This window comes from Amphiura filiformis, chromosome 5 (assembly GCF_039555335.1).
Source record: "Amphiura filiformis chromosome 5, Afil_fr2py, whole genome shotgun sequence".
NCBI classification, from domain to species: domain Eukaryota; kingdom Metazoa; phylum Echinodermata; class Ophiuroidea; order Amphilepidida; family Amphiuridae; genus Amphiura; species Amphiura filiformis.
In genome coordinates, this window is record NC_092632.1 from 74,522,231 (window position 1) to 74,761,441 (window position 239,211).

General features: G+C 36.3%; 5 protein-coding genes across 5 annotated transcripts; 2 read left to right on the plus strand and 3 right to left on the minus strand.

Moving 5' to 3' along the window:
* Positions 1–2,136: 2,136 nt before the first annotated feature.
* On the minus strand, positions 2,137–23,716 carry LOC140153698 (spermatogenesis-associated protein 7 homolog). Its single transcript, XM_072176522.1, has 10 exons — positions 23,590–23,716; positions 12,523–12,603; positions 12,143–12,235; positions 11,616–11,663; positions 10,822–10,946; positions 9,050–9,510; positions 7,629–7,829; positions 6,638–6,691; positions 3,468–3,603; positions 2,137–2,807 (listed from the first exon to the last, which is right to left on the minus strand). The coding sequence occupies exons 1-10, from the start codon at positions 23,612–23,614 to the stop codon at positions 2,718–2,720; spliced, it is 1,314 nt and encodes a 437-aa protein (XP_072032623.1). The 5' UTR covers positions 23,615–23,716; the 3' UTR covers positions 2,137–2,717.
* A 71-nt stretch (positions 23,717–23,787) lies between these two features.
* Positions 23,788–27,903, plus strand: LOC140153700 (protein FAM89A-like). Its single transcript, XM_072176524.1, has 2 exons — positions 23,788–24,050; positions 27,053–27,903. Exons 1-2 carry the CDS (start codon positions 23,802–23,804, stop codon positions 27,278–27,280), a joined length of 477 nt encoding a protein of 158 aa, XP_072032625.1. The 5' UTR covers positions 23,788–23,801; the 3' UTR covers positions 27,281–27,903.
* Positions 27,904–46,069: 18,166 nt separating this feature from the next.
* Positions 46,070–141,235, minus strand: LOC140151706 (homeobox protein Meis1-like). Its single transcript, XM_072174042.1, has 14 exons — positions 140,937–141,235; positions 140,461–140,699; positions 135,281–135,422; positions 130,161–130,211; positions 129,569–129,619; positions 111,762–111,925; positions 111,095–111,114; positions 94,860–94,939; positions 93,289–93,466; positions 75,321–75,478; positions 71,538–71,614; positions 62,367–62,425; positions 58,468–58,581; positions 46,070–50,984 (listed from the first exon to the last, which is right to left on the minus strand). Exons 1-14 carry the CDS (start codon positions 140,946–140,948, stop codon positions 50,620–50,622), a joined length of 1,710 nt encoding a protein of 569 aa, XP_072030143.1. The 5' UTR covers positions 140,949–141,235; the 3' UTR covers positions 46,070–50,619.
* Positions 141,236–171,689: 30,454 nt separating this feature from the next.
* Positions 171,690–204,505, minus strand: LOC140153702 (transmembrane protein 87A-like). The gene is given in 16 exon segments (XM_072176526.1): positions 171,690–172,207; positions 174,107–174,218; positions 175,283–175,460; positions 176,086–176,319; positions 176,985–177,078; positions 178,143–178,185; positions 178,188–178,295; positions 180,159–180,279; positions 181,298–181,359; positions 183,618–183,708; positions 185,410–185,685; positions 186,080–186,130; positions 188,210–188,356; positions 188,892–188,971; positions 189,985–190,081; positions 204,293–204,505. Coding segments are annotated over 16 exon segments (1,911 nt in total). The 5' UTR covers positions 204,440–204,505; the 3' UTR covers positions 171,690–172,137.
* Positions 204,506–204,915: 410 nt separating this feature from the next.
* LOC140151707 (endoplasmic reticulum lectin 1-like) lies at positions 204,916–231,418 on the plus strand. Its single transcript, XM_072174043.1, has 12 exons — positions 204,916–204,926; positions 206,881–207,010; positions 209,194–209,364; positions 210,062–210,139; positions 211,511–211,633; positions 212,771–212,999; positions 214,580–214,695; positions 216,530–216,679; positions 222,723–222,782; positions 223,426–223,520; positions 224,733–224,885; positions 227,643–231,418. Exons 1-12 carry the CDS (start codon positions 204,916–204,918, stop codon positions 227,719–227,721), a joined length of 1,395 nt encoding a protein of 464 aa, XP_072030144.1. The 3' UTR covers positions 227,722–231,418.
* Positions 231,419–239,211: the final 7,793 nt, after the last annotated feature.

The following is a 239,211-nucleotide window of genomic DNA, read 5'->3' on the forward strand; positions in this document are numbered from 1 at the left end:
AACAAACACGTTCTGGAAAAAAATTTAACTGACGAAAAATTACGGACATTATCCATTTCTTTCCATTAGTATCTTATTGTGAAAAACCAAGTAGCAGCGGTGTTAGCTCAATATGCTAGGAAAATATTTCTCGCGATGACCCCATGTTCAAATTGGCTTAATAAGCTGTATTTTCGCGCAAAAGGGTGTCGTAATTCATGACATTTATTGTCTGCCAGTTTGGGTACAATTTGACCCCCTAGCTTACTAAATAAATATCGCGGTTTTCCGAACTTTTCCGATCTTGATATGAAAAGGTCTATACATTACACACAGAACACAAGTAAGCACAAGCAGAAATCAAAGTTTACAGACGCATGAGAAATAATCTGGAGGTATAATTTTTTGAAGAATACCTATTACAAATTAAGTGTACTGCTAGCCATCTAGCTCATATAACTTTCCACAAGGTCCTATGCAGATGCTCGACGTCACGCGATGGTTAACGTTGAAAAGGAACCTTGCAACAGATTATACACTATTTTGCTCTCTGTCAGCAACATGCATACATGACTCTGGGTTTAACCACTTTGGGTATGCATGATAATCAATTTATAAAGCTACTAGAAAACAATAATGATTTCTTCTAATTTACAATCTTTTTTTACAACAACACTTACATTTGTACATTGGTGGCGTAACTGTTTCTGTTTAGAAAATATATATAAAATACACAATTACAACAGGCACAACCCTGCAAATCTAGCTCTGCAATTTTTAAATGGATATTTCAGAAATTCAGATAATACTATAGCGTTTAAAGTAGTACAATGCATTTAAAACACAATAGAGAAGCACACACACACAGTAACTCTTGTTAACTTGTTACTCAAGAGTGGCTACAATCGTTGGTACAAATTATTTAAGTAACTTGACAAGGATACATAAACATGAAGAAATTGCACTACGAAAAATAATTATAATAATCATACCTTGGATGAACAATTTTGTATTTCTACCTGCTAAAATATCTATAAATGAAATACTATGACCAGCCCAGAATAGGCGGGACTCATATCATCGTTGATTAAAATAGAATGGTGTTCACAAACCTGGGCGCAGCACCTATGTAAACTGGGTATTATGTGACTAATGCATGCTTTGTGTGAATTTAAGGGATCCAAAATGAGCGTTTATTGCGTTTCGACAGTATTTTTTGTGGGACATGAGAGCACCTCAGACCTATCGAATTGCATTCTGAATACGAAGCATGTCTTTCTGATATCAAATAATTTTCATTTTTAAAAAATCACAATATAATACAAATTTTATGACAAATTATAAAAATTTGATATTTTTCAAATTTTTGATATATAACAGTCCTCGAAGTAAATTATATAAATCTAATGATATATTCTTAAAGTGTATGTAGCAGGGAGGAAAAGCCGACGGTCAATTAAAAATTTTGACCTTTCATATTGAAGATATGGATTTTTTTCCCAAAAAGACCTAATTTTTTTGGTGTTTTGGGAAAAAATCCATATCTTCAATACGTAAAGGTCAAAATTTTCAATTGATCGTCGATTTTCATCCCACCTACATACACTTTAAGTATAAATCATCAGATTTATAAAGTTTACTTCAAGTACTGTTAAATATCAAAATATCAATTTTAATGATTTGCCATAAAATTTGTATTAAATTGCGAATTTCAAAAAATCAAAATTATTTGATATCAGAATGACATTCTTCGTATTCAGAATGCAATTCGATATGTTTGATGTGCTCTAATGTCCCAAAATAAATACTGTCCAAACGTTCATACCCCAGCCCTTAAGCAGGTGTAAGTTAGCACTTTTATTGATGCACACAGTAACAAAAACTAAATAATTCTCGCCTATTATGAACTGATCATAGTAGATGTAGCTCTAGTACACTACTTATTGATATAACCATAATAATACTAAGTTTTAGTTTTGTTTGCTGCTATTTTGCCAATGTACACAAAAAATAAATTAACAAAAGCAACAGCATTTTAAATTCCTGCTCTGTCTTTTAAAATAATCAGTTCAGTATCAGTTCATAACTGAACATAATTTTACAAATGATGATCGGTATTATATCGTATGCATGAACAAATTATTTTATATCAGAAATAATTTCATTGTTCACACAGACACCTCGCTACAGTCATGGTGACTTGTATATCAGTCACCTCTGAATGAAAATTCGTTTAGGTTGGTCAAAGCTTTCAAAGGTCAAACATGATTTTCGCACACATAAGTCACAGATTTCCTTGACATCACCATGCAGATATAATACAAAAAAAGTCACCTGTACCCACTTATTAGTTACAATGAAGAAAAACATGGGTTTCAGCTATACAACTATTGATTACAAGACACAATTTTGATAGTATTCACAAAAACACACTAACCTGATCCTAAACAAATATAGGTGTTATCAGGTAATGGATTAGACTTGTAGACTCACCAAAAGGAAACCATTGAAAAAAAGTAGCTATATATCATTGATTAAACTTTTTCACCTCTTGACATTCTTGCAATGTTTCGACCAATGAGTGAATGAAGGTCCTACCTAGTTGGGCTACCCCTTATTTTAGTCCAAGATCAATATTAGTGCATTTTTGTGAATACAGATCAAGAAATCAATCAAGGTGAAGAAACAAAGTAGTGAAAGATCCTGGTATTTACTAATTGGTAACCTAGAGGTGTATGTCATCTCTCATCATCATCATCGTCGTTATCATCGTCATCTGGAATCTGAAGATCTCTTTGGAGCTGCTGCATTAGGTCTCGCATCCGAGCCTGCAAAATGACACAAGGTATGGTACTCATGATTAAAGGCAATGATGGTGAATATGTTTGAGTCTGCAATGGGACTGGTATTATTTCCATGTTTGCCTAGAGTTAGCCTTGTACCAAGACAGGTTATATGAGGCAATAGAGCAGGGTAGTACTTTTGGGTGAGAGTGACTCCCCAGGATAATTTTCTTCCAAAAAAATCTAGAAAACATGCTAATTCTTTTTTATTATTCTGTAGCAGAATTTTTCCAAAATTTATTTTGAGCAGAACTTTTACAGCCTATACCATTATTAATTGGGGGTATAATTGCTATTGCTGTTGAATTTGGATTTATTTTTGCAAATTTCGCAAGTGGACATGCAGGCATCAAAAGATATTTTTTATATAAAGTTACTGCATACTTAATTACCGGTATACAAAGTTTCCACAAAATAAACAACTCGTACATTTTCAAAAAAACATAAAAATCTCAAAAATAACTTTACATGCTCAGTGCCAGAAGTGGGCAAATGCAATAGCTGCCCTGTGAACAATTTGCAATTTACACACAATATACTGTACTCATCTATACATGGCAGCTAACACATCAGCTATTGCACTTACCCACTTCTGGCACTGAGCAGTCTTTTTACAGTAAAGAATTGCGAGCTGAGCTTATTTACCTCATCCAATTGTTGTTTGTGAAGTTGTATGTGCGTTTCAAACACTTGCTTCAATACTCTATTGGTGAATATGCCTCGGTTGAGTACGTCATTGGTAACATCAGTCACAAACTCTAAGTAGCGCAATTCTTCTTCTCTGTCAAATCAAAAACATAAACACACAAGATAATAAGTTATGATTCAAAACTTTTGATCTCAACACAAGATTTGACATACCTTAACACAAGATAATTGTTTGTTTGTTTGTTTACCCAGGTTGGTCCGTGAGGGACACATGCTTATCCATGGGAAATCCATGGACCGTTCCAAACTCATACAATAAAAATGCACAAGCCTGGATAGCCAGTGTTTAAAAAAGTAACCATATGCGATAAGTACACGATTGGCTTTTGTTCTGTGCCTCTATAGAGCTGTATCTTGTATCCTTATTCAAAATCACTGGGAGAGACTGCACTGAGTGCACTCATCTGTGTTTATTTCCACACATGGAAGGGAAAATAATGTTCTATCCAATGTTGATCTTAATGTGCATACTTCTAGATGCTACTTTTTGTTCCATTTTGAGGTTTGCCAAAATGAGCCAGAATTACGGTATTTCTGTATGTATGAGAGCCAACGCAATGGGCTATTCCAGTTGAAATCCACACGACCCCTGTGGAAGATTTTGGAAATATCTTCCACAGGGGCAGTATGTTTTTCGAATGTAATTGGTCAGTGTTAATCATTTTGAAACCCATGTGTTATGGCTTTACCTAAATCTTCCACAACTGGGGTAAGTATTTCAAATGGAAGTTACCCAAATGTCTATTCTTTTTGAAACTCATACTCCCACTGTGGAATTCTTTAGCTAAATCTTCCACAGGGGTAGTGTGGATTTTAAATGGAATAGCCTAATATGGCATTTATAGTCCGAGTTCCTTGGATCTAAATCTTTGGTATCTCTGAATAATGATACGTTTAGGTTTATACCGGGGGAGTACTTAGTACAAATGACCATACGGGGACGTGCCGCAAATATGGGTAGCATTTTCGCCTTTTGCCTTTGGTATATCAATGACCCCTTTTTCTAAGCCAATTTGGCCGTATATGAATGGGTTATTTTTTCAATTTACTTGAAAAATTGCCCAATTTTGCCTCAATCTAGCCAAAATTTTGAAATTGTCCAAAAAAAATTTGGGAAAATTTGTAAAAAATATGACAATATGGGTTAAATTTGGCCGAAAATTTTGAATTTTGGTATATCAACAGGTCCAAATTTCTTGAAAATTTGGTATATTTATGGGTCCACTTTCAAATTCTCAGCGGCACACCCCTACCAAAATCAAACTTGAGTACCCCCCCCCCGGGTTTATAGAGTTTAAAGCTGCTTCAATTTCTGTGACATGCAATGATGTTACATAATAAGTGCCTATGGAACCATGTGGCAGTTTAAAAATACGTATCTATAGTAAATACCAGAGAACTTCAGCGGTGGCATGATGTTGCATGTAAATGTATACGCGCGCGCCATGCAAAAGAGTCACCGACTCTGTTGCCACGGCAGGAAATCGGCCAATCAGACATCAATCAGGTTCCGATCAATCGTAGCTAATTATGATTAGTCAATCAGAACCTCACTTCCATGATTACGGTCGACGCAATGTTAGAAAGAGCCATCACTGAAGTTCTCTGGTATTTACTATAGGAAGCAACTTCAAATAAGTATTACATTAATTTACATGAACTTAACTTCTACTGTAAGGGCTGTAGCTAATGTAAGTCCTTGAGCTAATTGCAATTCATCATCATTAGGCACAAAATGCAAACAAAATTACTTCCGATAAACATTTAATTTAACTACTGTACTATATGAGCACACATCAACTTGGTTTGGCTTGACATTGCAAGCAGACATACATTTTATTTACTCATATCTATATAAATAAAAGGAAGTCGCTAAATCTTGTCCAGAAGCAGGCGCCGAGATACTTTCACTTTCAGCTCTGATTTTTGCGTACATTGATCGGGTACATATTGCCATTAAACCATCTGACGTTCATTTTTGCAAAACTATTCAATCACTATGGAAATAACAAAAAAAAATGGTTGGTTGCTAGGCCGTTGAGGTCAATAACCTTATGGATTAGGTCATGACAGCAAACGCGTCAAATGCAGTAAGTGGCGAGTCACGCACCTGCGCGTACACGGCACCATAGTTTCACGCGCATTGCCGCGCATGGTATGGACGCATTTAATGTTGGCTTCCGCGCGTAGGCCTAGACAGTAGCGAAGGGGGGGGGGTGCACTAGACTCGATCCTCCAGTCCTCGAATACTCACGCACGGCCGCTCCACTGTGCTGTATAAGGCAACGTGAAGGATTGTGGGTAAAAAAAGGCGCCGCCATTAGAGGCCAGAAGGATTCAGGCTAGGGGGGCACACTCAAAGTTTTTGCCGCCACCTTTTTGAATGGCCACGAAGCACCATTGTGTCAGCGCCGTGCAGGGGTTGTGTCCCCTCAGAATTGAAAACTTGGTGAGTAAAGGCCTTGAAGCCATTTCGGGGGATCATGGGTGTAAGCTGATGAAAAGGGGTTCATTGGGTGACAGATTTGCAAGAAAGTGCACTTTTCAGAGGGAATGTTAACAATGGTTAAAATGTAGCCAACAGGGACAGAACTGTTCAGTATAGCCCTAAAAGGTTAAATGTTAGGGTGTGGGTGAATGTCCACATTTTGGAAATTCTCATTGCCCCGCCTGTAATTAAATCCTGGCTAGAATATAGGCCTTGCTATTAACAACACGGAATCGCTTAAAATGTTTTGCAGCAACTTTTAATGTTGCTTACGATTATAACCCGAAATTGAAACGTTTTCTAGCAACCTCTTCTAACCTTAATGTTTTATAAATAATGATAAAGTTAAAATCAATCATTTTGTCACGAGCTGTTTCAAAAGTAATCTGATGGATTGAATGAGTAACAACATTATCACAGGTCTGGATATTTATGATTATCAAGCTAACATGATCATTGCTATACTGGATGAATAAGATGATCTACACCAAGACACCATGATTATCATCACCGTTTACCATGTTTACTAACCACTCCCGTTTACTAACCGCTCCCGTTTACTCAACTAGCGGGGACCCGCGCGAAGCGCGGGTCTCTCGCTAGTTATTTAATAACTTACTGTTCCTCCATTTTCCTGGAGAATCTTCTTGGAGTCATTTCCATTGTTCTATTCCTGAAATGAGTCAAAGACACTTGAGTTAATTTAGATCTGACCGTCAATCACTACTGGCTCATGCAATCTTTTTCAATCAACTCTAGGGTTGGAGACAAATAAGATTTTTGAATGCTGTCATAAATAAATTAGTGTCCATTAGTGACATAATTAGGTAGAATCTCTCATCGACTGAGGATTTGGGATATATTTGTGACTCAGGATTTGGGATATACCAAACTAGAATTATTACATAATTAGGTAGAATCTTTCACCGACTGAGGATTTGGGATATATCAATTAAACTAGAAGGTTGGCCTATTTACTATTGATCCATCCACTGATAGCATTACAGACATCACCAATGGTTAATTTTGTAGTGCAATCGGTCTAAACACTGGACAACTAGAAAACAAACACATCTTTTTTGCTGGTTTCCGATTGTATCAACTTACAATGGTCCTGGTCAGTTTGAACACCAAAGTGAAGCCCATATAATATGTGACATGATCTGGTCCATGGGGGCCAAAGGAGGCATTTTTGAAAACTGAGTTACTGTAATTGTTACATTACACATACAAAAGGCTATCATTTACTGAAAACACCAAAGGTCTAGCATACTTGGTTCTAAAGTTATGAAGTTTCTTGATGTCTATTTTCTTATGTATTTTTTTTTTTTTACTCCATATTTTTACCGTTAACTCAGTTTCAAATTTGCCGCCTTTGGCCCCCATGGACCAGATCGTGTCAATTCAAACTAGAAGGTTGGCCTATTTACTATTGATCCATCCACTGATAGCATTACAGACATCACCAATGGCTAGTTTTGTAGTGCAATCAGTCTAAACACTGGACAACTAGAAAACAAACACATCTTTTTTGCTGGTTTCCGATTGTATCAACTTATGGTCCTGGCCAGTTTAAACACCAAAGTGAAGCCCATATAATAAGATCCTACCTTTGTAAGGTGTAGCTATTCTGTGACTGGTTTAAGACATGTCCTTCTTGTATATCACCTAGAGTAGTATTAAATTCTTTGCCTGTATTCTTTAGATGTGGCGTAGGTTTGGAATGTTTCGATACCCAATATGCTACGGCATCATTCGTCTCATCTTCAGTAGGGCTGTTTGGGATATGCGGCTCACCATACTCATCATTTCTGTTAAAGGAAATAATACGACTTGTTATTAATTCTTGTGACATGCTGTATAGGTTAAGTGCTGACATAATTCACTGATTAACATTATGTTTTGTTACCTGGAGAGATTGATCATGTCTCACCTCCTTTTTCAACCAAATTGACGGTAATAAATTTTGTAGTGAGGGATCAACATTTAACCACAAATTGCCTTACGCAAAACTCACTTCCTGGAAACCAAAATACCACACAAGGTCATTTTTATGTAACTCATTGACCCAATTGTGATATATACTGCCACTAGCTATAATGGCATCCTTGTGATCTGGTCAACTCATTGACAGATACGAACCTCAGGAGGGAATTCAATTTTTGATCAATTCTCTCCAGGTAGTGAACGTAATGATACATTCGAACGGTAAGTCATCAAAACACTGTCTTCAAAGATGGAATCCAGAGAACAATATGATTCAAGCAGGTGACCCAACTGTCAATAATTGTTAAATTTGAGACTATGATACTTTTAAAGGGATGAATTGTTTACTTTAGTATCAAACTAAAACATTGCATAAAGGTTAAATAATTTACTCCTTTGTCCTCATGTTAACTTGGACGGAGAGCAGGGCTTTGATAAATCAGAGAAATCATGGAGTAAAACAGCAAGGTTTAATTCTGTAACGGAGTCTTACAACAAAAAACTGGCATTTTGAAATGACTGTTAGATGTTTTTGGTACTAAAATCAACTGAAAAATAATCGGGAAAAGCATCGAAAATACCTGGGTATGAAACAGTTGTTCAAAATGTCAGGAATTTATTGAAAAATTGAAAATTTCCGATGAAAAATAAACACTTTTTTTTGACATTCCTTTTCTGAAAATTATGAAAACATGCAGAGAATAAGATTGTGAAGTGCATGGCATACAGACATACACAGTGTCCGAAATAAGGAAAATATGGAGGTTGTCTGGAGGACAACTAAAGCATAAATTCTGTTTGTCCTCAAAACATTTTGGTTGTCCCCAAAATGTGTCATATTTTTAAGAGATAAAATATAGTGCTTGTCCAGAGGATAAGTACATATCTCAATATGGTTGTCCCCAGTGATTTTTGGACAAGAGGACAAGAGGATAAGTGCTTATTTCGAACACTGGACATACACATTATTAACCTTTCATATCCAAACTAATACAGTCATCATTTGCACTATAATACATTGACAATAATTTTCCTCATGACTAACCCTGTTTGGTCGTGCGGTAGCTCGATATCTTCCTCAGAAAACGATGAGTAGGCATCCTCTTCAGCTGCCTTAGGTTTAGCTTTCCTCTTTGGTGGGTTGTAATTCTTAGACTGTGCTAATCTAGATTGGGCATTAGTTCTTAACGTTCTTGGAGTATACTCTTTCTGTGGTGTCGTGAAGCTATCAGCCCTTTTATCAAGCAGATCTGTCGTCATTCCTGATCTAGGTCTATTAGTGCCGCTTAATCGTGAGTTACTTCTCCTTGATGTACTTAGTCCTGTGGTCGTATAGCCTAATTGGTTATTATTGGCACCGTAGGTACTGTTCAGACCGTTTTCTTTAGGCCTGTGTCTAGATTGTTTAGGGCTGGCATTCCGTCTCTGATGTTGTCCGTATATGTCATCATCATCATCGTCTTCTAACAGATGATCTACAAGCTCTAAATCTTGAAGTGTCAGATCCTGAAACCAGATATTTGAAATAAAATATAGATGGAATGGGAAAGTAATTTCTAGTAATCATGAACAAACAAAAAAAACACTAATTTTTATGTGAGTGTATGCAAGTATCCGGTAGGCTTATGTAAATTTAAAAAAAATAAGTAACTGAGATCTCATTTAAACCCTTTAATGTATTTACTCATGTACAATACATTAGAGGTAGGTGGCCTGATTGTAATGTATTTAATTCGGCCTGACTGACATTTAATATAAGGACCATCACCCAAACATCCTTATTCCAAGTTTATGAGTTGATAGCTCCAGCAGTTAGTATTTGTATTGAAATTGGACCATGGAAAATATGTCAAAATCTTAAATCTTGAAGTGTCAGATCCTGAAACCAGATATTTGAAATAAAATATATACAATACAGTAGAGGCAGGTGGCCTGATTGTAATGTATTCGGCCTGACTGACATTTAATATAAGACCCATCACCCAAATATTCTTCTTCCAAGTTTATGAGTTGATAGCCCCAGCAGTTGATGGGGTAAAGAGTGTGAGGGATAAGGTAAAGCCTCCATTTCTCGTTTTACAAAATCAAAATTCTGTTTTGCAATTTTGCCATTTTCCGTGATTTTCCGTTTTACTCATAAATCCCTATAAAAACACCTTACAAAGCAAAATGACAAGACAACATGAAACTTGTTAGTTATTTGTCCTACCTTACTGAAGCCGACCTTCGAATTGACTAAGAACGTTACACAAACAAATCGCACATGGCATGCATTCAGTCAATCACTACTGAAAGCGCACACTCCGTGATCCAGTTTCAGCCAGTTCACTGCTAATTATATGCGCCACAAGGAGGTCATACGTAAAGCACGGTACGCTCGCACAGTAAACCAGTACGGCACATGTACAATGTACATACAGAGTGTAGTGTTTTGCGGTCATGAGCTGTCATGATCGACCTGGCCCAGTTATTTTCCAACCATGTGATGCAACATCAACAGCGCACATGTACTGAGACAAGGGTTGTATTGGGTGATTTAAAGTGAGTTGTTATGCTTGGAAATTGTATTTTTAGTTCAGCTATTTCATGTTTGACAAATTTTTGGATAGTTTTAAATATTTTTTCAAGAAAATTCTTACTTTTCTGTCAATTTTAAGCTTACTTTTTCAGAATTTTTCATTTTCGATTTTCCGTGCTCAAATTCCAATTTCCGTGATTTTTTCCCGTTTTCCGTATTGCAGAGGAATGGAGGCTTTAGGATAAGGTTGTCAATCAGGTCATCCTTTTATAATTATAATTCAAAAATAAATTAGTTACCCTATCATATGATCTCGCTGTGTCTGGTCTATTGTACCCAGATGCTTTAGATGAGGATCGTGACGATGGTCTACTGGCTGACTTGGCTTTCTTCTGCATGCCCTGCCTTTTCACCTGGTCTATCTCTGTTTTGTGGAAAATTATATAGAGAAGAAGTGGATTAAAAAAAAAAACAATGTCATATTGAAATTTTTAACTTTAAGAAATTGCTATTACTGATATGGAACATTGTAGTATGCAGTGTGATTCTATGACATGTATTTTATGACTGTTTACATGAAGCTATTGGCTTGAACATTATTTACAAATGCAGGCAAGCATATCATAAAAGCAATTTTCTTCAGATGTGTTATTATTATCTTCAGAGATGAGGGGCCTACCAACTTTCACATCTGTACAATCCTGTGTTACATAAGAACTTTGACACAAGGGTTGATGCTGCATCAACTTCTGGTTCAATATCACACAGCACTTCAAAACAGCAACACTGCTGATGAAGTCAACCGATGGTAAAACATAAGTTTTGACCGGTCTTGATCAGATGAAATTCTTTATGTTATGGATAATCTACAGACCTGATGAATTTATTCAAAGAAAAAAGTGTTATGTTACCATACATTAAGTTACAAAAAACAATATTTGTTGTTGGCCAGGAAAAACCTCCAATGTGTCTTTGGCCCCTGAACATGTTTAAAGCAAAACCTCCTATGTAACCTCTTGGCAGTTTCATTATAAATATGTTCAAGGGCCACAAGTACATAGGTTTTTCCTGCCCAATGATATATCATGCTTACTTTTTACGCTGGTGGTCCATGATTTTGGTGTTGAGCTGTCGATACGAGCTGTGAAAACAAGCAGAATGTTAATATATTAGAGATACAATAAAAAAATCTAAATTACTGCCTCGATGAAGGCATACAGACTATAGTGAGAATAATAATTCACACAAGTTAGTTTACTCACTATTCTTAAACACTTGAGAACGTTCTTAAAATCTTATTGGTCCTTACCTGTGTGACATGATATAGGACGGTTCAGCATGTGCACATTGCCGCAATACGCTATTTGAACCAATCAAGAGGCATATATAGCAATATTAACAGGACTGATCGATCTTAAGCCCTAGGTAATTTATAGTAGAAATTAATTTGATTAAAATTAGTATACTTTTGATATTTTTATTTGAATTGAAGTGTCAAGAATTAATGAGAATAAAGAATATTGTTTTTAGTCGCATACTTGCTACAACCCATTGTAGTAAGTCACTACAGACTGAGAAAGAAATAGATTTAGTTCAATTCCAGGTTAACAAGTCACTTACATTTTGCCGTATGTATCTTCTTATAATGGACATTGAGATGATCCATGACTCCATACTGATTTACAAGACGTGTACAGCCGGTAGCAGCAAAGGCTGAAATTAAACAACAAGACAGAGCTTGAAATAAAACTTTGACTTTAAAACAGTCTAAATGGCGGTACCCGTAATGAGTGAATCAATCCCTTTTAACATTATTTATTGAAAATGTTCTGCATTTGCTGTTCAAATTTATGGTACTCCCTATGCAAAGTATGTATTCATTTTCTTATTCCCAAATGTCCATACCGGTACTAAATTACATCTAAAATCTTTTTCTGTTTTTACCAAATTGAACTACAATTAATTTTTTTTTTAATTAAAAAAAAAGTAGAGTGTGTTACCATTGCTCTTGACTGATGTATGTCCTTTGTATGGGCTCCTCATAACACCTGTGCCAGATGGAGGCAGCTTGTGCACACTTCCTGTATGAAACAAGAAAAAAACCACATGAAAATATATCATCAATTACATCTAAGCTGATAGAGATAGGCCTACATGTACAATGTACCAAGAGAACCCTTTAAAAAATCCTGCCAATGAAGCAAATACAATGTATTTGAAAAACTGACAGCAAAGTGGCTGGATAGTATGAGTCCAGAGAAGATTTGCAGGCACAGCACAGTGAGCACACAACGTATTGACTATCAGGACTTGTGACAGGGGCCGATATAGAAAATAAAATCTACATGCACAAATGAGCTTTTTTCCTAACGACAGGCTGAAAAGTACATGCAACATGCACAGCAGTAAAGTAACATGCCCAACTGAAAACCTGTATATATGCATTTGTGCATGTATTTTTCATTGAATTTCCCTTAATGTTATGCTGTAAAACAGAGCGACGACGCAATCAATTTTAAACCTTATCACGCACACGTTGTGGTGCTAACTGGTGGAAAATGAGAAGAAACAAGAAAGGTTATAAAAATTAAAAAAATTCAGTTGAATTTGGGACTCGCTAGGAAGCGAGTGGTTCTGGCCGTAAAACAGCAACCTAATTAAAGCACAAGACTACAACATCAAGGACTAAGCACAACACATGCGCACACCATTATTCCTGCTCGTCTAGTTCCAAAAGTCACAAAACTAAGGGACGTTGTGCAGTACCACAAAGAAGAAGAAAAAATGGAAGCATTTACTCAGAAAAATACATTATCTGTTTTTCGATAAATTTGCCATCTTGAATAAATGCAGCATTGCGTCAGGCAGCGAAAAAATGTCAAACATGCTTGAAAATGCATAATGTCCTAGCTTAAATTATCGTCAAAACGAGCGTACATCAAGCACTTTACGCAAACGTTTCGGAGGCATCACCGGTTTTACAACTAACTATTACATGTATGTCCAAAATAGCGATAAAAACATGGATTTCGGAACAAAATAAAGCTTGTTCGATGAAATAAAAGGTATGTTTGTACCATGGAAGAAAGAGATAAGAAGGAACCACAACGAACGCATTCACTTTGTCCACTCCCTTTACCGACATTTAGTTGACATTGTTATTCATGAGGATTTACTTTGATCAATACCGCGTTAAATAGGTGATTGGTATTGTATTCCATGTATTTGCATGTCTTCTGGAGCGTGTTTGAAGGATGATTTGAACTAATGACCTTCCGTTCAAGCCCCCTATAGGATTTTCTCTGGTGGCGTGATCATCGGTCATCGATGGCCTACATCTTTTTCTTCCATTTTGCCCAATTTTTCCGAACTTTGATGACTTTTTTCTCAGAGTTGGCAGTCTTTGGCACTGAAACGAGTTGGCTAGTTACGATTATACACATATAAACTATTAAATTAAACAGGTTTTATGTACCGGACTCAACCGAACATTGTGCATTATTTAAGAACATTTTACATCTATTTTTCATCGAAAAAGTCACCAAAATCTTACCTTATTTGCTAAAGATGAAACTCAGCAAAAAAACGGCAGATTTTGATTACCTTTTCGATGTTTTATAGGACAATTTCTACACAACACGATCAAGAAAACAGTTTGACTGTAGAAAACAAAGCTACTATACATGTTCAGAGCATCAGTGAAATTCCAGAATCTTACTTCTGGGTAGCGTTTGTTTGTTCGTGGATGGGTTTGTTATAAATTTTTTCCAGTAATGATTTTGCCAAGCATCGATCGCGGTAAATGGATTATACATGAAAGCAAGTACTGTTGATAGCTTTTCTTTTCATGCGTCAATAGATAAGCGGATTAAAACTTGGCCGATCGAAGTCGTTGTGGTTCCTTCTCATCTCTTTCTTCCATGTTTGTACATAGCTAAAAACATGTTTAACCTTGATGCGAAAGTTTAATTTGATAAATTAGTCATTTGTACCAATATAGCTAGGGTGGTCTAAAAGTCAGCATCGCCCCTTTCATACATGTAGTTAGTCCGAATAATCAGACCCAGAACAAAATATTAATTTCTGACATGATCGTGTTCTGGGTCTGAACTGTTTCCATTCGAAATCTTGATGCCAAATTGGACAAAAGAAGCACATGGTCCTACTTCACAGTTTTTTAATCCCCTATTCATGTTGCGTGAATCATTCTATTGTGGACCATCCTTTTGATACTTGAGTATTTGGACAAGCTGAACAGTTTTGACAGGCCCTTTGTCTACCTCTCTGTTTGTAAACAAACAAGGAGGTCGAAATTGTCCTCCTCTGCGAATACAAAAGGCAGCGTAATAGTACGGCACTAACATGTAGTCATGCACTATCATAATCATATGATCATGTACCTTAGAAGTGTACCTATAGTAGGAATTCCAATTGAATGAACGCAGCTTTCAGCAGCTGTACTCGATCCAACCGCGATCGTATATCGCGTATTTCAAATTACAACGCGAACGCACGACCTTGGATACAATGCTAACCAATCACGAGTGCATTGGCATGGTCATGTCATCATGATGGTTGGATTCACTTCCGCGTTACTCACGCAGAGTCGCACACGCTGGCGTACATCGCGCGATGTGTACGCAAAAAATCGCCACGCTATTGAAAGCTGCGTTCATTCAATTGGAATTCCCACTATATATATTATAATGTATAACGTCAAATGAATGTGAATGTCTGTCACTCGTGACTGTCAGACGTCTGGAGACAGTTCAGAGTAGACTGCGGAACTCAGTCTTCAATGATAGTCGTCATTTATCATTTGGTCGTTATATGACTATCATGGAGAGACTGAGTGGTTAGGCAACATACACGGAGGTGCACCCTTTATCGTGTTGGTTACCGGTTCTTAATTCATCTTCGTTAGCAATTATGCACACTTACTATTGTACTGAAATTGTCTCTAGTCGTATATGAGGTGATTACGGTTTCTTCTTCTTGATTCCATATTGAAATCAGATGATTATTTCTTACACATTTAGATGAAATCGGTGAGAACACGCCAAATTTTTCACTCGCAGCAGTCGTCCATGTTTATCGCACAATGCAATATGGGAAGTCAGGATTAGCATATTCATGATATGGGAAGTCAGGATTAGCATATTCATGATATTACTAATTCCACTCGGCTATAGGGGAGGTAATTGACTTGATTGACAAATCACCCAGACGGCGTAGGGCGATCCCCGCCCCCATCATGCCCATTGCCGCAAAAGCATTTAGCATACGGTGAAGTGGTAGAGTCCACAGAGACCCGGATTGAACAACGTCATCACATGGCCATCAGTGTTGAATTATTTGGCAGCTTCGCCGAACACTGCGATCACGGCAAAAATATGAAACTACAAATTTGTGTTTGAACAGAAAGGAATCCGCAGATAATGGTAAATTTAGAATCATTGTACACTAACTATGAAGTCATTAGATACCGGTAGTCGATCTTTATGTTTTGGTGTGTCACATGTTGTTAGAAAATAGGAATTTGTTCAACAAAAGTCACAAACAATGTCAACAACTTCCACGTGGAGTAGTTTGTGTTGTTTATCAAGTCATAAGTCATACGACACCAATTTGGTGTCTTTACCGTAAACGCCCTTTTCGGAGGCGCGGAAGTTTTCCGCGCCTCGGAAAATGGAGTTTACGGTTTATGACTAAGTTCAGAGTAAAAAGTGATACACGATCTCATTTTTTAAATTTATTATTGTGACATCTGATATTAACATGTCCATGAACTAAATTAATGAATGCTATTTGTACATGCATGCTAGACTGCGGAACAATGATAGTCAGTCATTTATCTTTTGGTCGTTATACATGTACATGTATGACTATCATTTGAGGGACTGAGACTGAGTTGTTATAATATATTTTCCAAGGTGCAATTTCAGACAATAGCTGGGTATTAGTGGGGCAGAGGTTATCTATTGAATCCTATCATGACCACTGAAGCATAGTCAAGTCTGCCAAGGACACTCGGCACAAATTGAAAGACCATTTATGTTAGACTCGCTGAGTCTCATGGACGCCGTTCGTCCACTGAGACTCGTTTTTCCCATTTTGTGTGTGAATGTGATTTACACGCTTAAGACTTTGCGCCGCTGTGGCATTTAAAAAAATTTCTTTGAAATTTGGACGATGCATGTAAAACTGTACTCATATTAGAAGCTGAAACTTAACTAGGATTCTTACCAAATTCTTGAAATAATATCATTTGGAATTTCGCGAATAAAGATGATTTAAGAAGCCGCCTCTCTTCCAGCGTCCAACAAAAATGATCACGAATGAAAAATGACAAATTTCACTGCGCGTGCGCACAAGAGTAAATTTCGCTGATCCCTCCTGTTCTTTTCAATGTCAATTTAACACACGATTCCCGCTGTTGTTTTGGTTCCGGCATTGTCCTCTAAAAAGCCCGTATAAAATAAAGACCCCTAGCTTACTGAAAATATACGCGTATTATGCGGCGCACTCAAAGCAAAGGTCGCTATACTACGACGCGCCCTGCACAGCACACAGCATAGCGTGAATAAAAATGATAAATAAATGATTAAATAAATAATTAAATAAATAAATAAATAAATAAATAAATAAATAAATAAATAAATAAATAAATAAATAAATAAATAAATAAATAAATAAATAAATAATAGGCCTAAATAAATAATAGGCCTAAATAAATAAAATAATTTAATAAATAATTAAAAAATAATAAAATAAAATATCTAAATAAATGATTTAATTGTTTTAAATTCATTTAATATAATAATAAATTGCTTAATAAATAAATTAATAATTTAATAAAAGATTTGATAAATATTTTGATAAATACATCTAATAAATAAATAAGTAATGAAATAAATATATAAATAACTTTAATAAATTCATAAATAAATAAATAAATATTTTAATAAATAAATAAACGATTTAATAAATATTTTAATCAATACATTTCATAAATTTTATTTATTTAATTAATATTTTAAATAAAAAAAAAAAAAAAAACTAAGTAACTGTTTTTAAATAATATAATAAATAAATATATGAACATGGCATTTATTCCGTTGACATATGAAACAATAATGACCATTTACCCTACGACCGAGAAGCTTAAGAAAGACCAAAACACGAAGATTTTGCATATCATGGATGGCAATCCAACAAGTTGCCTTTTATTTTGCGTTTAAATTTGTTTCAAATTTTTTACACCAATTACCTAGATCTCAGCCGACAAAAATTTAACAAATTTATTCTCATAGAGAACATATAGAAGACATTTGGAACACGACAGCCACCATCGTATTCCCTTACCACAGTGATGCGGACTGAAGCAAGTGTTACAATTTGTGCTATTGCAATCGGCGAGGATCGGTTATTTGCACAGTGACAGGGACTGTACAGATAGCTATTTCCAAATCAAATCAAACCTATCCTAGGGTAGACCCATCCCCTAGAATTTGGATTCGAGTGGAACACTCTGAAAGCGTTGATTACCAGAATTACCATGGCTGAGACCCCCACAAGGTATATATACTACTGGTGCATACATTCAATATCTTGAGGGTAACTGTTCCTGGCTATCTCCGCAGGTGTGTACGTGACCTGGAAGTTACAATAGATAAAAGGTTTTATAGTGAATTACTTGTGTACATGTGCATATATATTGTTATAATTTACTAAAGGAATCTCAAAATCCCCATCTCCAGCAATTATGCATGTAGTCCTTGGCGAGAAACAAATTTTTCCACACATACTACTTAACATTATATTCCTTAATCTTTTATCGATCTCCATTTTCTGAAACTAATCCAAATATATAAAAGGAACAATATTATATTGTGACCTTTCTCCTTCTTTTTGAAGATCTGACTGCCTTTCACTGGATTCCCTGTGATAAACACATTTGAAATTACATAGCTAGTTAAGCTTTAAAAGAAAACTACAATTTGTAATATTTTACTTGTATTGCCAATATGTTGAGGCTTTCTGCAATCCAGTGTTTCTCTATATTGTAATAACAACTTTATATAATATTTTATGATGCTGTCCTTCCTACTTTACTTTACTTGCAGATATTGTGAAGGATTTCCTCCTCATATGTGATGCAAAGCCCTGAATCACCTAAGGACAATTAAAAATTAACATACTACTGAAACACAATAGACAAGAATTCAATATTAACTGCTGTGGTGTAACCATAATGTAGACAAGTTTAATGCCTCAATGAACCATGAAAAACATGTGAGGGAAATTACCCTCTGTAAGTGCGAAAAAAAAGAAAATTTGTCTCCATTATAACTACATTAGACATTTCATAATAATAACATTTCATAGGTAATATAAACCGCTGTGGTGTAAACATAATGTAGACAAGTTTTATGCCTGGATGGGCCATAGAAAAACCTGTGAGGGAAATTACCCTCTGTATGTGCGACATAGAAGAAAATTTGTCTACATTATAACTACCTTAGACATTTCATAATAATAACATTTCATAGATAATATAAACTGCTGTGGTGTAAACATAATGAGACCAGTTTTATGCCTGGATGGGCCATAGAAAACCCTGTGAGGGAAATTACCCTCTGCTTGTGCGACATAGCCGTAATTTTGTCTACATTATAACTCCATTAGACATTTCATAATAAAAACACTTCATACATATGGTAATATTAACTGCTGTGGTGTAACCTTAATGTAGACAAGTTTTATGCCTGGATGAGCCATGGAAAACCTGTGAGGGAAATTACCCTCTGCTTGTGCGACATATCATAAATTTGTCTACATTATAACTACATTATACATTTCATAATAATAACATTTCATACGTAATATAAACTGATGTGGTGTAACCATAATGTAGACTAGTTTTATGCCTGGATGAGCCATAGAAAACCTGTGAAGGGAAATTACCCTCTGCATGTGCGACATAGTCTTTGTATACATTATATCTACAACGAAACATTTCATAATAATAACATTTCATACATATGGTAATATTAACTTCTGTGGTGTAAACATAATGAGACAAGTTTTATGCCTGGATGAGTCATGGTAAAACCAGTAAGGAAATTACCCTTTGATTGTGCGGCATAGCCGTAAATTTGTCTGCATTATAAATACATTAAACATTTCATAATACACTTCATTAATATCGGTTTGTTAGTGACATGATAGCTTCTCTATATTTCTCTTTACTTGAGAATGACATATCAATCTGACATAAATGCACACTACCCTTTCAATCACCCCATTCTGCTATTGGGAGTGGTGGGTGGGGAAATTATTATACGATGCGAACTTGTTGGATAGTCATTCATCAATGATCAAAACAATCCATCGCGCACTCAGATTTTGCAAAATCCTCGAATCCCATTGGTTCCTTGGTCAGGCCAAAACCATAACAAGACACAATACATGGCTGGATATGACCCAAACGGAATAAATAGCATGATTATATAAAAATTATAATTTGTCCTATAAGTAGGCCTATAGCATTTATTCCGTAGAATTAATAAGGACATAATTATCATAATTAGGCCTACTTCTAAGCTCAGACCTTTCAATTTCAAACGGAATAAATAGCATGATTATATAAAAATTATAATTTGTCCTATAAGTATAGCATTTATTCCGTAGAATTAATAAGGACATAATTATCATAATTAGGCCTACTTCTAAGCTCAGACCTTTCAATTTCAAACGGAATAAATAGCATTATTATATAAAAATTATAATTTGTCCTATAAGTATAGCATTTATTCCGTAGAATTAATAAGGACATAATTATCATAATTAGGCCTACTTCTAAGCTCAGACCTTTCAATTTCAAACGGAATAAATAGCATTATTATATAAAAATTATAATTTGTCCTATAAGTATAGCATTTATTCCGTATTCCATAGGACCGTAATAATTAATTATGAAATAACATTTGATTTCTTGTAGGCTTGCCGACTTCCAATTTAAATAAGTCCGTCAGAACCAATAAGCCCCCCTGGAACAAATAGGACCGTCTGAAACAAATAGATCCGTAACCACTTCTTGCTTAACCTTCTTCCCCCCAAAACTATCCTAGCCCCTCTTTTGCTGGAAAATATATCCCCAAAAGAAATCCCTTTTCTCGTCCCTCCGGGACCCGGTATTAATATAAACTTGTTTGCTATTGTATTATTTTTATTATGGTCAGACGCTATATATTAGTCCCTTAATAAGCCCGTATTGGTACTTTTTACGTGTTGAAACTCCATAGGGCCGGGCCTATTAAGGGACTAATATAAAGCTTGACGATATCCAACACACTTATATTAGTCCCTTAATAAGCCCGTATTGGAGATTTTAACGTGTAAAAAGTACCAATACGGGCTTATTAAGGGTCTAATATAAAGCTTGACGATATCCAACACACTTATATTAGTCCCTTAATAAGCCCGTATTGGTGATTTTAACGTGTTGAAGCTCCATAGGACGGCCCTATTAAGGGACTAATATAAAGCTTGACGATATCCAACACACTTATATTAGTCCCTTAATAAGCCCGTATTGGTGATTTTTACGTGTTGAAGCTCCATAGGACGGGCCTATTAAGGGACTAATATATAGCGTCGACCAAAATAAAAATAGCAAACAAGCTTAAATTAACACCGCCCGGAGGGGTGAGAAAAGGATTTCTTTGGGGGATTTTATGACCAGCAAAAAGAGGGGCTAGGATAGTTTTGGGGGAAGAAGGTTAAGAAAGAAGTGATTACGGATCTATTTGTTTTAGACGGACCTATTTGTTCCAGGGGGGCTTGTTTATACAGACGAGAAAATCGCAAACTTTTGTGTAGCGAACGTAGGCTCGACATGCTTGAACAGCTCTGCACTCAACAGCATGTGTGTACTCGCACTGCTTGTCATGCCTGTGCAAAACACGTACACAACATAGACCGTACATGTAGAGCTCAATTCACAGCATTGCACTCTTGAACGTTGGCTCGGGTATGCTTGAAGTTGCACTACACACAGACACAGCCATGACAGCTCTGCACTCAACAGCATGTGTGTACGTGCACTCATTGCTTGAGCTGTGCAGAAACACATTTTCACCGTAACATGTATTAGACATGCATAGCGCATGCATGGTAGAGTTGCTGAATGTTCTTGTACTCAACAACAAGCTGCGTGTTTGTACCATACATGTAATACCCCTTCGCGTTGATGCAGTGGACCGCCCCGATGCATGAGTGCATTGCAAATTACTCGGATATTTTATTGAAGTCATGAGTCCACAAGCATCATATGCCTAGGCATATAACAGTAAGTGGCCTATTTAATGTCAATGTGATCTGCATATTTGTGTTTGTTTCAACGGAATAAATAGCATTTATTATAATTAGGGCATAAATTAGACAATAGAGGGTAAGGCCTAGTGGCCTAGTATAATGATCATTTAGGCTATTTATTTATACAAATGCAATGTATTCCGTGTAAATTAAGAGTAGGCCTTTCGATCATTATATTTGTGTTTTCAAACGGAATATATAGAATGTTATTAACATTTAATGACAAATACTATTTATTCCGTCTATATTTAAGCCCAATAAAAGTTTAACGTTTGAATTGGAAAGGGCTAAGCCTGCAAGAATTATATATAGGCCTAGGCCTATATATTTTTTTATAAACAATTATGCTCATTATTATTTCCTGATATATCTACGGAATAAATGCTATTATGTTCATATGGCAAACATGTGTAATCATGCTATTTATTCCGTTTGAATTGGAAAGGGCTAAACCTACAAGTAATTATGAAAATAATTAATTTCTAATAAAGTCTACGGAATAAATGCCATAGGCCTACTTTTAGGACAAACAAAATGTCCATGTATTAAATCATGCTATTTATTATTTATTTATTTAAAATATTAATTAAATAAATAAAATTTATTAAATGTATTGATTACAATATTTATTAAATCGTTTATTTATTTATTAAAATATTTATTTATTTATTTATGAATTTATTAATTGAAATATATTTAAATAGGCCCTAAAATAAAAAATAAAATTTCATAATAAAATTTCATATTCATACGGCGCCCGCCCGCCCGGCATTCAACCGTTCAAATTTTCACGTCATCACGTCCAGCACCCTCTGCATGAACTCGCGTACTTTTTTTCAGTAAGCTAGGGAGTGCCGCCATTTTACGGGCCTATTAAGGGACAATGCCTTGGTTCCAATAAAATAGCCTAAATCCCAAGGCCCCGATCTCAAAACAATAAACATGGCGGAACAAGCACAACCCGATGACCGTGCGTAAGCAGTTGAATGAAGGACTGGTTGATTAAGTTAAGTGAAAATACGTCATTGATCACCATCAAGCGATAGTCTCTGCACAGCCAATTTGCGCCGGCCCTAACGCTCGTCGTTCCTATAGACACATACAGTGTGTGCCGAGACTAACCTACCACCTGCCTACGACAAAAACAAATGAGACGAAGAACTGAGCAACCATTTTTGTCCTGAAAAATGCTTCATCGTGACGATCAGAAACGCCAAAATTTTTTTTTTTACTACGCTGGATATTGTTCTGGAATCAAAGTACATGTAAGGATCAAATTTGAAGGTAAATAGGCCAAATATTGCAAGAAAATCTACTCACTAGGCGGCTAGGGACTGCGCATTGAGTACACGGCTATAGGGAAAACCAAAAATCTAGACTAATTTATGTCAACTCTCGACAAAAAAAGAATGCATGCAAGTCAGGTCATACGACACCAATTTGGTGTTTGTTATGACACCAATTTGGTGTTTGTTATGCTCCTCGAAATTAGTACCTTACAGTCTATGTCTGCATGCATGCATGTGTAAAATGAACTGTGAGTTGAAGTGAAGATGAACTTCAGTCTTCAGGACTTCAGTCAATGAACAGTGATGAATGTCTTCCGAATTTTGATTAAAAATTAGGCAATATAAATACGTCCATATTTACAGGTAAACAATGCAAAATTACACCCACTCAGAACCTACCAATTGGCTTGCTTTTAGCCGCCATATCTGCAGTGATCTATCACTCCACCATATCTCAATCAAATATTTCACGCTTGCATGATTTTGCTGTTGATAGTTGTCATGGAAAAGAAATAATTATCGAGGCAAAATGTCATGTCAAAGGTCACAGCTGTTGAATGGTTATAGCGCCACCAAGCGGTCAAAATTTGTAAACAGGAAGCAAAGAAAAGATGGCAGAATCACCAACATCAATCCCGGGTCTCCCAACACTGCCCAAAAGTCTAAGTGGATTACTGAATGCAAACAGCGGAACATGGAGAAAAACAGGCAGAATTCATGCCCATAAAACGAACATCCATCACAACTTAGCAGAAGATGGAAATAGTAGTCCTACGCGAGGACAGAGACCGAAGAAAAAACGGGTTGTGATACCTTCTGGCAATCTGGATGCTGCATTAGCACTGCTCAGGAATGAGATGGTATGTGTGTGTAACCCCATTGGAATGTCTTGACTCAGTTCTCAGTACATGGGGGCTGCCTGTTTTCCCTTCACTTTTACATGACGTTTTTACAAGTACTAAAAATGGATGATTGATTAATCATCTGATTAATCATTTCAGCAGTTACTTTTACACTGCACTATAATGACTATTTATAGGTATCCTAGGTGAATTCAAATTTGCCATCAAATTGCATCGTTTTATATATCAAATTAAAGCCCTTGAGTAAACTAAGCCAAAACTGAAAACCTTTTTTTCATAGCACTTTCCGTAGCAAAGTTACATCTTGTCAAAGATTGACTTTCATCAAAAAGATTCAGCTAGCAAAATTCCCCAAAACGGCATTTCGGGGTGTTTCTAGATCTTTAGTCTCATGGCGATGGCAGCTTTTTTAATGGAACTGCTATCAAAATCCTCTAAAATTCCATGTGCGACTTGATTATCACCATAAAAAATCATATATTTGGGTCAAGTGAAGTATAGAAAACATATTTATGTAGGTTTCCTTCACCCACTTATTTGAAAAATCATAACTCTTGATAGGAAGGAGCTACAGTGATGGTTGACCTACCAGTCTATGCAGTATTGAATGGGCTTTCATTTGATACCTAACTTTGTTCATTTTAACTAAGGGAAAAACTTGCAAAATGTAAAAATGTTTCCCCTACCCCTTAAAATTTTGATGTGTGTAAAAATTCCTGCCATTTATAAAAATCGGGATTACAAGAAAACTACAAGAGCTATAGGCTTGAAAAACTAATCAGTTATGCACAGTATAAGTTCCTACTTGGGTATAACATTAATATCTTTCCATTCCTTCTCAATTTTCTTTTCTAATTTTTTTAACAATTTGTGACATCTGTAAATTACGTAAAATTTGGCATTTCGAAAAATCGCAAAAAAAAAAAATATTATGGCGATATGTTTAAAAAACTAATCAGTTATTCCCATGATACAGTACTACAGGGATATAGTACCAAACTTGTGCTAAAATGCATATTTTTTGAGTTCTAATTTTTTATCCAATTGGCTCGCCCCCCCATTTTTGAGCAAAATCGGGAACAATTAGTACCTGTAATATTGCGCAATCATGTGACCTATATTCAATGTGTGTGCACCAATCAGATGTCAGACTTGCACTACAACATGATGTGAGCCTTGCAGAGCCTTTATAAGTGTGCCAATAGAGTTCAAATATGTTGTGATGATGTTGTCACTTATGGATCTCATATTTTTATTTCCGTCAAAAGCATATGCCTGTACTGTAATGCTCATATCAGGAAAACAATGACAGATTTTGCATTTCTGACTTCAGAAAAACTAATCAGTTATTCCCATGATACAGTACTACAGGGATATAGTATCAAACTTGTGCTAAAATGCTCATATTTTTATTTCCGTCAAAAGCATATGCCTCTACTGTAATGCTCATATCAGGAAAACAATGACAGATTGTGCATTTCTGACTTCAGAAATGAATTCTGCACAAAATTTCAGTCTAGAAAACATATTTAAAACAATATTTTTTGAAACTTTATATTTTGCCATTTTTGGCAGTCAAACCTGCTTCAAATCTGAAACCGTGTCCTAATTGAATTGAAGTTTTACAAGAATTAAAGTTTTATAAGACTACTTATGACATATTATTAATTCTTTAATCAAATAACATTTCCTCTAGACATGTTTTTAGTTTGTAGAATCAAATAAAGTTCAACCAAACTTGGGATGCCGCTTTTCCCATACAGTTTCTATGGTACCGTGTCCCAATATCCGTGTCCCAATATCCGCCCACCTGCATGCTCGTTAACATAATTAATCATAAAGTTAATTAGAATTGGTAGAGAAGGCTGGGTTTGGTGTCAAATGAAAGAAGAAAGAATAGGCTTTAAAATGATATCAAAATGAAAGCTGTAGGTGTTCATCTTCATATCTAAATAACTAAAGTCATTACATATTTTAAGAAAAATGTCACACCACCCACTTATTAGTACTCCCACCTTGTAACGCAGGGCCTGAAATCTTGCTTGCAGGACTACATACAGTGCTTCAACAGCATGAAGGGGCCAGTAATAAGAAAACTCTAGAATTGGGTCATCCACATAAAAACAAATTACAGATGAAAGGGTACAGTAAGACATGTTTTAGTCCAAAAACAGGGACTGGTTATGGGGGTACTACACCCCTGCCCAATTTTTTACCTATTTTTGCATTTTTCTCAAAAATTATAGCGCATTGGTACAAGTAAGATATATTATAGGGGCAAGGACTACAACTACTCAAGGCAAGTAGTAACTCCACAACTGTTGTCTGTGCTGAAATAAAATTTCCAGTGCAGTAGTTGTAGTACTTGCCCCTATAATATACATCTTACTTGTCACCAATGCGCTATAATTTTGGAGAAAAATGCAAAAACAGGCACACAATTGGGCAGGGGTGTAGTACCCCCTTAAGTGCCATTTTTTTGTCAGATTTAGAGGATATTTTAATTAGCATTTAACAGGAGTGCATCCTATATGCAGCAGTAGAGACTCTCAAAACAAAATTGTTTTTGACATAATTATTTAAGGGGGCACTACACCCCTGGCCAAATTTTTGCCTATTTTTGCATTTTTCTCAAAAATTATAGCGCATTGGTGACAAGATATGTATATTATAGGGGCAAGGACTACAACTACTGTACTGAAAATTCAGCAACTCAAAGCAAGTAGTTATTGATTTATTGATCAAATATTGGTTTCCCTCATTTTTGACTGTAACTCCATATCTGTTGTCTGTGCTGAAATAAAATTTCCAGTGCAGTATTTGTAGTCCTTGCCCCTATAATATACATATCTTACTTGTCCCCAGTGCGCTATAATTTGAAAGAAAAATGCAAAAATAAGCACAAATCTGCGCAGGGGTGTAGTACCCCCTTAAAACAAACCTCATTTAGTATTACCTGAAAATCAATCATTCACCATGATTTGCATGTTTCATTTCAGGTTGGTCTACGTCAACTGGACATGTCATTACTATGTCAGCTTTTGTCGCTACATGAATCCGTACAAGACTACAAGGTCGTCCTAGAAACCGCCTCGCTCAACTCCATGGACTTTGATAGTGAAGTGGAGGGCTCCCTCACAGGCTCAATCAGTTCAATCAATTCTCCGATGAGTCCAATGACACCAGTGCATGGTGGGTACTCATACAACCCTACAAACACTATGTAAGAAGCAGCAACTGGAAACTGTACATTGTGTGAGCTCCTAAGTGTTATCATCACCAATTATCTGGAAGTATTATGTGTGGACCTGTTTTCACAAGAAAGAAATTATGCTGCTACATGTTCATCAAAGAAGAGGTCTTCTGATGTCTTAGTGCCTCATCATATCAGCAGTGATATAAATTACTGCATAAATTTCTAGTTCATTGGAAGTTTTAGTTTAAACTTAATGTAATACATGTACACATGTATGTTAAGATTTATTGTCAGTATGGAAGGCGAATTATGTTCCACATTAGATGTGAAAATTAGATTTGATATGGAATATTTGACATGTTTCTAGACACTGCTAGAGCATGGTAAATATTCCATGCTGTTTTTCTTCCACTGCAGTTGAAATTAATGATGTTGTGTAAAAAAAGTGTCATTCAGTGATGTGCTTGTACTAAAGAAACAAAATGATTCTATACTTTTATCAGCTCGTAATTGGCGGGAATTGTTAGGCTTTTACCACTACGACGAAAAGTAGATCCACATTAAGAGTAATATAGTTGACCTGACTAGCCTACATTTTGCGTGTTTAAAAAGAAAATCTAGTATAGGACTTTAATTGATCATTTGTGATGCTTCTCGCAAAATGTCACAAGACAACTCTCAAAATAAAATATATTGATATTAATCTGTGATGTCACAAGGCCTGCCGATTAAGAACTGATCAAACTATAGTGTGTTCTGGTAAGATGTGTGAATCATTGAATGACACTTTGAATGAGACATTAACATGATGAATTTGATACCGAAATTTGTGCTGAAAAATTAATGTATTCCACTTTGTTTTGGATTCACTCTGGATAGAGTCTGTTTACTAGACCGAGGCTGATTTCACTAACATTTAAATACATTGTTACAAGGTCCTGTGTACTGTTTATGAGGGCTCTGTAAATCCCTATTAGTACGAAGTAATCGTACATTCATACAATTTGTGATTTATTGTATGTAGCCTACATGTATGAAGGATTTAAGGACCTATGTACATGTATGATGTGTGTACATGTTTGATGTTTTGTTAATGTTAGTGATATCAAACCCTGGAGCCTGTGCCAAAGAAAATCACATAACTTTGTAAATGTAATGTAAACAATATACCTCCAAATGTACCTATTGCATCATCATGCTGTCTGCAAACTGATGAACTGAAATGTTTGTGAAAACCAAATTCTTGTTTGATTGCTACTGTTTAAGGGCAACATGGGGTTAACAAAGTATGGTTCTTATTGGCCTCATTTTAAGAAAGTCTTAAATCTTGTTATTCAAATATAAATGCAGACAAGACCATGTTTTCACAAAATGAAAGTGGTAGTTTTCAGAATGCAGATTTCATGAAAAGACTGTGTGCTTTAATTGTCATTTTGTAAGGAATTATTTGAAAACTTGACTGCAAGTTACTTGGAAATTTCGAAGATCTATTTGAGATCTGTATGCACGCAGCCAAAGATGTTAAACTTATGGAGTCTTGCTTCACATATAATTCTGACCAGCTACATTGGGTTGTCATGCATGGGGACTAAAATAGTGAAACTCCTGAAATTGTTTTGATGAAAGTACAAAATTGAGTGATAATCTGCATCTTCAAGCATTCATGTCATGTGTATTGTATGGTAATTTACACACATTTATAACACAAATCATAAAGCTGAAGATCAAAGTTTGATGGGTATATGTGTCAAAATAATTAGCAGGTAGGTCTACATTATTTTCCCCAATACGAGTGATATTCAAACTCCCTAAGTATAACCTCTTTAATTGCAGCACAATGTTGAATGTGACAAGTTACCTATTGTTAAACTTGAAAGTGGGAAGTATATCCTAACAGCTAATGTTCTGAAATAAGGCCTATATGATACCCTTCCTAAAGTTGGTGTTGTTATGTGTTGAGTCCCTTTCTCTGTCTGTGATATATTTGTGCCCAAAGATGCTTGCCATTCCTATTTCTTGTCTGGAATGATCAGGGTAAATGGTAATCATAAGGCAGTAGTTCAGTAATATAGAAAGAATTTACAAATAAGTATCACTAGAAGCAGATTTTGTTGGTCGCTACATGTAATTCAACTGCAAACCTTTCATAAGTCATAACATGTACGAAGGCTATCAAATTTTCATGGATTCAGTGAAACATTTGGTGCCATTACCACCCATGCTGCCCCATTTGCTATATGGCCCTGTTAATTAGCAAGGATGACACAAAAAATTGTGAAAACCAAAGTTCTTTGTACCGGGGTACATGTTATAATTTCAAAATGAAATCTGTTTCACAAAAGTGGACCAGATTGACACAAGCTTTGGAATATTGCAAATTCTGTTATCAGCCGCATCATTTAAATGTCATTTTCACTCACCAGCAAAGCAAGCATTTCAAATGACATCAAAGAGTTCATTTGGCAAGGAAAAATTAAAATGTTGGTTGGAGTGAATTGCATGAGTCACTTTGGTCACCAAGAATGGAAATATATTTTATTAAGAGTATTGGTCACCTTCCATGGATATACAGAATTCCTATCCTACTAAATGTATAGAGTACCGAAGTGATGACGTCACAGAAATTTTTTTTTGCATTTCAGCGTATTGGTGGAGCATGATGAAAAACATCCACAGTACAAATTTGGTGGGAATCAGATCATGAGGGCCCGAGATATGGCCGCATGAATACCTAATTAGTCCCATTGAAATCAGTGTAAATTGGCCTGGTTCCAAACAGTTTGGACAGTGGATGTTTTTCATCATGTTCTACTGAAATATGGTCATGAAAATGCTGAAATGCAAAAAAGAAAATTTTATGACGTCACACTTCGGTACTCTATATACAGCTATGTGAAAGACAACAACAATTTATAAATGCAAGTAAATTATCTTATAAATATTTTGGATTTAATTTACTTTTAAAGCCTACATGAGTGAGGATGCTAAATGAACATCTATTAGATTGCTATCATATTGGTAACAGTACAATGTAGTTACGTTATTTAGGTCAGTAGACAAAGCATATGTACATGTAGTACATCAGCGTAACAGAATCTGTATCCATATGGTGCTTGAATGGGCTGTTCCAGTTGAAATCTATCCACCCTCTATTGAAGATATGACCTTAATCTTCCACACAGGGAGTGTGAATTTCAAATGGAGTTTACCTGAAGGAGTGACTTCATTTGAAATTCACACTCCCTGTGTGGAAGATTAAGGTCATGTTTTCCATAGGTGGTGCATGTGTGGATTTTAACTGGAATAGCCCAATACTCCGATACATGTAGGAAGTCATAGAAACACCCAATTGCTTCCTGTGTCATTGAGGCCAAAATGCTTGCTAATATAGCAAATGGGCCGGTAATCTGTCACCTGTGGTGCCTGCCTGTGTATTACTTGAAAATATTTCAAAGTAACATCCAACATTTTTGAAATTATTTTGATTCTTTAACCTGCTTCCAAATTTCTTCTTTTGATATAGAGTTTGTAGTTTATAAATGCCAAAATTTTGTATGCCATAGAACCCTGTGCCCCATTTTACATTACAAGCTTTTTTAAACATATCACTTATTTTAATTACCAAATCCTTGCCCGGTATTAATTATATTTTAATATTTTAGCCCATTATTTTGTTCCCAGGTTGTTTCTTTTTTATAATCTGTAAATAGACCTACAGTATAAAGAAGAGTTAGTATGTATGTAAATATCAGAAAGTTTGTATCCTTTTTTTTCACTTTTTTATAAGTTTCTAAGCCCCACAATTTATATTAAACCATTTCCACATCCTTGCCAAAATTATTTATTTTCGAAATTTCAAATGCTTTAGCTGTTTAGCATCATAATGGAATTATGTTGCCTTGTGCACATTGTGGCATATTGTATTTTACAAAATATATTCTAGAAAATACCTAATTTTGAATAGATACATGTATACATGTCTAAATCATTGTGCTAGTATCTTTGACTGAATATGTTTGTAATGAAAGTTATGGTATATTACATTTTATGACATAGAACTTTGTAAAATGGTCAGATAAATTTATAAAATCAATAATATCTAGGCTAGTTTTATACACAGATTGATCAAACCATGATTTGTTAGCTTTGTATACCAGTACTTGTGCTTATGTCAGTCATATTGTACAGTAATTTCAAGTAAGTTCTGACCATCATAGAAGATACCTGGTACTTACATGTAGGGTACTAAGTGTACACTGTTTTGTACAGAGTATGTGTGTGGTTGTACACCAGCAATCCCGCGCGAAATGCTTGGGACAGTTTGTTTATTTTACGCATCCTCGCTCCCCTTATTCAATGTTGAATGCTGAAAAATAGTAACAAGTGGTTGCGCTCAATGTCTGCTCCAACATTGTTTCCAGGGGGAGGGGAGGGGGAGCAAGCAAGTACATAACATAGCGTATTGTTTGCTGCGGAGCTACATGCATGCCAAGTGTTCCAGTTCCACGATGGCCACAAATTTATTGAAAGGACTGTTTCAGTACAATGTACATGTAGTTACGATAGAATTCAAGCTGTATTCATTCAGTCACTAATGGTGCTCTATATCTCTTGGTTAGAACTTAGTACTATACATCTGTAGATCTACTGTCAGGTCGATCCCATCACAGTTCTTAACATTATATTTTCCAAGGTATTGTATGTACTTTGTGGGGTAATGTGGAAAGTCTGTGATGGGATGTATGCTGTACTACATGTACAGACATCGATATTTGGTGTGGAATTTTGATTTAATTATAAGTGATAGAACTTGCAAAGCAAAGGTCACTTAAGTCATAGACTATGATGAACTTGGCATCAAGTAGATCTGCTGCTGTGCTTCCAGTTTCACTTAAACTTTGTATTGTTCTGAAAGAGATCTATTAAATGTATTGTAAAAATACAGACCCCACCTCATGTTTAATGATCAATAGATATTTATGTATCCTTTACTTTCATAACAAAGTAGGTATAAATTTTCTACTAAAGTTTGAGTATTATGAAAGTAGGTTAGTATTGTACTGCCTACTTGAAAGTACTTTTCTGATGGTGCAGTACACTATGCTGCAATCAAATCTGAGAAATATTTTGTGGGGTTTCAGATGATATCAAAATCATCCAGGCCCAACATCAATGGCAATATTAGCTTATTTCTATAGGTTTGTTTTAAGTCTCAATATAGTTTAGAATTGACTGTGTGACGAGCATGTATGTAAATGGTGAGTTTTACCAAATAAGGTTGGATTAATATAGCCGCATGCATTCATGTAAATGTTATTCAGCCTCAAGTTATTATCTTCTACATGCAAGTCAAACACCAAGTCTCAGTATGCATGGACTTCAATGAACTATGAACACTGTGGAAATGAGATAACATTGTTCAAACCTTTTTTAATACACATTTTTATCAAAGTGATTTCTTGCCAGACAAAGAATTTTGATACTATTTTGTAAATGGTATTTTTAATAGTGAAAGCCAGTACTATAACTGTGCAGTATTATTGTGCTGAATGTACTTAAATAATATGTCCTGTCACATCTGTGTGTTGTTAAAATTCATGATATTTATAACACAGGTTTGTGAAACATCTGTGTATCAATTGAATTACAATTACAACATATATCTGCTTCATTGGTGCAGCAGTATTTGTAGATGATACAATGTATGGCAGTATCATGAATGGAAATATTTCTTTATGTCAAACATTACATACTGAGTTTTATTTATGAAGCTTATTAATATTATCTAGGATGGCACATATATCTCCAAATAGAAAGCAGTCAGTCTAAACACTATGTATCCCAATGTTTTGTACTAAATTGGTGATGAGCAGTATAGTGTTCCCCATACCTCAAAATGTGTTTTGTAGTCTATGACTCATTGAATAATAATGGAGAAGGTGATCTTTTTAGTATTTTAGCATGGGCCTCAAATCGTTTTGTTATGCATCCAGTAACAGGGGCATATCCGTACACCCAGAGGTCAATGCCTAAAACATGCAAAACCAGGCTTGTTTGGGGTTATTCTTGCTGATGCGTACCCAGGTCCTACTGCACATCGCAAGATCTAAGGTTTCTGCATTATATAGGTCTGAGTAAATTTCACTTTGATTCCTTCTTTTTTATGTCCTCACAACTTACAAACAAGTTGATATGATGCTAATTATTGCTTGACTTTTTACCTTTGCTGAAAAAAAAATGCTGGAATTACACATTTTGGTCTCACACACCATGCTATTGCTTACAATCGATCTGTTATAGTAGAGATTTCCCCATATATAGCATTACACACATGAAGGGTTGTATGCATAATGTAGAGTCCACCTTCTCCAATCTTCAGAGTCTTTGGTTAGGGCTCTGAATGCTGCTTTCTTGTTTTATAGAATTGTCTTCACAAAGTGTGAAGATGAAAAATGCTGCTTTCCTCATCCATTCTTTTCAACAACAATTTGCAATATAATAGTACTTATAGGCTAGATGTTAGAGAAATTTGATGCATTGAGTTATGCAAGAACAAACATTGTAAAAAGCTGACCAAAAAGAGTTTTATTTTGGTTAAATGTTTTGAAACCCCAAAGTGCTTTTTTTGCTGCATTACATGTATATAATATTCGGAGTTGTAGTGTTTGTTTTATGTAGTGTTTGTTTTACTTAGCATTAAGCTTTTTGTATTTTACTAAATGTTAATAGTACTAATTAGTGTAAAAAATAGTGTAAATCTAAGTAAAAAATACTGTAGCTTTGTATAAATCCTGTTACGTACTGAAATTGCTGTTTGAAAATGATATGAAGTGTACATACATGTGTAGGTCAGCAAAAGGTTGAACGGAGATTAGTTAATCCACATATATTACAGTGAAAATATGACATGAAACGGTAAGGCTTGGTTGACAGATAGCTGCCTTGTGAAAAGAGGTATTATGGTATTGCAAACCAATTTATTACGCTCACGTTTACCATTTTTCATGTATATACAGTGGTTGGGTAAAATGGAGTGTTTTATGCTTGATACATGTATGTATGCATATGAAAGTATATATCTGACCAGATCTGGTCCAATCAGGCTTAAGTCGGCAATAATGAAACTGATATATAGGCAAAAAGTGAGGAGAAACAAATAATAAAAAACATAAGAAAGTGGACATAAAAGGTTCATAACTTTGCAACCAAGTATTTAAGAGGCTTGGAGATTCAACATCAGTAAGTTTAGGTACTGAGCAAGTTAGTATTGGTAGCAACTCAATTTTCAAAATTTCTGACTTTGGCCTGAGTGGATCAGATTGGGTCACATATGAAAGAAACATGTATTGTAATTTGTAACAAAGAACTGTCATACCTTACTATATGAATATCTGTTAGTGTAGTATAACCATATAAATAGTGTAGAAAAGTATATATACCATGCTAATATATGTATTGATAATTATTAATAATATATAAGAAATGACCTTATAATATCCTTAAGTGCCATAACATATTATTTGTTTATGTACTTTCATACATCAGTGATATCATAGCTGTGATGCATGTGTTCTATTCTGCAGGTGTTGGTTGTAGGGAGGCACACAGGTGTCACTGCCGACATCGGGTAATACTAATAGTGTTGATGAATGTGTCACTTTGTAACACAAAGCTGAATTTATAAGAGATTGTATTTGTCAAAAGGTGTTTTTAAGTCATTAATTTCATCTACTCTTTTTGACAAATTAAATGGAATATAAATTCTGCTTTAGCACTAGATAATATGTGTTGTATTTTAACACCAAACTAAAAAAACTGATATCACTGGTTTTGGAAGGTATACAGGACTATAAATTGTTGTCTTCTTATTGCATGTTTATCTATGTTTGGTAGCATTAATAGAATTGGTTAAGTAGAAGTAGATAGGGCCGGGTAGCCTGCTTCCATTACATTCAAGTGGACTTTGTTAGTGCTCAGAATGCTGTAGAAGCTTTCACCACAGGAGAAACTAGGTGAAGACTTGACTTCAAGATACCCCACTTGCCATCCCTTGATGTAACGCAGGTGGAATATTATGTTTCCAATATTCAACGGGAGGGGCAGGGTAGGAAGGGACAGCACGGGTAAGAAACATAAATCTGTTCCTGCTCAGGTTTTAGTGGCATTGAGCTTACCTGCCAGAATCGACCATGCATTAAAACACTATTTATGATTAAAACAATACTGTAAGTTATAACATAATAACTTCAATAATTGTTGAAATCATTATCATAAAAAACATATTTACATATGTCCTGGGATGGTGACAGAAAAAACTGAAGGGAAGTAGGCTACCCTGTATCACAAAGATGTGATTGGTATCAGTTAATAATTTAGGTTTGTTTCTCAGCTATGTAAGATTTTCAATCCATAACCTGATGTGGACCATCCTCTACCTACTTATTCTAGGGATTTAGTGTGTCAACACTCAATGTCATATATCTTTTTAGGACTGTTTTTTGTCAATAATACTAGTAGTTATAACAAATAGTAATGCTGAGTCTGACATACTATTTATTGGTAGCGTTGTGCAATCAGCATTTGAGTCAGGTTTGACCACAATTCTGTGCTATTTTTTGTGCTATATAAAATAAGGGAGAAGTTGTTACTATCCAATGCCATTGCAATAAACCTGCACAGGTTAGAGATCTTCCCAGATTTTCTTTGCATTGTTCTGCAAATGATCAATGATAATAATTAAGTTGATTATTTAAATATCCCAGTAAGCTTTTCTCACTGCATCTACTCAAGTACAGAAAAGCATGAACATTGACTTGAGCACGCTAATTATCCTCTATGTCAAGAAATCAAGATTTCTTATTGAAACATGTACAACTCCATGTTATAAATCTGTTGATATCAGGGGATACAAAATAATACAGGTAGCAATAGCATGCATCAGCAAAAAATCTTTTAATAAGTTCTAATCAACAGATAATAATATAAATCAGAACTTTAGTTCTGTTTTCAATACTTTTATAACACCTCCAATCTTCGAATGCAAGTTTATTCGTGCTGGTGATAAACAATTTGTAAAAGTTTAAACTGACTTTCAGCACAAAAATCGCCAGAACTAAATCGTGATCAAGGACTGGAATTGCCAACCATATACAATGCCCTTATTCGACCAAAAGTTGCCAGTGGTCAACAAAAGGGCAAGTCCATCACAACATCATAGGACTTATGATGAAGAGGTGTGTCACATGTAGAAATTTCAAGGTTAGTTGAATTTTTGTGCTGAAAGTCAGTTTAACCTTTTAGAAACCTCAGATCTTTTGAACTGTGCAGGATTATAAAAATGGTGGTAAACGGTGTAGTGATGACTTCTTTCGGACTAAAATGTTGCAAATATTTCTCAATTTCTTTTGTAACTCTTAACACTACAGTGTATTAATTCAAGACTTATTTTTTCTTTTCTTTGTGTTCAGTCACATGTGACTGTGTACTTGAATTATTTAGATTATGTGTTATTCCATAAGGCCAAATAAAAAAGAAAGTATGTCTCCGACACATTTGGTAAAAATATGAGCTATGCGATATGCGATATTTTTTATTTATTTATTTTTTTTACAGTCAAGGCACAATATTTATGTAATTTTTGATATTCAAATACAGAAACATACTAATATATATACACAATTAATAGTTTTGTTTGTCTCTTTTACAATCATGGCGAAATGTGTACAAAAAACAACAACCAAACTGCAAAAAAAAAGACAAAATTGGATCGCTATACGATACTGAAAAAATTAACATAGGGGCAAAAAAAATTTATGGCCAACGCTTAGCGCTAAGCGCTAAATTGGATTTCACATAGCAATCCGCGCGGGTGTCTGAGACATACATTCTTTTTTTCTTGGCCTAAGTCTTCCTAGAAAGAAGAATTAATTTGCCCACCCAAAATCAAAATACAGTGAAAACTTACTTGAGCCACTATGAAGTGATCTGATCGGCATCATCTTATTGTATCTTTTCACCCTGCTATGATAATTGCCAAACTCAGTTTTCAGCTGAATTGAGTTTTTTGCCGAATTCATGTCTCTATTAGCATGTGTACCTGCTGTAATAAGGCCGAAGTCATTGACCAATTATGAAGGAGATTTTTACAGGTGACAATTTGTTGAGTTACGCATTTTAACACCAGCATATAACTCGGCTATTTGTCTGAAGATTTTGCTCTGATTTTTTGTCCAAGTTGCTGAAAATCACATACATCAGTTATTTAATCTCCCTAATTGGTCCTTTCTGATAATTCCTTTGAATTTGTCTCATTATTGTATATTCTTGAACCATATTTTGTACTTTTTCTCAAAATTACAAAAAATCGAGTTGGGCAATTATCACAGCAGGGTGACAATATATCAAAGATTTTAGTGGTTGGTGTCAGTGATGGTCACTTATGGTCACTTCATTGATTTCATGTCTCGTAGCTGCTACTTCAGGTATATCCTTTCTGTTTAGAAGGCAAACCATGTGCACTAATTTTTGACAAACAGCTGATGAGTAATAATATTTTGTCTGAAATATGTGCTGATCATTGTGATTGTACCATGTAAAGCTTTTTGCAAATTACCTGGTATTACAAGAGGAGTCATATGTGGTTGTATATAAACTTTGGATCTGCTAATCTTTGATTTGTTCCAAATTTGAAAGTTTTACATCCAACATGGTCAAATTTGCAACTTGGTGAAATTCAGAATTTGTTATTATATGATGGTACGTGTTACAAATTTTGGCTTATAAACCAGATGCTAGCAGTGAGTGAGTGATTGCTATTTGGTCTTGTACCTTCTGAAGCAGGAAGTAAGAAAACATCTCATTGGTTGGTAAACAATCAGTCATTGCTAGTGATTAAATTTATGATATCCAATCAGAGTCTCAGTGAAGTACGGATTGAATGTATGCAAGCAGCAAGTTCAAAGTAACACTATCAAAAGAGATCAACAATATGTGTGAATATGACAGAGAGAGAGAGAGAGAGATCGCCATCGCCTGTCTTAACTCATTTTGTTTGACTTCCGCATGTCATATTGCAATAACAGGAAAAAGCTGATGCAAGAGTTCAATCAGTATACTGAAGTGTTGCCTCAAGGCAGTGCATTTTTGTAGTGGTTGGAACCTTACATTCTGTGCTACTGCGTTGATTCATTTTGTTGAGAATGCAGTAGTCCTTTTGTGAAAAATGTCACACAAAAAATCTCTTGAATAAGGCTGCGATCACATAGAAGTATATGGTATTAGGTATTCGCTATACGAAATACACTCATTCGATCAGGCAACTCGCCTGATCGAATGAGCGATATTCGTATAGCTTAATACCTAATACCGTGATACTTCTATGTGATCGCAGCCTAAGAGAACAGTGATCGGATGGCACTGTTACTAACCCTGTATGCTGCCCTCTATACTTATCTCACTGATAACACTGAGTAATAAGTTTATTTGAAAGTTAATCAAAATGCTGCCCTCTGGTGCTGGAGTTTTTTGATCAATTACAGGATCATTCCTTTTCTCAGGAAATTCATCAATTTAACTATCATTTATTTGTATGCAGAGTTTATCAAGATATGACTATACTCCAGACTATGCATGCACAAAGGTGGCACATTAACCCTAACCGCCTAGGGGCTTTTCGGCGACGGGAAGGGAAAGAAGGAAGGAATAAAGAGAGAAAAGAAGGAAAGAAGTTGTTTGCTCTGGGTGGGATTGAACCCGAGACCCCTTTCATGCCAAGCACACGGTCGGGCGACACCTTGCCAAGGGTCTTGGGCCGCTGGCCAGCTGAAACCGTGCCTATATATCACTTAGGCGATTGCGTCATCACACCGCGTGGGATGCACGCACTAACAGCTTATATATCAAGTAGTATTTTGTAGTATACTGATGCACGGTTAGGGTTAATGAACTTGAATTACAGAGGTGTCACAAAGTGTTGAAACTTCACTGCCTTGAGACAGAGCAATATAGTGTGCAGTAGCCAAACACAACATTATTGGAGTCTGCATTTTCTGTAAGTATGGTAAATGTGTGATGTCATGGAGGAATGATGCTGTTGAGATTGATACTTCTACTGAATATGCATTTTTGAAATTTTGAGTACATTTAATCTAGAAATTGGAAATTTCACCACAAGGAACTGGGAAATAATTGGACTGTTTCTGCCATTTTTCTATGGAAATAGTTGGAAACACATTCTTCCATTATAAGAAAACAGTAATATGGTCCTTATGATATTAAGATCATCACCGCTATGGTGGTGTTTATTTAGTTTTGTTTGTATTATTTATTATGCAATTTGTATGTTTTGTTTATTAAAACAATTGACAACATTGTATTTGCTGTGTCAGTGTGTCTGTTTTTAGCCTAATTTGTATCACTTGTGATTTGCTGCTAAGGCTATAGGTTTTGCAGATTTTTTCTTATCAGCTACGACAAACCACTAACTCCCAAATGCCATTAATCCTTAAGGGGTGGGGGTATGAACGTTTGGACAGTACTTATTGTGGGACATTAGAGCACATCAGACATATCGAATTGCATTCTGAATACGAAGAATGTTCTTCTGATATCAAATAATTTAGATTTTTTTGAAATTCGCAATGTAATATACATTTTATGGCAAATGATTAAAAATTGATATTTTTGATATTTAACTACTCGAAGTAAACTTTATAAATCTGATGATTTATACTTAAATTGTATGTAGGTGGGATGAAAAGCCGACGATCAATTGAAAATTTTGACCTTTCGTATTGAAGATATGGATTTTTTCCCCAAAACACCAAAAAAAACTTAGGTCTTTTTGGGAAAAAATCCATATCTTCAATACGAAAGGTCAAAATTTTCAATTGATCGTCAGCTTTTCCTCCCAGCTACATACACTTTAAGAATATATCATTAGATTTATATAATTTACTCGAGGACTGTTATATATCAAAAATGTGAAAAATATCAAATTTTAATAATTTGTCATAAAATTTGTATTATGTCGTGAATTTCAAAAAATGAAAATTATTTGATATCAGAAAGACATTCTTCGTATTCAGAATGCAATTCGATATGTCTGATGTGCTCTTATGTCCCACAAAAAATGCTGTCGAAACGCTCATTCCAGATCCCTCAAAGAATGGAAAATTTATCAATCAAGAATAGAAAATTCCAGCCTTCACCCATCTCATTAGGCTATTCCACTTAAAATCCACACTACCACTGTCAACGATTTTGAAAATATCTTCCACAGGGGGGTATGAATTTCAAATCTAATGAACACATAAGGTAGTTGCCTCCATTTGAATTTCAACCACCCTCTGTTCAAGCTGAATCATTCAGAGAGATTGTGCATTTCAAATAGAGATGGTTAGCATGCTAATTCCATTTGAAATTTATACTCCCAGTGGAAGATATTTCTCAAATCAGGATTAGCCCATTATCTGTTGTTGAGCAGTCCAAGGCTGAGTTCACATAGAAGTATACGGTATACGGTATTCGCTATACTAAATACACTCATTCGATCAGGCTGAGTTCATATAGGAGTATACTATGTGAACTCAGCCTGATCGAATGAGCGTATTTCGTATAGCGAATAGCGAGTATGTCAGTTTACCCATTTTCTTCGTCTTATCAAATGCTTGTAACTTTACTTCTTGAGGTCACATTGCATTCAATGAGGTGTCATACTGTGCAGAATTAGATAGTGCATCTATTTAAAAAATGAATTTGCCCACATATGGTTTAGGTTTTAAAAATTTGGACGGTATATGCTGCACTAAAATCGAACACGCGCGATTCCCACTATACTATACTATACGCAGGTATACGGCCTTTTCGAATAGCTCTTATGTGACCCGGTACTATGAAATTACCTTGCTCGATTTAATCTATACGCTGCACCTGCAAAAGCGTGCATCGATATACCGAATAGTATACTTCTATGCGATCGTAGCCTTATGTGACCCGGTACTATGAAATTGCCTTGCTCGATTGAACTATATACGCGTACACCTGTAAAACGTGCACCGTATACCCGAATAGTATACTTCTATGTGAACGCAGCCTTATGGGGCAACAAATTGAGTACTCTTAAAATTTTACACCTACATGTACAAGACAAAATGACTGGTGAATATTTTGCCTTATTTGGAGATCAGTTCATGGAGCTATGTTGTTTGTTAATGTTTGCAAAATGGAAGAGTCAGTCATGATTTTCTTTCCAACTGAAGTTACCCACAATAGTGTTGCACTGCATGGGAGATTTAGATAATAATTATTATGCCATTTTTGGCGGAAATTCTGCAGAATTGTATCCTGACATTTATGGATTACTACTATGGATTGGATTTATGGATTCTACTATGGATATATTGGATTCCCATTGCACTGCAGTTTGCTTTGATGTGGTCCATCCAGCACATAATGGGTCTTCCTTTAGAGATGAAATCAAAGCTTGACCAGCGGTTCCATCTGTTTGCCTTTGATTAGAACAATAGTAACCCCGGTTGTCAGCCACCGGTCGAGTTTTGATTTCATCCCTTAGGTCATTTCCCTGGGACCATTCCTTCTAATGTGATTTTTTGATATCTGAAAGGAGGCATTCTTTTCACAAGTCCATAATAAGAGAGCTGTTATGCACAGATCTTGTTCATTATATGGTAATCAAGGGTGTCTCTGATTGAGGTGTTTCTAATCCCGTCTCTTCTAGTTGCACCTAGATTTTTTCTGAGACAAGTCATTTCAAATACTACAAATCGCTGCTCGTCACATTTTTTGATTGTCCAAGCCTCAGAGGCATAGGTGCTATAGGAAGTACCAGTACTTTGTAAAATCCAATTTTGTTAGGGGTGGCTATTTCCTTGGAATTCCAGATGGGGTTGAGTTTTTGCATGATGCCCATAGCCAAGCCAATTATCCTTCAGATATCCTTCTATTATGTATTTAGGTGGGACTTAGCAGTCATTGGTACAGAGTCCAGTGATTAGCAAAAGGTCGCAGGCAACGTCCTGGGCGATATCAGGTCCGTATTATAATTTGTAGGGATGGGTGTATTCCCGATATACTACACCTTCTTGCTGCTTGCCTTTTCAGTGACCACTCCACCTACATAGATGAATGATTTGACCTGCTCAATGTTGGAATTTCCAATGGATATGGGGGCTTTTGCTGATTTCTTTACCTATCACCTGGATGTGGCTTTTAATAATGTTTATGGTCAAACCAAACTTCTTGCTTTCATTGTGAACTTCATCAACAGATGTTTGCCATGGAGGTTAATTTCAGAGTCATCCAGTAAAACAATATCATTTAATCATTGGATTGTTGTCGGAGCTGCTCTTGAATTGTAATTCCATCATTGATGTCTTCAATAGCTGCATGGCTATCAAAAAGCTTGTGATACTGTTTGCCAAGATCTCTGGAAAGTTATGGACCATTTAGATGGTTCAACTTCTTCAAACCTTAAACAATCCTAACATTCAGAGCAAAATAATAGAGCCATGTATATTACTTTCTCAATATGTGGATTTTGGTATTTCTCCCCACAATATAATATGCATATAGTAGCTTATTGGGTAACAAAGGAGATGGACTAACCTCCGCACTGTGTGCATATTGCAAAACAAATGAGATTAACAAGCTGTATCTATTGTTATGCAATATGTCTATTACCTTGTGGGATGGAATTTCAGTTAAACTGACTTTCGGTAGAGAAACCCCAGATCAAAGTATTGGCTAAATATTCACCATAAGAAATGATGTACTATTGCCCTCGTGTGATTTCTTATTTTATTACATAGATATAGACCACTTGACATCACTGTTTATCAACAAAGGCGAGGGACTCGTCTATCGATATGCTCGAACGAGCCGCTACACTGTTCAATGGCTTTCCTGTACTATATGAAAAGTGGCGGGCGATTTAAAATGCACATGCCCTTAGCAGACTACGATGCGTCACGCACACTGCAGGGCAAATAACAATGGAAATAGCCATAATGCGCGCGCATACTGCCGGGCAATGACGTCACATGCCAAGTGGTCTATAGACCAGTATCAACGTTTTGCATGTATTTTACCACAACCACCTATAAATAAATGCCTATACTGCATTCCAGTATTCCTCTGTACTATAGTGCGTCTGGTCTCAAGTTGAGAGTAACGCCATGATGGACTTTTTGCAATGGCAGATTTGAATTGATGCGTTTACGCAGTTGCATCACCATTGTATGGACAAATCGCCTTTATACCTGTGTATGTATATGCCAAGCAGGATTCAATTCATTCAAGGGTTATTAAAAAATCCATATCGCAGCCAAATGGCTTAATTAAATAAATTAGGTTAGCGCATGTGATTTAAAACCTACTACTGCGTAATACACAATGGCTTTATTCTCAACTTGAGACAAGACAGACTATAAGGTCCTGTGTCACAACCTGGGATACCTTTGTGTTACATAGTAAAAAAATGAAATGTTTCAAACATTTTACCTACACGTCTCATTTGAAGTGGTTCATCCTCCTGAGCATTTTGACACCTTTTTTTATGGAAATCGGTAAAAAAATGAGAGAGTGCGGGCAAAAACAATCACAAAGTAGGTGGGATTTAACCCCACCTCTTTTTTCCACATTTACAATCATTCTGAGCAAGTATTAGTCTATTAAATGACCTTCTGTATTTCTTTACTTGGTTTAGATGTCTAGGAGTTCATTTAGACATTTTTTGACCAGATTCAAATTTTTTAATGGGGGTTTTAGATCAAATTTACGATACGAATCCCTCCCCCTAATCCTCCTCCCCCTAATCCTCAACCACCCTTGGCACATTTCATGCCAAACATCATAAGAAAATAATTAAAATTATTTTAAAACAGGATAAAATTTGAGTAATATAGAATAAATTAGCCTCAATTTAAGACCTAATTGAATCTTCTAAGTGAAGGAATACTCAAGTGACAGTGTTTTGAAATCCAAGCTGCACATCAAAATGTAACAAAACCACCTTTTTGGGTACCCCAGTATATGACACACGATCATAAACGATGTAGAATGAAGGAGGTAACAAGCATCCATGCAGCGGCAAAAGCCTTATGCTGGTTTCATACTTTCTAACGTGTGCCGCTGAGCGGCGTGATACTTTATCATTGTCAGATTAGCAAGAGGCAGGGAAGTATGAAACCAGCATTAGGCCAAAAAAAATTGATGTGTTGCCCTCAACCGTCCGACCCTAAATCCTGAAAAATCAGGGGTGCATTTTTTTTTTTTTTTTTTGAATGATGATTTTTACAGATTTGTTCAAAAACTCAATGTTTTTCACTTAAAATTAATATTCTATTGAAAGACTAGTCTTTAATTGATGTCTAACAGGTATCCAGAAGTCAAAATTGACAAATGTCCCTAATTGAAGAAGCATTATTTAATATTTGAGGGATTTTTAAAAAGTAAAGGAAGGTTTAAAAAAAAAAGAAAAGAAAAAAAAAAAAATCAGACTGTCCTACCCAAATTTCCCATTTTCCCTCCCACTTGAGGGCAACACAACAATATATATATTTTTTTTTTGGCCTTAGAGGCCTTGAGGGTCAGTTTAAAAATCCACCGTATAACACAGCAAATAACTACACAAGACAACCAATTCAATTTTATCCAGAAGAGGGTTATATATATATATTTGACTTTCACTATTTTTTTTAAAGTTGACAATAACATAGCTACCAACAATGAACCTAGTAGACAAAAGGAATACAATACATACACAGAACCAGAGATTGTATTAATGGTTGAAGATGAAGGAATAAATCTCTGATTTCTCCATCCATAATTTCACACATGGTTCATTCAGTACAATAAATTTATATTACAATGATTGTAATGTAACGACAATAATCATCAAATATACCAACCAAATGTTAGCATGCATTTCCAGCATGAATATACACTGAAAGGTACAAAATAATGTCATCAACCAGTGCATAATAAGCAATAAATTTCTACATAATACTTTCATCAGCAAATTGCTTCTTTCCTATCATTTATTTAGCATTCAATTTTGGTTCAGCAAATGTGTATGCAGATGTAGGCTGTTCACTCGTTGACTGCTTAGTTAGGGTCCAATTGTTAACAAGCAAATGTGTATGCAGATGTAGCTGTTCACTCGTTGGCTGCTTAGTTAGGGTCCAATTGTTAACGAGCAAATTTTAAAACATTTGAAAGATATCTAAAACCAAAAATGGTCTCATCGAGAGATATATACTGGACATTAATAACCCCATCTGAACACATACTGCTTAATAAGTGCAATTTGAAGCATGGTATTATGGGCTACTATCCTTCAAAAGTATATTTTGTTCAACTTGTAATATGCAAAAATCATTTGGGTTTGCTGTTCAATAAGCACAGTAGTCCTATCTGTACAACATTCTTTTCTTCTTAATTGTTGGCACGCTTTTGACCGCAGATGGAGCCCATAACATGATTATAACAAAGAAAACCAAGGTAAACAAGGATATTACATGTTTTTTTATAATCACAAAACATCTTTCTGACCTCTGTTTCATGGGTAATAATCACATGATTATCTATATCAAGACTACTTAGGGCTCATATTGAAATACCCTACCACGTTTTCACACAGAAAGAAGGCAAAGCTCGGTCATAAAATGGATGGATTATATGCATCAGTGATACACCCTGCCCAGGATTTTAACAAAAGAAGGCTAGCACAGGAAAGCTGCAGGATGGCGCACACCTTCCTGTGTAAAGGAATTTCAATATGAGCCCTTACCCCACCTGAGAAGAATATTCTATTACAAGTTGAATGAAGTATAGACACTAAATGTTCACTTTGCACAGGACATTTAGTCTTCTGATGAAGTTGCAGCCCCCACCTGCAACCTACATACAATGAATACTCTTAATTCTAAATAATGCCAGGTCAAAGGTCAATTAGGATGGATTTAAACATTGGGCTGACATTTCCATTATCAGCACATTCAATTGTGCACATCTTTGTTCTGATTTCAACACCATGAAACTGTCCTCATAATAGAGTGTTCAACTCCCGAAATGTTTCCAAACGCTAAATTGCTCCTCTGAGAAGCACAATAATGAAATTACCGGTAACTTTTTGACAGAATACTTTTGCAGAATACATGTTGACTACGGAATGAATTTGTTAACAATTCTTTGTCAATCATTTTAAGAATAATTCACTGAAATAATGCCACTAGTTATCAAAACTAGGATAAATTAATTTTACATATTCTTGGTTGAATGAAATTCAATTTGATATAATCAGACCAGAGAAGATGCATCTTTGGTCAGACTACACATTCCAAAAAAACATAATACCTAAATATTAGTTACATCAGATGAATTATTTATTTAGTTGATTCATTAAATGTGAAATTCTTTGAAATGTTACAGCACTCAATTGTTTGATATTCAGCGATTGCAAAATTCAATTTCTGATCTGGGTATGAAATAGGTTCTATTCTTGTCATAATACGCTTTTCTTTCTGTTACAACTTAGTCAAAATGATAACGAGATCAAATGTCACTTACTATCTTTTTTAATTCAGCACTGAATTAACAATAGCACCATTCCAAAGATAAAACAATAGACAATAAGACACCACTATATCTTATAATAAAGCAGCATTAACCTTTCCTACAAATGATGCAAATATAAAACAAAAATATTATGTGCACGTCTTGGGTATGACGATGCACTATTCAACACAGACTGCTTTGTAAGCTTAATACAAAATATTGGTGCAATGCAAATAGTCTCCAACACAGTCATGGACAAATGTTATTTAACAATGTCATTGTGAATCATGACTGAGATGGAGACTATTTGAGGTACAAAGTATATAATAGCATATAAATTATAAGGGGTTAAGTATGAAAGAGGTATGAATTATACATGAGGGTATGGGACTTCACATAAACCCTGTTGTGGCAGTTATAAAGTAGCTAGCAGCATATATACCCGTTACTTGATGAGGTTGTAGATGACAATTTCAATCAGAATTTCATAATTATCGCATGTTTGAAACATCGTGGGACTTTTGAACAAAAACTTAGATCTACCAGTGCATATCAGAATTCCTGTTAACATTATGATCACCTATAAATGCCCGATTGAATCCATATATATTTGGTCTGGATCAAACAAAATATATCTGAATTGATCTGGCTTAATAAGCTAGCACACATCTGAGCATATAGGTTGGAAGATATGTTCAACCAACACCCACCAGTCACAGCTTATAATAATCCAAGATAATTCAGATTGGTTCAGTTCTGAAGTGAATCAAACTCTCATTCAGAATGCAAAAGTTTTTGCCACAATGTCCTGCATAAATCAGGAAAGTTGTGAGCTACTTACTCACTTGTGTTATTTATTGTATATACGTGGTTTAATAATTAACCAATTGTTAACATTATTAAACTGCATTTTCAGTAGTTTCCATCTTTACCTGTTTGCAAAAAATGTTTAACAGCTAATTTTATATTTCCATTTTTAAAGGGTGGGGATTACAAGGATAAATTGATAAACTAAGGTATAGAGAGCATTGGTCAGGGTGCAGAATTTGGAACCATGTCACTGGTTTCACAAATCCACATTTCAATTGAACACAAAATTTTGGTTCATTACGACAATTTTAGGCACCAACACTACATTTGACGTTAAAAACGTGTTTGAACAGAAAAAAAGTAAACAATATATATCACAAAACAGTTTCTCTTCTTTTATATTTACATTATACAAACTCTTGTTTTTAATAAGTTAAAAAATAAGAAGTAATAGAAAGTATTGGCATTGTCTTTCTGATGGCGGAATAGATCGAGCTCTACAAAGAGTTGCTAAAATGCACCTTGGAAGAAAGACATGCTTCAATGGTTACTGCCCTTGATATATAATACTAGTAGTTCAATTTAAAAAATTTTGCCGTTTAAGTCTGGATTGAATCAACATGTCCATGTTAATTCTCTTCCCCATATTATAAAATAGGCTATAGAAAAACAGTTTTCCCATATTCACATGGTAAATATGAACATATGTATACATACAGAGTCTTTTGAAAATAGGTAATTTGTTCACCAATTTTATCCAAAAGTATGCAGTAACTATTTGAACCATGTCTTCCTTTAAGGAGTGTATATGGGCGTATTTGATAAAATTAATAAAGGTATTAAAAGTTAAATGGAATTTCTAAACAAAATCTTCACTAAGCATTATAATCCAAATATCATTATTTGGTTTCATAGAAAGAATTGACAAATCTGGATTTAAACAAAAAAGTTACAGAGAGTTAACTAGCTATATAGTCATAATCATACATTAGTTCCCTGCGACTTTGACCCCTGACCACTGACATCTGACCAAGAATGTATGCTGGTGTAGGCCAGAAGCTGATCTTCTGTCCTGTGCCAGCTCCAAAATTTTATATTTTAAAAACTACATTGCAATTGATATTCGCTGACGTAGTGCACGTTAGAATATGACCGTTGCTAGGTTACTCTGGCTTGCGTTTAGTTTGTTATGAACCACTTATCAAAATGATCACAACAAAAAGCCTATGGTATAATTCAGTATAGGTGTATATGCCTAGGCTTGAACCAGTCACCAATGGATACTAACATGCACTACGTCAGTGAATAAGCAGGTATACAAAGCTGACATGCCACAAGGGCTGTACATGCATGGACCATCTGCACTGATCTCTTTACAACATCAGAAACAATAGAAGGCCTGCGTGTGGTAGTGCTTTATACTGTCTTGAAGCAGTTACGTCAACTGTTTGAAAAGTACAAGTGAAAGTCCAGATGTGGTAAATTTACACTAATTCTGATCAGCCATTGCCAATTGGTCATGCAGTCCACAGCTCTAGGTGCAGTCCTAAGGCACGGGGAACCAATGTATGATCAGCAAAATAAAAGTATTTGAAATCCTCTTGCAAATACATCACAATGTGTAATTTTCAAAAAGACAAAGGAGGTACAAATATTCAACTTGGGAGAGGCAGTTTATGTATCATTATCTTACAGAGGTTTGTTGAGCTGCTGAAAGCACACTGCTTCCCAACATGGTGGTAAAACATCACATAAAAAACATACAGTCAGAAGTTTTAACATACATGTACAACAAACAAGATTAAATATCATTTACACACTGGTTCCTGTAGGTTTTTTCTGTTCTTACTAAGTTTTTAAAAATCTGGAAACCAATTAGTAGATAATTAAATCTGGTCAACCAGAAAATATTGATCAAATCCCAGATGACTGAAAGTATACACAGTGTTAATCTGGAAACCAGTTAAAAAAAACAAGAAAAAAACATGAACCTATAAATAGGAAGGGTAAATCCCTCGGGGTTTGTCACTCAACACACAGTGTGTCATATATTACAAATATTGTGTAGTAGAGGACAATAAAGGGGGAAAGAGTGAAAGTCCACATTGGTAAAAGAGCAATTTTTAATAAATTTGGCAACTGGACTGACTGGTGGTAATTTGTACACAACTTTACATATCTATATTAAAATCTACCTTAATAATATTATATACTTGGATGACACAATAAAGCTTGTATATCCTACAACCATGACAATTCGAGTTCATCCAATTGGATATTTGTGTTGACCTTATTTTGTTGCTCTGATTCAGGCAATTATTGACTTCTGCTACAGTCTAGAGTGAGGTGATAAGGAGATCCATGTTTCCTGCACAGACTTCAGAGGAGACTATAATTGCTGGTACAGGCGATGAGTAACACTTTGCATAACTACAGCTTTATTCCCACATCAGAGCGAGTTTACAGGCTATAAAAACTTGTGACTATAAGGCTGACATTGTTGAACAGGTGCACTCGATGACAAACACACAACTGCAATTCAATAATGTCAACATGATGCAAACCACCAGCAATTTGACTGTTTTTTCAAAAGTGTACAGTATAGATGCCGAGCTATAACTTACAGACACAATAGCATATATAACGACTATGCACAAATGAGTGGAATAAATTATGTAAAACGGGTGATTTGCATAATAATATCGATTGACTACTCACAATTCCAGTGAATTCACTTGTTTAACAAATGTGACATGTTTGTGAGGACCATTGTATACAGTGACAATATAGGACCTCCATTATATCCATAATATGAACATGAAGAACAACAAAAAATAAGGACTTCTTTCACATTATCCAACAGTATATTTTAGGTGACAACATCAATTGTTTGCGTGCTTGTAGTGCGCATTTGTATGCGCACACAAACACTTCATCACACATGTCTGTCTTCTGTAGCCTGGCAATATGGCTATAACAGTCTGTTCATATATTGAGTCCAACATGGCTCATGTACAGCTGAAGTACGTTCCCAAACAAGATGGGATCACACATACCGGAGCACCGGCTCTTTATGCGTTCATTTTTACGACGTATGTAGGTCCATAACGTTTTGAGTGTCTCCGTGATTGATGAGGCTTGGGGACTGGACGATGCCGCGCTTATGTGATGCGGCGACGAGTGATGTGGCGCCACCATGTGATGAGGGTGACTCGGTATTAACGAATGCATGGACGGATGCAAAGACGATACTGGTGAATAGGATGCAGCGCTGGAGCTGATGCTTGGTAGACCCATGCCCGGTATGGATTGCCCCATCAGATCACTAGCACCCATTAGACCTGGGCCTCCTATAAAAATTGCAAAGAAAACACAAATAAAGCCATTTAATATCACTTCAATTATCGCAATAACATACGACTTAACTTGGTGAAACATAAGCTTAATTCACCAACTGTATCAATCATGACATGATTATCACAAAACAAGCAAAGTCAGCACTCAAAAGTGCACAAGGCTTTTTTAAGGACTCTATAATTTGTTTAGTCCATGCAAGTAAATAAGCAAATACATAACATACTACATGTATAATGAAAATATTACAAAAGCACCATGATGAGCTAATTAGTATAATTAAATCTATGATATCATTACACATATTACTCATATCAATCAGTCTTAATCATTGTCAATTATAGCATTATTTTATCTGATCTTATCACATTTCTCATATTCTGACTGAAGCGTGCACTTTGACTCGACTACTTATGTTTTGGTGTTTATCTCTGGAATACATGTAAAAATATGCAGGAAACGAATATGTATAACGGGAAGCCGGGAATTCCTAAAATAACATGACAGACCTTGTATGGTCACTGATTCATAACATTAATTATGACTTTGAAAATCAATGAAACATATCTGTGATTTAAATAACATCATGTGCAACTGTAAAAGTGGATATTTTTGTTTTACTTGTTTTTTAAGCTCCTGATTTTAAGGTTCCTCTGCCTATGTTTAAATTTGTTGTCGAACGTGAAATGCACGAAACTCAATTATTCAGAGTTGCTAACATTTTCATTCTGCAATCAGGGAGATTTTGTATAGCAATCAGGAAGCTATTTAGAAATTACATCCAATATTATAAGCGCATAGAAAATGGGTTCAAAATAGAACCTAAAATGGTTCTTGAGCTGTCCTGTATGTGGAACCTTAAATGGTTCTACAAAGAACAGAAAAGGGTTCTGGAAAGGTTAGAAAGAGCCATTTTAGAACCTGAAAGGGTTCTGGAAAGGTTAAAAAAAACTTTTGAGGGTTCCACATACAGGACTGCCAAGAATCCTTTTTTCTAAGAGTGTAGTAGGTAAAAGTTTCCCTGATCAGCCGGAGTTGGCAACTCTGCTAAAAGTAGCACAAAAATGACCACTTTATACACACACACGTAGCACTTCATAATTGTCATGGCATGGCACGATTTTGTGAACATACACTTGAATCTCCTAGGATCTCTCATACAATTTCGACTAAATATGGCACTCCTTTATCAAATAATGTCAAATATTTTCCAGTCAATAAGTTGTAGGATATTAAACTGGATGTAATCACCATTCACCAAACTTGTTTAGCAAAATGCATTTTCAAATCAGCCCCTTCAAATATTTTGTTGATTCAAAATCATCATTAGAGAACATAATACACAGCTTCATGTGTTGGTTAGTTGCAGTTAGAATTTGTTTGGCATGCTTGGACTTCATGAACAGGACATGCTGATTATAAGCTTAACCACAGTCACAGTTTGAGGGCATGTTTGTTTTTCAAAACATATAACCATCTCTTCCCTTTCTTGCTTGTTAAATTGTAAATAGCAATAATATTAATCAATTTTTTTGAAGACCCCCGGGTTTTCAAGATTAAAATATTTTTAAGTCCCATTCCAGTATTAGCTTTCTAAAGCAATATAAATATTCTTGCTTGAAAAAACAATTTCAGCCTTCAAAAATTTTCAAGGGAAGAGGGGAAAAAGGCACATTATTCCCCACTTTAGTGGCATGATCCCCTTTAGCATTCTATCATTTTCAAGCACCAAACTTTCATGCATGAAAATTACAAAAAATGCTTCTCCAAAATTTCATTGAATGTGATAAAAGTAAATAATTATATTCTTACAACATATAAAAATCTGCTGATGTAAATAGACTTATAAATTAGTAATTTTGAAGCATTTATAGATTTTCATGAAAGAACTTTTACCACTAAGTGTATTGGGCTATTCAATTTGAAATCCTTACACCCCCTGTCCCCTATGTAAGACATGACTTTAATCTCCCACACATGGGATGTAGTTTCAAATGGACTCACCCATTCAGGTAACTCCATTTGAAATTCACACTCCCTGTGTGGAAGATTAAGGCCATGTCTTCCACAGGGGTGTATGGATTTCAAATGGAATAATACCCCATTGCTCCATTTTCCACTCAGCACTCATAACAGAAAATGAAAGATTTGCCTTGCACATTCCATGTCTTTTATATGCAGTTTCCACATTTCTCACCAATCACAAAATAAGTTTGAAATAAAATTGATAATTGAAAATAAAAAATAGGAAAAGATAAAGAAATAAAGTTGCTATTTATTTATTTATTTATTCTCTACCTTGTTTATTGGTGTCAGTAGTATTGATGCTGGTTTGGATACACGGAAGCTGAAGCACGGAGAAAAAAAGTGAATCAAGACAGAGAAAAAAAATGTGTTGGTCAAAATCACCTCAAAGAATTGAATATTAAAAGGTAGATAACAAACAAACATACAGACACACATGCTAAACATTCTCATGATCTCTATCATATAGCCACTCCTGATGTGAAGCTACGGATGGAAGAATGGCTATATTATGAATTCATGCATGTTAGAGATTGGAATTGGATAGTTTGGTATTGATGAGAAAAAGACGTTTGGGAATTGAGAGCCAAAAGTTGAGCCTGAAAACAAAGATGAGTACATAGTTCTTTGTTGAGACTTACTAAACGGTTTATATCCGTTAACAGTTGAATTATTAGCGAGACTTCCAAGAAGGAAATATCTCTGGCGACCCCTACTATACTTCAGGTTCCGTTCAGGTCACCTTTAATAGTTATATTTCACAATAAAATACTGTATAAGTGCTTATTTTTCGCGAGGATTTTATTTTTACGAATCCAGTCATAACCCCGAAATGAAAGAGACACAAAAATGACCAATAATGCAAATGCATTACATATGGGGGCACAATTGAGCAACTGTGAAATTAATTAATTGCTAAATGTTCCTTTTGCATTGTGAAAATATCTTGACACCAAAAATTAGTTTATACAGTAGCACATAAGTTTTTTCTTCAAGTTATGTAATGGCAGTAGACAACAAAATCAACAGACAAATTCTTTAATCATTTCAAAATCATATTTTGCAATTGAATCAAATATTTGGCTTCACATCAACATAATTGTTATTGCCATGTATTACTCATTTACAGCAATTTGGTTCTCTCGTGCCCCATGCCAAAGCTCCGAAGCTCCCAAATAATCTGCATAAAATTGTGTCAAGTAATAACGCTAGAGGTAGGCATGGCACTCTTCAAATCTGATCAAAACTCTATGACAAATTCAGACGATGAGAGTGTTTATCATTGTGCCGATACCTATCGTGAATTTTAATTAAATCTTTACTAAGTCTATGATGAGCAAAACAATACTTAGTTGACTGACTTTGAGACGGTTACATAAAACGCTCACTTAATGATCTAATTTACATTATGTCACCAAGAGATGATATCAAAACTTTGTTTTTACTTTTACTTTAATTTTATGAGTCAAGTAGACCTGATGCCATACTCAAATTAGCAAATGCAGAGAAAAGAATGTCAAGCTGCAACACAGTGATATTTATTACATCATCTAATCATATTAAAGAATATCTGAAGCAATGTGTATGACAATGGCCAACAGAATAGTATGTGTGGTATACTTCGGGGGTACTTAAGTTTGGTTTGGGTAGGGGTGTTCCACTGCGAATTTTAAAGTGGACCCATCAATATACCAATTTTTCAAGAAATTTGAACCCATCGATATACCAAAATTCAAAATTTCCAGTGAATTTAACACAAATTATCTTCAAATTTCCCCCCAAATTTTGGGAAAATTTAAAAAATGTTGGCTACAGTGAGGCAAAATTGGGGTATTTTCCAAAAAAATTCAGAAAATTTGGGAAAAAAGACCCATCCATATACCAAAATTTTTCGGGGAAAAAACGCTAAAAACATCAAAATTTACTCCTAATCAGACTCTATTCGGGGAACTGAACAACCTGGCCCCCCCACTTTCAACAAAGCTGCGCACGCCACTGGTAAAGTGGGGGAAGCTGCCAACCGGTCACCCACCCTTAACAAAGAAGATTTATCATAAATCCCAATTGACTTAATGACTTGCAACTTCTGACAACTTTTCTCTTACATTTGCCAAAAGACAAATGCGCCTGTTAAGGTTGACTCAACGACAGCTGTAGAACTGCTGTTAACGAAGGAACATCCACAGCGACAGCTGACCGACGGAGAACCATGCGTATTTACTCACAACAAGAGTGACCTGAGAGTCACTTGATCAATAATACAATGTGTGGAATTATATATACAAAATATCTACATGCTACTTGCTATTTGAACACACATTAACAAGGAGTGATAGTGAAGTGTGTGTGTGTACTACTTGTGGATTCACAGACAATAACGACAAATTCAATTATGTATGGCTTGTAGACAGGCTGCTGTGATGGGCCAAGCAGGTGGACACAGGGGGAGGGTGGGTGAACAACACAAGATCTTCCATATCATTGTTCATTTACATGTATATCATTTTTCTATGCATTTAGAGGCACTATCAGCAATCCTCACAAGGAGTAAAACTGTTTTTAGGAATGGCTTAAAAAGTAAAGGATAAGTCGATAAAATTGGCATCAAATTTTTCGTATGAAAAAGAAACGACCAAAAGTAAGAAAATAGCACTGTTGATCAATATGAAACTTCATTCAATTGTGTGTTGCTACAAGTGTCTGTACGGACAGACCTCTTTAACATTAACTAACATTGTGACATTTTCCCCCATAATTAGGCTGCAGGCCGTACGCGAGGGGGGGGGGTGGTGCAGGGGGTGCGATGCACCCCCCCCCCAAATTTGGAAAATTATACAAAAAGTCCCAAAATGTCAGAATTTGCGAGCGTATTAGTTTTTTACACTTTTTTTGGACAAAAAAGGTCAAAATTTTGTCCACTTTTCACAAAATTGCCCCACCCCCCTTGGAAAAAAGTACACTTTTTCAAAATCAGCATCCCCCCAATGAAATCCTGCGTACGGGCCTGTTAGGCTGTGTTCAAACTCATCACTTGCAGGGTATATTAGCACGCCTATACTCTTTACAAAAATCTTGATTTTCAATGATTTTTGTAGATTTTCTGATTTTGCAAATCACTGATACTGCTTTTAAGTTGCAATCTTTCAAATATGTGAGGGTAAATAAAGGTCCGTTCATACTACCACCGCATTTGCGATGCGTTGCTTTGCGATGCGGTGCGTTGCCGCATTGCATCGTACTGCAAACTACTGCATTGCGATATCGCAATGAAGTTAAATACATTTTAACCTGAAAATGCGACGAGTTGTGTTGAGTTGCGGCAGAAAGCAATCGATATATCGGCATCGCAAAGCAACGCATCGCAAATGCGGTGGTAGTATGAACGAACCTTAAGACTTTATAAAGGACATGTTCTGTATTCTGTCATTATTTGTGCAATGTATGAAAAGTGTGTCATGGGCTTTATATCAATCTTATAATCAGGCCAGAGGGAGGATATGTAAGTGACTGATGTATCACCTGGTATGATTAGGCTTGATTTTTGCTTTGTAAGAACCAAAAGATGGGTAATCTATAAGTAATATCACCCCTGGGATAGCACCAAATAAGGTATGATTTTGTATCTATTTTTGTTTGATATCATGCACATTTAACTCTATGTCCATAGCGTGATTTGACATATCATTCAATCAAATCCGAACATTGTCACCTAGAGGCTAAAATGCATCATTTACAATGATTTCGTTTGAAATTGGATATGTTGTGTTGCTATTGAAGCAAATGAATGGTGTGACAATTAATGGTCCGTAACACTCTGACAGGAAAATGAATCAGTTACTCAACACCGTGCATTTTATATTTGTAAGTAATATTTAAAAAAAAGTTACCCAAAATAGTTAGCAAGTGCCAAAGACAATGTTGTAATGTTATCCTCACTTTGAGTAGAAAGTATGATACATAATTAAATTTTCCCACTGGTGCATCTTTCAGATGCGAGAAAAGTTATTGAATAGAGAGACAATTTGGTTTCAGATAGCAGCAAGATATTTGTGCAACCACTCGAGTAAATCGGTTATAAGCCCACATCACTGCAAATGAGTACAATCAAATATGTATTAGGAGAAACAAAGGTAAATATTAAAACTAGAGCCTGAATTTGATCAACTGAAAAGGAAAGTAATAACATGGAATTTGACTAACTAGGTTTGGAGAATTGTTATATGGATGAGTTCTACAGCTTCTAGCGTCGTAACAAGTGATTATGAATTTGTATTGTAAAAGAAGCTGTGGAACGAGTTTGAATTTCATGCATGACAAATGGGGTAGCATACAATGTATTGTATGTGCTAAGGGCTATTTAAGTTTTTTGTAAGTATAAAGATACTCTGGAATTTCTAATAAAACCTACGAATATGAAATAGATGAATGTTTAACCACACTTTTCGGATATGGTTCTTGACCACAGCAATGTGGGTCAAAGCTTAAAGGTCAAAATAATTCTCACCCTCAAACATTAAAGAACGGAGGTGTTTGTAGATGCTTGTAGATTACTTGGAATTAAAGGCATATGTTTGTAGATTACTTGGAATTAAAGGCGTAGATGTTTGTAGATTACTTGGAATTAAAGGCGTAGATTCTTGTAGATTACTTGGTATTTAAGGTGAAGTGTATCAGCATAATGAAGAGTTTTTGTATATTAATATAAAAGTCAGATAGTATAGAGTGAATGAATTGACCACCATATGAAATGTGAAATGTTAATTGAATACCGATGGAAGAAAAAGTGAAAAACCACCAATGAGTGCAGTTTCAAAAAAAGAAAGAACGCAAAATAGTGGTGTTAATTTCATGGTGTATGGGTGTAAAATGTTAAATTAAATTCACCAGGTTGAACGATACTACACTACACTAATACAACAAGATTACAACACACTCTCACAAGACACTGTACCATCACTATCTATACATAGGCCACAAGTAACGCTCACATATTTATAACAATTCACAGGATTCATTTAAATCTGGGTTTTTTTCTTCAATGTTATTTTTGTTTTGTTTGTAACTTTGTACAAGAGAGTTCTGCACAAAATACCAGCCAGGACAAGAAATATTTGAAAATTTAAAACAATACCAGAAATGCCACGAGACATGAGCGAACAACAATGTAGTACTGATTTTGATTTGCATATGATTAGTATTCATACATATTCATAACTGGTAGACAGAGGAATGTACATAAGGTTTCTAACGTTAGTTTGTTGATAAACATGTGAGGTAGCTGACACTAAAGAACTAAGAAACTGAAAGTCAAACGACAAGACTGTCACAAATCCACATCACTATGTACACCAAGAAACAAAAGTGAAAACATTAGGAACCTGCACTGTTGGTTGCTTTGCAATCATTCAATCAATCAATCAATCAATCAATAGAGGTGCGGGTCACACTCATTACCCAGCGGTGGTCGTAAATGCGCCATGGAATGCTGGCCATCACCCATCACGAAGCCCGCCCCCATGGGCTGACTCCCGTCCGGACTGTAGGGATTACCACCGGACATCCCTGGCACTGCAGAGTATGCATATAAATAACAATCAAAATGCCCCAAAATGCTCGTCAGGGAGAGTGGAGTACAATGGATATACGTAGAGTCGGATAAAAAGGGGGTGTTCAACTACAAAATAAAGGGGCTACATAAGTCTCAAAAATTACTCGGCACAAAATGTGTTAGTAGAAAAATATACAGGGGTAAAAATTGGGCCAGCTATGAAATATGAATAAGAGTCTATTAGTGAAATGCATTATGGGTAATCTACCATCTAGTTGTGATGCCTATTATGGATTAGTATTAGTTATGCGTTGAATCTCTGGGGAAATGCTATCAATTTAGCCTAATACCTTTATTTTTTAAAAATATTAAGAATCTAAGTCTAATTTACATTCAACTCGACAAGCTTACAACATGATTATAACATGTTTTACAAAAATGTTGGAAAAAAAATTGTACACTGACATTCTATAATATCAATGTCCTAAGCAGAACTGTCCGCATAAGTTCTAAAGATGGTGCATTCCACTTTTCATTTTTCAGAATGATTTCATCTAAGACTACCACCTGTGTTTGAGAATCTGATAAAATCATATTACCAGTTTTCACAAAATAATGAACTTATTAACTTACCTTCTATGACACTATATTCAAGATCAGAAAGATCAACAATGCAGTTCAAGATATGAAACTGCCATAAGGACACCTATCTATAGCTTGTTTTCCTGATACAAGTTTCATACACCTAATTTCAATGAGACCATTTTGGAGTGATGTATACCAACTTGGGATGCTCACAGGAAACACTATCATGAAACCTACATGTAGTCACTGAACCTGAATTTTGAACTAGCTTTATTCTGATCTTCTACTTAATGAATGATCAATATAACTTATTTAATTGTTTTAGATCACATGTTATGTTCACCTTTTCAATTTACTAAAAATTCAAAGTAACTATTCATAAATTATGATTTTTGCAATTATATTGTACATATCTCACCTTCATCAAATGAATTGGATATCGTTATTTTCTCTTACCAATTACCTGAAGTTCTTGCTTCTTTTTAAGGTGGCATATCATCAGTAACAAATTATGTCATTGGGCAGGAAAAACCTACTATGTGTCATTGGCCCCTGAACATGTTTAAAACAAAACCTCCTATGTAACCTGTGAATTTTGTTCATTTTGAACAATTCCAAGTAAAAAACGAAGTTGGTTTACTCACGTTTTAGTGACGTTTCACCACTACACTAGTGGCTTCATCAGACTGGCAACTCATCACATCTGACTGCTTGCTTTTATTTGCACCGTAGAAGGCGTGATGAGTTGGTCAAAGATGTTGTTGAGTGAGTAGGCCCCCTCGTCCTTGTTGAGAGTGTCTTGTCCTTTTCGGTGGATCCAGATGGCTTCTTTCAGCCACCTGGTGGTCTTGTCGGCTTCACGATCAATAACTTTTGAGTCCTCCCAATTGATAGAGTGATTTGTAGAGGCCACATGATCAGTGATGGCGGATTTGTGAATGTCCGTGACAGATGATTGGCGTTTTGCTTTCGAGTAAATGGCTTAGATTCAAATTTCTCCACCTCTTTCTGGTGCTCTTTAAGTCGGATACCAAATGGGCGACCAGTTTCACCAATGTAGGAACTGGGGCAGTCACCGCAGGGGATCTCATAAATGGCTTCCGCTTTCTGTTGAGGGAGAAGTTTATCCTTCGGATGAACGAGCATATTGCGGATGGTACGATGTGGCTTCATGGCTGTGGAAAATCCGTGTTTTTAAACACCCTGGACACACGCTTCGGATACGCCTCTATGTAGGGAACCACAACCATGCCTTTGGTTTTTTCGCTGTCATCTTTTCGTTTTGAGGAAAGTTTTGTCTTTTTTGACTTTCTTGATTGACCAATCCGGGTAACCGCAAGTGGTCAACGCTTCGCGAATGTTACCCTCCTCTTTTTGTCTGTCCGCTTCCTCGGTTACCAACGCGTCACTCCTGTCTAGCAGCGTTCTAACAACACCCAGCTTTTGATGTAAAGGGTGGTGGGAGGAAAACTGAAGATATGGGTCAGTGTGAGTTTTCGTTCGGTAGATACAGAGTTTCACTGATCCATCCGGCTTTCTAGTGATTAGGGTGTCGAGGAAGGGAATCGAACCTTCTTGTTCTTGCTCGTAAGTAAACTTGACACTGTTGGTAGGGTCGATAGAATTTAAGTGTTCTGTGAGGTTGTCTACTTCTCCTTTGCGTACTATTTCCAACACGTCATCTACGTATCTTTTCCAGAGACGCAGGCGTGCAGGCTACCGGGCTGTGGAAATAGCTTTCTGTTCCAGCCACTCCATGAATATATTACAGGCAAGGGGGCTGAGGGGGCTACCCATCGCCATGCCGAACCGTTGGCGGTAAATATCACCTGAGTAGCTGAAGTAGGCAACCGTGGCAAGACAAAATTTGGTAAGTTCGATGATGTCATTAATGTTGAGGAGTGTTCTGTTTTTGAGGTCTTTGTCTTCGTTTAGTTTTTCACGAAGAACATGAAGAGTGAGATCGATGGGGGTACTAGTAAACAGCGCCACCACATCATGTGAATTGAGGATCTCATCTTCTGTAAGGACAATGTCTTTTAGGTCTTCCGCAAGACTTTTTGAAGTAGGGGGCCTACTCACTCAACAACATCTTTGACCAACTCATCACGCCCTCTACGGTGCATCCTGTTGCCTATAAAAGCAAGCAGTCAGATGTGATGAGTTGCCAGTCTGATGAAGCCACTAGTGTAGTGGTGAAACGTCACTAAATACATGAGTAAACCAACTTCGTTTTTACTTGGAATTGTTCAAAATGAACAAAATTCACAGTTGATATCAACATTCCTAATGAACTTGTTCAAAAAAAAAAAAAAAAAAAAAAAAAAAAAAAAAAAAAAAAAAAAAGGCTCCTATGTAACCTCTTGGCAGTTTTGTTTTAAACATGTTCAAGGGCCACACATAATACAAAGGAGGTTTTTCCTGCCCAATGACAAAAGGGAAAATGATGGACTGGAATCATTTTTGTACATGCATCAAGCAAAATGAGTCGTTTGCCTAGCAGAATTAATTTTTGTGTTTTAATCTTGCCAAATATACAATATGCTACCCCCCATCCCCTTCCAAAAATTGACTTACAGTTTCTAGAAACACAAGGATGATTGTAGGATCTCACATGGTACCATGCCATCTGTCAAGACACAACATTAATACCTATGCACCCACTGAATGTGTAAGGTACAAAAACTTGTACTTCACAAGTTGAAGTCAACTTTTAAGTCAACTAAGCTGTAAATGAAACTCCCCGAATTATGCCATTGGGAAATGACATCATTTTGGTACAAAGTGTAACAATAAAATATAAAGGACTTCAAACCATTTGAGTGCATCTCAAAATCACTAACAACAAACAACTCATTTTGTTAGATCACATCACCAGTCCTTGTAGGATCCACCCTGTCACCTTCCCTGCCATTTGTGATTCCAGTCAGGTTGTCATCCCTAACATTTTGGAAGAGGTAAATGAGTTTGATGAGATGGTGCCAAGTTCAAGTCTAGATAAATCTAAGCTATATCTTAGCTCATACGTATTTGCTCCATTGCATTCACATCCACAAACCCCCTCTACCAATAAATGGATAGCTCCAAAATGATATCAGAGATGACAACCTGCTTGAAATCCATTATAACTGTATCCAATAAATATGGCATAGAAAGTAGACCTCTTGGTTTCCAATAATCCTAGAGAAATCAAATTTACTCAAATATTATCTTCATTTACCTGCCCTATTTGACTGGTCTATCATTGGCTGCACAATCCTACGTCTTGCGTTAATAAACCTGCACAAAGAAAAACACAAAAAAACAATAGGAAAACAATGGATTTAGTAACTATTTCACATTTTAAAAAAGATTGTAGTTTTAAAAAAACGGTGAAAACTACAGACAATTTAAATTTACCACCAAAATTACAACAAATTGACTTAAATTTTATCATTTTTGCTGCAGGTTTTTGAAAGACAGGTGTGAAAATGTGATTACGCCCTCTATTGTCAAAGCTAATAATCAAACCATAAAATGGCAAAGTGTGTACGACACGGTATGTGTGTACACATGTGTTGCTTTTCTTGCTACCCACACAACATAAGCTACTACAATTTCAACTTTAACTATTTCCTATGCAGCAATTAACACACCATATTGGCGATAGTAGTGATTAATTAACAAGTTTGTGCTTAATGATGTTTTAAGACTTAATGAATTTGGGGTTTAATAGCCTCATTAATCTGATACATGATATGCATAGAAGGCCATGGTGGAATTACGAGTAAATATTCAGTGTTAACTGTGTCAAGTATAAGGCCATTACATAGGCACAATGACACACTTTGCTCTTATAAGAGTAAATGATGCATGGCTTCAGCTGACATCTGAGGCCATTACATAAAGCAAGCTAACTCCAGCTCTGCCTATATATTGTGCCATTCTCTCAATATTTAATGATACAACCAAGCTATCACTATGGACCACAATAGCCTCATCCCAATGGCATAGTCCAATAACCTTAATTACATAATCATAGTGCAAAATTTAACCTCAAGTTGTAGAGTATGAGTTTTTGTACCCAAATTTTCAAAGGTCATTCAATGAATGTGCAGATGTATTGGGGTTAAAGAACTGTGCCCTGATGGACGAGCATGTTGTGGATTCTAGTGTGTACATATATAGAAGCTGCCCAGTGTACACAAGTGCTTTATCATGGCTGCCACCTAATATCCTATGGATGCGCATAAAACCCATGAAGACATCCGAGGAAATATTCACTTCAAGTGATTTTCCCACTTTTTTGTCTATTAGTAATAAAATTAATGGTAGATTTTGACATCAACTTCCCCTCTACTAAAAATTCTTTGGTGGCCTATAGGTGTAGGTTAGAATTTTCAGGTCAAACTCGGCTGATTGTTGTGCGACTGTAACTAAACCCTGGCCTACATCCACGTCGCACATGACCAACTTGCTCACTCGTGCACCCATGCGTTGAGGGCATACAACTCACTCGCAAATCCTCTCCCTCTGGCTGGGTGGAAGGGAAAATAAAAATTAGTCAAATGCAATTCTATCGTTAACTAGGGTGTTTTTTAACCATCCTTTTAAAAACCTATTGCTTCTCACCGCTGTTGAAAACATATTTTTGTGTATGATGGTAAATTTTAGCTCTGGTGGGGATGGAAGCTTCACTAAACTCATCTGCCAGATTAGTCTAGTTTCTCCACTTGATTATTATTAATAATTCAAATTCAATTAAACCAAAAATGATATATCTTGAAGCAATAGAAGTTCATCATATAACCAGTTCCGCTTTTCAATCATATAATTTTTCAAGAAAGAAGAATGCTAATTTGAGTTTACCGACATGAGATGGTAGTTTCATCCAAGATGATCGGTTTTCTAAAAAAAGACGACTATTTTATCGTCACATGAAAATGCATTAGATATAAGATTATTTTGAGCTTGCAATCGCTGGCTGCATCACTAGCTTGTGTCTAGCCATGGCAACTCCACGCTATCCATCACGTTTATATGGACCAGCTGTCCTCCTGTATGACAGTTGATATTTTAATCCGTATTGTTTGATGAGATCATTAACGATACAAATATTCCCATTAAACCTTTTTATCTAAATGATCTCATTATTTTTTGTTGCAACAATACAATGATAATAATACAATAAATACTAAAATGGGCACATAATGCTCAACGTACTTAATTACCGATGCTTGCATTTGGCGCTGATGATATTTTAACACAATAAGGTTAACAATAGTAATGTGTATACAGGTGTAACCAAAACAATGATATTTTAAGGAAAATGTGCTTGAAAACACTTCGTGGGCAAATCACTTACTAACAAGTTTGTAGAAATATAATCATTTTCATGTGAAGTAAAAAAGAAGAATGTTTCTTGCAGCTTTGTCTTGCCATGGAAATGGTCTTGCATGCAGGATAGATTTTTATGTTAAAATTGTAAAAACTATAAAAACCAGATGCGGTAAAATTGCTCAACATAACAAAAGTCCATTACTTTGTATCTCAATAATGGGTGTATTTATTTATAATCTGTGAATTCATAGATCTTTGTGGTCTTGAGAAAACTTAGACACCATACAAACCCATGACAAACATATATCAGTTGCTTTCATTTAAGGGAACCATAGTGAATCAAAATGTTTGAACTTAGAAGTTTGAAATTGATCAAATTTAGATTACTAAATGAAGCTGTACTCAAAATATCCTCACCGTGTGCATGGGAAAATAAGTTGCAAAATTATGATAACTCAAAACTAATCCATTATGAACACCAAATAATTCATTTCTAAACATGATAGATTAACACAATGAAAATATGTCATATTTGCCAACTATTAAAATATCACATATGCAAAAAAGGTGTTGAGAGTATTACAAATTGATTGCCAATAACAATGCTATGAACTCCAAGATCCCAGGTTCAACTCTGACCCTGTTAACATGCTTATTACTTCCAAGGTCTTGGATAATTTAACAATTATTATCATGCTATATCAAGCCAGATTATTATACTACATCATAAATCACATCCAGCTTGGAGACAATGTTGCCCCAAAAATGTACATAGTTTTTCAAATTTTCATTTAGTTTATATTTCATGCAATATTTGAAGTTTGAAGTCGGCAATGAGAGAAATTACTAATTATACGCTACAAAGCCTAAAATCAGATGAATATGTCATCATAATTATAAATGTATAAAACCATAGACCATTTAATGGTCTATGATAAAACAGCCCTAACAGCAGTACATCCTCAGAAAAAGATGAAAATTTTGCACCACCAAAATTTGTTGTGTTACTGTTCAGGAGGCAGGGCAATGCCATAAGCTTGCAGGGCAAGCAGGCAGGCTAGCTAGCTAGGCAAGCTAGGCTGCAAAGTATGATTAATGGAGTATATGCATGCCTGTTTGGCGCCAGTCTGACTGCCCTTAAATATGTTAATGCAGCAACGACTAAGCTTCAAACTCCCTCCCCCCTCCCTCACACTCTCAGCAGCATAATGACTACAGCCTCGTTCAAAGGTTGCAAACATAATCTGTTGCCATGCCAATTATTTTATACCATTATCAGCAACATTATTGTTAAAATGACCTAATACGATATCCTTTAGTATTATTACATGATTACGAAAATGCACTTCCATTAGGCAGGGAGTTTGACTATGATTATATTAGTACGCTATTATCATTATGGATAATATCATGATTGATCGTTCTATTACACCTACAAAGAGACAACAATAAAAACTCAATTATTATTAGATGTACTCCTAGGCTTATTTCATGAACTAAAATGCAACTTATTCCGGTGTCATTTGCTTGCTCACTCTGCTTGCAAAGTGACTACATTAATTTTGTTACTGTTATGTTAGTTAGTACAATAAAACTTTTAGCTCAGCTAAATATTTGTAGAATTCTACCAATGTAGCATTACAAAACAAGTTAATGAGTATAGGCCCTCTAGCATTTGTATTTGTATGGTTTATTACTTTTTACTTTGACAAAGAGTATCCATTAAAGCAAATATTTCATAAAACCATCCCTTCCATAATAAACAGAATGCTTCAAAATGAAAATAAATTAAAGTTATACAATTAAATATTTTAAATAATGTTTTTTCCCTTTTCTTTTCTTTACCCATTCCCTTTTGTCTAATATTGTCTCATGCTACATGCTACCAATACAAATCAATGGTAATCTAAGATACGCCATATTAATTCTCCTATTAAAACAACTACTAGTAACTTTTGCTCTTCCTAAAAATAACAACTATTTCACTGTATCAAATTTTTGACATTCACAATATATGAGGTTTAAAGGTCATGCACCTTTCTCAATCCTATCCCGAGGAATCAAATATTTTGGGAAGATCCTCCTATTCTCTTACCATAGCCCAGTGCATCTCATTTTACTGGACTTGAGAGACCCACTTTGTGGTATAGCATATGTTCAATACAGTATACCTCTCTCAGTGAATTTTACCCTGAGGTAAAGGGTTAAACTCCAAAGCAACTCTGGGATAGATGGCTAGATGCAAGATGCATGGAGCTGGTTTCTATGGCAGAACAAAGAGGTTCTCTCTCCTCGGGGATGTTGACCTAGTCTAACCACCACACTATGCGGCACTGTGGATGAACTCAACATCTAAACCCAGTCTGTACATACACAACCATTGTATAACCTTCTCCTTAAATTTTAATTTCAAAATTAATCCATTTTTAGATGTAAAATATCACTATTAATTAAGATGAGGGCATATTTTAAGATGATTTTATTGTACAGGAAAGATGTTTCACAACATATTCAAGCGGTCATTTGTTATTTCTTTTTCCGATTTGAATTTAGTTTCAAAATTGGAAATGCACTGAAGTCTATATTACTAAAATTGGAATATAGCATTAGCTTCATAATGGATTCCTCAATTTTCAATGTCAAAATTAATAAAAAATTAAATTGTACAAAAAATGTATCCAAGTAATTGTTTCAAATAGAACAGAAAAGATATTTGAAGCTCTTCTTTATAATAATTCCCATCCATTAGTACATTTGTGGTACAAGTATGTATATCTAGACATTTTTTTGGTTGCTACAAATAGATATTACAGGATCAAATTCTAAAGGTTCGTTTACCTCGTAACACATGACACGTACGCCATCCTGGTTTCAAAGAAATGGTTGAAAAAGAGAGCAACATCTTTGCCATTTCAATCCAACAAACTCAAAAATCTTTTAATCTCTAATGGAGTGCATTTGACAGATTTTACATGTATCATCATAAAAATAGTACCTATTATTAGTAGTATGATGCTGGAACACAATGTAAGGTGAGGGTGGAAAACTTCACTATTTGATTACTCAAAAATATGATCGCTGATAAAAACACAGGCTCATTACAATTGGATGGAGGATTGATTTGAATCAAAAGTGAACCTTTGGTTAAAAAAAGTAGATTTTAACATTTTTACCAAAAAAAGTGGACCTTTGTTGATTTTTTTCCTTCAAACATTTACAATATTATCAGAACAAAGTGAACCTTTTAATTCAGATTGGCATTGGGGTGCACTCCCTGCACCACCCTGGCTAAAGCTTTGTTGCTCTTCATGTCCAAAATTGACAAATACGAAAATGAGAATTTGACCAGATATTTAACGAAAACTATTGCCTGATATGGAAATATTCCTACAGCTTTGTTGTGCCATGGGTGCTTAAGTTTGAAGTGCCAATTGGGCTACAAAGAAATATAGTTGGCAACATGTTTCATATACATGGCTTCAAAGAATCCGAAAACACACAACACTATTCCTTTTTCTGTACAAGGTAAATAGCCCGATTCCAAGTTTAAACTTAGCTTATTCACTTGCTGAGCACATGAACCCACTGGGGCTTCAGGTCCCATCATGAAATTCAATGTGCTTGGAAATGCCTACTTTTTTTCCTCTTGAACAAGACTATAAGAATAAGCATTCAAACTCCCAATGACCAAAGGACAGGGAAAGAGGTTTGCCGACTAGCTTAACATATTTCAGTTGGTTGTTGACCATGGCACTTGGGTTTTGAGCCTGAATTAGTTGTTTAGTATTCAAGTATTGTATTACACAGCCAACGATGTGTAACAAGTTATACAAATAAATACAGAAATATTCTGGTTGCGTTTTTGGCTGAACTAACATTGAGCATTGCTGTTCAAACAATTGCTGCTACTTTTCGCCCTGGGTTAAATTGATACAACAATCGTACTACAGCTACAAAGCCAGAAGTAGCCTTTTTTTATTAGGTCATTCTCTTTACAGGTCTATTTACAATGAAATGTTGATATCCAATGAGGTCAAATTTGTCCAGCATGGTAGCCGTGTGGCTTGTGAATACCAAATAATATACAAGCTATTCACCCTGGATGGATTATACATGTATTATTCCCTGGATCAAGTTATGTTCAATCAGGTGTTCAATATGTTTGTGGTGCTCCAAATATACGCTATTCTTTGGTTCACTTCAAGTGCGGTAGAATGCTTTTTCGCTGTGCAAGCTTGTAAATAAACCGCCCTTGTACGCGAGCGTGTACGCTCAGTGCGATTAATTAATGTGCATGATTCGATGTTGTGCCTAGCGATGAACGCACTTTCATCAACTACCATAGTTGAGGTGAACCAACATATAGGTGGGAAGATTTGACTTTAAAAGTTTTGCTTCTGCACCTATCATACATTCATTAATCTGTTTATTCAGTCTGAATTACCATGCAGAATTTTAATGATGATTATTTCATTATCAAATTGTAGAAATTTTAGATTGCACAGACAACAATTCACCAGCAAGTGTTATGTGTAATCCGATTATCACTATGCCAACTGGATCACGCCTTTGAGTTCTGCACCATGAACAAAATGATCGCAAAAGAAAGTTTATGGCATGTACTACCAATTCCAAAAGGTGCGTGATCCAGTTTATGGAGTTATGTAACCACTTCGCTGGCGAATTTTAAACTGCTAAACCAAACTTGCCTACCTGCTGCATGCAAAACCTGATTTAACCAGCTAAGTTAACATTTGCATGTCTGAAGCTTAACCCTTATGCTGGTTTCATACTACCCTGCCGCTTGCCGCTGAGCGGCGTGGCGCACGCGTATTGCAGACAAACGGACACAATCAAGGCTTGTCATTGGTTGAAACGCCCTGCCGCTTGCCGCAGCGGCAGGAAAGTATGCTGGAGGCTTAACACGTGATGTAATGACGGAATCATCCTAAGTGATATATAGGCATGCTTTCGGTGGCCCGGCCAGCGAAAGACCTGTGGCTAAGTGTCGCCGAACTAGTGCTTGGCATGCGAGGTGTCTCTGGTTCCAATCCCACCCAGAGCAAGGAACTTCTTTGTTTGTTTCCTCTCTTTATCCCTTCCTTCTTTCCCTTCCAGTTGCCAAAAATCCCTTCTGGCATTAGGGTTTGTGAAAATAATGCTCTATACCCCACCTCCTCTACCATTTTCAATGGTGGATCCAGGGGTGCGGAATAGGCACTCTTGTCAAATGGGCTATTCTTGTTGAAATACATACACCCCATACGGAAGACATGACCTTAATCTCCCACACAGGGAGTGTGAATTTCAAATGGGATTCCTGCCTTCCATAAGGGGTGTATGGAATTCAACTGGAATACCACCACTCTGCCAAATCAGTCTTAAAGTCTGGGAACTAGAAGCCCATTTCCAATCCTGGATCCATTCCTGATATTGTATGTAGCATTTAGCAGATTTCATACCAGTATGTGACTCGGCAGTTTTCATTATCAGTGATAGAAACCAGTTACCTATACAGGGTGAGTCAGTACAAACCAAACCTAACTTGTATCCTTTGTATCACCTGTTTATGAGAATCATAAATTTGATTAAACAGTTTCCATTTTGTTAGCATTGTTTTGATGAACCAATCAGCCTGTATGCTTGAGCCCATGATGTCACCTCTTGCTATATTCATAAAGGTGCCATTGCTCATCAGTATCAGAGCATTTGGATTGCTATACTTGAAGCAAAGCTAACAAATTGGGCTTTGTGGTCATGTAAGTTAACTTAAAAGCATAGCAGCTGAAATGAGTATCCCATCATGCATTACAGTCTATCTGCTTGCTCCACAGCAAATACAAATACATAATTAAGAGCCGCTTAAATATTGAGAGCTATGGATAGTTTTGCAATACTTTAGAGATCATATTTTTTCAAACAAAAGTCTAAGCTCCCCTGATATAAGCAAGTAATTGAAAGTTGAAGTGAAGGATTTTGTGTACACTTTCTATGGCGTGTGCAGTTCTACTATTGTACCGCAGAGCATGATGGGATACATCTATCAGCTGCTGTGCCTTAAAGTAACATTACAAATAAAATAACCATTACGAAGCATTACTAGAGAAGATATGGTTCAAAAAATTTCATTGACTCACCCTGTACTTATGTGTAACTGTCATTTCAAACATACATTTATTGCGATTGGTTGATAAAACTATACAGGTATAACTTTAGGCATGATATGACCAATCACACAATCTAGCTGTCACCTATTAATGACAACAAGCACTGCTGTAGAAGATGCAATACAAAACAGTAAACAAGAAGGAATCATTCCATTGGGTTATCCCAATTGAAATCCACACACTCCCTATGGAAGACATGACCTTAATATTCCACAGAGGGAGTGTGAATTTCAAATGTGGTCACTCAAACAGGTAACCCCATTGGAAATTCACACTCCCTGTATGGAATATTAAGGTCATGTCTTCCATAGGGGGTGTTATGGATTTTAACCAGAATAGCCCAATATCTCCTTCAAAATAAAAACACAGAATCTATGTCATTTACTTGCATACTATGTTTCACCTGAAGTTGGGTAGTTAAGTATGTGCGCATTTTGCTGGTCGCAGTATCGAGTCGCACACATAACCTAATCCCACAGAACGTATGTCACACAAAGACGGGCGGTCTGTCGACAAGCTTACGGCACCACCATGTTGAAGCACTGATGTTACTACCAAAGCCCAGGTGAAACGAAGCATAGATACTGCATTTTTACTGCCAAATAACAGGGCATCATTTGCTGTATTATATCTGTGCAACTATTGCCTCTTTACTTGGCAGGACAGCCGTGGGGCACCAGCAAAAAAAATTCCGGGTTCATGAAGGGTGGGGGGCAAAGCAAATTTCAGAGATGTCAAAAATCATAAAATTTAGCAAAATTTCTGCTATTTTTTCATTTTTTTTTTATTGGGGGAGAGGAGGGGAAAGGTCTCTGACTGGGGCATATGCCCCCACCCATACCCCCTCCCCTCCTCTAGTGCTGCCATTGGAGGACATCGTTTGATTATGAATGTGTATATCTTACCAATTATTGACTTGAAGTATGGTGAGACCTGTGTCTTGAGCTAATTGTTTCTTCTGTTCTTCTGATGGGTATGGATGCTGAAATATAAACACACACATAAAATGGATGAATATCTTGAACCTTTGTAAAATATCATCAATTTATTTTTAAATTCCATGTTTAAATTTTATGCCAAACTCTCGTATAAAGTGCAAATACATTTCCACGAATAAAACAAGGTTTTGCTGGCACAAAGTGTGTAGTATTTTTAGTAATATATTCAAAACAAACAACTAAAAATGTTGCTAATTGATTTTCAATTCCGAAAATAGTGAAAACCAAATTTCTATCACTGACAATGATTTCCGCAAAACAGGTGAAATGATTTGTAATGGCTAGCACTCAAACACTCAAATTGTTTTCTTTCTTGATTGTCATATATTTATTTTTACATTTATCGATACAAGGAAGACTTTTCCAAATACATGTACAGTTACCGTACTCCCTAATTTCTTATTAAAATGAATAATTGATCATATCTTTATCTTGAAATAATCATAAAATGCATACATTACAGGGGCAATCACCTACCTCCTATTCATACCATATCAGGAAGTCATAATGCACTCTTGCAGACATTCAACATTAATAATAAATACGATTTGCCCATTACAAGGTGTCCATTAAGAACGTCTTATGGTTCATGTCGGCAACAAAGCCGCCTCAAAAAACAACAGCTAATCAGATATAATCACATAGATTCTATCTAGTAGTGGATTCTCTCCACTCTGATAACCAAATATCTGTTAATAACATATTAATATTTCATCATTATTACCTATTGCGCTATTTAGCCCTACTGAATGGGAGAACAGGTGGCATATACATTACAACCGGATCCGTTCACAAATCGGCCATTTTCATCAAATCGTAAATCTCTCGCAAGATCAGTGGGCTAATGTTATTCAACCGAATATAATCCACCCCAACATTCGGTTTTGTATAACGAGAACGTACCGATTTGCCTAAATTAATGAGAACGCAACCCAACATATGTTCCCATATTTCAACTATCAAAAATTACAGATTTGATTTGGATTATGTGATGCTTCATGCACGTATGGTCGTGAATAAAAAGACACTTTTGCATTGATAATGACAATGACCCTGTGTTCACTGAGCATAATGGTATTGTCTAATGCCAGACTGGATTTGTTACACTAGATTACCATCAGGTGAAGAATATCACATTAGCATAATTAATAGCTGCCCTCATCTCACCTTCAAACACAAATAGCTGCTCTATGTTCACCTGTCAAATCAGCCATTGTGATTGATACCAAAAAAAGCCTACTGTGATCCAAATTCAGCAGCTTGTTTCACATCTTGTGCCTAATGCCAATCACACAAGAACATGCAAAATATGGCCATTCTATGAATGTAGGCGAGGTGGCGTAGCAGATAAGCGTGCACAGTTGTACATATCCAGCCTAGCCAACCAAGGCATTCTGCTTGATTGACCGTGCGCAGTTGACATGAAGCGATCAAATTCTGGGAATATGTGTCAATGTGTATCAAATTAAAAGAAAATATACCATTGCCATGATAAGGAAAATGAGAATGGCTGCATTTTGGTAAAATTCCAGGAAATTTTAATTTTTGAAGTAAATGATTGATATAATGATTATCCTGCACTGGCTTATTTTGTTACAAACTAATCCCATTGTCATGCTAGGGGAGTCATGGGATATTTGCACACAATGCACATTTGTGCATTATTGTTTGTTTGTTTGTTTCTTTGTTAGTTTCTGTCTGAATGTCTGTCGGTTGGATTCGACACACACAATTACACATAAGAATTACTGTAAAAATCTTGGTACACATGCATGTTAAAAAAACATGAAACTTCAATCAAATTTCCACCAAGTTTTGTTCAATATTTCCAAATCACTAATCCAGGAATCTTTTCTTGTGCCTACGATGCTTTTTAAAACAATTATACCTAGGATGCAGTGTATGCGTGTGCAATAGCAGTTCCTTGTTGCTGCCCCATACATCCTCTGAGCTCATCTATCATCTTGTGTTTATACTACGCTCTCCCTTCATCTACTTGCACAAATAAACATACAACATCCAATGCTCAGTCCTCACTGGGTCAACTCTGGTGAAACAAAGATGCAAGCTTGCCAATACCCCCATTTTTGCAACCCAAATGGGTAACCTCTCCAGATTTTCTGTACAATTTTGGTCTATTTCTTGACCTGTATAAACCTATGCTTAGAAAAAATATTGATGCTATTGTCATTGGCCACCACAATTTCCGATAGCTTCATGTCCCAAAGAAACGAATGGTAAAGAGCAAAAAATTGGGTGATTTTTCGGCAATTTGAACCACTTTTCAGACTGAAAACTTTTGGCAACCCTGCAAAGATGCAGCAAATTTGTATGCCCACGTTCTCATTCTAATTTCAATATGATATTGTTGAGTGATGGTACTAACTGCAAATTAAGGTCTAGATTGCATTCAGACATAGGTATATATCTTGACTTGATTTAATAAAAGGCCTTAACTAAGGGGTACATTTGAATTAAAGATGAAAGAGGATAGAGAGTTTTCATACCATCATCCTCATAGAAACTTGTATTACAAATGCAGGCAACATCAAACATAAATATGAGATGAGAATACATACACCAAATTTTCAGATCAAGAAAGAAATTACTTATGAAGATGAGAAGTTGCAAATTCAATAAATGAAATGGAAACAAGTAAACAGTTATAGAATTTGGTTCAATTTGTTCAATGGAAAGAAACACTACTGTTTAAGAGCATGTAGAGCAAATAACCCACAAGATGTTAAATTTACAACTAAAAACCTATTTTGCCAAATGCTACTATTTATTGAAGCCTCTTCATATCCAATTAAATATCATATAGAGAGCAGATTATGTTTATTTGTGCAATTAGTTTGGGGGGCTTGTATCGAGGGTGTTTACTAGTACTGTGTATTTACATTTTATATTAGCATTTGTACAGCATAGTTAATTTTGCTCTTGCGTTTTGTTTTCAATGCCAAATGTAGTCAATGTTTTTGCTATAAAAAAGGTAAAGGAGACGACCCTGTATAAACAGTGATCGGAGTGCCCATCTCTCTTTCATTGGCGATTGGGCCAGACTCCTCCATGTAATGTTGCTATAGGGGGAAGTCTGTTTGTTACCTTCCCAGCATTTCAGAATGCCAGTACCCATTTATACACCTGGGTGGAGAGGAGTAATCGAGATAAAGTGCCTTGCTCAAGGGCACAACACGAGGGCATCGCCAGGGGCCTGGGACTCGAACCCGCAACCTTCCGATTATGAGTCGGAGCCCGTTCCGCTCAGCCACCGTGCTCCCAGTGCTACAAAATGAATATACTGGCCACTTCCATTGGCACAAAGAAATGAACTATTAAAGCTTGCATCTTGTTCCATTATAATATAATAAGGATGATACAAACAGAACACAAAACCACTGGAAAGGAGTGTATAGGTCAATGTTTGATATCACAATAATATTCCACTGATATTGCTATTAGTACTGACGTAAACCACTTTTCAGTGGAATACAATTAATGATATAGGTATAAAGGAAGTAGTAGAAGATTAGAAGTGTTAGTGAAAGTCATATCTACAGCTAGAAGTCTTACAGTTTTGGATCAAAGTCATTCTGATCCATCGGATGGAATGGAAAGGGTGTGTCACACAGCATAGGACTGCTTAACTCTGGTGGTCAAGTCAGTTAAGTCAGTCCTGCAAATACATACCGTGAGGTGCTGAAACAACCAGTTCCTGAGAACATTAGTGGCCGCTTTTGGGAAGATTCCTTTCTTCTTTTGCATCCTAGCGAACCTTGATTCTTCATCTGTTTCAAGTTCCTCCCCTGAACCCGACCCTACGCTAGTATTAGTAGCAAGGCCACCATCTGTAGAAGAAAGAGCAAGCACTACATACCGTGAAGATGTTGGAAGAGCCACGCCCTCATGATATTTGTGGCAGACTTAGGGAAGATGCCTCGCTTCTTTTGTCTCTTTGCCGCCCTGTCATCGTCGTCATCGTCCCCTGTACCTTCCCCTGACCCTATGCTATTATCAAGACATCCATCTGCATAAATAAAGAGACAAAATAGGCACATTTTTTGCATCATCAAAGACCAATGTCTTGTTCAAAGCCGGCTTCCTGGATGGGACTGGACTAAAAGGGCCACCAAAGTAACACAACCCCTTGACCTTCCCATCTGTTGGTCAAAGTCAGGGAAACATGTAAACATTAACCCCATTAGTGGAATAAGCCACATCTTTACTTTACCAACCATTTTTAAGGATAATGATGGAAGAAATCCTGCGGAAAGAAACATATAAACATAAAATGCAAAAGATTAAGTTAAGCTGAAAATAAAATTCTGTATGCATTAACAACAGTTTCACACAGTTATGTAATTGTGGAGAACCTTTAATACAAAACTGTAACATTAGGCCATGGAAAGTCGTTTCCCGTCACCCACCCTCACTTCATTTTCTGACCCTCACTTGAATTCATTATTGTGATTTTCCAAAAAATACCGATAAAAACTGGTTATATTTGCAAAAAAAATTATGAATATCCCTTTATTTTTTGTGGAAAAATCAAAATCAAAACATACATTTTGCTGTCAACCTTTTTTAATATACTTTTGAATCTCATTTGGGCTAAACATCCATCTTCAAGTGAGTGAGGGGCAAATAACAACACATTTTACATGCGTGTTGGTCATATAATGAAAGGCAGAAAAATAATGAATAATGAATAATGAAAGAGTTACCTCACTTGTTTTCAGAAATTATGTGACGGGAAACTCAAAATTGACTGTTAATGGCCTTAAATGTTGCTGTAACAATGTAATATGTTTCTTATCAACTATAATCACTATTAATTACTTGATTTTTAATAAAATAACTATTGTTTCCATGTTTTTGACCATATAAAAGAGAACAGATTCAAATCACACTGGCAACTTTACAAATAGAAATGGACAATTTTGCACCACTACATTGCCGGATGCAGAGAATCTGTTTTTATGGATCTGAACTTATACTGACAGGGCACACACTATGGACCACAATTGCCTCATCCCATTGGCATAGTTCAATAACCAGTGCAAAATTTGACCTCAAGTTTCAGAGTATGAGTTTTTGTACTCAAATTTTCAAAGGTCATTTAATGAATGTGCAAATGTATTGGGGTTAAAGAACTGTGTCTTGATAGATGAGCATGTTGTGGATCCTAGTGATATTTCAGCTATATCACATGGCAAAAGGCTAAAACATTTTACACAAAGTGCTATAAGCTTTTGACGTTTTAGGCTCCGAACAATCGATTTTGAGTTTCCCGTCACATAATTTTTGAAAACAAGTGAGGTAACTTTTTCATTATTCATTATTCATTATTTTTGTGACTTTCATTATATGACAAAATGCGAGTGTAAAACACGTTGTTATTTACCGCTCACTCACTCAAAGGATGTTTAACCAAAGATATAAACTTGCAAAGAGGCTGCAAGGTCAAAATTGATACCAATTCCTTTCTTTTTATTATTATTATACGTCGTAAAAATCAGCAGTGTCATTGACATGCGATATCGTCCACTGCATGACAGTACGACCACTGTCGCATATCTTAATTGATATGTACATGAAAAATCTTTAATACAAACGTCAGCACAGTCCCATCAAATTGAAATCAAAATACGAAACAATTGCAATTCATGAATTGGTAAGCTTTACAACTTCACTATCGAATCTTGCGCCAACAAAATTAAAGGGAAAACCCCACGCGTGTTTTGTTGATGTTGAATACCGCATAGTTCTTGCAGCAATGTCATAAACACAACGGAGTTGAAATATATAATTTTTTGCTCTTTTTGCATATTAAATTTAGTTTAAAACTATGTCAAATACTATTTAAAAATAAATAATTGATCAATCGGGAAAACAAATATAAAACTAACAGTATTAATATATTTCTTTAATTACCATAAACAACGATATTGTGCAAAGTCACAAACAGCACTGTAGAATAAAAAAAATCAGACATTGAAAAAATATTTTTGTTAGGACCGCATATTTCGTGCAACAGTGTCACAATAGAGCAGAGTTGAAATATATAAATTTTGCCATTTTGTACAGTAAAATAATGTAAAAGCGATACCAAGTACTATTTTAAAGTATATGATTGATATTTATGAAAAGAAATCCAAAAATAACAGAATCAATATATTTTTTTTAAATTCGCACAAACATCACTATTCATTGTGCGATTTCGCGAACAGCACTGTCATGACTGTAGAATCATTGATCTGCCAATGACAGCATTAGTCTTTCAGTCCAATATATGATACGCACGTGGAAAAGGACTGCGACGTCAACGTATTTACAAAGCGTTGCGAACCGGGCCTACAGGATCTAGGCTATCACTATCACATGCCAATCAACAGGCCGCAATGAGTTTACTGCCGGTAGCGAAATCGATGTTTTGAATTTGATTTTTCCACTAAAATGCACGGCTTTTCATCGTTTTTTTTTTTTTTCTCGAAAATCGCAATAATGAATTCAAGTGCGGGCCCGAAAATGAAGTGCGGGCGGGCGACGGGAAACTCAAAATCGACTTTGCCACGCCTATAGCATTTTTTGCAATTGCAATGCACCTTCTGTATCTTCTGTTTATAAGTCTCATCACTTACACTAGCACAATGAAAATATATTTTAAACCAAAATATGCCCTGAGTCCTTCCTCAAATCAATGCATGAATTATTGGCATTTTATTGGCTGATCCAGCCAAGTTGAGGTACTCATACCATGCATGTCGGTATGCGCCAATGTTTGCAAATGGTAATTTAGTCACATGAAGATGCTCTCCCTCACAGCTGCCATATTTAACATCAATAATTTACCGCTATCTCCACAGAGGAAGGAAGGGTCATGCAGGTTTGCTGGAGGGGCTATGGTAGAATGGGGGTGGGAGCAATTTTAACATGAATAATAATATTAGTTCCTCCTCCCCAATCTATAGATGACAAGACACCATTTGACTCATCAGTATGACAGACAAGAGGGGACATTCCCACAAGCTGTCCATTCCTTCTTCCAAAAAATATAGAGGAAATCTTTGGGTTTTTCATAATTGCTTCCACCACAAACAAGTTAGTGATACAGGAGATTGAATCATGTAAAAAATTCCCTTTAAAAGGGAAAGCCAGCCTCAATGTAGAAGGTCACAGTGAAAGGCATTTTTAGAAAATCGTCAGAAAAGTATAACAAAATAATGATGCTATGAACTATACTCATTAGCAGCATTAGCAAGAACTATGCAATGCACTCCTGATGAATTTAATGGGAGTCTTTTCATTTAGAAGAGTCATACATCACTCTCCTGGCTGAAATGAAGCAACACTGATTTCTTTCCCTTTTCTCATCAAACTACCAAAATGATCTGTACATCAAATTCATACACTTCAAAATTCTAAATCTAGCCAATATTAGTTTATTGAATCCCATTTCCCCCTTAATACAATCATGTCAAGATTGGTAGTAAGAACTATAACATTAACAAGTCTTCAAAGCACATTTATCATGATCCTTGTAGCTACTGATTACAACTGAAAGTGCAATTTTTTTATGGCTGCTAAATATTGCACTCTCTTCCTGAAAACTTATCTCTGGTGAAATGTATGTGTAGGATATCCCTCAAAATCCACATGTGATTATGTGTGGCGGAAAAGGACGGAGAAAGATCATGTGTTTCATTCCCTTTTCAAAATAATCTACACTTAGTTATCAACAGCCAACAGGAAAAAAAGAAATTTTTGACTTATTAATTTGCAATTTACATCCTTAGTTCAACTGAAACTAGGTGAATTATTCATAAATAATTCATAACAAAATTCATAAATAATGGAATCCATTTTGGTGACAATTGCTAAAAAAAATTGTTTAACTATCTAACTACACAATTTAATAATCACAATTGGGCAAGCATGGCTCAAATGTTATGCCCCCAGTCAGAACTCTTGCCCCTTGTTGCCACCCCCAATAAAAATCCAAAATTATGAAAATTTCCACTTTTTGCCCCCCTGTTGATTTCACATCACCAAATAATGTCTCTTGTGGGATTCCGTCCTGATCTGCGGTGTTTTTACATTTCGGTAAAAGTTAACCAACTATAAATCAATATTAAAAACCAAAAAAATTGTGCAGATTTTGGGAAAAATTTGTGCCAGGTAATAAATGTAGGCTTGAATCTAAGCATCTACCAAGATTGGAAAAGATTCTGGGCTTTTATTCAGATTTTTCATGTATTTCTTAAACCGGCTGCTTCTAGGTAAAATCACAAGTGCTTCTATTTTTGAAAATTGGGTGAAAAAAGTGTATTGCATTCGTGGTCCGGTAGCTCGAAAATTCAATGGTCACCAATATATTTAATTTAGTTTGTTTACTTGCTTGTATGTTTGTCAGTCAGGAAAACATCACTTTGAAAAATTGAGTCGCCGTAAGGTAGGTAGAGCCATTTGAATAGAGGCCATTTTGTACACAAAGTATAGGGAAATTTATTACTATTGTGCACCCTGTTGCTACCCCCAGTAAAAACCCAAAATTGGGAAAATTTCCACTATTTGCCCCCCCTGTTGCCACCCCCCAGTAAAAATCCAAAATTATGAAAATGTCCACTTTCCCCCCCCCCCTGTTGTCACCCCCAGTAAAATCCAAAATTGTGAAAATTTCTACTTTTTGCAACAATTTTGTTGTACCCGACCCATTCAAGGGTCATTGTGAGAGTATACAAATATATTGAGGCTGATGAACTCTGTACTGATGGATGAGCATGTTTGAGGGCCAGAACACCCTACCTGCGACAGCTGCCCTATAGACATTTGACCATATCTGCACTCTATATTGTACACAATATAAACACTATGTCACCTGGCAGCTATTGCAGATAGGGCTTTCTTGCCCTAAACCCTTGATATGTGTGTTGTGTGTGAGTGTACACTTGTTTCAGGTACAATGACAAGACAGGTTGACTGTATTTCATATTAGCTGAAGACAAACTTAAATCATCTTGGCAATTTGTGATCTTGATAATTGTTGGGTTTCAAAAACAATTTGCGTTAAGTGACAGAATCACCAGGTTTGCGCTATTAGTCACCGACTTGGGTAAAATTGAATGAGGGGCACCCAGTTAATGCAAGCCAAATTTCGCAAGGGGTTGTGGGTTTTTGTAAGTGATTAAATAAAGATGGTCAAAACATTGCAATAGTTTGTTTCTTGGAATCAAACTAATTACACAAGGGAAGAACATATCCAAAGCTACTGTGTGGTAATGGGTTAATTGGTTTGTATTGGATCTGTGGTACGCATTCCACTTTTTAATTTGAACAACATGGAACCTTACAATTAACTAAATGTGTCATGTAATTGTTGAAAAGATTACAGTATAATCCAATGTATTAACAGGGAAAGATTTCCAAACATGGTCTAAATCCAAGCATTTACATGATTAAGACTAATAATAAGTCCACCTGTATAGTCACTTTAATTTTCGCAGCCCAATCATACACTTGCCACATTTTGTTTAAATGCCCAGGTCTATTTTGGCAAGAGAAAGAAAGATGGATGGAAGAAGGAAAGAAGAAGAAAAGAATTTAAGCTTTTTTTTTTGTGTGTGGTTTTGAAGTACGGACCCAATGGGTGCCAGACATGTGCACGACCATGCCTTGCCACGGGGGTCTACCTAGTCCGACAAAGCTTTCTGTTCTCTTTCCATACCTTTCATATATAATTCAAATTAATGAAACTACATGTAAGTGTTAGTTATAGGTTATTTCAAAATGATGCACAGAACTTTGAAATACTAGCTGTATCACACAGCTGATTCTAACCCATATTACATGTATCACTCACATCTTTTACTCCTAACCTCAAACACTTCTAAGTTAAAAGCAAGATATTTGAACTTAACCAGCACAATTGATTTCAAAAGGAACATTTGTTCGGAATTTGTGTGCATATCAAAATTGTGATTTGTGAATGTGTATGCAGCAGAAAAGCCAGGGCTTTCCAGGGTGAACAACTTGCCCACCCAAGAGAATAGATGAAAAATTGAAGGAAAATGAGGAAATGAGATGAAAAAAAGAAGAAGAAAGGGAAGAAGAAAAGGGAAAATGAGGGAAGAGAAGAGAATGAGGAAAAATGGAAATCTTCTCAAGATCTCACCCACCACCAGCTGGATAACCCTGGTGTATATGTGCATCTGCCTATAGGGGTGCACGTGCAAGTGTGTCTATATGTGCATGTGAGATATAGTTCACAACTTCAACTTCCCAAATGGCAAACCAGCTATAAAATCCAGCCACAAAGTAAGTGCTCAACACCTTGATTCAAACCAATGTCATGTCATATAGGAGCTCCCTGCTACAGAACATAGAATCTGCTCATCTTCACACTCCAATCTTGTTACTATACATGACACTTGACTTCATATTTGGTTTTCTGACACCATGTCGTCTGAATTCAGGATACTAGAGTGTTATATTTCAGGCTTAATTTCCTACCAGATTGGCTCTGGTGTCAACGAAGAGTAGGTAATGTCACCGAGAAAGCTTTAAGTAGCTAATCAGTTTTGCTTGAGTGAGAATGACGGAAATTTCACCAAAAACAGAAGCAGTTTTTTTTATGAGATGGGATGGTTAATATCTAGGTAATTTTAACTTGTTGAATATATGGTGAAGAGGAAATTATATAAATTGGAGACTTACATCAATGCTAAGGCAAATTTCTTCTTCTTTGAATAAATAAAACAGATGGATACAGATGACAGTTACTACATTGCCCAATAAAATATTAGACAAGTGTAAAATACACAATAAAGAAATTTAAAGAAAATTAAGAAATCTTCTTGGTAAAATCAAGGCAATAATATTCACAGTACAAAAATCCTCCGTCCAGATTCAGATTACAGATATATCTATGTTCATATGTACCCAGAATTTCCAATGCGTCGCTGTCAACGTCTCTTCTAATCAAAACCTGGAAAAAAAAGTTGCGTCTTCTCCGATCCGCTGCTAATCATGAGGTCAAGAGCATCAGTACGCAGAAGTAGCTTTAGGGGGGGATTTCTGGGATCAAGACATAATTAAGCAGGATAGACTGAAGACGACATCTTGTATAGCCCACAGATAAATACATTGAGTAATTTTACGAACGAGGCAATATCAGGGTAAAACTCATGGAACTGTCGGAGTGTCACTATACATCTGTCAATATTTTACGGGCTTGTGTTGTGCTTCCAAAGCACCGGTGGCTTTGTCTATGACCTCGGAAGTCGTCTGCTCAATAGCAGGATTTCTAGGACCTAGGTTAGGATGTTTGTTATTGTTATTTATATTTTGTTGTGATATCAATCCATATTTTGTTAGTCAGACTAAATATCCTCCTGGTGTTAAGTATGAATTGATCAAATGTTCTGTTCATTTAATTGCACACGATTTGCTTTATTGTGGTTGGTTGTTGTTCACATTTAGCTATTGTATGGCCCATATACACTATACAGGGTGTATCAAAATGATTGGTACCCATTCATATGCAGTGAGAATGGACATGATTGCTACATCAAATTGCAGCATAACATCCCCCTTGTCTGTAGATTAATGTCTGAAAAGGTTATTAAATGTCAACAAATTGACATCATTTTAAGGTAATCTAAATAATGTTGCATCCGGAAAATGCAAGCGTTTCATAACAAAGCTGATTGGTACAAATCATTTTGACACAGCCTGTATGCTGTGGAACTCATCCATGTATTTACAACCTACAAGAATTCTCTCAAAAATACAGCGACAACTCAGTATATCTATTCATAGGTGAGCAGATTAACCAACGCTTGTGTGACCGTCTGTATTATACATGTATAGACCATCATAGTCTACATGTATGTTACCTTAACTGCCCTATAAGTCCTGGGATATAAGTGGTCAATTAAGGGTCTTCAAGCCTGTCACTTCAATCCACAAGGTGATACATACATATGATATCAAATAATAAGCCAATAAGTTTTTTTTTCACAAGTTGAAAAATGCCCTGTGGAGTTTTACAAAGATCAAAATATCTTGCTTACTACCCAGGTTTACTCCTGAAATGGCAAATGGGTATTTTTCTTCCACATTGCTATGCCTAGGTCTACCATTGAGCTTTTATATTTCCTGATATGAGTACACAGATTTATCCTTATTAAACACCAAAATTATAATCGTATTGTATAATTCAATTGAATACCTACTTGAATAATAGATAAGGAGATAGAGTGATAATATATAGCATAAATTACAATTAAATAAAATCTAAAAGAAGAATTATAATGCAAAAATATTCCACATAGTTCTCTAATCAAATTATGCGCGTTTTACTACGATTTAAAGATCAACAAAGAAAATAGATCTCAAATTTTGACAGATTGCATTTAAATTGCGGCTCTAATGAATACGAAAGATTACACAAACACTGCTGAACTAGTTCATAGTAACGAATAATGAACATTTTAAGAGCCCTTGTCGGAGTCGTTTTACTTGCAAAGTTGGCAACATCTTCTTCATGATATCATATATGAAGTGTGTTTACCTGTCAAATGAAACAGTACTTATTACCCCTGGCTGGGGTACTGGGTTGGCTCGCTGCTAGATGATATACGTACATACGCGCAATTAATGACTCACCGTCTCTCTTTAAGTACTGATAAATAAGCAAAGACAAGCTTGAAAGATGAAACAGTCAAATAAACAGGTGTTTCAATGGCGAAAACGTGGACGGGATAAAGAAAAAATTTGTTTGCACGTAAAAAATTTCACATATTACAAATTAAACAATCTGCACATTTCATTAAATAAATATTTGATTTTAACATTTCTAGATACAGCTTTAATTAGATCTAACTACATTATTCAGTTAAAAGTGAATTTGGTCAGTCCTTTTAGTTTAAAAAGAAATACTAAAATTTAAGTTATGCAAAAATTATGAAGAGTAAAAGTGGTAAATAATTAATAGAAGAAGCATGATGGAAATTACAAACAGTGAATGGCTTCCATTTAGAATCACATAATTCCTTTGTTTATGTATTCAAATTTGAAGTTGCTTTAATATCAAAAATTTACATTATCAAGTTGATTGATTTCACTAGCTACAAACCTCGGCGATTTGAATGTACAAAAATGTTGATTTTTCTTATTGGAAACTTTCTTTACAATGTAAGATCTTGTCTGACAATAGTTTTAATATCTCTTAAGTTAGCTCCATAAAATTACTTCTTATTACGCATTTCAGCAGCACTTTACAAACTTACCTCAGAAGAAAATTCATTATTTTACTTGAAATGTTCTTACATCTACTTTGAAAGAGGAAGCGTAAATACTCTTGAATTCCAGAAATATCACGTCCATTTATATTTTACAGCCAAATTGTCAGAATTCCACCATGTTTTATTTATATTTCATCTGTTAACTGGTTGTCTAAGCATACAAAATATCTTATTCCTAGTATTTTGTGATTCTAGCATCCTCGTTTTATTTCTGTTTCAGTAGAAATCTGTGAAAAAACCTTATTCCCAAAATTTCAGTTGATTATAATACTGCATTTGTGAGTTATATGTGATTTATATAAGTGTATTTACATCTAGGCTTCATAGGCCACTGTGTTGTAATTTGTTAAAACAGAACATAAACTTATACAAATTTAACAATATTTTTGCAAAGCAAATGAATCTGCACAAAGATAGTGTAGCCAGTAGTTTCTGATGAATCTCAACCTTTTTTTGTTAGAAAAGTGGGGGATGAGGCTGCGGATCACAAAATAAGTGATTATACAACTTTTTTTTTAAATGTCACAAATTTATGCCACTATCAATGTTGCAAGTTGTACTGGTAGCAGGAAACCATAATTGCCTCTGCATTAGTGATATGTCCCTTCACTTACAGTAATGGGTCAAAGGTCACACAGTTACCCCTTAATTTCATAATAATATCTACATGCCTTCATAATGCCACTTCCTGCAACATATCAAATGTGTAAATATTAAGAGGGCTTTTGCCCACTTCAGTGAATTTCTTGCCAGTTGCGATACTATTTTGCCTGTCCTTGTGAATTAACACCGTAATGGGTCACTTTCATTTTGAACAACAAAGCACAATCCTATGGATAACAATTGGTTTTAATTTAAATCTTAATTAAAAAGTTTTGATGAACAAACATGATAAATTATAGGGAATTTTGAAATGAACACATAAGAGATTCCTGAATCAGCACGACCCTTAGTTGACCCATTGGGGTATGTCCTAGCACCCTGCTAGCTAGTGGCCAGACTGAGGCGTGGTCAAGGCCCATAGGGTGTGGGCTAATGTCTTGTTATGTCTCACCTGCTGAAAATTACGCTAATTTATCAAAAAATTACTGCAGGATTACTGTACATGAAAAATCTGTTAAACATGGTATTTTTAGATCATTGTTTACAATGATTCACTTTTTGTGACCGAACTGAAATATTATTATGGTATTTTCACTACCAAAGAAGAAAAAGTAAATTTCATTTCAAAGTTTTTTTTTCATTATCATTATAAATTATTCTCACATATATGCATGCATAAAATAAACACTGTTATAACCAAGTTCTTGCAACCTTTTCTTCAAGCTCTTGTCAAATTTGAAATGCAATAACTGAACAAAGGCCATGACACCCATCTGCCTATCAGTTGCATGCCATTTTGCATTCCTTCCAAAACTGGTCGCCATAATTAGCTAATAATTCCCGTCAATTATGAAAACCAACATAAATCTTTCATGACGTTTCCTGGTTCGGTATAAGAACTCTAGCCAGCCCTGCCAATACATATGGATATTTTTCTTGCCTTAACCCGAAAAGGTGTTAGAAACACTGGTACGCTTGGTTGAACACTTTGCTGCCCTGTGTAGCATGAAGTGTCGGCATTAAAGGCCTTCCTTATACGAAAATAGCTCGTAAGTAAGTGTCACTCTACGGCCTTGGATTGAGATGCGGCAAGTTTTAAATGAAAACAATATATCTCTGGTCTATGCGGTTGGATTTGTCAGGAGCAATCTCATGCTTTGGCTAATGTTGTGTGATAAGTAATTGCAAGGAGTGAAAGAAAACAATTGTAAATTTACCTGAAACGTAAATTTCAAGGTGTTTTAAATCCCAATTTCAAGGTGTTTGAATCCGGGTGAAGAAAATCCAACTCAAATGTGAAACAGTGTGTACACTGTATCTCTTTATTCTGTTTAAGTCTGTCAGTTGTTTGATTAAATGGAAATAATTCAAAAATGTTCACTACTCATTTCAGAGACGATGACATTATGAAACATCTGAAAACCCTAAATTGATGAAAAAAAGTATCTAACAAATGTTTTGGCAGAAAAAAATTCTTCACTCTCTCCAATCTGGGTCAGATTATTTTAGGTAAAATCAAATGTAATGTGCAATATTTACTTCACCCTGTTTATGTGCACCATATTATATATAGAACAAAGTAACCCCATTCTACATTAAATGCTGCGAAAATGTCCTCAAAATGGAACGATAATGAGTGAGATCACTTTCTAAAATGGTGAAAAGCCATCCGGCGGAGTTAATCGGGATCTTGAAAACCTAAGGGCTGCTTGCTTCTATATAGTAGCATACCATGCAGCCTTTAATGAATGACTCAGTAACTGCACTCAAGCCTCCAATTTGGGGATGGGGTTCACCGCATCCTGACTCATATATATCCTTTAACTACTTCCAGCGCATAAATTGCCAGCCTACGAGCAACATTATTTACAGGGTTTCAAATTCTTTTTTTTATAATATTACTTTGTGAAACTAAAATGGTACATACACTGTCACATCTTCTCTAGAAACATTTGAGCCATAGGGTAAAAATATTTTGGAAGTGAATCCTTGTTAAGAATGCAATTTAAGATAACACCATTAGCGTATGTTTTAAATAGAAATCTTAATGATCAGAGAAGTATTAATCTTCATGATCATACCTAAATTGAATATTTCAGGGTAAAATTCGTACTATTTTTTGTGTTGGACTACTTTTGGAATCAGTAGGGGACTAAATGATTTCAGGCTGTTATGTTGTTAGGGCGCACCATTAGATTTCCAGGGGGGCATGGGAGTTTTTTGAAAAAAAAAAACTTTGCCCACTAGTGAGAAAAAAAAAAAAAAACTTTGCCCACTAGTGAGACAAAAAAAAAAAATTTTGCCTCACTGATGAGTAAAAAAAAAATTTCACCCACCCAACTTTGTATTAAAATGTACATTAAAATTGAAAAAAAAAATAACTTCATACCAAGGCGTGCAAAAAAAAAAAAAATTTGGTGCTCTTGGAGGCGAAAAAAAAAAATTCCGCCGCCTTCCGCGGCGAAAAAAAAAAATTCTGCCTGACCCAAACTCCCATGCCCCCCCCTGAGAATCTAATGGTGCGTCCCTTAGCAATACAAAGTACACAAGCAGGGTTCAAGTCACGGTTACACAGCTCTGTGACTCCTTGAGTCTTCCATGCCTCGTAGCTCAGGATACAGTAAAAATGTACGTTTCCGCGCATATTTCCTAAAATAACTGCCCTATTTCCACACACACTGGCCTGTAGGAGACCGTGAACGCAAAAGCAAGCCCCCGATGACACTGTTTTCCCCTTCGATTGACTCTCCAGCCCATCTGGAAAAATTTGGAACAAACTTCCACCTTATATTGGCCAACTCCTATATTGATTTCCGATCAAATCACATTATTAACGAGACCTTGGAAATACTTATTTCATTGATTGTCTACTTTTCCTCCAAGTGTTGTTTATAATTCATTTTAACACTTTTGAAATGTGCAGATTAACAAATAACACCGCATCGATAACAAGCGCAAACATTTTAAATCAAATTCAAAATCAAATTGCCCTCTTAATGCTTTCAACTCCACACTCTCCGGAGAGATATAGTTGCATCTCCCGAAGTGCCAAAAGCCCAGCGCTGCCGGCAAAGCTCGGCTGAAGGAGCTCTCCGTTGCGAGATGTATTATGCATGTTCACTGATATGGCCAATATCAACAAACACATAGCACTCCTTAGAAGACAACTGTTAGTTTTATGTTATCTTTTGAAGTGTGCTTCACATGTGAAATGAACGAGGGATCCATACTAAAGCTCCTGACCTGCATAGCTTAAATTACCTCAATTTATTTTGTCTACTTTATTATGACACTTACGTAGATCATTTCTGTATTCTGTTAAAATGTCCTGAAAGACTTTGAGGCGGTAGTGCTACTTATAGTACTGTGTTGCTCAGCAAAAATGGACTATTCCAGTTGAAATCCATACACCCCTTATGAACGACATAACCTTAATCTTCTACAAGGAGTGTGAATTTCAAACAGGGTTACCTGAATGGGTGACTCCACTTGAAATCTACACCCTGTAGGAGATTAAGGTCATGTCTTCCATGGGGGTGTATGGATTTCTATTGAAAAATCCCAATTTTGGACTTGAGTTATTTTCTTCAATCACCTGTTTACTGCAAGTCTTGTGTATAGCTTCATATCCTTGCCTCTTTGCAGCCACAGCTTGGGTATAAATATGTACAGGGATGTAACTACGGTGGGCGGTGCGGTGGCGGGCAGCAGAACCCGGCATTCAGATTTAGAGCCCACCACTGATAAACAGTTTAAGCTCTAGCACATAGCACTCAAGTGTCAGAAGTTGCAAAATCACATAGAATTTTGCCAAATTTAGGCAACTTTCAAAATAGTTGTCAATTTCACGAAAAATTCCCTCAAATACCACACGGCAGACACTAAAATTTCTCTAGTTACAACCCTGAATATGTAGGCCTAGAATATGAATTTATAAACAATTTAAGGTACACACAAATTATAACTTGTGATAAAACTTTGCTATTATTTACAAAATGAAAAGAGAATTTTAATGTAAAATTAAACAAAACCAACAAAATTGCATATCAAAATAATCAATTTCACAGTCTCAGGAAGAGGAAAGACATTTTTTCCTTCAACAAAAAACTCCTTTCTTTTGCATATTTTTTCCAAATATCCAACATCTGTCATAAATGATATAAATCAAAATCTATAGCAACCAAATTTGTGAATACATTTGACTGTCATGGAGAGGACATTATATCACCAATCATATCAACACACCCAACTACATCTGTCACTATCCAGCCTTTGATTTTCAATTCTTATTTTCTCATTACACTCAGTCCTATTGATATTCTGTCAATTCCAAAAATCTTTTATTCTTCTCTCTTCCTTCTCACAATCTATTGTTCCTTGCCAACTGGAATTTTTCGCTTGGAAGCGCACTGGCATTTTCTAGTCGAGTTAGCAATGCACACAATCAGCCGTGAAGCTCAAATAATGCAGTCATAACAAGCTAACTGACACCTGCAGAGTGTGATACTACAATGACAATGCCACACAATAAAAGGGGTGTAAAAATATTGTTGAAATATCCAGGTACACTATATAGTATGCCTAATGACCTATGCGCAAATTTGTAATGTAGAATGCTAGTTTCGACACGATCAGTCCTATTCAGGGGGCCGTACCAGTAGGCATGTAGACACCTGTTTAAGGGGTATTAACAACACGTGATATCAATACCGTCTCACCTACGCTCTTTGACGATAAACTATAGCAGTGAGCAATGGATAATATTGCATGAAGGCATGTATTATGTTGTGTATCTATCAGTTGTAGTGGTAAACATCTACCATACACAACTCCAGTAACATATCCATATATCTGCCATGCTACCTGGTACATGACATATACAAGTGGGTATATTTGTCATTTAAGCTTGACTTGTTCAGACCTTTTTTTTCTCCAAAATATACAGGCCATCGGGTAATTTCACATGAAAAAGTATGATGTGAAATTAATTACCAGAAATAAAGACTCTCCAACTCCTTTGAACAACTTTCATAATTTGCTTAGACCATGTATCCTAATTCAATAAGAAGAGCATTTTACAAAAAAGGTTTACTCCATTTGAATTTGAAATCCATATACACCCCCTATGGAAGACTTGACCCCAATCTCCCACAGAGGAGGGGGTGTCAATTTCAAAAGGAGTCGCCTATTCAGGTAACCCCATTTAAAATTCACACTACCCTGGGTAGGATATTAAGCTCATGTCTTCCAAAGGGGTGTATCCATAAAAAAACCTGAAAAGTTTGAAAAAGCCTTCAAAAGCGCCTGAAATTTGGCTAAAAAGGCCAAAAACTGTCTGAAATTAAAAGAATGTGCGGAAATTTGAACAAAAAAATAAAACCCTGAAAATTCTCATGCCTGGTGTTTAGGTTTCAATTGGAATAGCTCAATAATTCTTGATTTGATCCAAACAAAAATGTTACCATCATATAAATTAGCCGTTTCTATAATGATTAAAAAGAAATCCAGTAAAGTTCATGTTGAATGAAGAAGCAATGCCCCGTTTCCATTCCAAAGCATCCACAATGATCAAATCCATCTGTTCTCTCAGCCAAGAAATAAAGGAAGCAAAATCTCTGCTTTAAGTTATACCATGACCGTTCTGATAAAAATAAAATGATGAATCTGCCTCCATAAAATGTGTACCACATGTGCCATATAGGCCCTGAGGGGAAAATGTTCACTTGGTTTGATTGCTCACATAACCATGTGAAGCGCAATTTTGGCAGCGAGTACTTTTATGCTTTTAACCCGGGGAGCTGGCTCTCCTTTCATACAAGAATAGGTTTATAACTACATAGTTTGAATATTCAGGTTCGCATGTATGTTTTTCCCAGTCTGGCGAATCTAAATGAAGATTGTGTTCCCTAATTTGGAGTCCTCTGTATAATCACACTAAGTTGCATTAGTTTGAGTACTGGAGTGGGGCACTAACTGAGTTAGGAAGGGGGCTTGGTTTGGGGTGGAAAGAAAGGTTGGGGGTGCAAAGCAACTAAACCAGCCATGATAATGTCAGTTTTGGATGGCCGGCTTGGTCAATTGGCGCTGAAAACCAAAAATATTGTATAAAATGTTGTCAGGTGGATGCATCTTCAACAAACAGATTTTGTCGCAACTTGATTACCAGCTATGATCTATTATACACATTCATATGGATACTAATTATGTTGCATACCGACAGTGTTGTAGGTCTTGAGGCCAGCCTCTGACTATTACTGTTCCGTTGTACATTACAATGCATACAGCCTGTAGTAAGGCTCTCTGTAACAATATACGTACTGTACCAGTCTACCAGAATAAAGCGTAGTATCAGGACGTCCATCAATAACCTCAGATTAAGCATGTTTAATATGCGGTCTATGTTTTGAGACCAGCTAAGCCTGGTCTTCATCTCGGTCGCAGACCTGCTGGTCTTGGTCTTTGTCCTCCTGGTCTTGAAGTCTCAGTCTCGGACATGCCGGTCTCTGACTTGGTCTCGGTCCAGCTGGACTCAGTCTTGGTCTTAGTCTCAGACTGCCTGGTCTCGGTTTTGGTCTTGGACATGCCGGATTTGACTACAATACTGCATACTAATCAGTCACATCACTTGCCTTCTCTCTACCTTCCATCCAACATCAAGTTTCTTCATTGAGACACATCAAATGCTTGCAAGTCTTTGACAATCTAACATTTATGGCAGTAAATTCCAGCAAAAAAACAAAGGACATATAACATAACATTACATAACATGTATATAGCATTTTACCATGAAATAGAACCAGGCACTGTAAAAAGGATCAGGATGTTGTAATACGCCTACATTTGTTACATCATGCTTCAGACTGGATGGATATTCAGCTTTCTTCACAAACCTGCTTATAACAATCAACACAAGCATTGCATCAAAATCATCATAAACGTTGGTTGACAGTATCCTCATTGATGCATATTTATGCCTGATGTATATACTCCACATCATGACTGTGATATTTCAGGGTAGTAGGCTAGCTGCGTTAATATTGTGAGCCATATGCGATGAGAAATCTCACCCTGCACTTTGAGTTTTGGGTTAATATAATACTACAGCATTTTGATATGCACAACAATGATACTGTCAACTTGATGGGGATAAATTGAATGAGGTAGAACCAAAGAGTCCCAACTCAGCCATGGTTGTGTGTCACTCATGGAGAGCAAATAGTATACCTCCCAATGAGGTAGAACCAAAGAGTCCCAACTCCGCCATGGTTGTGTGTCCCTCATGGAGGGCAAATAGTACACCTCCCAATGAGGTAGAACCAAAGAGTACCAGCTCCGCCATGTTTGTATGTCGCTCATAGAGGGCAAATAGTATACCTCCCAATGAGGTAGAACCAAAGAGTACCAACTCTGTCATGATTGTGTGTCACTCATGGAGGCCAAGATAGTGTAGGGCCTATTTCTCCATGTGTCCAGTACACTTTGATAGCTTGTTTACGCTCTGCATCAAATGCCAATAACGCATGCTATAGTGTATATACGCAAACTTTTGTAAGACTCAAGCTTAAAGATTATCGTTCAATTTCGGGTTCTTGCCAATAAACGTCGGAGATACACTATCTGGCCTCCATTCGACAAACAAAGATGGCTGATTGACCATAGCGTTACACATGAGTCAATTTTAAGTTGGTACTCTTTGGGTATAATCTCGGATACAAAACCTTTGCACCATCTGTGAGACCGCATCTACGTACCTGTTTCACTATTATCATCCCTCGAGTGTAATCCTGACACCATACTAGGGAGTGTGTCTGAGCCTGCATTGGATTGTGTATCGTCTGGTTGGCTGTAATTAGATTGAGGTGCGCCCCCTCCTACACTGGGTGGACCATTGCCTGATGACTGACTACCTGCACCTATTGGAGTTGTACTCTATATAAAACATAAGAAAAGAGAATCAAATTAAATATATTATAAGTGTATGTTACTGCACCAGTTGGGTACAGTACTGGGTATGGTTTCAGATGTTATGGAATGAGTTTGATACTGAGCCCATGGTACTAGTACTTTCCAACCTTAACCATTCAATACATTTCGTCTTCGGGTGCAGTCCAATTTGGGCTTCTGACCCCGCTACTGACTTACAGTTGTTGCCATTTTTCTGAGCATTCTTATTGATATTAAACTTTTACATCATATTAATGCCTAATTGATTTAAGGCATTTAAGTAGGACTTCAGAGGTGCTCTTCTGATATGATCCTTGGTGCACCACAGAAATAGGAATCTGCTATATCCCTACACCACTGGCAATTAAATGGGACACAGCAGTCGTACATTGATTGTTGAGCATTTAAATGTGAAATTTTGGGTTTATGATATGTTATGTGTAGGCCCTACTCAGTATGTTTTCTAAATAATCAAATTGTTAACAATAGGCATGGACAGCCTTGTGATAGGGTTTATATTTTGATATTTTCAGACCATTAATTTTCATGAGCAAAAGATTGGCGGGCACGCTACTAATGAGTTCAGTGGTAACATCAATGTTTTTTTCACATTTGTGCTGCAAGTATGCCAACAACCCACCTTCATATGTGTGCGCTCTGCACCGTTTAACTTTACATATGTGAAATTCGATGCTGAAATCAATTAATTAATATGGCCAAAAGAATCTCAATATATTCCTACCCATCATATTATGCCTACATGTATCCTTGATACAGGGAGACCTATTTTAGTTTTACATTTGTTCAAGTTAATCAATTTTCCTTCTTTTCACCACTCCAACCCCCTGCAATGACTACCGAAATACCCAATACCAATACATCTGGTATCACCTTACACTGCTATTCTATAACATGATGTTGTCAAAGGCTCAGATATGATCAACTTCTTTCAGAATTAATTCCCAGTGTTGAGAAGGAAAACTGAGTTGAACAGCCACAATGAATACCCAACAGGGGAGCCATTGCATGTATTTGACCTTTCTATTGGTTATGGCGACCTTTGCCAGGTTCAATGTTACACTGCAAACTCAATGTCTGAATAGCGAACAACAATCTATTGACCTCTGTGTCATTCATACCATGAATACATGGAGGCTTTTGCTGATCCAAAATCCAGTGGTAGTAGTGAGTGTACACTCACAGCATGTATATTCCAACATAGAGAGACGAAACCCCAATTTAACATCAATATTGTAGATATATTTTGTGATTTTCGTCTTTACAAATTACATAATTCTCATTTGGAGAGAGGAAACATATCAACAGAGTTGATTCTCCCATCCAAATTCTACAAATTAAATTTGACAGCAACACCAACATCATCTTCACCATCATCATGGTCATCTTTGTCATTATCATCATCGTCGTCCTCACCATCACAATCAACATTGTTATCATCTAAAAATCATCATCATAGGCCATAATTAATTAAATCATCATCATCACCATCACCATCACCATCATCATCATCATCCAAATAAAAACACTACATCCATTTGTAGGCCCACTTTTTAATACAGCCATGCATCAGCCTACCCATTTTGCCTTCAAATTTACATACATGTACAATTCTTCCCTTCAAAGCCGGTGTCATAAAATGTCAAGCCGATTCCAATAGTGTTTTGGTTTCGTTTATGTACCAAATAAAGCCATGTACAAGAAACTCATGTAAGCCATGACACTAATACATTACTAAATGTCAAACATGAGAGTGACATTAATACATGAACCAAACCTGGCCTAGTGTGCATGGCACCTGCCTACCTCGCTCAATTTATCAATCATATTTCATTTCTGATATTTTCCCTCTCTTTCATTTCTGCATTAAAGCCAGATTACAAACACTATATTGTGTACAACAGGTGTTAAAAAAGGGAAAAAATGTAATTTTTATATACATGCTCAATAATATTCATGAAAAACATTTAGTGGACGGTTTTAAGCATGAACTGCCCTGTCCTCTCAATGACTGTCTATTGAGATTGAGACAAAGCCACAACCAGGGAGGGGGGTTGGTGTAGGGGCCACAAGCGATGCAACTCCCCAAAATGCCAATCCAGAAAAAAAACACATCCACTTTTAACTTTTCTGCAAAAGAATTGAACATGATCAGTCCTTTTTTAAGGGGGTACTACACCCCTTAATAAATTTGTGTCTATTTTGCATTTTTCTCAAAAACTAATAACACACTGGTAACAAAAGTTATGTATTTTATAGGGGCAAGGCATCCAATTACTACACTGGAATTTCAGTGACCCAAGACAAGCGGTTCGTTATTTATGATAAGAAATAAGGTACCGCTAGGATGTACCTCATTTCCTATCATATATACTGAACCGCTAGTCTTGAATCACAGAAATTTCAGTGAAGTAATTGGATTCCTTGCCCCAATAATATACATAACTTTTGTTACCAGAGTGTTATTATTTTTTGAGAAAAATGCAAAAATAGTCACAAATTTACCACAGGGGTGTAGTACCCCCTTAAAGGAAATTTTGTGCAATTAGCTCTTTTTTGATGAACAAATTCATAAAAGGTCTACTTTATAGCTCTCTGCACCAACCCCTCCCTCCTCCCTACCCCAAAAAATCCTGGCTACAGGCCTGGATTAAAATGCCCTTTTTCAATAGCAGTTTAGTAGCATCCCACACTTATAGGTAGAGAGGAATTATACAAATGCACATTAATATTATTACTTTTTAAATGAGTTTGTTTCAACTCCCTTTTCGGTCATTATGCATAATTTTTTTAACCTTTACCCCATTATTATGTCTCATTCTTATCCTTTATCATGATATTTGAATAAATTTGAACTTTTTCACACAAGCAACTGAATTTCTCAGTGATACTGCTGTTGCTCATCCAATCAACAATTTATTCTTCTCCACATTTTTTTTATTCCAATATTATAAATAATATTTTGTAATAGGTCCTACTGAATTATTGATACCAGTCCTTGTGATATAGTTTTCCAAAACAACAAGTCATACTATTCCAACTTGGCAAGAAATATTACATAAACATTGCTATCTGACTCTTTAGCTTTTCGTCTCTCTATGGGGTACTACACTCGCATATCAAACATAAAATAGTAGCCCCAGTTTTCTTAGCTTCTGAACTTGTTACATCTGACCCCGATGCTACTGGTTACAGCAAATTGCACAAATATTGATATTTTCATAACCACCACCATTCCAGATTCTCCATTCCAAATTCTCAGATATTTACAGGCCTAAAGGGTAGTCAACTCTCACAAATATGACATGAGTCTCACGCCTAGCAAACATGTTCACACACCTTCCACTAGCATCAAAATCTCAATCTATCTGCACTATTTTGTTTTCATTTCCAGAATTTTATGAAAAATCAGAGCAGTAAAATTGCTTGCCACACCGGGAGAGGGGGACACTCAACTTTACAAGTGACAGCATGCATATGCTTGTCATTAGGCCCCCTTTTTGAAGTTGAATATACCTGATGACTCCTTTTAATAGTAATAGTCATACCCGATGACCCATCCCCCCCTTTTTTTTTAGGTTCGGGTACCCAATGCAATGACCTCCTTTTTTATAGAATTTTATCATCCAAATGCCATGAAATGATGCAGAAACTTTGACAAAAAAACCTTATTTCAGCAAATTTGTATTGTAAATTTGGAACAAAAAAATGGAAGTTTGTTCCATTTTTTTCAAAATCTTCTACCCGATGACCCCTTTCTTTAATATTTTTAAATATTAAAATACCAAATGACCACTTTTTTTCAAGATATTTAATAGGCCTACTCAATGACCCACTTTTAAAGTTGAGTGCCCCCGCCCCCCCCCAGCTGTCACAACGAAGGTGTATTCCTGCATGGCCAAACCTATACTACATGTAAATGCAGCATACATTTTATCCCAGTTCATAATAAAGGGAAATAGCCGTATCATTTAATATCAAAGGGGAAATTGGACTTTGTATCCATGGATCAAGCCAAAAGCTGCTTGATCCATGCACATCAGAGGGGAATCAAATAGTTCAAGCTGAGCATGAGCTGAGGTATAACCAAACACTTACAACATGAGATTGGAGCTTTGAAAGTGCCTTTTCACAAATTTTCATATTTGCTAAATTTACTGAAGAAATATTCATGAAGAGAGCCTAAACCTACTTTCATGTGCTGTGGTGTGCTGCTAAATGAAAGGCAAAATGGGACCTTTGTTATACTATAAAGATAGCATCAACTGTGAGACACCATAGGCCTACATTTTCAGTATTCAGTATTGTACACCAGTCAATTCTTAGAAAAACACATCCCTGAAACATGATTTAGTCAATCTTTTTCATTATTTGACCATCAACTATTGTTTCAAATCTATGTAGTATCCAAAAGTCTACCTGGTACATGTAGTAGTATTGTATGTGGACACCAGTCAATTTAAGCCTGAAACTGGACACCGCTGAGAGACTGCAGGAGGCGAAGTAGGCATATGACCTCTAGATGACCTCCGAAGACCAGGTTTTGATGAGTGGGAGCAAAAAGATCAAGGAGGCATGAGCTGGTTAGGGGATGGCTTCAAACTAGACTTGGCACTTTCTGTCACAATAATTTGGATTGGTGTCACAAAACAACTCTGCTGGTAGTGTGACTTCAAGTTCATTACCACTGGCTATAAATGACTGATATGGGCCTTCAAATGTTTCTTTATTTGTGGTTCTCCAACCTGCCATGTAGAAAATTGGTATCATTGATTCTCTGTAGTGTTACCATGGTTACTGAACCATGTAGAGGTGACCATGGTGACATTTTTGACCAGGCTAGTATTATTTAAACATCATGACAATAAAGCATGCCAATTAAACATTGTAGAATGAAAACAAAACAAGAACAGTTTTTTTAAGTGATTTAATGCGCAACAATAGCAATCGGTGATTATATGATTCTGGAGTCTATGATTAATAAGTACCACAATTTTAATTGTGGTACTTATTAATCAAAATCAGTGTTTAATAACAACTGAAAATTAATGGGGTTTATTGTAAACATATCAAAATAATATCAAACTTGAGCTCAAAATTGGTGTTCTACTCTGCTGTTTTTCGATGAACAAGGCCATCAAAATTATTTGACAGCTAGGAATATTTTGATTACATAAATACACAGGATCTTTGCTTGGTTTACACTGATAACAAACCTGTACTTGTCACCACATACACAAATAGGCCCTCCTCTATCCCCCGGTTCTCCTGGGAAAGTAGGGAAGGGGCAATGCCATACATCATCACCTCTAAACTTCTTGCTCCCAAAATCCACTAGATCACTAGAAAAACAGTGAAATGCGATAATTTTTCTTTTAAAATTGACTCACTTTCAACACCGGCTTTAACTGTAAATCCAACACGACTTCCCAGTGTGATTGTCAGCTTTGAACATATGGTCATACTAGGTATAATCGACTCATATACGGGTCATATTTATACTATGACACCATAAAGGAGTTAACCCCCCTTAAATGAAGACCAGATTGGTGAATTTGATAATATTGAATCACATTTCTCATGGGGGGTTGTATAGTGCTAAGCCCCCTGATGACCTTTACCGACCTCACAATCATTTACACTTTATACTTCCCAAGTTTTGATTTAATTATCGACTTTACTCTATCTGGCAATGTTATCACTGGAACACATTACCCGAATCAAATACATACATTTTTTACAATAGGAATGAAATGCTTCAGAAACGAGATTGTGTTGGAGGTGTTTAACCACAAGAAACAAATACTTATATAGAGGTTGAATGATAGGTAAGTTTCTACAGAACAAAGCAAACGTTTCTGCTGGCATGGGTCGATAGGTTATTGAGAAGTTTACAAAAGAACCAGACGTAAAGAAACTGTAATATCGCCGACTTTTGATATAATATCAAGAGAAAACATGAATAAAGTAGCCTACAGAAGTGGATATGTACATCTCCGTCTCTAAATAAGTGAGTTAATTGTCACTTTACCAGTCACGACCACCTTTACCTTGGCCTCAATTTTCATGATTTCAGATAAGATTTGTAGAAATCCACACAATGGTGTTAATAGTGAAACTTTTGGCTCACCCAGGTTGCCAACCCCACAAGTTTTAATTTTTTGTAAATTTTATTTCATGAATGGGAATCAAAACTCAATGCCAATAAAATAGGTGATGAATTCAGATCACTAAATTATGATAAAAACAAGCGAGATCATTTTTCTAGGAACTGAACTTGGCAGCTGTTAGGGTAGATTTGTTTCTTTTCTTCTGTTTTTCATTATTTTGCCAACTCATGAAAGCGGTCACAAATTATTAAAACATCGCTTTACACTAATTTAGTGAATTAAAATGCAATTTAGGTGGAGAATCAAACTAATAATAGTGTTTTGCAAGTAAAATACAATGACTTCATGACCTTCTAATTTCACTTACAGAGCTGCAAATTTATAAAGCCAACCAAGGCAAATCATTTGAGTTAATTACTTAATACTGATATTGATCAATTCTGTACATTACTTGTGTTGTCAAGCACAACCATAGCCCTACACATTGATTTATCCATCTACCTCATCTTGTGGTGACCAACCAAGGTGACCTAGCCAGGACACCACACAGGTACACAAGGTCTTCTTGCGTTGGTGTACAATTGGGCTATAGATGCACATCTTGGCAACTCTTAATTTCACCATGAAAAATAATGTGCTTGTGAAGTGAAGAGTAAAACCAGCTTTCTTTGCACCCATTGACATGGTATCTTGAGTGTGAAATTGTCCCATACAAAATGGCTCATCTATCATACCAGGGTCACACAGTTTTAATGTTTATTTTCACTGGATATTTATTTTCACTCAAACATTTTGTATATAAAAGTTGAGAATATTTGGAATTTATTAGTGGCCATTCTCAGAAATTTCTGTAAAAATAAAACAAACTATGAATGATAATGTAGGGATACAAAACATTCTGAAGTATTCTGCTGGGTGTTCATCTTTTGACCAATCATACAAAATGTTTAAGTATGACCCCTTTGAAAATAAGCATTTCTAATTATTCAAATAACTATATCAGTCTGGTGTGCAATTCAGTATCGAAGTTACGTAATGTTACTATGCCAACGGGATCACGCGCCAGAGTAATGAACTACGATCGAAACAATCACCACACAAAGTATATGGTACTCGAAGGATGTCAAAATAGCGTGATCCAGTAACCAAGAGAATTACGTAACCACTTCGATGCTGAATTATACCACCCCATACATTGGTCCAGTTGCTGTCCTAATAAATCATTTCAGTGTCCAGCCCTCTTGTAGCATGTTTAGACACTTCCTGTTGTCTGCCCAGGGAATAAAACCTTTTCTTGTTTAATTCTTTATAAAATGATGATGATGTCATGGTGTAATTTACTATTCAATGTGGTCTTGATGATAGCTAGTAAATCCATGGTGACCTTATGAGGTGAAAAAATCTTATAGTTTATGGTGTGCATCTTGATATAAGGGACGCACCATTAGATATATCGGGGGGCTAGGGAGTTTTTGAAAAAAAGTTTTGCCTCACTGATGAGTAAAAAAAAAATTTTGCCTCACTGATGAGTAAAAAAAAAAAATTTTGCCTCACTGATGAGCAAAAAAAAAATTTTCCCCTACCTAGCTCTGTATAAAGGTATACATTAAAATTGAAAAAAGACAACTTCGAAAAAAAAAAATTGCCTCCAAAGGCAGCGAAAAAAAAAAAAAAATTAGCCCGGCAGCAAAAAAAAAATTTCTGCCTGACCCAAACTCCCTAGCCCCCCCCCCCCGATAATATCTAATGGTGCGTCCCTAAGTACTCTGGATGAATGAATGAAGACAAGGAAATTATGTGGTTGTTTATGCAGACATATGGTGACCTTAGTGACAACTGTCTCAGGCCATTTGTCATCTGCTCTGAAATGCAATGTTTGGATCATGTCAAACATCTCCTAAATCCTATTGGGTTGATTCTGGCTTTGATCAGCTTTATTAGACAAAAGATTAATTACCGCTGGACAATATCGATGTAATTAGACACTTTTCCATGGAATAAATCTCTTTGTGAGACAAATTAACAAGGTTGTTCTCTCAACAAACAATAACTTTAATCTGCAATAAGCTAAATGCTTTCAATTAATTTGGATCACAGCTAAGAACATTTGGAATGCGAAATCAAAATCTCCACAATTTTCACTGAATCAAACCATGCAACCATTCCAAATCCAAAAAGGCAACCGAACAAAGAAATTGAAATCTATCTACTTCTTCATCATGATCAATGGACCCACTTAAAACAGACTAATGAAATTTCAAAAGCCTGAAATAACAGCCAGATTTTATTTTATTGGAATAAATCTGAATTTTGGGCAAGATAAAACATGTTACAAAATTTATTAACAATTTATACAATCACTGTGTGTATAGATCCATAAAACTACAAACTTGTACTCAGCAGGGTACCGATAATATGAAAACAATGGTATAAAAATCACTTTTTTGCTAAAAACTATGGTAACGTTTTTTACCAATATTTCTAAGTTATATTACAATCTGATAAGAGCCCATTTTGAGGATTGCGAATGATTGATGAATTATTGTAATGTACAAGTTGGTTTGAAATTTGACATACTAGATCATGATTCTCATCAGTTTCCATTTTAGTAAAACTATGTAATGTGGCAACACTTCTTAATACTAATAACTGGCAATAGTGGCATACTATCAGCACCAACCGCTACATGAAATAAATAGATTTGTAAAAATCATGAAAAACGAAACAAGCCCTTTAACTTTAAATTAATATATCTAAAGTGAAATTTTGAAAACATACACAGATATTAAATGGACACCTATATTAAGGGAATAAATCAATCACAAAACTTGAACAAAAAATTGACTTCTTTAATATACAATTAAAACTTACATAAGCTTAAAGAAATGTTAAGCGAAGGACCACATGACTGTACCATTTTATAGAAATTAACTCCTTATTAATTCACGCTAAATCCTTCCTAGAAGCCCTCGTTAAGCCCTCTCCCTGCGGGCTAATTATTATTTTACATGCACTTGTAATATTATAATATCATCATTTTGGTTAATTTTCAACAAAAAGCCAGCAGCGTAAAACAAATAAAGCCAACCGCAAATGAATAGCCAAGTTCTTGAACCAACTATCAGATATATACTATCAGCTGACCTCCGCCTGTAATATTCCATCCATTTATACAGTCACCCTGGAGGTAAGTCCCGAAGGAACCTTTTGTGCGCTTACTCTTGCTCTTTTTGTTGCAGCAGCGGATAAGTCACGCATACAAAACACAAAGATGGATCACCAAGGCGATTACATGATGAAATTTCATCAGGGTTTTCTCTCTCTCTCCAGTATGCATAGCTTTTACGTACGACTCACACACTAGTATAATCTCGTTGCCTGTGCTTAATTTGGCTATTTCTTTACCGACTGCATGCGTGCCGGTTTCGGCAAATAATGCAGTTAAAGCAGTTTTTTTTGATGATATGATATTGCGCTCCAGCGCTGTTTACAATTTGGGTGATTAAATATGACTTTAAAATGGGCAAGTGTTGTCGCTTAATGCAGTCTGGCTTAACAAAGTCTAAAATATGCAAATCAGTAATGGTATTATCTGAAATGAGGACCGGAGTATTGATATGAATATGATGCACAGTGCTAGAGACAATGTTGGAAAAAATAGTCTACCATCTTGACTTATTAATTTATGAAGCTGCTGTATTTCCACACCCAAGTCATCATTGTGACACCAGAAATCCCACTAGACCTAATTAAATGTGCAATTCAATCAGCTTAAGAGTAATTAACGAGTGCAAAACATTGGCTAATTCCCAATTCATCTTTTCATTATTAGGAATGTGATACAGCATCAACAGCAAGTTACACTAATTAATCTCACTTCACCATTTTGTCAACAAGACTTTATTCTGTCAAAATCTGAGCTTGATAATACGGTAACGGCTTAATTAGCAGCTTGCCAACCAGGTCATCCGAGGCAGTCTTATTCTGATCAAATCTCGCCCAAATGGGCTGAAACATTTTAATCAAACAAATTTGTACTGTTTTAAATATTAATAGAAAAATAGGTTTTTAAATGTTTTCTATTTTTGTGTGTTTTAATTATTTAAATATTTAGCGATCATACTGCGATTAGGTCTTCACTCTTCAAATTTAGCATGGTTTTTAGATTTGGTAAAATAATTTAAATTTGACTGGTGTTTTCAAAAACACTAGCAGAATGACATTTTAAATTTTGAATATGATGTATTGCGCCACTTTTAGTTTAGAAACCTTTCCACTTCAAACACTATTTCGTCTTACGTACTTTTCATGGAAATCAATATCAAGCATCAAGTCTTTGTGACAATTTTGCAATTTATGTGTATACAAAGGACAAAGAATGAAAATGAATCTTTTTGCAAATTAAACACTTGTTTTTATCGAAAACATAACATAAATATTTCAAACTCTAGAAACACTTTTTTTTACATGCGGTTAATGGGAATTCTGGTAAAGGAAGGAAAAAAAAAAAGGTGCGGGTCAAAGAAAATGCACTGAGAGCCCAGGCAATCAATCACAATCCTGCCATTAGCGAGATTTGTATCCACACATTCCTCTAACTAAATTTAAATGCAATTTGCCAGTGCGTGTGCCTGCAGAAAATGAGACTTTATGAAATTAGTATGCATTCTGTCCCGTTTTATCAACAAATCTAAAGAAAAGGGAGAAGCCAAAATGGGCGAATGTGTCCAATTTTCCCCGGCTCAATCGACGTGGGCGCCCGTCGGAATTGAAAGGCTGGGTCAATCAAATCTCATTGTGGGTTGAACGCTTTGATTTCATTAGAGCCACTGATCTATGTGGATTGTGGTACTGTCTATTGTGCACGGAGACAAACTATGTGGCTGATACGATAGTTGAATCACTCTCGATTGACCGAACAACTACAATCTCTGGCACAAGCCATGCTGATTTAACCGATGAACGTATGTTGCTGTTGACTGTGGGTGTTATTTACATTTTAACTTTGGCATAGATTACAAAATAAACAAATGATCACAATATGTGGGAAACTCATTTCTTTAAAATGATTAAAATGCTTAATCAAGCACCCATTGACCTGAAGAGAGAGAAGTGCCTTTTAAATCATCCTTGCAAAATCAAAACATGATGTTTTAAAAATTCAATAATGGCAGTAATGACATTGATTTCTATAACAAATATCTTATTCAACCTGCAAAATAAATTTGTGGTTTTGGATTTCCATCCCCTCTTTGGCCACATCACATAAGTGTGCAATATTGGCCCTATTCCTACAGAAGTATCACTTTGAATATGGACAATAATGCTTTTATTATCGGTTTGCCATTTCACTCCAAGCACTTGTAACTTGAGCTCAGAAGCATATGTCAGGCACAATTTTCGGATAACAAAAACTTGCAACAAAATTTTCCAGCAATCTTACGTGTAAAAAAATAACAAGCCACAAGTTATAAAATGTGTACAGAACAGAAAACCACAAAAAATGTAAATGCAGACTACACAAAGACGTGAAAGCATATCATTTAAGCAACACATATATATAGCTTGCCTTGCTTGCCCTGGTGCTGTGTCAATGGCAGATTACGGAGCTATATAGCCTGCGGCAGTATTCGCTAAACACAAGGCTTAGCTGGAGCTTACTAACACTGGTCCTCGGTCGCTCTCGTAATGCAAATGGAATGGGTTACCAACACAATGAATGCCACACAATATGTTTGGCCTAGACCAGAGACTTTCTGTAGCCTACATTTTACTTTTTTTCTCAGTCTTTGTATTTGTCCTTGTATTAAATTTTTCTATGAACAGAATTTTGTACAATTCAGTATAAAGGTACAGTTCAACCGCAGATCCTAGAAAAAGAAGGTCCAGTTCAACTTAAGGCCAGAGTAATGGAAGACACATTCGTCCACGCCCGAATTTGAGATTTCTTGATATTTATCAACACTAAGATGTATTCTTTCACTTGAAACTGATAAAATACAACTTATTTCACTCATTTCAACTCTAAAAAGTCACATGGCTCAAGACAGCTTAGTAAATTGGCGGGTAATAATGAGTCAGAAATGCTTGCGAATGCGAAATATTGTGATTACAGCGGCGTGATTCGCGTCGGCGTGTGTGGCGCAACTCTCTGCGCGTATGTCCAACATAATCAAAGGCGCATTCGGTATGTTGTTAACGCCGGCAAATGCGGTGTAAACAAAACAAAAATTTGCAGTCAAAATGCCATTTAGATTTTTTAATTATTTTGAATTTGGCGCACTAAAAGCAGACATTATATATTCATTGGTGCAAAAAGATGCATATTTAGACCATGCACCATATACAGCTTTTACAAGCGTGAAAGTCTTGCCGTTTTAAAATATTAGGACATTTTGTGCATAATTTTGACATTTTTTTACTAAAACGTCGATTTCTCATAGTTCACTTTTGACAATATTGCACGATTTTTGTGACAAGATAACTCGAAAAATATGCAAGCAAAAGGTAAACTTTTTGCACTATCGTTTAGAGTACATCAAAGTCTAGGGAAGGTTTTCTCATTTTTTCAAAATATTTGTTTTAAACAAAAATATACACCATTATGTGCAATTTTTAGCTGAATAAAGTGACAAAATTGCTTTTTTCACGTGTTTATTTCAATATTTTGAAAAAAGAGACGAATTTAAAAAAAATAAAAAAACCTTCCCTAAGTTCATGTCTCTTCTTCATAAAAAGCTAACTGAAATTTTTTTACTCCGAACGGATTTTTTTTTAAGTTGTCACAAAAAAATTGGGGTAAAAAAGTGATTTTTTGTGATTTTTTCAAAAACTCGAGATTTTGTAAAAATCTGCGTCACTCATGGGATTCCTTGACTCATTTCCTTTCCAAAATGTATAGTTTTATATACTTTGGACATACAATTCAGAAATAATGATGCTCGAAAATGTCCATGTTCTCTCCCATTACTCTGCCCTTAACAAACACTAGTAACTTCTACATGTTCCAAAGTTTGTGCAGGGGGTGTGGGGTCACAGGTAAAAATATGTTACTCTTTCTATTTTCAAGCTCAAATTCTTAGATATAAATACAAATAGATACAAATGTAGGTCCTTATTTCATGACAATCATATGATATAGGTCTCGATTTTCTATAAATTACCCATGGAATTAATGGGTAAGGGTTTTGAAACTTGTGCCACAAATCCCTCTCAAAAATAATCCAAGTAACAACCCCCCCCCCCAGGTTGTGCACCCTCAAGAATGAAGCAAATTCATTGCTAAATCAACAGAAAGGATTTCTAAATGAACTTGAATTAAAACAAACAGACTTGATTTGGCCTTTAGGTAGCTCTCTTTACATACTATGGTAACTAAACCTAGAATTTTAAACCAAAACCAAAATGTGAAATGTACCATTATTTTGCGTAAAATGAAATTTTGGGAGAATTCTACTTTCAGTATGGTTTCAGCATGCAAAAAAAGCCTGAATTTTTTCCCTCATAGAATTTCTATATTGTCTTAATTAAGTTCTGAACAATTGCTTTTTATATCCACAAAACAAAATTGCACTGAACATTTTGTGTGTTTTTGTTCATTACTATTCAACCACATTGGTACAAGAGAAATCGTTGAGCAATTGACTGCAGATGCACCTGTATTTGTGACAATCCTATCGGCACAACCAATACACCCCGGATAGGAATCAAAATTAGCTGTTGCTTCGTCTTCCCTGTAACTTGAACTTGCCGTTACAGAAAAGAAAGAAAAACCCCTACAATTCCAAAGGGCACGCTATATATTTCCTCGTCAACCTATCCGATTGATCTCGCCTCACGGTGGGTAAAACGTCAAGACTGTAACGCAACAAATTGCTACATATTAGCTTTTTGAAGCAACTTTGACATGTCCTGTCCTTGTGGTGCCTTTGGTGATTTCCTCCGCAGTGGTTAATAACATAAACCTCAACTTTCTTTTATGCTCATTCTCTTTGATAAACAGACAACTGGTTATCTTATTTGAATGTATACAAGGGAGAAAAATAAAACCGAGATAAAACTGTCTTCCAAACGAAATAATTGTACTGGTTGTCAACTAAACAGCTGTTGAATAGGTATACAAACCATTTTTCCCCTTTCAGTGTATCCTATCTTATGCGCTTTTTTCAATGAGACATGTCATAGCGTATGTAAGCTTTACACAGTGATGGCACAATGCAAATACAGACTTTCCCCACTGACCTATCGTTTTTCACCAGATCTGTTTTCATTGGGGAGTTTTGACAAGCACATTTACTCTTTTCGATGTGCCCCAGGAGCACGCTGTGCAAGCAAGTGTTTTCCCCCATTTCTGTATCTTTATGTACACATTCTTTACGCGTGTTTGCTTGGCTTCTCTTGGTATTCGCAATTGCTGCAAGTTGTTGCACACGGTGATGAAGAAGGATTTCTGGGGATTTTTTTTTTGCATTAAACATTTACTGGATTTTCTAATCAAATTTGGCTGATAAATGATCATAATGATGTTTCTTTTATTGATTCAATAGGATCTACAGGTTTAAAAGAGAGGAAGGATATAAAGGATGAATTGAGTCTTAGTCTGGTAGATATAAAATGAAAATATTTAATTGCAAATGGATGTTTAATTCTGGTATAGATATATACAAATCACATAATTGTGTTTAGAATTGTTTTGATTACCAAATATAGCACATAATTAGGCACCACAAAGTTTCACTGCAAAGTCAGGTTTCTGAACACCCCTTTCTATGTTTTTCAATCTCTGTGAAAACGAAACCATAATCTGATATAAATAGCAAGATGGTCTTTACATTTTTCCAATAAAATAGCTTGAATGAGTAACTTATTGTTAAATACTACATGTAAATTTGGATTGGACTCTACACATGTATACTTGCATATATTTTTGTATCAATATGTTTAAAAAATGAAATCTGACAATATCTATATAATCTCAATCAGCCTATATCACCATTCATAATATCAAAATTTGATTTTCACTTTTTCTATAATAATTTTCCAATCCTGTGCTCAGAATTGCGATTCAATTTCCTACAGCTCAGTACAGCTCACTTCCATATTGTCGTACAAATTTTATTGATAACACAACAACGACATATTCTGGTCGCGCCGCGGAAAAAAAAAAAAAAAGTCATCGGATTCTCAATTTCCTGCTGAGCCTACAATGCTATTGATCAATCTGTCCTTATATGTAACAAGCTCTTCCAATATTTGAGGCAGCATGAAAAAAAAAGGAATATTATTGGAGAAAAAATTTGTGTCGTTTGACGGAATATGATTGTGTTCTCTCCTAGCTCCGTTTGTGGCCTCACGATGCAAGGAGATGGTCGGTTGGTTGTATAAGCTGTCAAGCCTACGTGCTCATTTATTAGTAGCGTAAGTGACAGTGCCGGGCAAATGCATATGTGCCAAATGAAATGGGAACAGTAGCCTCGGATAACCCTTGGTTGTGTCTCGATTTTAATGCCACCTTATCAGACTCATATGCAATTTACCTTTGCTTTATTTTATAGTATTAATAACATTCACAGTCCCACATTTTGTATAACTTGAAATAACACTGGCGAGTGAAAATGTAGTGAAATATTGATTGCATGTTGACACTGGTAAAATTAGATCATAACGTCTAGTATTATATCCATAGCTAGCTTGTCAAATGAGTTAAGTCATATGATCTATGACTTTTATTCTTATTGATGAAACAATAGATACAATGGTTGCTAACAAATATACCTATTGGCATGAAATATAATTTTTGGTATGCAAAATGACAAAATATAGTTATATCAATGTTGCTTTCTATATATAATTTCTTTGTAAAATATCTGTCAAATGTATGTCAAATTACATTCATTATATAGGATCCACGACATGCTCATCTATCAGGGCACAGTTCTTTAACCCCAATACATTTGCACATTCAATGAATGACCTTTGACAATTCGGGTACAAAAACTCATACTCTGCAACTTGAGGTCAAATTTTGCACTATGATTGTTTCATTGAGGTTATTGAAATATGCTACTGGGATGAGACCATTGTGATTGTGTCCAATATCCATAACTGAGACAGCGGTTTCTCTCCTGTCCATGCTATCAACATTGTACTACATGTAGAGAAGCAGTGGTATTACCCATCTTAACAATAACAATATCAATACTTGATTGACAAAACGTTCAAGACAAAAGACAACACAAAACACTTGTTTTTGATTCTGAATCTTAATTTTTGTCCTTGAGTATATACGTAATGTACTGGTCTTTCCATAGCTGCTAATTTTCTATCTCACATTTTCCATCAATCCCATGATGGTTCAATATTACAAGATACCTCTTTGTGGTCTAAGTAAGGCAATCCCTTCATGCCTGGATTATTTTACAGGGAAACTGGTCCGATTATGCGGACCTACCAACCTTCATCGTGGGCAACCTGATACGTAATGAGGCAGCGCTAGCCCAATGTAGAAATTTAACTCTTCCCTTGGTGCTTTGCAAGAAATTGCGTTAGATCACAGATATTTATAGACCTGGAACCAAGGCTCAAAATAGATGGGGCTAAGGGTGTTTTCCCCCAAAATTGAACAAAATAACCCTCCCAATAAAATATTTGTCAATGGCAAAGTATACATGCAGGGGCTCATTTTGGTACAATCTCAGCTCTGTCCAAAAATGTCCATCAGTTAAATTGAAATAGCCCACATTAGAACCATTGAGTATTTTGAGAACATTTTCCTTGATACATTTTGTTGTATAGTCTGTCTCGTCTCAAGGTGAGAGTAGAACTAGCCCCGTTCCACAAACCGCGATGCCTCTCGAATATCTTGGATCATCATAGGTATAAGCAGAGAAGATGTACAGCACAGAGCCTGTGCTAGGTGAGAGTACCCGGGAGAGTACGCCATGTTGGATTTCGCAGTGATAGATTCGAATCGCAAGTGCGAACCTAATGCCACAGGGCATATACACACATGTAGTAGGTTGATTTGTTCGTACTGGCTGGTGACACAATGCACCGATTCGATTCTGCCACTGCAAAATTCAACATGGCGTTACTCTCAACTTGAGACGAGATACACTATGGTGATCAATATTCATAATTTCATAAAACATCAACATATTCAACAGGGTCAATCATACAAAAAACAAATACTTCCAACCTAATAGTTGAAAATATGAAATCGTCTCAAACTGGCAAAATATCAGATTGCATGCTGGTTATATGCGACTCTGAATCAACTGAACACGGCATGATGGGTAGATGTGCTCCTCTGCCGTGGCACTAGCCAGTTACATTAGTTCATATTAACCCAGTTCTTATCAAGACTCTGTGCTTGTTTATCGCAACCTTCCATTTTATTTCTCCAGTCATGCATCAATTAATCATGTAGCTCTTTTTTTTAGTCATGACAAAAACACGGCGGAGTTCAAACTCCACTGTTACAAACCAGCAACCAGGTAAATGAATCTGCAGATTAATAATAAGAAAATGCTAATTTTTGTCCTCTGGTCTTATAATCATGCGGTTCTCATTTTATGCGATGTTTAAGCACTGCGACATGTAGCTTGTGTATATTTGAATCAATGTAATAGTCAAAGAGAATGATGCTTTTAGAAATCCAAATTTGCTGTGGTAAATTTCATACAATATGGCAACAGGCGTAACAGATAATACTGCTGGGTCTAAATAGAAACACGTTTTCCCATAACAATGCAAAATCTGTAGTCATATACAGAATTACATCTACTATGAGTTTGTTTATTCCTAAATAAACATTATACACAAACACATCAAATACCCTAAATCCCTATAGCAAGCTACTACTTGGTGCTTTTGGGAGTTCAGAGTAAATATATACATTTCACTGGTTTTATGTGCTTTGAAGAGGCTAGAGGTGTGTGCACATAGAAAGTACATTGTATAATTTGGATTTAGCTTGACCAAATAAAAGTTGACTAGAGGGGGTGAAAAGGAACACTAAAGGACAACTTCCCTTAGGGGTTTCTCAGACCTACCTTACACAACAGAACAAAACAAATTCAATTAAAAGCAATCACACTTTTAATTAAATTAACCCAGGTAAAAGTTTGGTTAACAAAAGTTTGTAAGCTTACCTGTTCTGGGGACCTCTGGAATTGAGATCATCTGATCCTATACCTGGCGGTGAACCTTCCGATTTATTCATTCCTTCTCTGTCTTCAATCACAAGATCAATAGGCATTTTGCCTTTCAAACAATTTATGTATCGATGACAAAAATTGTCACAAAGTTCATGTACCTGAAGGTTAGAAAAAGGAAACAAAAAACACAAAATTATGAGAGTGAGATGTAGGATTGTGATTTATATGACTGTTATGTGTGGTACCCAAATTTTGTTTGCGGTTTATGTATTGTGAGTTTCAAAATTGCTTTTTATTGGGAGCATCCATCTTGCTGAAACCAAATCTGTAACCACACTATCAAAAACAAAAAAATATGATAAAATGATAAATTTGTACACTAATAATGCATTTTAAGTTCAATTAAAATAACCTATGATTCCAGATTGCAACCTTTTAAAATCCTTTTGTCAATTTATAATTTCACATTTAAAGAAATGTTTACAAAATGTATCATTCAATTGTTCCGATTTTACAAGCCGAGAATTCAATACAGAGGATACATATAAGAAGAAAATATACATATAACACAACAAAACAATACATTTAGAAAACATATAACATAACAAAACCCAATACATTAAAAAACATGTAACACAACAAAACCAAATACATTTAGAAAACATATAAACAAAACCCAATACATTAGAAAACATATATTAACATAACAAAACTCAATACATTAGAAAACATAAAACATAACAAAACCCAATATATTTAAACTACTTTTGATGAGGCCATCTTAATTAAATCCTGTGTCTCAAAGCTTGTGAGATATTGAAAATCTAATGCGAATTTTGAGTTTTATTTTTGCCTTTTTGTTTAAAAAAAATAAAGAGATAAAAAAATTGAATTTCTTGATTTTCAAAGAGGACTACGCGCACGATTTTACTAACGCGCGTGGCAGCTTTGAGACACAGGATTTAATTAAGATGGCCTGACAAATTTCTTTTACACTAGCTCAGTAAATGGCCACATTTGCATTTTCTATTCCCCATGATAGCCTGATAAAATGTGACATGTAGAAGACAAGAGGACATGTATCCATTTTTATTTCCTTGAAATAAGTCTTTTGCACCGTAGATGACAGTACACGATATAATAATATATTATGTTGTAAACTTGTTAAGTCATCTGCCGGTGGATAGTAAGCCTTTCATTATTGCATGCCTTGGATATTGTCTTCATTATCAAGTCATAAAACATGTTAAGACTCATCAGACAAGAGCGACCCATTGACAGGCCTTCAAGTTCAGCAATTTTTTACTTATGGGTATTAAACACTGTGATGTGTAAATTAACATCGTGAGATCATCGCCATCTTGACAATATCAAGATCGCGACAGTCAGCACTCCATAAACAGACAAATTGACAAGTCATCAAGAAATTTTGGTGACAAAATATTACGAAAAACTAGATCGTAATGTTGAGTTAAATGTCTACTACTACTACTGCATGTGGCATAGCAGTGTAAAAAAGACGACATATCGAAAGAAGCAAATTTTCAACTAGCCTTTCGCTGCGAGTATAATCTGTGATTTGTCACTCATAAAAAATAAGGGGGTAAATCACAGGAAATGACAGGATTGATCAACAGGGCTGCGGTGCCCTGAGGCGAACAGGGAATTTGGGTAGGATTAGATCCAAACCCACGTTTTTAGGCTGTACCTTGGGGATTTGTAACAGTTTGGTTTCAAATTGAGAAAAGAAGGCGAAAACATAATTACCTAATAAACAGCGTGATTTTACACTATAAAACTGAGTAAGTGGTAAATGAATTTATAAGTATTTGAAATGTTTCCTGTAAGATATTTTTGCTGCATGTTGCGTTTCCTTCTGTATTGTCTGTAATAAACGCCCCCTCTAATAAATGCCCCAATGTGATTTTTTTTTCAGTGAAAAAATGATAAAAATGTACAAATTTCTATGCCAATATCGTGTGAGTAAGCTTTAGCTTAAAACTTGCAGTCATGTCAGTGTTGGATGAACAAACCTATTCTAGTTCTACAGAGTGAAATATAATTGTTTCAAGACATAAAACCTGTAAAGTATATGGCATGCCTTCCTTCCATGTTATAAGCTATAAGGCCAAGTAAAATAAAAAGCATGTTTCACGTTCGGATTTTTGAAAAAAAGGAGGAGGAGGAGGGGGCTTTTTATTTTTTATTTTTTATCGCAAAATCGGTTTAAATACCCATATTTCAACTGTAATTAGAGCTGTTTTAGCGTACACAATAATGCCTGGAAAAAGGAGGAGGCCTCTTTTTATTTGTTGTTCTGAGAGGTAGCCCCCTCTCATTATCTCAAAACCTTACAAAAGTGTTTCTTGTGTATTAGCAAGGCTATAGAAAGCATCTCTACTTCCTAGAAATATGGTTTTGAAAAGTTATAACTGAATTTCAAAAAATAAAAAAATAATTGAAGAAACCTCAAAAAAGGAAGCGGGAGGGGACGTGAAACATGTTTATTTTTTTATTTGGCCTGATACTTTCATGTAATTTGGAAATCTAATTGTTTTTCCCCTATTTTTTCTTCTTCTCATTCATGCAAGTCTGCTGCCTTAGTAAAAAAATAATCTCTCTCATACTACACGATCTTGCCCTACAGCCACCAAAATTTACAGGCAAACATACTAAAGAGGAAGTTCGTTTAAAAGTGCGTCTCGATGTGCTACCGTCAAGGCCACAGATCCGTTTCTCAAAACAGCAAGTAGAAAATGCAAAGTCGTGTTAAACGACAAACCCGTTAACGTCCAAAGGAAATCTTTGATATTTTCTAATCCATAACCTCCTCTTTGTCGCACCAGGGGTCCACGGTACTGCGTGCCAAGTGGTTTTGCTGAGTGTTACAAATTATAACTAAATTGCTAGATGTCAATAAACACTGTCTTTTCCTTGAATATGTACCAGCAAACCTGTCAAATTTGACAGTCTTGTATAAATGCTGCAGACCTGAAAATGAACAAATTGGTGCAGATTGAAAATCAAAATCCAGCTGTGGGAGATAGTAATGTGACATTGATGGACCTTATTAAATCAGATTCAAAATAAACTCAATTATATAATCTCGTATTCATATTTAGCCCTTTCCATTAGGAAAACAAGTGACAAAACATGGACTATCATCAGATGTTTTTAGCTAAATGTTGTTCATTTAAAGTTTTAGTAGGACATCATCATATTTTCAATCAAAGTTAATAAAAGAAACAGCAATGGCCATTTTTGGCAAAAAAATATTCATTTCAGTAGGGAATGTGTAGTTTACAGAAATATATGAAAGGAACAGGATTAGGCCTATGTTTTAAGCTTATTGATTACCACAATAAAGCCAACATTGTGCGTAATTTCAGCCTTCAATCAATATTGTTCAGTACTTCATTGAAAGGTATGGATCAAATTATGTTGCCTTGAAATGGCTTATTGATTTCATACTTTTTCTAAAAGCCAATTCTCACACCACATTTAATTGCATGTAAAAGCTCATTCAATAATGTCATTCACATGAATTGATGAGAAAGGAATGAGGAGGTCTGGGCAATGGATTAAACACATTGGAATCTATTGATGATGTCTGTTAACATTATTATTATGTGCCCGAGAAGATATCTTACTCTTCCCAGAATCCTTTGCAATATGACACATCCCCTGTTTACATCAAATGACACTCCTATAACTTTGTACAGGTTCCATTTGTTTTCATGTTGAGAATAAACTGGCTTAACATGCTTAATGGGACAAGAAATAACATATTTTGCAAGATCTAGATGTGCTCTGTTCATTGAGGTATGTTTTGTCACTATAGTATCCGCGACCTATGTTGCACTAGATAGCAAATCAGGACAGAAAATTGTAAGAAATTGAAGAAATGCATTGTGGGAAGTGTAAGATATTTTCTCTGATCATGTGCTGGCCAGTGCGTAATAGCGGATCTTTTCTCATTATAATGAAATGGATTATGATGAGAACATTTTTGAAATTTTCTTTATGCTAAATGGACAAGACACCTTCCGAAACAAAGTCCTACCCTTTTAACGTTTCAATTTTCCTCAACCGACATGTATGAATCCGTATCTAGTATCTAGTCTACTGAAAAAATAAAAATAAAATAAAGTTCATCAAAAACTACACATTCATAGAATGACCTTTTGAGTGTTTTAGGTACAAACAATCACACATTTTGAGGTCAACTTTTGATATATGACTGTTACATAAGGGTTATTGAACTATGCCATTGGAAATGAGGCCATTATTAGCACCCATTGATGGCTAGATCATAACAAATGTGTACCCCCCCATGAAAACCTCATCTATCTACAAACTGATTGAGTTGACATGACCTGTGCAGTAAAGCCTTACAGTCAGAATCACAGATCCTGGTCAGAATCCAATCTCAACTTTCATCTGAGTAGATTATCCATGATTACAAGCGTTGGCCATACAGTGAGCAATCATAGCCGCAGTCTGTGGCCCTCACGGACTTAGCGAGCGCGTAGCGCGAGACGTTCAATCGAGCGCGTCAGCGAGAGGACGCAACCTCTCTGGATAGTATACTAATAGCAACAGAGCCCGAAAGTAGTGCTAAGCAATCACAGTAAGGTAAGGTGTGAAATTGTGGAGTCACCAGACATCTCCAACACATCCACTAAACCCATCCCATTCAAATCAATACACAGTTGACCAGACGGTATTGGCACATTGATGAAAAATTATCAATATTATAGTTGGATGGATACATATTGGAACAACTTCCAAACACCATCAGGTGATTCAGGTCATACACTTGATTCTGTATCTATCTATTTATCAGCTTACTGATGCTTGTAATTTTGTCAGAACCCAGTAATTCTAATTTGATCCAGGTGGTGTATGACGTGCAGTCCCTAAATTCAGTAAATTTTCATCGTCAACCGTGTAATTGAATGGGATTATTTTGAAATTTTAAAACGCTTGAAATATCACAAACAAATAGGCCTATGTTGATAAATAATATAAATACAAGCTAAAACCGTTGGGGTTCGATAATGAACCCCACAAAATTAACCGAGTATATGGAAAATGCCATACGGCCGGGCGGTTCCACGAGTTGCCGGCTCGATCATGTCATCCGCCGCCTGATTTGATCATTGTCCCCTTTGTAGGCACCACAAGAAAACAAGTTAGCCTTGAAATTCAGTTTCTCTGAATATACTGTATTGGACCAAATAGGCGCTCAGGGTGCTTTGTCAGTCTTTTTTTTTGGGGGGGGGGAGCACTTATTAAAATTATGTAAATCGAAACAATTGCCCTACAGGTCAGATAATGGAACTAGAAACTTTAAAACATGGATCCAAATCACTGGCGTGTCCAGGATCTTTCCCTGCGGGGGCTCAGAGGTGCTTTCAGAGTTATGCGGGGGGCTTAGCGGCTAAAATTGCCAAAAAAACGGCTGATTTGTCATGATTTTTAACAAAGTGCCTCCCACCCCAACCCCCCCCCCCCCCCCCCGACACGTCACTGCAAATTATTGACTGCCAAAGATCAGACGGGTTTCTTGTGTTTTCTTTTGCCCAATTTGAATAATTAGCAAGTGCATATTAAAATGGACCCCCTTAGTCAAACTCAGTTTGAAAAATTGATTGAGGGCGCTATAATTTAGGGGGGGAATAATTAGGTCATATATGCTGGATCAATTTAGGCCAGCAAGATTTCAAAAGAATATTAAAAGGAGCTGATTTAATAACATGCTGTACAATAACAAATTAATGCTTTGGTAAATTTTCTGGTTGCCCCAAATAATTTCACTTCATCAATTGAATGAAATGTAAAATTCAAAGGAATTGATGCATCTTTCCAAACTAAAATGCATTATACACAAATAACATGACAGCAAGTTCTTCACCATGATAAAGCACTTTAGTGATAGAAATGACCAATGCAAAAAAACTGATTGACAGTCAATATAGCTTTGTTTCTTTCCAAAGATGATTGCTCATTCTTTCTACCGACTGTACTTTCTCTCGAAATAGACACCGCCTGAGAGCAAACCTTCTTAATCGGGCATTATTTCCTCCATAGATTCTAGAAACTATGCTTTGCCTCTAACCATATCATTTGCTTAGCACTAACCCCGAGAAAACAATCTTTTAACATATTCGCACGCATTACCTGCCATTTTGTTTTTCGCAAGTTCTCTGCCATGCTACATGTCATACTTCCTCCAGAGGTGACCAATATTATTATTATCGCCAATGATTAGGGAATAAATAAATTATAACACAATACACGCTTCATTATTTAACACAACATAAATATTTTGTACAAAAAAAATGAAAATAAATTATTAATAAAATTTCCAAGGGACCGGTAGGCTTAAATTATTGTAAGGATATGTTTTGGAGGCATTTCTGCCCAAGCTTGTTGTAATATGTGGTTTGCGAGGAAATGAGTTAAGCGTGTGTCATTTCCACGCTTTAATATTTTGTACTTGTACTTCAACCCTTCAGGGTTTCTTGCCATATAACAGGTGCTCAAACGGGCTACATTTTTTTTATTATTAATAATTGACTAATTTTCTTTTTGTTTCAACCAATTTCATGAGTTTTTCCTCTTACGACACAGTCCGTCTGTTACTACTCACGGCTGGGCGGCAGTCAAACTTGCATAACGCAGTGATACCTTGTTAGCATTGGGACTTCACAACAACAACAATTGCTCTTCGGTTGCGTACAGAACATTTTTGCAACTGAAAATAGTTTCATCATCACAAACGCTCTGGTGCTGAGATTGTAAGAGGATTACTGTTTCTATGGCAATGTGCTGTTCATATTATACGAAGAATATATTTTTACTTCAAAATTAAGCTCCCAGATTTATTCTATGAAGATTGTGAAAGAATGATACTACATGTACATGTACCATAAAGTGCACAGTCAACATCACCAAACATTAATGTCAGACATGATGATACATAAGTAGTAAAAGTATGATATTAACACTACTTATAAGTACATTCGACCTTTTGAAGACTGAAAAAGATCAGGAAAATGTTGAATTTGATGTCATTGTTAATTTGGGCTGCAGCTGGAAATGTTTTAAATTGCCCCCCCCCCGCCGCATCCTCAATATGTGGACTCAATCTGTGACCGGTCCCTAGCCTCAAAATTTAGAATGAAAAAAAAACTCTGAGTGGGAGTCTGTGGGGGCAATGGGGAGCCAAAGTCAAATCTGATGGTGGGAGGGGTGGGAATTTGCCTAGGGTTTGGCATTTTTTGATTTTCAGTGTCCTGAAAGATTCACCAGAATATTTTAACAGAATACATAGAACCTGGGGAGGTTCTCAACTTTTGTTTAGGTGGGGGTGTGCGGTTGGTATTCCGAAAAACTATAATACAAATTTTAGGAAAATTGGATGGATGAAAATGCTACTCGAATCTGCTGCATGTCTTCATACCCACATTTCCACTAAGACCCCCCCACATAGAAATCCCATGTAGCGGTAGTATTCAGTAGTAATCTTCACGCAAGTTACATGCATAAGATGACTATTCATTCAATGGTCACATTTTGACTTTCCTGTTCTTCAATAAATAACATAATTCCTGCATTCTAACGAAACAAAAAATTTAACTCAAAATGAGTTCAAGGTCAAGAGTGGCGATGATTGGATTGTCTGTCACCCATGTTGCTTTAATTTCCACTTGATTCAGATGGTAAAGTTTTGATGTGAGGAGCAAGGCGATTGATTGTGTCATTGTGATATCTTCTTTTTGATCAAACAAATAAACAAACAAACAAACAAACAAACAAACAGGCAAACAAAAAATGGTCACAGTTTAGACATATTTATCATACCTGACAGACACAATATATACTAAGTACCCCGGTATATAAATTAATAGAAACCCATCACAAAAACAAACAAGCAAATAAACAAACAAACAAGTAAACAAACAAACAAGTAAACAAACAAACAGTACACACACGTCAAGACTAATAGCTACCCAAGCTATGAGCAAAGCTAAACCAACTGTTTACAAAACAAACATCAAACAATTAAATAGCTCATTCGTAACATTACAGACGTCATATTCTCCGAAGCTAAAATGTTTTTAAGACTAAAAAGCAAGTTTTTTTCCCTTGCCACCAGGGAACAAATCTGCATTTTCGCTGATTGCAGTGCTTGACACATCATCTCATTTCTACTCCAATTGACAGCCAATGTATCTCTCACAAATCAACCCGCCATCATGCAACAGCGTGTACACTCATTTCTTTCAATTTTTTTTTTTTTTGACAATTACCGCTGCAACGACGACAGCCCTGCAAAATGGATCAATATCTCAAAGTCTTCAAGCACACTAAGCTGTCTTTGTGCATTCATTAACGTTTATAACAAGGTCCGCTGGAGATACTACACGTACACTTAACCCCATTTTCATAAATTCAAAAGCCAGCTGAAAAAATTGGTTGTATGAGAGAAAAAAAAATGTTAATAGGCCAGCCGAGTCTGCCTATCAGTTGGTTCCGTCAGTTTATCGACTATCTGCTACCTGTGTCTGCGCTCAAAGTTGTGACGCCAATGAAAAGGTAGATTTCCCTCTTTTTGCCTGCTTAATCTGGCTGGAATTAATAGGATTTGTCATCGAGGAATAGCGTTCAGGATTTCAAGTCCCATCAGAGTTACTATGTAGTAGGCTATTAACAATTCTGCAACTAGATTCAGTGTGTACCTGAAAACACACATCTGTAGTACTACTTGCTTACTTGCCAATGTCTCTCATTTACAATGTACCTCTTGACTTTTATCTTTTTTTCTCCAAAAAAGTCAGGATTATTGGAATCTTCAGACCTGGTATGTTTATTCGTTCATCTTCAATTCAAACAGCCTTTTTTCTGCCTCTTTGTCTTAGTCGATTGCAACAAAACCAGGTTGGCTATATTTACTGTGGAATAATGTTAATATCTACTCTAGATAGCTAGCTATTGTCAATAAGCATAAACCTCTCAAAGGAGACACACAAAAATGTTACCAAAATTTAATTCTACTTCTGCAGTACAAATTAATTGTCAGAGCATAATCCATGCAGAAACATAATTTGATTTGGTATCATACAATGGCTTTTCAAGTATTGACAAAAGCTTATAATATCTCATCAGAACCTAAGATTTCAGTGAGACTTCTTATAGTATGTATAATTGAATTCATATAATTCATAATTAAATAGAGATCCTTTACAGCAGACTGCTAATACATAAGTCTGCATTGTACGCAAATAACAATGTAACTTGTATTTCAATCGAAGATTGAAAATTTATGTTTTTTACTTGTAAACATATGCAGCATGCAGGGGCATAGCCTGGATTTTTTACTACGAGTACGAAATGTGGACTGCTTTCCTAAAATATTGGCTTACATGCAAAAAGTAGACTTAATCCCCTGCACCTCCTATCTCTGCTCATGCTAAGGCCGTATAAAATTAATGTTTTGGATTTGGAGGATTTTCATGAATAGATGAGGGAGGGAGGGAGGGAGGGAGGCAGTGTTCGAATTTAGGAAAAATAAATGGTTGTCCCACGGACAACCAGATTACAATTTCTGGTTCTCCGTCTAAGTTTTTGGTTGTCCGTAGGCCTACAATGTGACTTTTGGCTAGATTTATGGTTGTCCCGGACAACCGAATCAGTATTTTTGGTTGTCCGGCGACTTTTTTAGTTGTCCCGGGCAACCGGACAACCAAAATTTCGAATGCTGGAGGGAGGTGTTTGAGAAATTGAAGCGGTAGGAGACGAGAACTAAATTTCATACGGCCTAACATAACTGTACAAGCTGTATCAAAATGATTGGTACCTACATTTGTACATTAAAATCCTTCATTATTTGTTTGTTTGCTTGCTTTATTGAATTTGATTATTTACTTGTTTACCAAAGCTCATCAATGTCAAAGTATAGTCAGTTGACAAGCTGCCAACCCACTTATTTATAGAGCTTCGGCCATGAGGTCACTTGATACAAATTTCATATAGATGATCCAAGTTTACCATCACACTTTTTTTTAAATACCAAAAGAATTTCTTCTGATGGTTGAATTTGGGTTGAGTCAGGAACCATCTGATAACTGGGGTGTGTGTACATGTGTGTGCATTGAACTCCTAGCTACCAGGTACACACATGACCTTTGTCCTCGGATTGACCTCAAAAGGTTAAGCCAGTAATGTCAGGGATTGAGACCCCAAGCATAGAATCAGCTTGAATCATCAAGATTTCACTGATGTACTTGAACAATTAGGATGCCAAGTTCACCCCTAGTCATAGACATCGTTTTTCCAATCAGAGCATCATTCGCCCTTTAGTTTTTGGGCAAATCAAAAGCAGCCATCAAGTATTAATTCTAGTTTTGAAAAAAAAAAGAAAAAAAAGATGATATGGCCCTACATCTTTAAAGCCTGAAGTTCAAAACTATAAGAAAACTTTTGAAATATCCTCCTTTAGCTTTAGTATCCAAAGGCATGCCTGGTATGGAAACATAATATCTTGGCTTACCAGATGAACCCAGTACTATAAAGGATTTATAACATAGTGCTATAGCAACAGATAGAGTCAACCTCAACCATCAGTGTAAATTGAAGGGCTAGTAGTAGAGACTCAGGCTGTCACAATATGGCTCTTGCTGTTGCCTGACCTCAACTGACCTCACCACTAAAACACATGCACAGTTGGTGCAATCTGCGTTCATCCTGTGGTAGTTCATTTTCATCAAATTTTGCCATCACTTTGTTACAAAATGCAGAAGTTAATCCTCTCTATCTATCTCCAACTACAAATATAGGCCTACAGGATAACTTCACAAAGAACATTTTAAATTCTCAGACTCCTAAACATCCCATCAAGAGAAAAAATATCCATGAACTTAAAAATAGGTCTGTGTTTACATAGGAAGACCTTAAGGTTAATTGAAGTACTCAGTGAGCAGCTGTTCCACATCACTGTTGTTAGAAGATTCTCTGATACAACACAACACATACCTGCTCCTACCTAAACCATCTAGACCCCTCAAAAACATGCAAGATGCAGAGAACTCTAAAGAGCAATGGGATAGGGTTCAATTAGTCTATGGTAAACACAACACTATTCGGGAGTTCTAGTTCTACTATAAAAGGAATATACTTTAACTTTCACCAACAGGCCTAGATACTAGATGGTATCCACTCAATATAAAAGGCTACAGAAATTTGCACTCGTGTAGTGTACTGGGACTTTTAACCTTTTTGAAATATACTTTTTTGTCTGGCACTCTTGGCACACAAATTAATGAACCAAGGGCTTCTAAACTAGGTCTTCATTTATATAAACTTTGTTACATAACTTATAAAAGCTAAGAAAGAAAAAAACAAACAAACAAACAAACAAACAAAATAAATCAATCTGAAATATCAATTTCCATGTAGCCTTAAATATTTATCTTACTTTAATATATCATGTCCAAATATTACTATCATAAACTTATCATCAAACCACTGAAGTATAAATTTATTCTAAACATAGAAAATTAGCAGGCTAACATTATCATGTCTGTTTAGTACACAAACATTCCAACCATTTCAATAAAGATGTCATCATGATTTGTCTAGTATAAACACAACTGTATCAAAAAGCCATAGTGCCTGTCCCCCAAAGAACATTTTTGACATTGATTGGCTCAAAGTATTGCATTACATACAGGCAACCATACTGAATGAAGCAGTCGGCTGCAAGCAATGTATAAATACAGCCATTTTTTTCTTTCAAGTTCATTAGAAGCCAAATTTTGAAAAGAGCTCGAGGTTATACGTTGACCTTTGATCACAGTCCCAAACAGACAGGGAAAATAAACAGTGGGAGGACCATGTAGGATGCCACTTTTTGGGCAAATCAAAAGGAGAAAGTTTGTTTGTTTTTGAAACAAGTTTTTGTTTATAAGCGAACTCTCTGGGGACGACCTGAACAAAGACATAGCACAGTATGTTGATATGACCAAATAAAGAGTGCAGTGCAACTATACATGATGCCAGAATCGGCACCTCTCAACAATACTCAGAATTCAATTATATTCAATTTATTTCTCATTTCATAATCAAATATTGGAATTTCCCTCCATACAATATCCCCTCACAGGTGCATCCTGAAATAGCCACATTTTCTTTTATTTAAAGGCTGATAACCCCTTTCATTTCATACAAACATGCCTGTGACAAATCAAAAATGGTCTTTTATCCTCCGAAATCAAAGGTATCATGATTTCATTCACGCAAACCGCAATATGTAACAAAAAAGAAAAGAGTCCGAAGTATTTTAGTGTTAAAATTAATTGAGGAAAGAGCCGATTTAATGGTTAAGACTTGAGCACCAGGTCAGCATTTAAAGTTCAGCTGCCAGTCATGCCCCAATTCCTCACAAAATTGACCTGGTGAAAAAAAAACCTGAATCAAATCCATCAAATATAAAATATTCAGCGCTATTCACAGCTATACAACATTTGGCTATAGGAAGGAACAAAAAGTTTGAACCAGAAAAGTTTAAGCTTTTCATTCTAACAATACAAAATCCTATTATTTAAAATATCTTTGAATCTATTTCCATAGACAAGCTTAAATTTGGCAAATTCTCATCAGTACAGAGCTGCGTCTGACGCATTTCACTTAATTCATATTCTCTGAAAAATGTGTTGACTAAGAATTGACATTCTTTGATTTTACTGATAACTCCTGAAACTGAAAAACAAATGAAGAAAGAAAGTCTAAAATGAATCAGAAGCTGAATAAGGCATAATTATACAAAAATCACTTCCTGACCAATTGTTAGCTCATAAACCCCACCAATAACGACAAATCCAAACAAATTGAAAAAATGCTCTCCTCATTTGATCCCATGTATACTCTATCCCCCCAATTCAATACATCAGATGACTGGGTTGTACAGGAAACTCAAATTTCTCCCAAATGCCGAATTTCGCCGCATGGGGAATGCACGCTTAATGCGAAGCAACGACAAACACGTGTCGGACCGATCAAGGTGCTCCATAATGATTGAGTTGTGAAATAAAACAGGCATTAAGAAAAAAATAATAGAATGGATTCTTGTTCCAAAATAATAGAATGCTTAAGACTGACGTGTTCAGCGCACTCGTACAGCAACAGTTTTCAATTTCCCTGCCCAATTATAGGGGAAGGAAACCTCTAAATTTGGAATGTCCTGAGCGTGTCCCCAACAACGCTACTGTTACCCCTGTACTCCTGACACACAACCAAAAGACCTACGCCTGCAACTCCTCCGGGCACACAGAAAAATAGGCTAACATGGCTGCACAGAAATCTGCACTGGCATTTACACAGTTACCTAATCTTACAGGGTTTAACACCACAATGCCAGCTTCGATCAGAGCCCTACCTAGAACACATGAATGTAGCTGAATAAGTCAGTTCAGAAAGTTGCAACTTTATTCAGGCTTAATATATATCCATTCATTTTAACCTGCTAACCGTTGACTTTTGACCTATCTTACCAGTGATTTAAATCAATTTCAGTTAGTCAAGATATTCTGCCACTTACCCATAAGCCCACCCTGATCACATTCACAAATTGATTTGTGAGTTTTAAAATGTTATTGGCAAAAGTGTTTGCAAGTAGAAATCATGGATTTTGTGCAATCATGTACAAATCATGTTAATGTACTATACAAACTTCTGACTGTCCCACCTCATGCCATCTACAGTATGCCAAAGGTGTTTGCAAGGATTGTTTGCAATCATGTACTATATACAACTTCTGACCCTCCCACCTCATGCCATCATGTACAGTATGCCAAAGTTGTTTGCAAGGATTGTTTGCAATCATGTACTATATACAACTTCTGACCATCCCACCTCATGCCATCATGTACAGTATGCCAAAGTTGTTTGCAAGGATTGTTTGCAATCATGTACTATATACAACTTCTGACCATCCCACCTCATGCCATCATGTACAGTATGCCAAAGTTGTTTGCAAGGATTGTTTGCAATCATGTACTATATACAACTTCTGACCATCCCACCTCATGCCATCATGTACAGTATGCCAAAGTTGTTTGCAAGGATTGTTTGCAATCATGTACTATATACAACTTCTGACCATCCCACCTCATGCCATCATGTACAGTATGCCAAAGTTGTTTGCAAGGATTGTTTGCAATCATGTACTATATACAACTTCTGACCATCCCACCTCATGCCATCTACAGTATGCCAAAGGTGTTTGCAAGGATTGTTTGCAATCATGTACTATATACAACTTCTGACCCTCCCACCTCATGCCATCATGTACAGTATGCCAAAGTTGTTTGCAAGGATTGTTTGCAATCATGTACTATACAAACTTCTGACTGTCCCACCTCATGCCATCTACAGTATGCCATTGACCAATGAATTCAGCGCAGGGGTGTGATTTGAAGCACTCCTCTTAATAGCACCCTAAAGTAGCAGAATTTAAAAGCAGTTTCTCACAAAGAACGATTAGATAGATAGATTCAGTCACAAGTATAATTTCCAATACACTGACTAGGCCATAATATCAGTCATTCGCAAGCTGAGGAATTGAAATTTAAGAGGGGGCTGAGAGATTAAAATTGGCTGAAAATCAGCAGCAAATTTGCCTATTTTGTGCCCCGACCACTAAGACAGTTAATACTATTGCTTTAGTAAAATTGTTACCATTTCTGCACAAAGTGAAGTAACTTGGCATCAATTCTACATGGTAAGTGACATGATGACCATACAATATTATTGCTGATAGCAATTGATAGGCAAAAGCAAAGCATGTTGGAAGCAAAAAGGGCTCAAGAGCTATCAAATTTGTCACCCTGATAGTGGATTTGAGCCCTTTTCATTCCCAGCATGCATCACTTTTGCCTATCGATTGCTATCACTAGTATCAGCAATATACCTTCATGGTGCAATTCTGTATCTTTTAGGCAAATATATAATTTCTCTACTTTTTTATTTACTTTTCTGAAACATATTTCAATAGAAGAATTGAATTCGGCAGACATATCTTGACTAAAGCGAGTCAAATTTTGGTCACATTTCACTTCAAAGAATACACATTTTTATGTGATCCACACAATAGTGTAGAGCCCTAGATATCTCACTTGGTTCTCTACAATCCATGCTTATATACACTACCTACATGTACTTAAATTTTTAAAAAGAAAAGAAAAAAAAATTCTCCATGAGCTGAATATGTCAACTCGTTGACAAGATCGCATTCGTCAACATGCTTACAGCCCATACTGACATTGAAGGATCCAGACAATCAAAACATATTTATAATATCAAATGTTCATTAGTCCTGCCCCAATGTTCACCGACCCATTTCACTGTTGTATGACCGGTCGTGACACACATACACACTTCTACCAAAATGTATATGGGTTAATATGGTTTGGTTGGTAGAGAAGTAAATAAGATTTAAGCAACCCATGTGTTCTCGGCATGATTGATACCTTTTTTGGGGCGCCCTCTACGGAGGCGTCCCACAATATTGGCATGTACTTGTGAGTAGCTTCTAATTTCAGTCTTACTAGATTTACTCCGCAATTGTTGTGCTATTTTGCTAAAATTATGCCCTTGCTCAGAAATAAATCCACAATATGCTTGGATTTTATTTTATTATTGTTTTCTGTTATGCACAGGATAAAATGGTGTGCGTATATTCTTTGTTTAAAAGACAAAATTAATGGATTTGTAAAAACACCAAATAAATCGAGACCTTTGACCTTTGTAACCACTTTGACCTTTGTAACCAGTTTACCGCCTCTTAGAACCCGACAGACGGTGACCAACACTTTGGATTACAATAGCCTAATCTGAATGGCATAGTCCAATAAGCTCAAATAAACAATCATAGTGCAAAATTTGACCTAACTTGCAGAGTATGAGTTTTTGTACCCAAAGTTTCAAAGTCAGGCATCTTATCAAGATCAAGATAGTGATAGTGACATAACAATTAACACGCTTATCTTACCAAGGTCTTATCTATCTGCATGGGGTAATTGGAAATTATGGTGTAGCCTATTTGTTTTAAGGATGAAACAACTGGCTCCTTTTGCATGGAAATTAGAACAAATTACTATACAAGCTGTATCAAAAAGTTTGGTACCCAGCAGTTTTGATAGTAATTGAAAAGCCTGGTTCTTCCAAATGCAATATCGGGTCCCCTTAAAATGATAAAATGATCAGACCATAAATCTTTTGTGACTGTTTATGACATTAATCAACAAATTATGCGGATCCTAGATGTGTCGAGGATGTTATGTTTATGAACAAAGCGTTACGTTTGTATTTTCAACATTGTTAATCATTGCTACGTGTATGTTAACAAATGAAAGTTCTGTAATTATTTTAATTCTTCAATGCTAAGTTAGTAAGTATTCTTTTGGATATCATCAAATTGTAAATCTCTAGTCAGATTTTCAGTGTGTTAACAACTATGTATCAAAGATGTTACGTTCATGTACAAAACATTAACGTTCTTATCTTGTAAACATTGTATACCCATATAGCTACTTTTGAAGAATGAATGTTCTGTAATTGTCTTTTATCCTTCATCTCTATTAGATTTTCAGTGTATTAGCAAGTAGATGATGTATATGTATCACAGACGTTATGATGTATATGTATCACAGACGTTATACATTCATAAAAACTTTTCTTTTGGTCAACATAGGGGTAGATCCTCTTCTATACTATCCATCATATACCCCCCTGCATAACGAAATTCAACAATATTCAATATCCAAAGCAATATCATCACTACAATATGCCCCAAAATTGAACTCCCCACCCCACATAATCGCAAATTGACACGACAGCTTCATTCCAATTCAATTTATTTCATCCAAAACGGTCCTGTGATACACCTTCCCCAATCAAACACATTTGTCTTGCATTTGATCATCTTCTACTCTTCCCTAGAAAATATCATTATGATACCAAATCCCCGGGACCAAATCTAAACACCATGCCATGGAATTCACCATATCACGTCCAAGCTCACATAATTTGGGCGCCCCATTCCTTTTTCAAAGGAATTTTTATTATTCATTAAAGAACCAGATGCATGGCACATAGATTGAGATTAGGTGCTCAAGTCAAGCCTGAGCATGCATGCACTACCTAGGCAACGTAAATCCTATATACTGCGCATTCTTGTCCTATAATAAGACTCTGAGATGCTACCATGTTGATAAGGAGAATAGGATAGAGTGCCATGAAACAAGATGAAAATATTGCTTTAAGTTCTGCTTAAAGGCCCAGTGTGTTCTATTTTCGACATCTAATATCATTTTGATATGAAGTGATACATAAAAGCTCTCTGGAGTGGGATGAATCTAGGGTAATTTCTTGACATCTCTATCCAACCAAAAAATTCATATATTTATCTTCTAACAATATACACAGACAAACAGACATACACCCAAACACACACACAGACAGACTGACAGACACCCTGACAGACAGACAGACAGACAGACAGACAGACACCCTGACAGACAGACAGACAGAAAGACCAACAAAACACAAGCAAAAGTTCATATCTCTTCTAACAATACACATGCACAAAAACATACGCCCTACATTTAAACATACAATCAGACAGACGGGCGGACAGACAGGCGGAGGGACAGACAGACAGACACACACCCCGACAGACAGGAGGACACCCGACAGACACACCGACCTACAAAACACACAAGCAAAAGTGTACTTACCTTCTCCAATTCTAGGAGATGAAACCTCAATACCTGAATTGCTTGAATCATCTGCAAGAGCAATATTTAAAGCAAATTTGAGACAAGTTCGATGAATAATGCTTAAATCTTATTGTCTGCTAAAGTAGATAGTTTAAAATGCCTTGAAATATTAATTTGTGTCCCATTATCATCTAAATTTGAAATTAAATGCCCTGACCAATAAATTGCTGTTCATCGCTGCAAAGGATACCCGAGAGTAAAGCATAATTGATAATTTACTTATCATTTAATAATATTTAGCAGAATATATAATCATTTTAAATCCAATTCAATGGAAGTAATGGAACTTATAATTTAAAAATCTCATATTGCTGGACTCCAACCCTGCAAACTACCACCAACTGCTAAATTGCTAACGTAACGTGTGTCCATTGCAGCTCAAACAATCGGAAAATTGATAAGATTTCCGGCCGCTTTTACGAAAGCAAATACTATCATGGAGCATTCAAGTTGTGACTACATTGGTCAATATCAACAAATAGCGTGCATAGTGGATGTTTTTGTTGTGCTGATGATGTTGTTGTTGTATCCCCAGGTGGACTATACTCACCAAACTATCTAATTCCTCATTGCTGGAGAAGTACTGCTTATCTGCCCTTGCCTAGGAGGCAAAAACAACAAAGAATCAGTGTAATTAACAGGGAAAATAACGACACTAATTAAAGCATTTACAGAAGATGAGATTTAAAGCTTATTGTACACACCTTGCTGATGAGTGCAACCACTGTAGTAAGAAATGGCGTAACTGTGTAAGGCCAAGTAAAATAAAAAAACATGTTTCATGTCCGGATTTTTGAAAAAAAGGAGGAAGAGGGTGCTTTTTATTTTTTATCGCAAAATCGGTGTAAATGCCCATAATTTATAGAGCTGTTTTAGCATACACAATAATGCCTGGAAAAAGGAGGCCTCTTTTTATTTGTTGTTCTGAGAGGTAGGCCCCCTCAAATTATCTCAAAACATTCCAAAAGAGTTTCTTGTATTTAAGCAAGGCTATAGAAAGCATCTCTACTTCCTAGACATATTTTTTGAAAAGTTATACATGTAACTGAATTTCAAAAAATAACAAAATAATTGAAGAAACCTCAAAAAGGAAGCAGGAGGGGCCGTGAAACATGTTTTATTTTTTTATTTGGCCTAATCTCTTAACTTATCTAAAATTGTTTGAATCTTTCAGTTTTTTCTGGACAGTGTGGACACTATATACTATGTTTCATTTTCATTTTCACGATTTTGATTTTTAAACAGAGAATAATTTACTGAAAGTAGGAGTAAAATGGAAACAAATATTTACAGATTTGTTTACTTATTTTTCCAATAATACAAAAATTACAACCTTTATACAAATAATGTAACAAATATTTTGTTCATACAGCATTACAGATAATTCACAAGTTGCAAATAAACTACTGTAATAAAGAAATTTTTTCATTCACAAGAAATTGATTTCTTGTCTATAGTATTTGCATAGAAATATACGATTCCTTGTTCTTTTTTTTCCTTTTCCTGTTTTTTTATTTTTTGCCACTTAATTTCCTTCTAAATATAACCAAATGATTGACAGCGCAGGGTTGAATGTTCATTCATTACGTATCTTTGTTTCTACTCTTTGTTGCAAAACTCACACAGATATATGCATTTAATTTTGAAACGAGCAGCTAATAGAAATATCACATGTCTGCCGAACATGATAATAAAGAGTTGAATTCCACGCAGGAAATATCTGAAATCCTGGATCTTTACAATCCATTGGGCAACTATTTTATGCCGGTATATTGTGTTTGCTTGCGTGGTCGGCGCCAAGCTTTCCTTCAGACCTTCAGGCTATACGAGACCTCGCAGTTACAAAATATTGAACATTTTATTTTCCACAATGCAGTTTTGTCCCTATATCATGGACAGCAGTTCCTCAATTAAACACTGCAGTATCGTTAGAACACAAAGCAAATATGAAATTCCCTTTTGTTGACATTTGTTTCTTTGATTGACGCTGGGTGTTCACACAATGTTATCTCAGCGTAGATGATAATGATGATAAGTCAACAATAATGGCCTATTTACTGAGTGTACGACGGACCGAGTCAATGTGATCACTACCCATACCAATTGGAGGGCGAAAAAGTGTGATATTTCTGCTTCACTTCATTGTGAGAATTAGCACAATCATCGTAATCATTAATGTTTAAAAGTACATGATATGCTCACATTAGGCCACTAACAGTCAATTTTGAGTTTCCCGTCACATAATTTCTGAAAACAAGATAGGTAACTTTTTCATTATTCATTATTCATTATTTTTCTGCCTTTCATTATATGACCAACACGCATGTAAATTGTGTTGTTATTTGCCGCTCACTCACTTGAAGATGGATGTTAAGCCCAAATGAGATTCAAAAGTATATTAAAAAGAGTCGCATGGTTGACAGCAAAATTGATTTTGATTTTTCCACAAAAAATAAATGGATATTCATCATTTATTTTGCAAACATAACCAGTTTTTATCTGTATTTTTTGGAAAATCACAATAATGAATTCAAGTGAGGGTCAGAAAATGAAGTGAGGGCGGGTGACGGGAAACTCAAAATTGACTTTCCTTGGCCTTACTTCCAGTCATTATCACCTTCCCAACATTCAAGTTCATTGCTTGACAGGTGACATTTCATCTATTTATTCTTTTTTTTGTTGTTATTTTTAAATATATATTTTCCAACAGCAAATGAAGCATTTATGATTCACTTTATTTGTTTGTTATTTTTATCATGTGTATTTTCCAAAAGCTAATGAAGCATTTATCGCTAAAATTAATTTTGAATATCCCCTATATAATGGGTTAAATTATATTCATGCACTGTTTTCCGCAAATCAGGAACCATAAGAGAGGGGTCAGAAGGGGGAATGTAATTTTGGAGGCCAAGAAACCCACATTAAATTTTTTTCAAAATATGTGATTTCATGTAAAAAAAAAACCTGAAAACTAATACTCTCTACTAAATCTCTACATTTGGGTTTCAGTCAAGGGACCAGTAGCGTAGCCAGCGGTGGGGCAGGTGGGGGAAGAGTGCCCCCCCCCTGACAAAAAATGAAAGAAAAAAGTGCCCCTCTGACAAAAAAAAAAATGAAAGAGAAAATCAGGAGGGCAAAGGAAAAGAAAAATGGCAAGGAGCCCCTTTTCTAGCAAAATTCAGGGCCAAAATAGTGTAAAATACACAAATTTTCCGCACATTGTAAGAATAAAACCCTTTTCAGCCGGATAATGGGCGAAAATAGTGTAAAATACCATTCGAATTTTTTTTTTTGCCCCCCCTCTCTGAATCTGTGAACAAATTCTTTCAAATTTAAGAGATTAACAACAAAATTGTGTGTGCTTACCAGCAAATACCAACAAATGCATTGGAACCAATACATGTTTTTTTACCGAACACCATTTGTCAACTTTTAGTAGGATTCTTTCAGAATTACCCAGGCACTACCACAACTTCAATCTAAAATGGGTACAACTACTGAATAATCAATAAAAATAATCATTTTGATTTTGTTCCATAAAAATAAATCAGTTTGATGGTATCATTATTCTGTCATTTATTTTGTGTTGAATGTGTTCTTCATAATGAAACACATCAATGAAATCTATGTATTGCCAGCCCACTTTCAATCTTGACACCAGCATACCAATCTCCCAAAGATGAGTCATGGCCCAGAACTTTTTGAAAATGAAAATAAGCACTCACAAATAATTTTTCTCAAAGCATAACATTTTCATTGTGTTAATTTTTCAATTTTATGATTTCAAGAATAAATAAAGCTATGTAAATAAAGCTATTCTAAATTGCATCTTCTGAACAAAATGGTGTATTTAAATCAAGGATACTCTGGTACAAATATATTTTGTTATTCATTTTCTTATAAATCCTCTGGTGTGAAAATAAAACTCCTAAAATTATATGCCACAAAACATAAGGCCATGTGAGGTCAGACCATTCCTTACTTCTCATGGCATGGCATACAAAAAAGAAACCCTGGTAAAATGAATGGAAGTCAGTCTATTTGTGTACACGCCAAACTGATCTGCCTGCAGAACAAATGTCGGGCTTTTATAGTTGGGCTACCTAGCACCACTACCCTAAACATGGAGGGACGTATGGCCATATCCAAATATTTGCTATGTACTAAAGAATGGGTACTTGATACAGACCCATGTATCGAGATATTATTCATTGCTACAAAAGACTTTGGGTTATAATCACCTGGCCATTGTCAGCATAGGGGATTTATATTGAAATCAAACTCAAATGGAATTCAAGAGGTGTTAGCTTTACAATCAACTTTACGTAACTCGGTGGAGAGCACTTGACTATATATAATGTGGATTTTGTTTACAATAAGATACTAGAGAAATTGATTACTATGTAGAAATCAAAATATAATAGAGCTAATTTATAGGGGTTTTTACAGCATTTTAAGTTAGACCCTGTGTTAATTTGAAGCAATATTGTTATTGTTTGCAAATGCATTTAGAAAGTTTTGTTTGCGTACATGTACTTATTTTACATTTTTTTACAATTATCTTTTGAAATTCTGAAAAAAAAACCTGCTCTGTTGCTATCATCAGGGGTCCTGGATTAGATTGATTTGTACTGAAATGAGCCGAATTAGTGAAGTTACCCATTTTGTAGTGTTGCTCATTACCCACACATACATGTACATGTCGATGTACTACCTTGATAAACTCTATAACTGGACCCAACACTGGCCCATCAGTAGTACTAAACAGCCCCTTCTTCCATTGGTATTTTACTGACAAGACAAATGGATCTTAAAAGCAATAACCTCCGGATACTTTTAGTGCATGTCATGTTGACTTAACATGCATCTTTTTGCTTACATCAAAATTTCTGGCCCATGACCTCTTAAGTGAATTCTTCCAACATGCCATTTTACCATCTTAAATGATCTGATCAATGTTTTCTGTGCCTGTTATTGTTGTTTACTTGTATGGCAAACCGATGCCAGTGGCCTGAAGTGACTGCTGGAGAAGCCTGAAATACCATGAGAATTTGGGCTATAATTTATAAAGCCTCAAAGATGGGCTGAAAATAAATAAAAAAGCAGAAAACAAAAAGCCCGAAATCAGGCAATTTCCCGACAACTGGCATCCCTGGACATGGGATCAAACCCAAAGATTGATGTAGGCCGATGAACGAAACTAGTTTTGTTAGGTAAGGGGGGTAAAATATTGATTACATTCATCGTAAATAACATGATGTTATTTGACCCACTAAAGGTATCACACAGATGAGGAGGGAGGAGCCGGGTCAGCTATAAAATAAAAATCCCTATAAAAAGGGAGGAGCAGTGAAAAAGTTGTTTACCATTTGGTATAAAATAAAATTATTAGGCCAAAAAAAAAAAGGTTGGTCTCAAAGCGTGCGCGCGCGTTTGTAAAATCCCACGCTTTTGACAAAAAACAAATGCGGAAATTTTTTTATTTCAAAAATTTTTTTTATAGTTTTTCCAGAAAAAATCGGTGAAAATCAGACTTTTTCTCAAAATACCATGAAAAAAGTCGGAATAAATTTTTTTTTTTAAATCGCATTTCGCATTTGTTTTTAAATTTCTCGTGAGCTATGAGACAAACCTTTTTTTTTTTGGCCTTACTTTAATCATGAACCTTACCTGTTTTGCAAAGACAGCAATGTCTTCATTAAATGATTCTGATGAACATACATCGCCACCTGCTACTCCTGGTTCTCTAGGTGTACATGTTGCCAATTCACACTTCTCAAAGATTAATGCCAAAAGAGGAAATAAAGGATGCCTGCAAATTCAACACAAAAAGTCACAAAATGAATGTGTAAATGGAGGCAATTTCTACATGCAGGGTCTTTACAGCTTGTTTTACAGCTAGGCATTTTATAAGCAGTTTTATTATACACCTTTTATAAGTTAATATAATTACAAAATAATAAATATAAAATGATGGGCATATTTTATGTGAGTATCAAACTATGCAACCAAAGAACAAGATTGTTTAAACAGAAAGTCATACATTTTTAACTTTTTGAGAGACAACTATAATCCTGGTGCTTAGTTAACCCTAACACGGACCATGTTTTTTTGCTGCTATCTGAAGGCAGAGAAGGAGCGAAAAAGGAGAGAAGATGACCAAATATTTCACTTGGTATCCCCGAATTGATCCTGGGATGTCATGCGCCAAGTGTTCACACCTAGCACCTTGCTAAATTTCATTTTATACTAGGGCACCTGTAGCTGTGAGAGCACCAGCAGCTTGATAGGGGTACTGTTTGACCCCTGATGACAATCTTCAATTTTGCTGTGTTCTTATAAAATGGGGGTACTTTTACCAAGTTTAAGCTCAATTGGGACACACTAAAAATTATACTGGAAAAGGTTCATGTTGCAGAACTAGGGCCTATGCAGATGGCTACTGTTGGACTTCAGCTAAAATTGCTCTCATGGTATGATATGCTGGTTGCTGGAGCCCTAATTTGTTTTCTTGAGAGATGGGAGGGAAGGGCGAAAAGAAGGGGGAAGGAGCTGGGAGATCGAGAGGGAAGGAGGGAGAGATAGGGGGAATGAAGGGAGGGATAGGGGAGGGAAGAGAGAGAAGAGGAAATGAGGGGAGAGAGAGGGCAGGGAAGAGAGAGAGAGAGGGGGGAGGGAAGGAGGGGAGAGAGGGGGAGGATGAGAAAGAGAGGAAGGGATGGAGAGCAGGGGAGAGTTCTGTCAAGAAGATAATACAATGATTGATAGTGCACAACATGTCACTTGATCACCAATGTCCTCCCATGCATTGGGCAGGGTGCGGTGAGTTAGGGGTTATTCTGAATGAATGTATAGTCTTCAGATGTCAGCAGGCCCGTACAACATGTATACACAGGAGTTTTTTTTGTTGGGAGAGTGCTGATTTTAAAAGAGTTGACCTTTTTTTGTAGGGGGGCTGATTTTTTGTTTGCTACACTCGCCAATTGTGATATTTGGGGGGTGCGGCTGAAGTCCCTGCCTGGATGACAGACCACTAAACTACCAACCTCGGCTACGAATAGCGGATGGTACTTCCAATATGTTCAACTGGGAAGTGCCACTAGAAAAAAATGTAATCAAAGATTGAGTATGGTATCCTTGATTTTTCAGAATTCCATTCAGAATCTGTTTCTAAGCTATAAATCCATATTTAGCATACATTAGGTTTTATCTGCACTTTTCAACTGCAACAACACCTGGTATACAATTCAATCATCACCAGACTATAGTTTCATAGAGATGTTATGGACCCATGCCATAGTATAAAACCTTGACTAGTATACTGCATGAAGACAATGCATGCAAGGGATACATGTGCAATATTAAATACTACTAGTATTTTTATAGTAGGCAAATAAATCCCAGCATAAATCTTCCATCATGTAAAACTGTAAGGGTCCAAATCATCATGCATTTTAGGGCATACCTTGTTTCAACTTGAGTTTGGTAGTCACATAGAGGGCGTATTTCACCCGAATCGTGATGCTAACATAATTCTGCTGCAGGTGTGTATACACACACGTAAAAGCGCAGTTAGTCAACACGGCACGAACAAACTCCGGTCTCCAGGTGAAACAAAGTATTATGCGATTATGCCTGTAATAGGGCCTACATATGTAAACATTACTCTTGGGCAAAGCATGGCTGCCATGATAGCACACACACACAGGCTGCCATTATTGCCCAAGACACCAGGAATGACCTATCCTTCAATGTGACTCTTGCCCTTTCAACATTGTGCACTATCACACTTCTGTACACCATGACATCCACAGTATCTACATCATAAGTACATGTAGACAAGCCTGGTTTCCCCAGCTTGGAGCAGTCACTCCCCATGTTTGTTTACTTAACAAAAAGCCCATTTCACCCTCTTCCTTTTATCATTAGGTTCACCAGCAATGACATCCATAGATTGTTTCATGTTTGGAAAACAAAATTTGGTCAACATTGAAATGACATGTTCATCTATTTGCCCGCAAGCATTGCTTATTACCTGTATTCACCTATCATGGGAATTTACTTCAATGGACATTGTCAAATAATGTTAAGTACGTTTTAATAAAGGAAAATAAGGAGGAAAATTCAGCAAATGATGCTAAGTACATTTTAATCAAGAAAAATATTAAGGAAAAATTTTGAATAAATATAGAGTCGGCAATTGAGACATATTAATCAAAATGATTGTGATGGTCCTAAATGGTAGATAGTTCCGTCTGGAATTCTTTTGATTGTCTTAGTTTATGATCGTCAGGACAAGTTATTATCAAAATGGCTACTTTGCTGAAAATTATTTTGGAAAATAAACAAGTAGCAAATCATATTTGAAATAGTTTTGACATCTAACTTCAATTTTAAGTCTTGTAAATTGTAGACTGCAGAAAATCATTTCAATAGTAAATTTGTGGTCACAATTCATCACAAAACAATACAGATTGAATAGTCATCAATTCATTTACAGAATTTGCAGTAAATATAATGCAAATTGCTCCTGCATGCAAATGTAAAATAATTGGCTTTAGAATTTGAAAATGGCAAATTATGTGACATGTCCCTGCTCTCCATGGTCCCTGAATTGGACTTTGCACAGTGGCATTCAGATTGCAGGAAAGAGTAAAACATGTTTTGAATGTCACTAAATTAGTTTGAAATGTTGATGGAACACATGTATCCCGGTCACTATCCCCTACAATATAGGCCCTATTTATAGCATGAAAGACAATGGAATTTCAGTGATAGCAACATATTTCAATTTTAGTGTTTCATAATATTGATTTCTGAAAATGAACATTTTTATTCCGACAATTGAACCGTGATATTCATGATTGATGGAGTCTGGGCCAATTTGTGTGAGCATGGTGCGAGGCATGATGTTACTTAGTGACAATTATTTTGGATCACACACAAAATTACAAATGCAGCCTAGTACAGGCCCTAAAATTATATGTTAGGTCTTGTATCACTGTAGACAATAGACATAGGCTGTAAAACTACCCTACAGTCTAAATATAGGTAAAAAACACCCATTTTCCAGTATTTGATCACTTTTTTACTTCACCTGAAATTACTGGGGAGGGGGTGAAGGTAGGACATCAGAGAACAAGCTTCAGTTTGAGGTGCTGAACCTGAAGTAGACATTTTGGTTCATTTGTAGCCAGCCATCTCCCAGTGAGAGGTCATCAGAAAGGGTCAAAAGAAGACCTTAAAGCAGCGGCGTAGCTGGGATTTTTTCCAGGGGGGCAAGCCTGTATGGGGCGGGGGCCCAAATCTACCAAATTTCCCTGCACTGGGGGGGGGGGCCCAAATAGACAATTTTTGCCAGGCTTATTGATAATAATCGTAAAATATTGCATATCGTATGGCTTCCCCATCTCTCTGCCCCTCCTCTCCCTCTCTCCTCTCTTTTTTCCTCTTTCTCCCTCCTTTTCCTTGCACTAGGGGCGGGCCCAAATAGGCAATTTTTGCCAGGGGGCAATTGCCCCCCCTGCAGCTACGCCACTGCCTTAAAGGAGTATTTCGTGATCCTAGCATCCTCTTTTTATGACATTTTTCACTAGATATCCACGAAAAAAGCTTTTTCCCAAAATTTCAGTTGTTTCCGATTTTGCGTTTGCGAGTTATGAATGATTATGTGTATTACACTGCTCCATAGACAATGTGGTAATTTCGTTCTGGTGCACCAGAACGAAATTCAAATTTCACGATATCTTTGCTAAACAAAATAATCTGCAAGAAATTTTTTGTAACATTATGTAGCCATGTTTCCAGTGATATAAAAATCTCAACTTTTTTTGAGAAAAGTAGGGGGATGAGGCTGTGGATCACGAAATGCCCTTTTAAGGTTTTAAATAATTAATGTGCCATTGTAACAGTTTGCTTTGAAAATGTTGCATTGGCTTCAACATTGTGGGGGGGGGGACTGAAAATTGAAAAAAATATAGGTCAAAAACACCCATTTTCCCTCTATTTTATCCTAATTTCATAACTTCACCTAGGATTATTGGAGGTGCTGAAACGTATTCCAGCCCCGCACCAAAATTATTGAGGGGGCTGAGCCCCCCCCCCCAGTTCCCCGGTTAATTACTGGGGTCATCCTTTGTTCAGGAACCCAGCCAGCTTTTTTGGTCGGGGGAGAGAGCATAAAAATGTCTTCCCGGTTTTGTTGTGCATCGGGGAGGGGGGGGGACAAAAAATTTGCTGGTTGCATCATTTTGACCCAGAATATTATGGTGGGATATATTACTGTTTTTTTAGAAATAATGTTTTAAAGAGCTTTATTGGGACAATGTGTGCACATTACATGCAAAGATTTGGCATGATCAGGGTAAATTTTGGTGGGAAATGGGCTGCTTTCACCTTTTCTGTTTGCCTTCTCAATTTTCGCTTTCATACCAATTAAGATATCTAGGCCTACCAGGTTGGTAGAAATAGATGTCCATCAATAACATTTTGCTAAAACAAATCGCATTGAAAATAAAGCATGATACAGTATACCATAGTGTAATGTCAGTGTATAATTTCAACTTCAAGAAAGCTCAAGAAGCATTGTGAACTATGACACAGTAGCTCATGTCATGTGGAGGCAAATTATCTTGATGAAATCATGGAGGAAAAATGCACGATGCTGAAACAGACGGGTTGGTGGGATGGTGATAAACTGCTACTCGTGCATTTAATACTACCAGCATGTATTTTCATTTGTATGAAATATATTGATGATTTTGTCATAAACCAGACAAAATAATGTATCTAGCCTAAATTGTATTGATCAGTAGACTATAATATTGAAAGTATTGACAGAATGAACCTACCCATAAATTGCGTCTTTGTCCCTTTTGTGAATATCTGTTACGCCGCTAGATACTGGGGTCATAACGTTAGCTGTATGTCCGGAGTAAAATTGAGGGTGTCCGTGGGTCGGTCCATGATTCAATTGCGGTACGCTAGGTTGGCCGTATGCCTGAGAATAGTGCACGGCCGACCTGGGTGCAGCCGCCTCGTACATAGAAGTGGCGTCCATGCCTCCGTAATGGGGCAAACCATCATCGTACTGTGAATGAGAAAAGATACAAATATTTAAATTATGATGTTAGTGACATTTATAAGCGACATGACATATTCAACACAATGTAAGACATATAAGTGTTAATTCTATAATCTACGTTAATACATAAGGCCTAGATATAGTACTTATCGTGGAAGAAGTTTTCAAGTGTTTCGGAAAAAGTGACAGAAATTTTTAGATAGCAGTTCACATAGGTTTGCATGATACACCTGATTATCTTACCCTCTGAGCCATTGATGATGGTATAGTTAGTTTTCGCTCCAACACTCACGTCCTAAACCTTTCCGATCATTTATTATGATTCCAGAGTTTGAAAGACAGGTTTCCTTATACGCAATGTCAGTTTTCAAAAAAAAATATGAACGACTTGTTTTGGTTGATAAACTTGAACGAATATGTCACAGACACACGCGACACAACACATCAGCCGTCACACAAAATAGCGATCGACAGACAGAGTTGCCAGTTTTCTACCGGTCGGATTTTGATTGAGGTGCGTTCAACCAGCGTGCCTGGCCTCTGTGCATTGAGAATGTGCATGGACCAAGGGCTGGGGCTTACACCTGTCAATCAATTAGCCGTTACCATGGTACTACCAGTGATGGAGGACTTTCCCCTGACTCTCTCTACCAATCTTGCATCCAGGAACGGGGCATCCCAAGACTGCCCTCAGTTTTTCTAAGACCAATAAGAAAAGCATTTAAAACTTTTGCTCTTAATATTAACAAGCTTTGCATTTAATATTTTTATAAAATAAAAGGAAGAATTTTTTGACCGCATATAATTAAGTTTAATTATGTGAATATCACACACGCATAGTAAACTTCACTTAGTCTGAAGGCTGATCAGTTCACTCATCCAGAAATGCCGCATAAAAGTCAATTTAAATGCACAATAGCAAACGTGGTGTCACCGTCAACGCAACAGCGCTTTTTATTTTTCTTGCAACAAGAAATATCACACATATTTGGTCACGTTATTGATATTATAGGAACATAAAAGTTCAGTCAAATATTTTTGTTTTCAGTGGCTCAGTATGTGAACAACAATATTATTGTGGGAATTACTCGGGACATTGCAGGCATGTAAATGGTGACTACTTAGTAAAAAACTTGTGTCCAATGAAGCGTAAGAGCGGCAAATGCAAAAGCGCAAAATGCATTTGAGTGGCTTTAGTAAATGGCAGTTTATACTGAGATTGGAACTCTCCATGCATGCGTATTTTCACGTTGATGTAGTTTATCGATTAAGAAAACACAAGATGTCATTCGTTTCTAAAGTATCGGCTGAAAATTATGCCCTGGGGCAAGTAATCAATTCATCCCGAGCAATTCATCGCCAAAAACAGTCAAAAGCCCAAGTTAACTCGAGGCAAACTGACTGACGTGAGAGGCCTGCGGGAAAACAGTGTCTCGCCCTCATCGCATCTTTCGCCCATCTCTAGGCCTCCCAGAGGAAATTTGCTGAATGCTAGCATCATTTCCAAAATTGACACAGCTAACCTTACAAATACACATCTACATTTCAATAATGTAAACAGAATAGAAGTATTTGCGAAAGGCTGTCTAAATTGGAATGAGAGAAATTAATTTAAAATTATGGTCTGCTCTGACTGTACATAGCTTCATGATTGTTCAATAATCATCACCAGTCTGATCATGGTAGTGGCGGCGGAGATGACTTCCTACCCATTCTTCTTCTCTATAGTCAGCTGCCTTTGGCATTCAAGATTCACCTAGAAACGGATCATCATCTCCTGGTTTATCATCTACTGTTATATCTTACGGCCCCAAATGATTACATGTCTTCCCGTTAGAATCCGTTAACCAATAACAGTATTGACCTCAAAAAAGGCTAACAGCATATATATAACGGCGGCTAACCAGGCTGACTTAAAAGCATCTCATTATCTGTTGTTTCATTTGATTATCTATCAATTCTATGGTCCGTTATATGCAGATGGGCGGGATAGACGTTCTTTCCTATACGTAATGTCATATTAAGGACACGGGTAAACAAACCAAGCAAACACTTGATTGATGATTCTTGTGGCTGACCAATGTTTACACGCGTCCATGCTTACATCTCAGTAGAATTATTAACATCACTCCATAATTTTCATGATCTTTGAACTTGTTGGTAACCATATTTATTGCTTTCAATAATTTTGTATAACATTATGTTATGACATCATTTTTATATGGTACAGATAATTGTATGACACCATTTTTGTATGTGAAATGAATAACTGAACCGCAAAACTTTGCACTATATTTACTCCGAGTTAATTGTCAAGGACAAAGACACGGACGCGCTTCACGCATCTTGCGTATGACAGACGTTGTTGCCTACAAGAAAAAAGCAATGACTCGAAAAAAAGGTGATATCTTTAAAACCGCCTGATTATTCATTCCTTTCTGAAGCTTTGAGTCGTATAATTAAAAAGTTAATAAAATTAACCACAATATACAAGTTGTGGAAGATAAGAGTAATAATACCGTTTAATAATCCATTAATATTCATTATTCATGGTACCATTATATTTGTACCGTTTTTTTTTTTTGTATAAACAAATAAATATTGAAATAGATCACATTAAAAGTACTCGGAAGTTTTCTGGTGCGTCATTTTTTTAATCAAAGTTACATGTCATACATTTATCTAATAATGTTGTTTGTAAAATACGATCTTACAAATATGCTGACACATGCACATTACTTTTCTTCATTTTGACTCACTATTTCATTTTCTTTGTATGTTTACCCAAGAAATCAAACTTTAAATGTCATTGTGCATTTCAAGCAAAGGTAACCCACAGTGTATTTTTGCAGATATAATGTCTTCTAAACTGTTTTCCGGATAAGAACAACTATATATCTTTACACGTACTTGGACAGTTGGAAAATAGCCCATAATTCTGAACATGAATAATAATTAGGTAAATCTATTTTTTTTCAATAGATGTAATATCGTTTTCTTCACATTTTGATACCTCTTTGGATCTAATGCAACATCTACAAGCAAAGTTGTAAGCATTTGTATGAGCGAAGGTCGAATTAGAATACTAACCATACCAACTAGCCATGCAATATACATTATGAAAATGTTGGAAAAGAGCCCATAATTCTAAACCTGATTAATGTTTGGGTAAATTTATGTTTTTCAAAAAATGTTATATGCTATGTTCATTTTGCACATTTTTAATACCTATTTGGAAGTTTCTGTCACATCTGCAAAAGTTTCAAGCATATGTGCATATGAGCGAAGGTCGAATTTTGCAAATGTCCAACTGGCCAATATACACAATGATACTGTCGAAAAGAACTCATTATTCTAAACCTGGATAGTAATTGACTAAATTTATGTTTTCAATAGACGCAGAGTCTTATTCTGCACATTTAATGACCTCTTTAGATCTGCTGCAACATCTACAAGCAAAGTTGCAAGCATGAGCGAAATTATGAAAATACACACATGGTACAGTTTGAAAAGAGCCCATAATTCTAAACCTGATTAATAATTAGTAAATTTGTGCTGTCAATAAATGTAATATGTTATTCTTCGCATTTTGATACGTCTTTGGATCTACTGCAACCTCCACAAGCAAAGTTGCAAGCATTTGCATGAGCGAAAATCAAATTTTGAAGTTGCAAGCATTTACATAAGCGAAAGTCAAATTTGAACAAATAACCGGCCAATATAATACACATGATACTAAATTGTTTTTTCAATAAACGCATAGTCTTATTCTGCACATTTAATGACCTCTTTAGATCTGCTGCAACCTCCACAAGCAAAGTTGCAAGCATTTGCATGAGCGAAAATCAAATTTTGAAGTTGCAAGCATTTGCATAAGCGAAAGTCAAATTTGAACAAATAACCGGCCAATATAATTATACACAGGATACTAAATTTATGTTTTCAATAGACGCAGTTTTATTCTGCACATTTAATGACCTCTTTAGATCTGCTGCAACATCTACAAGTAAAGTTGCAAGCATTTGCATGAGAGAAATTTGAAAATGCTCATGCAAATGGCCAATATTGTATACGATACACACCTGGTACAGTTTGAAAAGAGCCCATAATTCTAAACCTGAATAATAATTCGGTAAAGTTATATTTCAATAGATGATGTTATTTTACACATATTGACACCTCTTTAGATCTATTGCAACATTCTACAAGCAAAGTTGCAAGCATGAGCGAAGCTGAAGGTAGAATTTTGAAAATGATAAACCAGCCAATAATTACATAATGATACGATTGGAAAATAGCCCATAAATCTAAACCTGAATAAATAGGCTACCGCTTTTATAAACCTCTATAGCAGAGTTGCAAACTCCCTTTTGAATGTTTAGGGGGGGGGGTGTTTTGGATCAATAGTCAACTGAACTAGCAAGAACTTTTACAATTCTACCTGTGTTTTATTTAATGTCAAATATTTACAGCGGAAAAAACAAGTTTTTGTCAAAAATAACACACCATAAATCAACTAAAGATACTGTTGGAGCTAGTAGTAGTGTGTGTCCTACCTATTTGTCTATGGTTCTATACAAAATTCAAACGGCAAAACTCCCCATACTTTTAATTCCCGAGAAAATCCTTGTTGATTCCCCGCATTTTTCCGCAGTATATGCTATATGCTGTTACGTAATTAAGTATGTGGCATCCTGTAGACATTTTGTGGTTTGAAAAATACATTTTTTGTGTGTGATCATACACAAAATTCATAAATAATCCATACGTACATGAGGTAAAAGGTCAACTTTCTATACGTACTGACAATTATTTTTGTAATTTTCGCCATTTCAAATGCTTGCAACTTTGATGATTGAGATCACATGCGATCCAAAGAGGTATCAAAATGCGCAGAATAAGCATCTATTGAAGGCCATTATTGTTTAGTTTTAAAAACAATTGGGCTCTTAAAGATAATTGTATTATTGTGCAGTAAATTCCAATATTATTTTTATGTTTGCATGGAAAGACTATTGTTTAACCCGTATGCTTTGCGTTTTCCACATTTGTGCTGAGAACGAAGTATTGCATGGGACCAGAGAAATAGTGGAATGATTTGTCACCGTTGAAGCTTTCCAGAACATGTAATTTTAGAATCATTAACATAATTAAAAATATTCGTTCAAGTCAAATTTAATATCAAATAATTGCCGGTAAATTTTAACAGAGTAACAATTTGAAAATTGAAGTAGTAGCAAAAGGGAGAAAAGAGTTTCCGGGCAGTAAACTGACTTCCGTCATTGATTTGTCAACTCCCGTAGGGATCGCTTAAAACCTGGGTTTGATTGCAAAAATCCGGTCAGCTTACTAAGAGGCCAACAGTTTTTCTTATATACTAATGTCATTAAGATAAGGGTAAACTTAATAAGTTGTTAAAATTTTGAAACTAGCAAAATCGCATCGCATACCAGCATAAAAAGACATGCAAAGTGCAAAACGCCCACTAGTGTCCGAAGCGCCATTATCAAAAGCGGGATATGTTTGCGTGCAAAAGTACAAGAAATGTTCCGATGGGAAATAATACTGATTACTATAATATTAACAGAGTTCTCCGCAACCTTATGCTAATCCATACACTCTAATCCTAATTCTAACTCTAAATGTTTACCCTAATCTTAACCCTAAACCCCAACCCTAATTTGAGAGTGGTGCCCCGTATGCAATTGCACCAATGTGTAATGTTCAATTTACTCGCATCGATCCCGACATGCATCATTTAACAAAGATTATGTAAAGGCTAATGTCGATAATCATGATTATGAACATCTCACTATATATAAGTGACCTTGAACATGATTGATTGAAAGCATTAAAAAAAGATCCGCGTTTAGAAGATATAATTTTGTTGTCTATATTATTTCTGATATTAGATTCACGTTCCCTAAAAAGAGGAAACTCTCTTGGTATATTGATAAGGGTAAATGTCAATCGGTCGAGATCACATGAAATTATGTTAACAAGAAATATGAATTAAATCAGTGAGAGACTGTTACCTATCCACCCATAGTGGGTAGGAGAACATGAAAACTAATATGAGATACTGTATTAGGATCACATATTAAGTATCATGTGAGAGTATACTCTTGTACTCCAGAAGACAGGATCACATATTAAAAAGCGCCCTCTGTTGTTATTAATCGTATTTAATGCGTATTTAATAAATATTTGACACCATAGAATATAAAAACTAGTAATTTGATAAGTTAAAATAAGATTTTTAACGGAATAAATCTAAATAATGTGATTATGCAGTTTATTCCGTTAAATATTTACCCATACTCACCCTCATGCTTCAGGCCCTGCCCTCTATCGGGTGCTAATTTAAAGTTTAAGCTTGATTGCTATTGTTTCTTTGTAAGCCTGCGGCGCAACCTTGAACAATATTGTACTTGAGATAACGCCCCGTAGCCACCCCCAGCCAGCCCCATACCTCATTTCAATTTTTAACATACCCATATCCTGCTTTTTATATTCCATAGTGTCGCACATTAATATGTGATCCTGTCTTCTGGAGTACAAGAGTATACTCTCACATGATACTTAATATGTGATCTTAATACAGTATCTCATATTAGTTTTCATGTTCTCCTACCCACTATGGGTGACATATCTGACTTGTTGCATACAACAGGGATGTGAGATGTAAATAGCGTTTAAGGGACCTTTGGACTATGTTTGCCTGACAAGGTAGATGGTTGAATTTGAGGTGCATGTGCTTGGTTTAAACTAATGGTATTTAGAATATCATTATCAAAAGGAAGTTACTAGCACCTATATGGGCATCTGCAGATATGCAACGATGTTAACCTTTCGTACATGCTTCACTCCTAACTCGTTTTTTTACACAATCCACGCAAGAAGCATAGTGGAAAGGCTAGCATCGGGTGACAGCGATAGCGGCGGTAGATACAAGTATGAATACAACATCATTCAAGTGTTTAATCCGATAATCTTTAGGTCCGAGAAGTGTGAAAGTTTGTGAATTCAGCATCGAAGTGGTTACGTAATTCTCTTGGTTACCGGATCACGCTATTTTGGTATGCCTCAGCCTTCGAGTGCCATATACTTTGTGTGGTGATTGTTTTGATCGTGGTTCATTACTCGAGTGCGTGATCCCGTTGACATAGTAACATTACGTAACTTCGATGCTGAATAAAGCGCTCCACAGACTCCGAGTATTGTACGTACAATATTGTATGCAACATATCTACGTTATTTAATCTATTGCCATTCTATTTCCAGTAATGTTTAAGTTCTAACGAATGTTTGATGACGAAAAATCGATAATATGTTACATATAATATCTAGTAGAAATATATTATCGATTTTACGTCATCAAACATTCGTCAGAACTTAAACATTACTGGAAATATAATGGCAATAGATTAAATAACGTAGATATGTTGCATACAATATTGTACGTACAATAAAAAGTCTGAATACTGCTTAATGTTATCTATAGATTATCTCCTACACTTTTTAGTGTCAATTTTATGATATTATTGTGCAATATATTTACATTGAACATGTTGAACTTGAGCATATCACCAACACGAACTCGCCGAGATAAGCTGAGATATAGGCTACAGAATATTAATGTATCTTTTTTGTTGTAATTTCTACTTCTCAAAAGGTTTCCATTATATTTTATTGAAATCTAAACCTACACAATAGTACGTTCCCAAATAAATTAATCCCTGTGTAGTAGACTTGTCAATCCATTAGATACACTGTATAATGTCATGCGGAACTTCTGGATTTAGTCAAATGTACAATTCACCCTATTCTGTTGATTGGAGAAATCAACAGCGATGACTTTCATAGAGTGTTAATTTTCCGCGTAAAATGCTTCTTTCTGAAGACAAAAAATATGTGTCTACAGTGTGGAAACATGACATCTATTAATTTGTCCAGTATCATGGGCTGTGTCTGTTTTGATGTTTATAATCTACACCATCATCAATGATCAAAATGACGTTTGTATTAATGCAGGTGCGAACGAAAATGGCGGCAAAATCCGATAAGACAATTTGGTTAGTGACAAGGAGAAACACAGGCGGTGGACAAGTGAATTATCTTAGCTCGTCTGACAGCTTTGACAGGTCTGAGATGCTCTGAGGCTTCGGCTGAGAATTTTCAACCCGTCGTGTTCAAGATTCTAGATAAAGTAATAAGCCGGTTTTGATGAAAAAATATATCTTGAAGATCCCGTTTTTTCTTCTTGAAGATATGCAATAATTAATGAGAAAATCTGCTGAACCCTTATGAGGATATCTTCGATCCAAGATGCTCGTGATCGACAGCAAGCGGGCCGTTGACAACTGACGAGTTGAGGTAATAATGTTAGCTAATATTGGCCTGATCGTCTTCAAATTTCATGTTATTAAATTAAAGTACAATGCAACTACCTTACTGCAGATAGCCAATAGGTACATCAACCAATTCGATCTGCCCGCTGCAGTACTAGCTTATTATCTGTATGCTGCTACGATTTGACTGACAGTCTTTTTGTCTTCATATCCTCACTTCTTACAGAATTAATAAAGACATTAAAAATCCCTTTAAGGGAGTTTTGTATACCCTAAATATCATCTTTAATATACACAATTTACATGGGCATCTATAGCATTAACAAATGTATTGATACAAACGATCTCACATTTCACTTATTTCCATGTTTCCATTGAGCCATGATCACATCCATTGCCTGTCCCTTTCAAAAAAATGTGCGAATAAAGACGAATAAAGGGGTAACTCATTAAGTAGGAGCACATCTTAGAAGAGGTGTAATTTTTAAAGAAGGGAAACTGGAAATACAAGCTTACTTTGGAATTCCAATTGTCATTAATGGAAAGGCTTGGCTAGTCAAATCAAATGAATGAAAAATGGCGGAGATTCTCAAAAATAAATTTACGTCAATTCGGAATTCTAAGTTTAGTTTTGATCGTGGAATTTTTCCCCTTTTGAATCAACCCACACTCCACACACAAGATAGCTAAATGTTACAGTAGGAAATGTTTAATCCAGGATTACCTAAAACGATGTTCTGAAAAATGATGTGACAGGCAACGTAATTTGTTAGGTATCCTTTAATACCCCAAAAATCCTATAACCCTAAACACATTATGTATAACCTTAGGAGCATCACTCCTCATAGATTACTACATAGAAAATATTCCTAACCATATAATAATTAGTGGCATTTTTGTGTCGTTATATAATTAGTCCTGCTGTCGGCAAAGCTTCCTGTCTCTTGTACAATCGAGAAATTTTAAAACAATCAATTCCTATTAGGCAAACATTTGATGTTCCGAGTGCGCGTTAGGAACGATTATGAAAATAATAAATCTGATTAAATTGAACCACCTTTTACTAATCTTTCTAAGGGCTTCGCCACATAATTTGATTTTCTGTCATTCAAATGAAGAAATTGAGTCCAGAAACTGATCTAAAAGGAGGAACAAACATAGATGGCATTTCCAGCAAATCGGATTTCGACCAGATTGATTTCTCATATCTCCTTTCCATTGCCACATGCAAAGGAAGGTTTAGAAATGGACGTTGCTAGGTAAGAATTTTCATCCGTTTGTTTAGTAAGAAGAAAAAAGAAGATATTCTTAACCAATTCATTTGTTTAGGAAAGCGAATACAAAAATTGAACTAATTGTTTTATCATAACCATGCTGACTTAAGAGTAACTTTCCGTAAATTAGAAATAGGCTTATTAGAAACCTGATAATGACTTCAAACCTTTTCTCTTAAGTATATGCATTAGGGAAACATTTGATGTTCAAATGCGCGTTCGGAACTATTATGAAAACAACAAATCTGATTAAATTGAACTACCTTATAATCTTTCTGAAGCCTTCGCTGCACAATTTGATTTTCTGTCATTCAAATGAATAAATGGGGTCCAGAATGTAATCTTAAGGGATGAGTCTATAGGAATAACGACCAAACAAAGAAATTCTTGTTTAAGCCGTAATATTGTAGTCTTTCAACCCTTTCACAACTTCAGCTGTGTAACTTACAAAAATTCCCGCTAAAAAGTGGTTCTTTTAATTTTAGAAAATACATTAATAATCGCATTGGACTTTTCGTACTGATCGTACTATAAGTGACCACCAGCCTATAATGTTCTAATCACACTATAGACTGGGATTACATGTGACGTCATTGCCAGGCAATTGGTCTCTATTGTTCCTTGTCCGGAAATATGCCCACGCAGTCAGGGACCGTGCTTTTAAAACTCCCGCCAGATCACAATAAGGCCATTGAACTGCGTAGTAGCCATACGTACTCATTGAAGTATAACGGTAGCACGTTCCCTTACCGACTCATTATTAATGTGTGGAAAGGGGTCAGGGACGGCATTCTGATCATTCTAATCCTTTCTTTTGAGGTCAATAGATAAAAGAAAGGCCTTGAACACAGGTGCCGAGTTGTAGATAATATTTAATCATCAAAGCTGATGGCATAAGAAATTTCGAGGAGGCAGCGCTTATTATTTCTTGTAAACACAATCTAATGTGGTACTCACTACATGTAGAAGGCCCGGGGGGGCCACTGTAATGGTGAAGGGGGGTATCAGGCGCGTCCGTAAATTCACGTAAAAAGGGTATTTTTTCAGACTAGGGTACGTTACGTGCGTAACGTGAATAGGGTATCAAATTCATGTAAAATTGGTGTAAAAGGGTATGTTTTTGGAGCTCTTACGTACTTAGGGTAGTTTTGTCAAGTTTGGGATTTTGTGCTTTCTCCTTCATTCATGAAAAGTGAAAGAAAATTGTCTTCTTCCTACACCCCAAAAGCAGTTAAAAGCCATCTTTTAGCTGTCAGAGATCACAGATCCCTATACTGGCCCAGCTAGCATACTAAACACGAGGTCCCCGGACGAGGTCACAACTTGTTGTTCAGAATATACAACCAATCAATATGCTTTTTCTAAACTGTGGAGTCAATAAATTATGAGGAAAAATATAAGAGGATTTCTGATTGGCCGAACCTCTTTAAACTCATTAACATTCATAGTCTTGGTGGCTTCCAGCCCAGAAAATTTGGTTGATCGAAACATGGTCTAAAGGAGCAACAAAGCAACCACGAACTTCTAGGTTTGTAAACAAGCTGTGTCAATGAACTTTTGACATGTGTGAAATTTTACCGGGGTATTTACAAACACAACGATTGAATAATTTGGAACTATTTTGGCTTTCTTAAAATATAAATCAATGAGTTTCAGGATTTTGGTTGGGTTTACCACTAAATCCAGTATGATGTTTTAAATCGAGACGAAATTAGGAAATAAACCAAGCTAAACTGGCCGTGTTTGCCGTCTTCTTCCAACTTGTGGTTTGCAATCGCCATGGTCGTAATTTGCGTCATTGGACTAGACTTGCAGTTCAAAATTCTCTTGGATATGTGGAGAAATGGGTACATCCCAATCCCAAAGAATAAATTCTACAATATTTCAATAAAAAGGGTTGGACCTGTGATCCAAAAGGGGAAATTATTGGCCCAAAAATCTTGAAAATATTGGACATACTGTGGGCATACTGCATGAACTTTGAGGTAAGCTTTAGCACCACGTAAACTTGTATGGCTCAAAATTCAGACGGCTTGCCACAAATTGCTAGCCCTATCATGCCACTCGCCGCCTGGGTTCTGTGTGTTTACTTGTTTAGGGGTAATAATTGCATCAATTACTTGTTTAGGGTTGGGGAAAAGACAACTACTTGTTTAGGGTAGCAAATCGTGCAACTTATACTTGTTTAGGGGGAAAATTTCAGTCTCGGAAATACTTGTTTAGGGTGCTTTTTGAGAGTCCTTGGACGCGCCTGATACCCCCTCTTGACACTATAGTGGCCCCCCCCGGGGTAGAAGGCCGGGCAGGTCTGCAAATTAGTGCATGAAGCTAGTAAAGATATAGCTTTATGTTCAGTTTAATCAATTAAAATACTATGGCTGGATATCAAAAAAATCGCGAGGCATTAAGTATTAATTTTTATATTATTATGACAAAATCCAGTCCCTTCTCAATTGAATAGGCTCCGAGATTAGACTTTCCTTTCCAAAAATAAATTATATGGCCTAGAGGACATGATATAGGCCTAATCTAAACCCATATTCGGTATCCAGAAACCTTCACAGTCTGAGCGGCGCTTGCACTCGCATCGCATTAAAGTAGACAAAGTTCGCTAAACTGAGGCCTGCTTCAATTGCCAACCTTTATCGAGGGGCGAGTTTGAGGTTTCATAGTCATCTATTACCTATACCATTTTTCACCCCGATGTGGCAGTGATGTCAACGCGTTGTGAACAGCTGTTTCGCTCGCGCATCTATGTGGTGTCTTTAAGCGCGTGCGTACCCCGGTATGTACACCAGCGCCATCGAACTCCAGCGAGTGATGCTGCGCCTAATAAAATTCGTTTCATATCTCTTTCCCGCCATGAGTGTCGCAAAATACATCATCTCCCCGGGGAGTACAGAGTTATGTTCATTGCATTCTGGAAAACGGACATTTCGGCTGGTGCCTTCATCACAAAAAAGGAATCCCCGATCATCACGATAATGGCGCGCGATCACGAACACCCGGCAAGCGGCAGAGCGTTTCAACCAATGACAAGTCTTGATTGTGTCCGTTTGTCTGCAATGCGCGTGCGCCACGCCGCTCATTGCAACCGGCATGGTAGTATGAAACCAGCACAGAGGAGTAAGATATCTTACTCCTCTGTGGAAACCAGCTTTATACTGACGTGACCCCGGATGTGACGTCACTGTCACATCAGGGTGAAATGTAGTCTCGGTACCAGCCGGTTTGTGCTCCTCCGTCACCGTTAGTGACGGAGGAGCACAAACCGGCTGGTACCAAGACTAGTGAAATGGTATTGAACAACGCAAACCAGCCAAATTTGTCATAAGTTTGAATAGCCATTAGAACAACCGTGAATATAGTGTCAGAAAGTCTTACACATCTTAGTATAACCTTGTCGTTTAGTGTGATACTGAATGCAGCGCCATATTTGGAATATATTCGTACACGGTGTGGGCAAATAGTTGCTCAAATGTAGGCTAAGTAGGCCTAAATCATGAAAATCGCTTAATCGGAATAATACTAACCAGTAACGGACACTGAGACAGCACTACGTTTGAAGTTTGAGGTAAGTAAAGCTTTTCCTTGTTATAAAAAACAAGGAAAAGGCAGTCATTTTTATCACAACGCGATATTTTTAAAAAGTACATTTTGAGAGGGCCTACGCTGGTTCTTTTGATTCTAGTGTAAAATCTGTTCATCACATGTAGTCCGATTTGGTATCTATGGTCTCATCAAAGTCTTGAGAACTCTTTTTGATGTTATGTTGGTTAACAAAAACGATACTGTTAAAAATAGCGGTATTTATGCAAGCGACGTATCTATTGTGTAAAATGCATTGAAAATGGTCGGCTAAAGAGGGCATAAATTAAAATCGCGAAGAGTAATAGCAACAATAACTATCTACATTCCAAGCGGAAACGCTTTTCAAAAACATACCACCTTTTTCGGGCAATCGCTGAAACCGAAATATGAAATTCCAGGCCATCTGTAAAAAAGTGCGTGAGCAGAAATGACCATGAACTTGGGTCACCGAAACAAGTGTTTATATTGGTGTCAGGCCTATCATAGTGATACAACAATTAGCCCCCAATAATGGCTTTCATTTGAACCGTTATTTGTTAAACTGCGATTTTTACTTTTTGAGAAATCAATGAATGTATCAAAAAACTTTTCGAAAGTCGATTTAAAATGGCATAACCCGTTAAGGAGGAACAAACATAGACGACATTTTCATTCAACATGTTCAGCAAATAAGATTTCCGAAAGATTGATTTTTCATACATTGTTATTATGTTGTATCTCCTTTCCTTTCCAAGTTTCCACTGGTATTTGCAAACACAGATTCTAGACCTCAAAGGACGTTTTAGAATACTAAGAATTTCTTTGTAAGAAGTAAGGAAACTGAAAAAGAGCACGTGTTGCACGTATGCTTTTTTAAGTAAAGCAAAATAATATAAAAATGTTACTAATTCTAATATCATAACGATGCAAACTTGAAACAATAAATTTTCATAAATTTGTTTCAAGCATATTAGGGGATATTGGGAAATCATTAAAATATGCGCGTTTAGAAACGATTAGGACTACTAAATCTGCTTAACTTAAACCACCTTTTAATCTTTCTGCAGGTTTCGCCACATAATTTGATTTTCTGCCAATCAAATTGGGTCCCGAAACTAGTATAAAGGAGGAACAAACATAGACGACATTTTCAGCAAATCGTATTTCCACAAGATAGATTTCGCATATATCTCCTTTCCACTGCCCCATGCAAAGGAGGTTTTAGAAATGAACGTCGCTAGGTAAGAATTTCTATTCTTTGGGTTTTTTGTTTGTATGAAAAGAGGAAACTGAAACAGAAAATTTCATTGGCGGATCATGTTCGTGTAAAGTAAAGCATTATTATTAGTGTTCTACTAGCACATAAAAAGGATGTTTACGAATGGACGTCGTCGCTATAGGTAAGACTTTACATCCTTTTGAGTTAATTGTTTGTAAGGGAAATATTGATGAAAAGAACACATTAGTGTTGTTCGTATGTTTCTTAGGCATTGTTATGTAAAGCAAATATAGAAATGTTTCTAAATCTTTCAACATATTATGCTAACTTGATACAAGAAAAGTTTCGTAAATTCATATCAGGCATATTACTAGGAAAACATTTAATGTGCGCGTTAGAAACGATTATGAGAATAATAAATCTGATTACATTGAACCACATTTTTATCTATCCGAAAGCTTCGCCATATAATCTGATTTTCTGCCATTCAACTGAATAAATTGGGCCCAGAAACTGATATAAAGGAGGAATAAACATAGAACGACATTTTCAGCAAATAGAAGCAGAAAATATCTTGGCGAATGATGTTCGTGTAAAGTAAATCATCCCAGCAAATCAGATTTCCTCAGATTAATTTTTTGTAAGAAGTAAGGAAGCTGAAAAGAACACATTCTTAGTCAATGTTGTTCGTATATTTCTTAAAGCAAATTCAGAAATGTCACTAATTCTTTCAACATACTGACTTGAAACAGAAAATGTAAGTAAATTCTTATTATAGATACTACAATATTACTAGGAAAATATTTAATGTGCGCGTTAGAAATGATTATGAGAATAATAAATCTGATTAAATTGAACCACATTTAATCTTTCCAAAGGCTTCGCTACACTTATTTCTCATATCTCCACTGGCTCATGCAAAGGAGGTTTTAGAAATGGACGTTGCTGTGTAAGAATTTGCACTCTTTGGGTTTTAGATGTTTCTTTTTCTTTTTACTTCTTTGAAAAGAGGAAACTAAAACAGAAAACATGCATCCTTCTGAGTGATGTTCGTGTAAACATGGAACAATAACCATGATAACGTATTCCAGCAAATCAGATTTCCTCCAAATTGTTTTATACAAGTTAAGATTAATTGCAAAGATTGATTTCTTATATCTCCTTTCCACTGGCTTAAGCAAAGGAGGTTTTAGAAATGATGTTGTTAGGTAAGAATGTCACTCTTTTGGGTTTTTTCTATGAAAAGAGGAAACTGAAACAGAAAACATCCTTTGATGTTCGAATAAACGGGAGTCCAGAAACATAATAAAGAAGGAACAAACATTGACATTTCAGTTTAGCAAATCAAAATTCTTAATATACCCATGCATTGGAGGTTTTAGAATGGAAGTCGCGTTTTGAGGCGTGAATTCCTCTCCGTTTGACACAAATGTAGAAAAAAAGAAAGTAAAAAATTTGTTTTAATCTTTACGACAGCCATAGTGTTACTGCCTATGATTTATTAACAAAATTCACAATATAAAAGATGGCTGATCCGTAACAAAAATGTTAACATTTTCATGTTACTAAATCTTGCATACTAATATTTTTGGAAAGTAATTTAACCTCGTGTCATCGGTCACAAGTCGGCATTCGTGACATATTAATGAATGACAACCAATCAACCTTTTGGGAAAATGATAAATAGATGTAGATTTTTGGGCAACTTTCACATAGATTATTGAGAATTCGATAGCTTCAACGTCAGTATGGCCATGGAAGAATGGTATGGCCAACAACATCTTTGTGATCATTTATACCATTCGTCAATTTCACCAGATCAAAACTTCTAATTAAAACATTGTGTGTGTCGATGTTATTATTGATATTTACTTTCCACCTTAACTGAAACACAACAACCACAAAAAAGCAACAACTTCATGTTTGCAGTTTTTTTAAATAGCATTATTAATATAATTTATTTTGAAACAAAAATAATATTTATATAAGCATTTCCAATAACCATACTAAATTTTGAGCGGGATATGGATCATCAATAACTGTCTGCTAAAAAACAACCTAGCATCTTTTTAAATATGTAGATATGCATTGTCGTCTCTTGCGGCAAGATAAAGTTGACGACATTTGGAGACGCAATGCAAGGTGACACCAAACACCTGTCAACCTACCAGCGCGGCCTTTGTACGCGTGCATTGCGTCATTTAAGACGAGAGTTAACGCGTGTACAAGTGATTCACACAGCCAAAGTCAATGTCGATTGACAGGTGGGATATTGCACAGGCTAAAAGCTTAGGTGCTTTGTAAGACGACTTCAAAACGGGGATGTATGCTTGAATTAAAACGCAGGCAGATTGCATGCCACAGGGTGATTAATACAAAAATTGTTGCATGGGCTGACATAAAATTTATAATATCATACTTTAAGTTGAAATTAAATTTAAGAATACTAATCTGAAACGGTTTTACAAAATTGCTAATCTTGCCAATTGCGCGGGCGGCGATTCAAAAGAGTAAGGTACAATACCTGCATGATGATAGCACTGATGATGCCAATTCAGATAGAATCCCTATGTGGTTTAGATGTCCGTAGTATCTAATCTCTCTTTTAGATTCCTCCTGACAGCTAGCTCACTGCCAAATGTAGCTTTTTTCCCAAACCAACCAGGTAGGTGAAAAAAAAATCTTAACGACTCACGGCTGAGCTCTTCGCCGTTCCACACTCACAGTACCTTACACGATGGTCGGACGTCTTGTAAAATGCTGTCAACACTCGATGCTTACACACAAGCAAAAGATAATTGATGAGTAATGATATGTATGATTGACGCGTGCCTCATAGATTCATTTCATTTGTAAGCGGGCCAACCTAAGCTACTCGGCTATTGTGATTTCCGTCAGATGAAATTTTAAACAGCTGCCTGCCCGTGAACTCGCCTAGTCCGTTTTATTCTCCTACTAAGCGAGCATCATATATATATAACTCCCCGATATATATCGCTCGTCGCCGTCGTATACTGGTAAGATGACGATGTTGCTTTTCCACATAAGTAATGTGCACTTGAGCTTCGTAACACGTTAAGGGGCTCAGTCCCGTAGCAGTGGCAACAAGCATTAAACATGAGGGAGTTCGATAGGGAGACACTGAGCGGCAAAGTTAATATTTAAACGACAGAGAGAGGGAGAAGGGTGTGGATAGGGGAATATGCTACAGTTTGCTTGCTCGGTCAGGCTCTTAGATCACCTTTTAATATTGCAATGGGAATACAAGGGGCGTTTTTATTATATTATTCATAGGGTGGGGTTTGTGCTGCCTGTACTGGTAAGACATTAGAAATTAATATTTGAAGAGCTAGTTTTACTCCAGCACATATCCCCAACTCCATTTTTTACACCATGGTTGTTACCCTTTCTACAATTTTCATATATACCCGTCAAACAGTTCCGGCATACACGTAATAATTGTTGCCATTATATTTTGCAACTGACTATGAACTGCCTAAAATAACAATTGACATAACCCTTTGCAAATACTTTAAACATTGGTTATGTTGGTCTTCGTATACTGTACTTGTGAGGCTTTCTGTTAATATATGTTGAGTTGTACATAATCCTACTTCCTAGCCAATTCGATCTATGCCCTTAACAATGTTCTGTCAAAACATTGCTTCTATAAATGCCTCCATGGTAGATGTGTGGGAGAGCATTTCCACCTCTGTCCTCCAGCTCAATCAGGATTTCGATGTAACCATTCAACTAATTCCACACTTCTTGATGTATCTGATCATATTCTTCAAAATATGAATAACGGGAAAGCAACTGCCGCTATTTTTCTGGACCTGAAAAAGGCATTTGATACTGTAAATCATGAAATTCTTATTAGTAAATTGTATAACTATGGTATCAAAGATTATGCCTTAAATTGGTTTGTCTCATACTTAAAGAACAGATCTCAAACTGTTAACATCAATTCATCTCTGTCTGACTTCAAACAAATTAATATTGGCATTCCACAAGGATCCATACTGGGACCATTATTATTTATCATTTATGTAAACTCGTTGCCTGATAGCACTTCTTCTAAATGTATTATGTATGCAGATGATACTACCCTGCTATGTAGCTCATCTGACCCTAGTATACTACAGACTGAAATTGACAGAAATATGGACAGTATTGCTAGATGGTTTCATGAAAATAAGCTCACACTTAATATCAAAAAACTAAGCTTATGATATTTGGTACTAGGCATTTACTTGATAACTTTGATAATATTTCACTTTCATATTCAAATAATGTTGTGGATAGAGTAGATTCATTTAAGTATTTAGGTGTAGTGTTTGATCCCCAACTAAGTTGGGACAATCATGTTAATCGTATATCATCCAATATTTCCAAACGCATTGGTATTATTCGCAGAGTTAAATATTATCTTCCTCCAAGAACACCTAACATGCTTGCCAATGCACTTGTAATGCCACACTTTGATTATTGCAGTACTGTTTGGTCAAATTGTAGTGCTCATTTATCCAATTCTCTTCAGATACTGCATAATAGATTAGCTAGGATTTTGCTGGCTGCTGACATAAGAACTCCAATAAATGACTTAATGAAATCTTTAAATTGGACAAAATTGGATGAAAGGTGGAAAAATCAGCTTCTTGTTGTAGTGTTTAAGTGCCTTCAAGGTTCAGCGCCATCTTATTTGAGTTCTCAATTTATTTTTACTGAATGTATGCATACAAAAGGTACTCGTAGTCAATCTTCAAAAACTTTAGTTGTTCCACTTTGGAAGAACACTCTGGGTAAACGTACATTTCACTATAGAGGAACTAAGTTGTGGAATAACCTTCCAGTTGGTGTGCGTTTAGATTATGACTCTTTGAGTCTACACATGTTTAAAAATGCTATTGTTTAAGTAAGATTCATAATCGCATGATTGTTTTTCAATATGTTATATATATGTATTATTTGTAATTTTGTATACTTATTTTGTTAACATTTTGTATGTAACAGTTATCTGGACCTCTTGGGAGACCAGTACATATGTATTGAAAGAGCTATCCAGAATAAAGAAAGATTAAATAAATAAAAATAAATAAGCTATTTTGTATCATCAATGAAGGACATTGAATACTATTAACTGAAGAGTTCCTGATAATTTGAAATGCTGCCCTGTATTGGGAAGACAACATCTGAAGAGTCAGTTTTACTCCCGGGTTTTACTATAGCACATACATAACACTGACTCCAACTACCTTATGTATTTACACACATCTTACATATTTGACAATTTTCATACCTCAAAATTACCTACACCCAAATGCTTTTGGGCTTTTTGAATCCCTTTACCCAAAATGTGGACCTTTTGGACCTCATTCTATTGACTTACATACTCATATCCTAGCCAAGCCTATAAGGTGCTATGTAGTGTACCTTTGGGTCTGTATCTAATGCTGCTTTCTCTCTACCAATGCCTCTGTGATAGATGCGAGGGATATCTTGACCACTTTTGTCAGGGTAAAACTATTTTGAATTCTTTTAAAGGACCCTGAATGGGCTTCTTGGGCCCAAATGGAATGAATTCAAATAGGCACATTCAATGTATCAGTGCTTATTGTTATGCTATCACATATTTTACATCTTTTCCATAAGTCACATTACACATCTTCTGAACATGGTACGGACATGGATCTTTGATGGTATAATGATCCTACAATATTTCAACAAATTTATAGAGTATACTAGATATTGATTACTGGCACCAATCATTTCGAGGTGGTATGTGTTCCATCTTTTAAACATGGACACTGAATATTGATGGCAAAAATGGTCCTGCAATATGTGAACAAATTTACAAAATATCCCAGATATTGGTTAATGACACCAATCTTTTTGAGGTGGTCTGTATAAGCATGCATATATGTGACGTGTCATGTCAAAAGGAGACACTTTTGGGCAGGATCGTAAATGGAGAAATAGCCAAAAATCTGCCCGGGGGTGATTTTTTCACAATTTGGGTTTGTTGCGAATTTGTGATGTTATTAATATGTTGTTAATAAAAAATATTGTCTGATCGTTTCAGATCGGAATATAACGGGTATCTTGTATTTTTTGAGACATTTTTCAAAGTAATTCCTACTCTCAACATTGTCAATAATATTTTTAAAGGCCGATATCTCAATTTCCAATTTTATAATACCATAACTTACAAACTCAATATCTTCGCTTATGAATGTCCGATTTCATTGGGGAAAACGGTGTTGTGGAGCAAAATATCTCTATATTTAAGATATGTAAAAACCTCAAAATTGTTAACCTGCCCAAAAGTGTCTCCTTTTGACATGACACGTCACATATGTGTGTGTGATGGTATACCAAAGATTAATAATCACCCAAAATGGAATTTATATCAACAAACTTTCAATATACAGAATGGACACAGAATACAACAAAAATGAGAATCATTAATGATTTTGAAATTTATTAATTTAGATTATGAAAATCACCAAGCTTTGTATATACATAAATATACTTTTCAATGAAATTCTAATTATTGAATGTTTCATTCAAATAGTATTTTATAACATGTGTGCACATAAATTACTAGAAACACAAACAACATACCCAACAACGATTTGAAGTTTGTATTTCCTTCAATGATAAAATATAAGATAGTTCACCTCTCATACAACTACCATTTTCGTGGTTGTCTGAGATTTAAAAAATACAAACAAAAAACCTTTTTAACTAACAAATTCAAAACAAATAGTTTCGACTTGTGTTGTAGTTTAAAATTACAGCAAATGCTGTTTAAACTGCAAAAACAACAATCATGATATCAATAATAAGTACATTATATGTTCTCCTTTGTACATTTCTTGTAACATCTAAGATCCATTGTTGTTTTTTACATTAGTAACAATTCAGATCTTAAACCCTAATCTTGAATGGTCTGTATACCATTTTTCACCCTGATGTGGCAGTGACGTCAGTGCGCATTTCATTGGGCGCAACTTCAAATTGCAGATATTTTCTCAAAGCACTGGTGTACACACGCAGACCCTGCATAGATGAGCGCGCAAAACAGCTGCCTCAACGCGTTGATGTCACAGCCGCATCAGGGTGAAAAATGGAACAGTCACATTATAGTATGACCCATAATGCCTACCTGACATTAGGAACATTAGCGCATCTTGCAACCATGCAGGCCTAATTCAAAGGTTACAGACCCGAATCGAGATATTTTACCCAAAGGTTCTAAAACAATAATCAGCAAAACACTTTGTTGGCACCGTTCAGCAAAAGTGATGCATGCTGGGAATGAAAAGGGCTCAAATTGGCTGTCGTGGGTGATGAATTTGATAACTTTCGAGCCCTTTTCATTCCCAGCATGCATCCTGTTTGCCTAATGATTGCTATCAGCAATATAAATTAATATTACCATTATTTGCCCAAATTAATATCATTAAAACACAATATTTCACTGAATATAAGTTATCCGGCCCAAGATTCTAAAACATACACTGATAAATGAAATGTTTCCAAAATGGAAAATCCTACAAGCTTGGAAGTGTACAATTTATATTGGATAATCATGATAATCCAAAGTAACAAAGCCCATAACAGTTTATCTAACTTTGGAACAAATTGCACATGCTGGTTTAGAGTCCGGGGCTGAGAATTCATTTCTCATTATCAGGGCTGCTAAGTTTTTCAGAACTTTTGAGAGAAGATATCTTACACTTCTCATAACGCATTTCTTTCTTGTACTGATTTGCTATTCAATGCAAAAAGTGACAAATAATACCTCAATTCACATAGCTCATCCAGATCTTGCAATTGAGGTATTTCTTATCACTTTCAACTCATGTTGCACTGCATTGCATTACTTCCTTGCACTGATTTGCTATTCAGTGCACCATGGTCTGATAGCGACAAATAATACCTCAATTCACAGAGCTCATCTTGATCCTGCAATTGAGGTATTTCTTGTCACTTTCAACTCATGTTGCACTGAATAGGAAATAAGCACAGGGATAAGGTATCTTTTATGGGTATCTCTTGCGATGGAGATGATTCTTAGTTGCACTGTTACACACATCCTGCAATGAACATCAATTTCCTGGAAGTCGCTATTCGTGGGTCAAATTCTGATTTTTGAGGTTGAATGTCTGCATCTGCAAATTGGAAAGATCTCTCGCAATACTTTTCCCAAAGTTTGGTAACATTGAGTTGAGTTCTTGCACTTCACAGCAATGGGTTGGATTGTAGTGTGCATAAATGTGATTTACCACTTTATTCTAATGCATTTTCTTTGCTCTTCACATAAATCCATTTGGGGTGGCACTCACATATCTGTGTTATACAGGTTTGTGCTTTGACCAACCCCTTGCAGTTCCCCTCATAACATTGTGCATTTTCCTGATCAATTTCTATGCTAGTTTTGGCTCAAATTCAGCTCACAATACCCTACTTCAGCAATTTTCAAAATAAATCATACAAGATTCCAACACCACAATTTGTTGGAAGGAAAAATCACATCCAAAACCCAACTTTTGAAAACCTGAAAACATAAACGGCACATTTGGTAGATGTTGAGTGCCCCACTCTGATTCATATAATCCAACAATGCTTTTTTTCCCCCAACTCGTATAATTTTAAAATGCATAACACCACCTCATGTCAACCTTTTTTACTGCATTTTGATGCTAATGAAATAAACCAGTTGAAATCCAAAACTGAATCATCCGTTGCAATTACACAAATTTTTACCATACAACATTAGTAAATCTGCCATTTTTAAGAGGCACATTTCTCTTGAGTCACCATTTTAGCCTATTACCGAGTAATTTGGCATTATCTCCGTAAATTGTTCAGCTTCCTTTGCACATTAGCTTTGAACTCTTTAAAATGCTGAATAGTCACATAGCTACATTTAAGGTGTCATGAGCAAGTGTTTTATTGGGCTCAACTTTAGGATCAAGACCATTATCAATGTCTTGAGTTTATAGGACAGCCTAAGTGTGCCCTCATTATTGTAATTGGAAGAAGGAATCAAGTTTTGTAGGTCAAATTGGTGACCCTTGTATGTCCATTTTCAGTAGGTTTATTACGGTTCACACATGGTGTGGTGTGATTCATACTACTTGATCCATGGACAGTGTGAGTGATAATAGACTTTATAATAACAAAATACTGGCATAAGAATTACAATATTAACTTCTCTGCCCCCCCCCCACCTCTTCGCCTGCTGAAAAACATGTTTCTCGTATCATTAATTGGTACAATGAAAGCCAGGTGGGTACTGGAATTTGAAATACTGACTAATTTGATTAATGAAGGCCCTTGCCGAATTTTTTAATGAAGGCCCTTGCCGAATTTTTTAAGTGATAACCAAGCTCTCGCTTTTCAATGCACTTGTATAACTAAACTCCATCAAATATCTCACAGTTTAGCATTATCATGATAATGATTTTGACTTTTCCTTGCTATTTTCTTCCATTTCTTGCTTTGTTTATCAAAGCTATCTGGGCCAGCACGTATCTCATTAGCTTACACTAGCTATCCAGGCTTGTGCATTTTTATTGTATGTGCTTGGAACGGTCCATGGATTTTGCATGGATTAGCATGTGTCCCTCACGGACCAACTTGGGTAAACAAACAAACAGACTTCAGATACACGATACACTGAATTTGGAATATTTATGCATGTAAATCCCCATTTTTAACTTTTGTTTCATCTTTATAGCCCTACTCCCCCTAAAAAATGGTACAAAAAAGTGTAATCCCCTTTTAGTGCCATGATGAATTCATTCTGTCATAAACATACTGTGAATTGCTAACAAAATTATTCATTTAGTTTAAGATAAAAATACATTCAAGCAATTTCAAGCAAAATAGACTACACCACCAACCATAATGGCACAAAATACTTCTGAGTAACAAATTCTTGAGTAATAACAAAAGAGGGCATACTCCATTGATATTACCTTGTATAATACCAGGCAGGGGTGGTAATACACTTCCCTTCCAGAAAATAAGCCTGTGATTGATTGGTCCTAAATAAGCATTTGATATCACCAACATAGAGCATCTTTATATTAGGAAGCACACTATAGTTCACATGATTCAAAAACAAACATTAAACAATGTTAATTAAACAAATTCTATATTAAATGAATTATCATTGCAGCATTAATATTAATTTCTCAACACCTATTATTTTGAAACCACCACCTGATATTCAAGTATTTTTGAATTTTAAAACTATTAATCTTGTCATATATGTGACGTGGTATATCGAAAGGAGACCATTTTGGGCAGGATCGTAAATGGAGAAATAGCAAAAAATCAGCCTGGGGGCGATTTTTCACAATTTGGGTTTGTTGCAAATTTGTGATGTTAATAATGTTTAAAATATTCTTTGATCATTTCAGACCAGAATAGAACTGGCATCTTGTATTTTTTCAGACATTTTTCAAGGTCAGTCCTCCCCTCCACATTGTCAATAATATTTTTAAAGGCCGATATCTCAATTTCCAATTTTATGATAAGGATAATGAACTGAGTGCAATGCATTCGTCAAGATAATAGCACGCGCCGTGGAGTTATTGCATTGTCGAAAGCTAAATGCAATAACTCCATGGCAAGTGCAATTATCTTGACGAATGCATTTGCACGAGTACATTATCCGTCATACACTTTGAGTGTAGGCCTATTAAAACAATAGGCAATATTAATTGCTGCATTCATTATATTAGTTTTAATATTAGGAAAATATCTTACATTTTAAAAACACCGTCAGGACATTGACCAGCTACGTAGCATTTAACTGGTAAAGAAAATCAATCCCTGTAATCAATGGTATCGATTGCGCCATACGTCATACTTAAGCTAGCTTCAGACTCAGTATTACGTACAATATTGTATGCAACATATCTACGTTATTTTATCTATTGCCATTCTATTTCCAGTAATGTTTAAGTTCTAACGAATGTTTGATGACGAAAAATCGATAATATGTTACATGTAATATCTAGTAGAAATATATTATCGATTTTACGTCATCAAACATTCGTTAGAACTTAAACATTACTGGAAATAGAATGGCAATAGATTAAACAACGAGATATGTTGCATACAATATTGTACGCATAATAAAAAGTCTGAATACTGCTTTAGGTAACTTATTCACGCATGGTTTAATTGACTTGACTTTATGTTGTGATCATTTAATATCGTGGTTTCGAACACAGAGAGCACTGAACCAGTTGGAAACGATCGATTTAGATGTCAGACTAGTACTACGGTCAACTATCAACTGGACTTTATAGCTCTATAATTTGAACTACTTATATTAAAACACACGACATTGGGATTTAACAATTTGTTCAGTATTATCATAGGCCTTCAAACACATGTGTTTGAAGGCCTATGGTATTATAAAGCATGATCATGATATTATGCGCTAGTGTGTGTTTCCGGCCCGGCTATGTTATTTTAGATATAGGCCTACATGTATTTCATTTGTAAAATGCTGAATATTTTGCAATGGTGTCATCTTGTATAATTATGATCCACCTGTTTTGGCCCTTTTTAATTAATAGAAGCTCGATTATTCTCATTTGATGTTTGATTTATTTGAGGTCATTAATCATAATTTATGACAATGATATTTGCAAGGGTGCAACTCTACTAGTCTTATTACAAGACTGCCCTATCCCAACCCTAAACCCTAATCCTAAACTCCGTAAACGAGGACTGGACTCAAGCCTAGCGAGTTGCACCTTATTTGGTAATTGTACACTATTATAGAACACCGTTTGTAACTATACCATTTTAACACCACAGAATGTATATTCGTACTTTTTTGTTGGTATATATATCGAACAGACAATTATATAGTTATGTGATCTCTGTGTCTAAAGCGCCACCTAACTCTACTTTATGGTTCTGTGAAAGTAGTATTTCTAGTATTTGAGCGTGCACGTATTATCTAGAATCTATTGTTTAGCGTGCAGGTTTTAGATAATGCATTGTTTAGCGTGCAGGTTTATATAATTTGGGCTGTGAAGGGTAGTTCGCGAAAATAATGCACGGGAGAAGAATACTTAACGATGAATAGAAACGGGCACTAGAAGTGTATAATACCATAACTTATGAACTCAAATATCTTCGCTTAGGAATGTCTGATTTCACTGGGAAAAACGGTGTTGTGAAGCATAATATCTCTATATTTAAGATATGTAAAACACTCAAAACTGATAACCTGCCCAAAAGTGTCTCTTTTTGATGTATCAAATATTGTATTTAATACGATGTAGTGAATTATGTTATTTTAAATGAAAAAGACATACATATTTCAAAAAAATTTAAAAATAAAGTTTCACTTACACACTCTTAAAATAAAATTTCCTCTTAGGAACATCAGAAAATTAGCACAAATTTCAACAAATCTGTACAATCACCATTTAGTTCATAATTTGTTCTTGGCTCTAAACAGTTCCAGACTGCACAACTTCAAATATCTTTGTAAAATATCTTTGTAACAAAATCACAATATTTTATAATAATGCTAATTTCTAAAGGGACTTAAAGTACCAGTAGAGAAAAATGGGATGCCATTAAAACAATCAGTTGCAAGATAAAATAACTTGCCACATATTAGAAATGAATACAACTCATTTCTTACCATAATATGTTTTGTAAGCATAGATTGCACACATCTCTTCTCAATACTTGTGCAATTAAAGGAATACACAAGGAGTGCATGTCATAACATACTGGCTTACTTGCAGGTTAGGTTAATAAAGGCGTATTACTTGTTGAGAGTGAAATACTGAAATTGTAACAAAATATTGCAGACGTACTGAGATGTTGATGAATCCAATGCATGAGCCCCACAGGGAGGAGTGCATTAGACGCATAAACATCTCAGTACAAGTGAATCATTTTGCACAATTTCTCACGCAACAAGTAATATGCATTTATTAACCTATTTTATACACAAAGAACAAAATCCAGAGTTTTCTGCGATTTTTGTAACAAACTTGTCACTTTTTTGTTATCAATCTGTAAGGGAAACTAATCAATCCTTCACGATGTGAAAGCGCCCAAAGCACTGCGCATAGTACGCATAAGCCGTGAATTATAGTAAATTAATACAATTCTGGTATTTTCTAATGTTTACTCTGATTGGTTCTAAGAGTGTATGAAAGGTCTATCAGAGATTTCTGTACAAAATACTATGTTTACCTGTACCATGAAACAATTAACAACAATGTTAATTGTAAATATTGATCATAAAATCTCATGCCTATTTCAAAAACATTGCAAATAATTAGCTAAAAAAAAGTAGTACAAGTGTACAAGGTTTTTGATTTCATAATTTATAAAACCACTGTTTCTACCTTTACATTCAATGTACTATACAATTGCTACATTGTTAAAATTTGTAAACATGCAAAAAAAAAACACACAAAAAAAAAAAGGGCAGGTAAAGGGTAAGTGACAAAGTGTCCAAAGATTGTTGAAATGCTGTATCAGGTTTTTATAATACCTAATCCTAAGGCCAAACTTCCGAAACTTGTAATCTCTACCATTCAATTGAACCTGTAATGCATAGGCGTAGATCCCGGGGGATGGGGGGGGGGGGTAAATCCCCCAATATATTGCCAGGGAGGATGGTCCATACAATCATCTCCCCCAATGTTGATGCCTGTATGTGGGTTTCTGACCAAATTAACCTCATATTTGGCCATTTTAGCCCCAAAAGTGCCATTTATTCAACTTTTACACCATATTTCACCAGTTCAGCTTCAATATGGCAAATTTTGTTCGCACAATTCACACGCATTTGTATCATAAACATTTTGTCGCCAAAAGGCGCTGGATTCGCTATTCTTCAAGAACTTTATTTTTTTTTTTCAATGATACGGCGAACCGAGATCTACACCACTGTTGTAATGTTTATGAGACTGTAAAAGTATACAATGATTGAATGCATTGAATTGTTTTAAACATGCTGAGGGTTAATTTAAATATTATAAATAATTATTATCTTTATTGGTGACACAAAGTGTATAAGCAAGTTTGCAATTTTATCAACTTGTAACCTGTGTATAACCCTTGCAAAAATATAATAATAATATAGGAACATTTTATGAAACTATAGGACAAATATAAGAAAGCGCAAGTCAAATACAGTGGGTAGCAGAGACTAACTATTATTAAGGGGGAAAGGTCCCAAAGATATTTTAATTTTTGCATGATGTGTGCATCATTTTGGACTGGTAAGATCTATAAATAATATACTGGGCAAAAAAAGAAGCCAGTAAAATATACTGGCTAACCTGCGGAAAATTTATGACAACTATTTCACGCACAAAAATGTTAAATTTGACATAAAATTCACTAGTGCAAAATTCACTAGTGCAAGTGGAAAAAACATGTCAATCTCATTAATTTGGAAAACAAACTGGAATTATGGGGCATTTTGTAACAATATAGGAAGAGTTAAAAAATATAGGGAAATAGGAAAAATAGGGCCGCTTGAAGCCCTGCTGACAAACAAAAAGTATTTATTGTGTAAGTGTTATCTAAATTGTGTTTATATACAAATGACAAATTCTGATGTGTAAATAAAATAAAATACATATGAAATAACCATATCTGATGTGGAAATAAATATACATATTATAGATCTATCAAGAACTTGTAACAAAATGACATGGTGATATCGGCTATTCCGGTTGAAATACATACACCCCTATGGAAGATATTACCTTTATCGCCTATGGACGATATTACCTTTATCACCCACACTTTCAAATGGAACTAAATAGAACTATTTGGTGTTTTTCGTTGGTAAAATTTTTTTGGCGTAGCGTGGGTCATCCGATTGGGGGGCCCAAGCCGTTTTCGCCATTTTCCTTTTTTTTTAAATTTCAGATCGATTGGGGGCACAAGCCCCTCCCCTGTGTCTCCCCAACCCCAACCCTCATGACGCTACGCCACTGAATTTCTATGTCAACACTTTCTAGAAGTTTAAACTGACTTTCAGCACCAAAATGCACTAACCTTGAATTTCCGATGTGTGGCACACATCCTCATCAGAATAATTCCTAAGATGTTGTGATGGACTTGCCCTTTTGTTGACCATTGGCGACTTTTGGGCGAATGAGGGCATTGTATAAGGTTGACAATTCCGGTCCTTGATCGCGATTTAGTTCTGGCGATTTCTTCTGATGAGGATGTGTGTCACACATCGGAAACTCAAGGTTAATGAATTTTGGTGCTGAAAGTCAGTTTAAACTTCTAGAAATTGTTTATCACCAGCACGTATGAACTTACATACGAGTATGTCAACAATGGTCAGTGTTTTTTTTTGTGGCTCAAAATACCCATTCCTAAGTGGGTCCCTAGGACCCCACCCGTCAGGGGCTTCGGTCCAAGGTGCTTGTGGTGCATACATAAGGTTACTAAAACACATGTCTGAATCAGAGATTCTCGCAAACTACTTTACGAGAATCCAATCAGATTCACACAACAAGTTACGAAACTGAAGGTCCGATGGATTTCAACTGGATTCGTACAACAAGCTACGAAACTGAAGGCTCGGTGGATTTCAACCAGAATAGCCCAATACAGATAATTTATACAAAACCTATGATGAAATGTAAAATGAGAACATTGTAGCATGTATGTGCAAATTGTAACAATTGTAATGTTTTACAAGGACACAGAATAAAAAAAGACATTCCTGATTTTCTGATCAAACTTGTCAATTTTATCAGAAAAATTAACACCCATACCAAGTAATATCACATAATATTGGGGTAAGCATGGTAATATTTCAGCCACTCATTTTAAATGCTCTCTAGAAACAGCCTGTGTGGCAAAGATATCAAATTGGTGCATACTTATGTATTCTGTATCTTTAAAAGAGAAACACTCTTTACATTAAGTAGGCTACTTTAGAGAGAGAGTGTTGTATTCATCCTCAGGCATAAGAAAAATAACTTTTTGTTTGCTGTGACCTGACCAATTTGTAAAAAGTACAAGCAGAACCATACACATTTATCGTCCATCTCATTTTTTAAAAGCCCCATGTATGGCTGTTTTCTTTCAGTGTCATACATATATAAATTTATAAAAAATATCTCGTAAGTGGAATTTTAATGTACTGCACATTATATCGGGTCACAGTTAGCACCATGTTTACTATGGTTCTTCCATGTAAAAATATAACAAAAACACTACTCTTTTACAGCAAACAAATAATTATTTTGTATATGCCTTAAAAGAAAAGTTGATTTGGTGCAATCGGATCAGTGTGCAGACGTTAGATTCCTGCTTTTTATGAATTCAGAAATAAAGCAAGACGAGAGAATATAATAATTCTGTGAAAAAATCTAAACTCAAATAAACCTTACCCTGTCCTGTTTAAAACATGTGTGCATTTATGACCCAACCACAGATCTAAAACCATAAAAACTGTGCAGGGAAAAAACATTCTTAGGCCAAATAAAATTGTATTTTTTATGGGCCCTTCCTCCATTTTGAAAAGGCTAGCATTGACAACTGGTGAACATTTTACGGTAAAACATTGTGCCTTTTTGGACTGAATTTAAATGGAAAAACTTCTTGTTTTTTAATCAAATATGCATTCAATGAATAAAATGAGTTAAAAAATATAAAATGTCCTTGATTCTGTCAAAATGAAATGTTTCTTTTAAGTGATGGGGGGGGGCCAAAAACCCTGACCAAGATTTCTAATTTTTTGGCCAGTCACAGAGGACAAAAAAAATGTTGGCCTTATCAAGGTACCTTCCAAATGTGTACTCCACACTGGTCCCTGACTAATAATACTATTACATTATTTGTTAATCTCTTTTGCACCGTGTACCTTTTAACCAGGCGCAAACAACCCCCAGTTTTCAACATTCACACGTCGCACACAAACAACATGTCATTATGTACACTTGCACACAGATGCCATCTCTGTACAGTATTTACATACAGTGTATAATTTATTCCATCTTGTTCCTTTCCAAGGTGTTTACTAGTTCCTCTTCTGAATCATCAAAAGCTCCAAGGGCGCTGCAAGCGGAGAAAAGGAAAAAACAAATGATGATGAAAATAACAGGTGTTTGGAGCTAAGATTGGCTGTAGTTCTATGTTTTGAAATTTTAACAAGGCAATTAATGTCAGCGTTGAATTTTACACACCCTTTAGTGATTGAAAAAATAAGACTAAAGTTGACTGCTAGTGCTAGGTTGTAAAATTACAAGTTTGTATTGTCACACATGGGATCTAAATTGTACCTCTGGTATTTTTGTGCAAGGATTAAAATAACAAGACATTTATTGACAGCTAGGTTTGCCTATACAGGACTAAGCCTCTTTATGCAACTAAATTACATTCATAACCTCATTAATATACGTAGCAAGTGCGATCCAATCACAGATATTAATTTTTAAATACGCGGACACAAATGCAGGTCATTGAAAAAGTATAATGACCGCGTCTTGTGACGTAGCTAAAAGTACGCTCTACAATGACCGTGTTACGTGACGTGTTACGCATTCGAACAATTTACGCGGACGCTGGCCGCCGTATTTGGACATCGCATGATTGCGTGCTAGTGTGATTGGTCGCTAGCGGTATTTCCTTAATGGGCTATTAGATTTTTTACAGGGAAAACGACAGATAAATTTAAAATTGTGTTCCGTTTTCAAATTAAAAGAAGAAAACGTGACGTATAAATTGAATTAAAAAAAGTGAAAGTGACAGTTATGAATGAGGTTAATAAACTCTAAATACACACTTTCCAAAATGTGATTCCCCTCCTCACTGCATGGAAAATGTGGACTACATTCCTCTAAAATGGATTTGAAAAAGTAGTCTATTTGGTAATTTTTCTTGAGTAGATGGTTTAAGGTAAGAGATGCATTGCAACAATGCTTCCTCTTGGCATTCACCCAATGACAACAACTGCTGACGAACTCAGCTTTTGACTAATAGGTTACTTGTCAGGGGACATGAAACTACTGCATCACACTACTTTTTAATCATAAGGCTTAACATCCTGAGCCTTCTATGAACTTTCTGCTAAATCTTTCCTGCAATTGCCTATTCTATTTCTGAAAGTTTATAGAGATTGGGTTGAGCGCTTGGATTTGATTGGCATTGATCAGTAACTCAGACCATTTATGCCATCTTTCATTATATCACTCGTACATAAATTCTAGACAGTTCATTGGTTGATAGCCATTTATCATTTTTACCATCAGCCTCTCTGTGTGATAGTTTTTACCATCATAGTGCTGCACTGTAGTACGCCTGCGCCAAGCACTGTGCTCACTCTTAGAGTCGCCGATTTAGTTATGGGGTGGACACCAAAATGTTAAGTATGTCACGGCAAAACATGGTGTTATGTTGATGAAAAATGTATTCCCTATCTTAAATAGTATTTTTGAGCAACAGAATTTATGTATGAGTGATATAAAACAAATATTAACTGTCTTAAATTTGTGTAATGGTCGAAATATAATCACAAGGTGAAAGATGTATTGTTCCATTCAACAATCCATCTTTCACCTCGTGGTTATATTTCGACCATCACAGTCATAGACAGTTAATATTTGTATAATATCAATATTTCTTTATTTCTGCAGAACAATATATTCTAGTCTTTTTAATTTAGTCTGATTATACTAACTATTGCAGACGTTCAAACAATTTGGTATTAAATGTGGTGGAAAGTGTATTTTGACAATAATGGATCGCTGCATGTTCCTTGGGAAGGGAAAATTTCACATCTCCCCTTTGAATCCTCCATTCCTTGTATATAATTTCATGCACGCCCTCCAATAATAAGGTCAAAATTTCATATCGCCCCCTCAAGTCAATAAAAAAAAGTTGTGTCCCCCTAAAATCCTCGGTTCCCCCCTGGCGTAAATAGTGATTCCTCTCTTCACTAATCAGTGCTGTACTTACGCATCAGCCACAGCTGCTGGTATATTGTCTTCTACCCACTTCAGTGCATCTTCAGCTGCACTCTTATTTGAGTTAGTCTTCTCCCCTGGCATTTGACGCATCTTCACAGAATCTGTGGGAGAAAAAGTACATGAAATATTATCAACATTGACTTTTAACATGATTGTTTGTTTAACCCATTCAGCAATTGCCTGAAAGTTTCCAATTGTCCAACGCCAAAGAGGGCCAATCTATTTCAAACCAGAACAACATGATGGCACAGCTGGGGATCGACCCTGCAACCCTCTGATTATGAGTCAGAGCCCATACTGCTGGGCCAGCGTCCCTCCCCCACTACACTCTGCTAAAGCTTCAGAAGAGTGGGATAGTATTTCAGAATAGACTGATCTCATCATTAGCTGTAAGACAGTCATGTGTGTAGAAATCAGCCACATAGTAAGACAGGCTTAGATTTAACAGGAGAATCTGCACACAACAATAAACCTGCTTCAATTTGTTATTTTGCCCACCATGTATTTGAAAATTTCCACACCACATCATAGAAAAGAAAACCCTGTATGTGTACATCCATATCAAAACGGTGCACTTGTCGGCTGCTACATGTATATCATTTTACATAATAGCTAGGAATAAATACCACACTCATCTCAAGTGGAGGTCACTTCAAATAATCCCCAAGTCACTTGGTTTAGGAATTCCTTCCCAGTGCATCTTTGATATGGATGTACACATATTATTGTTTCACTTGAAGGGATGTCTGCTGTAGGCCCATGGACAAGGAGCAGTACAGGCCCCTTTTAACATCTCAGCCCTAACCCAGTTTTTGCTTGGGGCCCTGAATCCTTGAACTTCATCCACCCTGTCCACCTCCTTGCCACGACCCTGGCTGTCAGTGTATTCCAACTGGATGAGGCTTAATCTTGTTGACCACTGTTGATACATAAAGCACAGTACCCAAGTAGTGTCACTGTGTTGTATCCTTTTAATTTTAAAAACATGATCGTACGGTAAGCTTATTTGGACAAAATAGTGTGGAAATTTCATTCGTTTTCTTTTTGATATGTGTCGTAAAGTGTCGAAAAGGGACAGTTTATTTTGACATGTCGGATTTAGGGTCATATTGACGATAATACGACAATCAATAACACCTTCAGGAGTTACTAATCAATAGCTTACCAAAGGCATCATTGATCATGGGCTGCTGGCTTTCCTCATCATCAGCAGCATCTACTAACGGTGAGAATGCATAGCGTTGATTATTAGCGGTAGGTCTAACCAGCACCATCACAACAGTTAGAATGATACAGAACAATAAATGCCAATAAGCATCGTCTAGCCACAGCTCACGCCATTTCTGTAATGGAAACACACAGTGGAAGGTTTATGCAAAATGCTCATTAACAACATATTTCTAATACAGCTTAAACATACTGAAACCAACAAAAAGATCCATAAAACATATAAAGTATTGATTATGCAAAAACAAGTCTCAATGTTTTTGGTTTTTTTAATTTGGTACAAATATATTTTAACAGCATTTGTTGGAAGAATTATGTAATTAGCACTCTAACTAAAATATTTCATTATGTGTTTAAGAATGTAAGATTTGAAAGTTCCGAACATCTCAACTTGTCTCAAACTTATTTAGACTGAGTTTGAATCGGGGGAGGCAGGCCTTGGCCTTGGGTAAAATGGTGATTCACAGCGAGCGATATTTAGTATCTATGGCAAGTGTAAATTCGCTCGCTAGAAATTGAGTTTGGGTGAGCGGGTGCGAGCGAGAGTGATCGCTCGCCTCAAACGGCAAGGCCTGGGGAGGAAGAGGGGAAAAATCCACATTCTGTATTGTATTTTAAAATCTTGGCAAGCTCAGAGACATAGTATTTTCTTCTTTAGCCAAACTAGTTTTGTTACAAAGCTGAACCTCTGCATGACATCTGTAATGAAACTGGAAGTAGGTCCAATAACATTTTACTTACCGTGACGCATGCTGTCCACCTGTGCGCTTTGGTTGACCATACAAGGAAGACAACAGCAGAAATAATGCATACTATAAGCGTATTGGTCAGATGTCTGTATAACCATAATTTGGTGAGATTACGGCGTAATCTTAACTGCCTAGTTGTGTCCACTAAATTTTTAAAGATCCACCAACAGATGACTGCATCTAAGACGGCTAGCGGCAACACAGCTATCAAAGCGTGTTGTTCATTCTGGGAAAAAAAGAAGAGACCGGTGATGTGGCATGAATTTTGGATAAATTATTAACAAAAAGTTGCAACAGAAATAACGTACAGTATTGTTTAAATCAGTCATTATATACTAACAATAATCCCAGTGTTGACATCAGGTGCCAGTTTGAACCAAAAAGTAAACCGGACATGTGTATTTTGCCAATGGTTAAGATAACTGACCTTAGCGACTTAAAATTTGCCTCAAATAACCACCCCTCTCCTTGCTGTTCTTGTGCCAAGGCCAATCATATATCAAAACAAAAGTTCCAGATGGTCATTTTCCCCCTCCTGAGAAAAGATTGCATTTTATATGGGCCGAAATTACACTCCTCACATCAAGCCTTGGCATCTCCTTTTAGAACTAATATCATTCCTCTTGTGTGTCAGCTTTATTTGTCTCAATATTTGAGTGCAAACACTGCTAGATCATGCTCCCCTCTGACCCGATTTGTCTAAATCAGAAGTCTTACCCAAAACATCTACACAAACCCACACACGAAGACCTCATTCTAAGTCTAATGCAGACTTTTGCTTGTGTTGAACAAGGCGATGACAAATAGACATTAGACAGCCAAAATAATAAACATAAACAACACTGTTTACTTTCATCATTTTTAGTCAACTACAGTGCATTATCTACTTACACCTTTCACTCTTAGACAACCCTCTACTGAGCTGAGTACAAAATAGGCAGTACCAGCTGCCATCACCCAATGTAAGTCTCTACCAAGCCGTGGTCTGAAATCAAAGGCACAGGTCAAAGGTTAAAATCATCAAATTACGACTTGCTACAGGACAAATTTTGGTCACTAATTCTTGCAGTTATTTCTGAATGCTACAAAACGCAAGACTACCTAGTCGATACATTACACTTCATTTTGAAAGGGCAGCATTTTAGTGATTTGCTTCGCTGTCTGTTTGCCAATAAAAAATTTGGTCAACTACATCTGTAAGTAATGTATGATTTACTAATATAAATAAGTTATTTGATTCCCACACCCAACCTTTTGCCTAATGATATGGTACATTTGCCACAATCGTTGTCATGCATGGGGGCTAAGATCAAATAACTGGTATCTGGCCATGTGTTTTGAACTCGCCACCCAAAAAGGGTGGTAGTGTTATGTATTTGTGATCTGTGATTCATCATACCTCGGCTAAACAAAAAGATGATGTCATGGTTTTGGTCTCATTTGAAAGCTAAATAATACCATTAACAAACCTGAAAATATGAACAACTAACAAAGATGTGGTTCATTGAATTGCGAGCAGTCAGAGTGGTGGAGGGGGGAGAAGGGGGAGCATTAAGGAAAGAGAATATGGTAGACTAATTAGAGTGTCATATCACACAGGTTAAAGGAGTATTTTGTGATCCTAGCATCCTCTTTTTATGATATTTGTCAGTAGATATCCACGAAAAAAGCTTATTCCCAAAATTTCAGTTGATTCCGATTTTTTGTTTGCGAGTTATGTACGATTACGTGTATTTCACTGCTCCATAGACAATGTGTTGTAATTTTGTTCTGGTATATCAGAACGAAATTCAAATTTCACAATACTTTTGCTAAATGAATTAATCTGCAAGAAATTTTTTTGTACATTTGCATTATGTAAGCCAGAGGTTTCCAGTGATATAAAAATCTCAACTTTTTTTTGAGAAAAGTGGGGGGATGATGTTGTGGATCACGAAATGCCCTTTTAAGAACCAATATGATTGCAGGAACGTTCTCAATTGTTTAAGAATAGATGATAGACACACATTACAAAAATACCAAACAAACGCATCACCTACCTTGTGATACCGTGAGCCCAGACTCACGATTATGAGCAGCATTCTGGCTAGCGACGTTTCAGACACGATATCAACTCGGCAAATATGATAGCACCAGTCACAGATTCACCATACTTGCTCACATGTTCATATTCTGCATAGAAGATTGCCTTCTCCAGTAGGCCTGTAAAGATTACAATTATGGTAACAGGTGTTGAATGATGTAAATCAAATGCATTCCTGTAAGTCTTATACTGATGAAAGTAATATGCCAACACTTTCAGAATAGCTACTATAAGGTCCACAACTTATAAGTTCCCCCTAATACTTTTTAAAATAAGTCGAAAAATATTTCACGAAATGTAAAAAGGTATGTATAGCCCTATTTGTTTTACACATGTGGACCAAATTATAGCATCACACATCATTGCGTTCAGACACAATGGTTAATTGTGTAAGAAAAGTGGCCCTTTTAAAAGTTACACCTGAGTCCATAGCAATCAGGTTTTCTTTAACAATCACATAAATATGCCTGGCCAACTGTATTGTTTGAGAGTTGAGTCCTATGGACTCAGATGCAACTTTAAGACTGTTTAATTTACGGTCTCTTTTATTACATAATGAACCATTGTGACTGAACGCAATGACGCATGACGCTATAATTTGGTCCATATGTGTAAAAAACAAATAAAGCTACCCATATCTTTTACATGTTTGCATTTAAATCAAATATTTTTGATTTATTCTAAAAAGTACTCAGGGGGGAACTTATAAGTTGTGGACCCTATATTTACAGAGATGGACACAAGACTTGAAACAAGAAGTGCAAGGTTCGATTTTGTTGACAGCTCAACGGTCCTGACTGGTTGAAAATTGCAGAAGACAGTTGAGTTTTGCAGCAAGATGACACAGCAGTCCAGTGGATTTTCAGTCCCAAAATACAATTTAATTATTGATAATTAAGGGGGTACTACACCCCTGTGGTAAATTCGTGACTATTGTTGCATGTTTCTCAAAAAATAATAACCCACTGGTAACAAAAGTTTTGTATATTATTGGGGCAAGGAATCCAATTACTACACTGAAATTTCAATGACTCAAGACAAGCGGTTCAATATATATGATAGGAAACGAGGTACATCCTAGCTGTACCTTATTTCTTATCATAAATAACGAACCGCTTGTCTTGGGTCGCTGAAATTCCAGTGTAGTAATTGGATTTCTTGCCCCTATAATATACATAACTTTTGTTACCACTGTGTTATTAGTTTTTGAGAACAATGCAAAAATAGACACAAATTTATCGAGGGGTGTAGTACCCCCTTAATGCTCTGGAGGAATATGGCTTTATACCATCATAAGTTAACAAATGTATAATATAGTCTGTATACCTTCCTCGAGGAAGTTCATAAAATTATACATTTTCAGAAAGGAAATGACAGATGGAATCCAACTAGTACAACAGATTCCTGCAAAATTGAGCAGTTTTTGAGAAAATCACATAATTTGATTTTACTTTACTGACTCAAGGAAAGCATACAGACTATAGTAGTAATTCTTATGTCACAACAATGATTGTCAATAAGTGCCACAAATTATTATTTTTGTTCTTACAAAAAGCAGGTTTTGATGATTTACTTGAGGACTGTTTGGGTTACAAAAGCCTGACAGGTCTTTATGTCTGGTAGAAAGAAATATAAAGGTGACACCTGGAAGTGGATGCAGAGTGCAGAACATTTGTTATGTCCCGAGTGTGATTACCATGTAAGTGAGACTTAAAGTCCCACTTAATATACCTTAAAACCCCGTCTACAAGCATACATAGTGTTTTTTATGAAAGCTAAATTAATTCGAAGCCAGCGTAAATATACCAATACAATAGATTGGTCTTAAAATAATACTTGTTTGTATATGCTTGGATCCGTAATTTATTTGCTCATACTCCACAATGGTAATGTAGCTTTCATCAGAAGCACTCTATATGCTTGTAGACGGGGTTTTACGGTACGTCAGATTTGCTCTTCACTAAACCTTGTAAGTGACTTACCAAGGATAAGGACTCCGCAAATCCAGAATTGAATCCTCAGAAGGTCTCTCCAGTTACAGCCAAGTAGTAGAAGCCACACAAAAGCCAAGACAGAATACACTGCACACATCACCCCAAAGAACTACGGAAAAATATAAACAGTTGATTTTTCAAATTGTTTGAATTCTGACCTTTTTGAAACATAATACAAGGAGTCCTTCGTAGCATGTTATTATCATCAGAAAATGAGTAATGAATCATTAGAGCATGTTTAATAACTTCATCAATTATAAATTCAAAAAATATTTTGATGTTTTTTACTCAAGAAAGGCAGGCTGTCGATCTTTGTCTTTTTTATGAAGTAAAGTGATAGATGAGGCTCTCCAATTTCCATTTGAAATCCACACTACCCCTGTGGAAGATTTTGGAAATATCTTCCACAGGTGGAGTATGATTTTCAAATAGAATAGACAGTTGGGTAACTTCCATTTGAAAAACTCACTCCATTTGTGGAAGCTATAGGTAAAGCCATTGTACAGGGGGAGTATGGGTTTCAAAATTATTAACCCTGACTAATTACATTTGAAAAACATACTCCCCCTGTGGAAGATATTTCCAAAATCTTCCACAGGGGGAGTGTGGATTTTAAATGTTATAGCCCATTCAGTCACACACCTATAACTCGTAATCTATTGCTGCCTTTAAAATAATTGGTCTAATAAAAAGATACTTGCTTCATATTGTGTTTTCTAACTTGTGGCCTACCATAAAAAAGTCTGTTTCCAAATATTGCCCCAGCATAAATAGTACATACCTTTGGTGGTGGTGGCACACCGCTTTGTTGTTCACATCATTCAAATGAATAAAAAGGTTTGATTGGTGTAACCCGACCAACCCTAAAATTAGGCCTGACCCTAGAGTTTTTTGCTTTAAAAAAATCGAATTAAAAATGGATAAAAAAGTTCCAAGGCCTTTATCAAATGCAATTTAAAAGTAAAAAAAATTCTAAAACTTTTTTTTAGGCCTAAATATAAAGTTACGTGTCTTAAGCATCTGTATTTTTTGTGGTGATGACGATGTTGATGACGACGACAATGATGACGATAATAATAATTGTAATAATTTATAAATAATCACTGCCAGTATACAAGCATACTTACAGGCAATAGTGGCCACTGATAAGCTGACAAATAGCCCTTCTCAGATCTCATCTCAACTTTTACTGGAAAAAGACAAACACACAATATTCATATAATTATACATTCATACAACTGTTCACTTGGGCACTGGATAGTGGCCAACAAAGTATATAGGGGATACCGATAGAGCGTTCTATGTATACCACCCTGCTAGGCCACTGGTGGTGAGAGCAAGGGTATTGCAAACTTTCATACAACCCATGCACCATTAAATCATTCACAACTGCCAACTAGCTATGATATTATTAGCACTCAAATTATGTGCTCCCTGAGATTTGATTAGCTAGCAAGGTGGTCACCAAAAAAAAACCACTGAAATTGTGCGAATAAGCTTTTTTCGTTCATATCATATCATAAAAAAATTTCATAAAAAGAGGATGCTAGGATCATAAATTGGTTTAGTTAAAGCTATAAAAAAAATTGAAACAGTTTTATTCTGGTTATGGCAAAAATACATTCCAATTCATCCCAGATTATCCCTAACAATATTTAAAAATAAACTGAATGACATCCATAGACACACAACCATGAATTAGTACAGAAATTACCATTTCATGCTATAAATACATGTACTTAAATATTCATATTTGTGAGTGGACACTACGAATGAGCCGTAAACTCGGCAAATTGTATTCTGAGATACAGTGCAAAATGTGCCGCAAGTCGTATTCATAGGTGTCTCAATTTTCGCTATTCGCAATAAGGGCGCCGCCAGCGGTTTGCGATGTAATCGTGATGTATCATGGGAAAAGGTCGACATCCAAGTCCGCGCGATACGAATATTACCATGCTATTACATAGGAACATGTGACAATATTTTTTTAGTTTGTCAAAATAAAGGTGTTACACACGAATCGATACTCAATAATACTTAATAATGTGATTTGAAATGTGCACAATTAATTTTTTTCTCTATCGATTTGCGTGTAATTGACAAACTAAAAAATATTGTCACATGTTCCTATGTAATAGCATGGTAATATTCAGATTATGCGGACTTGATGTCGATTTTCCCATGATACATCACGATTTTTCCCATGATACATCGCAAACCGCTGGCGGCGCCCTTATTGCGAATAGCGAGAATTAGGCGTGACATGTTTCTCATTTGATAGCGTTTAAACCAATCAATAATCCTATTGCTGAAGAGGATAACTTTGTTTGCCTTGGCTAAATCATGTTCAAGTGGTGCATTACAATTGCATTGTATTTTGGCTGGGTATGTATAACCAACAATTAACAATGAGAGGACATTCCTGTACCTCGTTGACTCGGGAATGATCTGAAATGACCGCCAATTATGACTTTATTACCAGCAAATGGAAAAAGAGACACATATATAGAACCGAAAAGGGTACCATTTTGTTGAAGGAGCAGAGTTCAACAAACCATAACCCCGCTTCTGGATATCGTTTGAAGTCAAATGATATACTATTTTAAAGCTTATGATATATATTTTCTAAACACGAAATAAAACAAAATTGACTGGGGGCCGAGTTTACGGCTGATTCGTAGTGTCCAGTCACATTTTGTTATCAAGACCAACTGCATCCCAAGATATTTCAATCTTAGCGTTAACTTTGCTGTAACTTTCATCCTGTTTTGCCAAATGAAACATACATGTAGCTAAAATGTAATCTTCTACTTAGTTCTAACTGGCAATGAAAGTCAAATATGAATAGTTTTGCCATTTCAAGGAAAATAGGCCCAAAACATGCATTTTGCATGATTTCTAACAATTTCAGTCACAAAATTCAAAGACTTGGCACAAGTCTAAGCATTCCAAATTTGGAATACGAGTTTATAATTTATAAAAGATATTAGAAAATGTGTTTTCCAAAAATTGCCACAGCATACGAAAAACACCTTAAAACGTATGTTTTTGGCCCTTATTTCCCAACATTGGCCAAATATTATAGCCAATTGGAACAAATCATAGGATCAGAATTCAGCTATGTTTCATTTGACAAAACAGGATCATATGAAAAACACTCCAAAAATGCATTTTCTTGGCCCTTATTTCCAAAAAGTGGCCAAATATTAAAACTGGACTATTATAGCCAATTAGAACAAACCAAAGGGTTAGAATTCAGCTGTTTCATTTGGCAAAACAGTATATTTTTTTAATCCAAAAATGTTTTTAAAAAAAATAGTGCTGTATTTTTCTGGAATAAGGAGTAGAGTAACAATATAGTGCAGCAGGCATTGTGATAGCAGTGTTATCAGGGGGTGTATGGATTTCAAATAGAATACTCCAGTGGGGGTACTGATGGATACTTACACTCCAATGACATTGGCTTAGCAATATTAGTTGACTCTATCTTTACAATGAAAAAGTAACGTCCATCAAGTGGAGCTTTTGTAACAGGATGCTAAAATATAGAAATACAGGGAAAACATAGTATAAGATCATTTGAAGTACGTTCAATGATACTTTTAAATACATATGAAGTACAAATAAAAAATACACATTTTCCCTGCTTCATTTGAAACTACCCTTCTCCACTCATATGCAGTGCTGCGATGATCCTAACTGGTAAAACAAGTTCAACTTTGTAGAGCAGTTTCAAATTTTCTCCGACAATTGTAACATTATGATTTACATGTTAGAAGAGAAAAATTATCAACCACGAATCACATGGTTTTTATTTAAAACAAACTCATAATGACCATAAAATTAATAAAACAGCCGCTCTCAACACCCGATATTCCAAATTCCCTTTTGAAAAATATTTTGATGAATCCAAGTGTGTAAAACTATTGGATCCAAAACATAATGATGACAAAATTGGATTTTTTATGCCCGCTGTAAGTTTAAAAATATTACATCTCATCCAATATTTGAAACTCATTGCTCAACCAATAAATATGGGCTCAAACGATTCAATTTTATATCAATATTTATCAAGGTGAAATGGTAAACAAATATTGAATGTTTTATGCAGTGTTCTTAATTAACCGGTTAATTATAAACAGCGGTTAATTAACCGGTTAATTAACGTTAATTAACCGGTAAGATTGGTTAATTATGGTTGGAAAACATATAAATCTGCGCTTGGAATTCAATATGCCATCATACTGAAGAACATTGTGCAAGTATTTAACATTGAGCAGATGAAGTGTGCTTGTCCACCTTTAGTTTTAAAACATTCCATTTGTAATTTTAAAATTTTAGAATTAAACAATTCGTTTTATATACACGTATAATGTCAATTAACCCTGTTTTAAAAATGCATACTCATTATTGACATAGATGCACAATGACCTTAAGTTGTTACGTATCCCCCTACATTTTCAATTTATCAACTTTTTATTAATAGTCTAAAATTGGTTGAAACAATTCTGAGCAAAACTGGTACAGTCTGCTCACTTTGCTGTGCTGTGGCTTTTTGGGCACTTGTACGGGAGGGGCCCGGGGGTGTCTGCCTGGTTGAAGGTATACAGGGATGTCACGGATGTGCCACAGTTTTGGGGTACCTTTTCAACAATTTTGGTATATCTATGGGTGGGTTTTGCCAGTGCTTCTCACCAAGAGAAATTCAGAATCCTTCCAATATGTGTTCCCATTTTTTCAAAGAACCCCCCTGGATTTGTACATTGTGCTCAACTGCTCATAAACCATGATATAGTCTGCATATGGTCTATAATCATTATAATAATAATAATAATAATGTGCTGCATGACACTCTAGGACTAGAGAACAAGATTTTAATATGTCCAGTGAAAATTGAAGTGATATTTAAATGTTAAAACTTAAAATAAATTAAAAAGTATCACAATAAATCAAAATTCATAATTAACCTATTTTACCACCGGTAAAATATGATGCGGTTAATTAACCGGTAAGATTGAGGTTAATTAACCGACTAAGAACACTGGTTTTATGAGTACAATGCTTGTATGTATGGTACAGGTATATGAAAAAATCTTTTTGTAGCAGATGCTTAAAATAGCAAATTTTTATATAATCATAATAATAGGCCAATCAAGTGAAAATAATTTTTATATGAGTTATGTAAAATAAAAAAAAACCAATCAGATGGGTATTTATTTGGAATAATTGCTGAGCTTACCTTTACTAATGTTTTGGGGGTTGGTTTGGTGGTTGGGTTTGTCTTTGTGGTGGCTGCATTGGTCTTTTTGGTGGTTGGTTTTGTCTCTGGGACAAACGGGTTTGTCTCTGTGTCTTCTTGGTTTGCTGGGACTTCTGGGTCTTCCTTTTTGCCTTCTGGGTCCATCTTTCCACCTTCAGCCTCTCCAGCTTGTCGACGTTTACGTCTAGTGGCTTTGCCATCACCTTCAACAGGTTGTTCTTTGTCACCTTCATTTTTAGGTGTTTCCGGTGCTACCTATTAGGAAAAGTTAAAATATTAAATATTAAAAAAAAATTTTCTAGATTATACCATTCTTATTTCATGTTTGTATCATACATTTCATGAGATCAGATCCAATCAGGTCTGATTGTGAAACTACAAAATACAAGAAAAAATTGGTATTAAAAACATGCAATTTTTTGTTGTTGCCTTAGCAATTTCTTTCTTTTATAAAATATCGATATCAGTCTTGGTTGTTGTGTGAGATTATTCCATAAGTTGGAGCTGCAACTGAAAGAGTTCTGTTCCGATGTGATTTTCAGTACATCAGATAATGATCAAGTTTTTTTTCTTCAACTAATCGTTTCTGTCAAACCTAAATAACCCAAATGACAGAGTCAATGCAATAAATTCATGGATTGCTACATACCTGAGGTGAACTGGATACTTTAATTTCCGTCCATTTTCCATCTCTTTCATCCTGTAAGGCAAAATATACAAGCAATAAGATTAAAACAATGGGAGAAAATTGGCACAATCATGACCTAAGGCCATAGCTAGGGGCAGTTACCCCTTGCTACAAAAATCAAAATTTATAATTATAATTTATAATTCAGGCCTAGAAATCTGTGACACAGTGCGGGCGAATCTATTTGGGTCCTTGCAAGGGAATTTAGAGAGAATATCCGATTCCCGCAAAATTAAGATTGTCTCAATTTACCCCCGCTGCCCAAAAACAATCCAAGATGGCGATTGAAAGATTCATGTCTTTCCATGCACCCAAATGGCTGTTTTCGCCGTTAAAATGCCCCTTGAAAGCAGTATTATTGGACAATATATTAACCCTATTCTACTACCCCCACAAAAGTGGTATATTTGAGTGGTGTGGAGGCATCATTATTAACTACTGCATTGCAGTGTTATCAGTTGGGTAAAAACCAATAAGTGGCATACCATTGGCAAGCTTGGACTTTAAGCTTTAAAAAAATAAGTTTAATAATTAATTATGTAAATTTTATGCAAATTAGCTCATGAATAATTAATGAGCTCATAGCCAGATATGATGAAAACATATTTTGATTTACTTTTTTGAAGTGTATGAGTACTTCAATGTGGCATTTTCATGCATTTTTAAATACAATGCTTTGTTTCTTCATATAATAAAAAGAAATCAAGAGTCAATTTGGACTATATTAAAAAAGTTTAGAGACATTTTTGGACTATTTTTAGGGCAAAATTTGGCATAAAAGTGGTTAAAATATGCAAGATTCAAACATTTTAACCATTTTATGATGTGTAAATGGTAGTTATATTAGGAAAAAAAGGTTTGTTGTTGATAGAGAAGTGATAAATCATCAAAAAGGACTACAACTACTGCACTGAAAATTCAGCAACCCAAGATAAGTAGTTATTGATTTATTGATCAAATATTGGTTTCCCTCATTTTTGACTATAACACCACAACTGTTGTCTGTGGTGAAATAAGATTTCCAGTGCAGTAGTTGTAGTCCTTGCCCCTATAATATACATGTCTTACTTGTCACCAATGCGCTATAATTTTTGAGAAAAATGCATAAATAGGCACAAAATTGGGCAGGGGTGTAGTACCTCCTTAATCAAGTGAAGCGAGGACAATGTTGCCAAAGCTGTTTCTATTTATAAGATGAATTACCATTAAATTCATTACTTCTTTATTGTTTAAATATGTACAGTGATTTTAACCATTCAGTTTTCTTAAAGCGGCACTTTGTGATCTACAGCCTCATCTGCTAACAACTTGCTCCAAAAGAGTTAACATTTTTATACCATCAGAAACCCCGGATTACACACACCATGATTGCTTTCCTGCAGATTTGGTTGTGTGACAAAGATATTTTCGGGCTGTCGACAGCCAGAGGCGTAGCAAGAGCCTCGGGGGCCCATGGACAAGGAACAGTGCGGGGTCCTTTTATCATCTAATTTATCAGCCCTATCCCTAAGCCACATAGTCCAGAGTTCATCTCGGGGCCCCTGAACCCTCTGGGTCCATGGACTTCGTCCACCCTGTTCGCCCGCATGCTACGCCCCTGTCGACAGCCAAAATATACAGCACAGTAGCCTACAGGACACTGTAAAACATTTAATTATGTATAACTTCATGTCAGAATCAAGTGACATTTTGGAAATATTTTTTCGTTGATATCTATTAAGCATACCCTCAAAAGTGCATGCTAAAATCACAAAGAGCCCCTTTCACATTTTGATCACATTTAAATCCCTACAAAGGTGATTAAATGTTCTTTAATATGATGCACAGGCATAAGGATGATCATCCATGAAAAAACCCTGAAAAGTTTGAAAAAGCGTGCAAAATTAGGCTAAAAATGCCAAAAACGGGCTGAAATTAAAAGAAAGTGCGGAAATTTGGACAAAAAAAGCCTGAATTCAGGCTTAAACCTGAAAATTCTCATGCCTGGATGCAAAAATCTGAGAATTAACTTCTCACAACGTTGTCCTCACTAACTTGTGATCGGGTCACATACATACTTGCCACCACTTCTACCAAGAGTTTTTAACTTACATCCATCACAGAACCAAAAGTGTGATCATCCGAACACCTCATGGTCGTTGGCATTTCGCTGATGTAATAGAAGACTTTCGTCTCTCCTGTTAAACTGACTGACGGGTTGTCAAATATATAACCACTATAGTCTTGTGAATTGTTACCCTGTTGATTGAACAAAATAACATAGAAAAACATCAATAGTATTACTTTTTAATGAAAATTATTTTTCAGTCTTGGACAAAATTGGAATTTTAGGCACAATCTAAAAGTGCCCTGGCTTCCGTTAAAATCCCACCAGCAAATAAGGACACATGGCCTTTAATCCTATTTGCACACAAAATTTACCCAGTGAAAAAGGAGCGCATGTGTGCCATTAGCATGATTAGGCAAACCTTTATGGTATGATGACACATTCTCAAAAGTGACAAACAGGGTTTGTTGGTTTTTGCTGCAGGTGGAAAAAAATGCGGTTTTAACAGCGGTTTTAACCACTTGGTAAAAACAGTTTTTGCCAGCAAAAATGGCAAAAACTAAAAAAAGAGATGAATAGTCCACTTTTTTCATTTCAAAACAAATTATTGAAATAAAAAAATTATTTCCTGAGTGTAACAAGGCCAGATTTGGTCATTATAAGTAACTTTAACCGTAACTGCATTATTTAACCCACTAATGTATCAATGAAAAGAGAAATACTTACCACTGTGTAGCTGATTTCACATTCACTGTATCGTATCATCCAGCTTACAGTGAACGTAGCTTTATCATTTTCTTCACAACCTATGAAGTAAAAGACACAAATTTAGCTGCATGTCTCTAGCTACATAACAAATTGCAATTACTACGTCTTAAAAATACATCTGCCTGCACTGGCTTTGCCATTGAAATTTGCAGGGGAGCTTTTAATCGCTCTCCTTGAGCGCTACAGGAGAGCACTAGGAGAGCATTTTTACTGTACTGTATATATGTGGTTATTATTGTTACACTAAGGTAGGCGAGCAATAAAAAGCTCTCCTCAGCTTTATTTGAGGGGAGTGATGTGGAGCAATCGCTCTAGCTCTCCTCAAGCTGCAAAGCCTGGCCTGCCCATCAATATGAACAGGCAGTTAGCTCCGGAAACAGGCGAAACAGTGCCTTACTAGCTCTGTCTTCACAAGCCACCTGTGGTCTGCCCATCATTTCGTACAGCTCCTGAGACAAGCAAATTAATTGCCTTACTAGCTGTGTCTTCAGTTCTCATCACAAGCCACCTCCTATCTAGAATTTGACAGAGTTTCTTTTTTACACTCCTGGACTCATCTTGAAGCGTAAAACCATCGCTATCCGAGCCCTTAAAGGATGTCTCCGGCAATCACAACATTATGCCTTACGAATCACATGGTTTTATTTTTAAAAAACAAACTCATATTCACCATAAAAATAAAAACAGTCGGACACACGATATTTAAAATTCCCTCCAAAATTGTCTAGTGCAATGACGTAATAGTTATTTGTGCTCAGTTTTGCCAGCCTTCATTGTATTACTGGGACGTCATTGCACTGGACGATTTCGGTGCCGAGAATTTTGAATGAATATCGCGTATTCAGAGACGGCTGTATTAATTCGAGTTTGTTTCAAATAAAACCATGTGATTCGTGATTGATAATTCATTTTTGCCGGAGACATCCTTTTTAAAGCAGAATGGTATTTACCTAAATAATTTGGTATTTTAATACAATCATTAGGATAGATTGTAATAAAAACATGACTGTTATAGAAACACCATATTCAACATGACAGTTGCTGTACTTACTATTGGCCTCCACACTTAATGCCACTTCAGATTTTGCATACATGCTTTTGGAAAATCCTTCGTATGCAACATACACATCGTCCACATCTTTTTTATCCTGCAAATAACAAGCAATAACAATTATAGTCAGTGTGATTCAAGCTAGAACGGTATAACCGGCTTTTTGTTCTGAAACCTGTACTCCATTCTCTATGAGGACAAGATGGGCGCGATACAACATACAAAGTTGTCTACCCATCACTTACAAAACTGTGTACTGAATTTCATGAACATAAATTATCTGATCATATCCAAATATGGTAGATCGTTATCCTAATAAGGCAGATTGTAAACAGCGCCGCTCATTAAATGATGTCATTGATCATGCAATGTTTGGGAAAATCCAAGAGCACTGGGCAAGGCATCCATGCGTTACAGCATGATTAATTGGGAAGGCGGGTTAGTGTAGTGGTCTTCTCACTCGCTTCTCACCACTGTGGCCCGGGTTCAATTCCCCGCGGCGCCACACGTGAGGTTGGTTGCCGATCCATGCTCGTCCTCGAAGGGTTTCTCCGGCTGCTCCGGGTTTCCTCCTGCATCTAAAATCGGACCTCTTCCCATATCCCTGTCCCGTCATATCCGGATGGCGGCCCTTAAATTTAGTAGCCTCAGAGCACTATTGGGATTAGCCTGGCTTCGGCCGAATGTTATAAATAAATAAATAAATAAATAAATAAATAAATAAATATATGCATTTATGCATGGGTTAAATTATTGGATAAACGACCTATAATTAAATTAAATATTTCTTGGCCAAACTGGAACACTGTGCGTTGCGTCCATGTAGTGTACTAAGCCGTAGTAAGCGTGTACGCAGTGTAAGGCGCGGTACAGAAGAAAGTATACACGCGCCTTACACTGCGCATTACACGCTTAGTACACTTTACATGGACGCAACTCGCATGTTCCAGTTTGGCCAAGAAATACTTTGATTATAGTTAACCGTATTTGGATACAGCAGATAATTTATGTTCATTGAAATTCCCTACACAGTTTTGTATGTGATGTTGTGATGACTTTTTACTCGCACATAAGGCTCTGAGTGAGTCCCGGGAATTCGAGTCCCGCCCGATAATCCTATTACCCGGGCAGGAAATTCCCTGCCCGGTACCCGAAATTAAAAAAAAAAAAAAAAAAATGCATTGAATTTGAATGCATTTTGATATCATTAATAGAGTATGACATGAAAACTATGTATCAATTTTCAGATTAAAAACACAAAACAATGTGCAAAATTCAATTTTTTTTATTTTTTATTTTTTTAGGTCAATCATGATACTAGCATTTAGGTCTAGGTCCAGAGACACTACAAAACCGAAAAAAACTTTGAAAAAAAAAATTTTTTGGCAATTTTTTTTGTTGTTGCAATTTTCGGTACCGAACTTTTTTTCGAAAGGGTACCGGAGCCGAATTTCGAAAATGAGAGCCTTACTCGCACATCAGCACCACTTCATCTGCACTCAGCGAATTTGTGTTTCCGCTTTCGCACCCTTTGCACCGCTTTACAGTACGACTATACTCAGGAGTGAAAACTTCTAAGAGGACTGTACTTATTGGAAGAAGAAGAAGAACACACGCATCCCAACTCTCTCTCGCTGACATTGACAATGGACCCCAGCAATGGACATGGTGAATAAAAATATGGCCATCATCGAGGTCATGTCATGTCACTGAAGTCACGAAAAGATTATGTGTTGTTTTTCTCAGAAAAAAATAGGTTTTCCACAGCAAGATAATTAGGCCTGGCATTTTCGGGTAATTTTGTACCCGGGTACCAGCCGAATTTTTAGGGAGGGTAACCGGGTACAAGAAAATTAAAAAAAAAAAAAATTATTTTTTCGGTTTTGTAGTGTCCCTGGACCTAGACCTAAATGCCAGGATCATTCATGGTTGACCTAAAAAAAAAAAAAAAAAAAAAAAAATTTCAAGATATTTTGTATTTTTAATATGAAAATTGATACTTTGTTGTCATGTCATACTCTATTAATGATTTCAAAATGCATTCAAATTCAATGTATTTTGAAAAATAAAAACTTAAAAAAAATTTTTTTTTTTTTTTTTTTTTTTTTTTAATTTCGGTACCGGGAGGGTATTTCCTACCGGTAATGTAATCTCGGCGGTACCCGTTTACCCGACCGAAAATGCCAGCCTTAAAGATAATGCAAGATAGTGAAATGTAAAACTGTATTACTAGTACATGTATCTATACTACATTTTTGTATCTTTTCTATCTACTATATTATTCCTTTCTGCTTGACTCCACTTGGGGTGTTGGATATACCTCTAGTCTAATACAAACAAGCAGAAGCAGTAGTTCCAGTAACTGTAACTCAGTAATCTTTATTTAACATTATGACATTATCTGAAGGGCCCAGTAAATGTCAGTATGTTGAAGGATAGGCCCGAAGACATGCAGGCAGGTCTAGCAGAAGCAGAAGCAGAATCTGACTATCTCGACTTGAGACTTACACCCATCGAATGTGTGTCATCAGCCCTCAGATCGGCCCTCAGACACACACACACAGGCATAGAGTTGTGCAGTAGCATGTTTTGTTGACATTTTTTGTCAATGTTTACATCAATGACAGAAGTACTCCCATAATTGAAAACTCAGATACAAAGGACATCAGTTGGCAATCTTAATGTTATGCAATCAAGTTTACAACACATCAGTCTTACAATGGGCAGAAAGTCACTGAGTCACGCCATTCAAGTACCAATATTGATTACTTCAAGTGGCCTACTGAGAGTGACCAGATATAACCCTGTGTGATTTCCATGTTATTTTGCAATAACAAAACCATGTTTTCCTTGATTTTGGTATGAAATTGAGCAAATAGAATTCAATGTCATGTCAATTTGGGGTTATTAAGGGCAACTAAAACTGATGTGAGGGAAGTTTTATCTGTTTGGAATCTGTATTGACTATTCTGAAGGAATTTATGTAAACAAACTAACTCATGGCCTACACCCATCGAATGTGTGTCATCGGCCCAGTCATCGGCCCTCAGACACACACACACAGGCATAGAGTGTCTGCAGCAACATGTTTTGTTGCCATTAAATACTGTTTACTTCATTTGACAGTTAACTAATCCATAAATTTGACAATTCAAATACAAAGGATATCAGTTGGCAATCTTAATGTTATGCAATCAAGTTTACAACACTGTTATTAGTGTCAGTCTTACAATGAGCAGAAAGTCACTGAGTCATGCAATTCAAGTACCAATATTGATTATCTCAAGTGGCCTGCTGCAATTGATCAGAGATGAACTGTATGATTTTCCTGTTATTTTGTAATTATAACAAAACCATGTTTTCCTTGATTTTGGTATGAAAATGAGCAAATAGAATTTAATATCTTGTCAATTTGGAATTATTAAGGGCAACTAAAACTGATATTAGGTAAGTTTTATCTGTTTGGAATCTGTTCTGATGGAATTAATGCAATGTAAACAAACCATGGCTGATGTGGACATTGTGTAGTGCTTTTCAGTACCCTGTTTTCCATGGGTGACTGTAGGAACCCATGGATTCGATCCATGTACTCATGGCCCATATGAACATGTGTACTGGTTTTCAGTAGCGGTAGGCCTACCCTGTTTTCCATGGGTGACTGTAAAGGCATGTTTCTATTGGGAGCGTTTACCGGTAAAAAGACGGTAACAGGATTAATTCTGCTCAATAGAAACTGACCTTACCCGCTATTTACCGTAAATAGCGGGGAGAGTTTACCGGTAACATTTTCCTTGTTGAGGAAGGAAAATAGCGGGGACGCTTTACCAGCGAACTCCAATAGAAACTCACTCCGTTCCTGTAGAATGCGCATACAGGGAAGAAAACGGAAGTTGAGTCGCGAAATTGACCTCTGCATCGTCAAGAGCCGTTATGTTTATAGTCCGTTCGCAAAAATTCATAGGCCTAATAATACTTTACTCACTTGCTAATGAAAAATGGCAGAAAATATTCATCATAATGCATTAATACATAATGACTCTAATTAGCCATGAAATCAACAACAACAACAACAGCGGATGAACCCAGCTATGGCATCAGAAATAAATAGAAATCAACTCAGATTCGCGGCGCCCAGGAGTGCTTCAGAAGATAAGAAAGATTTCATGATTTTAATATTAATTATGTTATTGATATTATTCATTAAAACATATATTAACTGAAATTAAACTGTGAAAGATCAAATTCTAAGACCTATTTTTTGCACGCAACAAAACTGAATCCTCAGGTCGATCCGAGGTCGATTAACTGAGACTGAGGGAATTCCCAATGGCGTAACGTGATACAAGAACAAATGACAACACTTCATGAAACATTAAAAAAACCATATTCATCTTCTGTCTTCTTTTCTTGAGTTTGCTGCCTCATTTTTAGCCAAACAATAAAGAAAATACTACAATACTAAAATCCACAATGCTTTGCGATTGACCCGGGATTTACCCCAGGCAGAGTGCACAACCTTTTTTTGCCGGCAAACTTTCTATCACTGTGAAACCATAAGTACTCGTTTTGGACAAATCTACTCGTATTCAATCTCTAGCTAACAATGGGCCATAAACCATTGTGATGGCAAAAAACAGTAGCAAATACTGAGTAGTACAGAGCACCTAATCGATATGATTTCCACCCAATGCAGTCGACAGTCGAGACCATCCAAAATGAATGCAGTATTCAACACCCTCGCGATCGATACCGCACGCGACAGCCGGTACTTTGTTTATTTATTTATAGCATCAAACCATCGAGATAAAAATCAAACAGTAGGCTACAATTCGCGTTTATCATATTTTAATATTATTATAAATCGTGATGTCAGGATCATCTAATGATGTAAATTCGCGATGTCAGGTCATGCATGATCAGCATTTTTTTTTATCAAAAAAAAAGTTTACCGATGGATCACACATGCATGATTGAAGAACATAAACCTGTCGCGCATGTTCATTCATGTTTAAACGGCAAGTTTCCTTGTCTTCTTCTAGTCTTGAGCCTTTGTCCACGGTTTATACAAAGTACTAATCGTTTGTTTTTTGGTCATTTTGTTTTTATAGAAAAAGCAAACATAAACATACAAATCACCGCAAGTACAAGAGGATTTATTAATTGATAAAAATCCGTAAGACATACCGTCGAAAGTTATTCTCCTCAGCCAAGACTGCCCAGCGATTTATGAGCGGGTTGTTGCGCGACATGCGGCATATAAAGCCTATTATCCAATTTGCTCTTCTTTGTCGAGCACTTGATAAGTACAAACACATTTGGGAGAGGTACTTCACCAATCCAATCAAATACAGTCGTTTAAAACTCCTTTCTTGACCGTGTTCAAGTATAAAACAACGTGCTGATTATTCACAAAAAATTCTGAAACATGGTCTAAACCGGTCGTATGCGAAATTTCATACCGGGCATGATTAAAATGTTATGTATTATAGGGCGTACTAGTTACATGTTTAAAATTACATTTGTATTCATTTAGTTTCTAATGTATTTTTCATAAAGATGTATTGTAATTGAGTAGCTAACAATTTGTACAAATGTGTGTATCCAGGAAAGTTGAGAAAGATCGTATCCTGGGTGTGTATCATCATATCATTACTCAATATCTAATTGTAAAAAAAGAAATAGATATGAAGAACCACCGAAAAATAAATAACATGTATCGATGGAAGAACATGATGAAAATATACAGTAGGCCTAGGCCCTAGATTGGGCTTAAATTTATTCACTTCGGTTCGTTACAAAATGTCACCGTAGAAAGTAGGATTTCTCTGCTGTGCTTGGTCATACCCAGATTATTCTGCTACCAGAGTTGAAGAGAGAAACAAAGAAGCATGAAACCAAACCAAATGACTTCCAGAGCTCCGTCCATCGCCGGTATCACTCAGATTATCTACATGTAAAACAACGTCGATGGTCCGAAACACTCATCAGTCTTCATGTGAGGATAGGAAAGAGAAGGTCATGAGTTTCGGGCTACTTATGAAGCTTTTTCTTCACGTTCTACGTTCTTCACCACAAAATCATCATCACCATTGCCGGGCACCATTGATGTTTCTCGCCGAGTCGACAAGTGCCGTGGCCCCCGGGCGTGGCCCGTGCGTCTGTGGGAGCTTGAGGACCCGGCCTTTTTTTGGCTTAAATATCTTACCTTTAGGCCTATATTAAATCTATCATCGAAAATATAAAAGCTGCAATTATATATTCCAGAAATAATGTCCATAGATGTTCCATTAAATAGAAATGGCCTGACATCGAATGCCTTTCCGTCTTCTTCTTTGAGGCGATAAAATCCTGGGATGTATTCACGATTTTCATTTTCCTGAAGAGCTGTTCATTCCTATTTTGATACTTCCTTATTTATTTATTCCAGGTATGTGTGTGTGAGAGAGAGAGTGATCAAGAAAGGCACAAGAAAAAGGGTTGATGGAAGAGAAGATCAAAGATTCCTTGGAGAAGATCCCGTATCAACCAAATCATTCAAAACATTTCACCAGTCGTCCGTCCTCAATTGAAACGCACTTGTTGTCGCGCGCACAATTCAAAACATTCCCACGGCTCCAGATGCAAATCCAGGGTTTTGTAGAATACACAGGGTCGCCGTCTAGGGTATATGTGCTGCGCCGCATTCCATTGTACCAGGTCCATCCACCGTCACCATGGTAACTCACAGTCAAGACGGGATGATACCATAACACGTGTGTGCTTGCTTGTCATCATAAATCATCAGAAGAGATACGCGAAGTTTTGAAGTTGTAAACAATTGATAATTTGTCCCAGGCTGTTTGTAATAATAAATTTTTGCTAATTATCATATCTACTGAATCTTTCAAGATGGGACGCACCATTTGATACTGGGGGGGGGGGGTTGGAAGTTGGGGTCAGGGAAAGAAATATTTTTTTAAATTCCATGCATTTATACAGTTAGGTGGGGAAAGTTTTTTTTTTTTTAGTGTTGGTGGGGAAAGTTTTTTTTTGCTCATGTTGTGGGTGAGGTTTTTTTTAAAAAACTTCCTACCCCCACCCTGAGAAACGTGGGTCACGTGATCAATAATCTATATGATTAATACTGGTAGTCAGGCTGTCTGACTCTCACGGTCTGTGAGTCTGTCGGTGCACCTATTTTCTCGGAGACTAGGGTCGCACGTTCCTCAAACTTGGTTGGCATCTTGACCCAATACAGAACAAGTTTGTATTGGTTAGTGGGTCCAAGGTCACCCAAAGTTATCTAGGGGTCATCTGAGGTCAAATGAGCAAAAACTGTCGTATGGGTATGAAACTTGGTGGGTATAGTCAACATTTAGAGGCAAATTTTTGAAGGTCATTTTGGGGTCATCCAGGGGTCATCTGAGGTCAAATAACTTAAAACTGTCGTATGGGCATAAAATTTGAGGGGTACAGCGAACATTTGGAGCCAAATATTTGAAGGTCATTTTGGGGTCATCCGGGGTCACCTAGGGTTCATCTGAGGTCAAATAACTTTAAATTGTCGTATGGGCATGAAACTTGGTGGGTACAGACAACATTTAGAGCCAAATTTTTTGAAGGTCATTTTGGGGTCATCCGGGGTCACCCAGGGGTCATCTGAGGTCAAATTACTAAAAACTGTTGTATGGGCATGAAACTTGGTGGGTACAGTCAACATTTAGAGCCAGATTTTGGAAGGTCATTTCAGAGTCCTCCAAGGTCATCCAGGGGTCAGCTGAGGTCAAATTAGTAAATACTGTCATATGGGCTTGAAACTTGGTGGGTACAGTCAACATTTTAGAGCCAAATTTTTGGAAGGTCATTTCCGGGTCACCAGGGGTCATCCGAGGTCAATTTTAGTATAAACTATCGGATGGGCATGAAACTTGGTGGGTACAGTCTGGCGGAAAATGAAACCGAAGTTTGGTGGCCTCGTGATTCAAACGGCACATGTAGCCTACGTGTTCCCGGAGTGATGATGCATATGATGTGGACTGAGACTAGACAAGTATCTATACCCGGGACTAGTACCCATGGAACTCTTACTTCCACGGTATTCCCCCACCTTCGCCTGCCAAAAAATCGTTGTCTCCACCTAAATGAATTCATATACTCATTTTTTTTCTGATCCCGTAATGACCAAATGAAAAACAACTGGTTTTATGCATGAGAAAAAAAATTGTGTTTCCGAATTCTGCGCTCAATAATGTTTTATCACGTGCTTAGGCCTACCCATGCTATGTTTTATGTTATATAGTCTTGGTGGTATGTAGGGTTTCACCTTGCCCCCGAAACTCTGCATAACCCCCCCCCCCCCTACATGACACACACACCTTCACGAACCAATTCAAAGAATTGAGCCGGAAATGTAAAATTTTAGTTTTGCATGAAATCCAATTTGTGTTTGTGTTTGCATCTAAAATTATTAACCTATACATCATATGAGCTTGGGGGTATTTAGGTGAGTGTAGGGGGTACGTGTTTGTGTGGGTCGGAGACCGACGGATGTACTTTGTAGGTTCTCCCTACTCATTTGTTTTTGATCCCGGACGCATACGTAATGACTGAATGAAAATCACCCGGTTTCATGCATGAGCGCAAACGTCTTGTTCCCGAATTCTGCGCTCATTAATGTTTATCATGTGCTGGGGTGTATTTAGGTGTGTGTCAGCTGGTGTGTATGGGTCGGGTGTAGGCCTACACTCTAATATGTTCTCTTTTAATTGAAACCCTCCTCATTTTGTTTCTGATGTTCGAATGACAATCATCCGGTTTCATGCAGGTGGTGTATGACGTGCAGTCCCTAAATTCAGTAAATTTTCATCGTCAACCGTGTAATTGAATGGGATTATTTTGAAATTTTAAAACGCTTGAAATATCACAAACAAATAGGCCTATGTTGATAAATAATATAAATACAAGCTAAAACCGTTGGGGTTCGATAATGAACCCCACAAAACTAACGAGTATATGGAAAATGCCATACCGCCGGGCGGTTTCACGAGTTGCCGGCTCGATCATGTCATCCGCCGCCTGGTTTCATGCATGAGCGCAAAAGTCTCATTTCCGAATTCTGCGCTCAATAATGTTTTATCATAATGCTTAGGTGTATTTGGGCGTGTGTATGATGGGGTTTGGGGTCGGTGTAGGCCTACACTGTTATTTCGTATACCATTCAATTTAAAATGAATTCATACTCATTTGTTTCTGATCCCGTAATGACCGAATGAAAATCGCCCAGTTTCTTTATGCATGAGCGCAAAATTCTCTTTTCCGAATTCTGCGCTCAATTGTGTTTTGTCATAATGCTGGGGTGTATTTGGGTGTGTGTGTCTGCTGGGGTGTGTGGGTCGGGTGTTCACTCTAATATCGTGCTATTCAATTTTAAATGAATTCCTACTCATTTGTTTCTGATCCCGTAATGATCAAATAAAAATCACCCGGTTTATGCATGAGCGCTAAAGTCTCGTTTCTGATTTCTGCGCTCAATAATGTTTTAGGTGCTTGAGTGTAGGGGTGTGTGTGTGGGGGGGGGAGGGGTGTTCGTGTGTAGGCCTAAGTGTGGGTCGGATGAACGCTCTAATTTTGTACTATTCATTTTTTATTAGAATTTTTGATCCTGTAATGACTGAATGAAAATACCTGGTATTATGCATGAGCGCAAAACTTGAAGTCTCGTTTCCAAATTATGCGCTCAATACAAGCATGATCTAAGTATTTTATAATTATGTGCTTGTACTTTTTGTTGTACGTGTGTAGAATGGGATGAACGTGGGGGGGGCCTGCTGACCCCAAACAAAATCTACTCCCCTTTGGCATAAAATGAAAAAAAAAAAAAAAAAAACAAAAAACATTGAAATATAATATTACTAGGCGGTTACCCATATTTGGCGGTTCTCGGCTGGACGTGATTACTTGGCTGATGGTAACTGAAGCCACCAAGTGTCATGCCCATATGATAGTTTTTACTAATTTGACCTCAGATAACCCCTGGTGACCCCAAAATGACCTTCCAAAAATGTGGCTCTAAATGTTGACTGTACCCACCAAGTTTCATGCCCATACAACAGTACCAATTTGACCTCAGATGACCCATGGGTGACCTCAAATGACCCCAAAATGACCTTGCAAAATTTTGGCTCTAAATGTTGTCTGTACCCACCAAGTTTCAAGCACATATGACAGGTTTTAGTATTTTGACCTCAGATGACCCCTGGGAGGGGGCCCGGGGTCAGATGATTTACGAACATAACCTTCTTGCCAGGACAGAACTACACCCACCCACCGTGTTTTGGTTTTTTAACACTCTCGGGGAAGAGTCGGCGCCCATGGGGCACCCACCCCACCCCCTTGAACCAAAAATCATTGCAGAAAATATTCCACATTTACCGACCCACCACCGCCCTGCATTAACTCTGCCCCCCCCCCACACCTCCCAGCCGGTAAACATGCACATGGGCCCTGCACCTCACCATGCTCACCTCGAAAAAGCACCCCCCTCCCACCCTCCCACTAAAAATTACCCGTACCAAAACAGCGCATTTTAATACAAGGTCTGTGGTCTATTTAGGGACGCACCATTAGATTCTCAGGGTGGGGGTAGGAAGCATGAGCAAAAAAAAAAACTTTCCCCACCAACACTAAAAAAAAAAAAAACTTCCCCCCCCTAACTGTGTATAAATGCATGAAATTAAAAAAAAACAAACTTTCCCCGACCCCAACTTCCTACCCCCAGTATCAAATGGTGCGTCCCTTATAATGTTTGGATCAGATCATGGACCAAAAATTGTGACCGCTTTTACACGCACACCTGTGTAGGCGCCATTTCGTCTGGTAAAAAAAAAAACACTCCTCAAAAACTAAAAAAAAATCATCAATGGGTATGTACATGCACTCTGCAGCTATGGTACTACTAGCTAGGGATTTTCCCATGTTGTCGCAATCATCTGTCGCCACCTAAAAACCAAATAGAAACAACAATAAATAATGACTTGGGAGTCGGAGATTTTATTGGGGTGTTCTATTTGATGTTTCTTCCAGGTTTCCTACAGATCCTTTTAGCGCATGATTTTTATTTATATTCATTATTATATGGTCTCAGTAATGGTGTAAATTAAATACTGACTATTGTAATGGTTTGATTAAAAAAAATTGAAAATCAGTTAAACAAGTTCGTAAAATTACAAGCACATAATTATACAGATTCTGATGAAATTGAAAATATAATTTCCCCAAATTACAGCCCCTATTCCGTGCCCATTTAATACACGTTTGTTTACATTTTATGTGCACGCGGTAAATCATGTACTCTCCGACGAAATGTGGTTCTAAAAATAGGTACCATGTACCATGTGTTCCCTGGGCATGGATATCTTCCATTTAAATAACTAGGGCGGTCACGACCGCTTCCCAGAAATAACATCAATGAGGTTCGGCTCATCAAAGTCAGTTAATACACATGGATGAGGGGATTCAGCTTTCAATATAAACAAATCAAATGTATCGCAATGAAAATGATAAATTCAGCATGTTCAGCTGGGCTGAAATCGAGTCAATTGATCCGGCGGCGCTGGCCTAATTTTAAATTGCTTGATACATTCCCGGGAGACATTCACGGGTCCGGTGCATTTGCGTTATCATATCAGTAAAAACAAGATGAAGACCGGAGATGAAGATCACGTTGGCGCTTGGCCGGGCTTTCTTCAGATTCGTGGACGACGGAGTAGCCTACGACTACGAGTACTGCCCGATACTGCAGGATCGACTCTTTCAATTCAGGACTCAGGACTCCGTTCAATTTTGTTGGTGGTTTATCGACTTTCAACTTTGAATTCACAAATGCTCGGCATGTTGAATAAATTTGGTTATTTCACCGCCGGGAACTGCCGGGCTGGGTGGCCGGTGGGTCTCGGTGCGGTGTGGGTTATCATCCCGGACTGTCCCGGCCTTCATAACTTGTTTATGGGCTTGCACTTGCCACTTGGATCCGGACTTATGTACGTGATTTATTAATTATGTGCAGTGCTTTGGTTCTAAAAAATTCGAAAGGAGCAGAACACGTCCGTTCTTTCTAGAGTCTATGGTCAAACAATACAACTCATGAACTTACAAGGAATATAAATTGAGATGAAACCCGAGATGAAAGAAGTTACAAGCCAAAAAATACGGTAGGCATAACAAAACTACATACGCAGGTTGGTTTTTTTTCACGTTGCGTCACGTCCGTGCCGATTTATAAACTTTCAAAACAACGGATATAAAGACTTTGTCATGATCTTAGTTCTCATTTATAGATAGCCTATTCTTGATTCATTATAATTAGTAGGCCTACTCCGGATCCATGGCAGAGCGGGACAATACAATTTATCGCCAGCCAAACAAATATTATTAATTAAAGACGCAAGCAATCTAATTTGAATTGACACATTTTCTCCTTCGTAGTTCAAAAAAAAAGTATGAATAAAAATACGTACGAGCTCGTAGGCCTATTCCAAGTATAATGTAAATTTTGAGTGATTTATATTTTAACTTGGTGATCAACACGTGTTGCTGTTGTGTTGTGTTGCAATCAGTGACAAAAATATTAAACGGCAAACTCTAGAGACAAGAAGATAGTAAAAGTAATGTTGATAAAATTAGGTTATTTATATTACTGATTTGACGATCCAACAATTTGCTACGATCGATCGAACCTTTTATCACTCGGCGACGCTGAAGTATGTACATGTACTTATCTCGGCTCAAGTGGGTTTGGAGCTCCCAAAATAACCAATACACCCAAGCTGGCATTGGGTGCTTTTTGCTGATTTGCTACTCGTTTCTGCTGCTCGTTTCTCAAGCCAAGTACTCGTATTTCAAGTGGCGATGCTCGTTTTTGCTACTCGTATTAAAGTGGATTGGGTAACATAACAAAGGAGGAACAATGGATAATTCCTCATTGTTTGGAGGTTTTGAAAACGAGTAGAAGTGTCCAATACGAGTAGTTTTCCATTACCAGTGTATGTGTGTATCGACGTTGTTCGAAATGTTCTAACTTTCGTATGAACAACCGATAGCTTGTGATACGAAAGTTAGAACTTGCAAGGATGTTATCGTATGTAGCGTACTTGTTTACATGTACGTGTGATACATGTACGCAGTTGCCATACAGAGTACAATTTCATGCATATGAATAAAAACTTCTTCCTCAAGTTAGTTGTTGTCTCCAAAATATCATGAAATAGTTCGTGACATATTACCGACACACTGTACTATAATATTTTCTTAAATTTTCATACATGTACAATTTACGAAAAACGTCAATATTCGTTCTCCGAACGGCTTCGATCAACGCCGTGTTTCTGCTGTATATGCACCCACTGACCTCCAGCAGTGTTGCCAAAAATGTTAGCCCAAATCGCGAGTCAAATAAATTAAAAGTCGATCGATTGTTTTTAAAATTCATACATTGGTATCTATGGGATAGCAAAATACCATAAATTGCCTACGCCAGATTTGAAAAGTTGCTCAATTACTTTCCTAACCATCAATTGGTGTCTATTGGACAGGAAACTGTAGTGTGGAAAATCTTCAAAAGTCATCCTTTTGGGCTACTAAGTCGCTGCTTTGCCAATCCTGAACTCCATGACGTGCTTATTCCACCAGCCGTCTACACTGCGCATGTACTGTGACCACTGATCAGTGACTGTGACTGATTATGACCCGGATGTACCCAATTGAAAAAGGTCGTCTCTAGCGTGTACATCGGTGACAGTAAATCGGCCATGATCATTGCTCGGAGCATCGCACTGCTGTGACCTAAAACATCTCCAGAATGTACTTCAAAGATGTATTTTTCTCTAAAAGTAAGCAACCTTGAATCGAAGATACATTATGTTAGTCCAGGAAAATTGTAGCCAAAAGTGACATTCGGAAGAATGTTTTTTACTTACGTTATAAAAGTATCAACGCTATGCAGACGCGTTTTCAAATAGCCGTAAGTTCTATCTTATGCACACATAACTCTCGTGTCGTCGTGCATAAAAGATAGATTTTTCGATCAAGTATCGACGCTGTTTACCGGTAAACAACTTGCAATGGAAACTGACAGTTATCTGTCTTTCGCCGCTATTTGATGGCGAACAGTTTTACCGGTATAAATGCAGGGGACTCAATAGAAACACGCTATAAAGGAACCCATGGATTCGATCCAATGACAATGTACTTGCATGACTTGAGCATGTTGAGTCGAGACTTGACTTTCAAGAGTTGAGCTTGCAAGAACAAAATATCAAAACTAAAAAGTTACCTCTGTCACAGTCGGACGTATGGCCACGGTTTTGGTAAAAATGCCTTGTTCTGGTCCAGCACCTGAACACACAGATATTAGGAAAGTTGCAAAAAGCAAAGTTTGCAGCAGCTTGAATCGAGCTTGTTTCGCCATCACTACTTCCATGTTGGCACTATAGTGATTGCTCAGTCTATGACCACTATGACCTTAATGTTAACTGAACTAAGAATGAAACAACTAATTCTATTGGACAATCGGGAGGGTGTCAAGCTTTCAGCCAAAAATGAGCTAATCAACTAACGTCTTTCTTAAGCTCCGGCTATGCCCAATCAATTATCTACTGTTTGAAAATATATAATATTTTTACCAAAGTTATAGGTAAAACTACCCAATTTTCCCCCTTTTAGCAATGTTGTTTTGTCATATAAAATCAAATCAATTACAAAACAGCTGTAATACTTGCTTTTTAAGATCATATTCCTTAGAAATTAAAATTTAAAAATTAGAATTAAATTTCAAGGAATAGAAACAATCTTGTGTTTACGTACACGTAAAGTTTGCCACCTGACAAAATGAAAAGTGGGCTGTGACTGTAGTGTATGCAATGCATGTATTTTATGTGATGAGATCCCGGGGATGAGATGCTATACATGTAGGATAGCTTACAAAGTCACAAAACCTTCCCACGAATAATAGGTATAAAGGGAAACCAATATACTCATGTGCCTACCAACTGCAGAAAGAAAAAGTCATAAGCTTATGCCTTTCCGTTTTCAATTTCATGTAATTTTATTACAGGTACGTACGTAAAGTTAATTCTTTATTACTTCCGTGGTCCGAGCTGTGCGGCAAGCGTAGACGAGCGTACACACAGAAGAAATAAACAATCACGATGACTGGCTGATCAACGGACTTGACAACAAGCTGGTTGACCCATTGGTCGTCGGCGCAGCGCGTAGCCGTAGTATAGAAAAAATATTAAATCCGTGTACATCGTGGAACATTCAACTGCGCTTATTACTCCGCGACTAATCATGCTAACTACACGCGCGTACAACGCTACTCTACGCGTCCATATTTTAAAGCGAGGCTATCTGTGTACAACTGCTACTAGTCTACGGCTCTCTATGCACAGCCACGCAAAGTCTGTATGTTCCACGATGTACACAAATTTAATAATTTTTCTATAGTAGGTGACCTTGTCACTTCTACGCGATTGCAATTCACCAGCGCGTACCTGGACGCAGAAGTAATAAAAATTAACTTTTAATTTTTATTACTTCATGATCCGAGCTATCGCCAAGGGCCCAAGCGTAGGTGAGCGTACACACAGAAGAAATAAACAAATAAAACAATCACGCTGATGATCAACGCACGTGCACTTGACAACAAGCCGGTTGTCCCTTGGCATGATTATAGACCCCTTTAAAACTTCCATTTATTTCAAAAGTCAGAAATTGATGGTAAAAATAGACCCCCACCCCAATTTTTGATTGGCCACCATGGCCACGGGAAAACGATAAGGGCTATAGGATCTAAAACTTGTGGGTTTTTCTAATGGCTATAGGTACATTTATAACATTTAAGTGAAATTTAAAGAAATTCTGAGAGGGTAGTGTGGGAGCCATCTGTTGAATTGACATGGAGTGACCCATGCCATCTCGTGTGAGTAAGCTTAAAACCTGCATCAGTTATAATGTTTGTGACGATCACTAAATTCAAATTGCATGGACAAAACTAATTATGACTCAAACTTTCATCCATTTCATTTTTTAATTATAGTAGAATTTCACTGACTAAATGTCATCAGATTCTTGCTTGATGATGCACTTTGCATGCTTAGAGTGTAATTTTGTTGTATTTAGTTAACCACGCAAATGTCATTTTCCATGCAATTCCATGGGTGCTGCCATCAGTAGTAGTATTAGTATAGTCATCAATGCCTCCTTTCTACAGGAGCACCATCTGGAAATTAAACCTGATTTTAAAGTTTTTTCACTGAAAATTCACTTCTAAAACGCCCCCCCCCCCTTTTGGGATAATTGCAACACCCCCAGGACGTTTATCACAGACAATACGGTACCATTATTTGACCAACAGCTAAAGCTCTGCAAAAAAATGTACTCTAACTGACCTAGATAATAATATATATTTTCATAAAAAATAATTTTTCTCACAATGTAATTATGACCTTATGGGTCAGATTCTATAGTCTCAAAAAGGAGGATGAGTGCACTTTTTTTTGCCTTTTCCAAAACAACAGTTTTTTCCCCAGATGATAGATTTACATGTAGTGTCTTTTCGGCAAGACATCACACAAATATATAGCTGCAAACGAGACAAGGTACTGACAGCAAAAATCAATCAAAATTGCGTATTTTTATTGTGTTTTTTTTTGTAAACAAAAACAACAAAAACTTTTCTTGATGCGGCAGCAAAAACGATGCAGGCAGGGACGAGAAACTAATAATTTTTTATTTACTTGTCCTAACTGTACTACGGGTATTCATATCTTCTGGGTTTTTTATACTGTACTATGCATGGAAATAAATTGTTAAAATGTTTTCAAAATAATAACTAATTGTTGTTTGTTTTATCTATTTCAGGGTTGAGATCAGAATGGAGTGGTTATCAATAAGTGGGCTTCTCATAGCCTTGTTACCAACAGTGTGTTCAGATTTGTTACAAAGTAATAATATGTTATTTCAACTCAACTGGCCTGGTAATCTTCCTGTAGTAAGTATCTCATTAATAGTTGTAGTTGTATTGTGGGTAAAGTTATCATTATGCTATAGGATAAGTCACTCACCAAAAAAAAAAAATGGTGAATTCAGAAATCTTATTCCTGGAAAATTTGGTTACTTGGAAGGTGCTTTTTTTGATAAAAAATACAAAAGAAATGGTGGGAAATCCTGATATGTTGAGGGGAATTTATCTACATTCCTGGGAAATGAACCTGTCACTCGACCCAGGCCATCTGATGAGCTAGCTAGTAAGGCTGGCATTTTCAGGCGGGTATGTGGGTACCCGCCTGAGATTACATTACCTGTGCAGGAAATACCCTGCCCAGGTACCCGAAATTCAAAAAAAATTTTTTTTTTCCCAAGATGTTTTGTATATTTTTTTTGCAATTTTGGGTACCCGGTTACCCGCCCGAAAAATGCGCTGGGTACCCGGGTACAAAATTACCCGAAAATGCCAGGCCTACTAGCTAGACTTATTCCCCATTCTGTGAGAAACATACAGCACTAATTTTTTTATTTTAAAAAGATATTATCAACTTCTGCCAAATAAAACGCATCTCAATCCTAATTATTCATTCAGTACTAACTAGCAATTAAAGTTACATTTCACTATTTGGCCAAATGTATGGGTGTTTTCACATGCTGTGATAAACAAATCTAAAGACTTGTACTGAAGTCTTATCAATTTATGCATTCTAATTTTTGGAAAAGACATGTATCATTCTTATAACCATTTAATTCAAGTTAAAGGGGGGTAACCCTATTGGTTTTGGATATGGATTATCTTTAAAATTACATACTAATATCAAATATCGCCTTCTTTATGCTACTTTGTGAAAAAAAGCGAGAGCATTTTCAGCGTAAATGTGAATAAATAGCCAAATTTGCAATCCAATACCTTGGTATGCGTGAATTGCATTCTGAGCAGACAAGCAACAAGACCTGACGACAATGTTGCAATGCCCGGCCCGTATTAAACGGAAAATATTTGTTTTAAACTCTTTTTCGTACCATTTCAGAAAAAAAGGAAACAAAATATATTTCCCCTTGCAACATGTACATTTCAAATGAATATAAAAAAGTTTGGGTTAAAAATGGAGAGAAAAAAACCACTTCCACCACGGATTTTGAACCGGGTACCCCTCGGGTAAAAACGTAATGCGCTAACCAATTGAGCCATTTAGCCCACTGAGATCTTCAAGGAATTTTTTTGACTATATCGTATATCGCAACGTCTCCTCAGCACTTAGTGTAGTTCGCTTCTTTCACAGAATGTGAATGACGCGAAACCAAAGTAGCTGTTGAGGAGACTGATGATTCGCAATTAATTCCCTGTCCCGAAATCCAACGTAATTTTTAGTATTTACAAAGTGGTAGCCTCAAAAGGCCGCTGTGCTTCATGATTTCTCCGAAATACATCGACTTGGAGCGTCAAATTTCAGGATAGCAATGAGAAAAATAGTATCTCTCATGTGATACCAAAACCTCATCAACAATGAAAAATATTGGGGATGATGTTGTCGATCGGGTCACGGACTTTTAAGTACCGTAACACAAACAAATGAAAATTGGAGCAAAATTTTGGCATACATTGTATACTCAAAATTTTGAATGCTTGGAGTTTTCCAAGTGTTTGATTTTTATGACTCGATTGTCGGAAAACATGCTGAAAATGCATGTTTTTGGCCCTATTTTCAAGAAATTTGTAAAATATTGAATTTTTTCTTTTAATGTATCTCCAGTTAGTACTAAATGTTGAGCAATGTTTCATTTGGCAGAACTTGATATAATTTTTTTGCTCCCAAAAAATATTTGCTGGAATGGGGAGTAGGAAGATAAATGCTAAGTGCCTTAGCGAGTAGTAGCCTAAATTGTAAATTTGTGAGAAATTCAACAATTAAGTAAGATATGGGTCTAATAAAATACCCAGTGCATTACAAAAACAACTACTCATGCCTAACAACTGTCGATTAAATGTTTCAGGGCTAGGTCTGTGCCACACTTGCCGTTAATACACACCGCTAGTTCTCTTTTGAAAAAGCACCAAATAGATGCTGTTTAATAATAATGATGATGATGATATGATGATGACGACGACGACGAGGAGGAGGAGGATAATAAAATGTTCTTGAAAATAGGTTTTGGTTCTTATTATTTTTTGTCTTATTTTCACAGAATCCAAGCAGTGACAACTCAGTTGTGATGAGGACAGCTGACAATGAGAGATATGAATGTATACTGCCTCAAGATAGACTTCAACATGACTCTGATGTCGTCAACTACCCGGGTCCCTCACCAAAGTCAATAATAGAAGCAGTCTTTAAAAAGAAAATATGTACAGTACGAGTAAGTAAAATGCTGATAAATCTACAGTAGTTTAGGCCGTATAAAATTAATGTTTTGGTTCTCGTCCAGAGGATTTTCATGAATTGATGAGGGAGGGAGGTGTTTTTTTGTTTTGTTTTTCCAATGTAAAATTAGCATTGTCAGTAGTTTTCGGTCTTTCCAACAGTGCTCGAGGAAGCGATGAGGCCCTTTTTTTTTTCAAATGTGAGATTCTGAGGATAAACCCCTAGAGTACCACAAAAAGACTTGGAAGTGCCAAGTGATGCTTGTTCTCTAATAAACTTATTTATATGTATGAAGATTTCATAAATCATTCCAAAGTCTAAAAAATTGAAAAATCTAAAAAAAAAAAAATCTGACAAATCCCAGAAATTGAGGAGGGAGGGACGAGAACCAAAATATTAATTTTACACGGCCTTAACTTAGTGTATGCATGATCTTTCTAAAATCCACAGCAAAGGGGTAAATTTTCAAGCCATCTGGGGAGGTTCAGAAACCGTAATGTTCAAAATCAGGGATGTTTTGGTGTTAAAGATCAAGATTAGTATTAAAGATCTTGAAACATGCTGCTGCAACTGGAAACATTCATAATGTATGGTACATGTACAGGTTAAATCCCTAACATATTTCGACTGTTGAATTCAACTTGTTTCCTAAAAGCGCAAATGTATTTTGTTTTCTTTTTTTTCCTTTGAAGATTGAAACTTACTGGAGTTACGAACTTTGTCATGGAAGACATATACGACAATATCACGAGGAAAAATTAACTGGAAAAGTGAGTACAATTTCTGTACAGTCAGAGGACATATTGTGTTATTTATTTATATAAAGTGTTTATATTACTGATATATGCTTGTAAGCTGAAGCCGAAAACATTTTTTCCAAAAATATTCAAAGATCAACAAAGGTTTGAGTTGCAATGTTAGTTCCTTGTCCAGGAGATGCATATAAAAATCACAACATAAAAATATGTAGATATATTTGATATTGTAAACTATGGGCAGGTGTGGCTGCTGCCTGACTTGATCTGCATTGATGTTTCTTTACGAGGTGCACAGATGACTGGTTGGTCTTCACCCCATGAAAGTGATCATGCAAAATGTCAGAGTGTAGAGTACCTGGAAGTAGCTTCCCTGGACTCTTGTTTGGTTTGATTAGGGATGTGCTTGGATGAGAGTCTGGAAGTAGGACCCATGTACAATTATCTTTTAAATGGGACCCATTTCTATACCTGAGGCCAGCGGCATTGCTGGGATTTTTTCCAGGGGAGGCAAGCCTGTATGGGGCGGGGGCCCAAATCCACCAAATGTCCCTGCACTTGGGGGGTGGGGCGGGGGCCCAAATAGACAATTTTTCCCAGGCTTATTGATAATAATCGTATGGTATTGCATATCGTATGGATTCCCCATCTCTCTGCCCCTCCTCTCTCTCCTCTCTTTTTCCTCTTTCTCCCTCCTTTTTGCTCTTTTTCCTTGCACTAGGGGCGGGGGGCCCAAATAGGCAATTCCTATTTACTATTGTAACCAAGCGAGTAAGTAGTGTGCGATCGCGATGAAAAAGTGTTATGTGTCAGGACTTTGTACTGTTTCAGGATCTCTTGTGTGAAAGTTTTAGTGTCATGGATGAGGTTTTGTAGGATTTGATTCCAGTTCTTTATAAATTTGGCAAGTACAAATATTCCCAGCAGTCATTGCTCCCTTCGGGTCTTTGGTATGCTCTCAAGATGATATTTCGTGTGAGGCGTTTCACTGGCGGTAGAACCTTTTGCTCTGGTATAGCTGCCAGACCATTTGCTATTTCATGCATTTATTGTTGCTCTGGTGACTTTCCTGCATAGCCATAGTGTATCCGATCCAAGAGATGTTATCATGTTGGAGGGACTACTATGCTGTAATCTCTCATCACAAATCTAGTTGTTCTTCTCTGTGTTGAGTCAATCTGTTTGATCAACTCTCCATTGTCTTTCATGACATTCCAGTAACTTTTCAAAAGAGCAATTAAAGCCGAGTCTCTTAGCTAAGTAGATTCACAGACAATAGCGTAATTATAATATAGATAACATAAACGTTATGGCTGTAAAGATTTGTGAATATCAATATCATTACTTTACTGTACATGTGTTATTGTCTTTTTCTTCTGTTGCCAGGAGACAAAACTACAAGAATTTTCATTAGGAACCAGTGTAGAGTACCCCACAGGAGAGCAGTATAAATTACAAGAAATGGATACGATAACAGTTAGTGAGGGACAGGATATACGTGATCTGAAAGTAAGTGTCTTTGGTTTGAGTTGTGCTGTGGGGAAATAAATAACCGATAATTATATCTATAAGGTCCTCCATACAGCATGTGTACTGTAGAGGGTATTTTTGTGATACTAGCAATCCTTTTTTATGGTATGTTTCAGTAATTATCCAAGAAACAGCTTATTCCCAAATTTTCAGTTGATTCCAATTTTGTGTTTGGAAATTATGCATGATTATGTGTATTATAGGCTCCATAGGCCAATACATTGTAATTTTGTTCTGTTAACAGAACATAAATACAAATTTGACGCAATTGTGTGCCCTAGAGGTTTCCAATAGTATACAAATCTCAACTTGAAGAGTGGGGGGATGAGGCTGTGGATCATGAAAACCCCTTTAAATAGATAATGAAGATAATCAGTGATGTACTTTCACCTCAGCCAGCAGGCAGTCAATCCTATTAGTCAAAAAATAATTAAAAGATAATGCAAGAACAAAAAGGGTATACAGCTTTGCTGTTTTTTCCATATTTTTTCTTCTGCGACCTTTTTCTCCGTAGTATTTTTTATGTGTTTTTGCTAATATAAATGGCTGTAAACCTTTGACGAGAGCTTACTTCGCATACCACAACGCACAACTCACAACGCATACCACGCGTATGGCACCAAAATTAATACCGCATACAATGTGCAAAGCACACATACTACGCTTCAGAGGTGCTTTGTTAACATTGCAGAATTATTCTTTTAAAGGTTTACAACAATTTACTATACCATATGATCAAATTCAGTAAAGGAAATACTGAAAAAAGAAATCAAAGATGGCCTGTATTTGCCCTGTAACAAGAAAGAATACCATTTTAACCCCCTGAGCACTACCTGCCAATCTAACATTGACTCTGATTGGTCAATTACATGGTATTGTCACTTCAATCACCAATCAAAATGGAGCTTTGCAAATAATTCATCCCAATTTTTTTGCGTGCTGAAATTCTTCTAACAATGTTGCTGATTGGGCCAATTGATAATGAACATTTCTTTTTGGCCAATCGTCAGGTAGTTCTCACGGGGTTAACATGATAAAGTGCTGTCTGGTGTATCATTTTGCAGTTTGACTTCCTCCATTTTAACATCAAGTACCATTTTCTGTGTGCTTTAACAGGCCCCTACCACACTACTAGAGGGAAAAGAAGTACCATTCTTTGAGTTGATAATGACAGATGGCTCAACGTGTGATCTTAAATCAGGAGAGCCAAGGAAAACACATGTACTGTATATATGTGAAGAGACAGGACGCAATGAGATCTACTCATTGAAAGAGACGAGTTCATGTGAATACGAGGCTATTGTATTATCGCCAGTCTTATGCACACATCCCATTATACAAGTAAGTGTTATTAGAGGGAGGATTTCTTTATGTTTACTACTTTGCATGGTGGTTATTATAGGTTTCAACATGAAAAGTCCCAAGTTTTGAGATATTTTCTCAAAATATCAAGAGCTATCTTAAGAACCACTAAACCAATGCTCATTTTATAAGGCATTTTTCATGCTGAAATTTTTGAATTTTTAAGGGGTGGGGTATGAGCGTTTGGACAGTATTTATTGTGGGACATTAGAGCACATCAGACATATCGAATTGCATTCTGAATACGAAGAATGTCCTTCTGATATCAAATAATTTTGATTTTATGAAATTCGCAATGTAATACACATTTTATGACAAATGATTAAAAATTGATATTTTTGACATTTAACAGTCCTCGAAGTAAACTTTATAAATCTGATGATTTATACTTAAAGTGTATGTAGGGGGGTTGAAAAGCCGACGATCAATTGAAAATTTTGACCTTTCGTATTAAAGATATGGATTTTTTCCCCCCAAAACACACAAAAAAATTAGGTCTTTTTGGGGCTTTTTCTCCCAGCTTCATACACTTTAAGAATATGTCATTAGATTTATAAAATTTACTTCGAGGACTGTTATATATCAAAAATGTGAAAAATATCAAATTTTAATAATTTGTCATAAAATTTGTATTATATCGTGAATTTCAAAAAATGAAAATTATTTGATATCAGAGAGACATTTTTGTATTCAGAATGCAATTTGATATGTCTGATGTGCTCTCATGACCCACAAAAAATACTGTTGAAATGCTCAAAACGCTCATTCCCGATCCCTTAACGAAAATTGGAACTTGTCATCTGCAGTTGAAACCCGAGTGGTGAAGGTTAAAGGTGGAAAATCCAATTCTCGCTATTCACAATAAAAGATGCGCCAGCAGTTTGCGATGTAATCGTGATGTATCATGGGAAGCAGTCGACATCCAACTCAGCATAATCTGAATATTACCATGCTATTACATAGGAACATGTGACAATATTTTTTAGTTTGTCAAAATAAAGGTGTTACAGCGAATCGATACTCAATAATACTTAATAATGTGATTTGAAATGTGCACAATTAATTTTTCTCTATCGATTTGCGTGTAATACCGTTATATTGACAAACTAAAAAATATTGTCACGTGTTCCTATGTAATAGCATGGTAATATTCGTAATGCGCGGACTTGGATGTCGACCTTTTCCCATGATACATCACGATTACATCGCAAACCGCTGGCGGCGCCCTTATTGTGAATAGCGAGAATTGCAACACATTGCAATTGGACTCACTGTAGTGTACTGACATTAACAATTTTTTTTGAAATGTTCAACTTGGTTCCTTTGGATAAGTCTTGCTCAAATTAGAAAGTAAATGAAAAACAAATCTATATCTGCCCCAAATCTGGGCTCCCATGACAACTATTTGTGCGAGTTATTATTAAAATTGGAAGACTTATCATGATAATTTCAATAATGTTGATTTCATTTGAATTTTACATTTTGTTTTATTTTCTCCTGCGCTGCATAATTTACTGATCTACTTGTCATTGAATTCTGTATTATCTTTGTGTAGAGTAAAAGATACACCAGTGAGTAATATCAATTGCTATGCATTGGATGGTGCACCACGTATACCAGTCAGTTATGATAAGTTAATAGCTAATCCTCAGAAAAAACAATATTCTGCCGGCACAAAGGTAAGCAAGTAATTCCTGAAATTATATCGTAAAAACTTTCACTTATTACAATTATTGCATGACATTCATTCGGTCAGCATAAAGTCACTTGCAAGATCGTTTCATCTCATTGGTTGTTTTTGCCTGGATTTGGCTGTTCCATCTCACGTCCTCTGACATGAAGGGGACACTTACCGTTGCACTCAATGGGGGAAAATCACAAAATATGCCATAAAACCTCTTGGTGAATCAATTTCAAAAGTTTTCTTGATGACAATCGACGAGGAATGTCCTTTATGATCCTGTCCCAGCCGTGTGATAGTTTGGCCCGGACACCGCCACATGGTTGAGGGATGGTTGCTCAGCCCTCACCCAGATTGCCTCTTTCACTCCACGCTCAAACCAACGATGCTCGCGATCTAGGATTCGGACATCCTTGGTGTAAAATGGTGTCCGGTGGCTTTCAAATGTAAGTACACTGATGAGTCGTTTCCACTTGAGCTGGCTCTGCGATGTTGTAACATGCGATTGTGAAGAGGTTGGGCGGTTTCTCCTATGTAAGAGTCTTGACAGGCTTGCTCTTCAGAACAGCTGACCCCGTATACCACTCCACTGATCCTCCCCTTGGGCTGTTTGTCCTTGGGATGCACTAAGGACTGGCGGATCGTGTTCGTGGGTTTAAAGTGGGTGGTAATTCCGTGGTCGCGATAAATTCTTTTGAGTTTTTCCGATAAATCTCCGTGATATGGGATGGTAATACTTGTTGTTCTCCCCGTCTGATTCGTGCTACTGGCGGTGGGTTTGCTGTTGTCCTTGTTTAAGGCCTTGTTAATGGCCCAGTCCTGGTAACCACAGTTACCCAGCGCTTTGCGAAGATGTTGATGTTCAGCAATCTTATCGGAGTCTTTGGTGATGATCGACTCAGCTCTATGAAACAAGGTGTTGACCACGCCGAGTTTTTGAATGAGGGGGTGATTGGAACCAAATTGAAGGTATTGGTCCGTGTGTGTCTGTTTTCGATAAACAGACACAGCAAGGGAGCGATCTTCTTCCACGGACACTAAACAGTCAAGAAACGCGAGTTTGTTATTTGACAATCCTTCCTGCGTGAACTTGATATGAGGATCAATTTGATTGATGTGGTTGAAAAACCTATCAAGTTCTTTGGATTTAATTAAAATCCAAGTATCATCCACATATCGATACCATCTAGATGGCGCTATACCGGGAAACGTTGACAAAGCAATGCGCTCAAATCTTTCCATATAAAGGTTAGCGATAATCGGTGAGACAGGCGAACCCATGGAACATCCATGACATTGTTGGTAGAATTTTCCACTGTCACGAAAAGTAGGTGTTATCTAAACAGAGACTAAGTAGATCACATAATTGATCAGGAGATAAGTTTGTCCGTTCATGAAGTGTGGTATCCTGAGTCAGAACTTCGCGAACTGCTGAGACTGCGTCCCGGAGGAATGCTGGTAAAGAGGCGGTGACATCAAACGATGTTATAGTCTCATCAGGTTCTAACACTCGTTCGTCCGTCAAAAATAGGTATGTCTGGTTGACCAGATTTAAATTAAATCTTAATTTCAACATACCCAGATGAATGAGAGTCTACACAGTTTGATTCAGAGCAATAACATCCGCTGAAGACACCGGTTGACCTGGTGAAAGCGCTCCGGTGAGTGTACCAAATTTGAGTAGCGTAGAAGTATAAATTTGCTTTCTATTTGGTTAATGTAATTTTATATAATATTACATGTTCATGCCTTCAAGGTAGGGCAAACATGGTTTATAAAACATTGTGCCTCATTTCAAAAATGAACTGTGCATGCTTGATTTCTTTCTTCAGACTAAACCACCTAAGACACCAACCAAGGGGCAAACATCCTCATCATCCACCACTAAAGGGGCGGCTCCTCCTCCTAAACCATCTATACCATCTTTAGACACTGAACAACTTGTCAAGGATTTCTTGAGTGGAGATCATTGCTTACATGGGGTGAGTAAATATTAAGTTAATACTCACATTGAATTTTGTTGGTAGAAAGTTTTTAAAAAGTATTTTATTAGCATCAGAGATATTTGTAGTGTATTAAAAGATGGGTAGTCCAATTTTTTCATCTTCTGTTTTCTATCTGACAATCTGTTTCTAAATTTTGAGTTGTATAATTCGTCGTTGGGCAGGATCCTGAACATGTTTAAAACAAAAATGCCAATAGGTTACATAGGAGGTTTTGCTTTAAACATGTTCGGGGGTCAATGACACAGGAGGTTTTTCCTGCCCAATGACAAAATGTACAAAAACAAATAACAATTAGAGAATAAACGATAGGAATTTTTATTTTGACTATCCTCTACCATGTGATAGATGACAGGCAGGTCCAATATTTTGAGTAGTGCAGCCGGCATCCACTACGATAAAAATATTGGACCTGCCTGTCGTAGAGGATAGTCAAAATAAAAATTCCTATCGTTTATTCTCATTCTTAGTCAGTTAAATAACTTCTAATAACTGTAAACTATTTTTTAAAGCAAAAATTAAGTTACCGTCATAAAAACACCCCCCTTTTTTTAAATAAACGAAACTTGTTTACAACTTCACTTTTTTTGTTGCGTGTACTGCTAGCGCGTGCGAGTATTCCGCACTGTGTCTATGCATACAACTAAGCCTGGGTTGACATAGCTTATGTCGCTATATTATGTCGACATAGCAATATCATGACATATCGACATGATACCTCGGATAGCGACAGGAAAATACAACAATCTTACGACAGGGAAAATGTTTCAGAAATACTAATTCAGATCGCTATTGTCAGCGACCAGCTCTCAGCTCCGCTGATTTTTTAACAACAAAGCCAATTATATAATCAATACTACCGAATACTATTAAGGGCGTACTACACCCATATATTGGTTTGATTGGTCTAAAAAAATATTTTTTCATTTATAACTAGGCGATATATGCACGGATCATGTGAAATAAAAAAAAATATGAAAGAACGTCGTTAAAGTGTAATTTTTCACCTATTTGTCTTAAAGTTGACTGGTTGGTAAGGACGCTTATACGATCCACGTAGTCTTCTTCACAACCGGTTTCTGCCGTTTCTAACATTCATCGATATTCACATATACAGTACGTATTAGACTCGCTACGGTCCAAAATACGACCTGCCTATGTATATTTAGGGCTGACACGTCAATTTGTATTACCAATAGGAAATACACAGGTCAGACATTGAGAATAATTCTTTAAGATTTGGGAAAAAAGTTGGTAGCTGCCTCATTATGCTACCTAATCAAAAATGTTGTTGAAATAAAATTAAGGATCAAATGCGTTTTAGTGTCAAAAAAGGCAAAATTACCGTCACACTTTCGCCGAATTCTGCACCCTTGTGAAGCCCTCGGGCGGGTGCACAGTTAAATCGGGAATAAAAATATCCGACCTTTGCGATCAAAAACAACAAATTACAACATTGGACCATGTTTGGACATACTATAGGCAAAAAAACACTAATAACAGATAGTATAGAATAGAACATTTGACATCAACTTGACAAACTAATGAAGAAAATGTGCTCCATAAACATTAAGTAAGTGCGCAAAACAATTCATATTCAAATGCGTGTATAAAACTGAACAGGGCCGGACGGCTACAAGACTACCGCAGAAGTTCAAAGTTCTCGTGTTGCCAGATTCAAACATGAGCATGTATGCCTAGCACCTTCTCTTGGTAAAATCCCTGATAAAATCAAGAAATGTATGTTGTGCCTCTTCCCTCCCCGTGAAGTGGCGTCATGGGGGATCATGGGCGTAGCTTGGACTTTTTAAGGGGGGGGGGGAGGCAAAGGAGTGAAAGGGGAAACCCTCATTCAAGGGGAATTTGTGACGAAACAAAATAGGCTCAAAAGTACAAAAAAGACCCTAGTAAAATTCTTCAGGGCAACCGCATCCGGGGCGGACTTAGCCTGAGTCCCTGGCCTCTCACTCGCAAAATGGCGGACAAATGGCGGCGGCTCGTATACAGCACAGTGCAACGGCCGTGCGTATATTCGAGACTGGAGGATTTAGTCTAGGGCGGACTTCCCACAGGGGTGGGGTAGCTTCCCCATTGCCCCCTTATGTAGGGGCCTACGGCCCTGGACGTATGAGAAATTTGCTCAATTCCGCAATTTAAGACATTTTAACAATTCCGCAATTTTAGACATTTTAAATGGTAGGCCCTAATAAAGTGAGTAGAAAAAGTGAACATATTAAATAATAGTAGACCTATTAGGGCCTATATACCCCGGGGTATATTAATACTTGGCTTTTGCAATAATATAGGCCTACGTGCCAAAACTTGCGGCTTGCCCCTTCTCGGCCTGCTTAAAACTGAATACCGGCTGCCATGTAGGCCTAGGTGTAGGGGGGATAATGTTTTGGTATGTCGATAGAGGGGTTGGCATGTTAAAGTGGGGAGGGCAAAGATTTGTTGGCATGGGGAAAGCAATTCACCGCCCAGGTGACGAGTTGCGATAATATAAACTGAATCAGCGGTGTAAAGCACGCAGTATAGGCCTACAATTCCGCAATTTAATGATAGGCGTACATTTTAAAGGTAACACGGAAAAATAAAAGTAGCCGGGGTCATAACACTACTAAAATATTCAATAAGCATGATAAGGGGCTCACTGGGGGATTTCCAAATGGTGTAGGCCTACCAACTGAAATTTCTTACCTCTTGCATTCCCCTTCCCTTCCCCGGCCATAATCGCCTTTGTTGTCCCTGTTTGTTGTTATAGTATTAGTGGTTTAGCCAAACGCCGAGTACTAAAGCCAAAATCTCATCCCGAGAAAAAAAATCATCAGACATTTTACACGAATCTGATTACTAGCTAAGCCTATGATAGGCCACCTACATCAATTGGCCTACTGCTGATAGGATCCTATGCCAAATTTATACATTTCAAAAATACCAAATGACAAATGACAAAGGCCTTTAAAATTGTATGGATGGGAATGTCTAAATGCGAGCGTAGGGCCTACATAGCGTGCCGGATAACGTGCAGGAAAATTTTCATAATTTTGACTGCGTAATACTGTAGCCTACCCGTGACGTGACTTCCAAAAGTTCGTGTTATTCAAAAATCAGTCGTGTCCCATTTAATATATGTGCACCAAATATCGCTTTCCCCCCGTCGATCTGCTCAATTTTCCCAAATTCCTTTCCCCCGGCCCGTCTTGGCTTGTCCAATTTTTTTTCCTACTCCATGGCTCCGTATTGGGATTGCCCCATACGCCAGAATTTGAGCTTAAAAATACCTAAATATATACATGCATAAAACACGGCAACTGGTTATGACGCAATAGATTGTAGTCAAAATTTGCGTGTCAAAATTCGGATACCGTGGCGAGTGCAGAATTCTATGGAATATATTTGCTTTTTTTTTGCCTTGGATAGCGACAATGATAGGTAAGACTCAAAAATATTAATCCACTTAAAATATTATATCACTGTATCAATTTTGGAGTTCCTAGTTGAAATGGATTAGAAAATAACGACAAAATAGTTACCAAAATCGGCAAATCTTAAGCTTACGAGTCTTATTGAATATGGTGGGTATAGGTGACGAGAAATGCAATTTTTTTCAACATTGCTGTAGTATGGTTGTGGTAACCTGTTACCTATGGCTTAATTAAGTTTCAGTGAAATAATGTCGCTAGTTACAAATACAAAATATAGCTCAACATTGAAAATAGAAGCATTTTAACCAGTTCGTTTTTGATAGACGTGGAGCACTGAAAATCACCAAGTTCATGAAGCCATCAGGAACCACTTATTCCCATTTTACATATCAACATTATTTCTCTAATGCGTTGGCAACACGTATCCAAAATTTTAACGAAATCCGTTGATAGCAAGCTTTCCAAAATGAAGTGAATTTAAAGCACGAGTGATGTACCTCCTTTTGGCTTCTATCTTCAAAAGCATGTAAGCTACATTCATACCGATGCCACCAATATAACGAGAAGATTTGCCCTTCATTTTGCATACCACTTTGTCCAATTTTTTTTTCTCATTTCTTTACAAAATGCAAAAAACCCGCAAAAAATGTGATGGGTGTAGTACCCCCTTAATCAATAAAAGTTTCTAACCAATACAGTGATTGGATATCTACCCATCCACAACACGATAATCAGCCAATCATGTTCAGGTTTCTATACCCGACGACCAGTGTCCGAAATAAGGAAAATATGGAGGTTGTCTCGAGGACAACTAAAGCATGAATTCTGCTTGTCCTCTAAACATTTTGGTTATCCCCAAAATGTATATGTCATGTTATTGAATGCAAAGAATCCAAATAGTGGTTGTCCAGGGGATAAGTACTTAGCTCAATATGGTTGTCCCCAGTGATTTTTGGACAAGAGGACAAGAGGATAAGTACTTATTTCGAACACTGCCGACGACACTGTGACCCGAGTCTGCAAAGCCAGCCCCTCACCCATTTTACATATAATTCTTTTTATAAGAAATAAAAAGCCGAAATCGTGTGCTCACTTCCGGGTATATCGGATCTTGTGGTAAATGTTTACGACTGTCAACTCAGCGCTCTCACGCTGTAAGTGACTGATCATGCAATGCTTTTGTTGTTGACTTTGATACATGTTTTGGCTGATTTTAAATACAAGATTATGTCGACATGATGTCGACGTCGAGATTAAATTATGTTGACATAACAACATGAAAAAAACATGCCGACCACGGCTCTACATACAACGCAATACATACGCGCACCTCTATGAGCGTGTTACGCATTATCATCACTCATGATGACGCGGGGTCGTCTACATTCTGATAGACCCAAAATCATGCTATTGTTCATTCAGATTATGTGTCTACGTAATAGACCACTCCCACTGACTAAGAATGCCCCAACTTTTACCACATTTTTGTTCACAGCATCTAAACGGAACAATATCTTGGGCATTAAATTTGTCTGGGTTACCTGTAATGTGAAAAATAAGAGCTAGTTTTCAATTTCAAAATCTCAGTTTTGATGAGGAAAAATGCGGGTCAAATAGGTTTAACTTGCTATAAACCATGTCAATACAATATCTCTTGATGGTCTCTGTGTAGAGTTTGAAAATTGATGTGAATTCACTTTGATTCACCCAATCTTATTGTAAGAATTGACTTATTGATTCCTGCAAAAGTGATGCCCCTTTAAATAGCGCGACGGGCGTGGGATGTAGTGGTTCGCGAACGGCCTTGTTGAAACATTATTTTGTTGCAATAAAATGTCAGTAATAAAGCAGTAAGGATATCTTTCACTAATGCCTAACCAGCGGACATTGGGCTATTCCATCTGATATCCACACTACCCCTGTGGAAGATTTAGCTAAAGTCTTCCACAGAGGGTGTATGAGTTTTGAATAGAATAGATAATTGGGTAACTTCCATTTGAAATACTCACTCCAGTTGTGGAAGATATAGTTAAAGCCATAATACAGAGGGAGTATAGGTTTCAAAATGATTAAACCTGATCATTACATTTGAAAAACATACTCCCCCTGTGGAAGATTTAGCTAAAGTCTTCCACAGAGGGAGTATAAGTTTTGAATAGAATAGATAATTGGGTAACTTCCATTTGAAATACTCACTCCAGTTGTGGAAGATAATAGGTAAAGCTATAATACAGGGGGGGTATGGGTTTCATAATGATTAACCCTGATCAGTTACATTTGAAAACATACTCCCCTGTGGAAGATATTTCCAAAATCTTTCACAGGGGTAGTGTGGATTTCAACTGGAATAGCCCATTACATTATCATGTGTACAGCAGCAGGGTTTCATTACATTTACTAGATTTTATTTTTTAAATGTAAAACGGCAAGAACATACCTGCCTGCCAACTGTGCCTAGCTTTTTTATTAGTGCCTAAATGCAATGTGCATTGATCCTGGTCAAATGTCTTTTATTCTGACTTTGATATTTTGTAGACATATTTTGCAGATTTATAATCTAATCCAGCATTATTTACATGTATTCATCTAAACAGGGCCAAGGTTGGTGGAAGTATGAGTTCTGCTATGGGAAATTTGCTCAACAGTACCATCAGGTAAGCTTATAAATATTTGCAAGTTTAAAAATAACATCTTCAGCTTTTTAAACAGTATGTTTAGTCATAGTTCACCTAAATTAAGTTTAGAACAAGGATGCCAACACAACTTTTTTTCACAAGGTTCCTAGTAGCAAAAACAAAACATTTTCAAAAACATTTCCAAAAAGTTAGAAAAGGCTGCTAGAAAATGTTTAAATGTCAGGTTATATTTAAAGGGTACCGTATAAAACATTTGACTAACATTCAAAAGTATTTTTTTTAAACTTGCTGCAAAAGAATCTAACATATTGTTATTGTTGACCAAATATTTTGCAAATGCTTTTACAATAACATTTGATGTTATAACATTTAGACATCAGTTTTAAATGTTGTTGTAGTGATTTTCATACCTAACATTTCAACATGTTTTCATAACCTTTACATTACCCAACATTTAATGTTTAAAAACTATTTTGACCAACAAAAAAAATGTTTTTAAAAACATTTTGTGTTGCTGCAGATGTTATCAATGTTACCAACAGAAATGTTGACAAACAGAGATAATCAGATGTGTGAACTATGGTGTATGACTAAAAGTATTTAATCAAAATTATGTTCACTGAAACTTATTATCCTATTTTCCCCAATATATTTCTTGCAGGATAAAAATGGCAGAACAGAGGTAGTTTTGGGCACTTGGAATAAAGAAGAACATATAGAGTGGTGGACACGCAACTCAAAAAATGTGGGCTCAAGGTGAGTGATCCCAGGCCTGCGACATAAGATCGCTAGTTGTAACTACCTCCCAACCCTGTAATACATGCGGGATACCGTTTTGTAATTCAGAATAAATTATAATAAATCATCCATTGGAACCGTCTCTTCAACAGAGCCCTATAGAAGGCTCTATAGTATCTTTGCATTACACAGTACGTAGTAAGACCTGGCCAGTGTACAGTTTACTGAGCCACCATTTAGTGACTCTTGGATAATTTATTATAATTTATTAAGAGTCACAAAATGGCAGCTCAGCAAACTGTGCTCCAGTCCTCAAAATCGGTGTAGGCAATTTGTGACTTATCTCATCCTTTATTATCTCTGGTGATCCAGCCGGGCTGCTGACTGCTTGCACATTTTTATTATTCACTATCAAACTTGCTTTTTGGGGATTATAAAAATGTAATCCTGTTTTGCCAAATGAAATTTAGCTATAACTGGCAATATTAAAGTAAAATTTTTACATTTGTGCAATTTGAGGGGAAATGGGCAAAACATGTACGTTTGTATGTTTTCATACAATTCCAGGCACAAAATTCAAAGACTATGTATTCCAAAGCTTGAGTATAGGGAGGGTATAGTAGTTGCTCATAATTTTAATATTTTATTTTATTATTTTTGATAATGGATATAGAGATAAAGAATGTATATTCCATAAATTAGAATGCATAACCTGAAATTAGTCTTTGTACAAGTCTTTGTTAGTGCTATTTTTTCTGGAATCTGCAATACTTACCTCCTTACCTACAGAGGACAGTCAAGTTTGAAAGATGCCATTATTTTCTTTGAAGAGAGATACGTTTTCAGCATATCCTAAAATAATTATTTTCTGGGTTTGTTGTTCTCTGAGTCATATTTTGTGAAATGAGTGTAGAATATGTTGTTTATAGCTGTATCACAATATCGTAGTGCATAATTACATTGTTTTGGATTACCCTGCATTTGACAAGTGGCCAGCAGTGGGGGTACCATAGGGGTGGGGAATGGTGGGGGCATCCCCAGTGATCAACCCCTAGTCCCAACCACATTTTTTTGCCACTTTTTTGGCAAAAAATGCTAAATTTTTAGATGCAAGATGATTGTGATATTAAAAAGTGAGGTTCTGGTTTGTATTGTATTTGATAACCAAATCAGCTGTGTAAAATGTAAAACTCAAATTTCCCACATCTGTGATCTTGTTCTCAATTTCAGAAGTGTGACTCATTTTTATGCCCATGGTGATATATGTGACATTACTGGTAAACCCAGGGAAGTACAAGTGCGGCTCAAGTGCAGTGAAAACATGCAGCCACATGCTGTTAGTATATATCTCATTGAACCAAGTACTTGTGAATATATATTAGGGTAAGTACAATATAGCCTATATTATATCAGTTCGGGGCGCTGTCAATTCATAGACTCCTCCGAATTCAGCGACCCAGTCTTATTTCACATACTTTTCACTTGTTTCAATTTTGGCAGCAAATAAAAACTTAGGAAGTCTGTTTGGTACATTAGATAGTTAATGAGCTTTTTTGCTTCAAATTCATCTGTGCAAATTAAAATTTGTTTTTAGCAGAGTAAAATGATGCAATAAAGCAGAAATATCCAAAAAAATACTTGCAACATAACTTTGTTTACTATTTTTAAAGATATAATGTTGTTGTGGGACAAAGGAAATGTGTAAACCACAACTATATAAACGGCATGTGAGCACCTTGAAACCAAACTACAACTCTGGCGGAAATTTGTTGCCACACCAGCACGTTCTGGTGTTAAAAGCACGCAATCGAAGCTAAATATGTGATAGTTCCGTATTATTTTGTATAATAGTTGCAAATACACATTCAGATTACACTTGCCCTTCCCCACCCCCATTTTCCAATGTTGGGAGACTGTAATGTAGAAATGATGACGATTTTGTCCAAATCAACATTGCAATAGGGGAGCGGGGAAGGATGTTGGCCAATTAACGCTCAGGTGTGGCAACATTTTTCACCAAGGTTGTAGCTAAAAAGTTAGCAAGAGTATTTGAATTCACAGACCGTCTGTGAATTCAGAGGAGTCTTTGAATTCACAGTGCCTCCCCACCCCCACCCCCAAACTGATATAATTTATTTGAAATCCACACACGCACTAAGGAAGATTTTTGAATTCCAACTAAAACGTATCATTCCAGATCCAACCAATTCCATCCATATGGGGAAAAGGTGTGGAAGAATTTTGAATTCCAACTAAAACAGTATCATTCCAGATCCAACCAATTTCATCCATATGGGGAAAAGGTGTGAAAGAATTTTGAATTCCAAACAAAACAGTATCATTTCAGATCCAACCATTTTCATCCATATGGGGAAAAGGTGTGGAAGAATTTTGAATTCCAAACAAAACAGTATCATTCCAGATCCAACCAATTTCATCCATATGGGGAAAAGGTGTGGAAGAATTTTGAATTCCAAACAAAACAGTATCATTTCAGATCCAACCATTTTCATCCATATGGGGAAAAGGTGTGGAAGAATTTTGAATTCCAAACAAAACAGTATCATTCCAGATCCAACCAATTTCATCCATATGGGGAAAAGGTGTGGAAGAATTTTGAATTCCAAAACAAAATCAACTCATTTTATAATGGAAGACAGAGATAAAAAGACTAGTTTGCGTCTGACCTCATCTGTAAATCGAGCATGGTTTATTTACAAGTGTTGTGATGATATGAGTTGCTGAACGTGGCGGTAAAAGCGGGCGCCTTATTGTTAATTTTGCCTCTTCGAACATACAAACCATCTCAAAAGTTAAGTCTTTATAGAAGGAAACTTTCTTTCGTGAAGGCACCATGTCAACAATGCCTAGAAAAGTTGCTTTTTGCCTTGTAAAAGTACATAATTTTTCGCCATTTTCTGCTATTCCTTTTCTCCAATCGGCACCAGATAAAACGACCTTCCTTTTACGCGCTATTACCAATCAAGGATGGTAGAGAATTTGATTGACAGTGACGTCAGACGCAAACTAGTCTTTTTATCTCTGTCTTTAATTATTAAGGGCTGGGGTATGAGCGTTTGGACAGTATTTATTTTGGGACATTAGAGCACATCAGACATATCGAATTGCATTCTGAATACGAAGAATGTCATTCTGATATCAAATAATTTTGATTTTTGAAATTCGCAATTTAATACACATTTTATGGCAAATCATTATAAATTGATATTTTTGATATTTAACAGTACTTGAAGTAAACTTTATAAATCTGATGATTTATACTTAAAGTGTATGTAGGTGGGATAAAAAGCCGACGATCAATTGAAAATTTTGACCTTTCAGTATTGAAGATATGGATTTTTTTTCCCAAAACACCAAACAAAAATAAGGTCTTTTGGGAAAAAATCCATATCTTCAATATGAAAGGTCAAAATTTTCAATTGACCGTCGGCTTTTCCTCCCTGCTACATACACTTTAAGAATATATCATTAGATTTATACAATTTACTTCGAGGACTGTTATATATCAAAAATTTGAAAAATATCAAATTTTATAATTTGTCATAAAATTTGTATTATATTGTGATTTTCAACAAATGAAAATTATTTGATATCAGAAAGACATGCTTCGTATTCAGAATGCAATTCGATAGGTCTGAGGTGCTCTCATGTCCCACAAAAAATACTGTCGAAACGCAATAAATGCTCATTTTAGATCCCTTAAAGGCCAAATTGTGTGAAATTCCACTAGATTTTATACATTTTGTCAATTTTTAACTGGAATTGAACACAAAAGTAGCAAATATTCCTTTGTGGAGTAGACATACAGTGCAACTGGAATTAAGATTGCATTGAAATCATCCATAGGGAAGTGTAGCCTTTTAATGTAAAAGCGCAGTAAGGTTGCATATTGCACCGATAATGTGTCCTTGTCAATGAAATGGACACCATAAACAAGCTCATGTAGGACTGAAACAAGTTAAAATAAGTATGTAGAGCATCATTGATTAGAGTGTTGGATCGATTCATTAATAGTAAATGGCGGCATTGGAATATGCAGCAAATTTTATTGAGTTAATGATTTTGTAAAAATTTAACAATATTTTTTGTTTGTTTGTTTGTTTGTTTCCTCCCTGCCCAGGTTGAATCACCGATCATTTGTGAACTTTTAGAGACAGCAGATGAACACGGGCTCTTACATCCAAAAATACAAGAGTAAAACATATCTTGCAATATTTTATATGTAACATAATGAGTGTGGGTAAGTTTGTGTGTTGTGCGTGTGCGCGTGGGTGTGCCAGTGGGGTGTGCGTGTGTAGGCAAATGTTTGTCAACTCGAGAAGATAAGACTGTGCAAGATAGGCAATCATGTAATTATTTATTTTTTCTGTACAGAAATATTAATATTTACTGAGATTTAGCAGGTGTGTGTATTATGTTGTTAGTATGAACAACAACCCAATTGTCTTTATAAAAGCAAAATGGACAATTCCAGTTGAACTCCATACACCCCCATGGAAGACATAACCAAAATATTCCACACAGAGGGAGTGTAAATTTCAAATGGAGTTACTGCATGGGTGACTCCATTTGAAGTATACCCCTGTGTGCAGTGTTGTCAGTCTTCAGGAAATTCCTGATTTTAGGCAATTTTACTCTGAGGATCCTATACAAATGTATAGGCAAAGTACATTTTTCAGGTTATTCTTTGCCATTTCAGGATTTTTTGACAAGACTGACTGGCATCTCTCTGTGTGGAAGGTTAAGGTCATGTCTTCCATACAGATGTATGTTTTTTAATTGGTATTTCTCAGTATGTTTCAGGACCAAGTTATTTTCCCAAATGTGTGAATGGAATAGTAAAAAGGTGATGTTTAACAGTAATAAAAGGGTAATGATCAAATTGCAAGTTTCATGTTTTCATTAAATGTAATATTAAACACACACACACAATTGAATCAGCAGATCTGAAGACTTGTGTATTCAATAACATTGATAACACGAATCATTTTTGAAAATTATGCCATCATTATTTATTTATTTATTGGATCTTGTTTTGCCTGGGTCAACACTGTTTTCCAGTTTAGCACAGGGGTCTTGAAAATACATAAAAAAAACATTAGAAATACATTACTGGAAAAAAACCCACCAAATTGCATACCTTCAAATAACACACCTGTGCTGGCCGTTTGCAGTGCAGGGCTATCCGCAAGCTGTACAATCCCCCGGGGTATGGTCCGTATGTGGGGTCCGAGGAGCAGAATACTGACTCAAGCAGTGGATGGACGTGGGCAAACAGAAAAAAAAAAAAATAAGAAACAAGTTGCTAATAAAGGCTAACATTATAAAATCACACTAAATGAAATTAGTCTCAAAGGCCCTTATATGTCAATAAATTGTCTGTACTAATAGTGTTTGGCAAGGTCCTTCAGCAGTCTGCCAATTTGACGCTGTTTACAGTATAAACATGGAAGTGGGGTTGAATTAGCTAATTGAATCACAACATAATCACATCTGCACCTTCTGGCTCTGAAGATGGCACTCGCTAGGGTTCCGAAAGCTCAGCCCTCTCAAAAGGACTTCTCTAGGGAAAGATCAAATCTTACTCATGTTTACCGACCTAGAGTACCGAGTAATTTCAAATCACATCTGCACCTTGTTTGACAAACAAGCTGCATAGTATCGTGTGACCCAGATAAAGACCTACTTCTCATTACTTGATAATCAGAATAAGGGCAGTGCTGAGGGACCTCGCTGAATACAATAACAATAAAACCTTTAGTATCAGAGTCATGCCACCTATCATTATCATAAGAAGTGTCCTAATTTCAAGAGCTGGGCTATTCTAGTTGAAATCCATACACCCCCTATGGAAGACATGACCTCAATCTTCCACACAGGGGTGTAAATTTCAAATGGGTTACATGAATGGATGACTGTATATGAAATATACACCCCTTTGTAGGAGATGAAGGTCTTCCATAGAGGGTCTAGGGATTAAATTACTGCAGTAGCCCTCTTGTCGGTTACCCAGTACAAAAGTATAAGAAAATACTTTTTCGATTTTTGTGGCATAATAGGATTTTTTGAAATAATGTAGTGGCATATCTGGTTATGCTGAAACCCCCCATTTAATAATCAGGTGAGAGGTAAAAGTCAAGTATATGTTGATGGAAGCAGTCAGTCAATGTTCCTGGACTTGTTATTCTTGAGGCTATCACGTATATAAATAAAATTGCAATATTAATAACAATCATGTACTACTGAAAAAAATCCAGTCCATTACATTGAATCTGACAATTAATCAACATATAATGTATTTATGTTATGTTTAATATCATATATGGTTAATATGTGAACATGTAAGATTATGTTTCTAGCACCACTGAATATAATATGATTGTGTAAATAAGATGTGCAGTATGAGTCATGTGTGTATGTGTGGGGGGAGGGTGGTACTAAGCATGATTGAGGAGCATTTGACCTTTGTTAGATTTTATTTTCTTTTTGATAAAGGCATGTGTCCTTGCCCCATGTACCGAATCTGATGATACAACAGATGCAAGGTGCATTACAGCATGGCTTCTTGGGAAGTAATAACACATTGTCAATTACAGGCTTTGCCGTTTGAGGAGGGCTAGAGCGATTGTCCCCCATCACTCCCCTCAAATAAAGCTGAGGAGAGCTTTTTATTGCTTGCCTACCTTTTGTGTAACAATAATAACCACATAGGCCTATACAGTACAGTAAAAATGCTCTCCTAGTGCTCTCCTGTAGCACACAAGGAGTGCGATTAAAAGCTCCCCTGCAAATTTCAAACGGCAAAGCTTGCTGAATTATATGTGAATGTTTTGTAAAAACTCAGGAAGTCTGATGCATTCAAACTGACTTTGAACATGTTTAAATTAGCATAGACAGCTACTGGCATAGACAGCTACTGTATATGAAACAAACTATGATTAAGGACATAGTCACATCAAGGTTATAATATACCCAGATATGATCCAAGTATAAAGCAGAAACAACCAGGATAAGTTGATAATTGGAGGAAAATCAGATTTGACAATAATAATAATTGCCTTTTGAAACAAATGCTACCCAACCCTCATTACTATTTAAGTATGGTATATAAGTATGGTATAAATAAATGTATGCACATGCCTGGGCAACTCTCAGTAACAAAGGAAGCAAGAACCTTTAATATGTACCTTTAGAGCATATTTCTGTATAACAGTGAGCTATGGAAACTGACAAAACACCCTTCAACAAAAAAAAGTAGATGCTATCCAAAGGTCACTGCGCTGAAGTCTGCTGAACATCAGATGGCCACTAAATGAAATATCAGATGATCTGAAATGAAGGAAAAGTACCTTGGAGTAGGAAAATTAAAAGAAGATGAATGTTGTGGTAAGGACACCCACAGACACTCTGGCCAGACTGACCATGAAAGTATTTCTTTGGAAATGCAAAAATCCAAAAGAAAGTCAAAAGCAATTTGGATATTGCTTATCCAAACAGGAGTGAAACAATTTGGTGAAATGTAGAAACAGCAAAAAATATAGGCTGCTGATCTCGTTGCCTGAAATTGAGGGCGCCACGTCTACAGAGTGAGATGAAATTGTGTTATGGATGATGAAGTCTAGATGGATTTATCAACATGTTGACACAAAACATGTTATCCAGAGCTTCCTGTTTGAATTAGTAGATGAGGACAGAAAAAGCTTTCTACAAGAGTAAGCTCAGCTTTGATCAATTATTAACTTATTTTCTGTACGTAATGCTGATGTTGCAAGTGAGTTGAAATACATGTGTTAATAATTGACCTGTAAGGTCCTAAGGTATGGTACTTTTATAAATTGCAGCCTGCCTCTGAGGTGTTTTTGTAGAATAGCAAGACTGCAAGAATAAATCAGATTACACATAGCTACACATGTATGTAAGAAGAGTTTGGGAAAACATAGATGTTAGATTGGATGTTTTTTAAAGTGTACATTTTTTACAAACATGTCAAAAGTGGGGTTAGCCATAATATTTATGGGCTCTTTTTGGCTCTCATATAAATACCATCATGAAACTTCACAAAAGTTTTAAGTCAAAAACCTACCCAAATTTATCTGTTTAACTTGTGTGGGTAATTGTTTATGCCCATCCTGTAAAACTGTTTTATTTTATCTGCTGTATTTTTAAACTAAGTTGGGCTTTGGCAGTAAGTAATATAATTTCAATTTGAGGGACTTTGGTTGTTTGTTTGATCCATGCAGGAACTATGTTATTCAAACTACTGGGGTGTTTTTATATAAACTGAGCTCAAAAAGAAACTTATAATTTTTCACAAGGTCATATCTTGAAATTCTGTCCATCAAATTGAACCAAAATTACACACAGATTTACTTCAATACTCTACTCTTAACACATGCCAGTAACCAAGCAGTTATCCAACTGACACAACAGCAAAATGCACTGACATGGGACAGCTCCTGGACCACATTCACAGCCCAGCCCTGTTTCATGAAAAAAGTGTATGAAAATCAGAAAGCAGCACCGTTTTATCATCTGTACAAGGATCTTGTGTGCATTCTCACAGATTTTTTGTCCTGGGTGCCAAATGTTGGGCTGTGAAAGTGAAGGAAGTCCAGGAAACTGTCCCATGACAGTGCATTTTGCTGTTGTGTCAGTTGGACAACTGCTTGGTTACTGACATGTGTTTTGAGTAGAGTATTAAGGTAATCCTGTGTGTAATTTTGGTTCATTTTGATTGACAGTATTTTAAGATATGACCTTGTGATTCACAAGTTGTAAAAAATATAAGTTTCTTTTTGAGCTCAGTTTAGTATGATGGATTTGTTCCATAGCCGTGTGTGTCTATATGAATATTTATTGTAAATATAAAACAAAAAGTTAAAACTTGCCAATTTAACATGGTTTTGTAAAACCTTCTGTGTGCCTTATACCTTATAACAGGGTTGTAGCAAGTGTGTTGCAGGGATGCAACATTTTTGTTTTGTTTTTGCATAACATCCTTTACTTTTGATGGGTATTTGACCCAGGAATGTACTTTTGCTGCCCCAGATTTGTTTTTCCTTTACCTTGATACGCTGGTCCAACCTTGTTTATTTTTTTATCTCATTCAGTGTTTCCCAAAAAGGTAGACTGTTACTAGAGTTATAAATCTGTTAATTTCTTTAAAAGGATGGTGTTTCAGTCAACTTGCACACTGTGTGTTAAGCATACGCAAGCTATGTTTGCTACCTTCATTTCTGATTGATATTACGGCCAAATAACCAGCTTTCGAAATTTTGGTTGTCCGTTCGCCCGGGACAACTAAAACATGCACCGGACAACCGAAAATAATGCTCTAGTTGTCCGACGGATAACCAAATATCTACAGCCAAAAGTCACCTTTTCAGCATGTTAGTTTGCTGAAACCTGACACAACTAATGAATTGTTAAATATTTAAGAGTAATTGTTCATAAATTGACTACACTCACTCCACTTTATTGGTCACATGTAGTTGTTTCAGATTGTGGCAGCTTACGGACAACCAAAAACTTGGTGGACAACCAGAAATTACAACCTGGTTGTCCGTGGGACAACCCCTTTTATTTTCTTAATTCGGACACTGCAAATAACCATGATAACATAAAAGGACATCTGTACGTGCATTGTCATAAAAATATGCGATTTATTTAATTTTGTAATTAAAATATTAAATTAAGAATCATCTAATTTGGCATTGAACTGGATGGAATTGATTGAAAGTGAATAGGTTTTGTCCAGGCAATTTAGCGATTGTGAGGGCCAGCAAAATTGCAGTTTTAAGCTTACTCACATTACATCATGCACATGATATGGCATTGAAATTACTGTATTTCAGTCATTTATTCATTGAGAAATTTATGAAGGGGGGTTGGTGGGGACATTTATTGGGACAAGGGCATTTATTATGAACAATTCGGTATACATCAGGCATAAACTAAAAAGTTCCTAAGAAATGTTGATCGGTCTATCCAATGTACTAAGTATTTATTTCCATTGTTAGAAATAATATGAACCCTCGGGCCAAAAGTTAGTAAAAGCACTGCAGGCCCATAGGTATGCTATCCTGCGGGGCCAATGAAATGTTTCGCTAAATTTAACAAGATGGACTTCGGTAGACGGGTACACCCCATCAGTCTGAAACCCTGTCAGTCCAAACCACCGCTAATCCGAATTTTAAGCTTACCTTACGCTAACGCCAAACTTAACCCCAAACCTAACTCTAACGGACTAGCGGTGGTTCAAACTGATTGTGTTTCGGACTGACGGGGAGACCCCCTGACTTCAATGTCAATCCAAGGTATTACCTGTTATATTATTGATTTGCGAGTCACTAGTCTTATAGTGTCACACAATGTGGACCAGTGTGACATTCAAATTTTACAATTTGAGTTTTGGCTTGTGAACATTGATGAAGGCGCACAGATTTCTAAACCAAGGACAAAGTGCAAGATTTCCTTTCTATTTGTAACCAAAATTAGCATTTTACTTTTATTTGACATTTAAAAAGCTTGATTTGGCTACAACTTGCTATCATATTAAGGCTAAAACAATTAACAAGTTTGTTTCCTGCAGCGTAGACTACATGCATTTTGTTTTTTGATCAATTTTGCTAGATTTCTGGCATTTCTTAATTCCATTTTAAATATTTTCAAAATAATTTTCATTCAGAATTGGTTGACAAGCATGATGAAAGTAATAACACCTTATGAAAATAACCAAGTTAGGCAAAAAAAAACCAAGTTTGTTTCCTGTAGCGCGCGCGAATTTTGTTTTTGACGGCTTATGTGCGCATTTGATTTTTTTTTCACTTGCAAAGAAAAAAAACCCGGCAAAATCGCAAAAAAATAATATAAAACACTACTGGAGTAAACATTTACACATTAAACAAGCATAGTGAAAAACTACTGCAGGTTGAAAGGGGGTCATAAATATTCTTGAATATGAAGAAATATTGATTTGTGTCGGAGAACCCACTGTAAATTCCCATTCCAATTTGCAGTGAAAAGGGTATATTTTCTATTTCAAGACATGGATTAAAAAAAAAAAACGCATTTCGCATTTGACTTTTTGGACCTGCTACAGGAAACAAACATGTTTTTTTTTTTGCTTTATCAGAAATGTTTTGTTTTCACATGTGACTTATGCAACCGATTTGAATATAAATAATTTTGGATTTGGAGCAAATTTTAACTATAAATCATGACACACACACACAATTTGTTTTAACATTACGCACATTGATTGTTTGGTCTGTTACAGGAAATAAACAAGTTATGTGCATTCAGCCTAATTATGTTGCCTACATGCAGGACAATGTAAGAAAAAAAGCAATAAAAAGGAATGCTTTCTTGCAATTATAACCAACTAGATTTCGCGTTTCTTGGGTCGGGACGGTTCTCGTGATAGGCCTATGAATACCCAACACCCGTTACCCATATACCTGCCCTGACTTTTTAAACTACTATGAAATGCGTCTCTCAAGACCCAACTTGACACAACTTAATCAACTCTGTTTGTTTTATAGGTGTGATCATGGAAGTGGTGTGATGCTTACTTCGGTGTAGTTAAACCCATCATTCGCCTCTTCCAAGCCCTGCCCTGTTACCACATAAGAAGAAACCGAAATTAGTATCTGGACGTGGATACAGGCCGTTACTAAAGTAATGAAATCAATCGCGAGAAACGTAAAAGAAAAAACGGTTATAGGCTTTACCACAACGGATAATTTTTATGTTAACCATTCTGGAGGATTCCGGAAATAGTCATGTTCTTCTGAAATAGGCCTTTATGCACGTGTTTGGTGTGTGCACTTGTTCGGTATTGAAATATGTGTTGAAAATAAGGCCTATAATTATTGGTCCGATGAGATGCACCTGATAGTGCCCCGCGTGAACGCGAATCACACGGACGCGCACGCGATAGCGCGCGGACAGAGGGACGGATGGACGGACACGCCGTTATTATAGTATTAAGATGTGTTTGCAACTCTCTGAGAGACATAGTTTTTTCCCAAGTTATGGTTATTTTTGCAAAATGCTTTTTACCTACTAAATCGGTTGGTTAAAATAAGTTACTGTAAGGCCCAATTCATACTTTTTATTCAACATCAAATATTTGATGCAACAATATTTGTTATTCAATCTTTTTTTCGTAATTTCTAACTTCTAATGAATGTTTGTTGACATAATTATGATATATTTCACCATTCAATGTCAAATGTAAGTAATAAAACATTCCTTTGAAGATAAAAATGAAGTGATACAGGGTGAATAACTTTAATACCAGCTGTATCACCATGATCGCTGAAATCTTTAATATCAAATCTACAAAGTATATATGAATTGGCCCTTATGGGCGCACACCACTAAAAATCCTCCCATTGAAATATGTGTAAAAACACGTAAAAAACCGCGAACAGCGCCCTCACTGTTTTTGACATGCTCTCAAGACTGCAAACCTGTTTCTGCCATTTTTTAATTCGCGGACCTTTTTTCTCCATAATTATAAGAATGCGAATTTTTTGGCGACTCAAATTTATGCATAGGCTTTACACTTTTATTTAAGCTATAATTCGCCACTCTTTCTGATTAATTAGTCCAAAGACCAGCCCAAAATACCTCAAAAAGTTTCTGTATTTTACCGGAACTCATTAGGGTTACACAAATGGCGCATTGATTTAGTGGTGTGCCCCCTTATCATAGGTTAATATCCATGTCAATTGTGTGGCGGCACCAGGGGCGGACTGGTGGTTTTAGGCGGCCGTGGCAAATTTATTAAGACCGGCCCTATTACTCAAATAGAGCGGGCGGCGAAGCGAGCGTAGCGACTAGCAGATGGGGTCCAGGGCCCGCGTAAGGGCCCCTGGTAGGGTCAGGGCAAAGCCCCTGGTCAGAAATCCAGGGCGAAGCCCCGGACAACTAAGGGTTTTAGCTATTCTAGGGGGTCAGGAAGCCCGGATTTGACAACGATTTCTGAAGCCAAATTCCATTTGTATACAGACTTGAAATATACTTTATCCATTGTCACTCACTTGCAATAATCAAGATCAAACCAACAGTTATTCAATTTATAAGTAGTCTGCATGTTTTATGTTTTGACTCATTTGCACACATAGGCCTATAGAATTACATCTTTGCAGAACTGTGTTATCATATCGTGAGTAGGCCCTATATTCAATCATTAAAAGACAAATGCTAAAAATTGTTTAGGCCTACTGGGTAAAGGTTAATAGCAACTTTTTTAAACTATTGCGATTTGGTATAGTTCACAGCATCTAGCGAATGGTAGTGAGCTTTGGCAAAAATTGCATTGATTTCATAGCGAGCGTGATAAAACTCCACAGTGGCGTAGATTTGTTTTTGACATTGGGGTTGGAAAAATACTCTTGAAATAGCACCTTTTGGCGACATTATAAGTTTATTGTACAAATGCGCGCGAAGCGCACAGACATTTTTGGCATATTGAAGCTAAACTGATGATGATGCAGTTGAATAAATTATGTGAGCCTTGAAAAAAATTGACACTTTTAGGCTAAAATGGCCAAATATGAGATTGATTTGGTCAGAAACTCACATAGGCCTACAGATGTCATCATCAGGGGCTTGTATGGACCATCCCCCTTTTAAAATATTGGGGGGATTTATGCCCCTATTTCTACAGGCCTTAGGCCCTATCACTATGCAACAGCGGGCACACTGTGCAGGCCCTCATATTACTCATCCTGATCCCCCTCCTTTCTTCTCTTTTCCTTTCTTTCTCCTATGTCTGCCTGATACCAAATGCCCATACCGGCCCTAGCCTCATTCCGCAGCCGCAATGAAATACCAATATTCCACTGATAGCCAGCCTAATATTTTGCTGTTGGCTTAAAATTTAAAAATTTTACTGTATCGCATCTAGAGTATTGGCCTTTTGCTGTGTTTACTTTCTAGAGAATTGATTCAAAAGGCCATTTGTAGGTGATGCCATGACGGTGTACTAGTGGCGGCCTATTATAATAGCTTAGTGTCATGTTGGGGCCTATACCTTAAGCCCTAGGGCCTATGTCTTAGGCCTTACGCCTTCGGCTCTCGGACCTATGCGGCCCTAATTTGGTAAAACAACCTAACTCGAAGATAGAAGTTTTACCTAATTAAGGCTCTGCTGAAAAATATTTAGACCTGCTTTTGTGAAAACATTGAACTTTAGGAACACAATAATAAGCTGGACACTTGGAAAAAGAAATAGCATGAAGGCTTTAAAACTTTTTCCAGTACAGTCCTAATTAGGCATAAAAGTCTATATCGAGTTAGGTCGTTTTACCAAATTAGGGCCGTATGCCTCAGGCCATAGGGCCTATGTCTTAAGATACTCCATCCCCATTCTCTCCCCTTTCCCTTTCTTTCTCCTCTTTTTCCTTTTCTCTCTTTCTCTTTTTTCTCCCTTTCTCCTTTGTTTTCCTTTTTCTTTCTTTTCTCTTCTTTTTGAGCAACCGGCCCTGAGCGGCCCAGAACAAGCGGCCCATGTGGCGATCGCCACAACGCCACAGTGGCCAGTCCGCCCCTGGGCGGCACCAACAATTTAATCGGGGAGTGAATTTCAGGGGAAATTAACCAATTTTGTGCAAAATTGCTGCAAAAAGTTGACATTTTCATAATTTTGGGTTTTTCCTGGGGAATGTGGGGAGAGTTCTGACTGATGAGAGCATTTACTCCCCCGCCCGCCCGCCCTGTGGCGCTTCCACTGATTGTGTACCATGTCTTGTATAGATTTTTGTTTTAAATATTTTTGTTGTTAATATTATATACTATTGGGTGTTGAATCAACTATTCATATTGTGAAACAAAATATGAGAATATTGTTTTATGTAAAATAAATACTGAAAAAATATGACTTGCTTTGTATTCATTGATATGCATAAAGAGAGGCCTGTATGGAGTTACGATAGTGGTTAACTAAACCCTGAAAGCCCTGCATCCTTTTTGGCGACTGGAAAAAGAAGGAAGGAATAAAGAGAGAAAACAAACAAATAAAACTGTGTATATCACTTAGGGTGATTGCATACATAGTGCATATATATTTTGTAGTACCTGGGAGTGTTAGGGTTAATTAACCCTAACATTCCAGGTACTACTTGCATTTGTGGCATGTGGGGGCTTCAAGTGGCATGCACGCAAGCCCAAAAAATCCCAGGACCTTCCAGAAAGCTAAAATCCAAGAATATTCAAGGCTCTTCTCCCGGACCCCTTCCTCAGGGCTTTGCCCCTGGACCAACATCCATTGCATGCTGCGCTCACTTTTCTTGCTCACACGGGATAGTGGCACTTTAGGATATTCAGAAAAGAACAAGTGAAACCGCATCACTTTTACAGTGCAGGTGCATATATATAGAACTCCAGCAACAAGGGGGCACAAATTTTCTTGGTGAGCCGAGAAAGGATCACTGTATGTGTAAATATATATGGCCGTAGAGCGAGCAACCCGGGGGAGGGTGTCTGTCTAAGAAGATGGAACTTTTGCAAAATGAAGACCCAATTGAAGCCAATTGGTGTGCACCTTTTTGATACTATTTGTATACACTTAATAGTTGGACTAAAGTTAGAAAATTTGTGAAATGAAGGCCCAATTGAAGCCATTCTTGGACCATTTTTTGTATAATTATGTTATTGTGTACTGCTTTTTTCATGCAAC

What these genes read in the sequence shown, in the direction of transcription:
- LOC140153698 (XM_072176522.1), bottom strand. Translation starts at nt 23,614, where the DNA reads ATGGCGGCTAAAAGCAAGCCAATTG. An exon ending in ATGGACCACCAGCGTAAAAA is followed by an intron (nt 10,947 to 11,615) that starts GTAAGCATGATA and finishes TCCACAAAACAG; the next exon opens with AGATAGACCAGGTGAAAAGG. An exon ending in TCCAGGAAAATGGAGGAACA is followed by an intron (nt 3,604 to 6,637) that starts GTAAGTTATTAA and finishes TTGATTTGACAG; the next exon opens with AGAAGAAGAATTGCGCTACT.
- LOC140153700 (XM_072176524.1), top strand. Translation starts at nt 23,802, where the DNA reads ATGGCAGAATCACCAACATCAATCCCGGGTCTCCCAACACTGCCCAAA. An exon ending in CACTGCTCAGGAATGAGATG is followed by an intron (nt 24,051 to 27,052) that starts GTATGTGTGTGT and finishes GTTTCATTTCAG; the next exon opens with GTTGGTCTACGTCAACTGGA.
- LOC140151706 (XM_072174042.1), bottom strand. An exon ending in ATGAGGAATTAGATAGTTTG is followed by an intron (nt 129,620 to 130,160) that starts GTGAGTATAGTC and finishes TTGCTCTTGCAG; the next exon opens with ATGATTCAAGCAATTCAGGT. An exon ending in TCCAGAGGTCCCCAGAACAG is followed by an intron (nt 111,115 to 111,761) that starts GTAAGCTTACAA and finishes ATTAATCTGCAG; the next exon opens with ATTCATTTACCTGGTTGCTG.
- LOC140151707 (XM_072174043.1), top strand. An exon ending in GGCCTGGTAATCTTCCTGTA is followed by an intron (nt 207,011 to 209,193) that starts GTAAGTATCTCA and finishes TTATTTTCACAG; the next exon opens with AATCCAAGCAGTGACAACTC. An exon ending in AGGAAAAATTAACTGGAAAA is followed by an intron (nt 210,140 to 211,510) that starts GTGAGTACAATT and finishes TTCTGTTGCCAG; the next exon opens with GAGACAAAACTACAAGAATT.